This window comes from Sphaeramia orbicularis, chromosome 14 (assembly GCF_902148855.1).
Source record: "Sphaeramia orbicularis chromosome 14, fSphaOr1.1, whole genome shotgun sequence".
Taxonomy (NCBI): domain Eukaryota; kingdom Metazoa; phylum Chordata; class Actinopteri; order Kurtiformes; family Apogonidae; genus Sphaeramia; species Sphaeramia orbicularis.
In genome coordinates this window covers 47672147-47959001 of record NC_043970.1, presented here as the reverse complement: position 1 = coordinate 47959001, position 286855 = coordinate 47672147, and the positions used below count along the sequence as shown (strand labels likewise).

Sequence of the window (286855 nt, the reverse complement as noted above, 5' to 3'; positions counted from 1 at the left end):
GTTTTCACACAATTTATCAGTAATACATGTTTCTGTGCGTCAAAAATTAAACGTGTGGTGTCCAGTTGAGTGGATATTTTTGCAACTTCATGAAAAATAGGTTTATAAGAATTTTTTTTTTCTTTTTTTTCTTTATTTATTTATTTATTTATTTATTTATTTGTTTGTTTGTTTGTTTTTTTATTTTTCAGAAGAAATTTTCAATCGCATTGTTGTTTTCATCCTAAAGAGGAATAAAAACACTCAGGAAAATTTTGATTAAGGTTCTCATAATTCGTGCATGAAAGGATTAAAGTCCAGCAGAAATTAATTGAGTCATTTTTGCATTCTATTGTGTAAAACGTATTAATTTTATACATATTAGGAAAGAGTATTCCATTCTGCTGGGTTCTAAAACCTGAAAGCTCTTTGGTCAGTTGTTCTCTTAATTCAAGGAGTAGACTAGAAGCACTCGGAGAGCGCAGACCTCCGCCAAGGCTGATCAGTGGCCCCCCCATGGGCCCCCCCACGACAAGGAGGTTATGTTTTTGCCAGGGTTTGTTTGTTTGTTTGTCTGTTTGTCTGTCCGTTAGTGTGCAACATAACTCAAAAAGTTATGGACAGATTTGGATGAAATTTTGTGGTCTGCGCCCCCCCCCCGTGGGCCCCCCCACTCCCGATCACCACCAAAATTTAATCATTTCTTCCTTATCCCATTTCCAACAAACCCTGAAAATTTCATCAAAATCTGTCCATAACTTATTGAGTTATGTTGCACACTAACGGACAGACAGACAAACAAACAAACAACCCTGGCAAAAACATAAGGTAAAAATAGCACTGTGCAGAATGAGGAAATAGATTAAATGAGGGTCATGTGAATCATTTTTCTTTAGAAAACTATTCATAATAGGGCATACAATTGAGCTGAAAGTAGAATGAAAGAAATTAATGATTTGAGACATATAATTAAAAAAAAAAAAGGGGTGAAACTGTCAAGGTCAAGGTTACTTTATTAATACCCATAGGTAGATTTGTTTTGCAGTCTAGGTGATTGCCTTGGCATTACAACAACACTTACATTGAACATGCAACAGGCACTTGATCACGCTTACAGACAGGACGAAAAGACAGGACAAAACAAAAAAAAAGCAAAAAAAATAGTGCTCAGTGTTCCACCATTCATCGGTATAGCAGCATGGATAAGCTAATAAAATAGATGATCAAATAAATAAAAACAAGATGCAATAAAACACAATAAAACCAGAGATAAAACAATAAAAACAATCCGGGATAAAAACCTGAGTAAGAACATACAAATAAATAAAAAATTGGAAGTCACATAATAATAAATAGAGCAAAAAAAAAAAAAAAGAAAAATGGAACAAAAACTAAATAGTTAGTAAGTGCAATGTCACTATTTCTTATTGAGTTCAGTGACGGTGACAGGAACAAAGCTATTTTTATAACGCTGTGTCCTGCACCTTGGGACTAAGAACCTCCGTCCAGAGGAAAGGAGTTGAAATTCCCCTCGTAAAGGATGGGAGTCGTTGTTAAGAACTGATGAAGCCTGAAGGAAGTCTGAATATAAATACTAGAAAAGCACTCGTAGAGTACAGACCTCCGCCAATCACCTCCAAAATTTAACCCTTTCATGCACAGTGGTCACTCCAGTGGACAGTTCTTCTCCAGCTGTTCTCTTATATATTCATGGATTTTGTTGTTTTAGTTCCATATCAGCCGACACAGTGGACACTTATGCATCATCCCATACACCAACATTCATACCATTACCGTAACTTTGCTGTTTTTTGATAAATCTGATCGACAGTAACATGTTGAGTGTAATCAATTGCTTGTTATTGTTAATAGGCTGTAATTAACCATTTTTCTCAAGCAATTTTTTTTTTTTTTTTTTTTTGCATATTATCTCCTTAAAGTTGTAATAACTAATATTAGAGTATGTTAAAGCGTATCAAAACACCAGATTAGCAGCATTAAAAAATAATTTCATAGTTTTCACTCAGTATATTAGTAAATACATGTTTCTTTGCTTCAAAAATTAAATGCATGGTGTCCAGCTGAGTGGATATTTTTGCAACTCCATGAAAAATAGGTTCATTAAATAAATTTTCAATCACATTTTTTTTTTTTTTCATGCTTAAAGAGGAATAAAAATCTCAAGAAAAAATATTTTGATTAAGGTCAAAAAACAGTATTCAAAATCTCTCTGAAGGGACATTTTAGAGACAATTTGACCCACATTTTTACTTTTAAATTCATTTTTGCTTTAGTTGGACCATAAGGTTATCCAAAACAAGGAGCTACTTTATATTGAAATCAATGTTGGAATGGCAATCAATTAAAGTTTGCTCTCTGATGGGATATTACTGTGTTTTGACCCATTAAGGTTCCGTAATTAATGCATGAAAGGGTTAATCATTTGTTCCTTGTGCCAGTATCAACATTTCCTGAAAATTTCATGAAAATCCGTCCACAACTTTTTGAGTTATCTTGCCAACCAAGCAAGCAACCAAACAACCAAGCAAGCAAGCATCCATCCATCCATCCATCTGTAACCGGTGGTGTCGGACTCTGCGTTGTGTTCTTTTTCTCTTAATGATGAGACCCGCACGTATATTCTTGGAGGCAGTCTCCGTTTATTATTCTGACAAAATGATAAAACATAACCTCCGGTCAGCATTCACCATGTAAAACACTCCTCTCCCACAGAAAACCGTAACAAAAGGGCACAAAATACATTGAATTATTAAAACAAAATACAACATACCTGACAAAATGATAAACATAACAACCTCCGGTCAGCATTCCCCATGTAAAACACTCCTGCACAAACCAAATAATAAGAAATATGTTTAAATACATTATAAGTCCTAATACAGCCTAAACTAGCTGGTTCATGTAAAAAAATTAAATTAACAAAGGTTAAACCAAAAGTTTCTATGAACTACACGGCTGCTTACCTCTCCCACAGAAAACCGGAACAAAAGGAGGAGGCAAAGGCCGAAAACTCAAGTGATAGTGCGCAGCGTTACACTGTAAACGGTTCGATGGGGAACAGACCAAAACAAAAAGTTCCACACACACTGATCCGAGGCCCCAATGTCAGGTACTAAACCAAAGAAATTAAATAAAATGAACCGATTTTGTGTAATTTTAACAATACACAATACAATTACATACCCACAGTGCTGCTAAATAATTGACCCTGTTACACATCCATCCATCCCCTAATTAGCGGACGTAATAAAACTCTCTTCCTTGGGCCCTTTATACATTTTTTTTTCTTCAGTATAGAAAGAACATGGTCTAATTTTCCAGAAAAATTAAAAATGAAAAATTTCCAACAACTGCCGTCATCAACTTTCAATATATTACACATTTTTTGTTTGTTTTCTTGACACATTTTCACACCAGAGACAGTTTTTTCTTGTGGATCAATAATATTTCTTAAACAAATGTCCTCCCCTTTCTAACTTTTCTCACATTAGCTATATACGTCAGTGTCCAGAGTCGCATTTATTTTTAGATGTTAGAGCAGGGGTCTCAAACATGTGGTCCGGGGCCAAATGTGGCCCCCAAAAGGTTCCAATCCGGCCCCTGGATGAATTTGCAAAGTGCCAAAATCTACAGTCAAGGTTGTGGAACTCATTTTAGTTCAGGTTCCACATACATACCAATATGATCCACAGTAAAATAACAGCATAATAACCTGTAGACAACAAATAATGACTCCATATTTTTTTCTCGGTTTGATGAGAAAAATATTACATTATGCCTATAAATAATGACAACTTCAAATTTTTGCCTTTATTAGTGCAAAATAACATTAAATTATGAAAATATTTACATTTACAAACTATCCGAAACAATAAAATGTGAATAACCTGAACAAATAGGAACCCTGAAATGTCTAAAGAAAATTAAGCACAATTTTAACAATTTTCTATCTGTTCCTCAGTGTTTAGTGTCTTTGTAGATCTGATCCATAATGCACATGTAAAAATGATAAGTTGAGGAATAATATTGTTAAAATTGCACATATTTTTCTCAAGAAATTTCAGTTTTTTCAAGTTATTCACATGTTTTTTGTTTGGATACTTTATAAAAGTAAGAATTTTCATAATTTTGGGGTTTTTGCACTAAAACACAGACAAAATTTTGGAGTTGTCATTATTTATAGATTATTATGCTATTATTTTACTGGCCCGGCCCACTTGAGATCAAATCGGGCTGAATGTGGCCCCTGAAAGAAAATGAGTTTGAGACCCCTGTGTTAGAGCGTCTTTAAATGTAGTGTTTCACTCTGTGTGCATTAATATATTACTGTAAAACCATGTATAACCCATAAGATTCAAGCATCCAAATTTGAATATAGTTTTTTGAATGAATGCTTGTTTTGAACACGCTAATTTAAATCGTTATGTTACAAAAGAACAATATTTATCATGTAGTCTACATGATCCGTAAATTAAATATAGGAAAACACCAGATTTTTCACTGAAAAGCCTCTAATTTATTATAAATTGTGATCAGTCAATTAAGAAAAGTTCAATATAGAGAAAAAAACTATTTTGGAACTGCCATGAAAGTAGCACTGGGTCTTTATGGATTAATAAACATCTACATAATCAGAACATTAAATATCATAAATATTTAATACAATGTAAAAAAAAATAAATAAATAAAATTTAAAAAATCTGTAATTTAACAGAATTTTTACTGTTTATTTTACAGATTTTCCTGTAGTTTTAAGATACAGGAAAATATCAATGAAATGACAAAAATAGACTGTGATTTTACATGTCAGATGTAAAATAACATGAAAAAAATACTGTGAATAACCATAAAATTTCCATTTTTTTAATTTTTTTTTCTTTTTCACAGAAAATACAGTTAAAAATGCATTTGCAGATGTATCGTAATTTCACAAATATTTCTTTTCTGTTTGTTAGATTAAACTGTTAATTTAAAGTTTAATACTGTAAAAAATAAATAAATAAATAAAACGAGATAAAATTACTGACAATTAACCATAAATGAAGTATTTGTTCTGTAAGTTTAACAAGACTTGTTTGTTAATTCACAAATATCTTGTGTAATTTCACAACAAAAATGTTGAATAACTGTATTTTTGTGAATGTATAACATGTATAAGCATATAAACTGTCCAAATACAGTTTTTATCAGTGGATTGCACAACTTAGTCTCATTGAAAATTATATATATATATATATATATATATAGGTAATTTGATTGTTTTAATACATGTAAATATTCTTTATTAAACATTACAAAGTCCAAAAAAATATGCAAAATCTCATGTAAAGTTAGGGCAAAAAAACTGTATTTTAATTATGGAAAACTACCGTATTTCCGTTATTTAACAGTATTTTTTTGGCACCCCAGCTGTCGGAATATTACCGTTTTTTTTTGTTTGTTTGTTTGTTTTTTGTTGTTTTTACAGTGTACATAATCAATTAAATGTAGGAAAATACCTGATTCTCACTTAAAAATGCAAAATACATAACATGATATTAGAGTACATGCTGATAAAACACTTAAAGATTAAAATAGAGAAAAGGCATTTTTATGGGTTAAATAATATTTTTCTGCAGGGCGAAGGGGAACATTTTTAACAGGCACAGGTCGCAGTTTTTGGGTCATTTAATTGTAATTTCCTTCTCTAACAGTGAATCCATTTCTCTTCTCTCAAATATTTTCCAGAGACAACCATGAAGTTGTCTTCCGAGCGCTCTAGGGGTAAATGTTGTTTTCCAGGGATTTGTTTACCCCAGGTTTCTGGTAGACTACAAAGCAGCAGCAGGTCACATCAGGCAGGTAATAATTTGATCAGCTGCAGCCTGAAGCAGCTGTTCCACAGGATGTTTTCCCCAGCGGCAGAAAGCAGCTCCCTCCTATCACTGAGGAGGAGGAGGATTATACAGAGAACATCAAACGCACCGGGAGATTCACGCGTGTTTGAGCACGTACCTGTGTTTTTTCCCGTTCACACTGTAATGCCAGAGTTTTTAAAGTCTTCCATTCTGCAGAAGTTTTTGTAAATGAAGTAAGAAGAAGAAGAAGAAGTTTCAAACACGCTGTTGTTTTCCATTGGGTTTTAATTTCCATTAGAGCCCGACCGATATGGGATTTTTGGGGCCGATACTGATATTGGGAAAAATGAAGGAAGGTCCGCACAACCTGTGAGCTCCCAAACCATTTATTTTGTTTTGTGATGTTTCGGCTGAGGCCCTTCATCAGACTGAGGACAGACAGACTTACACAGATGTTTATATGCAGCATCTAATCACAACACATGACCAGCGATATATGTAATTTTGGAATAACAGAAAAGTCTTTTAAAACTTTTCAAACATTGATCAACTAGAAGCACTCGGACAGCGCAGACCTCCGCCAAGGCTGATCAGTGGGCCCCCCCGTGGGCCCCCCACCCCCGATCACCCCCAAAAGTTAATCATTTCTTCCGTATCCCATTTCCAACAAACCCTGAAATTTCATCAAAATCTGTCCATAACTTTTTGAGTTATGTTGCACACTAACGGACAGACAAACAAACAAACAGACAACAACAGACAGACAAACAAACCCTGGCAAAAACATAACCTCCTTGGCAGAGGTAATTATAAATGATCAAGAGTCAAACATTCCAAGTGTCTACAAATACAAAATACACAGTGTTTTATATGCAGTGTCCGACCACAATAGCACGTGACATGCAATATACGTCATCTTACAAGAGCAGAAAATAACTTATTAAACCTTATCATACATACAATCAATCACAAATTGTCAAATGTTTCGAATGTCTACAAATACACAGAATTATTAGTGATCAAACTGCTTTGCACTCATATTTATAAACAGATATTGATCAAATTTCTACAGGTCCATGTAGTTATACTGTCCATCTGAATGTGGTGACAAATGCCACAGCATGTGTGCACAGTTCTTATTGACAAAAATACAAGAACAGATTACAAAAATGGATTTACAAAAGCAAACAAAAAAACTATATTGGGCAACGTTGAGACATCCGAATAGTTTTTTTTCTTTTTTTTTTCTTCTTTTGTTTTTGCTTTTGTAAATCCATTTTTAATATAATTTGTATTGTATATTGCATGTCATATGCTATTGTGGCCGGACACTGCATATAAAATACCTGTCTATTTTGCATTTGTGGACACTTGGAATGTTTGACTCTTGATCATTTAGAATTGATCATATGTTTGAAAAGTTACGGTACGGGAAGAAAGAAAACCCCTCAAAATGTCTTTAATACATTTATGAATTTTTGAAAATTTATCCCCCAATTTTTGGACACAATAGAATGTAGAAAAACAGGAATATAATTCTACTGCTATAAATCAAATAGAAAATAAAATAAATTAATATATTACTAAATGTATTTTAAACATTAGTATTGCACTTTTCCCTGAAAGGTAGTTTTGAACAAACAACAAAAATCATTCTGTATAAAAATACCAAAAAATTCCACATGAAGTGCAACATTAACAGAGGACAAACTGGTATTATGTTTAAACAAACTGAAGAGAAACACTGACAACAACAAAAAGTAACCAATTATTATTTTAGGGCAGAGAACAAACTGTTTAGGACACTTTGTGTACGTGCGCGCGTGCGTGCAGGGTGCAATTTGTCGGGGGGATTTTTTTTTTGTTTTTTGGGTCGGAGCTGGGGGGTCCATAACTAATGTAACTAACGCCGGTGTGAAACGAAAGTGAAACTTTATATAATTTCAATGTCCGACTCCAAGTTCTATTCCTCTGTTATACAGAAGGAGAGAGGGAGGGGGAGAGAGAGGGAGGGAGAGAGAGACAGGGAAAAAGAGAGAGGGAGGGAGAGCGGGGGGGTAAAAAACTGTATTTTAATGAGAGAGAGAGACAGATTGACTGACTTTCTTCAACAGGGCCATGAGAGAGAGAGAGAGAGAGAGACATGATGGTGGAGGGTCTTCAGTCTCTTCCCTGCAGGTTTTATTTGTTTGGGTTTTTTTTGTTTTTTTTATCACCTTATACAGTCTACTCTCGTTATACCGCCAACTTCCGTTCACGGCCAAATTGGCGGTATAGCGAAAATGGCGTTACAACGGGTTTTGTCCATAATGTGCATGTCTTTACTATATGATGTCTATGCTGCCTCCGTTAACCCGTTCTAATTGCGTTTCTAAATAAATCTTGATTCTGTTATGTTGTAAGGGATCATTTAAAGTGGGGAAACATTTGAAGCATTATTATACCGTGTCGGGAAATGACACCCCCATCTTGAGGCTTTGGCTTAATCCCACGTCCTCTTCCCGACATCCTGACCTACTGAGTGTTCTGCGATAAATGAACGGTGGCCGTTCCGTAGACCTACTCGTAGCTTGTCGCGATCAGCGTCTGGCGCGTTTGTTTCAGTGCATTGTTAAAATTTATGTGTACTCGATGGCAATCACGCCGGCGGTATAACGGTCGGGAAATCAATGGTATAAGTGTTGTTTGTGCATGGAACTGGGCTGGCGGATGGCGATAGGCGGAAATGGCGGTAGCTAATGGAATAATGCATTGGGGATTTTTGTGCAATGGTTTTGGTCGGCGGTGAGCGAAAATGGCGGTATAATGGCGGGCGGTTTAACGATAGTATACTGTATCAGCTGCTATTTCGTAGTTTGGGTCAATGTGCGTGTCTTTCAATATGTCCGTGCTGAACTTGCATGGATATAAAGTTTCGCATCAAGTAACGTCTTTCATTCCTTTTTCTTTTTTTTTTAATTTTCTTTACGTGTACTGTCACAGGCCTAATTATTAGCAACTCCAACTTGTTATGCAGTCATTTTGCATGTAGACCAGTGGTATTTTTTTCACAGTGTAGTATTGTATGGAAGTTGAGGAATCATAAGAATATCATTTCAAGTGAACTTTTAGAGAGAAGCTCCTCCGAACCGACAACACACAAATCCCAGTTCGTGCAGCACACTCGGCTGCTTCTGCTTGTTTACTTTCCCACCATGCCCCTCGCTCCATTCAGACTGGTGCTGGAGGTGGTGGGGAGTCTTTGATTTTCACACTGAATTCATGGGTGAGTGAACATTCATGAGCGAAGGGGAGGTGCGCCATAGTGGGGGATCAATCAAAAGCAGCCAAGTAAAACAAAGTGTCCCCCTGCCGCAGTGGCGCTGAGGTGATTGAACCTGACATGTTTTACTATAAGTCACAGCGCTCTGCTCAGCACTTCACTACCAATTAGGAACTCTCATCTTTTCAGTCTCGGACGCAAAAGGACACATTTTCTCTGGAATGAAACCCGAATCTCGCCAGAACTGGCTCCGTTCCCTCAGGCCTGACACTTCAGATTCTAATATCAGGTTGTTATCCAGCCGTGACCTTGACGTTCCTCCTCACTTTTTAGCTTTCGGTTTCCAGACCTGGGATTCAGTGTTTCATGGATGGACTGTAAGCCAGAGTTTTATTGTTCTTTCACATTATTCAGTCCAAGGAGTTTGTTTACACTTTTCTTGGCATTGTTGCAGCACAATTTATGATTTTGCTTCAGTTTTTCTGGGCAAAAAAGTGGCACATTGTAATGTCTTTATGTATGAAATTGCGAAATTAACCCATAAAAACCCAGTGCTACTTTTGTGGCGGTTCCAAAACATTTTTTTCTCTGTATTTAACTTTTCTGAAGTGCTTTAATTATACTTTATTTTTACTTTATTTATACACTGAACAAAAATATAAATGCCACACTTTTGTTTTTGCTCCCATTTTTCATGAGCTGAACTCAAAGATCTAAAACTTTTTCTGTGTACACACAAGGTTTATTTCTCTCAAATATTGTTCACAAATCTGTCTAAATTTGTGTTAGTGAACACTTCTTCTTTGCTGAGATAATCCATCCACCTCACAGGTGTGGCGTATCAAGATGCTGATTAGACAGCAGGATTTTTGCACAGGTGTGCCTTAGGCTGGCCACAATAAAAGGCCACTCTAAAATGTGCAGTTTTATCACACAGCACAATACGACAGATGTCACAAGTTTTGAGGGAATATGAAATCGGCATGCTGACTTCAGGAATCTCCAGCAGAGCTTTTGCCTGTGAATTGAATGTTTATTTCTCTACCAGAAGCCATCTCCAAAGTGTTTCAGAAATTCATGAAGAAGACTGTGTGAGGAAAATGGTGGTCACACCAAATACTGACTGGTTTTCTGACCCCCCTGGACCACCCACTACAGTAAAAGTGCACATTTTAGAGTGGCCTTTTATTGTGGCCAGCCTAAGTCACACCTGTGCAATAATCCTGCTGTCTAATCAGCATCTTGATATGCCACACCTGTGAGGTGGATGGATTATCTCAGCAAAGGACAAAGGAGAAGTGCTCACTGACACAGATTTAGACAATTTATGAACAATATTTGAGAGAAATGGGCCTTTTGTGTTCGTAGAAAAAGTTTTAGATTGTTAAGTTCAGCTCATGAAAAATGGGAGCAAAAACAAAAGTGTGGTATTTATATTTTTTCAGTGTACTTTAACTATTATTCAAAAAAGAGCAATAAGGATCATTCATAGAGCCCGACCTACTAATCGACCAGCAGATTAATTGGGCCGATTATAGCTTATCACTGATTAATCAACATCGGCCAATATGTAGCCGATTTATAAATTTTTTTGCTGCGGATATTCTGTCGCTCACTGCTCCTGTGAGTGTGTGTGTGTGTGTGTGTGTGTGTGTGTGTGTGTGGTGTGTGTGTGTGTGAGAGAGAGAATTAGAGGAACAGTAAAGCCTGTCAGTTTCACTTTCACTTCTGCTTGGACAATCACGCTATCACCCCCCACACACACACACAATCACAGAATCACGAACCGATACCCCCCCTCCGTTCCGACAAGGATGAACTGCTAATCCCCACCCACCCACCCCCGTCTGAAAATCAAAATAATTTTTTTTAAATACACACTGGAAAAAATCTAAATCTTACCAAGTGGATTTTTCTCATTTTTTGTCAAAATATCTCATCACACTTAAAATAACATATAGGTGACATAATCACCTAAAGAGTAACTTTCCAGTGAGATTTAAGACCTTAATTTAGACAGCAGATCTTGAAAATCTTATTTCAAGAAATCTTATCAAGATGATTTTCACTTGTTCCACTGGTAAATCTTTTTGCTTAATTCAAGATTTTTTTGTTTGCATAATTCAAGCAAAAAAAAAAAAAATCTGCTAATTATTACCAAAAACAGTCACTTGCCCGATAAAAGCTTAATATTACCACAAATAAACAATCCACATTTTAAATTAATAACAAACCACACTACTTTTGAATCAGCTGAAGATTCCATTTTGTGCTTTTAAAGACAAAGCAAACATCAGCTAAGGCTAGAGGTAGATTTTACCACAGTTTTGACCTTTTATTGACCTACGAATGAAAAGTTAATGAGAACATTTTCTCCCTACTTGTCTGCACTTTCCAGTTTCTCCAGTTTCTTCACCACCTCCTGTTTAAATCAACAGCATGTTTCAACCACAGGTCCTATTAAAGCAGTTCACCAGGTCCAGGTCAAACATAAACCCAAATTAAAAACCGAACCGATGTTTAGTGTGTTCTCTCACTGGAGGTTTTCATCCATGTGGAGTCTTCAGACCATCAGGGGTGATTCATAAGCTCCCACTGAACTCATTAACATCCACAGTGGGAGCTACTTTCTGAAGAATATCTGATCATGTGCTCACAAATCTCTGCTTCAATGCAATTAAATGGAAAAATGAAAATTAGTGTTGAACATGTTAATGGTGGTCATGGCTAAAGATCAACCATCGGTCATTTTCCCATCTTATGGACCCACCCACACTTCTATTTTAAAAGTTCACTGTGTAATAATAGGGGGGGTTAGGAGGATCTAATTTCTGGAATATAATATCTATAATTAGGGTATAATTATTAAAAGTTAGATTTTTTTTTCAGAATGCACTACTGTACTACTCATAACAACAACAAAACCAAAGTGACTGTCATTTCATAACACTCCATATTCTGATGAAAAATCGTATTCACAAAAGTAAAAGCATTTTTGTCGTTCAGGTTCTAACATTACTTCATTAACCCTTTCATGCATAGTGGTCACTACAGTGGACAGCTGTTCTCTTGTAAATTCATGGATTTTGTTGTTTTAGTTCCTATTGGTAATGTTTGTAGTGTTGACACTGGTTGTATTATGTGATGACTGAATAAAGAATTTTATCATCATCATCATCATCATCATCATCATCTCAGCCAACACAGTGGATGCACACACTGCAAAAATCTAAATCTGACCAAGTGTATTTTTCTCATTTCTAGTCCAAATATCTCATCACACTTAACCCTTTCATGCATAGTGGTCACTAAAGTGGACAACTATTCTCCAGCTGTTCTCTTGTATACTGAACAACAAAAGAAACCCGAGTATGTTTCGGTATTGGTTTATATGGGAGTTTTATTATGAATATTGGTTTCATATGAGATATTTATATCCAGCTGTGAAATTTCCAGTGGGTCTCTCTTGCTGTCCTTGTAGCACTGAGTTGACGGTCACGGAGATGGGCCAAGCGAATATGGCGATCCGGATTACGGGGGGTCACATGTGGTCTTCCGGATCTTGGTCCGTCCCGAGTGGTCCCTGTGTCACGGAATCGTGTCCTCAGCCTACTGATGGTGGACTCGTGCACTTGCAGACATCTGGCAATGTTGCGAGCCGTTAAACCAGCATCAAGCATACCAATGGCGCGTTCTCTCAGATTATCGTTAAGGCGAGGCATCGTGGTATGCAGTAACTTTTGAATCTTACCATTTCGTTTTATAGCCCCCGGATAAACAAAGGGAATTGCCACTCCCATTTGTTGCTCCCACTACCATGTCACTCAAAACGTACCGCACCTCCGATACTTTGTACATGTGCTCAACACCACTCGTGGTCGTGTTTACCTGCAAACACACGCTCCAATGGTTACAACTCACTTATTTTAATGTGTATCTCAGTTGACAACTCAACAGGACAGCTGAACTCTTGCGTAAATTAACGACCAAAACTTGCATTTCTTTTGTTGCTCAGTATATATTCATGGGTTTAGTTGTTTTCGTTCCATATCAACCAACACAGTGGATCCTCATGCATCATCTACACTGACATTCAGACCATTACTGTAACTTTGCTGTTCTTGATAAACCTTATCTGCACTAACATGTTTGAGAGTAAATCAACTGCCAATTAATAATAATAATAATAATAATAATAATAATAATAATAATAATAACTTTATTTATATCGCACCTTTAGAAACTGAGTTTACAAAGTGCTTTGACAGACAAAGCAGAAGGGCACAACAGCAGGATACAAGATGCAAGTAAAGTCACTAAAATAGAAAACACAATAAAAGAGATGTACAGCAAACTCATAAACATAACACTTTGAATAAATTGAGTGAATCGGAGTAGAGAGGGCAGAGATAACGTAACATGATGTTGTCAAATCAATACAAAAATGAAGGAGTGAGATAAAACATCATGTCTGAGAATATAAATTAATAACCAAACAGGGTAAAATTAAATATTCAACATTAAAAAGGGACAATATCATATAAAGTCTTATAATTGTTAGAAGACAAATTATAGTTTTCTCAAACAATTTCTTTTATTTTTGCATATTATCTCCATGAAGTGAGTAAAACTAGTATTTGAGTAGGATAAAATGTGAGAAAACATCAGATTAGCTGCATTAAAATGTTTTTATTTCATAGTTTTCACACAGTGTATCACTCTATGATGATGGGTTTTAAATATGTGTCTTCGCCTCAAAAATTAAACGTATGCCGTCCAGCCTAGTGTACATTTTTGTAACTCCATGAAAAATAGGTTCATAAAAAATTCAGTCGCACTGTTTTTTTCATACCTAAAGTGGAATAAAAACACTCAGGAAAAAAATCTTGATTAAGGTTCTCATAATTCATGCATGAAAGGGTTAAAATCAGACAGAATCACCTAAAGAGGAACTTTTCAGTCAGATATAAGAACTGATTTTTAGACAATAGATCTGGAAAATCTTATTTCAAGAAATCTTACCAAGATAATTCTCACTTGTTCCATTGGCACATTTTTTTTTGCTTGAATTACCAAAAAAAATTTTTACTCTTTAGGTGATTACGTCTTATTTTAACTGTAATGAGATATTTTGACAAGAAATGAGAAAAATACACTTGGTAAGATTTAGATTTTTACAGTGCATGCACCATCCCATACACTGCAATCCATACAGTTAGTGTAACTTTACTGTTCTTGATAAACCTGATCTGCACTAACATGTCTGAGTGCAAATCAATTGCTTGTTATTGTTATTAAACTGTAATTAACTTTTTTTTTTTTCATATTATCTCCATGAAGTGAGTAATGACTAGTATTAGTATATGTTAAAATGTGAGAAAACATCAGATTAACTGCATTAAAAATGTTTTTATTTCATAGTTTTTCACAGTTTATTAGTAGATACGTTTCTTTGCTTCAAAAATTTAATCCATGGTGTCCAGCTGAGTGGACATTTTTGCAATTCCATGAAAAATGGGTTCATAAAAACAATTTTAATCATATTGTTTTTTTAATGCCTCGAGGAATAAAAATACTCAGGAAAAAAATCTTGATTAAGGCTCTATAATTCATGCACGAAAGGGTTAAACTCAAGTATCAAATATGATACGTTTGGGTTATAGGGTTAAAATCGGGAAATGCTGTCTCTTTCAAACACAGGGTATTTGAAATTGATCAGAATCTATGAGACAAAATACATTTGGTATCATTTTTGTCTCATTTGCAGACAAGTAAAAAGAGTAATAGAATAAATAGCAGAACATAAAGGAGAAATCTCCACATAGTTAAACTGACCTCTCACCAACAAGCTTAATTGCAGCCTTGAACAGGTTTAGAAGTATCTATACAACTGCAAAAAATGATAAATGGAATCTTCAGATGCTTTTTTTTTAATCCAACTAATTAAACTAAATACATTTTATTACCTATTACATCTGACTGAGAGAAGCAGGAAATGATCACAACTACTGCAACAAAGAAAATCATGGTTATTATTATTGTTCATATTTACAGTCTTGTTGCTATATTATTAATTTCATGGCTAATATTTAATCAGTTGAGTAGTACAAATATGGACCAGTAGAAGCATGAAGTACCAGAAAATGAAAACTGAGGTCATATACAAATATTCTGCAGTGCCATGTACATCTATAAAGATATTCACCAGTATGTATTTTCTAATTATTATCTAAATGCGTTCAGTCATGTTTAACCCTGTAAAGCCTGAACCATTAAATCACTGACAGAAAATTCCACTTCTTTGAAAGTGGAGCCTTTATTGGTTCCTCTGAACAACCAATTGTTTTATTTTTTATTTATTTATTTTAAATATCAATTTCCATGTATGAGTTTAAATTTTGTATCATTTGATACATTGGGTCTCAACGCTCAAATATTATTATTTTTGAACAAACAAAAACTAATATAACACAAACATGTCTAATAAATTGGTAATTCCTTTTCAAAATTGGTAAAGTTCTGCCTCCTTCCTCATTAACCTCTTAAGACCCAGCTATGGGTTTTCTGTCCACATTTGTGGACAAGAGTCTCACAATTTATACAACAAAAAGAAAAGAAAACTGTCCACCACAAAGGACATTCCATGAAAAATTTAAAAACTGCATCTGAAAAAACTGTTGCATCATGATGTTTCTAATATAGGCACATATTTAACTAGAAGCACTCGGAGAGCGCAGACTTCTGCCAAGGCTGATCAGTGCCCCCCCCCCCACCCCCCCCCCGTGGACCCCCCCACCCTGATCACCACCAAAATTTAATCAATTCTTCCTTATCCCCATTTCCAACAAACCCTGAAAATTTCATCCAAATCTGTCCATAACTTTTGAGTTATGTTGCACACTAACAATCAGTGCCGCCCCCCCCCCGTGGCCCCCCCCACCCCCGATCACCACCAAAATTTATCATTTCTTCTTCCTCATCCCCATTTCCAACAAACCCTGAAAATTTCATCCAAATCTGTCCATAACTTTTGAGTTATGTTGCACACTAACGGACAGACAAACAAACAAACAAACAGACAGACAGACAGACAGACAGACAAACAAACCCTGGCAAAAACATAACCTCCTTGGCGGAGGTAATAAAAAAAACAAACAAAAAAAAAGCTTGTACTTTGCTGACATTTTCTGGGTCTCAGGAGGTTAATGACAGTCTTGTAGTGTCACTGAAAGGCCTCTGGTGAACGAATCCTCCCCCTGGTGGATTAACTGTGTATTGCATGTATCTAATGGTATACATCAGGCTTTTTCAAGAAAAAAATATCACGCTGATCATGTAGAGGGCTTCAAAACTAATGTATCAGATATGATACATGTGGCGTTTAAGTGTTTGTAAAGTAATGTACAGCATTTGTCTATTTGTCTCAAACTTTGAAATAACAAAATAAAAAAGAACTAAACAAAACAATAAAATCAGAATTCAATACATATGCACCCATCAATGGCCAATAATCACAGAAAAAGTAACACAATCCAATAAAATTAACATAAATGTACATATGAATCAACTCCTAAACAGTTCCTATTTTTCAGTGTCGATTCATAACCCAATAGTTTTTCCCTTCATTGCTAGTTATACCATTAAATTAGAGAACAAGGAATAACTATGTCATAACACAGGGTTAAAATAAGAAACTGGTGTCAAAAGGCTGCCCAGGAATAACGGAGTGAAGAAATTACCAAATTGTTTGTCTCAAACACCACAATGAAAAACTAGTCTAGTAATATTTAACCTCCTATGACCCAGGAGATGTCAGCAAAGAACAAGCTTTTTTGTCTTTTTTTGTTTTTTATTAATTAAGTGCCGATATTGGAACACATCATGATGCAACAGTTTTTTCAGAATGCAGTGTTTTAAAATTTTTATGGAATTTCCTTTGTGGAAGGCAGTTTTTCTTTTCTTTTCTTTTTTTTTTTTTGTATAAAGTTGTGAAACTCTTGTCCATAAATGTGGACAGTGGGTCTTAGGTTAACCCAGGCTTGCATGTTCAGTTTATCGTTTTAACTGTTCAGTGTGTAATATTTAGCGACATCTAGCGACAAGGTTGCAGATTTCAACCAACAGGCAAAATATGTGTATGTTTTCTCAGTTTTGACTCCATCAAAGTTGAAATGTTCCCTCTATAAGCAAAGACATTTTATTCTAAGGAGAAGAGGAAACACGGCAATTCTCATTTTTATGAAATTGTACACAAATTAAAACATAATTATGAATACTCCATTTACTCATTACTCCAAACTGCCTAAATCTTACAAACTGGTCATTCTTAATAGTGTTCTGCAATATTAAAAAGTCCAGAAAGACCCATTTCTGAGAATATGTGGTAATTTGTATTTATTTATTTATTTAGTTACATGACAGTGTGTATTGGCATTAGTTGCAAAGAACAAAGATGCATGCACCCAGATTTAGCAGAAAAGCTAATTTCCATCTGTTGTCCTGGACATAACGACCAACATAATAAACATCACATAGATTACGAAGAACTAATAACTGGAAGGAAAACCGTAAAACATGACAGATATAAGAAAGCTTGCTCCCGGCTGAAAGGTTCCAGCTAAATACATGAAAGGGGCTGTAAATTCGAAAAGTACAATAACATTTGCTAGAATAAGAATAAAATCTAAAAGGAGAGAAGAGAGAGAGGAGAAAAAAAAGAAGAGAAATAAATACATAGTGCTCTGATGGCAACTGGTATCCATGGCAACAAGCATGGATGGGTCCCATGTCAGCAGGAGACTAAAGTTTTTCATTATTTAGTCAATTGCAGACATTTAATCACACAGGTAGTTCTGTATGTAATGACAGACTACACCACGCTGTTTCTGCCACTATTGAAAAGCCAAGTCAAAGCTGTAGTTACAGTAGAACATAAGGACAGGATGGAAGTGTGACTCATTTCCTCACAGATGTCTAATAGAGTCTCAAGAGATAGAAGAAAAAAGATTGATGTTGAGTAATGACGGTTGATTCTGTGCAAGAATAAAAGGCCTTCATACTGTATGTACGTCAATATCCTGGATATTTTTTTGTTTTCTTTTGTATTAGATCACTGGTTGATAGGACATGAGGTATTGTAAAGGCACTGTGTTGGCATCGTCTTCATCGTTGTCGTCATCGGGGTCATCATCTTCTTCATTGCCATTGTCATCTTTGTCATCGTGATGGTTGTCTTTGTCGCCGTCATCGTCGTCTCCGTTGTCGTCGTTGTCTTCGTTGTCGTCGTTGTCTTCGTCGTCGTTGTCTTCGTCGTCGTTGTCTTCGTCGGTATCGTCTTCATCATCTTTGTTGTCTTTGTCATCTTCGTCTTCATCATCGTTGTCTTTGTCTGTCGTCTTCGTCATCATTGTCTTTGTCATCGTTGTCTTCGTCATTGTTGTCTTCATCATTGTGTTCTTCATCATCGTCGTCTTCGTCATCGTCGTCGTCCTCGGTCTTCGTCGTCTTTGTCATCTTCGTCGTCGTCGTCTTTGTCATTGTTGCATTGTTGTCATCGTCATCGTCGTCTCCGTCATCGTCGTCTCCGTCATCGTCGTCTTCGTCGTTGTCTTCGTCGTTGTTCTTCGTCGTTGTTCATCTTCATCATCTTTGTTTTCCTTTGTCATCTATCGTCTTCATCATCGTTGTCTTTGTCATTGTCGTCTTTGTCATCATCATCTTCGTCATCGTTGTCTTCGTCATTGTTGTCTTCATCATCGTCGTCTCGTCATCGTGTCATTGTTGCATTGTTGTCATCGTCGTCTTCGTCGTCATCGTCATCTTCGTCGTCATCGTCGGTCTTCGTCATCGTCGTCTTCGTCATCGTCGTCTTCATCATCGTCGTCTTCATCATCGGTCATCTTTGTCCATCGTCGTCTTCGTTCATCTTTGTCTCTTTGTCATGTTGTCATTGTCGTCTGCTGTCATTGTCGTCTGCTTCATCGTCGTCTGCGTCATCGTCATCTTCGTCATCATCATCTTCGTCGTCTTTGTCATTGTTGTCATCGTCATTTTTGTCATTGTTGTCTTTGTCATTGTCGTCTTCGTCATCGTTGTGTTCATCATCGTCGTCATCATCATCACCGTCGTCTTTGTCATCGTCGTCTTCCATCATCGTCATCATCATCATACGTCTTTGTAGTAATTTCTTTAACATCTTCAATGAAACTTTGTTGTCAACATCTTCATTCTTGGCATCTCCTGGGTCATCATCATCTTTGTCATCTTTGTCACCATCGTCGTTGTCATCATCGTCTTAGTCATCATTGTCACTCGTCATCGTCGTCTTCGTCATCATCATCTTTGTCATCGTCGCCTTCGTCGTCATCATCGTCTTCGTCGTCATCGTCGCCTTCGTCATCGTCCGCCTTCGTCATCGTTGCTTTCGTCATCATAGTCATCGTCATCATCGTCTTTATTGGTAATTTCTTTAAACATCTTCTCCAACGAAACTTTGTTGTCGACATGTTCATTGTTGACATCACCGGGGTCATCGATATCTGTTGTTATCTTCATCATCGTCATCTTTGTTATCGTCTTCATCATCATCTTCTTCGTCATCATTTTCTTTGTCGTTGTCTTATTAACATTCATTCATTTTCTGAACCCACTTTATCCTCACTAGGGTCACAGGGGTCACTTGGAGCCTATCCCAGCTACATGGGGGCGAAGACGGGGGGTACACCCTGGACAAGTCGCCAGTTTCATCGCATCGTCTTTATTAACAATTTCTTCAATATCTTCAATTAAACTACTGGTTGGATTCATTTCAAATTTTAGATGTAGCTTCATTGGGACAATGTCCTACAAAGTTTGCTCACAGTTTTGAGAAATTTAGATTTTTGGATTTTGACAAAGTTATGAAATTGGCCTTAACTTCTAATGGTCCATATTTTCATTGCCTATAACATGTAAATGGTTCCAGATATCAATATAATCACTGTTGAGCACTGATAGAAGTCATGTATGGACTTTCATGTAATTAGTTGAGTTCTTCTCCAGTGAAAGTACCACCCACTTCTATTGGGAGACTGATCTCCTGCATCAAGACCACAGGACTCTAACATAAAGACAGAACCAGACCACCTTGCATATTCAAGTTGTTACTGATTCTTGATAGAACATGCCAGTGAGCTGCAGGGCCGTTGGTAGTATTTTTTTTTTTTTTTTTTTTTTTTTTTACATGTATACATCTTATCCTTGTTTCTGACCGTCACAGATCACAGAGCAGGCGCTAAATGATGTAACACAAAAATTGGCATCAAAAGCATCTTCTCCACTGGAGCGACAAAGACACACAGCTTTGTCCTTCACTAATGAACAAATTAAATATACTTAGCAGATTAGATGGAAAAGCATCGGAAAACCTGATTGTTTCAGGGTCTATAGTATAAACAACTTACTGGACGTTGGTTTTCTACCATGAACAGTGAAACAGGTCAGGTCATGGGTACAAAACACTACAGAAACATTACAATGTGCAATAAAATTAAAACCAGTAACTGAACTCCATCATGATGACCCATGACTGCCGTTTCTTCAGCATCCTCCTTCTCCAATGAGACGACAGTGACAGAATATCAACTACAAAACAAGTTTACCTGATGATTCATCTCCCATTGCTAATGAATACTGAAGAAAAAATCCACAACACAATGTGGGCATTTCACAGTGCTACATGTGCTAAACCTGTTCCTGTTTTCTATAACCATTAGTAACGTTAAAGATAGCAGCAGCGACTGAAATGTCAGATTAAATGACCACATTATGGTAACATCACAGGTACCTATGCAAGCAGCTGCAGTAATAAGTAACCAGGATACTAATATTTATCATTTATAGAGAGTTGTAAGAATCCAGATTGTGTTCCATGTAGGGATGAGAACTGAAAACCGGATCCCAGTAGCTCAGTTCCTTGGAATCGTTCTGCCTGCCTGCTTAATGATTCTGCTTATCGATTCCACCTTCGTTTGCACATGGGCGACGACGTCACACATACGTTGCATTGTTTTGGTCAGAACGTAGCCAACATGGTGTTGAAGCTGAAACGGTCCAAAAAGACGACACCAGCTTTCATTTCTTCTAAAGGGTGGAATCCCTCCAATATGTTCAAACATTTGTCCATAGCATGTACAGGAATGTCATGTATTTGATACGATACTTAGCAGCGCTTGTGAATCTAGTGTGCAGGACATCATCCAGGCCCAGTTCCAGTTCCAGTGTGGATAACAAACGTCGTACCCCCTCAAATACAAGTTTCCGAAGGTAGGGGAAAGGAGATGAGGAGCACAACAACGTGAGACGGGGTGAGTCGAACTGGTTCCACGTAGTGGAAATGCGGCAACAGAGGAATGAGACTCGATAAGGAATCGGATCGATAAGCAAAATTGATAATGGAATCGGAATCGTTAAATTCTTATCAATTCCCCATCCCTAGTTCCATGTAGACACTGTATCCTGAATATGATCAACACCAGGATGAACCTCTTACCTGGATACAAGCAGGACCAGAGTGGAAGTCATTTTCAGCCCTGGAGTTTCATACCTCAGACTCACTCTAAGAAATAAACGTTGAATTTGTTGGATTTAATTAAAAATGCTAAACAACTTGTTCCATGAAATATGGTTATTTTAATGTAAAAGATGTTGCAGTTGATTGCAAAAATAACCGACTATAAATCCAAAGTAATTGGTGTCAGTAAATCTAAAGAAAGGTGTTGCTTTAATGCTACAACTTAAGAATTACATTTTCTAATCAATGGTATTGGTTTAGATTTACACACATTTTGTTGTAAGTTTAGTGATGGGAAGTCTGATTCTTTTAACTAACTCGATTCTTTTGGTTCAAATCAATTCTGAATCGATGCAGGATGTTTTTGTAAATTAATAAATCAATTTGGAATAGATTTGCAAACAGACAAACAAACTGAAAGAATTGAGTTTGTTAAAAGAATTGGACTTCCCATCACTTAATTACATTCTTTCAACTGAACATAAAATACTCACAGGCAAACGTTTTTGGGGCCATACAAACAGAGTGAAAGAAACACGTCTGTTAGTTCCTTCTTATGTCCGAACTGGCTACGGTAACACCGAAAGGACAAAACATACGTTAGTGCAACTTATTCCGACCACTAGAGGGCCCCCTTTGCTTGCGTTGAACAATTGAACATCACATATTATTGGGCTTGTTAGTATAAGTACTTATTAGTGGGCTTAAGACTCCTGTCAATCACTCACAACCGGAAATAAACTGGTGTGGACATAAACATGGAGAAAAGTAACGGTCTTTTCCATGGACATTTTCATTTTAAATGTCTTCAGATGGTGGGGTTGAGAAGGACAAAGTTGTTTGTAAGCACTGCAATGTGGAATTATTTTTAATCACCGGAGTACTTCAAGTCTGAAATATCACTGAAAGGAAATACATGCTGTTGATGCCAGCAACAACCCCCCCCCCCCATATAACTATGCGATTAATCATGATTAATTGCAGAAATCCACGCGATTAATTGCGATTAAAAATTTTCATCGCTGCCCGCACCTATATATGTATGTGTATATATGTATGTATGTATGTGTATAATATATATATGTATGTATGTACTCTGTACAAGACTCTGTACAAGAGATTCAACTCAATGTCTGACATTAAGGGATTAGTCCAAATGCGACGTCACACATCGGGAATGAAGAAAATATGGCTATTAACTGTTACTCATCTTGTGAGCAACATATACAAAATAAGCACCTGAGCAAATAATTTTCACGGAAATTACATCACATTGTTTTTGTACGTTTTTAATGGCATTAAGAATATACACTCAACAAAATATAAACACACACTTTTGTTTTTGCTCCCATTTTTCATGAGCTGAACTCAAAGATCTAAAACTTTTTCTGTGTACACACAAGGTTTATTTCTCTCAAATATTGTTCACAAATCTGTTTAAATTTGTGTTAGTGAACACTTCTTCTTCGCTGAGATAATCCATCCACCTCACAGGTGTGGCATATCAAGATGCTGATTAGACAGCAGGATTTTTGCACAGGTGTGCCTTAGGCTGGCCACAATAAAAGGCCACTCCAAAATGTGCAGTTTTATCACACAGCACAATACCACAGATGTCACAAGTTTTGAGGGAATATGCACTGGTCATGCTGACTTCAGGAATCTCCACCAGAGCTTTTTCCTGTGAATTGAATGTTCATTTCTCTACCATAAGCCATCTCCAAGCTGTTTCAGAGAATTCATGAAGAAGACTGTGCGAGGAAAATGGTGGTCACACCAAATACTGACTGGTTTTCTGACCCCCCTGGACCACCCAATACAGTAAAAGTGCACATTTTAGAGTGGCCTTTTATTGTGGCCAGCCTAAATCACACCTGTGCAATAATCCTACTGTCTAATCAGCATCTTGATATGCCACACCTGTGAGGTGGATGGATTATCTCAGCAAAGGTCAAAGGAGAAGTGCTCACTAACACAGATTTAGACAAATTTATGAAGAATATTTGAGAGAAATAGGCCTTTTGTGTACATAGAAAAAGTTTTAGATCTTTGAGTTCAGCTCATGACAAATGGGAGCAAAAACAAAAGTGGTGCGTTTATATTTTTGTTGAGTGTATATATAAACACAACAATTTCTGCAAACTTTTTTTGTATATTTCCTCAATTATCTTATTGATAATATATTGTCTTGTACATTGTAACATACAAAAATTTCCCGCTGAGATTAATAAAGTATTCTGATTCTACAGTGAAAACAGTAAATACATTTGATTCATCCTTAAACTCCAGTTCTTTTTCTCTAGCCTCCTTTTAAATTTACAAACGCTCATTTTTGTTCATATTGCTGCATTTTTAAAACTGTTGTGTATATATAATATTAGCCTATTCCATTTTTTTTTTAGATATTTCAGTTTGGCGTTGATGAAACATCTTTCACGTGATAATTCGCAAGAGCCAGTATATTTCTGTGTTTTATACACATCCCATCAGTATCCTGCAGATCGGTGAATGTTGCACCTGTTTTCCTTCGTCCTCTGAGTGATGTTATGCATCATGGACAGTGGCACTTGTCTGTGGAAACTTCAAAAACTTCCAGGTTCGGTAGCTGGGATATTGAATGTTTAATAGATGACGCAGGTGTCTGTGTGTAGAAGACAGACCTTGTTGTCTGTCACGCAACAGCTGGAGAAAAACAAACAGAGAGGGAAAACCTGCAGTGTTGTCATTTTGATCTTGGTGTCTTTGCCTCTAAACCATCCATCACTTCTGGCAGGAATGTGCTCATTTCACTCTGTGTCATCACCACAAACCAACAGGAGAGCAGCCCAAACATTCATATCCTCCTGAAACACACATAAGGTGATTAACCATTCCTCCATACACTATGTAATGTGTTTCCCATATCTGATATAGCGATGTTCAATTAATTAATGCTCTAGAGCACAAGTGTCAAGCATGTGGCCTGTAGGCTAAAATTGGCCCGTCAAAGGTTCTAATTCGGCCTGTGGGATGAATTTGGGAAGTGTAAAGATTTTATTTTATTTTTTTTTTTTTTGTAACTTACATCTTTATTGAATTTTTACGTAGAACTGTAACAGTGACCGAAAAGAAAAAGACGAAAACAAACAAGAAACCCCAAAAAAACAAAAGAAATGAGAAAAAAAGAACAACAAAAGAACAGACAAACGACATAACAAATGAGTACAAAAGAAAACATTGTAGCAAAAGTCAGTCTATTGTTTTAGTGTAAATATAGTCCATTTATTCCACTTTTTATCCAGTTGTGGTGGACATTGCGGTGCCAAGTAGACTATTTATATGCATTCTATTATACTGAGGTCAGGCTCTCAATGAAAATGGTAAAAAGCTTCTCATTGTTTGTGCATATGAACTCCAATCTGATCTGGGATTTTTGCAATTTTAGCCCTGACTCTTGCTTTTTTTTTTTTTTGTAACTTAAATCGTTATTGGGTTTTATGTAAAACTGTAACAGTGACTGAAAAGAAAAAGACAAAAGCTAACAAAAGAGACCCCAAAAAAACAAAAGAACAACAAAAAGAACAGACAAACGACAGCACAAATGAGTAAAAAAGAAACATTGTGCCCAGGTAGTAACAGTCTATTGATTTAGTGTAAATATACTCGATTTATTCCACTTTTTATCCAGTTGTGGTGGACATTTCGGTGCCAAGTAGACTATTTATATGCATTCTATTATACTGAGGTCTGCTCTCAATGAAAATGGTAAAAGCTTCTCATTGTTTGTGCATATGAGCTCCAATCTGATCTGGGACTTTTGCAATTTTAGCCTTGACTCTTGCTTTTTTTTTTTTTTGGTAACTTAAATCTTTATTGAATTGTATGTAGAATTGTAACAGTGACTGAAAAGAAAAAGACGAAAACAAACAAAAGAGACCCCAAAAAACAAAAGAAACGAGAAAAAAAAGAACAGACAAATGACAGCACAATGAGTACAAAAGAAAACATTGTAGTAACAGTCAGTCTGTTGATTTAGTGTAAATATAGTCCATTTATTCCACTTTTTATCCAGTTGTGGTGGACATTGCGGTGCCAAGTAGACTATTTATATGCATTCTATTATACTGAGGTCAGGCTCTCAAGGAAAATGGTAAAAAGCTTCTCATTGTTTGTGCCCATGAGCCCCAATCTGATCTGGGATTTTTGCAATTTATGCCCTGACTCTTGCTTTTTTTTTTTTTTTTTTTTTGTAACTTAAATCTTTATTGGAGTTTTATGTAAACTGTAACAGTGACTGAAAAGAAAAGACAAAAGCTAAACAAAAGAGACCCCAAAAAAACAAAAGAAACAACAAAAAAGAACAGACAACGACAGCACAAATGAGTAAAAAGAAAACATTGTGCCCAGGTAGTAACAGTCCTATTGATTTAGTGTAAATATACTCGATTTATTCCACTTTTTATCCAGTTGTGGTGGACATTTCCGGTGCCAAGTAGACTATTTATATGCATTCTATTATACTGAGGTCTTGCTCTCAATGAAAATGGTAAAAGCTTCTCATTGTTTGTGCATATGAGCTCCAATCTGATCTGGGACTTTTGCAATTTTAGCCTTGAACTCTTGCTTTTTTTTTTTTTTTTTTTTTTTTTTTTTGTAACTTAAATCTCTATTGAATTTATGTAGAACTTGTAACAGTGACTGAAAAGAAAAAGACGAAAACAAACAAAAGAGACCCCTAAAAAACAAAAGAAACGAGAAAAAAAAGAACAGACAAATGACAGCACAAATGAGTACAAAAGAAAACATTGTAGTAACAGTCAGTCCTGTTGATTTTAGTGTAAATATAGTCCATTTAATCCACTTTTTATCCAGTTGTGGTGGACATTGCGGTGCCAAGTAGACTATTTATATGCATTCTATTATACTGAGGTCAGGCTCTCAAGGAAAATGGTAAAAAGCTTCTCATTGTTTGTGCCCATGAGCCCCAATCTGATCTGGGATTTTTGCAATTTATGCCCTGACTCTTGCTTTTTTTTTTTTTTTTTTTGTAACTTAAATCATTATTGGGTTTTATGTAAAACTGTAACAGTGACCGAAAAGAAAAAGACAAAAGCTAACAAAAGAGACCCCAAAAAAACAAAAGAACAACAAAAAGAACAGACCAAACGACAGCACACAATGAGTAAAAAAGAAACATTGTGCCCAGGTAGTAACAGTCTATTGATTTAGTGTAAATATACTCGATTTATTCCACTTTTTATCCAGTTGTGGTGGACATTTCGGTGCCAAGTAGACTATTTATATGCATTCTATTATACTGAGGTCTTGCTCTCAATGAAAATGGTAAAAAGCTTCTCATTGTTTGTGCATATGAGCTCCAATCTGATCTGGGACTTTTGCAATTTTAGCCCTGACTCTTGCTTTTTTTTTTTTTTTTTTTTTTTTTTTGTAACTTAAATCTTTATTGAATTTTATGTAGAATTGTAACAGTGACTGAAAAGAAAAAGACGAAAACAAACAAAAGAGACCCCTAAAAAACAAAAGAAACGAGAAAAAAAAGAACAGACAAATGACAGCACAAATGAGTACAAAAGAAAACATTGTAGTAACAGTCAGTCTGTTGATTTAGTGTAAATATAGTCCATTTAATCCACTTTTTATCCAGTTGTGGTGGACATTGCGGTGCCAAGTAGACTATTTATATGCATTCTATTATACTGAGGTCAGGCTCTCAAGGAAAATGGTAAAAAGCTTCTCATTGTTTGTGCCCATGAGCCCCAATCTGATCTGGGATTTTTGCAATTTTAGCCCTGACTCTTGCTTTTTTTTTTTTTTTTTTTTTTGTAACTTAAATCTTTATTGAATTTTATGTAGAATTGTAAGTGACTGAAAAGAAAAAGACAAAAACAAACAAAAGAGACCCAAAAAAACAGAAGAAATGAGAAAAAAACAACAACAAAAGAACAGACAAATGACAGCACAAATGAGTACAAAAGAAAACATTGTGCCCAGGTAGTAACAGTCAGTCTTGTTTTTGTGTAAATATAGTCCATTTATTCCACTTTTTATCCAGTTGTGGTGGACATTGCAGTGCCAAATAGACTATTTATATGCATTCTATTAGTTATAATGAGGTCAGGCTCTCAAGGAAAATGGTAAAAAGCTTCCCATTGTTTGTGCCCATGAGCCCCAATCTGATCTGGGACTTTTGCAATTTTAGCCTTGACTCTTGCTTTTTTTTTTTTTTTTTTTTTTTTGTAACTTAAATCTTTATTGAATTTTATGTAGAATTCTAACAGTGACTGAAAAGAAAAAGACAAAAACAAACAAAAGAGACGCCAAAAAAACAAAAGAAACGAGAAAAAAAAGAACAGACAAATGACAGCACAAATGAGTAAAAAAGAAACATTGTGCCCAGGTAGTAACAGTCTATTGATTAGTGTAAATATACTCGATTTATTCCACTTTTTATCCAGTTGTGGTGGACATTTCGGTGCCAAGTAGACTATTTATATGCATTCTATTATACTGAGGTCTTGCTCTCAATGAAAATGGTAAAAAGCTTCTCATTGTTTGTGCATATGAGCTCCAATCTGATCTGGGACTTTTGCAATTTAGCCTTGACTCTTGCTTTTTTTTTTTTTTTTTTTTTTTTTTTTGTAACTTAAATCTTTATTGAATTTATGTAGAATTGTAACAGTGACTGAAAAGAAAAGACGAAAACAAACAAAAGAGACCCCTAAAAAACAAAAGAAACGAGAAAAAAAAAAGAACAGACAAATGACAGCACAAATGAGTACAAAAGAAAACATTGTAGTAACAGTCAGTCTATGTTTTAGTGTAAATATAGTCCATTTATTCCACTTTTTATCCAGTTGTGGTGGACATTGCCGGTGCCAAGTAGACTAGTTATATGCATTCTATTATACTGAGGTCAGGCTCTCAAGGAAAATGGTAAAAAGCTTCTCATTGTTTGTGCCCATGAGCCCCAATCTGATCTGGGATTTTTGCAATTTATGCCCTGACTCTGCTTTTTTTTTTTTTTTTTTTGTAACTTAAATCATTATTGGTTTTATGTAAAACCTGTAACAGTGACCGAAAAGAAAAAGACAAAAGCTAACAAAAGAGACCCCAAAAAAACAAAAGAACAACAAAAGAACAGACAAACGACAGCACAAATGAGTACAAAAGAAACATTGTGCCCAGGTAGTAACAGTCTATTGATTTAGTGTAAATATACTCGATTTATTCCACTTTTATCCAGTTTGTGGTGGACATTCGGTGCCAAGTAGACTATTATATGCATTCTATTATTACTGAGGTCTTGCTCTCAATGAAAATGGTAAAAAGCTTCTCATTGTTTTGTGCATATGAGCTCCAATCTGATCTGGGACTTTTGCAATTTTAGCCTTGACTCTTGCTTTTTTTTTTTTTTTTTTTTTTTTTTGTAACTTAAATCTTTATTGAATTTTATGTAGAATTGTAACAGTGACTGAAAAGAAAAAGACGAAAACAAACAAAAGAGACCCCTAAAAACAAAAGAAACGAGAAAAAAAAGAACAGACAAATGACAGCACAAATGAGTACAAAAGAAAACATTGTAGTAACAGTCAGTCTGTTGATTTAGTGTAAATATAGTCCATTTATTCCACTTTTTATCCAGTTGTGGTGGACATTGCGGTGCCAAGTAGACTATTTATATGCATTCTATTATACTGAGGTCAGGCTCTAAAGGAAAATGGTAAAAAGCTTCTCATTGTTTGTGCCCATCAGCCCCAATCTGATCTGGGATTTTTGCAATTTCAGCCCTGACTCCTGCTTTTTTTTTTTTTTTTGTAACTTAAATCGTTATTGGGTTTTATGTAAAACTGTAACAGTGACTGAAAAGAAAAAGACAAAAGCTAACAAAAGAGACCCCCAAAAAACAAAAGAACAACAAAAAGAACAGACAAACGACAGCACAAATGAGTAAAAAAAGAAACATTGTGCCCAGGTAGTAACAGTCTATTGATTTAGTGTAAATATACTCGATTTATTCCACTTTTTATCCAGTTGTGGTGGACATTTCGGTGCCAAGTAGACTATTTATATGCATTCTATTATACTGAGGTCTTGCTCTCAATGAAAATGGTAAAAAAGCTTCTCATTGTTTGTGCATATGAGCTCCAATCTGATCTGGGACTTTTGCAATTTTAGCCTTGACTCTTGCTTTTTTTTTTTTTTTTTTTTTTTTTTTTTTTGTAACTTAAATCTTTATTGAATTTTATGTAGAATTGTAACAGTGACTGAAAGAAAAGACGAAAAACAAACAAAAGAGACCCCTAAAAAACAAAAGAAACGAGAAAAAAAAGAACAGACAAATGACAGCACAATGAGTACAAAAGAAAACATTGTAGTAACAGGCAGTCTGTTGATTTAGTGTAAATATAGTCCATTTAATCCACTTTTTATCCAGTTGTGGTGGACATGCGGTGCCAAGTAGACTATTATATGCATTCTATTATACTGAGGTCAGGCTCTCAAGGAAAATGGTAAAAAGCTTCTCATTGTTTGTGCCCATGAGCCCCAATCTGATCTGGGATTTTTGCAATTTTAGCCCTGACTCTTGCTTTTTTTTTTTTTTTTTTTTTTGTAACTTAAATCTTTATTGAATTTTATGTAGAATTGTAAGTGACTGAAAAGAAAAAGACACAAAAACAAACAAAAGAGACCCAAAAAAACAGAAGAAATGAGAAAAAACAACAACAAAAGAACAGACAAATGACAGCACAAATGAGTACAAAAGAAAACATTGTGCCCAGGTAGTAACAGTCAGTCTTGTTTTTGTGTAAATATAGTCCATTTATTCCACTTTTTATCCAGTTGTGGTGGACATTGCAGTGCCAAATAGACTATTTATATGCATTCTATTAGTTATAATGAGGTCAGGCTCTCAAGGAAAATGGTAAAAAGCTTCCCATTGTTTGTGCCCATGAGCCCCAATCTGATCTGGGACTTTTGCAATTTTAGCCTTGACTCTTGCTTTTTTTTTTTTTTTTTTTTTTTTTTTTGTAACTTAAATCTTTATTGAATTTTATGTAGAATTGTAACAGTGACTGAAAAGAAAAAGACGAAAACAAACAAAAGAGACCCCTAAAAAACAAAAGAAACGAGAAAAAAAAGAACAGACAAATGACAGCACAAATGAGTACAAAAGAAAACATTGTAGTAACAGTCAGTCTGTTGATTTAGTGTAAATATAGTCCATTTAATCCACTTTTTATCCAGTTGTGGTGGACATTGCGGTGCCAAGTAGACTATTTATATGCATTCTATTATACTGAGGTCAGGCTCTAAAGGAAAATGGTAAAAAGCTTCTCATTGTTTGTGCCCATGAGCTCCAATCTGATCTGGGATTTTTGCAATTTTTGCCCTGACTCTCTTGCTTTTTTTATTTATTTTTTTAAATATCTACCGAAGAAGTCCTCTTATATCTGCAAATATTATCATGACCTATGCCGCATAAACATGTCCTGCAGTTTCCCAACAGTCAAAATCATGAATGCTATGCTAATGTTCCTTATCAGTGCCGTGCACCAAGGTACTGGTTTAGCGCAGTGGCCACCGTTCCAAATAGAGACCTCATAGCGATCCCATTCTCAAAGACTGGCTCACGATCCACAGGTGAGTCACAGGAGATTTTATTTGTGTCACGGAATACATTCTTTTTTGAGCAGTTACAAAAACTAAGGAAAAAATAGGACCGATGGCCCTGTAGCGTACTGGCCAAATGAAAATCCTCTTCTGATCACGTGAACGAGGTTATTTCAAAAAAAAAAAAAAAAAAACATGCGAAGGATCACACCATGCATGCCTGAAGGAAGTACAGTCGGCAATTGGTTGTTGACAATAACGTGACCAGATTTCTTTACCTGAACAATCAAACACATGCTCCTGTAACACACAGACATGTAAGAATTTGGATACTTCGAAACAACAAAATCGAATCCAGTTTAATGGTGCCAAGCGAATCAGCATATGGCTTCCATGTTTTGGTCATATTCCAATCAGACCTGTAAAAAAATTCAAATTCCAACTCGATATCATTGATACTTACTGATTATTGGATCAATCCACTTCCTATCGCTTATAATGGGAAAATTTTTCAAAGTCGCACCAAATCCAGATTCAGATCCGGATCCAAATAATTTCACACACTTTTGTTGACATCATAAAGAAGCTGTATACCAAGTCTGAAGTCAATCAGAATCGGAAGTATCACTGATAGTATCATGATATCAAGTTGGAATTTGAATTTTTTACAGATCTGATTGGAATATGACCAAAACATGGGCTATTTCTGTAATAGAATAAATACATACAGGGTGAGGAAGCAAAATTTACAATATTTTGAGACAGGGATGAAAGACAGTGTATGACCAGTTAGTTTATTGAAAGTCATGTAAAGAATTTATTTGCCACAAGAAAATGTACCTAATAGAAAATGTTTTTATTCTATGTGTCCTCCTTCTTTCTCAATACTGCCTTCACACGCTTCCTGAAACTTGCGCAAGTGGTTCCTCAAATATTCGGGGTGACAACTTCTCCCATTCTTCTTTCATAGTATCTTCCAGACTTTCTCGTAATAGTTTTGCTCATAGTCATTCTCTTCTTTACATTATAAACAGTCCTTTATGGACACTCCAACTATTTTTGAAATCTCCTTTGGTGTGACGAGTGCATTCAGCAAATCACACACTCTTTGACGTTTACTTTCCTGATTACTCATATGGCAAAAGTTTGTGAAAAGGTATGGATAATAGTGTTAGGTATGATTATGACATCAATATATGTTTGGTTTCAAAACAATTGACGTAGTGCCTGCTGAGAAAAAACAACTAATGTTCATTGTAAATTTTGCTTCCCCACCCTATATAACTGGGTGATAATAAATAGCATCTGGATACATTTCCCAAAGCTTTTAATTTGGCCGGTAAGCTCCATCATCTTCTACAACATTGATACATCCAGTACGACAGTGGCTGTACACACCGGTTTGTGTTCATTACTAATATCTTTCTTGAAAAAGTTACCTTTTCTTCAGTTTTCTTGTTTTTAATTTACTCTTAGTTTTCAAGAACATCTAAATTAAGTATAGGGAACTGATATAGAAAAAGGCATAATTTATTCAGAAAAAATGCTAAATAAAGAGGATAATGAAATTATCTTACAATAATAATGATACGATATATTAATAAATTATGTTAAATCACTTAAGAAAGTTAATTAGAGAGAAAATTTCATTTGGAAACTGCCACAAAAGTACCACTGTGTCTTTATGGGTTAACCTGATTACACACTCACATACTGAAAGGTCTAATGGAGCTTATTCTCAGCAGACACTGAGCTTTTAAAGCACAGGTATTACTGATTACATTAATATACTTCCATGAACCTGCCGGTGGGAGGCCTTTTCTGTGAACCTGCAAAGTGCAATTTTCTGATGACTACCCCTGTATCAGTGTGTTTTATACCTGAAGTCAAAGTGTTTGCAGTTAAAAAGGTCAATAATTGATCCTAAAATTAGAGGCAACCTGCTATAAAAAGAAAAAAAATCGGACCAAGGGTCCTGTAGCGTACCGGCCAAATTAAAAGCTTTGGAAAATATATCCAGATGCCATTTATTATCACCTAGTTGTGTGTATTTATTATATTACAGAAATTGCCCATGTTTTGGTCATATTCCAATCAGATCTGTAAAAAATTCAAATTCCAACTTAATATCATTGATAATGATTTATTGTATCGATTGATTCCTATCTCTTACAATGGGAAAATTTTTCAAAGTCACACCAAATCCAGAATAAGATCCAGATTGAAATAATTTCACGACCTTGTGTTGACATCATCATAAAGAAGCAGTATACAAAGTTTGAAGTCAATCAGAACTGTAGTTTCAGAGAAAAAGACAATTGAAATTTTTGTAATGGACGACAGATGACGATGCCGGATGCTGCATGACAACAATAGCTTACAGCCTGTTGGCTCGCAAGCTAAACATAGGACCAAGGGTCCTGTAGTCCAACAGTATATTTAAAGACATTAATTGACATTCGTTTGACTGTTCAATGTTACTCAAGGTCAAAGGTCATGGCACCAAATGAAAGCCCATATGTAACTTCCTATCTATTGCCAATAGTAATTATATCAAGTTCTTCAACTGTTTTGAAGTTATAGCACCTTGACATTTGTCCCATGATAAATCAAATGGGGATTTTTAAAATTACAAACATTAATTAACCTCCTAAGACCCAGGAAATGTCAGCGAAGTACAAGTTTTTTTGTTTTTTTATTAAATAAGTGCCTATATTGGAAAAATCATGATGAAACAGTTTTTCAGATGCAGTTTTTAAATTTTTTATGGAATGTCCTTTATGGTGGACAGTTTTCTTTTCTTTTTTCTTTTTGTATAAAGTTGTGAAACTCTTGTCCACAAATGGACAAAAAACCCATAGCATAGCTGGGTCTTAGGAGGTTAAAAAAGAATTCAAAAATCAATATTTCCCAATTCTTTGAACAAACTTGGTAGATCCTGCCCCAGGAACCTCTGTTATGAATTTCACTTGATTCTGGCGTACAGTTTTGGAGAAAAAGTTTGTCAAAATCTGGACATAGATGACCTTGGGTTTGAACATGAACATCTAAATTAAATATTGGAAATTAAATATATGAAATACATGATTTACAGTGAAAAGTGTAAAATACAGATGATAATATTAAAATTAGAGCTGTCAAAATGAATGCATTAACACAAATTAATTCATCATCATAATCATTAATCTGATTGAAAATTTTAATGCAATTAAGCCATCTGCAGCTCAGAATGACTCTGAATGTTTCTGCCAAAACATTTGGGTCAGTTTGTCCAAGTAGAGTTAATGTCGCACATGAACAAATGGGCAGTTGATCCGGTAGTGACAGGTAACAGAACCAACCCATAAAAATGGAAGATACTAAATAACACATTGGTCCTCTGGATGGAAAAATGAGGCCAAAAAAACCCCAAGATGGAACAGTTGTTTACAGTCGTTTTGTTTGAAGTTGTATTGCTGAAACTGCTGAAGGTGTTTAATAAACACGTTAAGTGCAAATATATTCTCTTCTTTCTTGCGCCTGTGTGCTCATACAAAATGAAAGATGATTATAACATAGATTGAAAAATGAATTATATCTAATCGTGATTAATTGAAATTAATCCACAGCAATCTGATTACTGATTGTATGATTCATTCATTCATTTTCATTTATTTCATTCATGGTTGTGACTTTCATGAGCAAACATTCAATAATCATCAAGAAAACAAACATGTACACACCCATGCTCGAAAAAGAGCAGGATGAAGAAAATCTTATATTTCCTGCCCCCTTCTAAATAGCCATACACACTAGCTATAAAATCATACTGTATAAAGTCAGACAAACCAAACTAAATACATCCAAAGATAGCACCAAATGAATGCAAAACCAAGTGCAAAACTACATGTCCAGAAAGTACAAAATATAATAAATGGTGATAAATCACTTCAGAAAGTTGAAACAGAGAGAAAAACTAATTTGGGAACTGAGATAAAAGTAGCTCTGGGTCTTTATGGGTTAAGTAGAAAATCAACAACTTTATTTCTCACTTCCGTTGACATAAATCTCTCAATACTACTACCACTAATAATAATAATAATAATAATAATAATAATAATAATAATAATAATAATAATAATAAATAAATAATAATAATAATAATTCACACAAATGCCACAAAATGCTTTATATTTAAAACCTTCATTTTAAATAGCTACTTCCAATATTTCCCAGTTTGCCTGGAGAATAAAGGGTAAAACAATGTGATTATTCATTTAAAAAAAAAAAGACAATATGGATCAATAACCAACAGATGAATGTAAATGAGTATAGCTTAGCGGGAAGCCTACATACTGATTTGCTGAAGCACAAATCTCCCGCAGACTTTGGAGTGTTAGGTGTGTGTTTTGGGCTTAGTTCTAAGCAGCCAGTCTGAGAAAGCTTCACTTCATCTCTTTACATTAAACACGCAGCCAATCAGAGCGGGGAACAAATATCAGCAGGACTGAAATGACATCTGGAGGATTTGAGACGTTTGAGCAGTAAGCAGCACCTGCAGGAAGTCGCACTCCATGGCCCGCTGGCTTTTGTTTACTCGAGCGCCATATGTGCTGAGAAGTGCTGAGCGTTTCTACTACACACACAGTCACCTTTACACAACGTGCACACACAAATAAACACATCATGTGGATCAGCTCGAGCCTGTTGTGCTGAGAACGCTGTAAAAAAGTCTGAACCGGATACAACATGTGCGTCATTTTAAGTCAGGGGTGTCAAACTCATTTTCTTCCGGGGGCCACACTCAGCCCAATTTAATCTGAAGTGGGCCGGACCAGTAAAATAATAGCACGATAACCAATAATTAATGACAACACCAAATTTTTTTTGTGCAAAAGAATAACGTTCAGTTATGTCAATATTTACATTTGCAAACTATCAAAACAAAAAGGATGTGAATAACCTGAAAAAATGGAATTTGTTAAGAAATATAAGTACAATTTTATCAATTTTATGCCTCAACTTACAGGGGTTGGACAAATAATGGAAACACCTTCACTTCAAGATGATAATGCCCCAATCCATACAGCTACAATTGTTAAAGAATGGCATGAGGAACATTCTAATGAAGTGAGCATCTCGTATGGCCGGCACAGTCCCCAGACCTCAACATTATTGAGCATTTATGGTCAGTTTTAGAGATTCAAGCAAGACGTCGATTTCCACCGCCATCGTCTCTAAAAGAGTTGGAGGGTATTCTAACTGAAGAATGGCTTAAAATTCCATTGGAAACAATTCACAAGTTGTATGAATCAATACCTCGGAGAATTGAGGCTGTAATTGCCACTAAAGGCGGACCTACACCATATTAAATTATATTTGCTGATTTTTTTAAGGTGTTTCCATTATTTGTCCAACCCCTGTACTTCTACATACGCACAAAACATTTAGTAACAGGCAGAAAATTGTTAAAATTGCACTTATATTTCTTAACAAATTCCATTTTTTTTCAGGTTATTCACATCCTTTTTGTTTGGATAGTTTGTGAATGTAAACATTTTCATAACTGAACGTTATTTTTTTGCACTAAAACACTTTGGAGTTGTCATTCTTCATAGATTATTATGATATTATTTTTGAGTTTGATGCCCTAACTTGCAGTTTGCAAATTCATCCCACGGGCCGGATTGGAACCTTTGGCGGGTCCCCAGGCCACATGTTTGACACCTGTGTGTTAAGTCATATCCACTAGTTTGACCCATATTGTCATATTTGGGATTATGGGGCTTATTGCTTTTTTTACTCATAACTATGATTCTTGGGCGATCACACTTTTAAACTCTAACAGCAGCCATTTTAGTCATTTTGAGATTTTTTTTTTTGTTTTATGTTAGCAGAACCAATTGGGTGTTTTAGTCTGCATTTGTATTTATTGATTATTTATTGTTGATTATTTAAATGCATTATTTGTAGCTGCTTTCAATGATCTTGAAGAGGGTTTCTGGGAGGGGAGGGGAGGGCAAATGATGCTTGAGTTTGATAGACATATTGTAATGACTGGTAGTACGAGGACTGAACCCAAATGCAAGACCCACAGACGAAAATACAATGCAATGGTGTTTATTCAACACAATCAGAAAATACAGTTCACACAAAAAGGTTATGGAGGAGTCTTCAGTGAAACTGCTTTGAGGATTCGTCACGGAGTCCGAACACGAATGAGAAGGCCCACGGCCCGGGTCGGGAGCACATGAGGGGAACCTGACTAGGGGAAAACAAAGGAGAGTCAGGAGACAGACCAGGTCATACACGGAGAGGCAAGCAGACAGGCAACAGGACATTGGGGAAAAGCAAACTCACGTACCGTTAATCCAGGCAAAAAAGGTCAAACACAGGAGTGGACACTGAGGCAGAAGCACAGACAGGGGTCAGGCAAAAACTCTGGCATCGAGGAAACAATCCGGGTCAAAAAACAGGCAGGCAGACAAACAGGATCCGAAGAAATGCTGGTAAGTAGACACACAAGGCGAATACGAACTGTCAAAGGACAGGGGAAAACACAGGGCTTAAATACACAAGAGGGAGGGAAGACAATGAGACACAGGTGGAACAAATCAGGGTGGGGACAGGTAATCAGCAACAGGTGGAACAATCAGGGAAGGGAAGCAAAGACCCCAGACATGACACAAGAGGAGAACTTTACAAAATAAAACAGGAAATGACAGACAAGACAGACAAAACAGGCAGAAGACCGGGGACTGATATGACACATATCACCATTCAATCATTTCAATGGGCTGGTTAAAATGATCAGATGGTGTTTTTTCAGTCCTGTCTGTTCCATAGGTGATGATTTTTTTTTTATTTTTGTGTTCGAGCATTTAATTAATTGGTTGCAATCAGGGTGTGAAGGGGATTTTAAGCAATATGGTAAAAAATAGGACCAATGGCCCTGTTGTTTCCACAGTAACTACGGGGCCTCTGAACATCCAAATGGGTCATATCTGATGGCCATGAAAAGACGACAAACTGCATTTTACACCGATTATTTACATGTATTGATAGGATTAGTGGATCATCAGGTATTAAACATTTTAGATCAGGAGACGGTTTTGGTCGCCAGTATCTGTTTGGGTCTTTATGGATTAAGTAGTTGAAGATGATTTGTGTGATGTTACATTTAAGTTTTAGCTCATTTAAAGCTCTGAAATAATGTATATTCTACAGACAAAATTATTAGGATAACCCTTCTTAAAGATGTTTTATCCACACTCATGAATTGGTGCAAAAATCAAACACAGAACTAGGGATGAGAATCAAGAACTGGTTCTTTTTGAGAACCGAATCCCAGGAGCTTGATTCCTTGGAATCGTTTGCCTGCCTGCTTAACGATTCTGCTTATCGATTCCGCCTTTGTTGCGCATTGTTTTGGTCAGAATGTAGCCAACATGGCGTAGAGGCAGAAACGGTCTAAAAAGACGACACCACGTCCACTGGAACACTGTCAAAGCTTCCATTCAAAAGGGTGGAATCCCTCCAATATGTTCAAACATTTGTCCACAGTATGTGATTCGTTTACAGGAATGTCACATATTTGATATGCTATTTAGCGGCGCTTGTTAATGTAGCGGCAGAGTGAACAGCAGGCCGTCATCCGGGCCCAGTTCCAGTTCTGGTGCGGGCAACAAACGTCGTACCCCCTCAAATACAATTTTCTGAAGGTAGGGGAAAGGAAATGAGGTGCACAACAACGGGAGATGGGCCGAGTCGAACCGGTTCCATGTAATGGAAATGCGGCAATAGAGGAATTAGTAAAGCATCTCCCCCCCCCCAAACTGGGCCTGGCGTCATCTGGAAAATGCTTCCAGCATAAAAGTAATGAACTTTTACCACATGAGAGTCACTGATAAAGAAAAATCAAGTCAAAAATGCTGGTTGGCTGAACTTTCCAAGATACAGCCTTGGGTCAAAATGTGAAATTCAAGAATTAACGAGAGAATGGGTTTGACTCAAAAGGAATATTTGTCTCAGAGCTACAAGATCTACTTCAAAACACTGTCTGCACATTAGAATACATTCACTTTACTGATTCTATTTAGTGGAAGATTTATAAAACTATTATATAAATGTATATAAACCAATATACAGGGTGGGGAAGCAAAATTTACAATGAACATTTAGTTGTTTTTTCTCAGCAGGCACTACGTCAATTGTTTTGAAACCAAACATATATTGATGTCATAATCATACCTAACACTATTATCCATACCTTTTCACAAACTTTTGCCCATATGAGTAATCAGGAAAGCAAACGTCAAAGAGTGTGTGATTTGCTGAATGCACTCGTCACACCAAAGGAGATTTCAAAAATAGTTGGAGTGTCCATAAAGACTGTTTATAATGGAAAGAAGAGAATGACTATGAGCAAAACTATTACGAGAAAGTCTGGAAGATACTATGAAAGAAGAATGGGAGAAGTTGTCACCCGAATATTTGAGGAACACTTGCGCAAGTTTCAGGAAGCGTGTGAAGGCAGTTATTGAGAAAGAAGGAGGACACATAGAATAAAAACATTTTCTATTATGTACATTTTCTTGTGGCAAATAAATTCTCATGACTTTCAATAAACTAATTGGTCATACACTGTCTTTCAATCCCTGCCTCAAAATATTGTAAATTTTGCTTCCCCACCCTGTATGTGTGTAATAACACTTAATCATATACCTTGAAAACCGGCACTTTTGTCATTTATTTTCCAATTAATCTTATTAAAATACGTAACATTTAGCACATTTAATGTCTGAAGCAAATCATTTCTAAAAAATTGTAGATCAGTGTTATTATTTGTGCATACTGCGTATGTTATATTTTCTGCGCAGAGATGGAAATATAAAAGACAGTTAATGCAAACACCTGTTTGTACTCTTTTATTCCTTCACCCAATGAGAATCAATAAGAGAATTGATAAGGAATCGGATCAATAAGCAAAATCGATAATGGAATCAGAATTGGTTAATTCATATCGATTCCCATCCCTACGCAGAGCACAAAATTCACAGACACAACAGCTCTTTTTCCACAGGCTGTTCAAGAGGACATTTTTTTACACTTTTTTTATGCCTTTACAGCGCTTGTATAATATGGAGCGATATAGGTAGTAGCATGTCTGTGAGTCCATTCGTCATTATTTCGTTTGCAGAGAAAAAACTTTTTTCTCCCCAAACCTGCTACCATTCATCAGTTCTGTTCTGTGGTGGTTCCTTTAGCTATTTTGTCTGCCTTGTCATCTTTCTGCGTTGGCCGTAAAGCCATTTGTCATAATTTTGTTGCTGGAGGAGAGCAAGAAAACTGTTTTTTTTTTTGTTTGTTTTTCAGAAATTACTTGAGAAACTATTCGACTGCTCTGCTGTCAAATGGCAAACTCAATGAATCTATGCTAACATCACTATCAAATAACACATTTCCATTTTGTGGGACCTGGGGGGAAATGCTGTGTTCTTCTGGCTCTTGTTTCTGCCTCCCTGGGGCTTTACTGGACTGTGTTTTAGCTGGCAGACATGTAAAAGGGAAAGGTTGGCCCTGTGCAAGAAGGATGGGATGTTTTAACCCTTTAACCCCTGATGCGTCTGTGGTGAACTTTGTAAATATATGAGTTATTATAAATATTCAGCGGCTTTTATGACACAGAAACACACAACAATTCACAGCAGCATGTTTACCTGGAATAATGTCTCAGGGGTTAAAGGGGTCATATATAGCTAAATCCACTTTTATTAGTCTTTGTTTCATTTATTTGTGTAGTTGGACCCTAATGGTTCATAAAGTTTGAATTTGAACCCCCCAGGTGCTGCAAAGCTATCTTTATATTCATACATGCATAATTCTATTTAAAAAAAAAAAAAAAGCAAAATATCACTCCTTTAAGGGGTTTATGACGTGTAACATGTGTGACCCACCACCAAGGAAAGTAATAAACCCCCTTTGAGCCCCGAATTACTCACTGTTATGGTTCATGTTTGTATACTCGCATTTCCAACATTTATGCCAAACTATATGCACTATTGCACAGGTGTCAAACATGCGGCCTGGGGGCCAAATCTGGCCCGCCAAAGGTTCCATTCTGGCCACAGGATGAAAGCGCAAAACTTAACCTGAACAGTCCAGGTTGTCAAAATCATTTTGGTTCCGGTTCCACATACAGACCAATGTGATCTCCAGTAAAAATAACAACACAATAACCCATAAATAATGACAACTACAAATTTTCTTTGTGAAAAATTATGTGGAAAAAATAACATTACACTGTGAAATATTTACATTTACAAACTATTCTTTCGCAATAAAATGCAAATAAATACATAAATAAAAACAAAGATAAACAACCCAAAATGTGCGATTTTAACAATATTCTGCCTGTTACCAAATGTTTTGTGCATTTATGGATCCACTGTGATCTGTAGTTGTGTTAATAATAAGAGATGGAATATTGTAGAAACTGTTCAAATTTTAGTTCCAAACTCCAAAATTTTAACAATATTCTGCCTGTTACGAAATGTTTATGTAAAATTGTGTGTAATGTACATGTATAAATAATAAGTCGAGACATAATATTGTTAAAATTGCCCTAATTTTTCTTATGAAATTTCTGTTTTTTTCAAGTTATTCACATCTTTTTTGTAAAATGTAAATATTTTCATAATTTAATTGGGGGGTTTTTGTACTAAAACAAAAAGAAAAACTTGGATTTGTCATTATTTATAGGTTATTAAGTCATTATTTTACTGGTCTGGCCCACTTGAGATCAAATTGAGCTAAATGTGGCCCCTGAACCAAAATGAGTTTGACAGCCCTGCACTATTGTAATGCTGTCGCTCCAACGTGTTGTGGATTCACTCGCTGAAGCATTATTATGTGGCTTTGTTTGGCTCAATGCAAACAGACTAAACTGGCTGACTTACAGCAATATGGACAGATCTCTAAGAAGAGCTACTGTGTCTTCTGAGAAGAGTCAGAGCTGCCCAGAGCAACAAATGAGTGCGTAATATATTTTCTCAAATTAAAAATTGGTCACTAAGCACATTATTTTTAGCTTCAGTGTTAAAGGTTGGGTGTGTGACACTTAGTGACATCTTGCGGTTAAGTACATGTCCTTCCCTGCAGTCAGTGTTGGTTTTGTCCCTTCTGGGCTTGGGAGGTTAAAGGATAATGAGTCTAATCCATGCTCAAATATAGTCGGTGATAGTAATGCTGGATGTCCCCTGTTATAAAGGGGAAAAAAAGAAGACAAGGGTGTTGTTCACAGCCATAGAAATGTTGCAACAGAACCTCAAGCTATTCCTTCAATAGATATTAACAACTCTGCAGTTCTCATATTTATGTGATTAACATACATAATTATATATACAATTTTCATGATTAGATCCCAAAAATTCCCCTAAATCTTACACATTGGCCTTTGAGTTTTGTAATTTGTTTTCTCTTTAATTTTTTTTTTTTTTATTATTATACATTTACATAAACATACACTTAGACATATGGAACCACACAGACACAATCCAAACACACAAAAAAATTATACAACAAATCCTCAGACCTATTAAACACAAAAAAGAAAAAAATATTAATAATTTATTATTTTTTTCTTCAGTATTTCAGTAATTTCAGTTTTCTGTATGTAATGCACATATGGCAAAACTGAAAATAAAGCTGACTTTGACGTTGAATTGACATTTTAAGTTTGGTTGAGACGCGGCATTATTGTTGGCATCCTTTGCTTTTATTATTATTCTGCCTTCATTGTTTCCCCAAATTCACCTAGCTACATCTTCCATTGATGACACACTAGAGTGGTTCTCCACCATGAACTTTTTCCACAGACCAGTCAATGAAGTGAAAACTGAAATTAACCCTGTAATGCCAAATGTATCATATTTAATACATGAGTTTTGAAGCCCTCTACATGATCAGTGTGATATTTTTTTTCTTGAAAAACCTGATGTATACAATTAGATACATGCAATACACGCATAATCCACCAGGGGGGAGGAATTCGTTCACCAGAGGCCTTCCCAGTGACACTACAAGACTGTCATTAATGAGGAAGGAGGAAGAACCTTACTAATTCTGAAAAGGAATTACCAATTTGTTAGACATGTTTGTGTTATATTATGTTTTTGTTTGTTCAAAAATAATATTTGAGCATTGAGACCTGATGTATCAAATATGATACAAAACTTGATACTCATACATGGAAATTGATATTTGGAAAAAAAAAAACATTTTTGGTTGTTCAGAAGGCCCAATAAAGGCTTCAGTTTCAAAGAACTGGAATTTTCTGTCAGTGATTTAATGGTTCAGGCTTTACAGGGTTAAGACATAAAATAGTATCAGACATGCACAATATTATATCCATGAAATGTTAATAGAATGAGCCCTTTACTTAAACTGCACAACCTCATTTGTTACATAAGTGAACAGAGAAATGACAATATCCTGCGCTAATATGCTAATGCTAACAGATTGAGCTAGCAGTTAGCACACTAACATTAGTGTATTTATGCTAATGCAAAAATTAAAGGCGTTCCTGATATTTTACACTGTTGAAACTAAAAACACATCATGACTCATAACACACATGTATTAGAATTTACAGAGAAACAAGTCTCTGTTAAACCTAACAGGAAGATTGTTGCCTCCATAAAAGCACTTCCTGTTTTCATTTTGACAAAGCAGCATTCACTTTAATACATACAACCATTTTAAAATAATATATCAATGATTAACTTAACCCATAAAGACCCAAACAGCCACCGACCAAAAGCATCTACTGCTTTAAATTGTTTAATAACTTCTGAACCACTAATCCTATCAATACATTGGTGTAAAATACAGTTTGTCATCTTTTCATGGTCATTATGACCCATTTGGATGCTCAGAGGCTTCATTGTTACCATGGAAACACTGTCATCTTCTACAACATTGATTCACCAGTAAAACCAATAGATTTGGATCAATGACAGCAGAGGGAAACACTGGGTTTATGTTCAGTGAATGATATAATTTGCTGAAAAAGTCACTTTTTCTTCAGTTTTCTCTGTTTTTGATATAATAATCCTCAAATTTAATCTGATCTTTTCTGAACATCTGCATGAGCAGTAAATTAAATATAGGAAAATACCTGATATTTAACGAGAAAACACAAAATACAGAGGATTATGTCATAATAAATTGTGATAAATCCCTTAAGAAAAGTTAAATATTGAAAACAAAATATTTTGGAACTGACACAAAAGTAGCACTAGGACTTTATGGGTTAAAGAAACATCAACATGCTGAAACTTAGTGTTTAAATCAATTATGACAATAAAATGCCACTAAAAACTGAAAAAATACTTTAAGATTGAGAGGCTGGTAATCTATTGTCAAACAAGATGACGCTAGACTTTAACAGCTGACAAATGATGAATTAACTGTTGTCACTTTAATCTCATCACATCTTTTAGTGCTTTTCTCTTTAAAACATTACTCTAGAGCAGGGGTGTCAAATTCATTTTGGTTCAGGGGCCATTTTTAGTCCAATTTGATCTCAAGCGGGCCAGACTAGTAAAATAATGACTTAATAACCTATAAATAATGACAAATCCAAGTTTTTCTTTTTGTTTTAGTACAAAAACCCCCCAATTAAATTAGGAAAATATTTACATTTTACAAAAAAGATGTGAATAACTTGAAAAAACAGAAATTTAATTTGAAAAGTTTGTGCAATTTTAACAATATTATGCCTGGACTTATTATTTATACATGTGTATTACACATAATGTTCCATAAACATTTGGTAACAGGCAGAATATTGTTAAAATTTTGGAGTTTGGAACTAAAATTTGAACAATTTCTACAATATTCCGTCTCTTATTATTACCACAACTACAGATCACAGTGGATCCATAAATGCACAAAACATTTAATAACAGGCAGAATATTGTTCAAATTGTACATTTCGGTTTGTTCATCTTTGTTTTTATTTATGTATTTATTTACATTTTATTGTGAAAGAATAGTTTTGTAAATGTAAATATTTTTGCAGTGTAATGTTTATTTTTTCTCTTAAATTTTTCCACACAATTTTTCACAAAGAAAATGTGTAGTTGTCATTATTTATGGGTTATTGTGTTGTTATTTTTACTGTAGATCACATTGGTCTGTATGTGGAACCTGAACCAAAATGATTTGGACAACCTGGACTGTTCAGGTTAAGTTTTGCACTTTCATCCTGTGGGCCCAGAATGGAACCTTTGCCGGGACAGATTTGGCCCCCGGACCGCATGTTTGACACCTGTGAATTAGATAGTTACTATGTGTAATATACATCAGTTTTCCTACTCTGTTTCCTATCAGTTATTTACATTATTAAGACTGTAAACAAATGTTATATCATTAAAGAAGCACATGTGGCCAAACATGGGGCACGGGGCCAAATCCGGCCCGCCATAGGGTCCAGTCTGGCCCTTGGGATGAATTTGTGAAATGCGAAAATTACACTAAAATATTAACAATCGTCAGGTTCCACATTCAGACCAATTCAATCTCAAGTGGGCAGAACCAGTAACACACGATCATAATAATATATAAATAATGACAACTCCAAATTTTTCTCTATGTAAGTGTAAATATTTTCATGTATTTACACTGAAACAAAGTATAATTTTGCAAAAAATGTGAATAACCTGAACAAATATGAACAACCTGAAACTTCTTAAGAGAAATAAGTACAATTTTAACAAGATTCTGCCTGTCACTAAATGTTTTGTGTATGTCTAAGTTATAAAGTACATGTGTAAATGATAAACTGAGGCAGAATATTGTTAAACTTACACTTATTTTTCAGTTTGTTCATGTTATTCACATCTTTTGAAAGGATAGTTTGTAGATATAAACCTTTTCATAATGTAAATTTACTTCTTTCGCTCTAAAACGTAGAGAAAAGTTTGGAGTTGACATTATTTATATATTATTATGTTATTATTTTACTGGTTCGGCTCACTTCAGATCAAATTAAGCTGAATGTGGAACTGAACTAAAATGAGTTTGACACCCCTCTTCTACAGAGACGAAAGGCTCTTTTTAATTAATGTCCCAAAATGAACTCCTGCTGCTCAAAGAATGATGACAACCTGGAGAGGAGACTGTACTAGTTAAACAAGAGGCGGACTTGTCAAAGAATAATCAGGGGGAATTTTGCACAGACAAATGTTTTCCACATCCACGACTGTGAAAATGCAATTTGTAACATCAAAAGCCTTTGTCCTTGTACCGTGTGCATTTCCATTCATCACTGTCCCACTGTTGTTTAAATTAACGCATCTGTGTGGATCTGAAGAGAGAAGCCACACGCTCTGATCAAAGCTGGATTCACACACTTTGATGAAGTCAAAGCCAAACAATGAAACAGACCTGCAGCACTTTTATCACCAGGTTACTGACAGCTTTTTTAAAGACAGTCGCTCTGTTGGGCACTTTGTCCTCAATTTCTAAAGAGCTGCAGTTTACAGGATGAATATTTTTTAAAAAGTAGGGCAAAGGACCTGAGTACATCTGTTTTTAAAGTGCCGACATGAACACACATTAAAAAGATTCCTCAAGGGACATTTACTTCCAATGCTGCGGTGAACGGATCCATTTTATATGAAGATGAAGATAGCGTAACTACATAAGTGTGTGCGATCTGTTAAAAAAACCCACATGTCTGTGTGTCTGCTTAGCGAAGCTGTGCGTTAAACTCTGTAAACACTTGGCAGCTCTCAGGCAGATTCTGAACGTGTTTTGGAAGTGACGACTAACAGGGTCAAAAAAAATTTGAATTAAGCAAAAAAAGAAAAATCTTGAATTAAGTAAAAGAAAATCTTGAATTAAGAGAAGAAAATCTTGAATTAAGAGAAAAAAAATCTTAGATTACACACAAAAAAACTTGTATTTAGAAAAAAAAATTTTGAGTTAAGCAAAAAATCTTGAATTAAGCAAAAAAAAAAAAAAAAAAAAAAAAAAAATCTTCAATTAAGCAAAAACAAAAACTTGAATTACCTAAAAAAAATCTTGAGTTAAGCAAAAAATCTTGAATTAAGCAAAAAAAAAAAAAAAAAATCTTGAATAAACCAAAAACAAAAAAAAAAATCTTGAATTAAGCAAAAACAAAAACTTGAATTACTTTTTTTTTTTTTTAAATCTTGAATTAAGCAAAAAAAAAAAGAAAAAATCTTGAATTCAGCAAAAACAAAAACTTGAATTAGGAAAAAGAAATATTGAATTAAGCAAAAAAAAAAAAAAAATCTTGAATTAAGGAAAAAAATCTTGAATTAAGAAAAGAAATCTTGAATTAAGCAAAAAAAATCTTCAATTAAGCAAAAAATCTTGAATTAAGAAAAAAAAAAAAAATCTTGAATTAAGCAAAAAAAAAAAAAAACTTGAATTAGGAAAAAAAAAAACTTTGAATTAAGCAAAAAAAAAAAAAAAAATCTTGAATCAAGCAAAACCAAAAACTTGAATTAGGAAAAAGAAATCTTGAATTAAGCAAACAAAAAATAAATCTTGAATTAAGCAAAAAAAAAATCTTGAATTAAGGAAAAAAACTCTTGAAGTAAGAAAAAAAATCTTGAATTAAGCATAAAAAATCTTGAATTAAGTTAAAAAAAATAATAATCTTGAATTAAGCCAAAATATATTTTGCCAATGGAGCAAGTGAAAATTATCTTGGTAAGATTTCTTGAAATAACATTTTCCAGATCTATTGTCTAAAAATAAGTTTTTTTTTGCTTAATTCAAGATTTTTTTCCTCACTGAAAAGTTACTCTTCAGGTGATGAAAGTGCCGACATGAACACACATTAAAAAGACTCCTCTAAGGACATTTACTTCCAATGCTGCAGTGAACGGATCCATTTTATATGAAGATGAAGATAGTGTAACTACATAAGTGCGTGCGATCTGTTAAAAAACCCACATGTCTGTGTGTCTGCTTAGCGAAGCTGTGCATTAAACTCTGTAAACACTTGGCAGCTCTCAGGCAGATTCTGAACGTGTTTTGGAAGTGACGACTAACAGGTTCAAAAAAATTTTGAATTAAGCAAAAAAAGAAAAATCTTGAATTAAGTAAAAAGAAAATCTTGAATTAAGAGAAGAAAATCTTGAATTAAGAGAAAAAAAATCTTAGATTACACACAAAAAAACTTGTATTTAGAAAAAAAAATTTTGAGTTAAGCAAAAAATCTTGAATTAAGCAAAAAAAAAAAAAAAAAAAATCTTCAATTAAGCAAAAACAAAAACTTGAATTACTTAAAAAAAAAAATCTTGATTTAAGCAAAATATCTTGAATTAAGCAAAAAAAAAAAAAAAAAAAAAAAAAATCTTCAATTAAGCAAAAACAAAAACTTGAATTACTTAAAAAAAAATCTTGAGTTAAGCAAAAAATCTTGAATTAAGCAAAAAAAAAAAAAAAATCTTGAATAAACCAAAAACAAAAAAAAAAAATCTTGAATTAAGTAAAAACAAAAACTTGAATTACTTTTTTAAAAAAAATCTTGAATTAAGCAAAAAAAAAAAAAAAAAAAAAAAAAAAAAAAAATCTTGAATTTAGCAAAAACAAAAACTTGAATTAGGAAAAAGAAATCTTGAATTAAGCAAAAAAAAATCTTGAATTAAGAAAAAAATCTTGAATTAAGAAAAAAATCTTGAATTAAGAAAAAAATCTTGAATTAAGCAAAAAAAAAAACTTGAATTAGGAAAAAAAAAAACTTTGAATTAAGCAAAAAAAAAAAAAAAAATCTTGAATCAAGCAAAACCAAAAACTTGAATTAGGAAAAAGAAATCTTGAATTAAGCAAAAAAAAAAAAAAAAAATCTTGAATTAAGCAAAAAAAAAATCTTGAATTAAGGAAAAAAACTCTTGAAGTAAGAAAAAAATCTTGAATTAAGCATAAAAATCTTGAATTAAGTTAAAAAATAATAACAATAATCTTGAATTAAGCCAAAATATATTTTGCCAATGGAGCAAGTGAAAATTATCTTGGTAAGATTTCTTGAAATAACATTTTCCAGATCTATTGTCTAAAAATAAGTTTTTTTTTGCTTAATTCAAGATTTTTTTCCTCACTGAAAAGTTACTCTTCAGGTGATGAAAGTGCCGACATGAACACACATTAAAAAGACTCCTCTAAGGACATTTACTTCCAATGCTGCAGTGAACGGATCCATTTTATATGAAGATGAAGATAGTGTAACTACATAAGTGCGTGTGATCTGTTGAAAAACCCACATGTCTGTGTGTCTGCTTAGCGAAGCTGTGCGTTAAACTCTGTAAACACTTGGCAGCTCTCAGGCAGATTCTGAACGTGTTTTGGAAGTGACGACTAACAGGTTCAAAAAAATTTTGAATTAAGCAAAAAAAGAAAAATCTTGAATTAAGTAAAAAGAAAATCTTGAATTAAGAGAAGAAAATCTTGAATTAAGAGAAAAAAAAATCTTAGATTACACACAAAAATACTTGTATTTAGAAAAAAAAAATCTTGAGTTAAGCAAAAAATCTTGAATTAAGCAAAAAAAAAAAAAAAAAAATCTTCAATTAAGCAAAAACAAAACTTGAATTACTTAAAAAAAAAATCTTGAGTTAAGCAAAATATCTTGAATTAAGCAAAAAAAAAAAAAAAAATCTTGAATAAACCAAAACAAACCAAAAAAAAAATCTTGAATTAAGCAAAAACAAAAACTTGAATTACTTTTTTTTTTTTAAAATCTTGAATTAAGCAAAAAAAAAAAAAAAAAAAATCTTGAATTCAGCAAAAACAAAAACTTGAATTAGGAAAAAGAAATCTTGAATTAAGCCGCAAAAAAAAAAAAAATAAATCTTGAATTAAGGAAAAAAATCTTGAATTAAGAAAAGAAATCTTGAATTAAGCAAAAAAAATCTTGAATTAAGCAAAAAATCTTGAATTAAGAAAAAAATCTTGAATTAAGCAAAAAAAAAATCTTGAATTAAGCAAAAACAAAAACTTGAATTAGGAAAAAAAAACTTTGAATTAAGCAAAAAAAAAAAAAAATCTTGAATCAAGCAAAACCAAAAACTTGAATTAGGAAAAAGAAATCTTGAATTAAGCAAAAAAAAAAAAAAATCTTGAATTAAGCAAAAAAAAAATCTTGAATTAAGGAAAAAACTCTTGAAGTAAGAAAAAAAATCTTGAATTAAGCATAAAAAATCTTGAATTAAGTTAAAAAAAAATAATAATCTTGAATTAAGCCAAAATATATTTTGCCAATGGAGCAAGTGAAAATTATCTTGGTAAGATTTCTTGAAATAACATTTTCCAGATCTATTGCCTAAAAATAAGGTTTTTTTTGCTTAATTCAAGATTTTTTTCCTCACTGAAAAGTTACTCTTCAGGTGATGAAAGTGCCGACATGAACACACATTAAAAAGACTCCTCTAAGGACATTTACTTCCAATGCTGCAGTGAACGGATCCATTTTATATGAAGATGAAGATAGTGTAACTACATAAGTGCGTGCGATCTGTTAAAAAACCCACATGTCTGTGTGTCTGCTTAGCGAAGCTGTGCATTAAACTCTGTAAACACTTGGCAGCTCTCAGGCAGATTCTGAATGTGTTTTGGAAGTGACGACTAACAGGTCCAGTTGGTGTGAACACACACAGATGATATCATGTAGTGTTTGTGTAGTGTACATATTGTAGTCTTACATCCTCTGATCCAGACATTCGCACAAACATGTTTTTTAAATGCACACTGGAAAAAATCTAAATCTTACCAAGTGTATTTTTCTCATTTCTAGTCCAAATATCTCATCATACTTAAAATAAGACATAATCACCTGAAGAGTAATTTTTCAGTGAGATATAAGAACTTATTTTTAGACAGTAGATCTTGAAAATCTTATTTGAAAAAAACTTACCAAGATCATTTTCACTTGGCAGATTTTTTTTTTTTTTTTTGCTTGAATTAAGTAAAAAATCTTGAATTAAGCAAAAAAATAAAAAAAGAAAAGAAAAAAATCTTGAATTAAGCAAAAAAAAAACTTGAATTAGGAAAAAGAAATATTGAATTAAGCAAAAATAAATAAATAAATCTTGAATTAAGAAAAAAATCTTGAATTAAAAAAAATCTTGGATTACGCAAAAAAATCTTGAATTTAGAAAAAAAAAATCTTGAATTAAGCAAAAAATCTTGAATTAAGCAAAAAAATTCTTGAATTCAGCAAAAAAAATTCTTGAATTAAGCAAAAAAAAAAGAAAAAAAAACTTGAATTAGCAAAAAGAAATTTTGAAACAAGCAAAAAAAAATGTTGAATTAAGCAAAAAAAATCTTGAATTAAGGAAAAAAAATCTTGAATTTAGCAAAAAAAAAAATTGAATTAAGCAAAAAAAAAGCTTGAATTAAGCAAAAAAAATCTTGAATTAAGCAAAAAAAATAATTTTGATTTAAGCACACACAAAAAAAATCTAGAATTAAGCAAAAAAAAAAAAGAAATGCCAGTGGAACAAGTGAAAATTACCTTGGTAAGATTTCTTGAAATAAGATTTTCCAGATCTATTGTCTAAAAATCAGTTCTTATATCTCACTGAAAAGTTGCTCTTTAGGTGATTATGTCTTATTTTAAGTGTAATGAGATATTTTGACTAGAAATGAGAAAAATACACTTGATAAGGTTTAGATTTTTTTCCAGTGCAGTTGTGGATGTGCTGAAATATCTAATATTTAGGTGTTTGTTATCAGAGGTCTGAATAGTACTGCAGAGTGTGTCAGGCACATTAAAAGTCATAAACAAGAACAGAAACCTACACATTCGTCTGCTTTTACGACCTCCTTTTATTGAGCTCTTACAGATTATTCAGAGTTGGATCAGGTCACGTCTAGATGTTAGTGTGCAAGTTGGAAATGAGCCAGTTACACATATTTATGCTTGAAAAATCACAAAACTGGTGAACATTACTTTGCTGAACGAATCTGTACAGGAAATGTGTTTGCTAATCTTCTGCAATAATCCAAAAGGAAAGAACGTCATTGACTGTTCGTACTAAGGCCTGGGTTGGAATACAAAACATCATGCCTGCAGCACTCTGGTCTTTTTCAGGCTTCAGATCAACAGGTCAACATGACTGTAGGGTCAGGGTTATATCAGCACCTGCAGGTTTCAGATTAATATATGGATTGTTTTGTGAGAACAAAATTTGACAGCCACTGTTGACTGTAAAATAAATAAATAAATAAATGAATAAATAAAGACACAGCCAGTGCAGTTTGTGAAGGAGAATGTGCTAAAGTGATAAAAATGTGACATCTGAACAGCACATCAGGATTCAGAGCTTGACCCTCCCCCAGGCTGGATTCATAAATATGGTATGTGTTCTATCCCTGCTGCGCCTATACAGTGAGGCACTGATGGATATTCAGGGTGAAGGGGTCCTTGTGAGAGCAGCATGTAAAGGATGACTGGGCTGGAGTTAGTAATGCACCATTAAGTAACTCCTCAGGATGTCCACAGACTGGGAACGGAAGGAAACCTGGTCCGTCAGGAAATCAATACAAAGCACATCAGTGTGAGAGTACAGACAGAGAAACAGGAGTGTGTGTGTGTGTGTGTGTGAAGATTATTATCTTTAAGGAAAACTAACGAAATGACGAAAACTAGAATTGTAAAAACATTTTTGTTAACTGAAATAAATAAAAACTATAATTAAAGAAAAAAAACGAAAACTACCTGAAACTGTTTTGTGTGTTTACAAAACTAACTAAAACTTTTTTTAAAATTATGGTTAATATTCCCTTAGTTTTTGTCTTTGTCAATGTCGGATTGATATGAAATCGATTTATTTCCCTCAAGCAATTTTAGCTGCTGGTACCATATGATATTTAACAGTCCGTCATGTTTTTGTTTTGTTTTGTTTTGTTTTGTTTTGTTTTGGGGGGGGGGGGTTTGTTGGGTTGTTTTTGTTTGTTTGTTTGTTTTGCTTGAATTCAGGAAAAAAAAAAAAATCTTGAGTTAAGCAACAAAAACAAAATCTTAAATTAAGCAAAAACAAAAAATTTAATTGGGAAAAAGAAATCTTGAATCAAGCAAAAAAAAAAAAAAAAAAAAGTTGAATTAAGCAAAAAAAAAATAAAATCTTGAATTAAAACAAATCTTGAATCAAGCAAAAAATCTTGAATTAAGGAAAAAAATCTTGAATTAAGCAAAAAACAAAAATCTTGAACTAAGCAAAAGCAAAAACTTGAATAAGGAAAAAGAAATCTTGAATTAAGCAAAAAAAAAAAAAAATCTTGAATTAAGGAAAAAAATCTTGAATTAAGCAAAAAAAAAATCTTGAATTAGGAAAAAAAAACTTGAATTAAGAAAAAAAAAATCTTGAATTCAGAAAAGAAATCTTGAATTAAGAAAAAAAAAACTTGAATTAAGAAAAAAATTCTTGAATTAAGCAAAAAAAATCTTGGTTGGAGTTGGTAATGCACCATTAAGTAACTCCTCAGGATGTCCACAGACTGGGAACGGAAGGAAACCTGGTCCGTCAGGAAATCAATACAAAGCACATCAGTGTGAGAGTACAGACAGAGAAACAGGAGTGTGTGTGTGTGAAGATTATTATCTTTAACGAAAACTAACGAAATGACGAAAACTAGAATTGTAAAAACATTTTTGTTAACTGAAATAAATAAAAACTATAATTAAAGAAAAAAAACGAAAACTACCTGAAACTGTTTTGTGTGTTTACAAAACTAACTAAAACTTTTTAAAAATTATGGTTAATATTCCCTTAGTTTTTGTCTTTGTCAATGTCGGATTGATATGAAATCGATTTATTTCCCTCAAGCAATTTTAGCTGCTGGTACCATGTGATATTTAACAGTCCGTCATGTTTTTGTTTTGTTTTGTTTTGTTTTGTTTTTGGGGGGGGGGGTTTGTTGGGTTGTTTTTGTTTGTTTGTTTGTTTTGCTTGAATTCAGGAAAAAAAAAAAAATCTTGAGTTAAGCAACAAAAACAAAATCTTAAATTAAGCAAAAACAAAAAATTTAATTGGGAAAAAGAAATCTTGAATCAAGCAAAAAAAAAAAAAAAAAAAAAAAAAAGTTGAATTAAGCAAAAAAAAAATAAAATCTTGAATTAAAACAAATCTTGAATCAAGCAAAAAATCTTGAATTAAGGAAAAAAATCTTGAATTAAGCAAAAAACAAAAATCTTGAACTAAGCAAAAGCAAAAACTTGAATAAGGAAAAAGAAATCTTGAATTAAGCAAAAAAAAAAAAATCTTGAATTAAGGAAAAAAATCTTGAATTAAGCAAAAAAAAAATCTTGAATTAGGAAAAAAAAAACTTGAATTAAGAAAAAAAAAATCTTGAATTCAGAAAAGAAATCTTGAATTAAGAAAAAAAAAACTTGAATTAAGAAAAAAATTCTTGAATTAAGCAAAAAAAATCTTGGCTGGAGTTGGTAATGCACCATTAAGTAACTCCTCAGGATGTCCACAGACTGGGAACGGAAGGAAACCTGGTCCGTCAGGAAATCAATACAAAGCACATCAGTGTGAGAGTACAGACAGAGAAACAGGAGTGTGTGTGTGTGTGTGTGTGTGTGTGAAGATTATTATCTTTAAGGAAAACTAACGAAATGACGAAAACTAGAATTGTAAAAACATTTTCGTTAACTGAAATAAATAAAAACTATAATTAAAGAAAAAAAACGAAAACTACCTGAAACTGTTTTGTGTGTTTACAAAACTAACTAAAACTTTTGAAAAATTATGGTTAATATTCCCTTAGTTTTTGTCTTTGTCAATGTCGGATTGATATGAAATCGATTTATTTCCCTCAAGCAATTTTAGCTGCTGGTACCATATGATATTTAACAGTCCGTCATGTTTTTGTTTTGTTTTGTTTTGTTTTGTTTTGTTTTTTTTTTTGGGGGGGGGGGGTTGTTGGGTTGTTTTTGTTTGTTTGTTTTTTTTGCTTGAATTCAGGAAAAAAAAAAAAAATCTTGAGTTAAGCAACAAAAACAAAATCTTAAATTAAGCAAAAACAAAAAATTTAATTGGGAAAAAGAAATCTTGAATCAAGCAAAAAAAAAAAAGTTGAATTAAGCAAAAAAAAAAAAAAAATCTTGAATTAAAACAAATCTTGAATCAAGCAAAAAATCTTGAATTAAGGAAAAAAATCTTGAATTAAGCAAAAAAAAAAAAATCTTGAACTAAGCAAAAGCAAAAACTTGAATAAGGAAAAAGAAATCTTGAATTAAGCAAAAAAAAAAAAAATCTTGAATTAAGGGAAAAAATCTTGAATTAAGCAAAAAAAAAAAAAAATCTTGAATTAGGAAAAAAAACTTGAATTAAGAAAAAAAAATCTTGAATTCAGAAAAGAAATCTCGAATTTAAAAAAAAAAACCTTGAATTAAGAAAAAAAATTCTTGAATTAAGCAAAAAAAATCTTGGCTGGAGTTGGTAATGCACCATTAAGTAACTCCTCAGGATGTCCACAGACTGGGAACGGAAGGAAACCTGGTCCGTCAGGAAATCAATACAAAGCACATCAGTGTGAGAGTACAGACAGAGAAACAGGAGTGTGTGTGTGTGTGTGTGTGTGTGTGTGTGCGCGTGTGTGTGTGTGAAGATTATTATCATTAACAAAAACTAACGATATGACAAAAAGTAGAATTGATATTTAACTGTCCGTCATGTGTTTTTTTTTTTTTTTTTTTTTTTTTTTTGCTTGAATTAAAAAAAAAAAAACTTGAATTAAGCAAAAAAAAAAAAAATCTTAAATTAAGCAAAAACAAAAAATTGAATTAGGAAAAAGAAATCTTGAATCACGCAAAAAAAAAGTTGAATTAAGCAAAAAATAAAATAAAATCTTGAATCATGCAAAAAATCTTGAATTAAAAAAATCTTGAATCAAGCAGAAAATTGTGAAGTAAGGAAAAAAAATCTTGAATTAAGCAAAAAAAAAAAATCTTGAACTAAGCAAAAGCAAAAACTTGACATAGGAAAAAGAAATCTTGAATTAAGCAAAACAAAAAACCTTGAATTAAGAAAAAAAAACTTGAATTAATAAAAAAAATCTTGAATAAAGAAGAAAAAAACTTGAATTAACAAAAAAAAAATCTTGATTTGAGGAAAAAAAAATCTTGAATTAAGAAAAAAAAATCTTGAATTAAGAAAAAAATAATAATCTTGAATTAAGCAAAAAATCATGAAGTAAGGAAAAAAAATCTTGAATTAAGCAAAAAAAAAAATCTTGAACTAAGCAAAAGCAAAAACTTGACATAGGAAAAAGAAATCTTGAATTAAGCAAAACAAAAAACCTTGAATTAAGAAAAAAAACTTGAATTAATAAAAAAAATCTTGAATAAAGAAGAAAAAAACTTGAATTAACAAAAAAAAAATTCTTGATTTGAGGAAAAAAAATCTTGAATTAAGAAAAAAAAATCTTGAATTAAGCAAAAAAATAATCTTGAACTAAGCAAAAGCAAAAACTTGAAATAGGAAAAAGAAATCTTGAATTAAGCAAAAAAAAAAAACTTAAATTAAGAAAAAAAAACTTGAATTAAGAAAAAAAATCTTGAATAAAGAAGAAAAAAAATTGAATTAAGAAAAAAAATCTTGAATTGAGGAAAAAAAAATCTTGAATTAAGAAAAAAAATCTTGAATTAAGAAAAAAAATAATAATCTTGAATTAAGCAAAAAAATCTTGGCTGGAGTTGGTAATGCACCATTAAGTAACTCCTCAGGATGTCCACAGACTGGGAACGGAAGGAAACCTGGTCCGTCAGGAAATCAATACAAAGCACATCAGTGTGAGAGTACAGACAGAGAAACAGGAGTGTGTGTGTGTGTGTGTGTGTGTGTGTGTGTGTGTGTGTGTGTGTGTGTGTGTGTGTGAAGATTATTGTCATTAACAAAAAGTAACGAAATGACCAAAGACTAGAATTCGGGGGGGGGGTGTTATTTCAGGAAAATTTTCAGATTCAACTTTAGGACAGATTTTCTAATGCTCCCATGTCTTGCTAATACAAAAATGTGAAAAAAAATCAAGCCCAACACCCCCCACCCCCACCCCGAAAATTACTGTTTCAACACTGAAAACATGGGGGTTTTGGCAACTTTCAAACCTTCTTCACTTTTGATAATGTACAATGTAGCAAGCTGCTCATGCTGGACCCTTAATTTTTGTTTTTTTGTGAGTCATGTCATGTCTTAAGAGTGAGTGAGTGAATGAAGTGTTAGTGATTCCCGCCAAAATGTGTGCTAGTGTTTCCCGCCACACTAATGGCGGCAAATTCAAATGGAATGTACATGTTGCAAAAAAAAACTGCACTTGTTTTTCTGAAGAGATTTCAAGTTGTTCACATTATTCATTTTTTTAAGGAAACTGGTGTCGATATAAACATCATCATAATGTCATTTTACTTTTTTCACTAGTATTATTTTAGTGGTCTGGCCCACTTGAGATCATATTGGCCCCTGAACTAAAATGAGTTTGACACCCCTGGTATAAAATATCATACAAAACACTGAAAAAGGTAAGCAATGCACAAAAGCTGCAAGTTAAAAAATATTAATAAATATGCTGTACATATACTACTAAAGTACTACAAAACTACTGAAATATACAAAAAGCTAACTCTGTACTACTTATGAGAAATATGTACAACAAAAAAGGATTTATACAGGCAGTATTTTATTTTATTTATTTATTTCAAACATGCAAAAATAAATAAATAAAAATAAAAAAAATAAAAAATAAAAACAGAATAAAACATTCAAATGGACAGAATCTATCTCCAAGCACATACAAGTCTGAATTTTGCATGGTCGAAAAGGAGTAGAAAGAAGTATGAATTTAAATATAGTATAGGAGTACAATATACAATACTGTATACAGTATACAGTATAGGATATATACAAGGTAGGATAAAAAAAAAAATCTGTATTTATTGAGCTTTTCTCATTACTAGCTCACTTACTTACAGGGTGGGGAAGCAAAATTTACAATATTTTGAGGCAGGGATTGAAAGACAGTGTATGACCAGTTAGTTTATTGAAAGTCATGAGAATTTATTTGCCACAAGAAAATTGACATAATAGAAAATGTTTTTATTCTATGTGTCCTCCTCCTTTCTCAATAACTGCCTTCACACACTTCCTGAAACTTGTGCACGTGTTCCTCAAATATTCGGGTGACAGCTTCTCCCATTCTTCTTTAATAGTATCTTTAAGAAAGTCGACATTGCTGTGTGATGTTCTATTGGTAGCATGTTCTAAAACGCCCCAAATAGCAGAATCCAGAGGGTTTAGATCTGGGCTAGAAGGCGGCCATAAACATGATTCCCAAAAATTGCTAAAGTTGGATTTGTTGCTGTTGTCAACAAGTGTTTTGGTGTTCTTGTGTAAGATTTTAATCCTTTCATGCATAGTGGTCACTACAGTTACTCTACAGCTTTACTCATGTATATTCATTAGTTTTATTGTTTTAGTTCCATATCAACCAACACAGTGGATACTTATGCATCATCTCATAAACTGCAATTCACACCATTATTGTAACTTTGCTGTTCTTGATTGGTTCTTGAGTGGAAATCAATTGTTAATATTTATTTTTTTGGCATATTATCTCCATGAAGTGAGTAATAACTAGTATTAGAATATGTTAAAATGTGAGAAAACATCAGATTAGCTGCATTAAACATGGTGTCATTTCACTGTTTTCATATCACTTTATGATATCGGGTTTTAAATACATGTTTCTTTACTTCAAGAATAAAATTCATGGTGTAGCTGAGTGGACATTTTTGTAACTCCATGAAAAACAGGTTGATTTAAAAAAAAAAAAAAAAAAAAAATTCAATCACATTGGGGGGTTTTTTCATGCCTAAAGAGGAATAAAAACACTCAGGAAAAAAAATCTTGATTAAGGTTCTCATAATTCATGCATGAAAGGGTTAACTTCAAATCATATTTTACTGCATTTCTAACGGTCTTGTTGTCTGCCTCAAGTTCAGTTGCCATTTTTTCTCATGGATTTGGTTGGATCCTTCAGGATTTTGGATTTGAGAGCTTTAATAACAGCTTTGGTACGTTTTTTTTGTTGCTTCCTCCACTTCCAGACTTTCTCGTAATAGTTTTGCTCATAGTCATTCTCTTCTTTCCATTATAAACAGTCTTTATGGACACTCCAACTATTTTTGAAATCTCCTTCGGTGTGACGAGTGCATTCAGCAAATCACACACTCTTTGACGTTTGCTTTCCTGATTACTCATATGGGCAAAAGTTTCTGAAAAGGTATGGATAATAGTGTTAGATATGATTATGACATCAATATATGTTTGGTTTCAAAACAATTGATGTAGCGCTTGCTGAGAAAAAACAACTAAATGTTCATTGTAAATTTTGCTTCCCCACCCTGTAGAGTTACTAAAGTTGGAGTACACTTACTGTCACTCTGGAGGACCATATGCTCTCCCATTAGACTAAATCTTTTCTTAATCGAGGTGTTGCCTGCAGCTGAAAACAGGCATTCAGATGGGATTAATATGACAGTGACAGAAAAGTAAGACTTCCTCAAGACGCTTCATTTTCCTCCACTATTTGAGTGGGTCTTCATCCTTAGGGACAGGTAGTACATCAGTACCTCATTCCTCACCCTTCCACTGTTATCATCATCATGTCGGGCATGTCCGTTATCTTCTTCTCTGTCGCTGTTCTCATCTAAATCTAAGAAATCGTGTCCAGTCCAGACACTAGCCTCCTCTGAAACTGGTCGATCGGTTTGCTTAGTCATCTGGCTACAAAGTAACATGTTTCCCTTTACATCAGGGGTGTCAAACTCGTTTTAGTTCAGGGTCCACATTCAGCTAAATTTGATCTGAAGTGGGCCGAACCAGTAAAATACTATTATAATAACATATAAATAATGGCAACTCCAAATTTTTCTGTTTGTAAATGTAAATAATTTCATGTATTTACTAGGGCAAGAATCTGGCGATACGATACAAATCACCACACTAGGATCACGATACTATATATCACAATATATCATGATACTGTAAATAAGGAAATTTTTTGTTTGTTTCTTTTTTTAAAAGATTATTTCCTTGAAGAATTGATTTACACAAAAAATCTGCACAAATACTAAACACATTTTTATTTAATCCCAACAGGATCTAATGCTATATCACAAAATGTTCCTGTGTTCAAACTTAAATCCTGTTTTACAGACATCACAGTTTCAGATCCTTTTCAAATGTTCATATTCTATTAGTTCAGATCTAACATCAGAACATTATTTTAGTTCAATCCCAGCAAAGGAACTAACATTATTTAATAAAACAGTGTTAAATAAAAAGAAAAACAAAAAAACAAAAATTAACCTCCACAATATCTGCATTTGAATAAATACCTAAAAATATCGATACAGAACATTTTAATACCGATACAGTATTGTGAAGTGAAATATCGTGATATATTGCAGAACTGATATTTTCTCACACCCCTAGTTTTTACACTAAAACAAAGCATAATTTCGCAAAAAATGTGAATAACCTGAACAAATATGAACCACCTGAAATGCCTTAAGAGTTTTGTTTTTGTTTTTGTTTTTTTTCTAATTTTAACAATTCTCTGCCTGTTATTAAATGTTTTGTGTGTTTGGAGATCCACTGTGATCTGTAAGTTATAATGTACATGTCTAAATGATAAACTGAGGCAGAATATTGTTAAAATTACACTTATTTTTTCAGTTTGTTCATGTTATTCACATCTTTTGAGAGGATAGTTTGTCGATGTAAACCTTTTCATAATGTAAATTTACTTTTTTCACTCTAAAACAGAGAAAAGTTTGGAGTTGACATTATTTATGTATTATTCTGTTATTATTTTACTGGTTCGGCCCACTGCAGATCTAATTACCTCCGCCAAGGACGTTATGTTTTTGCCAGGGTTTGTTTGTTTGTCTGTTTGTCTGTCTGTCCGTTAGTGTGCAACATAACTCAAACTTTCCTCGCCACTGTCACCAGTCAAGTGTTTGCTCCTGGAGGATTCTGTTGGGTTTCTGTAAATTGACTTAGAGTCTGGTTTTGACCAACTCTATATATAAAATGTCAAGAGATAAATTTTTTTGTGATCTGGCGCTATATAAATAAAATTTGATTGATTGAGTGATTTAATTGGTTTTCCCCTGTAAGTCGCTTTGGAAAAAAGCGTCTGCCAAATGCGTAAACATAAACATAAACATAAAAAGTTATGGACAGATTTTGATGAAATTTTCAGGGTTTGTTGGAAATGGGATAAGGAAGAAATGATTAACTTTTGGGGGTGATCCGGAAGAAATCCTGGATTCTGGATCACTTTGAAATTTTCGTTAACATTGTGGTAAATGGGGCCAAAATTTTTGTTTCCCAATATCTCGCTTAATTATTGACCAAAACTCATGAAATTTAACTCAGGAATTGACAATGGGGTCCTCTATCACATTTCAAAGGCTGATCCGGATCTGATCCAGAAGGCGGATTTTATCTCAATTTATATAAAAAGTGGGGGTGCCCTTACTTTTTGGCCTACTGTGCCTTTAATATTAAAGGTAGAAATTTCTGACAAGCGCCATCGTGTAGCTCAGTCCATTCCGCATCGGGAGTATGCCACCGGATTTCATGTAGCTTTAATACTTAAGGAGCTAGATCCAGAAGAAAACCGCCATTACGAGAAATGTGATTTTCGTGAATAACTACTGAACTAATAAGGATATAATTATGAATCCAGTTGCTAATGGTATGTTTTCATGGTCAAGGAATCTTAAAATATAGGTCAAATAAATATGGGACTAATATTTATGGTGGAAATCACAATATGGGGGAATTGTGCAAATCTCATGCAATTTGACTCAGGGATTTACAATAGGGTGTTCTATCAAATGGCAAAGACTGATCCGGATCTTTCAAAAAGTTATGGACAGATTTGGATGAAAATTTCAGGAAATATTGATACTGGCACAAGGAACAAATGATTAAATTTTGGTGGTGATCGGTGGGGGGGGGGGCACTGATCTGCCTTGGCAGAGGTCTGCGCTCTCAGAGTGCTTTTCTAGTTTAGCTGAATGTGGCCCCTGGACTAAAATGAATTTGACACTCCTGCTGTAAATGAATGCCATGTTTGAAGTGTGATATCCAGTTCTAATAATACATCAGTGTTTTTTTCCCCTCATCTTTTACACTACCGATCTGAAGTTCCCCTAATACCTGTTTCTAACTCGCACAACAATTTTTGCAAGATATGTTAGAAAAACTAACAAATTTGAGTTTGTTAAATATTTTCCGATGAACTCGCCAACTCCTGACAGGTCTTCTCGGTGTGAGCTCTCTTTCGGTTAAATATCTCCTCTCATACAGACTCCTAATTGGTTTTACTGGCTCAGCAGCTCAGCAGTTTGTTAATGACATCCCATCCTGCATTGGGAAATCGACAGAGAGCTCCTGACATATGAGTGTTTCATGAGGTAAAATACATTTTTTTGTAAAGTACTGCAGGTGGTGAAGGGCAAAGGGAATGTGTGTGTTTCAGATGTGTGTGTGTAAGAATGAGCGGTGGGGCTATCTGCTGTTTACGGGTGGGCGGTTTTGCTTAAGATTTTGTTTACACAAGCTGTTGCTCCCATGTGGCGTTTTCTCCTTGTGTAAAAAGCTTCCTGGAAAAACTCAATGTGTTTAAGTGCTGCCAAATGAACAAACACGCTGTCAGCGTTCGTCTGCGGCGCCATTCATCTGCATGGCTCGAAATGATAAAACAAAGCCGTTACGGCAGATGAGATGGCCGCTTCATCCTCGCCAAGATCCATTTGAGTTTTGAGGGTGTGATTTTTCTCATTCAGGGAGGCAGCAGAGCTCTGAGGCGCATGAAATCCTTAAGTAAAAATAACGTCCTAACAGATAGAACGCCGACATCCAATCTGGAAGAAAAATGGTCTGGATGTTTTTTTTACACAATTGAATGGTTTTTCTCTTTTCAGCGAAACTCCTGTGATTCAATTCAGGCTATTGCCGTGTCATTAATTGACAGAAACAGAGAGAGGCCTCCTAGGTTTTCAGTACAGTTTGACATGAAATAAGACGTTACATAAATTGTCAATGTCATACAAGAGCAGCCACTCAGGGGAGCTTAATGAGAACATCAGAGAAATGAACCCAAGGCTGTAGATGGTGGAGAAATGAAGCATTAAAATGATAGGACGTCTCATGGGTGCACTGCGGAAAAGACAGTTTTCTTTCAGCTCTGAGTAATACAAGGACATTCTCTTTTAATCTTAAACCCAAGCTTCACATCCCTCTCATCTGCAGCCATCTTCCCTGCATGAGTCCTCCCAAATAGCCCAGCCATGCTGCAAAGGGCAGCCAACCCCTTTTCAAAGTTTTACTACTTTCTTTGAGGGGAATTTCTAAGTTTTATTCAGGGTTTTCTGACTTATGTTTCACTGGGGAAATGAGATGATCTTCCACTTTCTAAGGACTTATTTGAATATTATATAAGAACAGTTTTTTATAGGACAAGTGACCATTCTCCAGGATTTGAGAGGATGGGCAAGAATGTCACTCATTGTCCATTACTTAGATTTATTATCTTGTAGACCTTCGGGTTTGACCTTAGTGCAGTGGTTCTCAAACTGTGGGGTGGGCCCCCTAGGGGGGGGCACAAAAGCTTGCCGGGGGGGCATGGGATCACTCCTGTTTTTTTTTTTTTTGTTTTTTTCTTCAGGTTAGAATATGTTGCAGGTGGAACTAATGTATTAGCAATGGAGCACCCTGGACTCATTTTAGGGACGTACAACAAACCAATCTACTGCCATGGTGATCTGTCACTAAACTAGACAAAGAGTTTAGGTTTGGACAATGGATAAGGATTGGATTGGAAAAGAAAAAGAGCAATGTTTCTGTTTTTGCACAGTTTGCACAGTTTGTACAGTTTGCACTTTAATGTTTTGAGATGTGCAGTCGAAATGGGGATCATTGCAGCCACTGATATTGTTAAAATGTTCATCTTTGTTATCAAAATGTTCGTCGTTCTTAAAAAAAGTAACTTTACTGTCATAGTTGTAAGATTATTGCACATTTCCTATTTTTATTTTGAAAAATATTGTCTCGGGGGCAGTCTTATTGAGTTTATTTGTATTATTCAAGCAAAAATCTAAGCTATTTTTAATTTGCACAACAAATTATTTAAGGAAAAGCAAAAATTATTGTGATGTTATTGATTTTGCACTTTAATGTTTTGAGATGTGCAGTCAAAATGGGGATCATTGCAGCCACTGATATTGTTAAAATGTTCATCTTTGTTATCAAAATGTTTGTCGTTCTTAAAAAAAGTAACTTTGTCATAGTTGTAAGATTATTCCACATTTCCTATTTTTATTTTGAAAAATATTGTCTCGGGGGCAGTCTTATTGAGTTTATTTGTATTATTCAAGCAAAAATCTAAGCTATTTTTAATTTGCACAACAAATTATTTAAGGAAAAGCAAAAATTGTTGTGACAATATTGATTTTTCTTTCAATAAGAGTTATAATTGCATCACTGTTACAATGTTGTTGGGGTTGAGGGGGGCCTGGAGATTTTTCATCCTCCAAAGGGAGGGCCTGACAGAAAAAGACTGAGAACCACTGCCTTAGTGTGGAAAAAGAAAAAATACCTGCAGAACAAATCATGAAAGTATTTGAGAGCAAAGACGTCTGATTTAGCCTGTGTACTCAGATTTCCACACATCCTCCAACCATATATGTCAGGCATGTCCAAAGTCCAGCCTGGGGGCCAATCACGGCCCGCAGTCAGATTTTATACGGCCCACAGCTTCGGTTTTATAATGTATTATTTACGGCCCGCTTGGACTGTTGAACCGAGTCCATGAATCGTAAAAGGTTCAAAATGCAGTTTCTCCTTTCACCTCATGGTGGCAGCACCACTCTAACTCTATCTGGCTCTGTGACCTTACCGTGAACCCTTTTCGATAATTTGTAACCATGGCGCCTGTAAATAAAAAAATGAAAGTTGGCAGTGAGGGCTGCCACTTCCAAGAGAGATTAGAATTACAATTTTTTTTCCCTGAAAATCGAGGCGATTGTGTTTGCCTAATTTTTCAAGAGACTGTTGTCTTGTTTAAGGAATTCAATGTAAAGAGACACTAGCAGACAAAACATGCTAATGCATACGACAAGCTAGCAGGGAGTGAGCGTTCCGAAAAAGTGAAGCAAATTCAAGCTGCTTGAAACTCACAACAGTGACTCTTCATGTGAACCTGGGAGTTCAATGAATTCACCACCAAGGCAGGCTACCAAGTTGCCAGGTTAGTTGCCTCTAACTGCTGGTGTTATGTACTTGTAGATGTGACACAAATATTACTTTCTGAATGATTTTGTGAAAGACAAGAGTAAGAGTCATAGGTTTTCATCTTAAATGTTAACAGACTTTGCATTAGTGAGTAAAATATGAGTAATGATTACTCATATAAGTCATGTTTAAAATGAATGTGGGGTTAAGATTTTTATCAACTTCTTGGACGTTTAAGATACTCCACACAGTTTGTTCTATGTTATCTGACTCCAGTGTGAAAGGAAGGCAGAAATGTCTTTTTTTTTTTTTTTTTTTTTTAACTTGTTCACACCTGAGTGACTTAGATTTGGTTACATTGCCATTTAAAAAAAATGATATTGTGACAATGAAAATAAAATTGTTGTAGAACAGTGCTTTTATATGTAATTTTTACTGACATCCGAAGGGACCACTGGCCCCTGGCAATCTCCACATTATCAGATCTGGCCCTCTTTAAAAAAAGTTTGGACACCCCTGATATATGTGGTTTGTTTGTACTTTCTCATATGACTTTTAGGGGAAAACTACAAAAAATAGTAAAATGAAAAAAATGAGACAGTTTTGGCATTGACAAGATCATGGTTAAAGCTGCAAGCTCTTAAATTGGGGAAAAAAAACCTCCACAATTTCAAAATAGAGAGGTTTTTTTTTTGTTTGTTTTTTTGATGCTCTCTCCACTTGGTCCAAATCAGAAGACTAAATATGCTATGAATCATTTACCATTGAAGATCCCTTGATGTGGTTCACTTTGCTGTGGAAACATAACGAGGAAAATACTGCTAACTAGTGCTGGCCACCTCTGGAACCGGATTGGACAACTCAGGTGCCAGTCTCACCCCAGTTGATTGACAGGTCACTGCACGTCTCGTTGAAAGATGATGATGAAATGATTATTGGAAATGCAAACAAGAAAGGCAGAATAAATGTCTTTCAAGTGAGTGGCACATAACGAGAGAACCTACCTTCATAGAATACATAATTCTGAGATAAGTTTTAAGGTGGTTTTAGAATGACTCACTGTTTTAAACTACAGGTCATATGACTGCACATTTAGAGGAGAAGAGATTTTGTCGCCAATAGTTTAACTGTGTGAATAGGCTAATGTTATGAAAGGCTAATGTAATGAAAGGCTAACGTTATCCTATGTTTGCCTCGTGTTGAATACATTTACAGGGTGGGGAAGCAAAATTTACAATGAACATTTAGTTGTTTTTTCTCAGCAGGCACTGCGTCAATTGTTTTGAAACCAAACATATATTGATGTCATAATCATACCTAACACTATTATCCATACCTTTTCAGAAACTTTTGCCCATATGAGTAATCAGGAAAGCAAACGTCAAAGAGTGTGTGATTTGCTGAATGCACTCGTCACACCAAAGGAGATTTCAAAAATAGATGGAGTGTCCATAAAGACTGTTTATAATGGAAAGAAGAGAATGACTATGAGCAAAACTATTACGAGAAAGTCTGGAAGATACTATTAAAGAAGAATGGGAGAAGTTGTCACCCCAATATTTGAGGAACACTTGCGCAAGTTTCAGGAAGCCTGTGAAGGCAGTTATTGAGAAAGAAGGAGGACACATAGAATAAAAACATTTTCTATTATGTACATTTTCTTGTGACAAATAAATTCTCATGACTTTCAATAAACTAATTGGTCATACACTGTCTTTCAATCCCTGCCTCAAAATATTGTAAATTTTGCTTCCCCACCCTGTACATTCACGCAGCTGCTTGTGTTACCAGTAAAACCTACAAACTGCTCCTGATCAAGTCATTATAATTTTAAAATAGTGAGAAAATACTACTGACGGATTTTTGGGTAGAGTATAGGGATGCACCGATACCACTTTTTTCCAGACTGAGTAAAAGTACAAGTACTTACATTTGAGTACTTGCCAATACCGAGTACCAATACGAGTACTTAATAATCCTATTCCAGTTCTTAGTTCCTTTTGTAAATGTGCTTTATTGTCGTTGTCATTAGTCTGACTGGAACAAAGTGCTGCTACTGACATTTAATGTGTTGGAATGAGCGTTTCTCAATTAATCCACCAGGGGGTGCCACTCTTAATTAACCATACTGGACAAATACCACGGAGAAAAGTAAATTTTTTTGAGAAGAAGAAAGTCAATAATAACAAACATGGAAACGACAGAGGTAACACTAATGTGACACTAAATTTGCAGTGTTTTTTGCTTGTAAGGTTTAAAAGCTCAGCTTCAGCAGGTAGAGAAATGAGTGATAAGTTTCGTTTTCACTTCCGCTGGCGGTGGTCCGCACTGCTCCGTACCCCCATTATATTATAACTAGGATGGAAACCGGCCCAGCCCTGGGTAGTTGTCATAAATATGTCAGTGGTTTTTCTCTCACTCACACAGTCGCTCTTTGAACAGATCCTCTACCTCCACGGTTCCCACTGGTATTCTCCATCTGGGTACACATCTGCCAGCACCTGGAAAACAGATGGAATGTACGCAGAGGACGGACAGAACGCTGCGTCCGTATCCGTCTGTGTCTTTAACGTTACTTGCAGTCAGCGTTACTTTTATCACCATCATTTATTTAGAAAAATCTCCACACTCCTCACACTCCACACACATTATTCCACCGCTGCGTACCTGCTGCGCTGAACTGTGAATGTCACATGGCCATAAGTGGTATCGGTGCGTTTGTATCGGATTACTTTTACAAGTACGAGTACAAGTACACACAGTGAGTATCGGAGCCGATGCCCAATACTGGTATCAGATCGTTGCATCCCTAGTAGAGTAAATAGAGTAGACGCACATATCACTGTTTTAAAAACAAGGTGTTTTGCTGGACCACTTAAAAAAAAAATGGCGAAAATTGAGAGTATACCCACTTCTCCAGGGACCGCTACACCACTGGACAAGAGCTTTTGATGACCAAATCAGAGAAAACATCTTACATAACGCAATGTACAATTTATTAGTGATGTGACGTTCATGAACGAATTGAATCTTTTGAACGGCTCTTTGAAATGAACAATGGGAACCGAGTCTTTGTTAAGAGCCGTTCTTTTTTTTTTTTTTTTTTTTTTTAAGGAGGGAGTGTTCAATTACCTGTCAGTTTAGCGTCACTGGGGAGGCACTGGCTTTATATACAGAGTAGAAGTGAGAGAATTCCTGATGTGGTATCATTTTGATATTTACATTAGAGATATCAGGTATTTTTTAATGTTACTTGAAGTATTTTATTTGCACTACAGTTTTTAGGTATTTAACCCTTTCATACACGAATTATGAGAACCTTAATCAAAATTTTTTCCTGAGTGTTTTTATTCCTCTTTAGGCATGAAAAAAAACAATGTGATTGAAAATTTTCTTCTGAAAAATAAATAAATAAATAATAAAATAAAATAAATATAATTTCAAAAATTAAAAAAAATACATAAAAAAAAAAAAAAAAATCTTATGAACCTATTTTTCATGAAGTTGCAAAAATGTCCACTCAGGTGGACACCACATGTTTAATTTTTGACGTACAGAAACATGTATTTACTGATAAATTGTGTGAAAACTATGGGGAGGGCTTGTGATTCTGGTGGTTTATGCTCAGGAAAGATCTACATAATGTTACCAATTCATGTCAGAAAAGATATGTAGTGTCTTAAAACTTTAATAAAGATATGTGTAAAAAAAAAAAAAAAAAAAAAATGAAAAGAACAACAAAATCCATGAATATACAAGGGAACAGCTGTAGAATAGCTGTCCACTGTAGTGACCAGTATGTAATTGCAGGGATTAATCACTGTTGTGTTTTGTGCAATTTTTTCCATATGTTTACACACGTTTATTGTTCTTGTTTTGAGTAGAATAAAATATTATTCCAAAAAAAAAATGTTTTATTTTCTTCTTCATTTTTAGGCTACAGACTAGTCCACATAATGTACCGTGATGTTTTAGGTCAAATTCCATCATTTGCCTAATGTCACCTCTCATGTCATGTATTTAGCCCACACATTTAACTAACTATTCTTTTTTACGGTAAGATAATATTTACTGCCGCGCCAATTAAACACCTTTAAAATGTAATGTCAGTCATCACATGTAGCCTATTTAGTCATTAAAACACTGGTGTTTCAAAATAATGCAAAAAATATAAAAGAGCCAGTCTTTTGAACGGCTCCTTTCAAAGAGCCAAAAGTCCCATCACTACAATTTATAGCTCAGACAAAACTGTACATGTACAAAGCTGTGCACGTCTGTGATGCTCACAAACAAAACAAACCTCCCTGCAATGTTTCATGTTTTTCAAGATTTCCAGTTGGCATGACCCAAATATGACAGAATGTTAGTGCCGCGCAGCTCGAACGGAGCGACGTCGGATTCCGGCAAGCCCTTAAATGATGTGATGTAGCCTGGGACTCTGTCTGACAGCATAGTGTAGACTGTTTTATGTAAATATAGCCAGAGCTAAAACCCTCTGTTTGCATAGTAAGTTGCAGTCATTACAGTAATGCCATCCGGTAAGTTACACAGTCTTATTTCACTCAGGAGCACATCCCACCTGTCTAGGGAAAGACGGAGGAGGAATCTGGACAATAAATATTTCATGAGTTTCATTATTGCATATTTATAGTGTGTCTGCCACTCAGTAAATCTGTCTGAGTCTGTGCAGTGAAACAGTCTTTAACCTATCAGCCTCAAAGTCGAGCCGTACAGTGCAGATGACTCATCTCATTTAACTGTGCTGCCGAGTGTAGAAGCAGAGCAGAGTAGTTTTAGACGGTGAAACAGTGACATTCATCAGGTAAAACGCAGTATCGGGGAGTAAGGGAACTACATAGTTAAAGTAGTGAATTACTCAGTGAAGTTGCAAAGGAAAAAAAATCTGCTATCAAATTTCTAATGAAAATGTCGCTGAGGAAGGAGTTAAATTTGAATATTTTATCTTGGTAGAAAGCATATAGCATTAACCCTTTCATGTATACTGGTCACTACAGTGGACAGCTTATTCTACAGCTGTTTTCTTACATATTCATGGATTTATTTATTTATTTATTTATTTTTTAAATACATATCTTTATTAAAGTTTTAACACATTCATATATTTTCTGACATGAATTGGTAACATTGTGTAGATCTCCCCTGAGTATAAACCCCCCAGAATCACAAGCCACCCCCCCACCCCCCCGTTTTGACACAATTTATCAGTAAATACATGTTTCTTTGTTTCAAAAATTTAACGCATGGTGTCCAAGTGGACATTTTTTGCAGCTTTATGAAGAAAAGGTTAATAAGAATATTTATGTTTTATTATTATCATTATTATTAATAGTAGTAGTAGTAGTAGTATGTTTTTTTGACTTTTTTAATTTTTTTTTTATTCATATTTTTTTTAAATCAGAAAATTTTCCAATCACATTGTTTTTTCATGCCTAAAGAGGAATAAAAGCATTCAGGAAAAAAAATCTTGATTAATGTTCTCATAATTTGTGCATGAAAGGGTTAACATTCATTCTGTTATGAAGCGGCTTGTTCTTTGTGCAGAAATGCAGTGTTTTGGCAGAGATGTGTATGACGCGAGTCAGACAAACCATTGGAACGAAACTGATGGATCCCAGCTGACCCTATGTCAAGACAGGCGCTATTTATTTGGCAGTAAAGTATTATTTTTGATTGGTTTCACTGTTCACACTGTCTTTTATCTGCCATTCAAAGAAGTGTACATTTCTAAAAAAATAAAGTGCTCTTCGATATACTTGACAAAAAGCAATCTGAAAGTCAGATGTAACATTTAACCCCTTCATGCATGAATTATGAGAACCTTAATCAAGATTTTTTTTTTTCCTAAGTGTTTTTATTCCTCTTTAGGCATGAAAAAAACCCAATGTGATTGATTTGTTTTTTGTTTTTTTTTGTTTGTGTTTTTTTTTACATGGAGTTACAAAATCATGCATTTAATTTTGGAAGCAAAGAAACATGTATTTACTGATATACTGTGTGAAAACTATGAGATAAAAACATTTTTAAAGCTGCTAATTTGATGTTTTCTCACATTTCAACAATACCTGCATGGAGATTATATGGAAAAAAAAAACAAAACAAAAATAAAATGTTAATTACAGTTTAAGAACAGTTTGCTTTTTTTTTTTTTTTTTTTTTTTTTTTTTTTTTTTTACAATCAAACATGTTAGTGCAGATCAGGTTTATCTAGAACAGCAAATTTACAGTAATGGTATGAATTACAGTGTTTGGGATGATGCATTAGCGTCCACTGTGTAAACTGATGTGGAACTAAAACAACAAAATCCATAAATATACAATAGAACAACTGTAGAATAACTGTCCACTGTAGTGACCACTATGCATGAAAGGGTTAAAGGAGTGATATTTTTCTTTTTTTTTTTATGGAATTCTGCATTTTAAGACATTTCCCTGTGGTTTACATAAACTGTAAATGCTCTGCTTGGGTCTGAATTCTTCATTAATTCAACTCCACTATTTCTGAGTAATGACACCAGAAAGGTCGTTTTGAGCGCTGGCCCTTTAAATGCAAATGAGCCATTTCACACCCCCTCCAGGTTGTTGCTGCTCTGTCCTGTTCAGCCACTTGTGTTCGTTAATACAACCAACAACTGAACATTTTAGGTAATCGGCTCGAAGTTTGGACCAGTTTTCAGTTTTTACCACAACCCCTGCTGCTGATAAACAATTATGTCGAACTCAGAGAAATGTCCGTCGGAAGTCTTGACCTTATATGTGCAAATGTTGTGATGTAACTAGTTATAGATGTAACAAATTAGGCAGGAATTAAAACGGGTTGTAGAAATCCACCTGATTTTTGCCAAAATGAATATAAAGATAGCTTTGCAGCACCTGGAGGGTTCAAATTCAAACTTTTGGAACTATTAGGTCCAAATACAGTGATCCCTTATTTTTCGCGGTTAATGGGGACCGGCGCCCCCCGCGAAAATCCGTGAACTGGAGCCGAAGCCCCCCGAGCCTATCCTAGACCTAGGTACATGTATGTATGTATCTATAAATAGTATATAAGTACTGCAAATGTAATAATTATGAAATAAATGAGATATATATAAAAGAAAACAATGATTAGTACATGTATACATGCATATATAGATCGGATACATGTACATGTACGTACTGTAAAACATCTGAAAGAAAAGAATGATTAATAACACAAGAAAAGGTCAGTCGGATATGTACATGTACATGCACAAAAATATATACATAAATTTAATGTACATGTATACAAATGATAATACGTTCTACGTGTATAAATTACATAAAAGAAATTACATATAAATAAATATATTTTATGAATAAGTAAACAAAACACACACACACGTACATACGTACTAACAGCTGATACGTACTCTCTCATCTCTTCATTCGTGACGCTTATCCATCGTATACGTACACACGAACACACGCACATCTACTCCCAGCTCTGTTTTCCTCTCATACGCACAAGAAACGAATCAGTTCTCTCTCTTTCTCTCTCTCTCTCTCTCTTTGGTCTTGAGCATCAACACACACAAACACACGTGCATGGGCATGCATGAACTGACATTTCTACATTTTCTCTCTCTCTCTCTCTCTCTCTCTCTCTCTCTCTCTCTTTTAACATTTTTATATAAAATAACACTTACAAAAAATCCTGCGAATAACTAAAACCGCGGAACTTAAAGCGCGAATTGGCAAGGGATCACTGGACACAAATAAATGAACCAAAGACTAATAAAAGTGGGTTTAGATAAATATGACCCCTTTAAAGTAATTAAAATTTTTACATTTTCAACAAGAAAACTAGGAGCATAACCCATGACATTGCAAAAAACATTCCCAAAGCTTGTAAAACACATCATACTACCTAAACAAGACCACATAGGGCCAAGACCAGACCAGATACTCAAAGGAAGAAAAAAATATGATTGATATGGTATGATGTGAAGTTAATTTTGCATATAGCACTAAAATAACAGGGATTACAGCGATTAAAGTTTGATAGAAGTGGAACAGATGTGTATTCGTCTTTTAAATACCTAATGGGAAAAAAAGACTGGGTGGATGGGAGATGACACTCAACACAACCACTAGGATTAGACTGGTTAACCCTTTCATGCATAGTGGTCACTACAGTGGACAGCTGTTCAAAGGTGTTCTCTTGTACAGGGTGACACAAAAAAACGGGAACTTTTTAACAATCCAATAAAACCGAGAGTGATGGAAGAAAAATATTTTATTCATAGTAATTGAAACCTTAAACCATGCCATTTAAGAAACAATGATGGAATTTTCATTTTTAAAAGATTACTTCCTGTAGATGGCGTCCTCCTGTACGAATGCATTCTTGAAATCTGCTGTTGAGATTCCTCATTGACCGCTGCAACATCTCAGCTGGGATACTGTGAATTTCATCCTGAATTCTCTGTTTTAACTCATCCAGAGTTCTTGGTCGAGTCGTGTACACTTTACTCTTGAGATAGCCCCGCAAGAAAAAATCACAAACGGACAAATCTGGCGATCTAGGGGGCCAGGGAATGTTACCGAATGTTGAGATCACACGGTTACCAAACAATTCTCGCACAGCAGCCAATGGTTACTAAAATGGGGGTGTGTTTACTCGCTCAAGGTCACTGTCTCGCAGTGCTGCCACTTGCTCATGTCTGCCAATACGCACTTCAAAAATAAGAAAACATAAAAACCTCCGGTCAGCGACCCCCGTAAAACACACTCCTCTCCCACAGAAATCCGGAACAAAAGGGCCATACATTAAATCATTCAAACAAAATACAACAAATACAACATACCTGACAAAAGTGACAGAAAACATAAAAACCCCTGTAAAACGCACTCCTGCACAAACCAAATGATAAAGAAATGTGTTTAAGTACATTATAAGCGCCTGATACAGCCTGAAAAGAGGTTAACAGAGGTTAAACCAAAAATTTTCATGAACTGTACGGCTGCTTACCTCTCCCACAGAAATCTGGAACAAAAGGGAGGAGGCAAAGGCGCGAAAACTCAGGTTATACATGCAGTGTCACTCTGTAAATTGTTCACTGGGGAAAAGACCAAAACCAAAAGTTCCACACACTGACCCGGAGGCCCACAATATCAGGTAACAACCAAAAGAAATGAAAATAAAATGTACAGATTTTGTGTAATTATAACAATACACAATACAATACACACACCCACACTGCTGCTAAATAATTGACCCTGTTACACATATACAAAACTTTTGACCCTAAATTGGCTCCACAGTAGCACACCACACACAGTACGATCCAAACTGTTCAATGGCTGATTTTTTTGTCTTCATGTGTGGGGTCTGTAACAGATAAAAAATCTCTTCAAATTTAGAAAATCCTTATGCGTTTAGGAGCAGTGAACTACCATAGAGGGTGACCAACTTCAGATCCTTATCAGTACCTCTGGTTTAAGGCACTGACAGGAGAATTAATCTACATATACCTGTGTCTAATGGCATGTGGAGAGAACAGGCAAACTCAACACAAAAGCCTTATGTGATCTCCCTGTAACTGAAACATAGCTTATCATTAGCCTGGCCAGCCATCCGGTTTTCTCAGTGGATTCAGTACTGAGAAAACAGTCTGGAACTGGGCCATTCACTGTGAAATACGCACAATTTATTCTATACTGACTAATCACAAGTCTGGGGGGTGGGTGTTTCGCAATGCGTCATACAGACCCGCTTCTTTTTGTCGTGAGTCAGTCAGTTCCAAGTCCACAAATCTCTTGATTCAAAAATGTTCTGTCCTCACTAGACGTATAGCTACTGCACAGACCAGGTCTACTGATGGAACAGGAGCCGCGGGCCTGCGGCAGGTGGATGATGCATCTGATTACTGAGGGAGGGGTCCGCGGACACGCCAAAACGGACCGGACCTCCACCTCTGCTTCCTCCTCCGTTTCCATCGCGCATCAGGTGAGAGGAGGAGAGAGGAGGAGGAGCCTCAGGCAGAGGGAAGGGGGCGGGGCTTTGGAGGGAGGCGGGTTGTTCATGTTCAAACTTTTACTAAGTGCTGTGAGAAATGCCACATCGGTAGGTATAGCTTTAAGTTGTAATGCACATGTGTAAATGATAAACTGATGGAGAATATTGTTAAAACTGCACTTATTTTTCTTAAGACATTTCTAGTTGTTCATGTTATTCAGATTTTTAAGGAAACGATGTAGATATAAACATCCTAATGTAATTTTACTTTTTTCACTGGTATTATTTTTGAGATCATATTGGGCTGAATGTGGCCCCTGAACTAAAATGAGTTTGACATCCCTGCATTACAAGATACTACTGACTTTACAGCACCTGGATGCGGCGCGTTACTTCCATGTCATCTGCTTTGAGACTTGCTGATAAACTCACTCGTTGCGTGTTGTCTCGTCTGAATTTTTACGTCGGCCACCAAAGACTGAATCTCCTCGACCGACCATGGTGTAGTTTTGGGCTGTTATCATGCGGATTAATGTACCACTATATTTACTGTCAACTTCCACATCTGTTTTTTTGTAAAACAGCGGGCCACAGAGAAAACTGTCTGACCAATCAGTGGTCTGCAGTGTGTACATGTCACGTTTTAGTATCTGGTCCCCAGTCCTGGAACCTCGGCGGAGGTGATACCAAAAAAGTAGTACTGGGTACCAGATTCCAGGTCCTTTTTTGTAATGGAAAAGCAAAAAAGGCCGAGTCGAGCCGAGTCGATACCATGTAGTGGACACGGGGCATATGGTCTTCAAAGTCAGTGGTTCTGTCCCTGATCTCCATGCAATGTTGAAAAGATGTGTTTACCTCAACAGCCCCATAACATCTAGAGCCTTAAAGAACTCAAATAACTCTTTTCCGTCCACGTGGAAGTGGTTCTGTTCTGGTTCGCACACCTAATTTGGAGCAATATGGAGCCTTTCAACACAAATGAATTATGTAAGAATCTTGAATGGAACTGAGAAGACAACAACAGTGCTGATATGTGAGAAATATGGAAAAAGGGATGTACAATAACTGCTGACTGCAAGAACAACTAATAAACTATAAATAAAGGACTACTGAGACAAAAAATGAAAGTTTCAACTGGATGGAGTGTAGTGTTGCTATATTACAGTCCACTGTGTACTTCCAGTGAAAACTTGAAAACAAACAAGCAAGAAAAAAAAAACTGCTGCTTCACCAGATGGTCCCAAGATTCCAAGAACCCTTAACAAAACAGGTTTCTGAATGATTGTCATCCATCCTTGGAGTGCTGCCACTGACACTATACTCAAATTGAGCTGTGGTCTTACAGTACGTAATGACAGGAGACAAATGGAAGGAAAAATCTGATGATGGAAGTCTCTTCTACGACGTCAGTGTCCCCATCCATAGTGAGTAAGAGGTCACTATGAGTGAGATTGATGAAAATGATGTGAATCATATCCTATGGCATTCACAGCCACATACTCTCCATCCAACTGAACACCTATGGGAGATGTTGGACCTATGCGTTAGACAGTGCTTCTCACCTCATTTATCAAAATACCAAATAGGGAAATATTTTCTGTAGAAGTAGTGTTCATCACTCTGGTGGAGGGAGACTAAAGCTTTGATGCAAAAGAAAACTCACACTGTTTTTGAAGCAAATGGTGGACCATCACACATTATCCCATAAAGACCCAAACAGCCACTGGCGACCAAAAGCATCTACTCATCTATGTTGTTTCATACCTGTTGATCCACTAATCCTATCAACACATGTAAATAACTGGTGTAAAATACAGTTTGTCATCTTTTCACGGTCATCAGATATGACCCATTAGGACAATCAGAGGCTCCATAGTGAATGTGGAAACACCGTCATCTTCTACGACGTTGATTCACCAGTAAAACCCATGGAGCTGGATCGATGACAGTGGATGGAGACACTTGGTTGTTTCCATGGTAACTACGGAGCCTCTGAACGTCCAAATGGGTCATATCTGATGACCGTGAAAAGATGGCAAACAGCATTTTACAGCAATTATTTACATATACTCAGTGCCAATGAAAACGCAACACTTGAAGATTCTTATATTTTTTTTAAATCGATGAGGATTTTTATTCCATAAGCTCTTTGGAATTAATCATAGGCCATTTCTTTACAGTAAAAATAAAAAAATCACATCCAAATTTGTTGACAAAAAATGAGGATAAAGAAAGAAACTCAAGGACCCCCAAAACCAACAGTCACAAAATTCAGTTCCAGAATTCAGTATGGAAATGACCTCCGTTTGCATTCATACAGGCTGTAATCCGCCTTCTCATGGACCTCACAAGCCTTCTGATGTTGTCCTGGGGCATACTGACCCACTCTTCCTCCAGAGCCGTAACTAGTTCCTGTCTGTTCTGCCCCATTGCATGGCATCTTTGGTCACGTGTCAGTCTAGGCATCGCTGAGTTATTGCAAATGATTTTGGTGCTTTTCAGCTTGCCTTTTTATACAGAACATGAGCACTCCTTAACTGACCACAGTTCCTTAAGTTGAGCAGTTCATTGCTGAGCAATGAGAAAAACAAGTCTTATGAATGCAGACAAGTTCATTCAAGCGAGACAATAGCTCAACCCGTCTCAGGTTGTTAAGAAATTGTCCGGGATTATCTTATACGCATTTTGTTTTATTAAGCACTTTGGGCTACAATTTCTGTATGAAAGGTGCTATACAAATAAAGTTTATTATTATTATTATTATTATTATTATTATTATTATTATTATTATTATTATTATTATTATACAGGTGAAACTTAAAGATATTGATGCAGCTCAGGAACAATAAAACACATTCAAGTGTTGCGTTTTCATTGGCACTGAATATATATTGATAGGATTAATGGATCAACAGGTATTAAACATTTTACATCAGTATCAAATGTTTGGGACTTTGTGGGTTAAAGTGACTCATGAAGTCAGATGAGGATAAAATTTTATTCTCAATAATATAATAAGGTGAACATTACGTAGAGCAGCAGCAGATGTCCTGGTAGTCCAAGGCACTGAAAATATATAGAAAAACAAAAAAAAAAAGTGAATGAATGAGAAGACAGGAGATCCATGTCCAGCTTGATCAGTAACTTTTCAGTTGCAAGGGTTCAGCAAAGATCGTGTCACCAAAATGATTACAATTGTTAGTTTGAGAAATACTGTTGGCGATCAAAGGTTCCCTGCAGTGATTTCTACACAGAGAAAAAAACACTTAATTCAAGCCACTTATGTATGAACTGTGAGCCACAATGCAGCAAATTATAGCCTGCAAAAGGCTGTTTGTTTGAGACCCAGACTGAACTCCTCCACCGGTGTGAACATTTCTTTGAGAATTTGAATGATGAGTGACAGCTTTATAAGAGGCGTATTGAAACAAGATGGTTTCACATGGTTTGGTTTGCTGATTTGTGTAAATGTAGATGTCATACTATGTACTTTCATATCAAAAGAAAGTCTAGGTTATACATTGCAGCAGTTACTATTATGCAAACCTCACAAATTCACACTGTGTAGAGAGTCAATAAATACAATTCCCCACCTTGGAGCTTTTTCCATTTTTATTCCTTTGAAAACTGTAATAGTCATTTTGTGTGTGTGTGTGTTCTGTTATTAACCCTTTCATGCATAGTGGTCACTACAGTGGACAGCTTTTCTACAGCTTTTCTATCGTATTTTCATGGATTTTGTTGTTTTAGTTCCTTATCAGCCAACACAGTGGACACCTATGCATCATTCCATACACTGTAGTTCATACCATTACTGTAACTTTGCTGTTCTAGATAAACGTGATCTGCAGTAACATGTTTGAGTGTAAAAAAAAAAATCGGTAATTGTGACTATACTGTAATTAACAGTTTTTTTTAATTTTGGGTTTTTTTTGCATATCATCTCCATGAAGTGAGTAATAACTAGTGTTAGAGTATGTTAAAATGTGAGAAAACATCAGATTAGCAGCATTAAAAATGCTTTTATTTCATAGTTCTCACATGGTATATCAATAAATTCATGTTTCTTTGCTTCTAAAATTAAGCTGAGTGGACATTTTTGTAACTCCATGAAAAGTAAGTTAATAAAAAATTCAGTCACTTTTTTTATGCCCAAAGAGGAGTGAAAACACTCAGGAAAAAAAAAAAATCTTGATTATGGTTCTCATAATTCATGCATGAAAGGGTTAATATCAAACACAGGAGGCCCTATGATGGTCAGAACAAGTTGCAGTAATGTATATTTTGTACTTTCGGTGTTCCCGTAGTCCAGCGTTTTTCAACCTTGGGGTTGGGACGCCACATGGGGTTGGCTGGAATTAAAATGTGGTCGCCTGAAATTTGTAGGAATTGAAAAGAATAAAAATAAAACCTTACTAATAAAAAAGATATGGTGAGTTGAGAAAGAATTCCAATTCATAAAAGACATGACAAACTGTGAAGCTGAAACTGCAGCACTGTGGTTCTGTTTATCTGTCAAATGTTCATTGTGGTCAGTTTCAGATGCTGCAGCTCTTTCATAATTCATAGTTTCAGTTCTTGTTTGTTCAGTATTAATTGTCAGCCTTGGAAATCCAAGCTGGACTGACTGCACATATCCTGACCAAAGAAAATCAAATTCTCACTTTGTGCAGTAATCTACACCTGGTGTTTCTGCCTCCGTCCAGAATAATATACATTATATAGACTAAATGTAGTCTAAAATTTATGTTTATTTGCAACATAGTATAGTAAACTATTACATGATCAAAAACAAATAAATTTTAGCAAAAAAAAAAAAAAAGTCATATATTTTGAATGTCTGGGGACGCCAGAAATGTGTGATGTTAAAATGGGGTCATGAGCCAAAAAAGGTTGGAAACCACTGCCGTAGTCAGTTTAGACCTAAGAAGGAACCAGAGAGACACTGTTTTTATGGCCAGGAAAACGTTTACTTTTGAGTATTTTTACGTTCAGCTATTGTCGTGTATAGTTTTTTTTCTATACTTTTCAGAAATGATTTATCACCATTTATTATAATACTATCATCTGTATTTTGCAGTTTTTCAGTGATATTTCTCTACATTTCAAGCCCGTTCTGTGGTGGGACTGGACCTGGACAGTCTGGACCTGGTGGCTGAGGGGAGGGTGAAGGACAAAATCTGTGCAGTCCTGGACAATCCTTCCCCACCCTCTGCATGATGAGCTGTGGCTGATGGGCAGCTCATTCAGCCAGTGGATTATCCCACCCAGGTGCAGGACCCAACGTTTCAAACGCTCCTTCGTTCCAACCGCCATCAGACTGAACAACAGCAGCTTGGCTTCGACGACATCTTGCTCTAAGCAGTCGTTGCATTCGTCAATGTCACTCACTTATGCACTTGTAAAAAATCACCTACTGCACATTTGCTACTTTATCACTATTATTATTAATATTTTTTCTCACTTAAGCCACTTTAACAACCTTGTTTATATTTTTTTATTTCTTTATTTTTCTATTGTATTGATGCATACTGTCTTGTGCTGCTGTGCACACTTGAAATTCCCGATCAATAAAATATATCTCATCTAAACTTATTTAATTAACTGATCATGTAGATGTTCATGAAGCTCGGATTAAAGTTGAGGGTTATTTTAACAGAAACAGAGAAAACGGAAGAAACACTGACTTTTTCAGTGAATATGTCAATAACTGAACATAAACCCAGTGTGTCCATCCACTGTCATTGATCCAACTCTATGGGTTTTACTGGTGAATCAATGTTGTAGAAAATGACTGCGTTTCCATGGTAACTACAGAGCCTCTGAACGTCCAAATGGGTCATATCTGATGACCATGAAAAGATGAAAAACTGCATTTTACACCAGTTATTTACATGTGTGGATAGAATTATAATGGATCAGCAGATAGTACCTTTTGATTGGGTGGAAACATAGTCATCTTCTACAACACAGGTGTCAAACATGCGGCCCGGGGGCCGAATCTGGCCCGCCAAAGGTTCCATTCCGGCCTGCGGGATGAAAGTGCAAAAATGAACCTGAACAGTCAAGGTTGCCCAAATCATTTTGGTTCAGGTTCCACATACAGACCAATGTGATCTCAAGTAAAAAATAAAAATACAATAAACCCATAAATAATGACAATGACAAATTTTCTTTGTGAAAAATTCTGTGAAAAAAATTTAAGTGAAAAAAATAACATTACACTGTGAAAATATTTACATTTACAAAACTATTCTTTCACAATAAAATGCAAATAAATACATAAATAAAAACAAAGATGAACAACCCGAAATGTGCAAATTTAACAATATTCTGCCTGTTACTAAATATTTTGTGCATTTATGGATCCACTGTGATCTGTAGTTGTGTTAATAATAAGAGATGGAATATTGTAGAAATTGTTCAAATTTTAGTTCCAAACTCCAAAATTTTAACAATATTCTGCCTGTTACCAAATGTTTATGTAACACTGTGTGTAAATGTACATGTATAAATAATAAGTCGAGGCATAATATTGTTAAAATGGCACTAATTTTTCTAATGAAATTTCTGTTTTTTCAAGTTTTTCACATCTTTTTTGTAAAATGTAAATATTTTCATAATTTAATTGGGGGGGTTTTGTATCAAAAAAAAAAAGCAAAAACTTGGATTTGTCATTATTTATAGGTTATTAAGTCATTATTTTACTAGTCTGGCCAGCTTGAGATCCAATTGGGCTAAATATGGCCCCTGAACCAAAATGAGTTTGACAGCCCTGATCTGCAACATTGATTCACCAGTAAAACCCATGGAGTTTGATAAATGATAGCAGATGGAGACATTTAGGGGCCGTTTACACGGCGTAGGATTCAGTCGACTCCGGGAAGATTTCATCGCGGATTAGCCTTCTGTTAACATGGAAACGGTGCCTAGAGTGCCTGAATCCGGAAACTTTTGATATCAGGGTCCAGGGTGGAATGTTATCGATACGCTCCGCATTTCAGCTCCGTGTTAACGCAAATCGGAGCGTTCCGGGGTAAAATATGACTTCACCGCATGCGCGCGCAGCCAAGAACCGCCAGTTAACCCACTCCAGGCCAGTTGGTGGCGGTAATGCGCCTCCAAGCTGGTTTGCCAGCCTCTATGACACAATAAAGCTGCAGAAAAAGAAGGAACAACCACAACAACAATGGCCGGTTTCAGAACAACATACGTGCTGCTAACTGTGCTCAGTTTGCTGTCACTTCTCCACCAAAAGTTAGACTTACTGCGTCTACACTCTTACCAGCGGAGATGCATTTCTTATATTCACCAATGCCTCTTCTTCTTCTTCTTCTCATTTAAAGGCTGTCTAAACCGGAAATCGTTTGTGCGCATCGCAATCGTTTGTGTTTTACCGCCACTGTTTCACTACAGCTCTACATCGCCAGTTACTGGTCTGGCATGGCCACTACAGCGTATTCAGCCGTTCTCGCGGACTCATGTTAACGCAGATCGTTATCATAGCGGCTTCGTCTTAACGCGGAATGATTTAATAACGCAAAGGAGAAATCTTTGCGGAATTAGATCCTAGTGTTGCTGTGTAAACGTACCCTTAGTTTTTGATCAGCTAATGACAGATTTCATGGAAAAAGTCACTTTTTCTTCAGTTTTCTCTGTTTTTGACATTATTACACTCAACTTTACTCTGAGCTTTTAATAACATAAATAATAAATGGCGATAAATCATGCAAGAAAGGTTAAAAATGGAGAAAAATTAATTTGGGAACTACCATAAAAGTAGCACCAGGTCTTTATGGGTTAATATTCTACCTGTTTATTTGCCAGATACCCTCATTTAATTTCTGATGCAAACTGACTTCAGAGAGCGAACATGTTTTTTTTTTTTTTTTTTTCCTGTTGTATATTCTTATTTTTAGATAACCTTGGACAGAAATGACCAGCGTGTCCGGGATGAGGTTGAGGTCCAGCTCCTCTGAGGGGACGAGCGCTAACAAAGAGCCAGAGGCCACTGTGACTGACCTGATTCTCCACAGGGTCCTGCTGCAGCAAACGGCCCTGCTGTCCATAGCTAATGGGAAATAATGGCTGCACCATCATTGCAACGGCAGGCTGGGTCCTCTGGGGACCAGGGTGAAGGTATCAGGGTCGTGTATTCTGACTGTGGTTTGCATCCACAGACGGATACAAACTACACAGAGTGAAAACATCTGAGGGATCAGGGTGGAGAAGGAAGGTCACGGTAGACAGGATGTGATGAAGAGGAGGCCTGAAACATACAGGAACCCACATCATCATCACCTACACCTAACCATGACTTTTTGTACTTAACCAAATGTTAACTGTGGCAGTAAATCTGTTTTATTCAGCTATTCTTATTTCCAATGCATACAATACAATAAGAAGACCACAACATTCACTGACCTAATACAAGAAAAAAAAAAAAAAAAATCAAATATCTCATTTGCTGGAAATTGTAGAAGCAAATGTTCAACAAAAACATTGTGTGAGTAGTGTCATATGTCTACTAGCAAGGGTTCAGAGGGGAAAGTTAACCCTTTCATGCGCACTGGTCACTACAGTGGACAGCTATTCCACAGCTGTTCTCTTGTATATTCATGGATTTTGTTGTTTTAGTTCCATATCAGCCAACACAGTGGAAACTTCTGCATCATCCCAAACACTGCAATTCATACCATTACTTAATAAACCTGATCTGCAGTACCAAGTTTGTGTAAATCAACTGCTTGGTATTGTTATTAGATTGTAATTAACAGTTGTTGTTTTTTTTAAAAACAAAACTTGTTTTTTTTTTTTTTTTTTTGCATATTATCTCCATGAAGTGAGTAATGATTGGTATTAGAGTATGTTAAAATGTGAGAAAACATCAGATTAGCTTCATTAAAAATGTTTTTATTACATAGTTTTCACACAATATATCAGTAAATACATGTTTCATTGCTTCAAAAATTAAAAGCATGGTGTCCAGCTGAGTGGACATTTTTGCAACTCCATGAAAAATAGGTTTATAAGGAAATTTTCTTTAGGGATGTTTTTTTCATGCCTAAAGAGGAATAAAAACACTCAGGGGAAAAAAAAATGAAAATCTTGATTAAAGTTCTCATAATTCATGCATGAAAGGGTTAAAAACAGACTCTAGATTTTAGACAAATGGGTGGAACTCCTGCTGGTTACATCTTCAGTTCCTTAACCCTTTCATGCATAGTGGTCACTACAGTGGACAGCTATTCTCCAGCTGTTCTCTTGTATATTCATGGATTTTGTTGTTTTAGTTCCATATCAGCCAACACAGTGGACACTTATGCACCATCCCAAACACTGCAATTCAGACCATTACTGTAAATTTGCTGTTCTTGATAAACCTGATCTGCAGTAACATGTTGTAGTGTAAATCAATTATTTGTTAGACAAAAATGTTGGTTTTTTTTTTTGCATATTATCTCCATGACGTGAGTAATAACTAGCATTAGAATATGTTAAAATGTGAGAAAACATCAGATGAGCAGCATTAACATGTTTTTATTTCATTGTTTTCATCTCACTTTCTGATATGGGGTTGTAAACACGTTTCTTTACTTCAAAAATTAAATGCATGGACATTATGTAACTCCAAAAAAGAAAAGAAAAAGACATAAAAAAAAAAAAAACTCGATCACATTGTTTTTTTCATGCCTAAGGAGGAATAAAAACACTCAAGAACAAAATTCTGACTAAGGTTTTCATAATTCATGCATGAAAGGGTTAATCAGCACTGTAGCTGCTGTAACAGGGTACCTGTGGGGTCTTGAAAAGTCTTAAAGGAGTGATATTTCGCTTTTTTAAATGGAATTCTGCATTTTCAAATGTTTTCCTGTATTCTGCATAAACTGTAACCAAACTGTAACTATCAAACCAGGTTGGTTTGATAGTGTCCTTCACGTCATCTGCATTGTTGGATCTGGTGTCTCTCATCTTCCTCTTGACAATCCTCCATAGGTTCTCAAAACCACCTTTCTGGTGTCATTACTAAGAAATGGGGTTGAAGATGGACCTGTGGAGTTGAATTAACCTGTTTAACCCTGACCATATTTTCAGGGGAAAAACACCTAAAAAGACATACCCAAAGTAAATGAAGAATTACTTCACAATAATAAGGTTCATATGGATGTTCTTGGGGTCTATGGACATTTAGAGACCTCACAGAATCTATTCCCATTGTATAAAATATTGCATCTATTACACTGGGTTACAAAAAAATGTTTTTTGCAAGTTGTCTAGGTTTTTTCAACTGAATTAGGACCATTTTGCACCGCTAAATCCAGAAATGACATCTGTTTTTCTCAATCAGGTCAGGTTTTTTTCCTAATTTGATTTTGAAAAATTTGATCTTCTCACAAAATATAATAATTAATACCGAAATAAGACTGGTAAGCACACTTTATGAAACTTGTGACTTGATTCCTGTTAGGTACAATGGTGTATTCACCGCAGATGTAGCAGAATACGTCAGGCTTATTTTTGCAAGATCTTCTAGTCGAAGCCATTTCATTCACCTGTAATATTAAAAAAAAACAATCATAAATTGGCTAAAGTTAAATCTTCAGAACTTGTTTATTGCAAGAAATATGAAAGAATTTTGTATCATATGATGTGAAAATGTCCATAAATGTAAGCAAAAATGTTAAAAAGCCAATATGTGCATAGTTCAGAAAGTTGACCTGATTGAGCAAAATGAATGTGATTTTTGGATTCAGCACACCAAAATTATCCTAAATCAGCTCAAAAAACTTAAACAATAAATTTGTTGCTGACCAGTGTTATTATGCCTGAGTAAACTGTAACAAACTAAAAGAGAAATTGGAATTTTTTATCCTCACCTGTTTTTTTTCAGCTGGATTGACAATGATATGCATGAATTAATTGTTCGTGTCGGAGATTTTTAATAGCGTATATTTCACCCCACAAAGATTAAAAATCATGTTTGAACATCAAAGTTTGCACTAAAATACACTTTTGATGTACTTTTATTAACATTAGGGTCTAAACTTTGAGCAACAGTTGAAAAAAACTTTCATTGTCCTGATTTATTATATTTTTATAGTAGATGAATATTAACCCTTTCATGCATAAGTCACTACAGTGGACAGTTATTCTCCAGCTGCTCTCTTGTATATTAATGAGTTTTGTTGTTTTAGTTCCATATCAGCCAACACAGTGGACACTTATGCACCATCCCATACAGACATTCAGAACCATTACTGTAACTTTGCTGTTCTTGATAAACCTGATCTGCAGTAACATGTTTGAGTGTAAATCAATTATTTGTTAGACAAAAAGGTTTTTTGTTTTTGTTTTTTTGCATATTATCTCCATGAAGTGAGTAATTACTAGCATTAGAATATGTTAAAATGTGAGAGGACATCAGATTAGCAGCATAAAAATGTTTTTATTTCATTGTTTTCATATCACTTTCTGATATTTGGTTTTAAACATGTTTGTTTTCTTCAAAAATTAAATGCATGGATATTTTTGTAACTTCATAGGAAAAAAAACTCAATCACATTGTTTTTTTCATGGCTAAAGAGGAATAAAAACACTCAAAAAATAAATCTGGACTCAGGTTCTCACAATTCATGCATGAAAGGGTTAATATAATTTTTTCGGCCTGCGGGCAGGCTGATAGGGCTAAAGGGGTAAGAATTCAGACCCAAGCAGAGCGTTTACACTTTATGTAGACCACAGGGAAATGTTTGAAAATGCTTTTTTTTTTTTTTTTTTTAAAGCAAAATATCACTCCTTTAAGGAAGGTAGAACTCGAGAAAAATTCATTTGGAAACTGCCACAAAAGTAGCGCTGGGTCTTTATGGTTCATTGCACTCGCTTTATACATGCAGTATGTTCAAGGTTTGTCGCTGTAAGAAGGTTCATCTGTTAGTTTGCCCTCATCTCAGCAACAGTTTGAGAGAATGGCACAACATTTACTAGGACTAAAGGAGGTCATGTTTGGCCATGCTTATAAGCATGATATCTCAGACAGAATTCCTCCAAAATTAGAAAAAACATTCACTTAAAACCAGGGACGAACTGAAATATTTTGCCAGTCAAAGGTCAAAAGTTAAGATAGCTGTGACCCCAATTCTGTCTATTCTTATAAGTACGATATCAAAGGAATTTTTTTTGTTTTTTTCAAACACAGTCAAGGTCACTATGACTTCACGAAACACATTTTTGGCAGTAACTGCTGTAATTCAGAGGATTGCATATGGATAGATTATGATGCAAAGGTATGCATGATAAGATGTGGAAGGACAAACCTTCACCCAGTTGCTGTAATAAAATGAAAGTAATTAATCTGTTGTCTTTTTCCAATCTGGAGTGTTTGTTTGTCCTTCGATGTACAAGACAATTCAGCTCAAAGAGGACAACAGTGTTTGGGCTCATGCCAGTGGAAGTGTTCAGACAGAGAACGGCAGAGCTCATCACAGTTCCAGTCCTTCGTCTAATGAACAGATAGGATGAACGCTTCTCTTTTCCCGTCATCTAATTCATCATCTGCTCTTTTTTTTTGCCTGCTTCTATCTTCAGGATGATTGGGAATAAAATGAAATTAGCAGCAGTTTCCATCTGACCCGCTTTTATGAGCAATTTATGTTCAGGAGGGTCCAAATTTACTACCTTACACCTTCATTCATTTAAGTATGCATAATAAGATACACCAGTGTTTCTCAAAATGTGGGGCGGGCCCCCCTGGGGAGGCGCGAAGGCTTTCCAAGGGGGGCATGGGATCATTCCTAGGTGTTTTGTTTTTTTCTTCAGGTTAGAACATGTATCAGGTGGAACTAATGTTTTAGCGTTGGAGCACCCTGGACTCATTTTAGGGACGTACAACAAACAAATCTACTGCCATGGTGATCTGTCACTAGACTAGACCAAGAGTTTAGGTTTGGACAATGGACAAGGATTGGACTGGAAAAGAAAAATGTGCAATGTTTCTGGTTTTGCACAGTTTGCACTTTGATGTTCTGAGATGTACAACGGAAACAGGCTCATTGCAGCCACTGATATTGTTAAAATGTTCATCTTTGTTACCAAAATTTGTTTGTTGTTCTACAAAACAATTATCTTATTGTTATACAGGGTGGGGAAGCAAAATTTACAATATTTTGAGGCAGGGATTGAAAGACAGTGTATGACCAATTAGTTTATTGAAAGTCATGAGAATTTATTTGCCACAAGAAAACTGACATAATAGAAAATGTTTTTATTCTATGTGTCCTCCTTCTTTCTCAATAACTGCCTTCACACACTTCCTGAAACTTGCGCAAATGTTCCTCAAATATTCGGGTGACAGCTTCTCCCATTCTTCTTTAATAGTATCTTTAAGAAAGTCGACATTGCTGTGTGATGTTCTATTGGTAGCATGTTCTAAAACGCCCCAAATAGCAGAATCCAGAGGGTTTAGATCTGGGCTAGAAGGCGGCCATAAACACGATTCCCAAAAATTGCTGAAGTTGGATTTGTTGCTGTTGTCAACAAGTGTTTTGGTGTTCTTGTGTAAGATTTGAACTTCAAATCATATTTTACTGCATTTCTAACGGTCTTGTTGTCTACCTCAAGTTCAATTGCCATTTTTCTCATGGATTTGGTTGGATCCTTTAGGATTTTGGATTTGAGAGCTTTAATAAAAGCTTTGGTACGTTTTTTGTTGCTTCCTCCACTTCCAGACTTTCTCGTAATAGTTTTGCTCATAGTCATTCTCTTCTTTACAGGGGTTGGACAAAATAATGGAAAAACCTTCACCTCAAGATGATAATGCCCCAATCCATACAGCTAGAATTGTTAAAGAATGGCATGAGGAACATTCTAATGAAGTTGAGCATCTCGTATGGCCGGCACAGTCCCCAGACCTCAACATTATTGAGCATTTATGGTCAGTTTTAGAGATTCAAGTAAGACGTCGATTTCCACCGCCATCGTCTCTAAAAGAGTTGGAGGGTATTCTAACTGAAGAATGGCTTAAAATTCCTTTGGAAACAATTCACAAGTTGTATGAATCAATACCTCGGAGAATTGAGGCTGTAATTGCCGCAAAAGGCGGAACTACACCATATTAAATTATATTTAGTTGATTTTTTGAGGTGTTTCCATTATTTTGTCCAACCCCTGTACATTATAAACAGTCTTTATGGACACTCCAACTATTTTTGAAATCTCCTTTGGTGTGACGAGTGCATTCAGCAAATCACACACTCTTTGACGTTTGCTTTCCTGATTATTCATATGGGCAAAAGTTTCTGAAAAGGTATGGATAATAGTGTTAGGTATGATTATGACATCAATATATGTTTGGTTTCAAAACAATTGACGTAGTGCCTGCTGAGAAAAAACAACTAAATGTTCATTGTAAATTTTGCTTCCCCACCCTGTAGTTGTAAGATAATTACACATTTCCTATTTTTAATTGGTAAAATAATGTCTCAGGGAGCAGTTTTGTTGAGGTCATTTATATTGTTCAATCAAAAATCGAAGTTATTTTTAATTTGTACAACAAATAATTGAAGGAAAAGCAAAAAGTATTGTTACAGTATTGGTGTTTCTTTCAATAAAAGTTATAATTGCACCACAGGTACAATGTTGTTGGGGCTGAGGGGGGCTTGGAGATTTTTCATGCTCCAAAGGGGGGCCCGACAGAAAAAGACGGAGAACCACTGAGATACACTAACCCTGAGGATGTCGAAACACAAGCGAGTCCGTACAACCGTGTCCTTTAAGCCAATCTTTCTCATATATTCAATATATTTTAGTCTCTTTACCTCACACACGGTCAGAATTTGCGGAAGCGTTCGTCCTTTCAGCCCAATCAATTTGTTTAGTTTACCTTGTTGTCGCAGAGGACCCTGCTGGAAATATCCTATCCTTAAAATCTTCCTTCCTCCTCTCCTTAAACGTCTGCTTCGGCTCGGCATGATGAATGATCGCTCAGGCCAATCAATTCTATTTAGATAAGCTCGCCTCCAGAGAGGACAGGAAGGGGAAGACAGATGGATTTTTCGAGTTATTCAACGCAGAGGCCCAAGGTTATTGTTATTTGGGCTGTTCTCCAACCTGATATTTCACAGGTAGGGCAAACTGTAACTCAGGAGAAGCAGATTATACCTTTACTCACAAAGGTTCAAAAACTAAGACATATTTGGAAATCTTGAAATCTTGTCCATTTTAACCCTTTATTAGGCAAGTGACTATTTTTGGTAATTTCCTCAAACACTGAGCACTCATAGAAATATTCTGCAATTCAACATTTCTACCTTAGTGTGTTAATGGAGGACCTAACAAGACTTTAACCCTCTAAAGCACAGGTGTCAAACATACGGCCCGGGGACCAAATCCGGCCTGCCAAAGGGTCCAGTCCGGCCCTTGGGATGAATTTGTGAAACGCAGAAATTCCACCAAGATATTAACAATCCTTTTAGTTCAGGTTCCACATTCAAAACAATTCAATCTCAAGTGGGTCAGACCAGTAAAATACTAGCATAATAACATAAAAAAAATAATGACAACTCCAAATGTTTCTCTTTGTAAATGTAAATATTTTCATGTATTTATACTAAAACAAAGTATAATTTTGCAAAAAAAAAAAAAAAAAGTGAAAAACCTGATATGTCTTAAGAGAAGCAAATACAATTTTAACAATATTCTGCATGCTACTAAATGTTTTGTGTATTTGTAGATCCACTGTGATCTGTAAGTTATAATGTACATGTGGAAATGATAAACTGAGGCAGAATATTGTTAAAATTACACTTATTTTTTTCACTTTGTTCATGTTATTTACATCTTTTGAAAGGATAGTTTGTAGATGTAAACCTGTTCATAACGTAAATTAACTTTTTTTGCTCTAAAACACAGAGATAAGTTTGGAATTGACCTTATTTATATATTATTATGTTATTATTTTACTGGTCCGGCCCATTTCATATCAAATTTAGCTGAATGTGGCCCCTGAACTAAAATGAGTTTGACACCCCTGCTCTCAAGCCTGAACCATTAAATCATTGACAGAAAATTACAATTTTTTGAAACTGGAGCCTTTATTAGTCCTTCTGAACAACCAACAACTTATTTTTTTCAAATATCAATTTCCATGTATGAGTTTCAATTTTGTATCATATTTGATACATCGGGTCTCAATGCTCAAATATTATTATTTTTGAACAAACAAAAATATAATATAACACAAACATGTCTAACAAATTGTTAATTCCTTTTCAAAATTGTCAAAGTTCTTCCTCCTTCCTCATTTATGACAGTCTCGTAGTGTCACTGGAAAGGCCCCTGGTGAAAGAATTCCTCCCCCTGGTGGATTATCTGTGTATTGCATGTATTTAATTGTATAATTGTAATTGTAAATCTCACCTGTTCAACTTTACATTTTCTTGAGCCTCTTTTGTTTTTCTCTCTGCTCTTTTGTTTTGTTTGTGAAGCATCTTTGAGAGTCCAAAAAAGCGCTATGTAAGTGTGATGTATTATTATTATTATTATTATTATTATTATTATTATACATCAGGTTTTTCCAGAAAAAACAATCACACTGATCATGTAGAGGGCTTCAAAACTCATGTATCAAATACGATACATTTGGCATTAGAGGGTTATTATTTTTGTGTATGAATATTTTTTAAAAATTGTTTATTGTCATGTATCAAATACGATACATTTGGCATTAGAGGGTTATTATTTTTGTGTATGAATATTTTTTTTAAAAATTGTTTATTGTCATGTATCAAATACGATACATTTGGCATTAGAGGGTTATTATTTTTGTGTATGAATATTTTTTAAAAATTGTTTATTGTCATGTATCAAATACGATACATTTGGCATTAGAGGGTTATTATTTTTGTGTATGAATATTTTTTTTAAAAATTGTTTATTGTCATGTAAAAAATCAAGATCAGTGAAGTTACCATATTTGGTTCCTTACCCTTATGTGGAAAAAAAAAATCTCGAAAGTACAGTCTATGTAAAAAATACAAGAAAAACAAATGTAATGTTTTTGCATCATTTCATCAGGTTTATATTTACCTATGTTTTGTACTTTCTGGATATGTAGTTTTGCACTTGGTTTTGTATTCATTTGGTACTATCTTTGGATGTATTTAGTTGGTTTATCTGACTTTATACAGTGTGATTTTATAGCTAGTTGTGTATGGCTAACCATTAAGGTTATTACACTGGGTTACAAACAATGTTTTTTGCAAGTTGTCTAGGTTTTTTCAACTGAATTCGGACCATTTTGCACCACTAAATCCAAAAACGACATCTGTTTTTCTCAATCAGGTCAGGTTTTTTTTGCTAATTTGGTTTTGAAAAATTTGATCTTCTCACAAAATTGATTACATTTTTGTGACTTTATCAGTTGATTTTTTATATAGTTCTCACCCAAAATAGGTTTTAAGAGAAAAAAAAATCATTTGCTAACAGGATTCCTGTTAGGTACAATGGTGTATTCACCGCAGATGTAGCAGAATACATCAGGCTTATTTTTGCAAGATCTTCTAGTCGAAGCCATTTCATTCACCTGTAATATTAAAAAAACATGAATCATAAATTGGCAAAAGTAAAATCTTCAGAACTCATTTATTGCAAGAAATATGAAAGAATTTTGGATCATATGATGTGAAAATGCCCATAAATGTAAGCAAAAATGTTAAAAAGCCAATATGTAGCATAGTTCAGAAAGTTGACCTGATTGAGCAAAATGAATGTGATTTTTGGATTCAGCACACCAAAATTATCCTAAATCAGCTCAAAAAACTTAAACAATAAATTTGTTGTTGACCAGTGTTATTATTTAGAAGGGGGCAGGAAATATAAGATTTTCTTCATCCTGCTCCTTTTCGAGCATGGGTGTGTATATGTTTGTTTACTTGATGATTATTGAATGTTACTGATAAAATGCACAACCATGAACTAAATAAATAAATAAATAAATAAAGTGACAAAAACATGTATTTTAGAGCATTAGACCAACATAAGTGCTGGTCCAGACCCCTGTCCACATCCACATGATCCTTTTGAACATCATTCCTTACATTAGTACCATTACTTCATGGTACCGAACAAAGCAGGTCCACTCACTGTTCATGCAGAGGTGGACCTTACAGACCCTGGAGACCACATTGGACCTGACATTGTTGACTCACTGTCCTCACTTTAACTGTTGCTGTCACTGTCTTGAAATATGTGCAGAAATTACCAAAAACAGTCACTTGCCTGATAAAGGGGTAAATATGGGGCCAATCCTGTGCCTTAGTGAGGTCATGAAGCATGTTGGTTTTTATAACACTACGCAGTGATTGAGAGATTTTATAGAAGTTTTGCAGCTGTATATAGTGAATATGAGTGATTTTTGTCAGTTTATGACCTTATGACAGTTGTTTTATTGCATGTGTTTACTTTTTAGCAAGTGCTGCTCAGATTTTTATGGCAAGAGGAGAGAGACTGTTGTCACGACAACCGACAAGGAGATAGATGACAATGTCCAATAACAGTATTTCAGTGAGTGGCCTATAAAGGGTTAACCCTCAAAGACCTAAACAACAACTACCGACCACACGCATCGCTTGCTTTTATGATTTTTATATTTGTGTCTGTGTATGTATAGTATGTTTTTATACCTGTGTATTTATCTGCGTGTGTTGTTGCCTATGTATATTCCTTCTGATTTTATTGTAAAGCACTTTGTGAAACCTTTATGCAAGAAGTGCTATATAAATAAACTTTATTATTCTTATTCTTATTCTTCTTATTATTATTATTGTTATTGTTGTTGTTGTTGTTGTTGTTGTTATTGTTATTGTTATTGTTATTGATAGAAGTAGTAGTAGTAGTGGTGGTATTATTATCTCCTCACCTAAAATGTCTTATATTAATTTATATACTACTTGAACCAATAATCCTACACTGTAAAAAAAAAAAAAAAATCTGTAATTTAACAGAACATTTTTGTTATGAAAAGTCCTGTAATTACACAAGATATTTGTCAATTAACAAACAAGTCTTGTTCAACTTACAGAACAAATACTTCTTTTACGGTTAATTGTCAGTAATTTTATCTCATTTTATTATTTTTTTACAGTATGAAACTTTAAATTAAAAGTTTAATCTCATACATAGAAAAGAAATATTTGTGAAATTATGATACATTTGCAAATGTATTTTAACTGTATTTTTCTGTGGGAAAAAAATTATTATGTTATTTTACATTTGACACGTAAAATCACAGTCTATTTTTGTCATTTCATTGATATTTTCCTGTATCTTAAAAATACAGGAAAAATCTGTAAAATAAACGGTAAAAATTCTGTTAAATTACAGATTTTTTTTTACAGTGTATGTCTAGGTTTTGTGAACCTGTAAAATCCTGCAAAGATGTATCTTTTGTAAATTATGTTATATTGCCTTACTGATATTTTCTAAGATTTTCATTTTCTCTTTCTAATAACAAAAAAGAAAGTTACTACCTGACGAAAATAGAAAAACAAACCAAAAACAGCTGTTTTTTTTTTTTTTTTTTTTTTCTGAGACCGGATGTTATCATTTTTAAGGAAAAAGCACTAATTTTTACTTATTTATTTTTCAGGAAAAAGCGCTAATGCCAAGGTCACAAAGATTCTTACGAACAATGGGTTTGTACGAATCTTACAGTTCGTACGAAATCTGGAGTTTGCAGACATTTGTGGAGGGAGCATGTCTACGATGTCCAGATTTTGTACGAACTGGAAGATTCGTACAAACCCATTGTTCGTAAGAATCTTTGTGACCTTGGTATTAGCGCTCTTTCCTTGAAAATGACATCATCCGGTCTCAGAAAATAAAAAAAACAGCCGTGTATCTTTTGGTAATTGAATTTTCTTTTCGGAAACAAAAGAAAAACTAGTGGTTAATCGATTTCTGTTTTTAAAATAGACAAATTAAAATTGAATTTCAAGGCATTTTTTTTTCAGTGTCAAAACAAATAAACCAAACTTTTTAAAAAATGGATTAATTTTTGTTTTCTCTTTCTTCCAGATTTTGTTCGAACTGGAAGATCCATACAAACCCATCGTTCGTAAGAATCTTTGTGACCTTGGTATTAGCGCTCTTTCCTTGAAAATGACATCATCCGGTCTCAGAAAATAAAAAAAACCAACCGTGTATGTTTTGGTAATTGAATTTTCTTTTTGGAAACAAAAGAAAAACTAGTGGTTAATTGATTTCCGTTTTTAAAACAGACTAAATTGAATTTCAAGGCGTTTTTTTTTTTTTTTTTCAGTGTCAAAACAGACATCATCCAGTCTCAGAAAATAAAAAAAACAGCCATGTATCTTTTGGTATCTGAATTTCTTTTCGGAAACAAAAGAAAAACTAGTGGTTAATTGATTTCCGTTTTTAAAATAGACAAATTAAAACTGAAGTTTAAGGCATTTATTTTTATTTATTTATTTTTTTTCAGTGTCAAAACGGATAAAACCAAATTTTAAAAAATGGATTGATTTTTGTTTTCTCTTTCTTCCAGATTTGGTACGAACTGGAAGATTCGTACAAACGCATCATTTGTAAGAATCTTTGTGACCTTGGCATTAGCGCTCTTTCCTTGAAAATGACATCATCCGGTCTCAGAAAAGGAAAAAACAGATGTTTTTGGTCCACTTTTCCATTTCTGTCAGGTGCTAACTTTCTTTTTTGTTATTAGAAAGAGAAAGCAAAAATCAGTTGTTTTTTTTTTGTTTGTTTGTTTTTTATTTGTTTTGACACTGAAAAAGAAAAATGCCTTGAAATTCAATTTTAATTCTTCTATTTTATAACAAAAATCAAATAACCACTAGCTTTTCTTTTGTTTATGAAAAAAAAAATCCAATTACCAAAAGATAAACTGACCATCTTCAATCTGCAGCTCTCTTCTATCAACCTACATCCACAGACTAAATATTGCTGATTAACCCCCAACCCCTACCACCTCCACCTTTGTTACAAGGTAGATTTTCTAAAGCCTGAAGAAAAAAGTCCACAGAACAATGAATTAAATTAAAATATGCTGAAAGATAATAATGTAATTTTTATCCACTGATCCCAAAAAGCCATCAATCACTGCAGCTTGAACTGAAATTTTCCACACACACACAAAAAAAAAAAGCAGAAGGAAATATTCATTTCTATGTGTTTTCATCCATTGCTGTTGTGTGAATATTGGGCGTTACTTCCTGGAGATCAGCAGGAGGTGCATATTAGTAATATTGTCCTTTTAAGTATTATTTAAGTGTCCATTAAAGGGAAAAGGCAGAGGTTAAGACAGAAACCAGATCTGCCTTTAGGCTCTTAAAACATTTAAACTTAACATTTTCATACTTTTTCTGCATTTAGTGCTTAGTTTGTTCATTGTGATGATTATTTTAGTTCTTTTTTGGTTCTTTTTCTTAATTTTTTGTTTGTTTTTGGTAGGTTAGTGCTTACTTTTAGTTTGTTTTTTGTTCATTTTCATCATTTTTGGACATTTTCTGTTAATTATGATATTGCTTATTTTCCATTTTTTGTTCATTTTGTTCAATTACTCTTTTCTTTGTTCACATAAAAACAATTTGACAAGAAAAAATTCATTTATACAGGAGCACATCTGGCTGATTTTTAAGCCAACAGCTCTACCTAGTGGCTGATCAGCCACACACGTCAGAAATAACCACCAACAGACTTCGTTGTCATTTTAATTTTTATTTTAGTTTTTTCACCTAGAATCCAAAAATCAGACACCTTGCTTCCATGACAAATAAAATGACACGAGTACCTTTAAATATGAATGATTCAGCAACAACAGGAGATTAACGACTATACAGTATATCAAATTTAATCTTAAGCATTATCAAAACATAAAATAAAAGTTTTTGTTCAGCCACAAAGTGCAAGTTCAACATCTTATTCACAGTTTTCAACTCTCATACTCTCTTTTCACTGCCTCTGACCCATTTGTTTGGCTTAAATTTCCTGAAATTTTTAAGCTTTAAGGTTTTAGTGAAAGTCTTTTTTTATAATTCTGATTGACAAGTTATATTGATATAAATTATTAAACATCTTTATGGTATTTTCCCAATATATGTCAAACAAATAGCAATGTAAATGATGTGATATAGACAAATTCTGAGGTATTTTGGGTTGAATGCACTTATTATTATTATTATTATTATTATTATTATTATTATGTATTATCTTCATATGTACTGTCAAGTAAACAACAATGTGAACCCTCAGAACCTAGGAATGATCTGTTTTCTCAGAAAACTTTCTAGACTAGAAAAGCAGTCAGAGAGCGCAGACCTCTGCCAAGAAAGATCAGTGCGCCCCCCCCGGTTCACCACCACAATTTAATCATTTGTTCCTTGTGCCAGTATCAACATTTCCTGAAATTTTCATCCAAATCCATTCATAACTTTTTGACTTATCTTGCACACAGACAGACAGACATGGGGGGGGGACTGATCTGAGGTCTGTGCTCTCGGAGTGCTTCTAGTTTTTATTTGAATGATGACAAGCCGGAATGAAAGAGGAGCAACAAGACTATTTTTAAAATGTAAGAAACAGAAGTAAAAAGTTGGCTGAAAAATAATGACTCCAGCAAAGTATAGCCTTAACAATCAAAATTTCTACTTAAGTAAGGTAATGAAGTATTTGTACTTTGCTACTTGACACCTCTGTCAATAACTGAATATTCCCTTTTCTACATGAACTGCTCTTGGTGTTTGTATCTGGGAAAGTATTGGTGTTTTAGAGCTCATTTGCGAAAACAACATAAAACAACTCTTAAGTCTAACTTGGACCAAAACAATGATTCAGGCTGCATTTAGCTGTAGTCCAGTAATCAGTCTCTGTTTCTGTCAGTCTGTCAACTCTTTAGACTGAATATATTTACATAAATAAAGGCACATTTACTTTAAAAAAAGTAATTTCTTTAATTTCAGATCCTAATGATAAATAGTCAAAGTACAGCATTTATGTAACTGGTGATTCATACTTAAATTTTCTTCCATTTTATTCATTTGCTTAATATCTGTCCATGTTACTACTGTAAACTCATGGTTTTTATCTACTACATATTGTTTAATTGTTGAATATTGTTCAAAACTTTGCACATATGACCCGATATCTGTTTTAGCTTATTTTGTTAAGATGATAAATGGGCATTTTAAGCACTTTTCAAAGTCTATTTAAGTCGATTAGTCAGGATGTCACTGTAAACACATGCCCTCAACCCAAATCCACATAGTCATAATTAAAAAAAAAAAAAAAAAATATATATATATATATATATATATATATATATATATATATATAATAAAATAACCTGACCAGCCATATACTCCGTGAATCACAAGTATATCATTTGATTTTTTTAAATATTTTTTTTCACACTTAATATTTCAAGCATTTACACAGAAACAACCCCCAAAAACCACCCCAAATAAAAATTAGTCGACTAATTGGTTATTCACTCACTAATGCTTACACATACGTACAAAGCTACTGCTGTTTTAATGAACATTAAAACGTTGAATGTAAACTTCATTTATCAAGTATTTCCTTAAATGATTAGATTATTTTTTTACTCAGAGCAGCCATCTGTATGAATGGATGTAATATAATATCATATAATGTACCTCAATCAGGATCATAATGTAATGTAACTGTATAATGAATGCATGAATGAATGAATGCAGGTCCATCATTGTTGAAATAACTGCTTAGATTCTGTGACTGCACATCTGATGGTAACCTGTAAGTGTCAAGTATTGTCTGAATAACTGGGATAGTTAATAAAATCTACAAGAAAATCTGATTTGATGTGATATTATGACTCAGTTTTTTGTTTTTTTGTTTTTTTTTATCTGAACATTAGTCATCATTTAAATTCTTTGAAATGCACATAAAATCTGTATATCATTCGTCATCATATTCAATTGAGAATCCACAATCAGGAAACGAAAAAATGACTCGATATTTCATTATGCATGTACAAATCAAAAATTAGTTTTTCATTCTTTCGATTGTACGGTCAAATTAAAAATTGGAAATAAGGAAATGGACCAAATGTCAGGTTTCATGTTGACATTTTTGATATCCGATTCAGTATGACCCGGAAGTTACTGACTTCTTCCTGTGTTGCGCAAAGTGGCTTCTACTTAGATTGTCTACCATGGTATGAGACAAAACAACAATACCTGGAAGATACCTGGTCAGTGCATCTTTTGGTAATTGGATTTTCTTTTTGGAAACAAAAGAAAAACTACTGATTCATTGATTTTCGGTTTTTAAAACAGACAAATTAAAATTTAATTTCAAGGCGTTTTTTGTTTTTTTTTTTCAGGTTCAAAACAGATAAACCAAATTTTCCAAAATGGATTGATTTTTGTTTTCTCTTTCTAATAACAAAAAATAAAAGTAACTGCCTGACAGAAATGGAAAAACCGGACCAAAAACTGCTGATTTTTTAAATTTTCTGAGACCGGATGTTGTCATTTTCAAGGAGAGAGCGTTAATACCAAGGTCACAAAGATTCTTACAAATGATTACCGAATTACCAAAAGATACACTGACCAAGATCCTGCCGATTGTTTCCGTTGTCATGTCGTCTTCCTTGAGAGTAACGTGTTTGCTGCCTCTGAATAACACGAAATTCACCATTATTGCAGAATGCATTAGGCAGAACACTAGCAAACCCACGACTTTCCAGCTCAACACATGAAGAAATCAGTAACTTCCGGGTCATATCAAATTGGATATCAAAAACGTTAACATGAAACACGACATTTGGTCCATTTGCTTATTTCCAATTTTTAATTTGTACGTACAATAGAAAGAATGAAAAACTCGTTTTTTGATTTGTACATTAATAACACTGGTCTACAATTTTTTAGAAATAATTTGCTTCAGAGATTAAATGTGCTAAATGTTACGTATTTCAATAAGATTAATTGGAAAATAAATGACAAAAGTGCCAGTTTGCTGATGTTTTCAAGGTATATGATTAAGTGTTATTACACATAGATACTGGTTTATGTACATTTATATAATAGTTTTATAAATCTTCCACTAAATAGAACCTGTAAAGTGAATGTATTCTAATGTGCAGACAGTGTTTTGAAGTAGATCTTGTAGCTCTGAGACAAATATTCCTTTTGAGTCAAACCCATTCTCTCGTTAATTCTTGAATTTCACATTTTGACCCAAGGCTGTATCTTGGAAAGTTTAGCCAACCAGCATTTTTTACTTGATTTTTCTTTATCAGTGACTCTCATGTGGTAAAATTTCATTACTTTTATTCTGGAAGTATTTTCCTTGTAGACCAGCGTAATGAAATAACGAGTAATTTTTTTCGTTTTCTGATTGTGGATTCTCAATTGAATATGAAAAGAACGAATAATACACGGATTCACATAATTTTCACATTTCCTAATTTCACTGTACACACAATGACAATAAAGGCTATTGTATTATGTTATATTGTTTTCTATTGTATTAATGAATCTGTTATAGGTTTGTATATACACTACCAGTCAAAAGTTTGGACTCATCTTCTCATTTAAATGACATGAGATGGACCGTAGACGTCCAACAAGTGCTCAGCATCACTGGGAACTCCTTCAAGACTGTTGGAAAACATTTCAGGTGACTACCTCGTGAAGCTCATCGAGAGAATGCCAAGAATGTGCAAAGCAGTAATAAAAACAAAATGTGGCTATTTTGAATAATCTAATATATAAAACATGCTTTGAGTTATGTCACACTTTTTTTAACTACATAATGTTGTAATAGTAATTTTACAGTGAGTATTATAAGTGTATTTGTTCCCCCTTGTGGCGCTGCCGTTCGTTATTCAATACAAAGAAAGTTAAAACGACAGGTTATGAGGGGTTGCTGAAAAAAGCTGCTGAACATGGATTTTGTGTCTGAAAAATGGACAAAAACAACTGTAGTATTGCTCAACAGATAAAATGAAGGCCGATATCTTAACCAAGCCATTACCTAGACAGAGGTTTGAGTATCTCAGAGAGGAGATTGGGCTGTGTTCCATTTAAAATGTGTCTACGACAGGCTTTCACAGTATTCATTGTTAGATAGGCTTAAAAATGTGGAACTTAAAGTTTTTGTGATATAAAACAAACAAAAAAAAAGGCTTATATCTTTGAAGAAAAAAAAAACTGTAATGTCTACAAGTTACAGGTATGTTTTTTGAGCAGTACCAGTGGAATATGTAAATGCCATCATAAAATTAAGTGGGAGTGTTGTAATAGTAATTTTACAATGAGTATTATAAGTGTATTTGTGCCCCCTTGTGGCGCTGCCGTTCGTTATTCAATAAAGAGAAAGTTAAAACATCGACAGGTTATGAGGGGTCGCTGAAAAAAGCTGCTGAACATGGATTTTGTGTCTGAAAAATGGACAAAAACAACTGTAGTATTGCTCAACAGATAAAATGAAGGCCGATATCTTAACCAAGCCATTACCTAGACAGAGGTTTGAGTATCTCAGAGAGGAGATTGGGCTGTGTTCCATTTAAAATGTGTCTACGACAGGCTTTCACAGTATTCATTGTTAGATAGGCTTAAAAATGTGGAACTTAAAGTTTTTGTGATATAAAACAAACAAAAAAAAAGGCTTATATCTTTGAAGAAAAAAAAACTGTAACGTCTACAAGTTACAGGTATGTTTTTTGAGCAGTACCAGTGGAATATGTAAATGCCATCATAAAATTAAGTGGGAGTGTTGTAATAGTAATTTTACAATGAGTATTATAAGTGTATTTGTGCCCCCTTGTGGCGCTGCCGTTCGTTATTCAATACAAAGAAAGTTAAAACGACAGGTTATGAGGGGTTGCTGAAAAAAGCTGCTGAACATGGATTTTGTGTCTGAAAAATGGACAAAAACAACTGTAGTATTGCTCAACAGATAAAATGAAGGCCGATATCTTAACCAAGCCATTACCTAGACAGAGGTTTGAGTATCTCAGAGAGGAGATTGGGCTGTGTTCCATTTAAAATGTGTCTACGACAGGCTTTCACAGTATTCATTGTTAGATAGGCTTAAAAATGTGGAACTTAAAGTTTTTGTGATATAAAACAAACAAAAAAAAAGGCTTATATCTTTGAAGAAAAAAAAACTGTAACGTCTACAAGTTACAGGTATGTTTTTTGAGCAGTACCAGTGGAATATGTAAATGCCATCATAAAATTAAGTGGGAGTGTTGTAATAGTAATTTTACAATGAGTATTATAAGTGTATTTGTGCCCCCTTGTGGCGCTGCCGTTCGTTATTCAATACAAAGAAAGTTAAAACGACAGGTTATGAGGGGTTGCTGAAAAAAGCTGCTGAACATGGATTTTGTGTCTGAAAAATGGACAAAAACAACTGTAGTATTGCTCAACAGATAAAATGAAGGCCGATATCTTAACCAAGCCATTACCTAGACAGAGGTTTGAGTATCTCAGAGAGGAGATTGGGCTGTGTTCCATTTAAAATGTGTCTACGACAGGCTTTCACAGTATTCATTGTTAGATAGGCTTAAAAATGTGGAACTTAAAGTTTTTGTGATATAAAACAAACAAAAAAAAGGCTTATATCTTTGAAGAAAAAAAAACTGTAACGTCTACAAGTTACAGGTATGTTTTTTGAGCAGTACCAGTGGAATATGTAAATGCCATCATAAACTTAAGTGGGAGTGTTGTAACAGTAATTTTACAATGAGTATTACAGTCTACTCTCGTTATAGCGCCAACTTCCATTCACGGCCAAATTGGCGGTATAGCGAAAATGGCGTTACAACGGGTTGCGTCCATAATGTGCATGTCTTTACTATATGACGTCTATGCTGCCTCCGTTAACCCGTTCTAATTGCGTTTCTAAATAAATCTTGATTCTGTTATGTTGTAAGGGATCATTTAAAGTGGGGAAACATTTGAAGCATTATTATACCGTGTCGGGAAATGACACCCCATCATCTTGAGGCTTTGGCTTAATCCAACGTCCTCTTCCCGACATCCTGACCTACTGAGTGTTCTGCGATAAATGAACGGTGGCCGTTCCGTAGACCTACTCGTAGCTTGTCGCGATCAGCGTCTGGCGCGTTTGTTTCAGTGCATTGTTAAAATTTATGTGTACTCGATGGCAATCACGCTGGCGGTATAACGGTCGGGAAATCAATGGTATAAGTGTTGTTTGTGCATGGAACTGGGCTGGCGGTTGCGATAGGCGGAAATGGCGGTAGCTAATGGAATAATGCATTGGGGATTTTTGTGCAATGGTTTTGGTCGGCGGTGAGCGAAAATGGCGGTATAACGGCGGGCGGTTTAACAAGAGTAGACTGTATAAGTGTATTTGTGCCCCCTTGTGGCACTGCTGTTCATTATTCAATAAAGAGAAAGTTAAAACAACAACACATAATTCCATATTTGTTCATTCATAGTTTTGATGCCTTCAGTGAGAATCTACAATGTAAATATTCATGAAAATAAAGAAAAAACAGATGAGTCCAAACTTTTGACTGGTAGTGTATAAGCTTCATCTTAAACTTTATCCCTGAGTAAAATGGTGCTAAATTTTTAATGTATCAAGTAGGGATACACCGATCCGACACCAGTATCGGGCATCAGCTCCGATACTCAGTTTGTGTACTTGTATTTGTACTCGTAAAAGTAATCCGATACACTGCACCGATACCACTTATGGTCGTGTGACATTCACAGTTCAGTGCTGCAGGTACGAGGAGGAGGAATAATGTGTGGGGAGTGTGAAGAGTGTGGAGATTTTCTAAATAAATGACGGTGATAAAAGTAACGCTGGCTGTAAGTAACGTTACAGACACAGACAGATACAGACGCAGCGTTCTGTCCGTCCTCTGCGTACATTCCATCCGTTTTCCAGGTGCTGGCAAATGCGTACCCAAATGGAGAAACCCAGCAGGAACCATGGAGCTAGAGGATCTGTTCAAAAAGTCACTGTGTGAGTTAGAGAAAAACTACTGACACATTTAGGACAACTACCCAGGGTTCGGCCGGTTTCCATCCTACTTATAATACTATGGGGGTATGGAGTGGTACAGACCGCCGCCAGCAGAAGTGAAAACAAAACTTATCGCTCATTTCTCTTTTCTCTTCCTGCTGAAGCTGAGCTTTTAAACCTTACCTAAAAAAAACCTATTACTGACTTTGCTCTTCTCAAAAAACTTTACTCTTCTTCATGGTATTTGTCCAGTATGGTTAATTCAGAGCGGCGCCCCCTGGTGGATTAATTGACAAACACTCATTCCAACACATTAAATGTTAGTAGCAGCACTTTGTTCCAGTCAGACTAATGACAACGACAATAAAGCACATTTACAAAAGGAACTAAGAACTGGAATGGGATTATTAAGGACTTGTATCGGTACTCGGTATTGGCAAGTACTCAAATGTAAGTACTCGTACTCGGTCTGGAAAAAAGTAGTATCAGTGCATTCCTGGTATCAAGTATTGTCCTGTAATCTCACATTTACTTTGGTGGTTTGGACTGAAACGCTTCACCCCCCTCTTCCTCTGAAACCATGTGAATCGACACCGCGACATCCACCTCGCCTCCACCTGGCGTTGGCAGCAGCTCCTGACGCACCTCCCTCCCCTCCTCTTCATCTTCGTCGTCATCGGAGCAGGGCGGACCTATAGCTTGTCTTTGCCCACACGCTGCCGCCTCCTTTACCTCCGCTGCGTCAGATCCGGGGCTCACCGTCTCCGCCCCCTCCTCCACAAACGTACGGCAGTTGAGAATAAGCGGCGGCAGAGGGATGCTCCTGGCCAGCTCCTCGATGTGTCGCGCCAACTCCATCGTCTTGAACTGCGTGACCTTGGCGAGCTCCGCCGTCTTCGCCGACGTGATGATGGGGATGCGTTTGGCCACCTCGAAGGCCTTCTGCAGCTTCTCGGCGCCTTCTGTACGAAAGAACTCGTTGATGACCGTCTCCGTCTTCCTGAGGTGGCTGCTGACCATGCAGAGCCGAGCCACGTTGAGGATCATGGTGATGGTGAAGGCCACCAGGCAGACCACGACGTAGTACAGGCCCAGGCCGCTGTCGGTGTAGGCCACGCGCAGGGTGATGGTGTAGTTGGTGGTGACGCCTCGGCTGCTGGACGCCACGCAGGTGTAGCGGCCTCGGTCCTCGAAGGACACGACGCTGATGTTGAGGACGCCTCTGTCCTGAATCTGCCACTTTCCATCTTTACATGAAAAACAACAGAGGGGAAATAGAGAGTTTTAGAGTCATACAGATGTTTTCACATCCTGGAAATACATGGAACTTCATTTCTGTAAACTTCAACTGTAAATTTCCCTATGGGATGAATAAAGTATCTATCTATCTATCTATCTATCTATCTATCTATCTATCTATCTATCTATCTATCTATCTATCTATCTATCTATCTATCTATCTATCTATCTATCTATCTATCTATCCATCCATCCATCCATCTATCCATCCATCCATCCATCCATCCATCGTATAGTTTTATGTAAATCGGCTAAAATATGCTTAGAGGTCTTATTTCTGTCTTTGTGCATAAGAAATCAATCTAAGTGAATCCCCAAAAGAACTTTGTGTCGGTAAATGCAAGTTCTGCAAATTTACAGGATTTCAGTTCTGTTGCAACATGTTGATGGTCATATGAACTATGTTTTCAGCTCAAAAATGTGCAATTTCATCACAATTAATGCTATATTTTCATGTCACAAATGGCCAAGTTATATTTGAACTGAATTTACCTGAAAAACAAATATTCTGTTCTTTTAGATTCCCCATTTTTTCTTACAAGATTCTCTCCTACATATCACATGTTTTATTTTTACAGGTTCAATATGGAGTATGGTGCTGATCCATCCTGCTTATGTTACACCAATACATACATGAAGAATGTCACACGTCACTTTTTAAATCAACAGTTTTTTAATAATAAGCATTTTTATAAAGAAATAACAATTCTATATTGTTATTTACTCTTTAGTATGATGATAAACTATACAATAAATAATTCTGATACTAGTTTTTGCACAGGGATCATTAGTGTAAACGGTGACATGGCTGCTGAGCATCAGTATGATGGGATCCACAACAACCATGTCACATCCGTCCACTGCCACATTTAGTGTTTTTGTGTCAGCTGTTATTGTTTTAGATCCACAATACTAACATTTATGAATAAGAGGAGAATTAGCAATAGTAAGTATATAAGTTTCTTCCTAATAAAGTACTGGTACTGACCAGAGCATCATGGGTAATGTCACATCCGTCCACCAGCAAAAGTTTCCACATACATGTGCTATTCAAAATCCAATATTTCTGAAAATAGAGCTTCCACTGTCAAATAATATCAGTAGTCTGTGCACAAATGGATTAGCATTATTTCAACACAGTTCTATGCATTTCTTACAACTTTTTTTTTTTTTTGGACAAAAACGGCCACTCATTTGACCCCCTAAGTAAATTTTAGCCGAAATATAAATCTTAAAGCAGCTGGATGTTGTACAATTATGTATAATTTCTTTGCTCCTAATGGTTAAAACATCAGATTTTTTTTTTTCATCGTGTTGCCATTATTGACTTTTATTTGCATGTTTCAGTTATTTTAAGTATTTACAGAATACCATTACCATTCTAGGTCATGAAAACATTAGTAATATATGAAATATTTCTGTTAAACATGATCAGTTTTCAGATAGTAGATTTTTTTTTTACGCTACATCAATGCATATTCTATTTAGAAATGTCCACTTCCATTTTTGTCAGTTTACGAGAAATAAAAATATGAGGAGAGTTTATGTCCCAAAACTAACTGTATAGCCAAAAAAATAATTTCAGTCACTCCACCCTTAGCATGCTGTACAAACATGATAAGATGAAATAAAATTTGTTTGTAAGCTTTGATTGCACAAGTGAAAAAGTAAACAGACCCGCCCAGTCACACACAATATTTTGCCCCTCTTGCTTACTGATACCCTAGTCTACCCAAGGATTCATTTTGAGTCTTTACTTTAAATTTTTTCAAAGACTTTTCAGCAATTTTTACCAAAAAAAAAGGAAAAATTGACAGAAAGGCACATGTAAAGAACGTGTTATTCAAATGTTCAATGTAACTTAAATCTGCACAAAAAAATAATAAATCTGTAAAAAATAAAATAATAATAATAATAATAATAATAATAATAATAATAATAATAATAATAATAATAATAATATAAAATAAAGAACACGTGTATGAAATTTGAAAAGAATGTGAAAATATCTGAGAAATCAGTTGGACAAATTTTAAGAGCTGGAATGTTAAAAAATGTATAAAAAAATTTAAAAAATTAATTCAACCATCAGACTGTGCACTACACATCTCCTAGTGATAAAGTGTTTCAAGTTTGAAAAGAATCAGGTGAATAGTGTCAGAGAAATGAGTTAGACAAAAATCTCGAACAGACGGAGAGACAGACATATTAAAAAAAAAAAAAAAAAAAAAAAAAAAAAAAAACCTGCCCTGTCTCCCAGAAATAACTAAAATGCAAATCAAATCCCATTACATCTCGTAGAAAAATCAATCTCTTTATTTTGCTGTTAGGAAATTATAATTTGACATTGAAGCATCTGCTACTTTTCTGGCACCGGATACAAAATCCAGGACTTTCCATTCACATTCCATTCTTACTCTCAGTATAAGCACTAAAATTAATACATCTCTGCAGACTTTTCTGTCTTAAATCAATACCTGGCATCTTTCTCTAAAGTTCTTTCAGCGCCTAAACCCAATCATAACCAGTCTAAAAAAACAAACAAAACAGGCTGAGCATCTTAAATCACAGGACTGGTATTTTGGTTGCTACAGAATGTTTTTGTACATCAATAATAATTATATCGGTTGAAATAATATAAATATAAAAACAAGACTAATCTCATACATATATAAAAACGTCACTCAGACAGAACAGATCAGGACCACGCTTCTTAAATAGTACTGAAACAAAATACATTCAACTTTTATCATCCTGTGTTCTAAGTTTACCAAGCCTCTCTAATGCCAAAGAAAGAGGAATACTAGAGGGATTCAGTTTCTTCATGGGCAATTTTCTTTTTTCTTTGCATTTTTTTGTGTGTAATCTTGCCAATAAACCAATAGAAACGATCACCTAACCTCACTGACCGAAAAAGTATCATGTGCAAATAACGCCACTATTCATTTCTTTTACTGTTTTCATTTGCAGGTGCAGTTTATTTACGTGTGAAGGACATTTCTGAGAGACAGGTCGTATTATGTTTCAGTCAAACCAGTTTGTGCAGTGTGGAGTGAAGAACAGGAAAAACAGCTCAGACTTCAACAACATCCTAATGATTAATAGATGCCAAAGAAATGTGGGGCATATTAAATACAAAAGAACTGATTAAATGATGATACATGTACGTACATAATCAATACTTAGTTAATTGTGAGCTTTAGAATTTTTTCTTTCATTCACTTACTCACATATTGATAGCGTAGTAGTAACCTTTCCATCAAGGGTAACTTAAGGTCCACAAAACTGTGTTGTGTGCAGCTGATTCACTTTTATGCACCTCTATCCCTGACTTATATCATAGTTTACAAACTCAGGTTTACACTAACAGGCTTGGTGAAATCATTTCATGTTACTTGGGATCCTTTTTTGAACTACATACATTTGCTGGACTTTTCATCAGAGTTGGAGGATTGATATGTGTACTTATTTATTTATTCTTTTTTTTTAACCTCCACCAAGTGTAACAGCGAAGGTTAAGTTTTCATCAGGGTTTGTCTGTCTGTCTGTTTGTTTCTTTGTTAGCAAGATAACTCAAAAAGTTATGGACGGATTTTAATGAAATTTTCAGGAAATGTTGATACTGGCAAAAGGAACAAATGATTAAATTTTGGTAGTAATGGGGGGAGGGGCTGATCTGCCTTGGTGGAAGTCAGCACTCTCCGAGTGCTTTTCTAGTTTGCTATTTATTTTATTTAATATTATTTATTCATTTTTATTACCTCCACCAGGAGGTATTGGGATCACTCTGCCTTGTGTGTTTGTTTGCATGTTTGTCTGTTAGCAAGATAACTCAAAAAGTTATGGACGAATTTCATGAAATTTACTGGCACAAGGAACATTTATTTATTTGATCTTATTTATTTTATTCTTTTACTTATCCATGCTGCTATACCGATGCATGGTGGAACACTGAGCACTTTTTGTCCTGTCTTTTTGTCCTGTCTGTAAGCGTGATCAAGTGCCTGTCTTGCATGTTCAGTGTATGTGTTGTTGTAATGCCAAGGCAATCACCTAGACTGCAAAACAAATCTACCTGCGGGTATAAATAAAGTAACCTTGACCTTGAACTGGTTAAATTTTGGTGGTGATTGAGGGGGGGGCAGATCTGTCTTGGTGGAGGTCTGCGCTCTCCGAGTGCTTTTCTTGTTAATTTATATATATTTATGTGTATCGGTGTGTATATATGTATATGTGTGCATGCATATGTATGGGTATTTGTATACACTTTTTTTCCCTTATTTTATTTTTCTTATTTACCCCCTTTCTGTTTTTTTGGTTGAATTGTTTTCCTTAACTATTTCTTTGTCTTTTGTTCGGGTTTTGAGTGGCTGGCCTTGGGTGGTGGGTGGTGGGTGATGGGTGAAGGGGGAGTTGGCATTCAGGTGTGCCAGTCGATGTCTGTTCTATATTTTTGTATCTCATGCTGTGCATCACTGTGTCTAAAATGTTCAAAATGTTCTATAAATAAATAGTAAATAGTAATAATCCTTTATGATCTGTGCATTACCCTTCATATATTCATTCAAATTCACTCAAAAAGGACTTTTGTTCATGTTAAACAACAGTAAGAACTCTCTGTACTGAATAGTAACAGGAGTTTCACTTAGTTTTTTTCAAAACCTTGCTAAAAACTAGCAAATTTCAACCTCAAAGGTATATGCTACATATGCAGACACTGTTTATATTAGAATATTATCACTTTATTATTAGTTTCTTATTGCTCCAAAAACCTTTTTTTCAGACTTTGATGGGTAAAACTGAAGAATATAGAAAAAAAACTTTCAAAGTCTGTAAAATCAAAGTCAAACATTACTTGAACCAACATCGAAAACACTTATTTTTGGTAAAAGGGGGGTGTTTCTTCATCATACCTTCACTGTCCCCCAGCAGAAGTCCTTTAGCGTTGTACCACGTGATGTTATCTCCTGTCACGTTACACTCGATCAGCATACTGGATCCTTCCTTCGCTATGATGTTCATGCTGGGAGGGACGATCTCCACCAGATGTGACCTGTTCTGCTGTCCAGCTGTTGACCAGCAGCTGAGCAGGAGTGTAAGGACCAGGTGTGACAGGTGAGTCTGAGGCGATAACATGTCGATGAGAGTCACGGCCTCAGCTCACACACACAGACAACCCTTCAGAAACAGAGAAAAGGTTTAATACATCTCATTTTTTTTATATGCAATCCTGTCAAAGCTGCTATATCAAAGACAGACATATCAGTAGTACATTACAATCCAATAAAAAATATTACTCAGAAATAGGCCATTTTTGTTTTAAAAATGTTTACTTTTACTTAAGACTTTTACTAGCAAAAGAACACCTTATTTTTACACTTTAATGTTATTTAGGTACAATATCTTTGTAATGAATTTATCTACAGCTACTTTAAATAATTATATGAATATGGTTGACCTATCAGCAACCTACAACAAAATGTACAGTAAAATGTTTTTTTCTTTTTTTTAATAGCAGCACACATACCTTAATGTAAGTGTAATGGTGATGAAAAAGACACAATATGAAACAAAATGAAAGCAAATGATGAAAAGTGGAGGTGTACACTGTCTATCAATTTATTTTCCATGTTTTATTACTTTTTTTTTGGCTTAAAAGTGAGGGGTTTAAGTAGAGGGCTCAGTTCTAAGAGGAATCGTGCATTCTTAAGCAATGATACAGAGATTTTGTGAATGGTTAATTTATAAAATTACTAAAATGAACAAGAGCACAATCATCTGGATGATCCAATGAGATTATATCCTAAAGGTTAAGAGTAAACACTGTTAGCAGCCTTAAAAAGTAAGATTTTGAGCTGTTGAAAGTCTTAGGAATATTTCACATATATTTCTTTTTTTTTTTTTTTTTTTTTTGAACAATGAACAAATGAATGGTATATATACATAATAGTATACATCAAAAAAAGGATAGAAAATTTCACAATTCACAATACATTTTACATTTTAAATATATAAAATGCATGCAAGAAAAATATATTTTTAAGAAATGCTCGAAGTGTAAATAGAAATTATACAAATTAAATAAGATCATAGACTTGACATAGTTTTTTGATTTTATTTGCTTTGATGTTCTTTAAATTGTCTGAATAATTGGAGAAAAGGGCTTTAAAAACAATGTTTGGATGCTGATGTGCAAATTTAGTCCAATGAATGTGAAATTTGGCAAAAGTAACTAAAAGGCTGACAATATATCTTTTTTTCTGGATTTATTTTATCAATTTGTGAAAGGCCAAATAAAATATGTTGAAAGTTCAATTTATATGAAGGGTCAATTTTGGTGTTTATAAAATTATTTAAATCAATCCAAAATATGTGTGTGGGTGCAATCCCAAAATAAATGACATATTATTTCCTCTGCGTTGCTGCAAAAAGAACAAAGAGTATCAATATTTTTCTTATATTTTACCAGAAAATTCTTTACCGGATCAACTTAAACTTACTTCTCGTACCTTATTAGTTTTCACATATATTTCTTAATTCCCCAGCAGTCAGTGAATCTGTCACCAAAACACCATGTGCTGTAAACCAGCGTCTACCTGTAGATCAAACAGACACCACAGACTAAAACAAACACGGAACACGTTACCTGGTTTTAACCTGTTCAGTCCTTATTGTGTCTTAATGATTAAAAATCCTCTTCGGTTTTTATTACTTAGACTTTAAACCCAGCGTCAACAAGTACAATCTGTCCACTTCCTGGTTCAAGAGTGAGGGGCGTGGCTACCTGCACATCAGGCGGAGCTTACTAATAAATACATAATAAATAAATTAATCAACAAGACAAACATGGCCAGAAATCTTCATAGAATGGTTTATTTAATTTTGGAACTCCAAAAATTACCAATACTAAGTTATTTAAAGCGAATCTGATTTTTAGATTTATTTATATTTAATGCTTTTTTTTTTTTTTTTTTTTTTTTTTTTAAATCATTGAACGGATTCGTTTTTCTTTTAGATGTATGGAAACGACATACTGGGAAATAAATATATAATAATGAACATATTTTTTGCGAATTTTGGCCAAGTTACGCTGAAGCTAAATGTTTTATTATCTACTTGAGCTTTTCACCGGAAGTGAGTGTAAAATTTAATTTGACGTTTTATATTATTACGATTTGACATACTTGACGTTTATTAATCATTAACTCTGTCAAGTTTCTGAAAAATAAATCATACCATGGTTAACCTTGTTAAGGTAAGTGAGGCTTCAAAACAAAATAGCATAATTTTTTGGGGGGAAATAATTCGGCATGGATTATAATTCTGTATAAATGCGAAAAAATTACCATATTTGATATATTAATTCTTATATGTATCATTTTAATGGCATATATTCCATTGTGTGCTAACTGTATTTTTGTAATTAATATAATTAACAGGTATTCGAGGCAGACATTTATTTTGAAAATCCGTACCGGAAGTATTGCAGTGAAGCTCGGTGTTGAAAACAAAATGTGACGTGGCTAATCCTGCAGGAGAAAAATAGATCAAAACAGAGCTGAGATTGATTTTAACAGGAGAAATTCAGAGTTTTTAACGTGTCGGAGCTGGGTTATAAACTAAAATCATCCGGTTAAAGACTTAAAGCTGTTGCTTGTGGGAGGAAAAGCAGTTAGCAGCCTGAGGTAACGTTCACTGCTAACACCAGGAGCTGACAGCTGAGCAGAATAAAAGGTGAGATTTGTCAAAGTCTTGAAGTTTTTGTGGTAGTTTCTACAGCTATGTGTCTTTTTTATCATAATTTTACAGAATAGCGTACTTTAAAATGTTTCGTGGATAAATATGTAGCCTACCTTAAGGTCTAGCTAACGTTATCCACAGGAAAACATGCATCTGTCAAAGCTTATGTCTTTAATATGAAACACAAAACAAATGCAGAACAGCTACAAAACTACCATAAACACAGGAACGCTGATATTTTAGTACAACAAATCAGGAAAGTTAGCCTCCTAGTTTCATAAGTAGGAGTGATCTAGTCAATGTCATAATGTGTTTTAATGTGTTTCTCATATGATGAAAATAATAAAGCAAAGTCCTACTAAAAGCACTTTATTTCGAGTTGCTTATTATTCCGATGACTATTTTCTAAAATATTTGATTGTTTGGTCTATGAACATGGAAAAAGAGCAGTCTGACATTGTTTCCCAATAGACCAAATTGATAAAAAAGTAAAATAATAATAATAACAATAATAATAATAATAATAAATGTTTGGCTTTAGGAGGCTGGAATCAGAAAATCTTCATTTTTCCTTCAAAAAACATAGTCATTTGAGTGATTGATTTTCAAATAGTTGACAAGTTATCAATTAATCACAAATCATTTCAAATCATTTTTGTTATTTTCTTGTGGGCATCTTGGATTTTAAAAACAATGAACACTCCCAGGTGTACATGGGTCCTTTACTATATGACAAAAATTATGGTATTTACTGTGTGACGTGTGGAAACAGATAAAGAGTTTATTTAAACAGTCTTTACAGGATCAATAAAATTGTATTTGTAATCACACAGACTGATAACTGACATTTGGAACAAGCATAGCCTGCTGTATGTCTGCTGTTAAAATAAAAGCCTTTGTCTCAAAATTTAGGTTGATTTCCAATAGAAAACTAGTTTAATTGCTTTTAAGCATGTATTTAACTGAAAGAAAAAAAATTCAACAAGTGTAGGAAGCTCCCAGCAGATATTTACTGAAAATATTAATATGTAAGTAAATAACTAAAATATTTGTTGAACATTATCCAAAGTAAAAATAAAAATTGAATTAGGCAGCCCTCAATTTGATGAACTAATGCTGAAGCGAAGTCCTAATTAGTCATCTCAGACACAGTGGGATGGCTGTAAGTAAAAGACTGAGTTGAAATTGATTTGCTATTAAAAAAGCCTTATAATAATAATCTGCTAGATAGATCCCTAGAGGAGATATCGAATAAATTATGTTATTCATTCCCTTCAAAAAGTTTTCCTGCCAAACCACCCTCAATTTACGAGAGACTGCAGTTAAATCAGATTGGAAGTTTTGTATAATTACTGTAATTACTGCCTGTTCATTTACTGTGTGCAGTAGTTTTCCCATTGAAGTACAGTTTGAGTGCTGGAGAATGGAATGAGAACACCGCCTTAAAAAAAAAAAACAAAAAAAAAAAAACTGAGCTGGTTTGCACAGAGCCCTGACCACTGATCCCATCCTTGAAGTTTTGGGATAAACTGGAACAGTGACTGGGAGGTAGGTCTTAACATCAGTTTTTGTGGAAGAATGAGAGCAAACGCCGTCAGGCAGGTTCCAAAAAGGAGACACAGATAGCAGCTCATTAATTCTTTGGAACATGTTCACATGGGAGTTGGCAGTGAGCAGTCCTTATACGTCTTGTCATGGATTATTTAAATAACTGAAATTGAACTGGATGATTCTCTGGATACATTAATGACATTACTAACACACTCATGATGATGTGCTTTTGTCAGGTATGCACTGAAACGCTAAGATGTCAGACAGTGTAGATCCAGCCGCGGAGGGTCCAGTTGAGGTCGCAGAGACGCAGGACACTTCACCTGCGGAGACACCCGACAGTTCTTCACCTACCACCCCTGACGGCAGTTCAAATGACATTTGCACTGATGTGGCCGCTACGAGGAAAACCAGGAAGAGACCAGAACCCAAACCTGCAGTTGAAGTCAAGGAGACGCCTAAAGAGGAAGAACAGCCAGCAAAGGTGATGACTTAGTCCTCATTCAAACTGCTGAACACTGTAAATAAAGCTAACAATAGAATCTAAGTCTAATGTTAGTAGGGAAGTCTTTCCTGTCTGAATTTTTTTTTATTTTTTGGGGGGAGGGTAAGAGCTTTATTTATTTTTTTAATTTTTTTTATTCATGAAATGTACAGAACAAATTGGCATATTTAAACAGAACATGAAATGTGGTATATAACAAGGCATAAGTCACATAGTGTGGGTGACACAATTTATCGTGACCTGCTACTCGGGTAAAACAATTTTAGACAAGTTAATTCATCTGCTATAGCATTTTTATTTTATTTTGTTGCAAATTCTGTATGCTATAATCATCAGCTAACAGCACCAGACTGTTAATAAGCGCATTTTTTTTATCAGTCACAATTAATTGCTCATTGCTCTCCTCTATGTTGAAAAGGTCAAAGGTCATTTTCATCTTTGCAGCTTGTATATCAAAATTTTTTCTAGTTCTCCAGTGGAAAATTTGACGTGAAAGGGCATTCATGTGCAATTTTCAAGTTGGTAACTACACTCAGTATGTGTCAGATCTCTTTTTTTTTTTTTTTTTTTATTGTGATTGATAATTGTGTTTTCAGTTTCACAATGTATTCCTTAAAATAGACTTAACCAGGGCTGCAAATACTGATTCTTGTCAGTCTTGACTAATGTACACAAATTTTCCAGATAAATAATTTCCTGTATAAGAGATAAAAACAGTGGGAAACCCCTGGTAATGTCCTATAAACCAAACTGATGTCTTAAAAAAAAAACCCACCATCAGTCAAAACCTGAAGATCTTTCACTGACAATGTGGAAGACATAAAGAGGCAGAAAAGTGGATAAATTGACACATTTTATTAGCAAATGTGTATTGTTTTGTTGTAACAAAATCACAAAAAAAACCTAAAAAAAAAACTGTTTACCTGTTTCTGTTCAATAGCCTTGGAAAAGCAGTTTATTGTACTCAAAAGTGGATGATATAGTTAATATTAGTTTAATATCAGGTATCAAATTTACAGCTCTACTCAGAAAGGTATGAGGAAATTAAAAACTAGGCAGAAATAAGTGGTTTCTGACTGTTGTGTCAAACTCTTATCACGTCATGAAGTTCTGCATAAGAAACACACACTAGGCTCAAAGTGAACAAAACACCTTCTTATCGCATGAAACGTTCGAAAATGACCTTTTTACCTGTTTCTGTTCCGTAGCGTTGGAAAAGCAGTTTATTGTGGTCACAAGTGGATGATATAGCTAGTGAATGTCAGTTTTACATGATATCAGGTATGAAATTTAGAGCTCCACTCAGAAAAGTATGAGAATATTAAAAAGAAGGCAGAAAAAAAAATCATTAAAACTATTTTGTCGTCATCAAAATAATAACCAGTGATGTATTTGCTTGATGCACCAGTTAAATGTGGCAACTTTAGATTTAGTTAGATTACACTGTTTTTGAACTGAAGAAGGTTTTTTTTTTTTTACTCTGCACTTCTTCCTCTCCTTCCTTCAGATGTCCAGTGAGTCCTCTGTGGCTCAGGGTGGATGGGGATACTGGGGCAGCTGGGGAAAGTCCATTTTATCCACAGCAACAGCCACTGTAGCCACTGTGGGTGAGTACACACTAGGGCATTAGTGACTTCAGATTTTTTCAGATCGACTTATTTGTCAAGAAAATCGAAGTCGAGTCGACTAGTCACGTGTTGATGTCCTCACATTGACAGCGGAGGAACAACGCAGACACACAGCCGTTCAACAATGAGCAACTTGTACTAACTTTCACTGTAACATTAACAATGTACAGTAAAGAGCAGAATAAAAAACCTGGAAAGACACAAGCATCAACAGTCCTTTACAGACATTTAACCTAAACAAAACATAGGCTAACACCTTGAATTTTCTTTTAAATGTAAGTGAACAACATAAAGTGGGAAAAGGTTAAGACAGCGGCAGCCAAGACACACAGCATGTTAGAGAAAAGAGCACATTGTCTTTATGAAATAAATGAACAGAATAGTCCAAACACACTGGCTGTCCAAATTATTATTCAATATTAGTCATGCTTGCAGGGTTCACAGAACATTACTTAGATGATAGTTTTTCTAGATCACAGTCAGTTTAGTTCCTACACTGAGTCGTCTTCTTCCTTCAGTCTCGGCCTTGCGCTAGTGATGTGTAGGTTGGGTTTTTTTTTAAACTGCTTTTGTGGAATTATTTGACCCGCCCCGCAAATAAAGTAACATTTTTTGGACCCGCACCAACCCAACCCAGGTCCACTGAGCCACTCATCACTACCTTGCACTCCATGTTTTCACGTAGAAAGATGAGAGTATTGACATACGCTGAATAAAGGCTTGCGCTGTCGGGTGATGGAAGGGAGAGAGAGAATAATACACGACTAGTCAACTCCTCCAAAGTAACATCGACTTGTGCCACAGACGTCAATGTATCGACAAACTGTTTTTTCTGTTAATGCCCTACCAGCAACCAGTGACAGTGAATTCATCTTTTTTTAGTCTCACACTGCTGATAATAATAATAATAATAATAATACATCACACTTATATAGCGCTTTGATATTTGGTATTTAGTGTGCTTCATAAACACTGATGTTACTGTGGAGTTGTTTGTTTTAGTCATTTATTCATTAATACTCATGTCTGTCCAGGCCAAGGCCTTACTCAGGTGATAGAGAAGGCTGAGACGTCACTAGGAATCCCTAGTCCCACTGAACTCTCAGCAGAGGTCGAAGAAGAGCAGAAGCAGCTCGGTAAGGTTTCCTGTAGCATTTTTTTTTCTATTTTATCCCTAATTCATATCCTTAATACTCTGAAAAGTAGCTGCCTTCAACTTCAGATCTTTCATGTAGACAGGGTTCCCATGGGGTCTTAAAAAGTCTTAAAAGTCTTGAGTTTACAAATCTGCACTTAGTGCCTTAAAGGAGCGATATTTTGCTTTCTTTAAAATGGAATTATGCATTTTAAAACATTTCCCTGTGGTCTACATAAAGTGTAAATGTTATGCTTGGATCTGAATTCTTCATTAATTCAAGTCCACAGCTCCATCTGCAACCCTATTTCTGAGTAACGACACCAGAAAGGTGGTTTTGAGCACTGGCCCTTTAAATACAAATGACCCCACCCCCTCCAGGTTGTTGACTCTGCTTTCTGTCCCGTTCAGCCACTTGTGTTTAATACAACCAACAACTGAACATTTTAGGTAATTGGCTCGAAGTTTGGACATATTTTCAGTATGGACTACAACTGCTGCTGCTGACAAACAATTATATTGTACTCGGAGAAATGTTCGTCGTAAGTCTTGACCTTATACGTGCAAATGTTGTGACGTAACTAGTTATAAAACATAAGAAATTAAGAAGGAATTGAAAGGGGTTGTAGAAATCCACTCGATTTTTGCCGTGATAAATATGAAGATAGCTTTGCAGCACCTGGAGGGTTCAAATTCAAACTTTATGAACTGTTAGGGTCCAAATACATAAATAAATGAACCAAAGACTAATAAAAGTGGGTTTAGCAAAATATGACCCCTTTAAAAAAGTCTTTAAAAGGCATTACATTTGATATGGTAGGCCTTAAGTTTTGTTGCCATAAACCTGTTGGCTGTATTGTGTTTAAATGTGTCTGTTAAATGTCCAAGCTGCAAAAAAAGTAAAGTTGGTTGTGTCAGTTCCACCTGTTCCAACCCGACAATTTATATTGAAATTAGGAACCGATTATTGCTAACTTTTCAGCCCCCGATCGAGCCGTTGGAGTAAATAAATACGTTTTCCTACATTGCAGGAGTCACAAATGAAATAGGCATTAAATTCTGTCCTAAGTAGTCTTAAATAAGTCTTGAAAAGTCTTATAGTCTTGTAGAAATCTGTAGGAACCCTGTGTAGAACTTCTTTTTGTTTTTAAAATACTAATTTGGATGGTAGATCTTCAGTATGACATACCAAGTAGCAAATATTTTTCCCATTGGGTGCGAGTAACATTCAGCATAATCCATCGTGTATAGGTTTGTATTTGCTGTGTTTACATCCATAATATAATTAACCTGATCCTGAAATCCTTGTTTTTGTCAGTCAGATCATTTTTACCTTGTGTTCGTCTTTTTTTAGAAGCGTCGGGCAGTGAGACAGACAGAACTGAAGATCAAGCATCATCACCTGTTGGAAGTGCGATCGGGATGTTGTCATCACTAACCAGCGTTGTTCAGAGCACGGTAAAAGCGAATATTATATATGGTTATCAGAATCCATTGTAATTCACTGGATTATAATAGTAAATAAGACTATTTATGTCAGTTTGCTTGTATCGTAAATTAATGCATAGTTTGATAAGGTAACAAAAATCACTTTTTATTGAGGTAAAATGAATGCATAAAGGAATTTATGGTGGCAAAACAAATACAAATAAATTAAATGTTTTTAAAGAGCACAAAGTGATGCGGTTCTTACAGAATTATTAACGTTTTGCAGATGTTTTTTAGAAGGATGACAGATGAAGCATTCGATCATGAAACAGTGATAAATTCAGCAGAATACCTTGCTGTTTTTTTCCTCCAGGCATAACGGTGTTTTACTTAGCATCTACTGTATAAATAATCACATAAAAGGCATAGCTTGTTCTCAAATAAGACCATAAATAATACAAGAGCTCATGCTAAAGAGTGACCTCTGTTTCTGCGATAACACTGCTGTAGCATCCTTACAGTATTATGATAAAATAGAGCAATTTTTGTGGATAAAAAGATCCCTTATCAAGTAATAATTAGTATTTAAATACAGTTGCGGAAAAATTATTAGACCACCCTTGTTTTCTTCAATTTCTTGTTCATTTTAATGCCTGGTACAACTAAAGGTACATTTGTCTGGACAAATATAATGATAACAACAAAAATAGTTCATAAGAGTTTAATTTAAGAGCTGATATCTAGCCATTTTCCATGGTTTTCTTCATTCTAACCAAAATCACTTAAAGTGACGTATGACGTTGGTCACCAATTTTTCATCAGATCTGTAAAACCCCAGTCATAGCCTAAGTACCACGAATCCGTTAGCCTTTCTGTGATTACCCACCTGAATCTCTTTCCTCACGGTGAACAATTTCGAAGTGTACTCCGCCAAAAACAATCCATTTAGCGGAGCTCCAGCTGTTTGTTTGCCTGACAGGAAACACACAGCTAGAGCTTTGGTGGAGTATACTTTGAAATTGTCGGTTTTGTGGTACGGATTTGTGATACTTTGGCTATGACTGGGGTTTTACAGATTTGATGAAAAATTGGTGACCAAACTCATACGCCACTTTAAGTTCTTACATCAGTATCTATAGCATTGTACTGACAAAAACAGTGCTTTTAGGCATTCCCTGTTTTCGTTTCTGTCTGTTTTAGCCACGTGATACACACATAATGACACATAACCAGTGTTTATGATGATAATTTTTCCCGTGACTGTATAGCCATGCACTGCAACTTGCTCCTCATGTCTCTCTCAGGGGAAGACGGTGATAACAGGTGGTCTGGACGCTCTGGAGTTTATTGGGAAGAAGACGATGGATGTAATAGCAGAAGGTGACCCCGGGTTTAAGAAAACCAAAGGCCTGATGAACAGGAACGCCACTCTGTCTCAGGTAGAGGGCGGAGCAGCCAGAAACGCATGAAGAGCTTGTTTTCACTAATACATTTACTCTTAGAGGCTAATTTGTCCTTTGTGTTGTTGTCAGGTGTTGAGGGAAGCGAAGGAGCGCGAGGAGCTGCAAACGGCCGAAAGGGACCCTGCAGATTCAGAGAGGAAGGCGGTCGCTCATTATGGAATGTTGTTCGATGAATTTCAGGGTTTGTCACACCTGGAGGCGCTCGAGATTCTATCACGAGAGAGTGAGTCGAAGGTACGAGATCAGGACGTTCAAAGCTTGACAAACTTAATCTGACTTCAGACATAATCTGCTAAAAAGTGTTTGTTATTCACAGATTCAAAGCATTTTATTGTCGTGTGTGGAGTAAAGAACAATGAAAATCTTACTTTGCTGTCCACAATGAATGCCAGGAGATTTTAAAATGTATGAAAATATAAGATAAGAAAACCTTTATTTGTCCCACAATGGGGAAATTGCAGCGTTACAACAGCAGAGTACAAGAGCAGCAGTGGAAAAGAGTTCCAGGATCCAAAATATTTAAGATGAGTAGAGTAAAAAATATAACAAATATAAATGTAAACATAGGAGAAGTACAATAATTTAGCTAGGAAATTAAAACAAACAAAACCAAGTGGCATTTAACCCTTTCATGCATGAGTTATAAAAAAAAAGTATCTAGATTTTTTTTTTTTAATTGATTTTATTACTCAAAATTAGTCTTAAGTTGAAATAAATTGTGAATTTTTTTTTTTTAAATATATGGTTTATTAAGAAGATATTTAACCTCCTGAGACCCAGGAAAGTGCAGGTTTTGACTTTTTTTAATTAAATAATTGCATATATGAGAAACATCATGGTGCAACAGTTTTTTCAGATATGTTTTTTTTTTTTTTTTTTTTTTTTTTTGTATTTTGATGGACTGTCCTTTACGGTGAACAGTTTTGGGGGGTTTTTTGTTTGTTTGTTTTTTTTTCATATAAAGCTGTAAAACTCTTGTCCCCAACCAGTGACAGTAAACCCATAGCTGGGCCTTAGCAGGTTAAATGTATGAGATCACAGATCAGTCCAAATTTTAAGATTAAGTTGATACTTTTTTTCATTGTATTGCTTAGGGTCTGTGGAGACTTCCCCCATGTGGTTTGGAGAATAGTGCCTTTATAACCCTTTGGAAAGTGAGCTTAAACTGTGTCTACAAATGTGGACGTCATGCATGAGAGGGTTAAGAATGGCATAAAAAAGAGAATGAGCATAAAAATATGAAAAAATATAAACTATTATTACTAAGAGAAAAATACATCTTAAAAAATATGCAATATCTAGGTATTTGTGCAAACTGTCAGAGATGAATGGAAAATAACATGTTATGTTTTTGTATTTATATGCATTTCTTTTGTGTGTGTGCAGGTGAAGTCGGTGCTGACCACTTTGTCTGGAGACGAACTACAGCAGCTCAGAAAAGAACTCAACCTCATCAAAGAGTCTTTCTCGCTGGTGGAGTTTGATGATGAAGACGTGGATGAGAAGAAAGGTGAGAAGAGCATCTTTAATGTTAAATTTAGAATAGAATAGATCTTTATTGTCACTGTTACAGGAACAATGAAAATCACTTTAGCAGCAAAAACATTAAGTGCAAAAACGATTGTATACAAATATCACACAAAATTATACTAGAAAATATATACTGAAAAATGAATGAATGAATTTATTTTGGTTTGTACATCAATCATTGCACCCAGTACAATAATCACAATAAACATAAAAAACAAAAAAGGAATAGGCTAGAAGCAAAAGCTTATTTTTTTGCCTATCCTTTTCACCTAATACACTGCTTACATTGAATTAAATGTGTACAGCATCAAGCATTCACGCTATAAACAGAAAAATAAATCAACAACAACAAAAACATATCTACCATCTCAATTCAATATTCCTGAATAATTTTAAACTTAAGGTTTTTGTTTTTTTTTTAACTTTGCTAAAGGAGTGAATAACTTAAATTCATCATCAGGTCCATTCCACAATATACAAAAACTACAAAGATAAACTGTTAAAATACACAAATACTATTAAAATACTACTAAGTACTACTAAAATATACCAAAAGCTCACTCTATACTGCAGGTAAAAGAAATATATACATCATATAAGGATGCAAACAGGTAATAACGGATATATACAAGGTAACTTAAAAAAAACAATTGCATAAATTTGCAAAATGATTAAAAATGAGTTTGTTTGTTTTTGATTCCAGATGAAGATGGATCAGAGTTTGAGAGAGAGTTAACAGAGGCCTTGGCCGGTCTCAGTGTTTCTACCACAGCTGGCAAACTCACCAAGGTACCATTTACTTTGAACGACCAGTTATTTTCACAGACGAATGACTGTTTACGCCGAATAAATGATTGTAATTTTAGTCCTTGCCTGTTTGTTTTATGTAACCCTGCTATTACTCAAACAAAACTGTGTTGTAAAATGATTTTAGAACTGTTAACAGGCCCATTGTGCTGTTGTGCTTTAGTGTTTTAATTTGATCTCCTATTTTATCAGGCATGCAGGAGCACGTGCAGCCAAATTACTGCCATGACCAAACCCGAGAATCAAGAAGAAGCGAGTGAGGAGGACATTAAGGAAGCTGTCTCAGTAGAGGTAGATTTATCATCATTTAGAAGAACAGTATTGCAGACAACACTGCTGTATTTTAAGTCATACATCATCATGTCAGGGTTCCTACAGTAACAAGAAACACTGGAATTTTAAAATATCTTTTCAAGGTCTAGAAAAGTCATGAGGTGTAGTGTCAAACATCTGATAGTAACTTCAGAGGAAAATCATACTAGTGCAATAAATCACTAAGATACAGTTCTGCATGTTTGAGCAGTTATATGGTACCTTGATGATCGAATTTTAAAGGGGTCATATTTTGCTAAACCCACTTTTATTAGTCTTTGGTTTTATTTGTGTATTTGGACCCTAAGAGTTCAAAAAGTTAGAATTTGAACCCTCCAGGTGCTGCAAAGCTATCTTTATATTCATTTGGCAAAAATCAAGTGGATTTCTCCAACTTGTTTGAATTCCTGCTTAATTTGTTACGTTTTATAACTAGTTACATCACCACATCGCTCAAAACGACCTTTCTGGTGTCATTACTTAGAAATAGGGTTGAAGATGGACCTGTGGAGTTGAATTAATGAACAATTCAGACCCAAGCAGAGCATTTACAGTTTATGTAGACCACAGGGAAATGTTTGAAAATGCATAATTCCATTTAAAAAAGCAAGATGTCGCTCCTTTAAAAGTCTTGAATTTACATATCTTCTTTTAAAGCCTTTAAGAAGTCTTTAAAAGGTATTAAATTTGATATGGTAGGTCTTAAGTTACGTTGACATAAACTTGTTGGCTGTATTGTGTTTTTTATTAGTACTTTATTTTACCAGATAAAATCGATTGAGAACAGCTTCTCATTTACAATGATGACCTAGTAATAGGCCCCAACAGACAAAAACAAAGACAAAACAAAACAAAAGAAAAACAGATGAAAGGAAACAGTACAGATGAATCCAAGACCCGCAACCAATGGTGAAGAGACTATGAAGTTAAAAACAAATGTTGAAATGTGTCTGTTAAATGTACAAGCTGCAAAGAAAGTAACATTAGTCGACTCAGTTGTACCCGTTCCAATCCCACAGGGAAATGTTATAAAATGCATAATTCATAATCCATCACAGTCCATAATCCATTTAAAAAAAAACAGCAAAATATCACTCCTTTAAGGTTTTGTTTTTTCTTTATGCATAAGAGCCAGTGTGAGACTTTTTTTACACTGTTTAAAAAGTCTAAAACTCAACAGTCAACCTTAAAATGTAACACAGGACAACATAAAAATAAGTGACAATTAAATAATGTTTAATTTAATACAATAATTAAAGTACAGTTCTATGACTGAGCGTGGAACTGGTTCTCATCTGTGAAAAGTCATAGAAAAGGTTTTAAAATGTGTGGGCTTGAAAATGTGGGAACCCTGATCATATCGAACCTTATGTACTGTACCTTTAAATGAAGTACACAGAAACAGCTGTATTCGTAGGTGTGTAACTGTGTGTTTGTCGAACGTTGTCAGGATGTTCACGCCGCGGCCATCAGGAGTTTAGCAGAACTGACGGCGCGATCCATCGAGTTGTTCCACAAACTGGCAGAGATGGTCCTGTTCTCCAACGGCAGCACAGAGGCCAGCGTCCTGTCACAGTAAGATGGACCGGCAAGAGTTTTAGGAAATCTGAGTCACCTTCATATGTATAACTTTAATGTCTCAAGTCATTGTATGTGTGTTTCCTCAGGTTGACTGTGATACTGTGTAAAGAAATCTCCCTGCTTTCCAAGATGTTCACCTCCTGCTTAACAGCAACAGGGGTAAGACCCAGACTTTGCACCAGAGCTGCAGTGATTAAATCCACTGTTCACTATCAAATAAAAGCTTAAGTATTTTTATTTTCGCTAACAAACATCCCCAAATACAAATGTGTTTCTCTGACTACTAAGCAAAGCCAAACATTAGTGTTTTAAGTCAGTCAAATCTCATACCACCAGATTCACTGACAGCTTCCTCCCCAGGGCTGTGCAGACTGTAAACACACACTAACCCTCAGTGTAATGTGCAATAACTGCTCACATGACATGAGGCCTCATGACTGGCACATGTATGTTTACATTGTTATTACCTCCGCCAAGGAGGTTATGTTTTTGTCGGCGTTGGTTCATCTGTCTGTTTGTCTGTCTGTGTGCAAGATAACTCAAAAAATTTTTGGACGGATTTGGATGAAAATTTCAGGAAATGTTGATACTGGCACAAGGAACAAATGACTAAATTTTGGTGGTGATCGGGGGTGGGGGTGGGGGTGGGGGGGGCACTGATCTGCCTTGGTGGAGGTCTGCACTCTCCGAGTGCTTTTCTAGTATTTGCACATTTTATACAAATTTTATATATATTTTCAAAAAATTTGACCTTGTTTATAGCTCTAATTTACATATATTTCTATTGCACACTCTATCTATCTATCTATCTATCTATCTATCTATCTATCTTATTTATTTATTTAAATATATGTCTGTATTTTATTGTGTTGTATATTAGTTGTATAGCGCATTGTCACTGGTAGACCTTGTGTAATGACAATAAAACCTATCTGCAGTATTCTATTCTATTCTATTCTATTGTGTTCTATTCTAATCTAGTCTGTTCTATTGTGTTCTATTCTATTCTATTCTATTGTGTTTTATTGTGTTCTGTTCTATTCTTGTCCATTCTAGTCTTATCTAGTCTAGTCTAGTCTGGTCTGTTCTATTCATATTCTTTAGTGTTTTTACCTTGAAACTTTGCATATTGTCATTATTCAACCCCACTTTTATAAACACAGGTCATTCAGTCGACAACTGGCTCTAATTTATCCTGAACCTTTTATTCACAGTCAAATGAGAAGGGGGACGTGCTCAATCCACTGATAACCGGAGTCTTCTTAGAGGTTTGTATTGCATTCATGTGGGTTTTTTGGGGCCTTTTTGAGCACAAATGGGACATTTCTGAACTCTCTGTGTCTCATTTTCTTGACCCACCTCTCACAGGCGTCCAACAGCGCTTCTTACATCCAGGACGCTTTCCAACTCCTGATGCCGATTCTGGAGATTTCTCACATCGAGAGAAGAGCCGAGTCCACACAGGAGTGAAGGCCTCCATCAGCACTGCCCGACTGGTGTTTGAGGGATCATTTTTTTCAACAGATTCTCTGCTCAGACTAACAACAGCAGGCAGTTCATCCTATGCGCTGCTGTCGTCTGAAAATGTTTAACAACACATCAGCGGGTGCAGTCACACGGACAACGATGAAAAACATTCTGATCAGAGAATTCAGCTGAAATGTTCATGGATGCCAAATAAAGCGACAGATTGATAAATATACTGTATTGATCCCAAACTGGGAAATTGTAGGGCAGCAGCAGCAAAAATAGGATTTAAGAATAAAAATAAAATAGAAGAGCAAACACACTATACATAATAAATTAGAAGAATAAAAACAGAACTGGTAAAAGGTGCAACAATAAACTGTAATGTGCAAAATAAAATACAATTTTTGTATAAATAACACTAAAGTGTGTTGTGGAAATAGGTTTATGACCAGGTTTAAACATCCGGCAAAGATGAGTTTATTGTACAATGGAATGGAACGTGATGCGATACGATGTGTATTTACGAGTCCAAAAACATTTAATCGGAATACGCGATACTTGAGCATGATAGGCACAAAATTAGTTTTTCAGCACTGACAAATACATTTCTGATGAATATAAATAAATATACAAATACATAAATTGAAAAGTGCTTTATACTGTTATGTATGGGAAAAACAGAATAAAAGTAGAAGAATGTATAATTAAAAAGCATGAATAAAATATGAAAGGAAAGAATTAATTCAAATAGAGCAATGCGAGCCTGGAGGGCAGCCTCAAGAAAAACACACTTAAGTTGAAAACACTTAATTGTTACATATGAAAATTTAAAAAAAAAAAATGTAAGCAAGTTAAAAAAAAAAAAAAATTGTTCTGGTAAAAATACATCTTCAAAGGTGATGGAGATTTTTAAGACATCTCAGTTTGTCACGCAGCACTCTGAAAAAAAAAAAAACTGCAGAAAAAAGTGATGGTGAGTATCAAACTGTTTCACAAATTTCCCCCTGCGAATTAATCAAATATTTCCAATTCTGATTCTATTGTGTTAAAAAGTGTCCCCTTCAGTTTTCAAAATGGAAATATGTCGTGTGACGAAGCTCATTGATGTGTTTTAATTGTTTTCAGACAACAGCGGAGCTTTACAGCACAGATTAATGCCATAAATCAGGTTATAGACAGATGAATTCACTGCTGTTGTGTCTCCAAACATAGGAATTTTTCGATTAAACTTCAGCAAATCACCGGATTTGTCCTTGAAAAGATTTTAGAACAGCCTGGTTTAGCTGCGCTCTGGTTGGTTTTCAGCTCAGGATACAATCATTTCATGGGAAGGAAAGTATTCTATTTTTTTTTTTTTTTTTCTTCTTCTTTTGTTAAACAGTGTTAATGTGTGATTCACAGCAGATCGACGGTGTTGGAGAAAGTCCGGACCGATCAGATCGAGTCTGAGGAGTACACACCGACTCTTCTTTTATGGACATTTAATTAAAGGCGTACAGGAAATTAACACCAGTGATGTTATAAAATGTGTCAGTAAAATGAATAAGGAGATATACAGTATATTGATAATGTGTTTTTCTTCATGAGTCAACAACGTGGTGTGTTGCTGCTTTTTGAAACACATGCGACCTAATACACACTCAAGGCTTTAACTGACTTCATAACCGATAAAATAACCTGTTAATATCCGCTGTTGAATTTTAGAATGTCATTTACAACACTTCAAGTTCTAACTGACGCTGGTGGTTTTGTCATTTTTGTCAAAATTGTCAAAAAGCAAGTTCATATGTTCATACATTTTAACCCTTTCATGCATTAATTATGAGAACGTTAATCAAGATTTTTTTCTTTATTCCTCTTTAGGCATTTAAAAAACAATGAGGTAATTATTATTATTATTATTATTATTTTTTTTTTTTTTTTTTTTTATGAAGCTATTTTTTATGGAGTTGCAAAAATGCACGTTTAATTTTTAAAGCAACGAAACGTGCATTTACTGATATACTTTGTGAAAACTTTGAAATAAAAACATTAAATACTGCTAATTTGATGTTTTCACACATTTTAACATACACTGCAAACAGAAAGTTATGGATATTTAAAATTTTTGGGGCTATGTTTTTCAGTTGGGATTTAATCTGCACAACACTTTTTACTTTTTTTTGTGTGAATTGAATTGACACACATTTTTTTAATGACCAGACATAATTTGATTTACAAATGGCAAAAATTACCCCAAAAAAATGACAAAAAAAAAAGAAATATCCTTAACTTTTTGTTTGTAGTGAACTCCAATACTAGTCTCTTCATGTCAAAAAAAAAAAAAAAAAAAGAACTTTTGTTGTTAATTAAAGTCTAATAACAATCACTAGGAATTGATTTACACTCAAACATGTTAGATCGGGTTTATCAAGAAAAGCCAAGTTACTGTAATGTTATCAGTTACAGTTAATTGTGTATTGTGTTGGCTGATATGAAACTAAAATAATAAAAATCCATGAATATACAAGAGAACAGCTGTAGAATAACTGTCCACTGTAGTGACCACTATGCATGAAAGGGTTAAAAAAAAAAGATAAGCAGTAAATCACCAGATATTCAAGTAAGAATGAACAATAATAATAATAATAAAAATTTGGAGTGTGTTTCTACCTCTGACAGGGCCAACCCTGTAGGGCTTCTCTATAACTTACTAAATAGACTATTTTTTACATCGACGGACAGATTTATGTGATCATATTTTATTGCTCATAGTGTCATAATAACAATGAAAGTTCACATCATCTCAAGACTTTCAGGCGTTTATCTGTTGAAGGAGTTTGCGGTAGTTCAGTCAGTTTTTCTGGTGCTGAACACTTTGTACGTTTGAAGCCTTCAGAACTATGCTGTACTGTATAATCAGGTTTATATGATGCTTTTCAAATAAATGTGCTTCCTTAAGAACATAAAAAAAAGGTTCTGTGTGTACGCCAGTGTTTTTCAACCTTGGGGCCTGGAATTCAAATGGGGTTGCCTGAAATTTCTATTAATTGATAAAAAAAAAAATACAAAAAATATATATATAGTGAGTTGACAGAGACAATCCTAATACATAAAATGACAGACATGACAAACTTCGAGTCTGAAAGTGAAGCACTGTGGTTCTGTTTATCTGTCAAATGTTCATTGTGGTCAGTTTCAGATGCTGCAGCTCTTTCATAATTCGTAGTTTGAGTTCTTGTTTGTTCAGTATTAATTGTCAGCCTTGTAAATCCAAGCTGGACTGACTGTACATATCCTGACCAAGGAAAATCTAATTCTCACTTTGTGCAGTAATCTACACCTGGATTTACTGCCTCTGTTCATAATAATATACAGGGTGGGGAAGCAAAATTTACAATATTTTGAGGCAGGGATTGAAAGACAGTGTATGACCAATTAGTTTATTGAAAGTCATGAGAATTTATTTGCCACAAGAAAATGTACATAATAGAAAATGTTTTTATTCTATGTGTCCTCCTTCTTTCTCAATAACTGCCTTCACACGCTTCCTGAAACTTGCGCAAGTGTTCCTCAAATATTTGGGTGACAACTTCTCCCATTCTTCTTTAATAGTATCTTCCAGACTTTCTCGTAATAGTTTTGCTCATAGTCATTCTCTTCTTTCCATTATAAACAGTCTTTATGGACACTCCAACTATTTTTGAAATCTCCTTTGGTGTGACGAGTGCATTCAGCAAATCATACACTCTTTGACGTTTGCTCTCCTGATTACTCATATGGGCAAAAGTTTCTGAAAAGGTATGGATAATAGTGTTAGGTATGATTATGACATCAATATATGTTTGGTTTCAAAACAACTGACGTAGTGCCTGCTGAGAAGAAACAACTAAATGTTCATTGTAAATTTTGCTTCCCCACCCTGTACATTATATAGCCTAAATGTAATCTAAAATCAACATTTATTTGCAACATAGTATAGCAAACTATTACATGATCAAAAACAAATTAATTTTAGCCAAAAAAAAAAAAAAAAAAAAGTTTGTTTTGAAAGTCTGGGGTCGCCAGAAATTTGTGACGTTAAAATGAGGTCACGAGCCAAAAAGAGGTTTAGAAATCACTGGTGTACACTTTAAATGTATTTGGTGTATGACGGGTTATTTTTGACATGTAATACATTTTTTTATTTCATTATAAGGCTGTGTGGCTGCATCCATGTCTTAATAAAGCACTACTTAAGCCAAATCAGTGTCGAATAAATTAAAAATAATAAAAATGCATATTTAGTGTTTACATTTTTTAAGTGTTGTCAAAGTTCTGGATACTTTTTCCAACTTCTGTGCACATAAATAATAATAGAAATGGTCCAAATAATGATACATTACATATACAGACTTCATTTCTTCTAATTTTTTGACGGAAGGTCCTCCAGGCTCTAGAGTCATGTATTTAAAGTCATATTTTAACCTGGTCAAATCTGCCTTATCCAGTTGTGTATACTTGAGCTGTATTATTACTTTGAGTTGTAAGATAACAAAATTTTTAGAGAATCGGTAAACTTTGCCTCATCTCATTCAGTTAAGATTGAAATATTCTGAATTTAGACCACACCTAAGGAAACAAATCACAATCGCATACAATTAGGAGTCTTTGGAATATTATTTGTTTCTATATTGTTTTTCATCATCTGATGTTCTTCATTTACTGTATGTTACTTGTTTCTGAGAAAAGTGGGTTTCTATTGTCACTGATTTAAATGTAACTAATTTCTTCACATTTGTGACACAAATACAGATTTTTGTCTCATACTTACATAAGAAAATCCTAATGGTGTTACAAGTCTGAATATTGACAAATTGTAGGTAACAGACAAACTCTGACTCTTGTTAAGGAAAATTATCCTGTGCGTATTTGCTATTTACAAAAAGAAAACATCCAGATATAAAGCCTTTTTGATTAGTAAATATAGTTTAATTACATGTGTTTCTCAGCAACTTTAGAAGATCACAATTATATATTTATTTTCCAATTTAATTACACATTGTTATATGGAAATAATTACTCCTCAACACTGTATTTACATGTACATCAGTTTGCAGTGTAACTGGTCAATAAATAAAACAGTTTACTACTTTGGTGCAATAAGAATTATGTTAAGTGATGCTAAATTTTGTTTGTTTGTTTATTTATTCAGAACATAACATTAAAACCAAACCACAAAAAGATTTGTATAAAAAAAATCCAAAATTTTCGAAAAGGAGTGGGATGAAGTTTAACCTTTTCATGCATAAATTATGAGGACCTTAGTTCAGATTTTTTTTCCTGAGTGTTTTTATTCCTCTTTAGGCATGAAAAAACAGTGTGATTGAATTTTTTTATGGAACCTATTTTTTCTGAAGGTAGATTTGTTTCTTTATTGCTCTAACCATAAAAACATATTTTCAATCAAAAAAAAATTGCAATAACAAAACCCCTTTCAATCAAAGAAAAAAAGTGTTGAATGAAAAAAAAAAATTAAGAGAATATTGCATTTTAACACTTTTTTCTTTGAAAAGTTTTGGGTTTTTTTTTGAGTGAAGTGAATTTTTTTTTTTTTTTGTTGAAAATATCTGTTTTTGGATTGTACTTGTAGCATAGTAAATGTACTGTGATTCATTCCACTACTAGAAAACAAAGTCAAATAAAGCAAATTTGGGTAATTTAACTGGTAAAATATTCAATAAAATAATAAGAAATATAAGAAATATAAAATATATAAAAGTAATAAAATAAGACGAATGCAAAAAATACTTAAGATCCAAAAAATTGCATTTGAACACTTTTTTCTTTGAGTAATTTTTTTTTTTTTTCTTGAAGTGAATTTTTTTAATGAATTTTTTTTATAAAAAATAAATAAATAAATAAATATATATATATATATATATATATATATATATATATATATACAAATATAAATATATATATACAAATATAAATATATATACATACAAATATATATGTATGTATATATATATATATATATATATATATATGTGTGTATGTATGTATGTATGTGTATATATATATATATATATATATATATATATATATATAAATATAAATATATACAAGGGCCGTTCAATAAGTTCATGGCCTCACCCAGAACAGAACAACACAGACTGATAATTTATATTTTATTTTTCAGCATAATCTCCATTTACAGCAATGCACTTGGTCCATCGATGTTCAAGCATCACTATCCCATCACGAAAGAATGTAACATCCTGTATTATAACAACCAGTATTTCTGGGTGAGGCCGTGAACTTATTAAACGGCCCTCGTGTATATATATATATATATATATATATATATATATATATATATATATATACTGGTTAAAGCAATAAAGAAACAAATCTGCCTTCATAATTTTTCATGGAGTTCCAAAAATGTCCATTAATAATCTCTGACCGCCAGTACATGATATGTTACTGCAGTATTAATCACCCCTAACGATAGGGGGCGGTGTGCGCATTTAACGACCACATCCGAGCCGCTAATAAGCCGCAGAAGAAGAAACAGGTCAAGCGAAAGAAGAAGAAAGGACCGAGGCTACTAGCTTAGCAGGCTACGTCGTTTACAAATCAGGTAAACTTTGCAAATTTCTTTGAATAACAGAAAGCTGACATGTCTCTGATAGTTTTAGGACACACAGAGCTGATAAACAACCACGTTCGTCTGGTTGAATATCGCGTCCTGTCATGTTATTCACAGAGTTTCTTCGTAAATTTTACCGCTTATGCTAGCTGTTGTTAGCACCTCGCTGCTCTGCTATTAGCGTATTACGCTCATTTTCTTAATTAAGGTTAAATCTGAGTAAACTGGAAGAGGTATTGGTTGTTTCATAGTCTGAGCTCTTCTCTATGTGTTTAACTTATGTGCGAAAATCCGTTTTGTGGCATTTTAACGAGTAATGTGAGCTAGCTAACCTTAGCGTCACTATAAGCAACATTTTTTTGGCTCGTCTTTTAATCTTAGTATAATAAAATATTTTTTCTGTGGTTTTTGGAGGTGTATAACTCTCCCGTTAATAATGAAAAGACTATTTACACATTTATGCCACTTTAATACAATATTAGATATGTTTTCTTGTATAAACACTTGGCAGTAACGTGTTTTAGTAATGTGTGAAAACGTGGTTTAAAAGTAAAGCAATATAACGATGTCGAATGATTGTTTGTATATTTATACACCCCTTCGCCTCAGTAATATCACAGACGACTTTTAACATATTAACGATGAAAAAAGAAACACCAAAGTTACAGCACTTGGACAAAAAGCAGATAAATAAATCTAGAGGATAGCTATTATAAATACAACTGTAGTTTACATCATTTGCATTAAAGCCATTGAACAAATAGTTACGTTGGGGAAAAAAAGTAATTTTGGGAGAGTATAGATAAGCTGAAAAAATAAAGTGATAGGTTTGCTTTCTAATGCTTTTTAACTCATAAAGACCCAGTGCTACTTTTGTGGCAGTTCCCAAATAAATTTTTCTCTATATTTGACCTTCCTTTTAATGATTTATCACCATTTATTGTTATATTCTCTTCTCTAGTCTGTGTTTATTCAGTGAAAATCTGGTATTTTCCAAAAGTTAATTCACTGATCATGTAGATGTTCATAAAAGCTCAGATTCAAGTTGAGGGGTATTGTATCTAAAACAGAGAAAACTGAAGAAAATGTGACTCTTTCAGTAAATATATCATTAACTGAACATAAACTAAGCATCTACATCCACTGTCATTGATCCAGCTCCATGAGTTTTACTGGTGAATCCATGTTGTAGAAGATGACCGTGTTTCCATGTTCACTACAGAGCCTCTGAACGTCCAAATGGGTCATATCTGATGACAAATTGCATTTTACACCAATTATTTACATGTATTGATAGGATTAGTGGATCAACAGGTATTAAACAGTTTAGATCAGTAGATGCATTTTGTCATAGATGGATGTTTGGGTCTTTATGGGTTAAAATTTTGTTATGATTTTTATTTGAATTATAAAAGTACTGTTCGGGAACCAGCCATGTGAACAGCTTTTAAGGTTTGCACTTAAAAACTTTTTTTTTTTTTGTCGTTGAGCCTCACTCTCCCATTAAGTCTATCGCTCACTCAACTGCTACTCTATCCTCTCTGCCTCATTTAGTGGTGAGGGGAAGTTTCACAGTTTGTTTATAAAAACAAGTGAGAAGTTTTACATAGTTTTCTCTTTTAAGTGCTTTTGTTCAGTCTGTATTTTCTTCTTCTCCAGAGTCGTCTTTCTTCCTCTGACTGCTTCCCCCTCACCAGAGCTGCAGGACTGTCGGGGTTTTGGTTTTCTTCTTGACCTGCCAACATGCCAGCCGCACTTACAGATTCCAGTCAGATAATCTGTGAGGTCTGGGCAAGCAATGTAGAGGATGAGATGAGGAAGATCCGGCAGATTATTCAAAGCTACAACTACATTGCCATGGTAAGAGAAAAACAGTGAGTTAAGTGTCAAAATGGCAACACAGTTTGTTCATATCAGCAGCAATATTAGACCTAAAGCTTAGTGGTTTGTATCTACAGTGATAATGGTTTGAACTTTTTAACTGGACTGAACACAGTTTAATGGTCTTAAGGGGATCATATTTTGCTAAACCCACTTTTATTAGTCTTTGGTTCATTTATTTGTGTATTTGGACCCTAATAGTTCCAAAAGTTTGAATTTGAACCCTCCAGGTGCTGCAAAGCTATCTTCATTCCAGCAAAAATCGAGTGGATTTCTACAACCCGTTTCAATTCCTTCTTTGTCACATTTTATAACTAGTTACATCACGACATTTGCACGTTTAAGGTCAAGACTTCAGATGAACATTTTTCCAAGTCCGACATAATTGTTTGTCAGCAGCAGCAGTTGTAGTCCATACTGAAAATATGTCCAAACTTCGAGTTGATTTCCTAAAATGTTCAGTTGTTGGTTGAATGGGTCAGAGCAGCACAGCCAACAACCTGGAGGGGGTGGGGCCTGAAGTGGCTCATGTGCATTTAAAGGGCCCGCACTCAACACGACTTTTCTGGTGTCATTTCTCAGAAATGGCATTGAAGATGGACCTGTGGAGTTGAATTAATGAAGAATTCAGACCCAAGCAGAGCATTTACAGTTAATGTAGACCAATGAAATGTTTGAAAATGCATAATTCCAGTTAGAAAAGCAAAATATCAGTTCTTTAACAGAAATATTCAGTGATGGATTTATTATTGTCTTAATTTGTCATCAGGACACAGAGTTTCCCGGAGTGGTCGTCCGGCCAATTGGTGAGTTTCGGAGCACAGTGGACTATCAGTACCAGCTACTCAGGTGCAACGTGGACCTCTTAAAGATAATCCAGCTTGGACTGACATTCATGAACGAGGATGGAGACTACCCTCCGGGCACGACGACGTGGCAGTTCAACTTCAAGTTCAACCTCACGTAAGTAGGCACAGATTCTCCTCTGTTTTTTCAAGGACAGCAGAAAAAAGAGATTGTTTATCAGTGTTTAGATTCAAATTCTTTTAGCTTGGTCATTGTTGTCTTTTTTATTTTTAATTCTATGTTTAAGTGCTTTGTGTTTTTATCCTTAGTTTAGCGTCTGCCCTTTTCATTTCTGTTATCGTGTATTATGTTGATATAGTTGCATATTTGTGTCTTTCCTGAGCTCATGGACAGGCCCACAATAGACACAATAAACTACAATTTTGTACATTTCAAACAAAGAAATTTTCTTTTTTTTTCTCTTTATACACGATGACTGATCTGTCTGTCACCTACTATATTTATATTAATACATGGTTATACAGCACATTAACAGGGAAAATGTTGATAAAAGCTAAATGTCCCTTTAATTCCTTTATTAAGATGATTATATATACATTTCGCAGCTGTCTACACATCATGTTAGTTTTTGTCTCAGTAGCTGATTGAGTTTGGCAGCAGTCTGACCTGACTGTCCTTTTCTGGTCTTTACAGAGAAGACATGTACTCGCAGGATTCCATCGACCTCCTCCAGAACTCCGGCCTCCAGTTTAAAAAACACGAAGAAGAAGGAATTGACACTTTGTATTTTGCTGAGCTCCTCATGACGTCCGGCCTCGTTCTCTGTGAAAATGTCAAATGGCTGTCATTCCACAGGTGGGCGCTCTGCTTAAAAAATACTTGAAAACTGGTGAAACCTTTTAGACTTAACACTGTAGTAGTTTAAAGTTGAGTGAATGAAATGGAAAGTACTCTTTTTCTACTACTCATATGTCGTATTCAAGTAGTTTTTCACTGGCTTAAACTACCTACACGGTTCCTCGGCTTAATGTGGATAGGGGCTTTTAATGTGACTTATGTAGTGGGATAATTTTACCCATGTGTTTATCACAACATAAAACATGACCTCCTCTGCCCTAGTCAAATTTCTTAAAACTGAAATATTAATTCATAAAATGTTCTATTGTTGAAATTATTCACTTCAGTACCTTTTTTTTTTTTTACAACTGATGTGTGTTTTTCATTCTGGAAATTTTCCCGTTGGTTTAACTTGATAAACATGAACTCTGGGTTTGAGAAGTCATATAGCAGTAGGTGCTGGAGTGTAACTGTTAAGTGAAATCTGTGTTCACAAAGAATGAGAAAGCTGGAAACCACTATCCTGTATTTGAATGAATCCTAAACCAAGAAAAGCCAAAAATATCTTTTAGAATTTTGGAAAATCTGTGCATTTTCTAGTAAGTAACCACCTGATGAACACTTGGCCTTAACAAAATCTAGTGCAGTGAGGTTCAGTGGTAACTTTTATTTATTTTTTTTTGTACTTTATTTTTTTTAAAAATTGTTTTAGTATAAGATACAAAACAAACATAGAAATGGTCACAGGTACATTCCGACATTTTTTACATGTTTACTGTTCACAGATTGAATGAAAAAGTCCAATGTTTTTCCTATACTTTACACCCTTGAGTTGTTGTAGTTAGACATTGTAGGTCACTGACTGACAATTTTTATCACCAAGGAGATTTAGGGAGGATCCTTTTTTAGAGTGATAAGTTTTGATCAGACAACAGTGAAGCTCTACACAGGGTTCGTACAGGTGCTTGAAATTCTTGAAAATGCTTGAATTTCAATGTCATGTTTTCAAGGTCTGAAATGCACTTGAATTTCAGTGTAAGTGCTTGAAAGTGCTTGCAATTTTGTATTTTGTTTATTTTTAATATTAACTCTGCCAGGTTAGATGTTAAGCCAAAGCTACTTACAGAGAGGGGATACATTTACAAAAATAAAAAGTAAATTCCCAGGTGTTCTCAGGTTGACTCCAGGTACATTTTTATCTGAATCTTTGTCTCGGTGCAAGTGTGTCTGAAAAACGCCAAGTGGCTTCTCTATTTTTGACTAAAACTTTGTGTTCTCCTTAAATTAATAAAACTTTTTGCCATTACGAAACATGATTTTAGACGTTTATAGCATAATACGATTGTGATAAAAAGTGACAGAAATTGTTAAGAGTATATGTATTCATGTAGATGCGTATTTTATCCCTGCGATAAGGTGCTGCGCTGGAAAAATTAGAAAAAGACCCTTAAAAGTGCTTGAATTTGACCTTGAAAAATGTGTATGAACCGTGTCTACAGCACATACAAAATATGACTGAGATAATGACAGATAAAGCTCCTCAAACTGGTTTTCAGTTCATGCCATGGTGACCGATTAGTGGATTGACTTCAGTATTATCTGTAAATACGCAGTCTGACTTTGCCTGTTTGTTTGTCAGTGGTTACGACTTCGGTTACCTAGTGAAGCTCCTCACAGACGCTCGGCTTCCTGAGGAGGAACACGACTTCTTCCAAATCCTCAACCTGTTCTTTCCCGCAATCTACGACGTCAAGTACCTGATGAAGAGCTGCAAGAACCTAAAGGTGCAAAACTACTGAGATCACAATAACAAAATACTGTTTACAGAGTTTAATCAAGTTCAGACACAGTTAGAGTTCACTTAACCCTGAGGGGTCCGAGCCCATTTTGGCTGTTTTTGAGTACTTTTGATTTTGCCTTTATATACTATATAAAGAAATGTTTATTATACCCATGTTTTGTATCTTTTCTTTCCAGCACAACTTCATCTATCTCATCTGCTTTTTATTTTTTCACTTCAACCTTCTATATCAACACAAAAGGCCAAAAACCACACAAAAAACATAAAATCAGATTTGAAAAATGTATATAATTTATTGCATAAATAACACTAAGATGCCTAACGAACCTTTTCAAAGACTTATGAAATGAATATTGGTTCCAGATATTAGGTATATAAAATCAAAATTGTAATAATTAAAACTGTATTCAAATATTTGACATAAAAGCATATTTTTACTCATCCGTTTTTTCATCCCCATTCACCCACCGCCCCACCCCTGGTACTCCCGGTCTCCACATCTGGTTCAGGTGGGGGTCATTCTCACCCTTACCTGAAATGTTAATGCCATCTATGGATTAGAATCTGCAGATTTGTCCAGTTATTTCCATTTTGAAAAAGGACAAAAAAAATGATGAAGATATGATCAGAAATATAACGCCCACCCCACCTCATTTTCATACTTTTACTCATGTTTGTTTGATCCGGATTCAAAACGTCATATCTCCGGTTGTATTTGCTCAATCAACATCAAATAAAAAGTGGGAGAGTGTATCATGTCCACACCAAGGTTATTATCGTTAACGAAAACGAACGAAATGACGAAAACTAAAATTGAAAAAACATTTTCGTTAACTGAAATTAATGAAAACTCTAATTAAAAGAAAAAAACGATAACTAACAGAAACTGTATCGTGAGCTTACAAAACTAACTAAAACGTATAAAAATTATGGATACAATTCCCTTCGTTTTCGTCTTTGTCAATGTCGGATTGATATGAAATTGATTTATTTGGCTCCAGCAGTTTGAGCTGGTGACACCATACAACACTTCCCAGTCTGTCATGTCTGGTCACTGGTGGTTTCCAGTCGTCTTCTGGTCCCCACTCTACCTGGAACATACAGACTAAAGCTGGGACACAGCAGCACAGTCCTGTCTGGGGTTTACTGTAGTGATACATGGGTCGTTTTTTTTTTTTTTTGGCGTACCGTGTGTGTGCGCGTGAGTGACAGAGACAGAGCAGAGCTAAAGGACAGAGTCAGTGTTGAACTAGCATCCAGGTTAAAACTGGAGAGTTTATCACCATGAAAAGGCCTTCCAAGCCCTGAACTGCACAGTTTAGAAGAGGAGAAAAGAGGAGGATGAAAACTTATCCAATTACAGAGGTATGGAACCTGTTAGAATGTTAAAAAACGTTTGATGTTACTAGCTACAGCTAGCTGAACTGAACTGAAGCAAAGTTGGCTAATAATGGAACTGGAGATGATTAAGATATGAGAGATCTGCTAAGGTGTGGTTGACTGATGAGGAACTGGGTTATATATGTTTATAAGTGGTTTATATATGTTTCTGTCTGCTTTAACTGCTGGTTAGCTGGTTTATATATGTTTCTGTCTGCTTTAACTGCTGATTAGCTGGTTTATAATAGGTTCCTATCTGCTTTAACTGCTGGTTAGCTGGTTTATAATATGTTCCTATCTGCTTTAACTGCTGGTTAGCTGGTTTATATATGTTTCTATCTGCTTTAACTGCTGGTTAGCTGGTTATATATGTTTCTATCTGGTTTAACTGCTGGCTGCTTTGTGCATCTCCTCTCCTGCTTTGCACATCTTCGCATTGTTTCACGTAAGTGACGTGTATGGATTGCACCCCACCTCAACCTGCTATAGGGAATTTATACATTGTACGGTACATTGTGTCTCTGCTCAGTCCATGAGCCGCCCTAACCTGACCCCCAAATAAAGTGTCCAGGGTAACCCATATCCATGCCTCACTAATTTCTTTGAATAGGATGATGAGGAAGATAAAATATATGAAATAACTAAAACTAATACTAAAACTAAACTAAACTAAACTAAAACTAAGCATTCAGAAAAAAACGATAACTAATAAAAACTAACAAACCTGCTCTAAAAACTAATTAAAACTAACTGAATAAGAGAAAAAAAAGTCAAAACTAATTAAAACTAAACTATAATTAAAAATCCAAAACTATTATAACCTTGGTCCACACTTTCGAATGCAATTGTTCCCAGTGGTCTACGTGACTTACTCCCGGCACTACGATGTGTTAAACATGTCATGTGATCCAGTCCTAGGCCCGTGACCGCGGACCTCTAGGGTTAAGAATAATAATAATAATAATGATGATGATGATGTACTTTTAGATGATGGGGTGGTGGTCAAATGCAAAATAGTAGACGATGATGATGATGATGATGATGATGATGTGTTCTACAGCTGAATGGAGTTGATTGTCACTACTGTGCAGAGTAATTATGTTTAGGTGAAATAAAAGGAATTAGGCGATTATGTAATTATGTGTAACTGCTGTGTTTCGGTTTAGGGGGGCCTCCAGGAAGTAGCCGATCAGTTGGAGTTGAAAAGAATTGGACGGCAGCATCAGGCCGGATCTGACTCGCTGCTCACCGGCATGGCGTTCTTCAGGATGAAAGAGGTACAAATACGTGAAACCAGAGAGTAGACCGCACCCTGGTGATGCGTGTCTGTAGAGCAAAACCTCAACATCAATCGCTAACATGAAAAAACGTGTAGGTAGTTCTTGAACAAGGTGTTTAGTAGAAGATGTGAGATATTTGTCCTCTTCTCCTTCTTAAATAAGTCTTACATGTCCGTATGATCTGTAAAAGAGGTTTAATATGCTCTCAGTCTGCTTCTCATCCAAAGGTTTTCAGGTTGTATTAAAATCCTCCTGCTCTTATGACACAGATGAACACATCTGTACCAGAGCTGTGATATGATCAAAAATCCCTAAAACAGTCACTTTATGTCTGGGTAATTATACACATGATGATGCAGCCCAAAAACCTAGTACTTACATATTTAGAATTATACATTTTACAAATAAAATTTATCTTATTTTATTCAGAGCATCAAGTATGAGAGCTTATATTAAAAAGTGAAGAAAACACCAACAGAACATTCAGTCCTAGTCCATGTGGCAGAAGTAGTCCTCCTTTTAGGTCCAGACTCCTCCTTTTTGTCTTTTCCCTTTAGGAATCACCTCATCCTATGTCATGTTCGGTTCAGTTTACTCTACTCTGGTAAAGCAGGTACCACCAAGCAGGGATGCCTTTTGCAAAAAACACAGTGTAAATCTATGGCACATTATTTATGTGCTAATGTCCAGAATTTCAGTCAGGAACAATGTTTTCTCTGAATAACAACAAATTCAAGGCTGTGAAAGATCTGCTCCTGATGTTAGGGAAATCTAATGTTTACTTACAGGGTGGGGAAGCAAAATTTACAATGAACATTTAGTTGTTTTTTCTCAGCAGGCACTACGTCAATTGTTTTGAAACCAAACATATACTGATGTCATAATCATACCTAACACTATTATCCATACCTTTTCAGAAACTTTTGCCCATATGAGTAATCAGGAAAGCAAACGTCAAAGAGTGTGTGATTTGCTGAATGCACTCGTCACACCAAAGGAGATTTCAAAAATAGTCGGAGTGTCCATAAAGACTGTTTATAATGGAAAGAAGAGAATGACTATGAGCAAAACTATTACGAGAAAGTCTGGAAGATACTATTAAAGAAGAATGGGAGAAGCTGTCACCCGAATATTTGAGGAACACTTGCGAAGTTTCAGGAAGCGTGTGAAGGCAGTTATTGAGAAAGAAGGAGGACACATAGAATAAAAACATTTTCTATTATGTCAATTTTCTTGTGGCAAATAAATTCTCATGACTTTCAATAAACTAATTGGTCATACACTGTCTTTCAATCCCTGCCTCAAAATATTGTAAATTTTGCTTCCCCACCCTGTACATGTTACACACAAGTGTAAAACTCATGGGTTATACAAAGCTGTCATTGCAAGAAAAAAAAAAAAAGAGACCCAACACAGATGTTTACAGTGTGGCATGTTATTCCCTCTGCCAAGGAATGGCAGAGGTTGTTTTCATCGAGGTTTGTCTGTTTGGTTGTCTGTTAGCAAGATAACTCAAAAAGTTATGGATGAAATTTTCTGGAAATGTTGATACTGGCACAAGGAACAAATGATTACATTTGTACCAAATTAGGTTTGTAGATTGCCAGTGACCCAGAATAGATGTCATTACATTTTGGGAAAAATAGGTCAAAGTTTCAATTTGTTACGAATTTTTAAAATCTTTTTTTTCTCCCATTTACTTATAATGGGTGAAATTTCAAATGTCTGTAAAAACATCAAATTTGTTTCTGTTTACTTCAAACTTGGCTCATATAGAGGGAATTGATCTGCTGACTTCAGCACATGCATAGACATGATGACATCAGCTGGATTGATGCCTAAATAAGCTACAAGACATGCGAGGGGTGGGGTTTGTTATGCCAGGCACCACCTGTTGTCAGATATTTATTTCAAGTCACTGTATTATTGTTGTTTTACTGCTCATGTTTTATATCTTCTTACTCTTGATTGTATTTTTTTAATCTTTTCTGCTTGTACTCAGTCCTCTGCACAATTCCTATGTTCCCAAACAAATGTACAAATAAACTTTATCATATCTTTATTTCTCCTCAGCTTTTCTTCGAGGACAACATCGACGACGCAAAGTATTGTGGGAGATTGTACGGCCTGGGCTCGGGCTCCAGCCAACCACAGAACGGCATCTCCAGCTCAGGCCAGGAGGAAACCAACAACAAGCACTGACTGTCATCTCTGCCAAGTGGAACGCACTTGTTTTAAACCCAACCAGCAGATTGTCCTCTGGCCCCGCCCCCTCTGACGCTCTCAACCCGCCACAGTTCACCAAACGTTCCCCACGGAGTGACACCGGCTCACTCACTTCTTTTTAGTCGCTTTTATGAGTATGAGGCCAAATCTTCAAAAGACTTTTAATTTTTTTTTGTTTCTTTTCCAGTCCACCCTGTTTGTGCAGCTTTGGGACCAGCTCCTGCATCAAACTCATTCAGACCAACTTACTTTCAGTCTCATCAGTGGGAATTTATTTTTTTTTCTTTTAAAAACGCTGGACGGGTCATCTGTACATTACATGTATAATTTTGATGAAAATAAAATGTTTTAGCTTTTTTCCACTTTGAGAAACTTTTAACAGCAGCTGTTAAAGTGTAACTGTTAAGTTATGCATGTTTCAGCGAAAAACTATCCAAACTGTTCACTGTCAGCTTCACCCATATTGTGGTTAATGTTGTTTTTACATTATCCATTGTTTTAAACAGGTGTATATTAAATTGTTTTGTATTTTGAATGTAAATGGAAAGAATTTGGTCTCTTTTTTTTATAGTAAGTAGCTGCTCCTTGCCTCACAACTGGAAATATTTAGATGGAAATGACAATTATGTGTGAAAATACTCACTCTCAAATAATACTTGGAATCTTATATAGGTGATTTAAAGTTAATTAGGGTATTACAAGTTTGGTCTTAATGTTTAAGATGTGACATTCTGATATTATTCATCATTTTAGGAGCAGCCTTTGGACATGTCCATTAGGTTTTTAGTCTGACGGAACAAAGCATCTGATGGATTATTGGCATCAGTTGGCGTCCATCTGCAAACAGTTTTTCAAGAATCTTCTCCGAAACCATCAGTATGACTTTATATTTGTTGCGGAACATCTTTGGGGTAAGATCTACCAAGTTTGTTCAAAGATTTGTTCAAGAATATTGATTTTTTTTTTTTTTTTTTTAATATTTTGAAATGTGTCCCATTATAAACCAATGGGGATTTTCAAAGTGCTATAACTTAAAACAGTTGAAGATATTGATATAATTACTGTTGGCAATAGATAGGAAGTCACATATACATATTTTATCCCAGCGATAAGGTGCTGGAAAAACTTTAAGACCCTTAAAAGTGTTTGAATTTGACCTTGAAAATGTGTATGAACCCTGTCTACAGCTCATACAAAATATGACTGCGGTAATGACAGATAAAGCTCCTCAAACTGGCTTTCAGTTCATGCCATGGTGACCTATGAGTGGATTGACGTCAGTATTATCTGTAAATACTCAGTCTGACTTCACCTGTGTGTGTTTGTTTGTCAGTGGTTACAACTTCGGTTACCAAGTGAAGCTCCTCACAGACGCTCGGCTTCCTGAGGAGGAACACGACTTCGTCCAAATCCTCAACCTGTTCTTTCCCGCAATCTACGACGTCAAGTACCTGATGAAGAGCTGCAAGAACCTAAAGGTGCAAAACTACTGAGATCACAGTAACACAACACTGTTTACAGAGTTTAATCAAGTTCAGACACAGAGTTCACTTAACCCTGAGGGGTCTGAGCCTATTTTGGCAGTTTTTGAGTACTTTTGATTTTGCCTTTATATACTACAGGGGTTGGACAAAATAATGGAAACACCTTAAAAAATCAACAAAATATAATTTAATATGGTGTAGGTCCGCCTTTTGCGGCAATTACAGCCTCAATTCTCCAAGGTATTGATTCATACAACTTGTGAATTGTTTCCAAAGGAATTTTAAGCCATTCTTCAGTTAGAATACCCTCCAACTCTTTTAGAGACGATGGTGGTGGAAATCGACGTCTTACTTGAATCTCTAAAACTGACCATAAATGCTCAATAATGTTGAGGTCTGGGGACTGTGCCGGCCATACGAGATGCTCAACTTCATTAGAATGTTCCTCATGCCATTCTTTAACAATTGTAGCTGTATGGATTGGGGCATTATCATCTTGAGGTGAAGGTGTTTCCATTATTTTGTCCAACCCCTGTATATCACAGGTATCAAACATGCGGCCTAGGGGCCAAATCCGGCCCGCCAAAGGGTCCAATCTAGCCCCTGGGATGAATTTGTGAACTGCAAAAATTACACTGAAGATATTAACAATCAAAGGTGTAAAAAAATCATTTTAATTCAGTTTCCACCTGCAGAACAATTAGATATCAAGTGGGTCAGACCAGTAAAATAGTATCATAATAACCTATAAATAATGACAACGGCAGATTTTATCTTTGTTTTAGTGTAAAAAAAGTAAAATTACATGAAAATGTTTACATTAACAAACTATCCTTTGACTAAAAATGTGACTAACCTGAAAACAACATGAACATCCTGAAATGTCTTGAGAAGTAAATTTGACTTTACAAATATTCTGCCTGTTACTAAATGTTTTGTGTATTTGTAATAATAATGTCAGTTGTAATGCACATGTGTAAATGATAAACTGATAAATTGAGGCAGAATATTGTGAAAATTACATTTCTTTTTCTTAAGACATTTCAAGTCATTCAGATTTTTAACCCTTTCATGCGTAGTGGTCACTACAGTGGACAGCTATTCTCCAGCTGTTCTCTTACATATTCATGGATTTTATTGTTTTAGTTTCATATCAGCCAACACAGTGGACGCCTGTGCATCATCCCATACTTTGTAATTCATACCATTACTGTAACTTTGCTGTTTTTGATAAACCTGATCTGCAGTAACATGTTTGAGTGTAAATCAATTGCTTGTTATTGTTATTAGACTATAATTAACCATTTTTCTTAAACAAAGAGGGATTTTTTTGCATATCTTCATAAAGTGAGTAATAACTAATATTAGAGTATGTTAAAATGTGACAAAACATCAAATTAGCAGCATGAAAAAAAATTACTTCATAGTTTTCACACAGTGTATCAGTAAATGCATGTTTTTTTGCTTCAGAAATTAAATGCATGACGTAAAGCTGAGTGGATATTTTTGCAACTCCATGAAAAATAGTTGAATAGTCGAAAAAAATTTTTCGATCGCATTGTGTTTTTTCATGCCTAAAGAGGAATAAAAACACTCAGGAAAAATAACTTGATTAGGGTCAAAAACAGTATTCAAAATTTCTCTGAAGGGACATTTTAGAGACAATTTGACCCACATTTTTACTTTTAAATTAATTTTTGCTTTAGTTGGACCATAAGGGATTATCCAAAACAAGGAGCTACTTTATATTGAAATAAATGTTGGAATGGCAGTTAATTAAAGTTCGCTCTCTGACGGGACATTACTGTGTTTTGACCCATTAAGGTTCTCATAATTCATTCATGAAAGGGTTAAGGAAATGTTGTAGATGTAAAAATTATCATGTGATTTTACTTTTTTCATTGTTATTATTTTACTGGTCCGGCCCACTTCAGATCATGTTGGGGTAAATGTGGCTCCTGAACTAAAATGAGTTTGACACCACTGGTCTAGGTGCTTTTTTTTTTTTCAAAATAGAGCGTACATTTGAATAAAGTATAGCTGTGTGATATGATGTGAATATGTAAATTAGCATGTGATGTAAACAACCAGTTGGAAACAAAGGGGGTAGAAAAAGAAAAATCCACATTTCTGCTCAGTAGAACTACTTTTAATTATCAAATGCTTGAATATTAACACATTTTCTGTCGGTGTGCAAGTGTACCAACACTGGCCTTTTTCAAGAAGGCAGTTGAAGGAATGACGGAGGGAATCTGAGTTCATATAGTCCAACAAATCCAACACCAGTGCAAAATGTTGAAAAAAAAAAAATATTTGGATGCAAATAGGCACAAAGTCTTAAGAAGCTCCACTATGTTGTGATGGACAGTAAACACATTTATAGCTGCATATGACAGGAATAGAAGAGGGATATTCATTAGCTGTGTTGAATTAATGCAGGGGTGTCAAACTCATTTTCTTCCGGGGGCCACATTCAGCCCAATTTAATCTACAGTGGGTCGGACCAGTAAAATAATAGCATGATAGCCAATAAATAATAACTCCAAATTGTTTTAGTGCAAAAAATAACATTCAGTCACACTAATATTTACATTTACAAACTATCCAAACAAAAAAGGATGTGAATAACCTGAAAAAAATGAAATTTGTTAAGAAATAGAAGTACAATTTTATCAATATTATGCCTCGATTTACCATTTATATATGTGCATTACAGATGAGATCTACAAAGGCACAAAACATTTAGTAACAGGCAAAATATTGTTGAAATTGCCCTTATTTTTCTATAGACATTTCAGGTTGTCCATATTTGTTCAAGTTATTCACATGTTATTGTAAAAGGATCGTTTGTTAATGTAAATATTTTCATAATTTAATGTTTTTTGCACTAAATCAAAGAGAAAAAAATGGTGCTGTCATTATTTATACCACAGGTGTCAAACATGTGGCCCGGGGGCCAAATCCGGCCTGCTAAAGGGTCCAGTCCGGCCCTTGGGATGAATTTGTGAAATGCAAAAATAAGATATTAACAATCCTTTTAGTTCAGGTTCCACATTCAGATCGATTCAATCTCAAGTGGGCAGGACCATGATCACATAAAAATCATGACAACTCCAAATTTTTCTCTGTAAATGTAAATATTTTAATGTATTTACACCAAAACAAAGTATAATTTCACAAAAAATGTGAATAACCTGAACAAATATGGACAACCTGAAATGTCTTAAGTAAGTACAATTTTAACAATATTCTGCCTGTTATTAAACGTTTTATGTATTGGTAGATCCACTGTCATCTGTAAATTATAATGTACATGTGTAAATGATAAACTGAAGCAGAATATTGTTAAAATTACACTTGTCTTTTCAGTTTGTTCATGTTATTCACATGTTTTGAAAGGATAGTTTGTAGATATAAACCTTTTCATAATGTAAATTTACTTTTTTTTTGCTCTCAAACACAGAGAAAAGTTTGGAGTTGACATTATTTATATGTTATTATTTTACTGGTCCGGCCCACGTCAGATCAAATTTTGCTGAATGTGGCCCCTGAACTAAAATGAGTTTAACACCCCTGATTTATAGGTTATTATGATATTATTTTTGAGTTCGATGCCCTAACTTGCACTTTGCAAATTCATCCCGCGAGCCGGATAGGGAACTTTGGCGGGCCGGTTTTGGCCCCCGGGCCGCATGTTTGACACCTGTGAATTAATGTTTTCTAGAATAAGGAAAGAAATCAGTTTTTTTTGTGGATGTAAACATAGTGAGTCTAAAACGATGACAGGTGGTGTTATACAGCTGTTATCAAAACTAAAAATCGCAGCTGAAACAACATAAATCAGCTCTACACAAGTAACAGACTCGGTCTTATTTGTGAAGTGGTGAAGGTTTAGTCTTCTCTTGTTGTCAAATCGAACTCCAAACGTCTGAATTCAGTCTTGTGACTTAAGTCGTTTTCTTAATTGGACATAAACAGCCGTACGGTGGAAGTGCTTCCGTCAGTTTGGTTTCCCTGAAGGCAGGTTAAAGGTCAGAGTTCAGGCGGTGAGTCTCTGAGCGGCTCTGCGGATGCTGCCACTCGTTCCGTATCTGTGCAGCAGATCTGTGGCCTTCTGTCGGAGCGACTCTGAGACGGACGGTGAAACCCTGCTGAGGTGCAGCAGAACCAGGCAGCATTCCAGCACGTCTGGGTGAGGGTACGTCTGAGGAAAAACAGCACCGTGTTAGAATCTGTAAGAACACATTAGTCTACAGGTGTCAAACATGCGGCCCGGGGACCAAATCTGGCCCACCAAACGTTCCATCCTGGCCCACGGGATGAAAGTGCAAAAATGAACCTGAACAGTCCAGGTTGTCCAAATCATTTTGGTTCCGGTTCCACATACAGACCAATGTGATCTCCAGTAAAAATAACAACACAATAACCCATAAATAATGACAACTACAAATTTTCTTTGTGGAAAAAATTTACATGAAAAAAATAACATTACACTGTGCAAATATTTACATTTACAAAACTATTCTTTCACAATAAAATGTAAATAAATACATAAATAAAAACAAAGATGAACAACCTGAAATGTGCAATTTTAACAATATTCTGCCTGTTACTAAATGTTTTGTGCATTTATGGATCCACTGTGATCTGTAGTTGTGTTAATAATAAGAGATGGAATATTTTAGATATTTTTTAAATTTTAGTTCCAAACTCCAAAATTTTAAAAATATTCTGCCTGTTACCAAATGTTTATGGAACATTGTGTGTAAATGTACATGTATAAATAATAAGTTGAGGCATAATATTGTTAAAATCGCACTAATTTTTCAAATGAAATTTCTGTTTTTTCATGTTATTCACATCTTTTTTGTAAAATGCAAATTTTCATAATTTAGTTGGGGTTTTTTGTATTAAAACAAAAAGAAAAACTTGGATTTGTCATTATTTATAGGTTATTAAGTCATTATTTTACTGGTCTGGCCCGCTTGAGATCAAATTGGGCTAAATATGGCCCCTGAACCGAAATGAGTTTGACACCCCTGCATTAGTCCTTTGGTGCAGATGTAACGGCTACTAATATGCACTATATGGACAAAAGTATTGGGACACGTTGAATTCAGGTGTTTCTTTTCTAACAGGGGTCTGGGATACAAAACAATAATGACTAATGTCCTAATTAGGGCTGTGTATCGGCAAGAATCTGGCGATATGATACAAATCACAATACTAGGATCACAATACGATATACCACGATACTGTTAAACAGGCAATTTTTTGTTTGTTTCTTTTTTTAAATGCTTATTTCCTTGAATGATTGAATTACACCAGAAATACGCACGAATACTAAACTGATTTTTGTTTGATCAGAACGGGATCTAATGCTATATCACAAAATGTTCCTTTGTTAAAAGTTAATGTTTTACAGACATTACAATTTAAGATCTTGTTCAAATGTTCATATTCTATTAGTTCAGAACTAACATTATTTTTGTGCAATCCCAACAAAGGAACTAACATTATTTAATAAGTGTTAAATAATGATAAATAAAATATAAACAAAAAACATAAATGAACTTCCACAATATCTGCATTTGAATAAATACCTAAAAATATCAATACAGTACTTTTTAATATTGATACAGCATTGTGAAATGAAATATCGCGATATATTGTAGAACCAATATTTTCTTACACCCCTAGTCCTAATATAGTTTTATATTGGGATAAATATCATTGCATTGGTTAGTTTGGTTTAAATTGTTATGTTTGCTTCCAAAATGCCTTAGGGATGGCTTTTACTTAATTTGTTTCAATACTGATTTTGTTTTTTTTTTTTGTTTGTTTGTTTTCATCCATATATATGATTTTAAATGTTCTACCTCTAAATTTCTAAAATATTTTTCATGCTCTGACAACATTTTCTACCACAACTCACAGTCTACTTTCTTCACATCTCACTTAGGAAGAAAAATAAAAGGAAATATTGATGTTTTTATCTCAAATCAGCAGGAACAGGACATCTTACAGCTGTAGACATAATGTGTCCCAATATTTTTGTCCATATAGTTTATAAATATCAATATTTCCTGAAAGTTTCATCCTAAGTGAGCTGTGAAGAAAGTAGATGTTTGTTAGTTAGTTGTGCTAGAAATTATTTACAGTTGGAGCGCGAAAAATATTTTAGAAATTTAGAAGTAGAACATTTAAAATCATATCATAGGCATAGATTTAAAAAAAAAATCAGTGTTGAGAGAAATTGAGTATAAGCCACGTCTGAGGCATTTTGGAAACAAAGAATTTATACAAAATTAACCAATGCAATGATATTTATCACAATATAAAACTATATTATGACACCAGATGTCTCATACAGCTGGAAAAAAAATTTGAATGTGCGAATTCTTTTAACCACAGACGAAATTATAACTAGATGAATGTGATAATTTGACTCTTCCTATGTCTTTTCTCATCTGCATCAGTCTCCACTGATGTGATTCCAACCTGTAGTGTTCAGTCAATGACAGGTTATATATAAAGACGCCTGTTGAACTACAGTCAAAATATCCCAGATTGATAATATTTTACTCATGAGTTAAGGAATCAACGAGAACGCAAGAAAGAATGAACAAATCGTGCTTTCTTCAATCTAAATCACAGGTGTCAAACATGTGGCCCGGGGGCCAAAACCCCGGGTCCAGTCCGGCCCTTGGGATGAATTTGTGAAATGCAAAAATTACACTAAGATATGAACAATCCTGTTGGTTCAGGTTCCACATTCAGACCAATTCAATCTAAAGTGGGTCAGACCAGTAAAACACTATCATAATAACTTATAATGACAACTCCAAATTTTTCTCTTTGCAAATGTAAATATTTTCACGTATTTACACTAAAACAAAGTATAACTTCACAAAAAACGTGAATAACCTGAACAAATATGAGCAACCTGAAATATCTTAAGAGAAATAAGTACAGTTTTAACAATATTCTGCCTGTTACTAAATGTTTTGTGTATTTGTAGATCCACTGCGATCTGTAAGTTATAATGTACATATGTAAATGATACAGGGATGTAACGATTACCGGTATAACGATAAACCGCCGAGAAAATACAGACGATTAGTATTACTGTTTAAATTTTAATTATCATGATAACCGTGTTTGATTACCGCACTTTTCCGGAGAAAACGCCTATGTAAAGATCTGCCTTAATGTCAAATATTTGAGTATCGTTTTAATTTATTACAGTTTTAATTGTATGTACCTAATATTTGGAACTAATGTTCACTTTTAAAGTCTTTGAAAAGGTTCGTTAAGCATCTTTGTGTTATTTATGCGATAAATTATATACATTTTTCAAATCGGATTTTATATTTTTTGTGTTTTTATAGTAGGTTAAAGTGAAAAAATTAATAGGCAGATGATATAAATGAAGTTGTGCTGAAAACAAAAGCTCCCAAACATGGGTATAGTAAACATTTGTTTATGTAGTATATAAAGGCAAAATCAAAAGTACTGAAAAACAAACAAAATAGGCTCAGATCACTAAGGGTTAATATTTGAATGTTTCTGCCAACAGAAAGTACATTGTGCCAATTATTTTATTTTTTAATTTTTTTTAATTTTTTTTCAAAATACAACTTGGTTAAATTATTTCAGTGTGTGTATCAGTACTTTTTGAACATTTTGAGCACAATTTCAACAATACGGCAATAATAATGATAACCGTGATAATTTTGGTCACAATAACCGTGATATGAAATGTTCATATCGTTACATCCTTAAAATGATAAACCGAGGCACAATATTGTTAAAATTGCACTTATTTTTTTCAGTTGGTTCATGTTATTCACATTGTTCGAAAGGATAGTTTGTAGATGTAAACCTTTTCATAATGTAAATTTACTTTTTTCGCTCTAAAACATGGAGAAAAATTTGGAGTTGGCATTATTTATAAATTATTATGTTATTATTTTACTGGTTCAGCCCACTTCAGATGAAATTTAGCTGAATGTGGCCCCTGAACTAAAATGAGTTTGACACCCCTGGTCTAAGTACTCTTTGAACACGTCTTCTCTGTTGTAACCAGTATGTGTTCGTACCTTTAATGTGTCCGGCAGCTCGGCCAGTTGTTTCTGGAGCGCTGACATCTTTGTGGACAAAGAGAGGAAAGACTCCTCCTCCCTGAGAGAGAAGACATGTGAACAGTTAGACATGAGTCCAACTTCTCCAACAGTATAATCCAACATCCTGGAGTACATAAAGTAGTATAGATCATTTAATATATACAAAACAATAATATATGCAATATCAGAAAACCTATTTAGATTCAAGATTCAAAGATTTTTTTTTTTATTAATTCACTAGATGCACAGGACATACAGAGAATTGAGATACTGAGATATTGCTTCTCTCTCACCATGTTATTAAAAAGAAAAAGAGGTAAAAATAGAACAATAATAACATTGGGCTACAAAAAAATATTTTTTGCAAGTTGTCTAAGTTTTTTCAACTCAATTAGGACCATTTTGCACCACTAAATCCAAAAATGACATCTGTTTTTCTCAATCAGGTCAGGTTTTTTTGCTAATTTGATTTTGAAAAATTTGATCTTCTCACAAAATTGATTACATTTTTGTGACTTTATCAGTTGATTTTTTATATAGTTCTCATCCAAAATAGGTTTTAAGAGGAAAAAAAATAATTTTCTAACAGGATTCCTGTTAGGTACAATGGTGTATTCACCGCAGATGTAGCAGAATACGTCAGGCTTATTTTTGCAAGATTTTGTAGTCGAAGCCATTTCATTCAGCTGTAATATTAAAAAAAAACATTAATCATAAATTGGCAAAAGTAAAATCTTCAGAACTCGTTTATTGCAAGAAATATGAAAGAATTTTGTATCATATGATGTGAAAATGCCCATAAATGTAAGCAAAAATGTTAAAAAGCCAATATGTAGCATAGTTCAGAAAGTTGACCTGATTGAGCAAAATTAATGTGATTTTTGGATTCAGCACACCAAAATTATCCTAAATCAGCTCAAAAAACTTAATCAATTTGTTGTTGACCAGTGTAATAAGTAAGTGGTATGAAGAATACCTCTTTATACATTTTTACTTTAATGTATTTCAACCTTAATTTCGATAAACTGGCATAAATGGACCGAAACAGTGATTTGTGATGCTTTTTGTTAAAGGTAGGCTGATGTATAGACTTTTTTCAATATTGGCCTTAATTTTTTTTTTTTTGAAAGCTGATATTTGATCAATTGTAAAAAATTTTATAAGATATTTGATCAGGCACCAGTGTGGGCAGCACTTAAAGTTCAATAAATGTTAAAAGAGTACTATGTGTATTAATAATTTCATTTATATTGCTGCATAAAAATCTTAATTATGTGAGTGTTTCAATTGTATTTTACAGTCAATGTGATATATTAAAAAAAAAATAAAAAATAAGCCTTAAATATCAGCTGATCGAATTTTTAAAAATTGGCACCGGCTTTAGAAAAACCCATATCGGTCGACCTTTACTTTTTCTGATGTTGGTTTACAAGTAAATTTTTACCTACATCAGAATAATAATGTAAAAGTATCACTATGTTGTCTAATATATTCAGATGTTACATTTTTCTTATGTTAATACAAGGGTTGGACTGTAATATGTGGTCATACCATAAGGATGAAGATTCTAACATACTAATATAGAAAGAAAAATGAAAATATATGTAAAAAAAAAACAAAAAAAAACAGTAGGAAAATCTTTGTAAAATATCCTCTTGAGACCCATGAAAGTAAAAGTTTTGGCGTTTTTTTTTTATGCCAAATTGTCTTGATTGGAAACATAATGCAACAATTTTATCAGATATGTTTTTTTTTTATTATTCTGCTACAATGGAATGTCCTTTGCAGTGGACAGTTTTTTGTTTTTTGTTTTTTTTTAATTAATAAAGCTTTGAAACTTTTGTCTCCTACAGAGGACAAACTTGCATTGCTGGGTCTCAGGAGGAGATAAGACTTTATTGATCCCACCATGGGGAAATTTAACAGTTTACAGCAGCGATATGCTACACCAGTGCAAAAGAAACGTTCTTAAAAGTATAAATTTTAAAGATATTAACCCTTTCATGCATAGTGATCACTACAGTGGACAGTTATTCTCCAGCTGTTCTCTTGTATTTTCATGGGTTTTGTTTTAGTTCCATATCAGCCGACACAGTGGACGCTTATGCACCATCCCATAATACACTGACATTCATACCATTATTATAACTTTGCTGTTCTTGATAAACCTGATCTGCAGTAACATGTTTGAGTGTAAATCAATTGCTAATAAAAATTGGGAATATGATAAAATGCGAAAAAAATATCAGATTTAAACATCAGCGTTAAAAATGTTCTGATTTTGTATATTACTTTCTGATATTCAAAAATTAAACGCATGGTGTCCAGCAGAGTGGACATTTTTGGAAGTCCACAAAAAATTATGAAGGTAGATTTGTTTCTTTATTGCTTAACCAAAAAAAAATTTCATTTAAAAAAAAAAAAAATTCACTTTAATCAAGGAAAAAAAGTGTTCAAATGCAATTTTTTATATCGTAATTTTTTTTTCATTCAAACACTTTTTTTTAATTGATTTTTTTTTTAGTTAAAGCAATAAAAAAACAAATCTACCTCCATAAAAAAACAGGTTTATAAAAAAAAAAAAAAAATCTATTGCATTGTTTTTTCATGCCTAAAGAAGAATAAAAACACTCAGGAAAAAAAACTTGACTTATGTTCTCATAATTCATGCATGAAAGGGTTAATTCTAAATCTGCACTGTACAGATCCAACTGATTTCCCCCTCTTAACTAAACAAACCCAAACATCAAGTAGAAACTCTCACCGTTCTTCAGAGTCCTGGTTTTGCGTCGACTCTCTGGTGGATCCGTCGCCGTCCGGCTGGCCTCCCTGGGTTCGGCTGTGCTGCTGCACCATGGACGTCAACCGGTTCTGGATATTTCCCATCATCCTCTGGGTGGCCTGACAGGAGGCGTGTGACTCGGACAACAGCAGCGACATGTCCGAGGCGCAGCTGCTCCGTCCAGACTCCGACAGACCTCCGTTCACCTTCGGCTCGTCTGTGACCCCGGGTTCAGCGGCTGCTGGGTGGGCGGGTCCGTTCTGGGTCTGAGTCTGGGTCTGGGTCTGGGTCTCTGTGGAGTTGCTCCACCAGTGTTCATACAGACGGTGGTAACAGACGAACGCCTGCAGACTGACGGCAGGAGCTGCAGCTGTTTCTTCTGACAGAGGGATTCTGGGATTCCTCTTGGACCAAACACTGATGTCACCTGATGCACAAATAATCAGAATCAAAACTCATTATTAATTATTGTGTGTTACAGCTGCACCATTCAACTATATTTTCCATTACAAAAAAAATTATATACAGGGTGGGGAAGCAAAATTTACAATATTTTGAGGCAGGGATTGAAAGACAGTGTATGACCAATTAGTTTATTCAAAGTCATGAGAATTTATTTGCCACAAGAAAATTGACATAATAGAAAATGTTTTTATTCTATGTGTCCTCCTTCTTTCTCAATAACTGCCTTCACACGCTTCCTGAAACTTGCGCAAGTGTTCCTCAAATATTCGGGTGACAACTTCTCCCATTCTTCTTTAATAGTATCTTCCAGACTTTCTCGTAATAGTTTTGCTCATAGTCATTCTCTTCTTTCCATTATAAACAGTCTTTATGGACACTCCAACTATTTTTGAAATCTCCTTTGGTGTGACGAGTGCATTCAGCAAATCACACACTCTTTGACGTTTGCTTTCCTGATTACTCATATGGGCAAAAGTTTCTGAAAAGGTATGGATAATAGTGTTAGGTATGGTTATGACATCAATATATGTTTGGTTTCAAAACAATTGACGTAGTGCTGCTGAGAAAAAACAACTAAATGTTCATTGTAAATGTTGCTTCCCCACCCTGTATATATGAACATACTCTATTGAGACACAATTAGAACAGCCATTTGTACAATATGGAAAGGAATAAACATAAATAAGTGCGCAATAATACTGTTATTAAAAATTATGTGGTTATAATGATGAATTCGTAAAGAGGAAGAGGCGGGACAAATGAAAACTATCAGTTCTCAGGATAGTGTCTGTTAAAATCAAAAGGATAATATGTTATATGTAAAAATGCTTATTTTTAAAAATTGATACTGTATTATAAAGTAAGATAAATAAACAAAATACCCACAAACTAGCACCAAACATTTACCGTAAAATAATGACAGTCCTTAAAAATATAAAAGTAAACCATCAAACACATCACCACAACGCAAATAAGAACAAGTGGTTCCAGGTACAACAAACCCTGCCCCTCGTACATATTGTAGCTTATTTTGGCATTGATCCAGCTGATGTCATGTCTATGTGTGTGCTGATGTCAGTATATCAATTGCCTCTATATATATGCCAAGTTTGAAGTAAATTGAAATAAATTATGTTTTTAATAGACATTTGAAAATTTGTCTTATTATAAATAAATGTAAAAAAATATATATATTTAAAAAAAATTCATAAAAAATTTGAACTTTGACCTACTCTTCCCAAAATGAAACCACATCTATTCTGGACCACTGGTAATCTATACACCCAATTTGGTATGAATTCAACAGTTGTTTTGCTGCTAGAGTGTTAACAAACAAACTGGACCAAAAACAATACCCTTTGCCTCTCCTTTGGGGAGAAAGAACCAAAACTCTTTGCATAAATGCACTCTGCTCTGGAATTATACTGAATTTGGACCACTGTATGAGAGAACATTTACAAAAGGTATGAAACAGACAAACCTGTTTTCCATTTCTATTCATCTGTTACATTATTGGATTAATTGTTACAGTACTACATACTGAAATATGTACATTTGCAGAACTGTGCTGTTGCCATTTGATAAATCTGTGGCGCAATGTTGCAATGTGACCACAAGATGTCACCAAATGACCCAAATTCAAAAGTAGAAAAGCACTAAGAGCGCAGACCTCCACCAAGGCAGATCAGCCCCCCCATCACCACCAAAATTTAATCATTTGTTCTTTGTGCCAGTATCAACATTTCCTGAAAATTTCATCCAAATCCATCCATAAGTTTTTGAGTTATGTTGCTAACAAACAAACAGACAAACCCCGATGAAAACAAAACCTCCGCTGTTCCCCTGTTCACTTTAACCCTCTCATGCATAGTGGTCACTCCACTGGACAGATATTCTCCAGCTGTTCTCATGTATATTCATGGATTTTGTTGTTTTAGTTCCATACCAGCCAACACAGTGGATGCTACAATTCATACCATTACAGTAACTTTGCTGTTCATGATAAACCTGATCTGCAGTAACATGTTAATTGCTATTTGACTGTAATTAACAGTTGTTTTTTTTTTTTAACATTATTTTTCTTTTTGCAAATTATCTCCATGAAGTGAGCAATAACTAGTATTAGAATATGTTAAAATGTAAGAAAAGATCACATTAGCAACGTTAAAAATGTATTTATTTCATAGTTTTCATAGAGTGTATCAGTAAATACATGTTTGCTTCAAAAATTAGACGCATGGTGTCCAGCTGAGTGGACATTTTTGCAACTCTATGAAAAACAGGTTGATTAAAAAAAAAAAAAAAAAATCTCAATTGCATTGTTTTTTTGTTTTATTTTTCATGCCTAAATAGGAATAAAAATATTCAGGAAAAAAATCTTGATCAAGGTTCTCATAATTCATGCATGACAGGGTTAAACACTTTAACCCTTTCATGCATGAATTATGAGAACCTTAATCATGACTTTTCCCCCGTGTTTTTATTCCTCTTTAGGCATGAAAAAAATGCAATTGACAGCTTTTTATGGACCTATTTTTTATGGAGCTGCAAAAATGTTCACTCAAATGGATACGATGCGTTTAATTTTTGAAGCAAAGAAACATGTATTTACTGATATACTGTGAAAACTATGAAATATAAACACTTTTAATGCTGCTAATTTGATGTTTTCTCATATTTAAACATACTCTAATACTAGTTATTACTCACTTCATGGAGATAATATACAAAAAAAAAAACATTTTGCTAAAGAGAAAAATGATAATTACAGTCTATTAACAATTGATTTACACTCAAACATGTTACTGCAGATCAGGTTTATCAAGAACAGCAAAGTTACATATGCGTAAGTGTCCACTGTGTTGGCTGATAATGAACTAAAACAACAAAACCCATGAATATACAAGAGAACAGCTGTAGAATAGCTGTCCACTGTAGTGACCACTATGCATGAAAGGGTTAAATATGCATTTTCCTCTTCAGGTTCAAAAATCAAACAGTCATCCAGTATTTGTGTGATCTGACAAACACAACATGAGCTAAATCAGGGGTGTCAAACTCATTTTCTTTCAGGGGCCACATTCAGCCCAATTTGATCTCCAGCGGGCCGGAACCAGTAAAATAATAGCATAATAACCTATAAATAATGACAAGTCCAAATTTTTTAGTGCAAAAAATAACATTAAATGATGAAACTATTTCTATCCAAAACAAAAATAGATGTGAATAACTGGAAAAAAACTGAAATTTCTGAAGGAAAATAAGTGCAATTTTTATCAATATTATGCCTCAATGTATGATTTCTACATGTGCATTACAGATCAGATCTACCAAGGCACAAAACAGGCAGAATATTGTTAAAATTGCACTTATTTTTCTTTCGACATTCCAGGTTGTTCATATTTGTTCAGGTTATTGACATTTTTTTGTTAAAGGATATCAGAATTTAATATTCTTTGCAGTAAATCAAAGAGAAAAATTGGTGTTGCCATTATTTGGAGGCATAATGTCATTAATTTTTTCACATTAAACCAAGAAGAAAATTTGGAGTCATTATTTCTAGGTTATTATGCTATTATTTTTGAGTTTGATACCCTTGACTGTTAATATCTTCAGGGTAATTTTTGCATTTGCAATTTGTAAATTCATCTCGCGGGCCTGATTGGAACCTTTGGCGGGCCGGTTTTGGCCCCCGGGTCACATGTTTGACACCTGTGAGCTAAATGGTAACACAGACATACCGTCAGGGAACAGCAGCCTACAGAACTCTGCAGACACACTGAAGTGTTCGCTGTCTCTGGTCCACGCCACCGCCTGCCACAGCTCCTTCATCAGCTGATCGTCATCATCCTCCTCTAACAGGAAGCTCAGCACAGCCCGGGTCAGATGGAGGGACGAGAAGAGCAGCAGCTGAGACACAGACAGGAGGTGAAAGACAGAATAAAGGAAGATGCACAGAAATCCACAGATAATTGTCTACTCAGTTACCTGGAGAAATGTATTTTACATGTAAATAGATTTGAACACAGTCTGATGATGAGAAATAATAATAATGCAGCCAAAGTGAAAGATTCTCTAACAGGTAAGAAGCAACTAAAACACCTAAAATACAACAAAAATAAATAAATAAAATTTGTTGATAAGTTTAGGTGGACGAAGAATATCAGCACCACTCTATTAAACTCTTACAAACTATTATCCCTGAAAAAACAAAAAAATAAATAAAATGTATGTAAGCAAATCCAAGTCCTTATACACTGAAATGCACAATAACATTAAATCTAATATTTAGATCTATCAAAAAATCATTCAGCATTATGTCACTACTGTTTCATCAGTCTTATCTGTTTAAGTTCAGGTTTTAGGTCACTGTCTGATTTATATCCTTGGAAAAAGAAAACATTTACAGTGGTTAAGGCGTTGCTTTTAAGTTTGAGTCATTTGGCGACATCTTGTGGTCACATTGAAACATTGCGCTGCATCATTTACACCAGGGCTCTCAAACTCATTTTCTCTCAGGTTCTACATTCAGCCTGATTTGATCTCAAGTGGGCCGGACCAGCAAAAATAATAGCATATTAACCTATAAATGATGACAACTCCAAGTTTTTGCCTTCGTTTTAGTGCAAAAAAACCCATTAAATTATGAAAATACTTACTTTTATAAACTATCCAAACAAAAAGATGTGAATAACCTGAAAGAAGTGAAGGTTCTTTAGAAAAATAAGTGCAATTTTAACAATATTCTGCCTCAACTTATCATTTCTACATGTGCATTGTGGATCAGATCTACAAAGACACTAAACACTGAGGAACAGACAGAAAATTGTTACAATTGTGCTTAATTTTCTTCAGACATTTCAGGTTCATATTTGTTCAGGTTATTCACATTTTATTGTTACAGGATAGTGTGTAAATGTAAATATTTTCATAATTTAATGTTATTTTTTGCACTAAAACAAAGACAAATATTTGCAGTTGTCATTATTTATAAGTATAATGTAAGATTTTTTTTTTTTTTTTCCACATCAAACTGAGAAGAAAATATGGAGTCATTATATTCTGTAGGTTATTATACTGTTATTTTACTGTAGATTATATTGGTCTGTATGTGGAACCTGAACTAAACTGAGTTCCACAGCCTTGACTGTGGAATTTTTGTACTTTACAAATTCATCCCACAGGCCGGATTAGAACCTTTGGTGGGCTGCATTTGGCCCCCGGGTCGCATGTTTGAGACCCCTGATTTACACATTTATCAAATAGCAAGAGCAAAGTTATGCAAATTTATATTCAATTTCATTCTGAATTTCATTTTGATGTCAATCTAAATGACAAATAAAGTCTGTCTGTATCTATATTGTCTAGATGTCGGTTGTGCTGCTCAGCGTTCAACCATTCAACAAAGAAAAACTACATTTTCTGTCATATCACCAAGTGAAATGTAAAACAAAAAAAAAAAGTGTTTTGGTAGTGGCGTGTCTTCTTGCTCAAGACAGATTTTCTGGATTATGAACACATTTCATACCAAGTAAGAGACTGATGATAACACTGAGTTACAAAAAAATGTTTTTTGCAAGTTGTCTAGGTTTTTTCAACTCAATTAGGACCATTTTGCACCGCTAAATCCAAAAATGACATCTGTTTTTCTCAATCAGGTCAGGTTTTTTTGCTAATTTGATTTTGAAAAAATTGATCTTCTCACAAAATTGATTACATTTTTGTGACTTTATCAGATGATTTTTTATATAGTTCTCACACAAAATAGGTTTTAAGAGAAAAAAAAATCATTTGCTAACAGGATTCCTGTTAGGTACAATGGTGTATTCACCGCAGATGTAGCAGAATACGTCAGGCTTATTTTTGCAAGATCTTCTAGTCGAAGCCATTTCATTCACCTGTAATATTTAAAAAAAAACAATCATAAATTGGCAAAAGTAAAATCTTCAGAACTTATTTATTGCAAGAAATATGAAAGAATTTTGTATCATATGATGTGAAAATGCCCATAAATGTAAGCAAAAATGTTAAAAAGCCAATATGTAGCATAGTTCAGAAAGTTGACCTGACTGAGCAAAATTAATGTGATTTTTGGATTCAGCACACCAAAATGATCCTAAATCAGCTCAAAAAACTGAAACAATAAATTTGTTGTTGACCAGTGTAATTTTATATAGATATTCAGCTTCATATATTATTATCTCTGGGATTAGTTTGGATTTCTGTGGATTCTAAAACAATCTCACTTAAGATTCAAAGACTTAAGTTATTACCCCGCCCACCGAAGAGGAGGCAAGGGGTATTGTTTTTGGTTCGGTTTGTTTGTTTGTTAACACTCTAGCACACAAATGTCAAACATGCGGCCCAGGGGCCAAATCCGGCCCGCCAAAAGTTCCAATCCGGCCCCGGGGATGAATTTGCAAAGTGCAAATTAGGCCATCAAACTCAAAAATAACACCATAATAACCTAGAAATAATGACAACACCAATTTTTTCTCTTTGATTTAGTGCAAAAAACATTAAATTGTGAAATTGTTTACATTAACAAACTATCTTTTAACAATAACGTGAATAACTTGAACAAAATGAAGAAATGAAGTAAATTAAGAGCAATTTAACAATTTTCTGCCTGTTACTAAATGTTGTGTGCATATGTATGAATGACAAGTCAAGGCATAATACTGATAAAATTATACTTACATTTCTTAAGAAATTCCGTTTTTTTCAGCTTATTCACATCCTTTTTGTTTGGATAGTTTGTAAATGTAAATATTGGCATAACTGAATGTTATTTTTTGCATGAAAACAATTTGGAGTTTTCATTATTTATTGGCTATCATGCTATTATTTTACTGGTCCGGCCCACTTCAGATTAAAGTGGGCTGAATGTGGCCCCCAGAAGAAAATGAGTTTGACACCCCTGCTCTAGCAGTAAAACTATTGGTTGAATTAATACCAAATTGGATTTATAGATTATTAGTGACCCAGAATTGATCTGATTACATTTGGGAAAAGTAGGTCAAAGTTCAAATTTTTTATGAATTAAAAAAAAAAAAAGTTTTCCATTTACTTATAATGGCCAAAATTTCACATGTCTGTAGCAGTAAAACTATCGGTTGAATTCATACCAGATTGGGTTTAGAGGTTGCCAGTGACCCAGAATAGATGTGGTTACATTTTGGAAAAAGTAAGTGAAAGTTAGAATTTTTTATGAATTTTTAAAATCTTTTTTCTCTCCCATTTACTTCACTAGTCAACAACAAATTTATTGTTTAAGTTTTTTGAGCTGATTTAGGATAATTTTGGTGTGCTGAATCCAAAAATCACATTAATTTTGCTCAGTCAGGTCAACTTTCTGAACTATGCTACATACTGGCTTTTTAACATTTTTGCTTACATTTATGAGCATTTTCACATCATATGATACAAAATTCTTTCATATTTCTTGCAATAAACGAGTTCTGAAGATTTTACTTTTGCCAATTTATGATTAATGTTTTTTTTAATATTACAGGTGAATGGAATGGCTTCGACTAGAAGATCTTGCAAAAATAAGCCTGACGTATTCTGCTACATCTGCGGTGAATACACCATTGTACCTAACAGGAATCAAGTCACAAGTTTCATAAAGTGTGCTTACCAATCTTACTTTGGTATTAAACTTGGTGACCAAGATAAAGTTTGGGCACAGATTGTGAGAAGTTCAAATTTTTCAAAATCAAATTAGCAAAAAAACCTGACCTGATTGAGAAAAACAGATGTCATTTTTGGATTTAGTGGCGCAAAATGGTCCTAATTCAGTTGAAAAAACCTAGACAACTTGCAAAAAACATTTTTTTGTAACCCAGTGCTTATAATGGGCAAAATTTCAAATGTCTATAAAAACATCAATTTTGTTTCAATTGACTTCAAACTTGGCACATATATAGAGGCAGTTAATATGCTGACATCGCCACATGCATAGACATGATGACATCAGCTGGATCGATGCCAAGAAAAGCTACAGTACATGTGTTGTGCCTGGTACCACTTATTTTTTAAATGAGTCACCAGCATTTTGCAGGAGTTCTGCAGAATGACCAACCCACAAACACAGTCTGATCCAGTCCAGGACCGGGTACCTGTTTGAGGGGAACGTTGCTGGTGGACTGTGGACTCTCCACAGACTTCAGCTCCTGCACCAGGGCGGCGACACTGCAATGGTCCGTCGACTTTTCCGAAACGCCAAACTCCACGTCCCACACATGTCTCACTCTCTCCAGGAAGTTCGTGCTATTCTTTCCCGGCGTCGCCCACGGGTGACCAGAGACAGAGGACTGAGGTACGACTCCGACGTCCAACAGGGTCCCAGTCAGAAGCTCAGCCACACATAAGTGTAGCCTGTGCACCTGCAGACGACGGAACGGGGGTTTATTATAATAATAGCTATGTATTCCAAAGGTGTCAAACATGTGGTCTGTGGGCCAAAACCAGCCCACCGAAGGTTCCAATCTGGCCCGTGGGATGAATTGGTGAAATGTAAAAATTACAAAATCATTTTAGATCCAAACTCCAAAAATTTAACAATATTCTGCCTGTTACTGAATGTTTTGTGCTTTTGTAGATCCACTGTGATCTGTAATGTACACGTGTCAATGAAAAGGTGAGGTATAATGTTAAAACTGCACTTATTTTTCTTAGGTTTTCAGGTTTTTGTACTTTTTTTTGTGAAAGGATCGTTTGTAAATCTAAACATTTTAATAATTAAATTTTACCGTTTTGCACTAAAACAACAAGGAAAAATTTGGAGTTGGCATTATTTAGAGGCTATTCTTTTACTGGTCTGGCCCACTGGAGCTCAACTTGGGCTGTATGTGGCCCCTGAACTAAAATGAGTTTGACACCCCTGATGTATTCTTTCATAATGCTCAGTGACGTTAGAACAGAGAGGAGGTCTATGTAATAAAATGAGTGAAACAAATGAAGTTAAACCCAACTGACTTAACAAGTAAGAAGAGAAAACCTAGACTTAACATGTAACTTCACAGACAACAAAATAACACATGCTAATTGATTTTAATACAAATTACTTCAAATTAAGTTCTCACTTTGAATTAAAATAAAATTTTTCTATAAGTGAGTGAATAAAATTTCCAACAGAAAATGTCACCAAAAACCTGATTCTTCTATCTTTAATCTGTCCATTGTAATGTGATTTTACATTTGTTCATATGTATTCTGGTGTCACTTCTCCAAATCAGATCCTAACTGCATTTAGAAGAAGCTTGAAATGTGATTGTCATTGTTTTGTTTATGATTAAACCTTTTATATGTAATGCATATTGTATATCAAATCTTTTACCTTTCTTTCTTTGTTATTGTTACATTTTTTGCTACCTGACTGTAAAAACTAAGATTTTGATGAAATCTTGGGGACAAAGCTGTAACTTTGGAGGGCCGGGTTAGGCCCACAGGCTGTATGTTTGACATTCCTGGGCTGCACAAATCCGGTGTTTTTTATGCTTTCTAACATGACACTTGTGCAGCAGTGTGTGAATGTTAGGTTTTCAGGTTGCATTATGCTCAGCGGTCTTTGTATCACTGACCAGGAGGTTCTTCTGGGTTTTCAAGACCTGCTGAGCTCCCTCCCAGTCCTGAACCGCAGCCAGATCTTTAGCGCAGCGAAGCGCCAGCGACTGAGCCAGAACCGCTTCTCCAGAGATTCTCGCGAGAGTCGCCGCCGCTCTCAGTGATGACACTTCATTCTTCCTGGAGATGACTTTGGCGGCATCAAAACTGGCGCCTGCAGCCAGGTAACTGCAAGACAAATAAATAAATAAATAAATAAAACCAATGGCCCTGTATCTCACTGGAATGTTCTATCAGCAATCAATAACAAGTTGAATTTGTGAGGTTGTCAGGTTCTGATCTATGTTAGAGTCCTGTGGTCTGGATGCAGGAGATCAATCTCCCAATAGAAGTGGGTGGTACTTTCACTGGAGGAGAACTCAACTAATTAAATGAAAGTCCATATATGACTTCTATCAGTGCAAACCAGGGGTAGGCAATCCTGGTCCTCGAGGGCCGGTATCCAGCATGTTTTAGATGTTTCCCTCTACCAGCACACCTGGTTCACATGATAAGCCCATCATCAAGCTCTGCAGAAGCCTGATAATGACCTTCAGGTGTGCTGGAAGGGGGAAACGTCTAAAACATGCAGGATACAGACCCTCGAGGACCAGGATTGCCCACCCCTGGTGTAAACCTTGTAGACATTGTCCCAAAAAGTCTCCATAAACATTTTTAAATGAATTCGACCAGTATTTTCAGAGAAAATTGCTGAAATCTAGACATTGGTGACCTTGAGTTTGACCCTTCAAGGTCACACAAGGTCAAAGGTCATGGACCAAAATGAAAGTCCATATATGACTTCCTATCAATGCTCAATAGTAGCTATACTGATATCGTTAACCATTTTATAAACCATGTTATAAACCATCAAAATATGGACCATTATAAGTAAAGGCACATTTTAATACTTCAAAAATTCAACAAAAATTTAAAATTTAAATTTCTGAAAACTGCGAACAATTGTCCCAAGGAAGCTGCATAAAACATTTAAAATTAATCTGACCAGTAGTTTTAGAGAAGCAGATTGTTGAAATTGAGACATTGATGACCTAGAGTTTGACCCCTTCAAGGTCACTCAAGGTCAAAGGTCATGGACCCAAATGAAAGTCCATATATGACTTCCTATCAGTGCTCAGTAGTAATTACATTGATATTTGTAACCATTTCCATGTTCTAAGTCATCAAAATGTGGACCATTATAAGTAAAAAGCACATTTTTAATACTTCAAAAAATTCTGTAAAAATTCAAAAATAAAATTTCTGAAAACTGCGAACAATTGTCCCAAGGAAGCTGCATAAAACCTTTAAAATGAGTCTGAGCAGTAGTTTTGGAGGAGATGATTATTGAAATTTAGACACTGATGACCTTGAGTTTGACCCTTCAAAGCCAGTCAAGGTCAGAGGTCATGGACCCAAATGAAAGTCCATATATGACTTCCTATCAGTGCTCAGTAGTAACTATATTGATATTTGTAACCATTTCCATTTCATAAACCATCAAAATATGGACCATTATAAGTAAAAAGCACATTTTTAATACTTCAAAAAATTCTGTAAAAATTCAAAATAAAATGTCTGAAAACTGCGAACAATTGTCTCAAGGAAGCTGCATATGAACTTTGAAATGACTTTGACCTGTAGTTATGGAGAAAATTTTTGCTAAAACATAGACATTGTCAAGTTTGACCCTTCAAGGTCACTCAAGGTCAAAGGTCATGGACCCAAATGAAAGTCCATGTATGACTTCCTATCAGTGCTCAATAGTAACTGTATTGATATCTTTAACCATTTCCATGTTATAAGCCATCAAAATATGGACAATAATAAGTAAAAGCAAATTTTTAATATTTAAAAAATTCTTCAAAAATTCATAAGTCAAAATTTCTTAAAACTGTGAACAAACTTTGTAGACATTGTCCCAAGGAAACCACATAAAATTTGAAATGAATCTGACCAGTAGTTTCGTTAGAGAAGATGTTTGAAGAAACAGGACGACAAAGATAACGTCGAACACAACACCTTCAGAGTCGCTCATGGCCGTAGCCGTTGAGCTAAAAAGACAGATGTTAAAGTACGGAACATCAGAATATTTATTTAAAGGCTCTGACCATTTAGCAGCAGCAGAGAAATGTCCATCCTTCTCCAGGACGGCGGCCCAGCAGGTGTACAACTCCTTCAGGACCGGATCGTTCGCTGGAAGTCGGGCTTTGACCAGAGCTATGGCTTCCCTGAGGAAAAAATATGTACATGCAAAGAAAAAACAGAATAAAGGTTAAAGCATAGACATCTGTGCAAAAACAGCAGAAAACACCCACATTACTGTTTTGCTTTAATTGTTTAATTATTTACATTTTATAAGTTTTAAGACAAGACATGATGGAAACACCCCTCAGCCTCATGTCTATGGAGAACCTGAGGAATCCACAATAGGTGGTGTTGAAAAAGGAGCATAAGGTTTTTTCACTTGTTTATGGAGAGGAGGAAAAGTCCAAAGATGGAGATGAAAACGACGAACAAGTGAAAAAGTAGGCGGAGCTTACTAATAACCCCGCCCGGTTGCACACTGATACTCTGCCAATCCAGGGATTCATCTGGAGAGTCTTAACTTTCCAGGTTTTCAAAAACTTCTCAAAAAATTGTTTACAAAAAAAAAAAAAAAAAAAAAAAAAAAACAAGAATTGAGACAAAGGCACACGTAGAGGACATACAGGGTGGGGAAGCAAAATTTACAATATTTTGTGGCAGGGATTGAAAGACAGTGTATGACCAATTAGTTTACTGAAAGTCAGGAGAATTTATTTGCCACAAGAAAATGTACATAATAGAAAATGTTTTTATTCTATGTGTCCTCCTTCTTTCTCAATAACTGCCTTCACACGCTTCCTGAAACTTGCGCAAGTGTTCCTCAAATATTGGGGTGACAACTTCTCCCATTCTTCTTTAATAGTATCTTCCAGACTTTCTCGTAATAGTTTTGCTCATAGTCATTCTCTTCTTTCCATTATAAACAGTCTTTATGGACACTCCAACTATTTTGAAATCTCTTTTGGTGTGACGAGTGCATTCAGCAAATCACACACTCTTTGACGTTTGCTTTCCTGATTACTCATATGGGCAAAAGTTTCTGAAAAGGTATGGATAATAGTGTTAGGTATGATTATGACATCAGTATATGTTTGGTTTCAAAACAATTGACGTAGTGCCTGCTGAGAAAAAACAACTAAATGTTCATTGTAAATTTTGCTTCCCCACCCTGTATGTATGAAATTTGAAAAGAATCAGGTGAATAGTGTCAGAGAAATCAGTTGGACAAATTGTCTAAGAAATGGAAAAAAAAATTAAATGTTTAAAAATGTATGAAAAATCCAAAAATTGAAATTCAGCTCTCAAACTGTGCACTGCACCTGTCCTAGTGGTAAAGAATGTCTGTCCAATTTGAAAAGAATCAGGTGAATAGTGTCCGAGAAAGCTGTTGGACAAAAATCTTGGATGGACGGAATTCCAGGTATATCTATACACCTTAGTCCACTCTTTTTTTTTTTTTTTTTTTTTAAATAATAATAATAAATGCAATAAATGCTTTCAAAAAACTATGCATGTAAAGGAAATACTGAAACACAGAGTAGAAAAACACATTTAAATGCTATGTTACATTGTCTAATAATAATAATTTCCATACCTGTATGTGCTCCCAAAGTGATCATTGTGGACTGTTTTTTGTTTTTTTTAAGAGTTGAATAGCATTAACATCTTCTTCCAAAAGTCATTTCTAAATCCTGCTCAGTAGGAAAATGTCTGATGTAATTTTTTGTTTGTGCTGCAATAATGTGGTATGAAAAGAAGATTAGATAAGATGTCATACTGTAAGAAGCTGGTCTTACTCTAAAACAGAGGCTTCAAACTCATTTTAGGTCAGGGGCAACATTCAGCTAAATTTGATCTGAAGTGGGCCGAACCAGCAAAATAATAACATAATAATATATAAATAATATCAACTCCAAACTTTTCTCTTTGTTTTAGAGCGAAAAAAGTAAAATTACATTATGAAGATGTTTGCATCTACAAACTACCCTTTAAAACACAGGTGTCAAACATGTGGCCCGGGGGCCAAATCTGGCCCGCCAAAGAATCCAGTCTGGCCCGTTAGATGGATTTGTGAAATACAAAAATTACACTGAAGATATTAACAATTGAGGATGTCAGAATAATTTTAATTCAGATTCCACATACAGACCAATTAGATATCAAGTAGGTCAGACCAGTAAAATACTATCATATTAAACCTATAAATAATGAAAACAGCAAATTTTCTCTTTGTTTTAGTGTAAAAAAGTAAAATTAAATGAAAATGTTTATATTAAAAAACTAATTTTACAAAAAATGTGAAAAACCTGAAATGTCTTAAGATAAGTAAATGCAATTTTACCAATATTCTGTCTGTTATTAAATGTTTTGTGTATTTGTAATTGTAATGTAAGTTGTAATGTACGTGTAAAGGATAAACTGATAATCTGAGGCAGAATATTGTTAAAATTGCAGTTGTTTTTTGTAAGACGTTTCCAGTTGTTCATGTTATTCCGATTTTTGTAGATGTTAACATTATCATAACATAATTTTACTTTTTTCACTGTTATTTGACTGCTCCGGCCCACTTGAGATCATATTGGGCTGAATGTGGCCCCTGAACTAAAATGAGTTTGACACCCCTGCTTTAAAACAATGTGAATAATATGAACAAACTGAAAAAAATGTGTAATTTTAACAATATTCTGCCTCAGTTTATCACTAACACATGTACATTACCACTTTCAGATCACAGTGGATCTACAAATACACCAAACATTTTGTAACAGGTGAGAATATTATTAAAATTGCACTTCTCTTAAGACATTTCAGGTTGTTCATATTTGTTCAGGTTATTCAGATATTTTTTGCAATATTATACTTTGTGTTAGTGTAAATACATGAAAATATTGACATTTACAAAGATAAAAATTTGGAACTGTGAGTATTTATTAGTTATTATGAGCCACATGAGATTGAATTGGTCTGAATGTGGAACCTGAACTAAAATGATTAATATCTTAGTGTAATTTTTGCATTTCACAAATTCCTCCCAAGGGCCGGACTGGACCCTATGGCGGGCCGGATTTTGCCCCCGGGCCGCATGTTTGACACCTGTGCTCTAAAATCTCAGATGACCATCATAAGGCTTGTTTAAAAAATATAAAAAACAAAAGAGGAAAATGTATGAACCAAAAAGGAAAAGAAGAAATGAAATATTCTAAGTTTTGCTTGATGAGTGTTTTATTTTGCAAATCTAAGTTGTTATATTCCGATTTATATTTTGTATTTCTATTTTATTTGTACTAAATTGATGTGATTATTTAACCACTCTGATGAATTGCATTTAAAATGATAGGAGCTAAAAGGCAATTATATTCAACTTCAACAGAAAAAATAAAAAGATGGTCTGCTAATTATTTTCAAAGCCTCATGTATTATGATTTAGAGCAAGAAGCGCTACAACTACGTCACAATAATCAATCACTCAAACGCAATTTGCATGTGTAGGAGGATGCCAACCTGTAGAGTTTGTGAGAGCGCAGCAGCTCGATGGCCTCATACAGCTTGTTGATTGACAGCAGGTGCGACGCCGCCTTCAGGTACTGCTCCTGCAGACAGAGCTGCCTGACGTAGGCCTCCACCGCCCGGCTCCACACCTCGAACCCAGCTGGAGGTCAGGGTTCGATGGGAGAAACATGAAATCAACATTTAAGGAATGATATTTAGCTTTTTTTAAAAATTGAAATTATGCATTTTCAAATATTTCCCTGTGGCAAGGTTATTATTGTTAACGAAAACTAACGAAATGACAAAAACTAGAATTAAAAAAACATTTTCATTAACTGAAATAGACAAAAACTGTAATAAAAAGAAAAAAATGATAACTAACTGAAACTGTATTGTGTACTTACAAAACTAACTAAAATGGATAAAAATTATGGATAAAATTCCCTTCGTTTTTGTCTTTGTCAACGTCTGATTGATTTGAAATCAATTTATTTCGCTCTAGCAAATTTATCTAGCGGCACCATACGACACTTCACGGTCCGTCACTTGTCATTTAGAGTCGTCTTCTCGTCCCCACTCTACCTGGAAACACGGAGACTAAAGTTGGGAGAATTCAGAGTCCTGTCTGGGATTTCTCTGAATACATCAGCGAAGAAGATAAAAGATATGACAAAACTAAAATTAATACTAAAACTAAACTAAAACTAAGCATTTAGAAAAAAATGAAAACTAATAAAAACTAGCAAACCTGCTCTAAAAACGAATTAAAACTAACTGAATTAGAGAACTAAAAATATTATATTTATAACCTTGCTCTGTAGTCTACATAAACTGTAAATGCTCTGCTTGGGTCTGAATTCTTCACTAATTCAACTCCACAGATCCATCTTCAACCCTATTTCTGATTAATGACACCAGAAAGGTTGTTGGCCGTGCTGTTCCATCCCGTTCAACCAACAACTGAACATTTTAGGTAACCGGCTCAAAGTTTGAACATATTTTCAGTATGGACTACAACCACTGCTGCTGATAAACAGTTATGTCGTACTCAGAGAAATGTTCATTGGAAGTCTTGACCTTATATGTACAAATGTCATGAGAAGGAATTAAAACAGGTTGTAGAAATCCGCTGGATTTTTGTTGGAATTAATATAAAGATAGTTTTGCTGCACCTGGAGGATTCAAATACAAACTGTATGAACTATTACGGTCCCCAAATACACATATAAATGTACCAAAGACTAATAAAAGTGGGTGTAGCAAAATAAAAGGATTGATTGATTGATTGATTTTTAATGGAATTATGCATTTTAAAACATTTCCCTGTGGTCTACATAAACTGAAAATGTTCTGCTTGGGTCTGAATTCTTCATTAATTCAACTTCACAGGTCCATCTTCAACCCTATTTCTGAATAATGATACCAAAAAGGTCGTTTTGAGCGCTGGCCCTTTAAATGTAAATGAGTGACTTCATGCTCCGCCCCCTCCAGGTTGTGGGTTGTGCTGCTCTGTCTCATTCAACCAATAACTGAACATTTTAGGTAATCAGCTGTATGGACTACAACCGCTGTTGCTGATAAACAATTATGGCATACTCTGAGAAATGTTCGTCAGAAGTTTTCACCTTATATGTGCAAATGTAGTAAGAAGGAATTAAAACAGGTTGTAGAAATCCACTGGATTTTTCCCGGAATTAATATTAAGATAGCTTAGCAGCACCCGGAGGGTTCAAATTCAAACTGTATGAACTATTAGGGTCCAAACACACAAATAAATGAACCAAAGACTAATAAAAGTGGTTTTAGCAAAATATGACCCTTTTAAAGGAGTGCAATTTAGCTTTTTTAGCTTTTTTAGCTTTTTTTTAATAAATGGAATTATGCATTTTCAAACATTTCCCTGTGGTCTACATAAACTGAAAATGCTCTGCTTGGGTCTGAATTGTTCATTAATTCAACTCCACAGGTCCATCTTCAACCCTATTTCTGAGTAATGACACCAGAAAGGTAGTTTTGAGCGTTGGCCCTTTAAATACAAATAAGCTACTTCAGGCCCCACCCCCTCCAGGTTGTTAGCTGTGCTGCTCTGTCCCGTTCAACCAATATGTGCAAATGTTGTGACGCAACTAGTTATAAAATGTAACAAATTAAACAGGAATTGAAACGAGTTGTAAAAATCCACTCGATTTTTGCCGAAATGTATATAAAGATAGCTTTGCCGCATCTGGAGGTTTCAAATTCAAACTGTATGAACTATTAGGGTCCAAATACACAAATAAATGAACCAAAGACTAATACAAATGGGTTTAGCAAAATATAACCCCTTTAAACCCAGGTCAGAATTATCATCACAATGTAAATATTACACCTGGAAGGTTCAAAATATCAACATGTTTCAAATGTCACCAGGGTGGGCTATATTGTTTAAATCTTTCACCCATTGGAGCGACGGACAGCAGGTGGTCGTTCAGCTCTCCTTTCTCCGTTGCGAGCTGCAGCGCCCCCTGCAGGTCTCCGCTCCAGAGCCGCAGGTACACAACCGAGTCAAAGTGTCCCGCCTCCATATGAGCCTCCTCTGAAAACAGACGGGACAAAAAAAAAAAAAAAAGAAAGAAAATCACCTCTGAGGGTTAAAAAACCATCACACTAAAAGATCCAAAGCAGAGGACATTAACTCTGTCAGCAGCATGTTTGATGATCTAACGCGGGGTGTCAAACATGCGGCCCGGGGGCCAAAACCGGCCCGCCAAAGGTTCCAATCCGGCCCGTGCAAAAATTACACATGTATATTAACAGTAATTTTAGTTCAGGTTCCACATTGACCCTAATGTGATCTCAAGTAAAATAATAGCACAATAACTTTGAAGTTGAGTTTATTTATTTGTCATTGTAAAAAATCAAGTTACAATGAAATTAAGGGTTGCTCTCCTTCAATGTAGGCGCAATGTATAAAAAAATGTATAAACAAATGATTAAAAACACAATATATAAAACAACACCACAGCAGGAGGAAATACTTTAAAAAAAAGTGCAGGCAATATAAGTCCATGTGCATTAATAAATGAATAATTAAATAAATAAATACATACATACATGCCTACACACATACATAAATAAATAAACGGAAGTGACTGGTCACATGTCTGAGTTAAGTACCCTATAATAATATAATATTAATATAATATAATATAATACACTATAATATAATAACCTCTAAATAATTACTCTAAATTTTTTTCTTGGTTATAATATTACATTATGCCTTTAAATAATGAGAACTCCAAATTTTTCTTTTTGTTAATATAAATATTGTTTGTTTTTGTTTTTTTTGCACTAAAACAAACTATTCTTTAAAAAAAAATGTAAATAAAATAACCTGAAATGGTTAAAGAAAATTACGTGCAATTTTAACAATATTTTGTCTGCTACTAAGTGTTTTGCACCTTTGCAATACAGCATATGTATAAATGATAAGTTGAGCATTAATACTGTTAAAATTGCACTTATTTTTTCTTAAGAAATTTTAATTTTTCTGGTTATTCACATTTGTTTTGTTTTGATAGTTTGTTGATGTAAACATTTTCATAATTAATTATCTTTTTTGCACTAAAACAAAGAGAAAAATTTAGAATTGTCATTATTAATAGTCTATTATGCTATTATTTTACTGGTCCGGCCCACTTGAGATCACATTGGCCTGTATGCGGCCCCTGAAAGAAAATGAGTTAGACACTGCCTGATCTAAAATTTGTGAAACTACATGATAACTGTCATCAACGTGCAGTGAATAAAATAAGAAATGTGTCAATAATGTATTAAGTGTCAAACCTTCAGCTTCCAACATGCAGTACAGAGCCTCACGGTCATGAAACAGTCCCAGGTGGATGTGTTCTCCCTGGCCGGGGACACAACCTGTAGGGGGTACTAGAGACCACAAACAAACACACAACTGATCTTAAGCTGTGGCTTCAAGCTGGTACATGTAAACAATAATATAAATCATAAGAACTTGAAAAATCTCAATCACACATACATTCACTGGACCTTTCTTCGGAGTTGGAGGATTGATATGTGTGGTTATTTATTTATTGTTTTGCTGTGTATTTTATTTAATATTATTTATTCTTTTCCAATTTATATATATTTATGTATATATGTGGGTATGTATTGGCTAAAATTTACTTTGGGGGTCAAATGAGTGGCCATTTTCGTCAAAAAAAAAAAAAAAAGTTGTAAGAAATGCATTGTAAGAAATGAACTGTTGAAATAATGCTAATCCATTTGTGCACAGACTACTGATATTATTTGACAGTGGAAGCTCTATTTTCAGAAATACTGGATTTTCAATAGCACATGTATGTGAAAACTTTTGCTGATGGACGGACGTGACATTACCCATGATGATCTGGTCAGTGCCAGTACTTTGTTAGTAATAAACTTATATACTTACTATCGCTAATTCTCCTCTTATTCATAAATGTTAGTATTGTGGATCTAAAACAATAACAGCTGACACAAAAACACAAAATGTGTCAGTGGACGGATGTGACATGGTTGTTACAGATCCCATCATACTGATGCTCGGCAGCCATGTCACCGTTTACACTAATGATCCCTGTGCAAAAACTAGGATCAGAATTATTTATTTTATAGTTTATCATCAAACTCAAGAGTAAATAACAATATAGAATGGTTATTTCTTTATAAAAATGCTTATTATTAGAAAACTGTTGATTTAAAAAGTGACATGTGACATTCTTAATGTATGTGTTGGTGTAACATAAGCAGGATGGATCAGCACCATACTCCATATTGAACCTGTAAAAATAAAACATGTGATATGTAGGATAGAATCCTGTAAGAAAAATTGGGGAATCTAAAAGAATAGAATATTTGTTTTTCAGGTAAATTCAGTTCAAATATAACTTGGCCATTTGTGACATGAAAATACAGCATTAATTGTGATGAAATTGGACATTTTTGATCTGAAAACATAGTTCATATGACCATCAACATGTTGTAACAGAACTGAAATCCTGTAAATTTGCAGAACTTGCATTTACCAACACAAAGTTCCTTTGGGGATTCACTTATACTGATTTCTTTTGCACAAAGACAGAAATAAGACCTCTAAGCAAATTTTAGCCGATATGTATATGTGTGTATATATATATATATATATATATATATATATATATGGGTTTTGTATACAGTTTTTTTCCTTTTATTTATTTTATTTTTTCCTTTTGGTTGAATTGTTTTCCTTAACTATGTCTTTGTCTTTAATTTGGGTTTGGAGTGGCTGGCCTTGGGTGGTGGTGGTGGAGGGGGAGGGGGTTGACTTTCAGTCGATGTCTGTTCTATATGTTTGCACCTCATGCTGTGCATCACTCTGTCTAAAATGTTCTATAAATAAAGTTAAAAAAAAAAAAAGAAGAAGAAAACCCTCAATCACTTCAGTGCGGTTCAACTATTGCACAGTGAAAACACTTGTGATGAAGCTCTAATATTCTCCATTAAAAACAGTTTTTTTTTATGCATCCCTAAAACAGGTTTCTTCATGTTCATGGGGACGACATAGAACATTCCTGAACAAAAAAAGCACCGTCTTTCCTTTTACATAAACATTTAAAGCTGCATAATTAATCTAATCACAACCTCAGCCTGTGCAATTACAGAACCACAACGGGCAGCAGGTTAATTAAATAAAATGTGCATGTTGGATGCGATAACCTTTCCTTACCTCGGGGTATGCAGTGCACAGTGTGAGGCACTATATTGTATGCATTTTTAGGGAAGTTTAAGTTGGTTTGTTCATCTTGAATAAAAACATATATCACTAAGTAACTATGCAATAAATAATCACTTGTGTGTTGTCCTTGATTACCATGCATGGAACCTCAAGATACCAGTTGTGAATTGCAAATGGAAATTGCAATGTTGTCCACATTAATCACTATGCAACTATTTCACCGAATCATGCAGAATTCTTTCCTGATTTAGATTAAAGAGAAAAACCAGTGTCTGTAGTTCCACAAACTGTCTTTTTCACTTATGTTATTTGTTTGGAAAGTTATTTTTTTCACTTTTTGCTTGATTAGTTTTCCTTTCCATTTTATATGCTCACTATTTCCTTCTATAAATTGTATTTAAATATCATACAGGTTTCGTACACATTTCAAATGTCAAAATTCCATACTTTTTCCAGACCCTAATTTCCAGATGTCTTAGTAAAAAAAATTCCAACCAGTCTTTATGTTTGGGATTTATGAGCCAGTCTTCAGAGAATTTCCATCTACCCATTATGAGTTCTGCCAACGATCATACAAGACATGTTGAATAGCTCGCTCATGAACAGTGCGTGGACATCACCTGTCCATCAAAGCAGCAGTGAAACTTGACGACACCTGGGCGGGCCTTAAAATGGATTGGAGGAGGATAAAAGCAGAGGGCGGGGCATTCAACTTGTCAATCTGCCCAAATGTTTTCTGGGATGCATAGCCGACTGTATGTGCTCTCACACAAACATTTTAGCTGCACTAGCAAACAGATCGATCCATTTCTTTTTTTTAGATATTCAGAATTTTATGTTTTAGAAAATAGAACAGTAGTAACAGTCTGGGAAACATGAATATTTTTCCATATATTTGTTTCCATTTTCCATACTTTTCCAGACCTGGAAATTTATAAAATCAAATTCCATACTTGCGTAGGAACCCTGATCATAGGATTTGTCTTTCATTGGCATTTTCATTGATAAATAAAGCAGTCCGACTCACAGCTGCTGTGCCTGATGGAGGCCAGAGTGATGCAGTCCTGCAGCAGATCCTCTTTGGGCCGGTGGTCCATGGATGTGCTGACGGGCAGCATGGAGCGAGGCTTCTTCTTCTTCTGTGACAACAGGTTCACGTCTGCAGGAAAACAAGGATTATAATAAAGTTCACACTGGTCAGGGGTGGAAGAAAAACAAGTCTCCATTTGAATTTCATGCATGTTGACAACATAATGGAGAACAAAGATACTGATTAAAACACATACTTTAGAATTATTTATAGTTAGGGCTGGACAATATAACTAAAAATAGAACCAATGGCCCTGTATCTCACCGACATATTCTATTAAGAATTAATAACAAGTTCGATTTGTGAGGTTGTCGGGTTCTGTTCTATGTTAGAGTCTGGTGGTCTGGATGCAGGAGATCAATCTCCCAACAGAAGGTGGTGGTACTTTCACTCGAGGAGAACTCAACTAATTCAATCAAACTCCATATATGACTTCCTATTAGTGCTCAATAGTAACTATATTGATATCTGTAACTATTTCCATCTTATAAGCCATCAAAATATGGACCATTATAAGTAACGGCCAATTTGTAAAATTTAAAAAATTTGGCAAAAATCTAAATTTCTCTAAGCTGTGACCAAACTTTGTAGACAACATCCCAAGGAAGCTACATATAAAATCTGAAATGAATCCAAACAATAGTTTTGAAGAAAAATATTGTTAAAATGTAGACATTTGTGAGTTTGACCCTTCAAGTTTAAAAGGGCACAGACCCAAATGAAAGTCCATATATGAGTTCCTATCAGTGTTCAATAGTAACTATACTGATAACTGTAACCATTTCCATGCTATAAGCCATTAAAATATGGATCATTATAAGAAAAGGCTAATTTGTAAAATTTCAAAAATGTGTCAAAAATGCACTAATCAAAATTTCTCAAAATTGTAAAATAATTTATAGACACTGTCCCTAGGATGCTACATATAAAATCCCACTAGTAGTTTCGTCAGAGATGTTTGAAGAAATTGCTAATGAAGACAACAATAAGGACAGACACAGCGCCTTAAAGGAGTGATATTTTGCTTTTTTAAAATGGAATTCTGCATTTTAAAACATTTCCCTGTAGTCTACATAAACTGTAAATGCTCTGCTTGGGCGTGAATTCTTCATTAATTCAACTCCACAGGTCCATCTTCAACCCTATTTCTGAGTAATGACACCAGAAAGGTCATTTTGAGTGCTGGCCCTTAAAATGCACATGAGCTACTTCAGGCCCCACCCCCTCCAGGTTACTGGCTGTGCTTCTCTGTCCTGTTCATCCAACAACTGAACATTTTAGGTAATCTGCTCCAAGTTTGGACATATTTTCAGTATGGACTACAAACGCTGCTGCTGACAAATAATTATGTCGTACTCAGAAAAATGTTCGTCAGAAGTCTGGACGTTATATGTGCAAATGTCGTAACGCAACTAGTTATAAAACATATTTTGCCAAAATGAATATAAAGATAGCTTTGCAGCACCTGGAGGGTTCAAATTTAAACTTTTTGAACTATTAGGGTCCCAATACAAAAATAAATGAACCAAAGACTAATAAAAGTGGGTTTAGATAAATATGTCCCCTTTAACAATAGCTCGTGGCTTATTGGCTAAAATTTTAATCTTATCATTTTCTTGCAAAGCTACACAAAAATAAGACATCATTTACTCTATTCAGCAACAACTATGTAAAAACTGACGTCTGTACCTGGTTTGTCTTTGCTCTTCACAGGAGCCGAAGGTTTTCTTTGCGTCGCACCGATGCCTAGAAGAACAACAGCTCAGTTTTGGCTTCCTGAATCTTTAAAACATCTCCCCACTGGTGTCGTCTCTTACCTGGAGGAGGTACAGGGCTGTTCGTCGAGCTGACTTCATCCACATCCTCTTCATCAGACGCCTCTTGTCCTGCTGAGGTCGCCTTTTCTCCGGCTCCGTTTACGATCGTCGGCGCTGCAGCTCCTCCATCTGCCGTCGCCTTCTTGTTCTTCTTTTTCTGCTTAGGATTGGTCTTCTTCTTTTCCTGCAGCTCCACCATCTTCTTACCTGAAAGAACGAATGCAAATGTTTAACCCTGCAATCAGGGTTCGTACACATTTCAAAACAACTTTCAAAACAGAAACATTTTTTTGCTAAAATTAATTTTATTTTCCTTGGTCAGGATATGTACAGTCAGTCCAGCTTGGATTTACAAGGCTGACAATTAATACTGAACAAACAAGAACTCAAACTATGAATTATGAAAGAGCAGCAGCATATTAACCCTTAAGGGTTTGACCCTATTTAGGCTGTTTTTGAGTTCTTTTGATTTTGTCTTTATATACTATATAAATCAAGGTTTACCACACCCATGTGTAGTATCTTTTTTTTTCAGCACAGCTTCATCCATCTCATTTACCTTTTTTTTTTTTTTTTCACTTGAACCTACTATATCAACACAAAAGGCCAAAAAAAACCACACAAAAAATATAAAATCCAATTTGAAAAATGAATACAATTTATTGCATAAATACCACAGAGATGCTCAACGAACCTTTTCAAAGACTTTAAAAGTGAATATTGGTTTCAAATATTAGGTTTATAAAATTAAAATTGTAATAAATTAAAAATATACTCAAATATTTGACCTAAAAGCATATCTTTACATAGGCATTTTCTCCGGTTTTCTCAATCCATTACTAGAAATTTATGGCGGCCCCATTTGAATTCCAGGCGGCCCCCAAGGTTGAAAAACACTGAGTTAAGGTATGGAAATACAGGGGTTGGACAAAATAATGGAAACACCTTCACCTCAAGATGATAATGCCCCAATCCATACAGCTAGAATTGTTAAAGAATGGCACGAGGAACATTCTAATGAAGTCGAGCATCTCGTATGGCCGGCACAGTCCCCAGACCTCAACATTATTGAGCATTTATGGTCAGTTTTAGAGATTCAAGTAAGACGTCGATTTCCACCGCCATCGTCTCTAAAAGAGTTGGAGGGTATTCTAACTGAAGAATGGCTTAAAATTCCATTGGAAACAATTCACAAGTTGTATGAATCAATACCTCGGAGAATTGAGGCTGTAATTGCCACAAAAGGCGGACCTACACCATATTAAATTATATTTTGTTGATGTTTTAAGGTGTTTCCATTATTTTGTCCAACCCCTGTATATACACACATACACATATACACACACTTTTCAAGCACTTTTAAGGGTCAGTTTAAAATTTTTCCAACACAGCACCTTATCACTGGGGTAAAATACAGATCTACAAGAATACATATACTCATGAATATTTTTTTTACCACTTTTTATCACAACAATATACATTGTATTATGGCATAAACATCTAAAATGATGTGTCATAATGGCAAAAAGTTTAGAAAAAGGGAAATCCCTTGGTGCTCTTCAGACACACTTGAAAAATAATGTACCTGGAGTCGGTCTGACAACACCTGGCAATTATTACCCCGCCCCCCAAAAGGGAGGCTAGCAGTATTGTTTTTGGTTCAGTTTGTTTGTTTGTTTGTCAACACTCTAGCAGCAAAACTATTGGTTGAATTCATACCAAATATGGTTTCTAGATTGCCAGTGACCCAGAATAGATCTAATTACATTTGGGAAAAGTAGGTCAAAGTTAAAATTTTTTTGTGAATTAAAAAAAAAAAAAAAAAAAAAATTCCATTTACTTATAATGTGCGAAAATTTCACATGTCTGTAGCAGTAAAACTATTAGTTGAATTCATACGAAATTGGATTTAGAGGTTGCCAGTGACCCAGAATAGATGTGGTTACATTTTGGAAAAAGTGAAAGTTCAAATTTTTTATGAAATTTTGAAAATCTTTTTTTTTTCTCCCATTTATTTATAATAGGCAAAATTTCAAACATCTATAAAAACATCAATTTTGTTTCAATTTACTTCAAACTTGGCATATATAGCCTGGAAAAAGCGGCAGATGTGTTTGTTTAAATAGATCAGTATTTTGTTTTGTGCATATCTATTGTGCCTTTTGTCTGGTGTTTGATTTTTGGTGTGTATTTTTGGTGTCTTATAAACCCATGTAAGGGCTGGGGCATGTTTTTTTTTTTATGCAAGACACAATAATAAAAACATTCATTCATTCATTCATATATAGAGGCAATTGATATGCTGACATCACCACACACATAGACATGATGACATCAGCTGGATTGATGCCAAAATAAGCTATAATACATGTGACGGGGACAGGTTTGTTGTGCCCAGAATCACTTGTCTTTTTTTTTTTTTTTACATAGTTTTATTTTTTGAAACGTATCACCTCGCTGTAAGTAACTTTGGCTTGGCATCTAACCTGGCAGAGTTAATATAAAAACAAATAAATAAATCTCATCACAGACTTATAATTGCAAGCACTTTCAAGCACCTTAACTAAAATTCAAGCACTTTCCAGACTTTGAAAACACAACATTGAAATTCAAGCATTTTCAAGGATTTCAAGCACCCGTATGAACCCTGTGCAATACTACGACAGACAGACGGATATGAACAATCGTCAGGACTCGGTTTACCTTTAGGCGGCTTTGTAAACTCCTGCTTGGAGACTCTCCACTCCTGCACGGTGAAGTCTTTCCCTCCGGTCCAGATCACATCCGGGTCTTCGGGGGACCAGGCAACACAGAGCAGATAACCTAAGTGACCCCGGTAATTAGACAGAGCCGCCTCCTGCAGAACGTCCCATACCTGCAAAGGATGAAGATGATGAAGAGTGGGGGAATATCAGAAAACGGAAAAAAAATATTTAAAAAAAATCAGAAAACAGCAGGAAAGAAAAAGATGTAAAACCCTTAAATCAGGGTTCCTACAAAGTAAGTTTAAGACTTTTTAAGACACTTAGAATGGAATTTAATGCCCATTTCATGGCCATACTGGCAAAAATTTGTGCCTCCTAGAATTTAGGAAAATGTATTTATTTACTCCAACGCCTCAATTCCCACCGTACTGAGTCATTTCCCACCGGGGCCTGCAAAGTTAGCGATAACTGGTTCTTAATTTCAATATAAATTGTCGACTTGGAACAGGTGGAATTGAGTCGACTAATGTTACTTTCTTTGCAGCTTGGACATTTAAAAGACACAGGGGGTGTGTATTGGCATGAATCTGGCGATACGATATAAATCACAATACTATGATCATGATATGATTTATCACGATATATCATGATACTGTTAAAAAAGCAATTTTTTGTTTGTTTGTTTGTTTGTTTTAAGATTATTTCCTGGAAGAATTAAATTACACCAGAAATATGTACAAACACTAAACACATTTTTATTTGATCAGAACAGGATCTAATGCTATATCAGAAAATTTTTCAAATTCTCCTAGTTTCCAAAGAACTAAAATCTGCCTCTCTCAGACGGTAAAAAGTGCTTTTAGGACGCTTTAAATAACCATTATTTAATAAAACAGTATTAAATAATAAGAAATAAGAAATAACAAAAAAGAAAACCAAAAAAACAAAAATGAACCTCCACCATATCTGCATTTTAATAAATATCTAAAAATATCGATACAGTAATTTTTCATATCGATACAGTATTGTGAAATGAAATATATATATTATATATATTGCAGAACCAATATTTTCTTACACCCCTACACAATACAGTGAACAAGTTTATGGCAACATAACTTAAGATCTACCATATCAAATTGAATACTTTGTAAAGACTTTTTGGGGCATTAAATCCAGATTTGTAAATTCAAGACTTAAGATTTTTTAAGACCTCATGGGAACCCTGAAAAAAGATATAAAAGTTGTTAAATATTCAAAAATTAAGAGGTCCTCTGTTCTTGCTATGGTGCTAGCTGTGATTGATATACGCCCATGCTTATTTCAGATTTCTGTAAGGACCATTGAACACTACACTTTTATTATACTGAGGAAACTTCAATAAAAAGATCTTGATCAAAAAAAAAGAATTGAGAAGCCCAGGCCTTTAAAACTTAATTTCCTTATTTTCTTTATTTATTGATTTTTCTCTATTAAACACCAGTGTAAATCGATATCAAATATGACTGGAAACTTCTGATGAACACTTTATTAGTTTTTAAACATATATTGATTCAATATACTTCAAACTGGATGGAGCTGGAGCTCTGGTGGCTACAGTAAGAATAATACCAAGATTTTTTTATAACGTTTTTTCATTCTGGTGTTTTTGGTGGCAATTGAAATGTCATAACAGATTAGTGACCACTCTGTAAGTTCAGTTTTAAAAAGACAGAATTGAGAAAGATTGATGTATTTCTTGAATATTTGTATTATTTCTGATTTAAAAATTGTCAAAGAATGGAACTGAAATACCTCCATAAGTGTCTTTTCAAATAGTGATTTTAAAAAAAGGCAGCAAAAGTTGAAACTTAGTTAAAAAAAAAAAAAAAAAAGCCACAAATATTCAGTAAATATTCAGTCAAAGTAACAAATGTAAGAGTAGAAGTAGAGAGTGGGAGTGACCTGGGCGGTGCCGTCATAGGACACTGTGACGAGGCGAGCGTCGTGATGGGGGCTCCAGGCCATGCCGGTGATCTTAGCCGTGTGACCGCTCAACCTGCGATACGGCTCCGTCAACACTACAGGACTGTCCGGTGGATTCTCTGAAACAAAACACCAACAACATGTGTGACAGAATCCACACAAACCAATAACGCCAATATCCGTGTACCTTTTTGCTTTTCTCTTGCTTTTACGTCATTTATTTTTAATCGTCTTTCACCTTATTTATTTATTTATTTAAGTGTATGTGAACTTACATATATGAATATATGTTTATATATACAGGGTGGGGAAGCAAAATTTACAATATTTTGAGGCAGGGATTGAAAGACAGTGTATGACCAATTAGTTTATTGAAAGTCATGAGAATTTATTTGCCACAAGAAAATTGACATAATAGAAAATGTTTTTATTCTATGTGTCCTCCTTCTTTCTCAATAACTGCCTTCACACGCTTCCTGAAACTTGCGCAAGTGTTCCTCAAATATTCGGGTGACAACTTCTCCCATTCTTCTTTAATAGTATCTTCCAGACTTTCTGGTAATAGTTTTGCTCATAGTCATTCTCTTCTTTCCATTATAAACAGTCTTTATGGACACTCCAACTATTTTTGAAATCTCCTTTGGTGTGACGAGTGCATTCAGCAAATCACACACTCTTTGACGTTTGCTTTCCTGATTACTCATATGGGCAAAAGTTTCTGAAAAGGTATGGATAATAGTGTTAGGTATGATTATGACATCAATATATGTTTGGTTTCAAAACAATTGACGTAGTGCCTGCTGAGAAAAAACAACTAAATGTTCATTGTAAATTTTGCTTCCCCACCCTGTATGTGTGTGTGTGTTTATGTGTCTGTACATGTATGTGTATATATTTCTATATGTAAGTGTATTATGTCTGGCTGTACACAAATTTATCCAAGGGCCACTACTTGGGGTGGGTGGGAGGGCAGGTGGACAGGAACTGGATACAACAATTTCATGTTCAAGTTGTACGTTTCTTTTTGTGCATTTGAAAACTGAAAATAAAAAAAAGACCTTGATCAGAAACCACACAAACCACATCATATGCACTCATCATAATCAGATTTAAACACAGGCCATATACAGTGTATGATTAAAAGTATCAGGAGAGCTGAAATAACTCCAGTATGTGATGGTTGAACAAGTCCCAAATCAAAGAATTAATAAGATGCCATATTTCTTGCAGATTTCTCAACATGGCGACAGGAAATTGCTCCCATTCCACCACAAATGCTGGCGATGAGGCCTGGTTTGCAGAGTAGGGCTGTCTGCATGCCAGTTCTGTTTTTACTCACTGACCTAAAGGGGGGGGGGGGAATTATGGATCTGGCTTGATAAATAAAGGCATTACCATGTAGTAGCAGTTAAATGCATACCCCCCCCCCCCATCAGCATAATGTGCTGTGCACTTTTAATCCCCTTCGGCCAAATACAGTGCAAGATTCTGTTAAAAGTTACTGCCCTGTAATTTACATTAGATTGCCTTTGTGTAAATTTGGTGCGGAAATGTCAAAGCATTCTTCAGATAATGCAATTACACCTTGAAAAGACGAGTCGCCATTTGATGCCATTTGAACTTGAAAAAGTAGGTCAAGGTCACTTCTCTTCACTAGGCTTCTGCTCCGTGCCAAGATGCATCCACAGTATAAATTTGGTGCACATATCGCAATGCATTCTTCAGATTATGCGATTACATTGCTTGTTTCTTGTTTTAAAGACTTTACACTGTTTTTATTTTAATTTAGCAGGGTTATGTACATTTTGCACTGTTATTTATCCATGTATATTTGTAGATATTTCTATTAGTGAGGTTTTCTTGTTTGTGTATGACCTTTTGACCTGCAGTGACACCATCTGCTGGCCATTTACATGTGGACACCCTCTGCAGGAAATTATCTTCATGCCCATTGGCAAGTCCCTGTTGGTCAGATCCTACTGTATAGGAACCTACAGCTTTCCAGGCTCCTGTTTGACTTCCTGATGAAGGCTTGAAGCCGAAACACGTAGAAGTGTTTTTTGGGTCTAGATATGACCGTGTCATGTTAATAAAGGCATTTTAATGTTTAAAGAGAGTGCCTTGGATTTTTTTCTTCCAGTTTGATATCTACTTTATGAATCCCTTTTTCCAAAGAGCACCTCGAACAAACTCTTTTCTGGGCCGAGACGCATTCCTTCCCATGAATTTTTAAAATTTTTTATGCGATTACATTGTTGAATGGACAGTCAGACAGACAGACAGGCAGGCAGGCAGGCAGACAGACTTATAATTTCCAATATATAGTTTACTTAGTCTGTTCGTCACTAATTACCTGGTGTCCCTTTTCCCCAGTCCCCTCTGGGGGAGTGGCTACTGTTTCATTTGCCGCCGCCTGGGCCCAATGACGACGGGACCTGAGGTGACTCACCTGTGTCCTGTCCTGACCTGTGACCCCAGACGCCCTCCCCCACCCTCACCTGTCTCATCTGACTAGATGGACCCCCACATGTGCCCTCAACCTACTGCATCTTTACAGACTGGAACTATATCTGTAAATGGACGTCCATCAGTCCTGGTTCATCTACGGCCTGTCCGTCCATGGGAGTGGATCTCACCTTCACTCTGGTTCTCCCCGAGGTTTCTCTTTTCCCACTGGGTTTTTGGAGTTTTTCGGGGGATGCCCGGGACATTAATCCATTTCCTTCATCTACTGTTTATTGACTGTTTGTTTTGAAATCCAACTAATTCTGTAAAGCCCTGTGAGGCAACCTTGTTGTGATACAGGGCTCTACAAATAAAATTGAATTGAACTGAATTGAATAGACGGACAGACAGACAGACGACAAAAGGATTACATTACCCCTTGGTCCGAAATTAGCCGAGGGGCAAAACCAACTAGAATGATATTTCACAGATATAATGATTGGAATTGATCTCCAGTTCACTTCCTTTTGTTTTTATGCTTCTTAAAAGATTTTAACCCTTTCATGCATGAATTATGAGAACCTTAATCAAGATTTTTTTTCCTTAGTGTTTTTATCCCTCTTTAGGCATGAAAAAAACAAAAACAATGTGACTGAAATTTTTTTTAAATCAACCTGTTTTTCATGGAGTTACAAAAATGTCCACTCAGCTACACCATGAATTTTATTCTTGACGCAAAGAAACATGTATTTAAAACCCAATATCATAAAGTGATATGAAAACAGTGAAATGAAACCATGTTTAATGCAGCTAATCTGATGTTTTCTCACATTTTAACATATTCCAATACTAGTTATTACTCACTTCATGGAGATAATATGCAAAAAATAAATACTAACAATTGATTTCCACTCAAGAACCAATCAAGAACAGCAAAGTTACAATAATGGTATGAATTGCAGTTCATGAGATGATGCATAAGTGTCCACTGTGTTGGTTGATATGGAACTAAAACAACAAAACCCTTGAATATACAAGAGTAAAGCTGTAGAGTAACTGTCCACTGTAGTGACCACTATGCATGAAAGGGTTAAAATAATAGAAAATGTCCAAAATTCTGCTAAATTATATATATATATAGATTCTTTAATTAAAGACTCAAAACCATGCACTTAGGTTTTCCATAAATGCAGGGAGAATTCTAGAAAACAAATGGATGATAAAACCTCTGAAAAAACAGGGAATTCTGAATTAAATATATAATTCCAGTACATCTTAACTACAGGTTCTCATTACTCAGTGAATCATGCTGTAGCTGACATCTCTTCTCACCTATTACAGAGCGCAGATCGTGTATGTAGACGATGGCGTTGCTGGAGCCTGATGCCAGTAAGCAGTGCAGCTCGGGTGGAGAGCTGTGGTCGTGGTGCCACCGTAACGTGTTGATGATCTTGTGATGCTGCTGGATGCTGCACAACAGCTTCAGACTGGGAGCCTGGTAGATGTCAATGCACCTGCAGCGCAGAGATGGTAGTCAGACAGAGGAGAGCAATACAAGGTTTACTGGAAGTTTGTTTTCTTTTTAACCCTTTATATAGGGTGACCAGGTGCCTACAAGCCACCTGCGGGACAACGAGTGTGTTTGTGTGGGACAATGTGGGACACGTAACTGTAATGCTGGAACAAAGTTTAGATTTTTAAACAATGTCCATCTTATTGTCGAGCTTATAAAAATGAATAACAACAATTTGATTTGGTTGCACACAGTATGCATATTTTTGCACTGGGCATTTATTTTTTGCTTTTTTGCAAAGGTTTCAACAACTTTTTTTGCTTGTAAAAACAAAACAAAAAACCTACTTGTAAAAACTCAAAAAAAGAAACCTCAAGTTTCCAATATTGTAATTAAATACTTTTAGAAAATCAGCTTTTTTATTTGAGAACTTGTTCTCAACCCTCAAAGGTAAACTAATCTATGTGCAATAAAACAAAAAGGCATAACTGACAACATTAGAACAGCTGTATCCATTTCCAGCTAACCTAAAATTACTTGGACCAAAAAACTTTGTGCATCCAAACACAGAACAGTCAAACATTTAGCGTTCTAACACAGTAATAAAAATAGAATAAGATAAAGTAAATATCCTGTGGAATTTTGTCAAAAAACAAATATCCACATACTTAACAAAAGCATATTTTGTCCTCTCAAGTCTCTCAGTTCAAACTCCAAATTTAAAAGTAGGTAAAAGGGCATATGGATCAAATCTAACCAAACATCACATACATACAGTGCGTTGCATCAAGTCTTACTTGCCTCCATGCGCGATGGAGAAAGAAGTTTGACATAGTTCGCAGAGTACCCACTGTGAATCATCCCCCACCATTTTTACCCATTGTATAAACATTTTCCCATTTTTTTCTGTAGCTGCATCTTTTTTTTTGCGTGGATTTTCCATGATTTTCACCAATATTTGCACGCTGGTGTGTGAGGCTTTTCCCTTTGTTTTTTGTGCGTCAATGGGCGGAGCTCAGGAGGACGCCGGTGACAGGTTGATGGACTCCTGACCCCACGTGCATGTTGGTTAATTGACAGCGGACACAGCCAATGGTGATAGCGCTGTCACCACTATAAAATGAAATTCATATTTGAAGGGAGGCAACTGTCCTGCACTTTGGAGAGACAGAGCCAATGAAATGCGGGACATCGTCTCAATTTGCAGGCCGTGGAAAAAATGGTCATAATGCGGGACACCTGGCCACCCTACCTTTATACGAGTAATACACAGGTCAACGATTGGGGGCACACTATTCTGATCTACAGGTGGTAACGACGTACAACAGTCACTATGTTTACATGCGTTCAATCCACTCATATTAGGACTATGACATTGTACGAATTTGATATACACTATATGGACATACTTTTCATACTTTCCATACTTTTCCATACTTGTGTAGGAACCCTGACTATACTGTACTATACTATATATAAATAAATACATAAATAAATAGTGCCGACTGTAAACCTAAAATGACCCAAAAACTGCTTCTTTTTTTTTTAGTTTTTAGTCAGAATCTATTATTTCAGGCTTGGGTGACTTTCCAAACTTAGGGCCTAATTTTGTTAATAGACAGAGTCACTTTTTAATTCTATAGTCTGGACACTGGGGACACTTGGTTCTTCCCATGACTCCTTGTTCACTCACCCATCCTCGTTGCCGATGGCGACCACTTTCCCGTCTGGCTTCCAGCTGAGGTCGGTGTGCGGCGACAGCTTGTGCTGTTGGGAAACACAGTGACCAATTCAAATTACCTCCATTTACATTCAGCAGTGAACGTGAAACAAAGTGTGGGATGTGCACCGTCCAGACCCTGAAGCCACGGAGGGCAGGTGAAGACCACCCCCCCCCCCTCCCCCGGTTTAGGAGAAAGTTGGATTTCTGTTTCTACTCTTTATGATTGAGTTTTATTTTCTCAAAGAGTCAGATTTTAGCGCAGACCACTGGGATCTGGTCCTCTTTTTAGCAGGTTAGCCACAAACGTCCTGGGGATTTACTGTTTAATGAGTATGTTCATGGCTTCATTAACCTCACAACAGAGAGCTCAGTATGAAACTTTCACAAAATGTCTGAAACAACCTTTACATTTGTACTTCTTATACATTATCTCACTAACACCCCCCCATGTGCATGTGCCTCCATATTGTAAATGTGTACATATTATTTAAATTTCTAGCAAAATTCATATAAATAGCAGATGTTTTTCTTTTTCTCTTTATACTTTTCATGTTTCACAGTGCATATTTTCAACTGGTCTTCCTTGTGCTTTATTCTTGTCACTTCCTGCTGCCAACTGTGAAATTTCCCCATGGTGGGATCAATAAAATCTTATCTTATTTTATCTTGATATGTCGATCTGAATTCAATGAACAGTAATAGTTGATACTGTTCACTGTGTTTATCATGATCATCGATTAATGTTTGAATGTTTATGATTTATGCATTTCTTTTTGACAAAAAAAGACATTTTCCTTATCTCCCTTATCTCTCTTTTTTTTATTATTTCCCTATTATCTCTTAATATTTGCATTTATTTACATTGTATAATCATTGTATACATCACATATTGGTCATCTTAAATAAAAAGTACTGTCTTTTATCTGCTTTTTTAATATAAATCTCGTATTTTTGTTTTTTGATAATGACCAAAGTCAGAGTTCCTGGTATATTTTCTCGTGTTATGTCCTTTGAGAATGCCGACTGAATTTGTAGTATAAGAGTCAGATATCTAACTGAATTGGCGTCGTGTGCATAAGACTGAAATGAATTTTATTTTTAAGAAAAGATGACAATAGTGCAAGTTAGAATGTCTGCCAAATGACAGGAAACTCAATAAACTCAATAAAGAACTGCAGTGATGTCCAGCTATTGGCATCAGTAAAATAATATACCCCAGTCTACGCATAAGGATTATACAATTTTAGAGAGTTTAGATTTCTATGTATTTATTCATGTATTTTTATTGAACACATTGCTGATGCAGAAGAATTACATTGCATCTCTAATGGCATATCTTAGCCTGATTGTGACCTGACACTGGGTACATTTTACATTTTAACCATCACTAAAACAAAAAAACAAAAAAAAAAAAAAAACCTCTACACTTCCCACCTGGATGTTGTTGGTGTCTTTGATCAGTTTATCAATGTCTGACGCCTCTCCACTCAGCTTATACGGGTCGTGTTGCAGGATGATGCCTTCGCCAGCACAGCTGTACAGACTGTAGGCTGCCTTTCCTTCTGCTGCTCCTGAACAAAATACAGACAAAACACATGTATTTAAAGAATTACTGCACATTTACACAAGGTTTTAAAGCTCTGAACTACATGATTATGACTGTACTATGCCTCATTGATGATAGTGTTACTATTGACATGTCTGTCAGATTCATAAAATGTCTTGAAAAACATCTCAACGCACCATGGACTGTTTTAAATGGTTAAATTAAGTTCTATTAAATGTCTGAAAACAGTCCCATAAAGATAGAGTATCCTGAAAAACTGTCTTGTTCTTCTCAAAGGTAAACACAAGCAAATAATATACACAGCGTTAAAGAAACATGGAAAAACATGCAAATATCAAACAGAAAGACTGTTAAATTACTGGTAAACTTTCTGATCTGCAGTCAGTGAAACATTTTGATTTAATTTCTAAACAAAAAATTAATGGTGACACCTTCTACTCACAAATAATTAGCCCATTTGGCCTCTAAACCTTCACATTTCCATTAAACATCCCTTTCAGTCTGAGAAATGAGTCAACTCAAGATAGATAAAGTGTATTATTTATCTATTTTTACCTCAGCTAAGGAGGTTATGTTTTTGCCGGCGTTGGTTGGTCTGTCTGTCTGTCCATGTGCAAGATAACTCAAAAAGTTACGGACGGATTTGGATGAAAATTTCAGGAAATGTTGATACTGGCACAAGGAACAAATGATTAAATTTTGGTGGTGATTGGAGGGGGGGCAGGCACTGATCTGCCTTGGCGGAGGTCTGCGCTCTCCGAGTGCTTTTCTAGTTATACATTTGATCATGTTATTTGGGAAATAAATCTAAGAATTTACTTAGATTTAAAACTGAATAATAAAATTAAAATAAAGGAGTCCTTAACCCTTTATCAGGCAAGTGACTATTTTTGGTCATTTCCACATACATTACAAGACAGCGACAGCAACAGTTCCAGTGAGGACAGTGAGTTAACAGTCTCAGGTCCAATGTGGTCTACAGGGTCTGTAAGGTCCACTTCTGCGTGAACAGTGAGTTTACCTGCTTTGTTCGGTACCATGAAGTAATGGTACTAATGTAAGGAATGATGTTCAAAGGGATCATGTGGATGTGGACAGGGGTCTGGATCAGCATTTATCTTTTTCAAATGTTCCAAAATGCACGTTCCTTTCACCTTACATGTGTTTTTGTTTTTTTGTTTTTTTTTTAATTTTCCTCTTAGATTTTTTTTTTTTTTTGCCCATTTTCAGGTAAGGAACCAAATATGGTCATTTCATTGACCTTGATTTTCTACATAATAAACAACTTTGGAAAATTTCACAAAAGTAATAAAGTCTTGTTAGATCCTCCAATAACACACTAAGATTGAAATGTTGAAATTCAGCGTATTTCTATAAAAGTGGCCTGTAAAGGTGTTGCGGGGAGGAGCTTAAGTGCTGGAGACAGTGTGGAAGCCAAGATGCCAATCACTGGCACATATTCTGGGACTGCCCAAAAATAAAACAATTTTGGAATGATATACGCAAAAATATAGAATATATACTTAATGTTACCTTACCTTTTGAATTTGCCACTTTAATTATGGGAAAAACTGAAATTTTAGTGAACAATGCCTACTTGTATAGAATTTTAATAACTGCTAGCAAATAGGCTATGATCAGGCACTGGTTCCAACCTGAACCACCTAATCTGGAAAAATGGGTAGATATTGTGAATGAAATTTACCAGATGGAAACACAAACCTTCTCCCTTCGATTACAAATGAACAAATTTTCAGATCTATGGTCAAAGTGGATATTTTTTGTTTACACTTATCAAACACAATCTGTTGGAACTCTCAATGTACAAGAAATGACAATATAATGACAATATATCTGGAATTGTCATGTTTTTTGAGTAATTAATTAATTCTACTTTTCATATTTTATTCATTTATTTATTTTTCTTTTTTTTCTTTAGAAAGAGGAGGTCAAAGTCTCTTGGTCTTTCGTATGTGTTTTCTTTATGTAACAATGCATCCATTGTTCACTGTTCAATTGTTTTGTTTATTAACACAAAAAAAAAAAAAAAAAAAAAAAAAAAAAGAAAAACTGAAATGTTGAGAATGGAAAGATTGGTCATTGGTCACATACTTGTTACGTGACCACAATGTAATTTAAATGTATGTTGAACTTTTCTCAGTATTTCTAAATAAAAATCTGAAAAAAAAGAAAAAAGCGGCCTGTAAAGGGTTAAAATAAAGCATTTTTAAGTCCCTCCTTTCCATGCTCCATTGTCGCTAAAATGGATTTAATACATGTGATGTTGTCGCCCGCTTTTATCAAACTGTTTCATGCAGGCAGCAGATGGTCATCGTATTTGCTTTAATCTGCTTTTCACGCACTCCATGTGTTAAAATCTTAAAGATAAAGACACAAATTGGAATGTGACGTTTGAAAGTCTTAGCTGGAGGAAGCAGGTGGTCACAATTTCCTTCGCACGTCTATGATAAGTCATCTTGGCAACGTGAACCAATCAGAAGGCAGAACGGAGCCGGTACTGCGGGGAAACAAATTAACACGGCTTTTGTTCGTTTAGGAACCAACGGCAGATTGTTGGCACGGCAACAATTACGTTTATGGCTTTCGAAGGCAAGTGACTGATACGCTAATCAAAATGTCATCTCCCGACAGCTGCTAAAATTAACTTCCTGCGTCTTGATTTCCCTACGAGTGGCTGCGACGGGGGGAGGTGAGCCGTAAGTGTTCTTTCAGCTCATTCAATTACCGAGTCGATTACAAGAGGCTGCTCAGATGTTTGGGCTTTTTTCGCTGAGTCGCTGGTTTTCGGCGTCCCACTGCCGGTGTTTCTGCTGGGTCAGAACGTTCAAAACAAACAGCCGCAGTTACTAAAAGTTCATTAGGAACTCACCAAATGACATCGGGGGGACCGGGGGCCCCCAGGCCAGTGTGTAGACTGTTTTTCTGTGATAGGAGCTCGATATCTGTGGAGGCCTGAGAAGGAGACGAAGCAGAACAAAGCTTTAAATGCAGTGCCGAAAGAGAAACATGAGTCCACGCACAGAGACTTATTTTACAGGAAACAGGAAAGAAGAAGTGTGGAATCAGCCGTCTGGAAAGTGGGGGAATTCTGGGAGATGGACCAATTCCCCTTTGAAAACGCATTACAGGGTGAGTCAGAAAAAACGCTCTTTCCACTTAAAGAAATTGTACTGCTAAAACGGAAACACTGATTTTTCTTTAGACCATACAGTCATATTGATGTGGTTATTGAGCATGTCTGGTGATGTAGTCATAGATTTATTGCATTGCATAAGAGAGAGAAGGTCCATTGTTTATTGGGCACTGAAATACCTGCCAACACAATGTATGCCACAGTGAACAAACTTGAAATTGACAACAATTACAGGAGTCGGGGCTTTGCTTTCACACTCAGGACATAGGCCTACATGACAGTGCCCAGGGAGTTTTCATCATGGCAAGACCACAGCGACTGCAGGTATTATTTCCTCATCGAGTTGTCTGTTTGGGTCAGGAGAGAGAGTGGCCACCTAGATCCCCGGACTTGACCCCCCTTGATTTTTTCTTGTGGGGGTATCTTAAAAACCGTGTGTATCAGACTGTTCCACAAACTCTTCAGGAACTCCGAAATCGCATCACGGCTGAAATCCAAGCCCTACGACGAACACGAATGGCGAGAAGAGCTGTGTTAGAGATGCGACAACGAGCACAGATTTGCATCAATCTGAACGGTAGCCAGGTTGAAGGTCGTGCCGGACGACTTCGTTGAGACAAAACATTTTGATGGCGAGTAAACATGCTGTAATGGTTGACAATTTCAATTTCATTCACGGTGGCATAAACTGTGTTGGCAGATATTTCGGTGCACAATAAACAACGGACATTCCCTCTGTTATGCTATGCCATAAATCAATGATTCAATCGCCAGACATGCTCAATAACCACATCAATATGACTGTATGATCAAAAGAAAAATAAGCATTTCCATTTCAGTGGTACAATTTCTTTAAATGAAAAGAGCGTTTTTTCTGACTCACCCTGTATAATTAACTTCCTGTACTATGTACATGTGGTTAAGTGCCTATTTTACAGTTACAGGCTCTAATGAACAGTATGTTGTTTCTACCACGATGAGATGTAATAGATGGCGTCAAAGTGTGATGTGTGATACGGCGATTAACCTCAAAATTGAAAAAAAAAAAAAAAAAAAAGATACTCATTGCCATCACGCAGTCCCCACTTACTCCCACTATTAAAAACTGACAAAAAAAAAATATTTGACATCCTCCTGAGACCCAGAAAAGTACAAGTTTAGGCTTTTTCACATTAAATAATTGCAATAAATGCAACAGTTGTTTCAGATGCATTTTTAGAATTTTTATGGAATACCCTTTGCAGTGAACAGTGTTTTTTTTTGTTGTTTTCTTTTACTAAAGCCGTGATACTCTTGTCCCCTACAGTGGACAAAAATGCATTGTTGGGTCTCAGGAGGATATACAACATTTTCTGAAATACAGAAGTTGACAAGATTATCATAATCAACTCACATGTGAATTATTGAAGAAACTAATGCATTTGTATCTTGAAGAACATTATCATTATCAGAATCATTACAAGAAAGCAGAATTTATATGGAGAAAAAAAAAGTCCTCTAGCGGTTGGTTCACCACCCTGAATCTACTGCATTTGGGTGGAAATGAAGCATTATTCCACAGCCGTCCACTGCACAATCTGTACAATCACCTCCCTCAATGCATCTCAGGCAACCATTTCCAAAAATATGCAATAAGCCTGTATAATGTGAATTACGTCCAATAAGTCATGCAATAATCTTCCACAGTTTGTGCAAAATCCTCTGTTCTTGCAATAACAACGTGATACTTATTGAATATTTATCCAAACATAAATGCACTATTTTTCTATAGACTGGAGTTCATAGATATACACACCGTTAATATGTTAATTTTGTCTATTTTAATTTTTATTCTACTTTTAGTTATATTCTTATTTACTTTTGTCAAATTTTAGATTCTATTTTCCTATCTTATTTTTAGTTTTTGTAATTTTATATCCGTTCTATTCTTATTTTCTAACGTATTATTTTTTGTATTATTAATATTGTTGCAGTGACTGGAGTAGCACTCCTAATTTCACTGCACACATGATGACAAAAAACACTATTCTATTCAATTCTGTTCTATTCTATTCTAGAATATCTGGGCTTAAAGCATCCAACATAACTGATTATTACACTGGATCCAACAGACACTAGAATCAGTTTCAACCAAACACATCATTGTGCAGAATTTGACACCGTGGTAATGATTATGGGTAAAGAATTCTGCTTCATCTAAAGTGGGGAGTGCTGCAGCAACTTCAACCCTTCAAGTCCATGCTCATGTTCATAATGAGGTCCAACATCTCTGCACAAAACCTTAAATACAGATCACGCAACGTTCTTACTTGTTTGAGAAGACGTCATAGATGCCAACTTTTCCATCATCTGTTCCAAATGCCAGTGATCCTTCTCTCCTTGGATGCCAGGCCAGCTGCAAAGCATGGAAGGAAAAGACCCTTTTAAGTCGCATCAATTGAAAGACTACCCTGAACAAATATTGGACACCGCCTCAAAGTTTAATATTCTGCCAAGGCCTAACTTAATTAAACTACTTTTTATTATATACTATTTTCTTTTGTGTATATGTGCTGTAAGATCCTAAAACTTTAGCTAAAATCCTCAGGAAAGTAATCAGTCTGACAGAGTCTAATTTTAACTTTTGACTTTTTTGTTCTTGTAATCCAAAGATTAACTTCATCTCATCTGGACAAAAAGTATAAAATAATCACAACTGAGAAGCCAGAACCAAGAATTTCTAGACACTTTTGTTTAATAAAAGTTTCTCTGAATATCAAAAAGAATAGGACCAAGGGTCCTGTAGTCCAACGGCATATTTAAAGACATTAATTGGCATTAATTGACATTTGTTTGACCTTTCCAGGTCACTCAAGGTCAAAGGTCATGGCACCAAATGAAAGCCCATATGTGACTTCCTATCTATTGCTAATAGTAATTATATCAATATCTTCAACTGTGTTGAAGTTATAGCACTGAAATTTTTCCCATTATAAACCATTGGGGATTTTTAAAATTTCAAAAATTCCTAAAAAATTCAAATATCAATATTTCTCAATTCTTTGAACAAACTGGGTAGACCTTTCCCCAAGGAACCTCTGCTATGAATTTCAATTGATTCTGGCTGACGGTTTTGGAGAAGAAGTTCCTAGAAATGTGGACATAGATGACCTTGGGTTTGACCTTTCAAGGTCAGTCAAGTCATGTGCACCTTCAAATAAATACCTGATGAGAACATCAGCTAAAAGATGAACCCTGAAACCACGTGTTCTGTCTACACACCGAGTCAGATTTTGGGATTTCGTCCCCTCTTACCGCTGTGACTTTGGACTTGATGCCTTGCCAGAACAACCTGGTGTCGTACTGGTTCTGAGTCGTGAGGGTGTTCCACACCCGGATCATGTTGTCGCCGACGCCCAGTGCCAGGCAGCCTACACCCACGGGCGAGAAAGTCAGGGCGTAGACAAAGCCGCCCAGAGTGGGGAGAGTCCAGCAGCAGTCCAGAGACGCCAGGTCCCAACATTTAACCTGGAGAAAAGAAAATGAAAAAAAAAAGAGTACTTTAGCAACAGCAGAGTCTGTTTTTACAGTTCATCTCTTATTTTATAACAACCAAAGTCCTAAATATATTTACTTAAATAGCAGATCTTTGGTATTTTACTTAAAATTCTTGCAGGTTTATACATTTTTGTGCATCTTTACAGTCATCTCAGGTTTTCCCTGGATCGTCTCTGGACCTGCTGCTGAGGTCCTGCTTCTCTCCTGCCTCCATTGTCATCACTCATTTATCCATATGTGATAGTGTTTATTAAATAGCTACATAGATGGTAGAGGTTTCTACTACTGGCACTAACAGTTGCAGTGGTAGTATATCCACTGTTAATACTTGTACTTGCAGTAGTAGTATTAACAGTCATGGACATTTGTTTTAGTTATTGGTAATAATACTAGTACCAGCAGTTCTAGTTTTTAACAGTTCTAGTTCAGTTTGCTGTCCATCTATGTGTCTACCCCTATGCCCCCCCTTCTCCCTCCTCCCCCAATCTCTCTCTCTCTTTCTCTTCCTTTAACCCTCTCTCTTTAACCCCAAATGGTCAAGCCACTGTCACCAATTGTTTCCTCCTGGATGATTCTGTTGGGTTTCTGTAAACTGGCTGAAGAGTCTGGTTTAGACCAGCTCTATATGTAAAGTGTCATGAGATAACTTGTGTTATGATTTGGCGCAATATAAATACTTTTGATTTGATCTAAGCCAATGATTCCAAGTAAGAATACATGAATTGGTGATGAAAGAAAAACAACAAAACAATACAAAATCATATTATTCTAATCTTTAGGAAGTCTATTGTAAGTTGTACATTTCTTAATGTGTAATGACGTATTTGACATAAACAGCAAAAAGAAACATAAAAGTTAAAACGCAGACACAATTTTAGAACAATAATAACTTTCAGACACACCTTTAACTCTGAAATAATGAAACAAAAGGTTATTTGGATTAAAACAGCAATAGGGCTAAAGCCACTGTGAATCTAAAGTGAAACCCAAAAACCACTCCAGGAAAAATTAAAGACAACTAAATGAATAAATATAAAATTCTAAGAGGCCAGAGGATTGAGTATTTCAGACTGGCAGCGTGGTCGCCCACCTCGCGGTCCATGGAGGTGCTGATGAGCAGCTCTCTGCCATCCTGCAACTGGACCAAACTGGTGTTGAAGACGATCCGACTGTGGTTCTGCCCCTCTGAACTCGTCCCGAACACAGTCCACTTCTGTTTTCCTGTCCTCGTCAAATCCCACATCACCAACTCACCACTGGAGACGCAAACACACTCAGTAACTAATGGAAACTGTAGAAGACAACTATGTACAGTGTATCAGGCAGCTATACTGAAAATATGTAAATAATATGAATGTATGTACAGAAAATTTTAGTGAATAGCAGATACTCTTATATTTCTGGTTTCACTCTTTAATGTTCTGCCTGTCTTCTGCACTTTGTTTTCTGTATTTTGCTGCTCTAAACACTGTAATTTCCTCAAGGTGGGATCAATAAAATCACATGTTATGTTTTGTTATGCTATGTTATGTTATATTATGCTATGCTATGTTATGCTATGTTATGCAATGCTATGTTATGCTATGCTATATTATGTTATGTTATGCTATGTTATGTTATGCTGTTATGTCATGCTATGTAATGCTATATTATACTATGTTATGCTATGTTTTGCTATATTATGTTATGCTATGTTATTCTATGCTATGTTATGTTATGCTATACTATGTTATGTTTTGCTATATTATATTATGTTATGCTATGCTATGTTATGTTATGCTATGTTATTCTATGCTATGTTACGTTATGCTATGCTATGTTACGTTATGCTATGTTATGCTATGCTGTTATGCTATGTTATGTTATGCTGTGTTATGTCATGTTATGTTATGCTATGTTATGCTATGCTATGTTATGCTATGTTACGTTATGCTATGTTATGCTATGTTATACTGTTATGTTATGCTATGTTATGTTATGCTATGTTATGCTATGCTATATTATGCTATGTTATACTATTTTGTTGTGTTATGTCTGTTATGTCCATATGATGGTGAGAGCACATCGCCACAGAGTCGCGATCATCAATTACTACCTGTTTTTAGAACATTTTCTGCCAAATTACCAACCGTTCAGTAGTTGCAGCTTCTCAAACATAAGGATTTGATGAGTTTCTTTGTCACACCTGAACTAAACTAAATGTATTAGGCTTCCACATTAATGCCCAATCAAAAAAGTTATTAAAGCACATTGCTTTTAAATGTGTAATTTGCTGACATTTTCTATTCTTCTGACTAATCAACCAAGAAAGCTGTTAATTATTAGATAATATGCAAAAATTTGGGAAAAACCTCCTATTTCAGTCATTATTTTATCCAGTCATTTTCCGTGTTTGTTTTCTTCTAAACTAAAATCAACAAACCCTCAGATCTAATGTGAAAAGCATACAGAATTTATATATCAACCAACTTTTAAAGGAGATTTTTTCTGTCTTAGTGAAAGGGAATAAGGTTTCAATATCTCTTTTCTCTTTTATTTTGACATCTTCTCAACCTATTTGTGATAAAAAAGATTTTTATTTACCCGAAGCAACTTGACACAAGCTGCGTGGCTCGACCCTTCGGCCAGTGCACGTTGAGCCAGAGTCTTTCTTTGACCCCGGGGTCGACGGCTGAGCCTCTTTTTTTCAGAAATGGCAGCTTCAGGGTCATCACACCTGCAGAGGGAGGGACATGACACAGAACCTGATGACTTTTATTTCAGTTTACTCACAAATTGCTACGCTAATGTGTCTGTTACAGTATCATCCTCATTCTAGGTACATTTCTCATGAATTATTACAGCAGCACAAACATCAAAATGAGGGGAAAAATAACCTGAAATGACCTGCAATTAATTTTACACTGTGCTTTGTTATTGTTTTGTTTTTTTTCAATTCAATTGTTTTTCAGAATTTTATGTGTTTGTTTTCTGCACATTCTACCATGTGAGCTACAGTACATGGACACCCCCCAGTTAATTTTCACTGCTAATTTTAGTTTTCATTACGCATATTAAATTTGCTCTTTTTTAAAGACCCATTACAAGTCAATATCAAAATTATTTATACTAAAAGGTAAAAAAAGGAAAAAGAGACAGTTTAAGAGGGGTGCTTTCTTGGCCAAAGAAAGAAAAGTAAACTGTAGTATTTTTTTTTAACCACATTTAGCTTCGAAGTGTTCACTGTAGTGTTGTTTCAATAAGCCCATGCAATGTCACAACATTTTTTTCTATCATTTTTTGGACACAACCTAGACCTGACCAACTGAATCAACCCAAGATCAAAACACTGACCCCACAGGCTTGTATTGTAGGCACTAGGCATGATGGGTAATGACTTTATCCACCTCTCTTCTCATCCTGATGCATTCATCACATGACCTTTTTCCATTGAAACACAGTCTAATCTTTATTCTCACTACAATCTGATGGTTGTATAAGAAATGAGAAGTTACTCACCAAGGTTATAATAGTCTCAGATTTTTCATTATAGTTTAGTTTTATTTAGTTTAGACTTTTTTTTCTCCAATTCAATTAGTTTTAATTAGTTTTTAGAGCAGGTTTGCTATTTTTTTTTTTTAGTTTTCATTTTTTTCTAAATGCTTAGTTTTAGTATTAGTTTTTTCATATCCTTTATCTTCCTCACCATCATAGTCAAATAAATCCCATACTGGACTCAGCTGCTTTCTCCCAATGTTAGTCTCCATGTTTCCAGGTATCAGAAGAATCAGAACCAGAATCTCTTTATTGTCATTGTACAAAGTCAAATGAAACTGAAGTAAAGCTCTCCGGTCTAGTGCAAGAATTACAAGGCTACAACAAATAACAGTAAAAAGGCACACTTATTTACATTAAAAAAAAGTATTGCAACTAGAAATATTTGTAAAAAATAGAATTAAGAAGTGCAAATGACATGAAAAAATAAATATTGTGGGATAAATAGTGTGAAAGATGAGATAATATGGGAGACTGTGAACATTTAACAGATATTGCACAGGTGGTGGGGACAAGAAGCCGACTATAAACAAGAAGTGATGAGAAGTGACTGACCCTGAAGAGGCGTATGGTGCTGCCAGATAAAATTGCTCAAGCAAAATAAATTGATTCCATATCAATCAGTCATTGACAAAGAAGAAAACAAAGGAAATTTTATCCAGAATTTTTATACGTTTTAGTTAGTTTTGTAAGCACTAGGGTTGAACGATATGGACAAAATTTCATATCTCGATATTCATGCCAGATATCTCGATATCGATGCGATATGACTACAGGTTCATTGAAAACCAAGCATTTTTCAGAAAAATACTAACATCATAATACAAAAGAATGTGGAAAGTGCAGTTTTATTTAGAAGAACTCATTGCCAGTCATCAACATTAACATAAAGTACAAATAAATCAAATTTATTGTTACTTCCAGAGCTGTACATACAGGGCGAGCACGGAGGAAATCGATATCATTTATGTCGTTGCTTTTTCGATATTAATATTTTGAATGTTCAAATCTCGATATCGATATGATAACGATATATCTTTCAGCCCTAGTAAGCACACAATACAATTTCAGTTTATCATTTTTTCTTTTAATTCTAGTTTATTTATTTCAGTTAACCGAAAATGTTTTTTCAATTCTACTTTTCGTCGTTTCGTTAGTTTTCGTTAATGATAATAACCTTGCTACTCACTGCATCAGTTAAAGTCTTAAAGAACTTATTGTGACTGAAACATATTCATCCCTGCACTAAGTATCTAACAGAAGGATCTGAACTATTTGCTTCCTTAAACCCAAATAGGGTCTTATTTGAGTCAGGCTGTGTGTTACAGATCAGTTTCCTTATACTAAAATTCAGCATTTGTGCTTTAACTTCGTGTGACACTTACTTCTGGCCTTGGCGGTGCTCCAGATCCTCACTGTCTGGTCTTTGCTTCCAGATGCCAGATAACAGCCTCCCTCCTCTCCTGCAGACACTCTGCTGGTTCCTACAGATAAAGAAAAAAAAAAACAAAACAAAACAAAAAAGAACAAAAGAAGATGCATGAAAACAGTGTCCATCCACGCATTAGATCCTGGTAAACTTTTATGCATTAATACCTTCATTGTCCTCAGGTCGGCTATAGAGGGCATCCTCGCTGGCCACCCATGACCACGCCAGAGAGTGGATCTCATCATCGTGTCCCCGCAGACGATGCATCACCTCTCCTTTCTTACTCACGTCAATCAGCACGATCATTCCATCTTTGTACCTGAGACAGCAAAGTAACAGCAGCAAAAAAGGCATCTGAATAAAGAGTCTGTTTAGCCAACCACTTCCATATTTTTTGGGACTGCCAGGCAATAAGATCTTACTGGGAAGAGATCCACGAGCATATCAGCTAAAATTTACTTAGGGGGTCAAATGAGTGGCCATTTTTGTCAAAAAAAAAAAAAAAGTAGTAAGAAATGCATAGAACTGTGTTGAAATAATGCTAATCCATTTGTGCACAGACTACTGGTACAGGGTGGGGAAGCAAAATTTACAATGAACATTTAGTTGTTTTTTCTCAGCAGGCACTACGTCAATTGCTTTGAAACCAAACATATACTGATGTCATAATCATACCTAACACTATTATCCATACCTTTTCAGAAACTTTTGCCCATATGAGTAATCAGGAAAGCAAACGTCAAAGAGTGTGTGATTTGCTGAATGCACTCGTCACACCAAAGGAGATTTCAAAAATAGTTGGAGTGTCCATAAAGACTGTTTATAATGGAAGAAGAGAATGACTACGAGCAAAACTATTACGACAAAGTCTGGAAGATACTATTAAAGAAGAATGGGAGAAGTTGTCACCCGAATATTTGAGGAACACTTGCGCAAGTTTCAGGAAGCGTGTGAAGGCAGTTATTGAGAAAGAAGGAGGACACATAGAGTAAAAACATTTTCTATTATGTCGATTTTCTTGTGGCAAATAAATTCTCATGACTTTCAATAAACTGACTGGTCATACACTGTCTTTCAATCCCTGCCTCAAAATATTGTAAATTTTGCTTCCCCACCCTGTATTATTTGACAGTGGAAGCTCTATTTTCAGAAATATTGGATTTTGAATAGCACGTGTATGTGGAACCTTTTGCTGGTGGACGGACGTGACATTACCCATGATGATCTGGTCAGTACTAGTACTTTATTAGGAATAAACTCAGACTTACTATTGCAAATTCTGCTCTTATTCAAAAATGTTAGTATTGTGGATCTAAAACAATAACAGCTGACACAAAAACACAAAATGTGTCAGTGGACGGATGTGACATGGTTGTTGTGGATCCCATCATACTGATGCTCGGCAGCCATGTCACCGTTTACACAAATGATCCCTGTGCAAAAACTAGGATCAGAATTATTTATTGTATAGTTTATCATCATACTAAAGAGTAAATAACAATATAGAATTGTTATTTCTTTATAAAAATGCTTATTATTAAAAAACTGTTGATTTAAAAAGTGACGTGTGACATTCTTCATGTATGTATTGGTGTAACATAAGCAGGATGGATCAGCACCATACTCCATACTGAACCTGTAAAAATAAAACATGTGATATGTAGGAGAGAATCTTGTAAGAAAAATCAGGGAATCTAAAAGAATAGAATATTTGTTTTTCAGGTAAATTCAGTTCAAATATAACTTGGCCATTTGTGACATGAAAATATAGCATTAACTGTGATGAAATTGGACATTTTTGACCTGAAAACATAGTTCATATGACCATCAACATGTTGCAACAGAACTGAAATCCTGTAAATTTGCAGAACTTGCATTTACCAACACAAAGTTCCTTTGGGGATTCACTTATACTGATTTCTTATGCACAAAGACAGAAATAAGACCTCTAAGCAAATTTTAGCCGATATACAAAATGTATTTAACCCTTTCATGCATAATGGTCACTACAGTGGACGGCTGTTCAAAGCTGGTCTCTTGCATATTTATGGTTTTTGTTGTTTTATTTCCATATCAGCCAACACTGTGGACATTTATGCATCATCCCATACTCTGTAATTCATACCACTACTGTAAATTTGCTGTTCTAGATAAACCTAATCTGCAGTAACATGTTTGAGTTTTAAAAAGTTGCTAATTGTTATTAGACTGTAATTAACTGTTTTGTATTTTTTAAACAAAAAGGTTTTTTTTGGGGTTTTTTTTGCATTCTATCTCCATACAGGTATGTTAAAATGTGAGAAAACATCAGTTTAGCAGCATTAAACATGTTTTTATTTCATAGTTTTCACGCAGTATTTCAGTCAGTGCATGTTTCTTTGCTTGTGTTGTGTTGTGTCCAACTGAGTGGGCATTTTTGTAACTCCATGAAAAAAAGGTTCATAAAAATGTTTCTTTTTTCTTGCCTAAAGAGGAATAAAAACGCCCTGGGAAAAAAAAATCTTCTTTAATGTTCTCATAATTCGTGCATGAAAGGGTTAATGTAACCATTCAGTTTAAATGTGAAACTATGTATTTGGGCAATGTACTGTTTGAATTATGGGACATCAAAGACAAAAAACTGATGACTATACTATTGGCAGCCACTAAGAAATCTGTCATAAGGAAATGGTTAAAAGTAAAACCACCAACCACTGATGAATGGATTGGAATTCTCTATGAGCTTTATGTTATGGAGAAGACATCTTTTTCTCTCAAAGTTGAAAGAGAAAAATTTTATAAGTTTGGTCCAAATGGACTGAGTACGTAAAACCAATCAGATTTGATTTAATTTGACTGTACTTGTGCTTTGTGTAAACCTGTCCTCTTTTTTTATATGATGTTTTGATTGTATAAGGCAGTGTACTACCCTGTTCTGTTCTGTTTTGTTACTGCTTCAACTGGAAAACTACTGGTCAATAAAAGGAAATCCTGGGAGAGCAGTATGGATATAATCATATAATCACTCAAACTTTCTACATCAGTCCTTTTTTATGTTCTTGAATGACTAAGGCTGTAATTAATGTATGTGATGGACATTTGTCTTTCAAAATAAAAAGACAATTACAAAAAAAAGAGTCCGTTTGATTTTTCCTCTGAATTTTGCACAATCCATTAATTAAATGGTCGATGGAAAATCATCTTCAGCTATTTTAACAGATTTGTCGGCACCACACAGCTATTATATCCTCTTGAGTATTTTTTCATATCACAGGATTAAAAAAAAAAAAAAAAAAAAAAAAAAAAAAAAGACCGCAATATTAGTTTTTTCTAATATCGTGCAGCCCTACAGTGGATTTACAAATACATCTAAAATTATGGCTGCACGATATTGGAAAAAACTGACATTGCAATTTTTCTTAACCCTGCGATATATATTGCGATATGAAAAAATACTCAGGAGGATATAATAGCTGTGTGGTACCGACGTAAATAGTCAAACTAATTAGTTGTGTTTCCTCTTGTTGTAGTCACAGGTGCAAGACACTGTCGACACAGAACACATGTTTTAATATCATCCTTCTTGTAGCTGAAATAATTCCAGATAACTAACGTTGCTTTTCTTTTTGGCACCAAGTCTTCGTTTTCGGTGATTTTCTCTTGTTTGTTGCTCATTTTTCAATGTTGTTACCAGCGACTCACTCCATGTGCAGGGGTGTGGTCTGCTTTGGCAAACTAATTAAGAATGATTGTGATCGGTGGATCGCTGTGTGCAGTGTGTGTCAGGTACCCAGGTGGAATTTAGATGAGCACACATTGAATTAATTTACTTCCTATATTACAGGACCTGCCATGTGACTATTGCACGCACGTACATTGCGATGATGATGCTCAAGCAAAATATTGTGCAGCTCTATTGAAAATATTTAAGAACATTGTTAAAATTGCACTTCCTCCTCTTAGGGCACTTCATTTTGTTCATATTTATTCAGGTTATTTAAATTTTTTGTGAAAAGATTCTCTGTAAATATAAACATTTTCAAGTAATTTTACTTTTTTGTGATTTATGATTTAGTGATTTATTCCGAACATGCAATGAAATCTAACATGTATGTGTCGAGGCCCAAAACGGAATCTGGCCCGATTCAGAATCGGCCAATTCCATTCTGGGCCGGCCCAAAATGGAATTCCATTCTGGGCCGGCCCAGAATGGAATCCCTATAAATAAAGTGTATTATAGTTTACAATTAAAATGTTGTTTGTTTCATTTTTTTTCACATATTTGCAAATTCCATGTATTGATTTTTGTCATAATTTAGATCATTTGCATTAAACATGGTATAAAAATAACATTATAGCAGCAGGATTCAATTCTAGGCCAGCCCAGAATAGAATTCCAATCTGGGCCGGCCTGATTCTGAATTGGGCCGGCCAGGTTGAGTTAGGATTCCATTCTGGGCCAGCCCAGAATGGAATCCTATAGAGATTCCATTCTAGGCTGGCCTAGAATAGAATTCCATTCTGGGCCGGCCCGCTTCAGAATCGGGCCGGCCCAAATGGAATTCCATTTTTGGCCGGCCCGATTCTGAATCGGGACAGATTCCGTTTTGGGCCTCGACATATGCAAACTAGCAAAACATACATAATAATACAAATATCAAGAATCATAACAATCTTAGACAGAAGAAAAGCAATATAGTTGCATTTGCATGCCCAAAAAGGGGCATGTAAATGGAACTATTGTTTTACACTAAAACAAAAAAGAAAACTATGGAGTTGTCATTATTTATAGGTTATTATGCTATTATTTTAGTGGTTTCTAGCCCCTGAAGTAAAATGATTGTTAATATCTTCAGTGTAATTTTTGCATTACACAAATTCACCCCACGAGCCGGATTTGACCCTTTGTCTTGGTTTTGGTCCACGGGCCGTATGATTGACAGCCCTGTGCTAGAATATTCAGGGCTTCACAAGAAGATTTTAGAGAAAACCAAGGATTGTGTAAAACATATCAGACTCTTTAGGGACATCATGGTGTTCTTACCCCACAGCCACACAGCTCCAGGTGTGAGGGGAGCAGCTCAGGCAGAAGATGGTCCTGGGCTCTGGGAAGAAGCTAGCGGTGTCTCCTGTGTGGAACCAGTGACACACCATGATGCCCTTCTCATCACCCGACACCACCAGGTTTTTATCCACCGGTGACCAGTGGACAGCCGAGACGGGGTTCTAAGTGGACGCAAAAAATGTAGAGGTAGAACATTTAAAATTATAGTTATGGATTTTAAAAAATATCAATGTTGAAAGAAATTAAGTAAAAGCCATCTCTGAGGCATTTACACACACTGAAATAATTTAACCAAGTTGTATTTTAGAAAAAAAAAAAATTAATTGGTACAATGTACTTTCTGTTGGCAGAAACATTCAAATATTAACCCTTAGTGATCTGAGCCTATTTTGTCCGTTTTTCAGTCCTTTTGATTTTGCCTTTATATACTAGATAAACAAATGTTTACTATACCCATGTTTGGTATCTTTTTTTTTCAGCACAACTTCGTCTATCTCATCTGTCTATTATTTTTTCACTTTAATCTACTATAAAAACATAAAAGGCCAGAAAACACAAAAAAATAAAATAAAATCCAATTTGAAAAATGTATATACTTTATTGCATAAATAACACAAAGATGCTTAATGAATCTTTTCAAAGACTTTAAAAGTGAATATTGTTTCCAAATATTAGGTATAGAAAATTAAAATTGTAATAAATTAAAACTATATTCAAATATTTGACATAAAAGCAGATATTTACATAGGCGTTTTCCCCGGAAAAGTGCGTTAATCAAACACAGTTATCATGATAATTAGAATTTAAACGGTAATACTAACTGTCTGCAATTTTACCACAGTTTATCGTTATACCGATAATCATTACATCCCTAATCCCAATATAAAAACTACTAGCGCGTTGACCCATGGTATATTAATATCGATATTTCGGTACTGAAGTTAGTAAATGCATCAGCTGTTTTTAACTTCATTTCCCATCATGCAGCATGGCACTGCGTTTCCCATCAACCTTCATGGGCATAGCAACGTGATAGTACGGCTACTGTAGGGCTCGGCAATAAAACGATAATGATATATACCACAAAATAACTTTTCCTCAATAGAAATATGAGACATGCTCGAAACAATTTCTTTTTTTTTTTAACTCTACAATTTCACTAGAATTCATTCATCCATGTTTTAACAGATATAAGAACAGGCAATCATAATTAAGCAGCCCTGCACCGAACCAATCACGCTAGAGCCACATCAAGCTAGGTTGACGCACACAGCACAGGCGTAAGAGCAGCCGCAGCATACACGCTAATGTTTGGGCTACAGCGGGAGGTAATGAGTGTTCCCTCGGGAAAAAATGTGACCAAGAATTTGGGTGACCGGGTTACACTGGTCTACAAGGAAAATGCTTACAGAATAAAAGTAATGAAATTTTACCACATGAGAGTCACTGATAAAGAAAAATCAAGTCAAAAATGCTGGTTGGCTGAACTTTCCAAGATATAGCCTTTGGTCAAAATGTGAAATTCAAGAATTAACGAGAGAATGGGTTTGACTCAAAAGGAATATTTGTCTCAGAGCTACAAGATCTACTTCAAAACACTGTCTGCACATTAGAATACATTCACTTTACAGGTTCTATTTAGTGGAAGATTTATAAAACTATTATATAAATGTACATAAACCAATATATATGTGTAATAACACTTAATCATATACCTTGAAAACAACAGCAAACCGGCACTTTTGTCATTTATTTTCCAATTAATCTTATCAAAATATGTAACATTTAGCACATTTAATCTCTGAAGCAAATCATTTCTAAAAAAAATTGTAGACCAGTGTTACTGAAAAGTAGGGTACGGCACAGAAGCCAGGAGTCGGGTGTTCAAAGTGTGTTAAGTTTCATTTTCGGTTTACACCAGTTATGGTAGTTAAGGAACGCACCCCCACGAATATACCCCCGGCATTATTTCATAAAGATGGTCTGTTTTGTTTGTGTTCTCTTTTAAAACTTGAAATCATTTGCCTGCTGGTCAGACTTGTAGTTTAGTTTTAAATACATGTACCTGCTTTATTGATCTGAAACAGTTCTATAATGTTCTTCAGCACATCTGTCATGTTCATCCTCTGACAGAAAATAAATCACATTTAAATTAAAAATAACCTTCTGATGTCTTCACAACTAACTTATGAGTAAGAGAAAATTTAAGCTTGACAAAAATAGTGATTTGATTTATATCACAACACACATCGATATTGTCTGATATGAAAAAAATTATCGTGATATGATTTTTTTTTCCATATTGCCCAACCCTAAGCTACTGTATACCAAAATTACTAATATCTCCCAAAATATTGGTCCTATCAACTTGCCGAGATAATCAATGTGGAGATGGGATTATTCTTCAACTGTAGGTATGAAATTGGTCTGTTAAAAACATTTCAATTTCTCAGAACTGTGCAGATACACATACAGATGCTCTGAGACCTTCCAGTATTATGATATAGATATTATGATATTTTTCATAATTTTTTTGTATCCCAGACTCCAATACTTTTGTCCACATAGTGTATACTATCTTTTTATTTATTTCTTTTTTTTAGGTCTAGAGCACAGGTGTCAAACATGCGGCCCGGGAGCCAAATCTGGCCCTCCAAAGGATCCATTCCGGCCCGCAGGATGAAAGTGCAAAAATTAACACAATAATGACAACTACAAATTTTCTTTGTGAAAAATCATGTGGAAAAAATTGAATTACACTGTGAAAATATTTACATTTACAAAACTATTATTTCACAATAAAATGCAAATAAATACATAAATAAAAACAAAGATGAACAACCCTAAATGGGCAATTTCAACAATATTCTGCCTGTTACTAAATGTTTTGTGCATTTATGGATCCACTGTCATCTGTAGTTGTGTTAATAAGAGATGTAATATTGTAGAAATTGTTCAAATTTTAGTTCCAAACTCCAAAATTTTAACAATATTCTGCCTGTTACCAAATGTATAAATAATAAGTGGAGGCATAATATTGTTAAAATTGCACTAATTTTTCGAATGAAATCTCTGTTTTTTCAGGTTATTCACATCTTTTTTGTAAAATGTAAATATTTTCATAATTTAATTGGGTTTTTTGTACTAAAACAAAAAGAAACACTTGGATTTGTCATTATTTATAGGTTATTAAGTCATTATTTTGCTGGTCTGCCCTGCTTGAGACCAAATTGGGCTAAATATGGCCCCTGAACCAAAATGAGTTTGAGTATGAGTATCAGCTAGTTAAGTTAAAAAATAATGTATAAATAATATGCATATCAATACAATCTGATATATATATATATAAAAAACAAAGAAATAAGCACCCAGTGAGGCTTCATATACCCAGAACTAAATGTCAAAATTAAGAAATAAAAAGGATTTAGAGCAGAACTTTAAGATTTTTAAATGTCTATGAACTTTGTAAAAGTTTTTACTGAGAAATCTAGGACATCAAATGGGAAAAGTTCAGACTTATGGGTGAGTTGGCATGGAATCATTACTGGTTTTAAAGTGTAAATGATTGTAATAGTTTAGCCTCATACCAAAACATAATAAATAAAGAATATCTACCCTCATAATAACAATAATGTAACCGCATAAATATAAACTTATAATGCAACTATTATTCTTCTAACACTGCGTACTATAATAATATTGCCAAAACTTTACCAGGAAGGTCAAAAGAAAAGAACAACACCATCAAATTGATTTATATCACATATTTTTATGTATTGTACCATAACTCCATTTTATAAGCTAAAGTACAGACCAAAATGGACAAACTGTGACCTGCTCAAGGTTAGATTTTCAGCTTTGTGCCATTTGCTTTTTATCTATCTTTTCCCTCAAAGCCATAATTTGAAGCAAATAATGGAAAATAAATGAGAAATTCCCTCCCTGACCTTCACAACTCTGTTAAAAACACCCCCGAGGGAGGTGTTTTTGTGTTGCTACAGCGCACGACCTGCACAGATAACAGCTGAAAGTCAGGTGTTCTGCTTGTCTTCCTGAACAATACACACACGTCGCATTATTTCTTGTTAAGCCCACACTGCTCATTTTCCTCTCAGTAGACCACATCTTCAGCGAACGGGACATTAAAAAGTGAGACATCGAAACCGACAATTTCATCTACAGATACCAAAACCTCTGAAACAGCAGAAGTTAGTTTACCTCTACTGGAGTTCTGGCTTTCGTCTGTACTCGTCCAGTTTGTAGAAGCGAATTTATCAGTGGGTTTAATGATCATTTTTCACCTTTAGAGTTAACGGAATCTTATTTTTGACTCTTAAAACATATTTTCTCATTGGGTTTTAACTCAGTTTGAGAGGTTGGTTTTTATTGTTTTAATGTGTAATTACTTTTATTGTTTTTACCCATTTTTTATGTGTTTTATTTGTTCTTATGTCTGTGTGCAAAACTTTATAAACAACACAGTTGGCCAGAGTGCTTTATAAATAAAGTTGAGCTGAGACTATCTGAAACCTTTAAACCTTTAAAATACAGCCAATGTATTGGCTGTATTTTAAATGATTGCCAGGGAGTAATAAAGGCATTTTACTTTTACACAAATCCTACAGTGTGCCTTGAAATATTTTTGAAATTTTGCATGTTAATGCAGATTTGTTTGTTTTTTTTACCCCAGTTAGTTTTAGGGTCAGTTTGAGATTTTCATACATTATTAGGAAAGTATTGATTGAGTTAAGAAGGTGGGATGACATCATGCACTACACTGAATACAATTTATAAAACTACTGTTTATGAAAATCCCGTATTGTGTTAAGACATTTTATTCTTGTTCACTATGAACGTTTAACAACAATAATAATAATAATAATAATAATAATGATAATAATAATAATAATAATAATAATAATAATAGCTTTACAGGGTGGGGAAGCAAAATTTACAACATTTTGAGGCAGGGATATAAAGACAGTGTATGACCAATTAGTTTATTGAAAGTCATGAGAATTTATTTGCCACAAGAAAATTGACATAATAGAAAATGTTTTTATTCTATGTGTCCTCCTTCTTTCTCAATAACTGCCTTCACACGCTTCCTGAAACTTGCGCAAGTGTTCCTCAAATATTGGGGTGACAACTTCTCCCATTCTTCTTTAATAGTATCTTCCAGACTTTCTCATAATAGTTTTGCTCATAGTCATTCTCTTCTTTCCATTATAAACAGTCTTTATGGACACTCCAACTATTTTTGAAATCTCCTTTGGTGTGACGAGTGCATTCAGCAAATCACACACTCTTTGACGTTTGCTTTCCTGATTACTCATATGGGCAAAAGTTTCTGAAAAGGTATGGATAATAGTGTTAGGTATGATTATGACATCAATATATGTTTGGTTTCAAAACAATTGACGTAGTGCCTGCTGAGAAAAAACAACTAAATGTTCATTGTAAATTTTGCTTCCCCACCCTGTATTTATATAGCACCTTTTAAAAACAAAGCTTACAAAGTGCTTTTGACAGACAAAGTAGAGGGCACAACAGCAGGATACAAGATGCAAGTAAAAACACTAAAACAGAAGCAACACAATAGGAGAGATGTGTACAACAAATGCAGAAACATGACACTTTGAATAAATTAAATGAATCGGAATAAAGAGGGCAGGGATAACATAGCATGATGCTGTCAAATCAATGTAAAAATAAAGGAGTGAGATAAACAACATCATGTATGAGAATATAAATTAATAATCAAACAGGATAAGATTCAAATTTAAAAAATTAAAAATTAAAAGGGACAAACATCACTTAAAAGCAAGTCTATAAAAATGTGTTTTAAGAAGTGATTTAAAAGATGTCACTAGGGAAAATACTAGGGAAACACTAAGGAAAATACTGAACAAAGCTGATTTCACCCAAAGTTTTCAGCAGATAGCTACTGTGACCTAACAAACCTCTCACCTGATGAGCTGTGTGCTCTTTTACAACTGCTCTGGTTTCCGAATCCCAGAAGCGAACGTTCCCGTCTACGGACGAGCTGACACAGAGGTGACTCTGCTCTGCATGTTGACAGAAGGAAAAGCCAGACACCAGGTCTTTGTGGCCGACGAGTTCACCTGAAAAACACAGAATGTACTGAATATTTGAGGTTCTATTATGCCAAGCAAGCCTGAAGTCTACCCTGGGACAGTGTACCTACACACCACACACATACAGATCTTTGTCTTTTGTTTAAATTTAGTCCCATACACTTCAAATTGCACATCTCTTATCTGCGTATTTGGTCAAGGACAACACATATTAATCAATATTGTCGTAAATGCACCAGTATTTGCCAAATGACTAATTTTCATTGCTTGTCCTTGGCCAGATGTTAAATTAACTAATAACATAATAATAAAATAGCAATATTCAAAGCCAGTACAGGAGAAATAAGACAAAGAGCTTAAAATAATGGAACGGGGCAGTTAAATGTGCTAACATAAAACCCCATTAGATGACAGAAGTAAAACCAGACGGGACACAGTGTCTGACAAACAACAAATCAAGGACACGTGTTTGGTTTCAGCATTAACAAGGACACAACCACCAACGTAAAATAAAATATTTATAAGCACAGGCTATGATTTATATGGTTTCCATTCATTTCTGAGGGCAATGTCAAATAATGAGTAAACAGGATGTTATAAAACCAAATTGTTCTAATAAGGATTGTGAGGATTTCATTAAAAACCTCACATTCGGATTCCTTTCAGGTTAATGCACACATTAGGCTATTATTCATAATGAGGACCTCACCTAAAACCCTTAATACGCACTCAATTCACCATCATCAGCACTGCCTCTCTGCTTGCTTTGTTTCATGCAAAATAATTTATTAACGATGACAGTCTAATGAAATGTATGTACTTAAATTCATCCCTCAGTTGAATACATACTTCTAGAGTTAGCAAACTGAGAGATGACAGAACACTGGGTTATCTTGTTAACATGTGCAACTTCATACATTTCAGTGTAGATCAGTTCTACAGAGTATGGCGCCCATTTTGGACTATATCCTCCTGAGACCCAGTAAGTAAATATTTTCGCAATTTTTCATTGAACATTTGCCTTATTTGGAAACAGCATGATGCAACATCATACATTTTTTTTAACATAATGTCAAAATCAGTGGATTTTTTTTTTTTTTTTTTTTTTTTAAGTAAAGCTGTGAAACTCTTGTCCACGACAGAGGACAAAAATGCATTGCTGGGTCTCAGGAGGATAATGGACTGGACCTGGACATGTTCAGTAAATTAAATATAGGAAAATACCTGCTTTATCCTAATAAAATGCAAAGTACAGAGGATACTATTGTAAATAAATTGTGATAAATCACTAAAGAAAGGTTAGAAATAGAGAAAATGTCATTTGGAACTGACATAAAACTAGCGCTAGGTCTTTACGGGTTAAAGTGTTTTTGTTTTTGTTTTTTTGGGGGGGGGGGTCACAGAGTTATAGTATTTACAACTCACACCACATCTTACTTCTCACCAAATACATAAAGTGCACATTGTTTTTACATTAAGAGGCCAGCAAAAATTTTCCAGCCACAGTCAGCCCTCATGAATCAATATTTGTGGCTGAATGAGATCAAGTCCCAGCAGCCAACTCAGAAATCAGCAAAAAAAAAAAACAAGACCCAGACATGACAAGGCAGTCTCCCTATTTCAGTGGATCTGAAAAAAAGCTGTAATCACCACAGCTGAGATGACCAAACCCAAGTTTTTTTTTCAATTTTATTAAAAAGGAGAGGAAGACGGAGGAGAAGAAGAAGAAGAAGAAGAAGAAGAAGAAGAAAGAAAGAAAAGTAGAAGAAGAGGAAGGAGAAGATTTTTTTTTTCAACTTTATTCATCAACTCTGGTTATACATTCAAACGAATTAAATAAAAAAAATAAATAAAAAATTAAAAAATTAAATTAAATAAAACAAAATACATTAAAATAAAATTAATAATAAAATAAAGTCAGAGGTCTAATCAGGAATCAATACATTCAAATTTTCACAAACAATCACAGCTTGTTTGGTTTTTACATGTTTCAGTGTTTGTTTGTTTGTTTGTTTGTTTGTTTGTTTGTTTTTTAAGTTTGTTAATGCATTTCTGTAAATTAAGAACAGTGGAGGGTTTTTCATAAATCTACATCTGTGTGTAAACTGTTTAGATATAATAATTAAAGTGTTATACATAATTTCTCGTTTTTTGGTTTTCATTATAACAGGAAGAAGAAGAAGGAGAGGAAGTAGAAGAAGAAGAAGAAGAAGAAGGAGGAGACAAAGGAGAAGAAGAGGAAGAAGGAGAAGAAGAAGAGGAAGAAGGAGAGGAAGAAGGAGAAGTAGGAGGAGAGGAAGAAGGAGAAGATGGAGAGGAAGAAGAAGGAGAGGAAGGACGAAGGAGGAGGAGAAGGAGAGTCAGAAGGAGGAAAAGAAGAGGAAGACGAAGGAGGAAGAAAGAAGAAAAAGAAGGAGAGGAAGGAGAAGAAGGAGAGTAAGGAGGAAAAGAAGAGGAAGAAGGAGAGGAAGAAAGAAAAGGAGAGGAAGAAGGAAGAGAAGGAAAGTAAGAAGGAGGAGAAGAAGAAGAGGAAGAAGGAGAGGAAGAAAGAGAAGGAGGAGAGGAAGAAGCAGGAGAGGAAGAAAGAGAAGAAGAAGGAGGAAGAAGGAGGAAAAGAAGAGGAGGAAAAGAAGAGGAAGAAAGAGAAGGAGAGGAAGAAGGAGAGGAAGGAGAAGAAGGAGAGCAAGAAGAAGGAGAAGAAGACCGACCCAAGTTTCTGCCTGACTTTAAACGTCTCTGATAAGGTGTACAAACTCAAGTATAAACACCCACCTGAGCAGTGAACTGTGTGTGATGACAGAAGACTCCCCAGTGACCCTAAGGATGGGCTCAGACTCACCTTTGACCCTAAAGATGGGCTCAGACTCACCTTTGACCCTAAGGATGGGCTCAGACTCACCTTTGACCCTGCAGCTGGACGCACACACTTCGATCAGGTAGATGATGTTTTTGGCTCCGATACCCAATAAACCGCTGCTGTTGACATCGCTGCAACGCGAGCAGTACCAGTTGGGAGAGGCAGGAAGCGACCGTTCGTGCATCTTTTACTCAAAGGAGTAGATAATCAATAAAAAGTCAGTAACCAAAGCCGAACTTCTCACATGTTACATCCACTTTCGCAGGTACCACATTTACAGCCGTAAAGCAAGGCGTCCTGTCTTAAATCATGCCGGTGCTGAGTACGGAATCCCAGCGAGGACAATCCGTGCCGAGTTTTGCTTCTTTTATAACGACAAAACTAAAAACCACGCGTTATATATAAAACATACTGCATATTTGTGACACTATTCCTAAAATACATTTCGATTCATAAAAAAACGCTCCGATATTAAAGCAAACAGATAACTGTTCACGACCTTCTTTGGTTCAAACCTACCTACCGTTAACGAAACACCACTGTCGTAAAGTGCAAGATGGCGGCCCCGATGACAGGACGTGGTGAGAGAAATGCTACCTTAGTCTCAACAAAATTTTAATCAGCGACGTTAACGTTTGTGTTTTAACAAACGCTTTTTATCCTCAGGTCTGAGCTTTATTAGGAATCTACCGGGGCTGTTACACTCACGGTAAGTACACTGAGCGGTAGATAATACGGGTGTTATTATTGCTAGTTGATGTTAGCTTTAGCACTGCAGAAGGACGAAACAGATAATGGCTAATATGTGACTTTTACTTGACATCACAACCTGTATTTTGAAATGTGAAGCATGCAAAAGTGCCATTTTATGGTCGCTTTGTTAACTAAACAGTAAAGCTACGCTGATTAATGGCCAGTAGATCAATCCTGAAGTGTCAGTCGGGTTTTAAGCAACAGAACTCCCAATTTTGCAACCTCTGTCTGTAATAGCAGCCCGAATCATTTATATTTTGTGAGGTTTTACAGTCAGAATGATGAAACCATTAGATGACATAATAAGCAATAGGTAACCTGGTGATAAATTCAATCTGGGGTTGCCCTCCTAATTATATTTATTCGATTTTAATGGCGTATGTATTCAAACAGAATGTTTATGAAGCATCCATAACATTTGTTCTCTTCTTAATTCACTTGCAAATAGTTTTATTTCAATCTATAGCTATGTAGCTACTATTAATGATGGTTATGCTTTTCTTAGGCACTATGTTTGTGTTTTGGCTTCATTTAGAATGAAAGGTTGACTGCAAAAGTCAATAGATTGACCCTCCCATTTATTATATTTGTTAATGTAAAGAAAAATGGTATATTTTTTCTGCCTTTGGTTCATTCACAACCACATAAAACCTTATCATGAGTAATATCTCATTTTACACCTGTTATATCCAGACTACAGTACAGATAGACCAAAGACATAAACACGAAGATGATTATTCTGGTCGGTTGTGATGTATAGCAGTCAGAACTAGTACTTGGGTTTATAATTGGATGTTTTTTGTGTCTCATCTGTGCAGGTTACAGTGGGGCAACACTCTTCAGCAGCTGTCATGTCTCCACACCAGCACTTCACTGGAATCAAAGAACTGGGAGAAGATGAACCGGAAAGTGTATCCACCTCAATTGCCAGATGAGCCTCGTAGACCAGCAGTGAGTCTCTGCAGGATCTTCCTGCGTAGTCGTGTGAGTAACTCCTTATTGATATTATAAGTCCAGTTATTGATTTTTTTGTTTGTTTGTTTGTTTTCTTTTCTTTTCTTTACAGGAAGTCCACCACAGCAGGAGGCAGATTAAATACAGCAAAGACAAGATGTGGTACCTGGCAAAATTGGTAAGATGAAAGATTTATCAGCCATTTATTTATCCATTAGCCATTTATATATCATCATTGTCCTTTCACACCATCCACATCACTAAGATAAGTGAGTCTGAATCTTTTTCCTTTTTCTGATTGTAGATTAAAGGACAGTCAGGGTCCTATACTGTACAAATTGTAAAGTACTTGGATTTTATCAGTGAAATCAAGGATCTTTGCTTGATTTCACCCTGTTTTAGTCTATGAAATACTCCAAGATCACTAGTCAAACAGAATGTATTTCTTGATTTCTGTTCTGCAAACTAAATGACAGTTTATTTTTCACAATCTGTGGAGGAAAAAATCTGATGATGCACATGATTAAATTCAGGTTTTATGTGTACATTTTTTTTTTATTTAAAGTGGCGTTAAGTAAAATACTAATAATTATACAAGCACTCATGGTTTAAATGTTTCACTTCCAGCTTTTTTCCTGTTGATTTAGGCACGGTATGGGTGGGGTTGTTTTAGTCTTAAGGTTTTCCACATCAAGATAAACAAAAAGAACAATACGAAAAACCTTTTTTAGGTGCATTGAATGCATCACATTCACATCAAATGTGATGTGATTATGCAAGTGTCAGCCTGTGCTGTTAAAAACTCACTGGCTGATCTTAAATAAACATGAGTACAAACATTTTTGGCCTGTAGTTTTCTGAAGAAATGAGAATAATATTTTATGGACCCAAACTGCAGAGCTGAGCAGTGAACCCACTGCTGTCACAACCAAGGTGTTCAGATATGTTTCCACCCTGTTACTTTACTGCTGTTTTAGCTGTTAAAGTTTGGTGAAGAAAATTATCAGACATCTTTCATGTAGCTTTTTGTTTTTTTCAAGCTATGCCTAAAGAAAAGCTGTGAAGAAGTTGCTTTTTGATTTGAAGAAATTCATGAGTGATGTAAGAGCTCATCAGGGACAGTGGTTTGATAAATAAACCACAGACATTTTACTTTAAATGGAAAAAACAAAAGCTTCAGTCTGACAGTGGCATTTTTTAACTGTGCCTCTGGCAGCTGGTTTAACAGCTGCGTTCAAGTTGGTTTAGTTGTTCCATGAAGCCGTTTGTTCCCCTCCACAGATCAGAGGGATGAGCATAGACGAGGCCATCGCACAGCTGGAGTTCAACGACAAGAAAGGAGCCAAGATCATGAAAGAGGTTTGCAAAGAAATGTGTCACAGAGTGCAGTGATGAGGCTCACTGATGTATTTTAATCATTTTCAAACAATGGAGCAGCATAGACAAGTGAAATAAATCAGGTTCTAGACACACAGACACTGTTTGTAATATGAAGTCATCGCTCGTGTTACACCTTCTATAGAATGTGTTGACGATAACAAACATATAGAAAATTACTACGCCCATATTCTTATCAGATGTGTCTTTTTCACTAAGTTTCATGTCCATTCACACATCTGTTGTTTGTTTCAGGTCCTTTTGGAGGCTCAGGAGATGGCAGTCAAGAATCACAATGTTGAGTACAAGTCCAACCTGTATGTAGGTGAGTGAGTGTTGTACCCCTGAAAACAGGGGAGATAGAATCACACGAGTGATTTACCGTTGTTTTCCTCAGTGTGCACTTTAATGCAATCACAATAGTGACATATAACAAATAAAATTATGGTTACGTAATACAACATAAAAACTTGTGTAGCTTTAGCCTTATATATTAGCGCCACAAACGTGTACGGACATAAGATGGCAGAGTGCACTCACAACACATTGTTTGATAATGTTCAGTTACAGTTAACAACAATAAAACTTATCTTAGCATTGCAAAAACTATAACAAACAAACGGTTTTATGCTTCAACAAAGTACATTTCACAATATAATCACAGTTGACTGCAATTACCTGAAAACAGGGGAGATAGAATCACACGAGTGATTTACTGTTGTTTTCCCTCAGTGTGCACTTTAATGCGATGAGGAGAAACGGCGCGATCCCTCTAGAGGTGAATAAAGACACAACTAATCAACCCCAGATAGTTTCAGGCATGCTAGTGGATCAGATGACCTTATCTGAAATGGCAAAGATATTATTGTAACATGAACATTTTAACTATATTCCTATTGTTTTAAGACTTATGTGAATTAATATGAATTAATATTTATTGCAAACATTTTAGCTATTTTACTGTTTTTACATCTTAATCTTGTAATAAACTGAATCGCTGCAATCCTATATAAGGCATATAATGTTACTACAACCTATCACATGAGCCCATTTACGTAACCGTAATAAAAAAAAAAAATTAAAAAAAATGGGAGTAATCAGATAATTGTAATAATCTGATCTGATGCCATTACACGCACTTAAGAAATATGAAAATCGAAAACCCTGATTTAGACGTTTAAGTCCTTTATCGGATTTCTTTCAGAGTACATATATACATAGTCATGGTAGACTTAAACTTCCTGTTATCGACTTCCACTCATGTTTGACTATGTAACGTCTGTTTTTTACGATTTTATTTGTGTTTACACATGCACAGACGTAAAAGAACAAAATTGCGAAATTATCAAGTATTTATTGAAATGTTTGGACAAAAAAGTTAAACTCAAAGTTAGAAAATGAAGAAAATGTGAAAAAATATGTCAATATTATTGAGTTATTTGCAAGGCTAGTGATAGATGAAAATATCACTTGCGTAGCCAAAATGTTGAAAGTATCCAAGTAAATATCAGACTGAGAAAACTGTCCTTCAGTGACAGAGAAACGAGTGCATTTCTATAAAATACATGAATCTGTATCTGTCTGACTTCTTTCTGTCCATGTTTCCGTGCTTCAGCCGAATCCTACACAGGGAAAGGAAAGTACCTGAAGCGGATCCGGTACCACGGCCGGGGTATGTTCGGCATCATGGACAAAGTTTACTGCCACTACTTTGTCAAGCTGGTGGAGGGTTCGCCGCCTAAAACAGAGGAGAAGACGAGCTTCGACCAGGCCAAGGAGTACGTCCAGAGCCTCAAGAACCGGACCATCATCCACAGCCTATAGACCGTTGTTATGTGTGTAAATGTGTCATTTCATATCTGTAAATAAATAAATGAGTGAATGAGTAAGAAGCCTGTTTAGTATTATTTTCTATCATTTATAGAAGTTGCTGAGAACTTGTCTCCGTTGTAAAAAGTGTCCCTGCTCTAGAGCTGAAACGATTATTCGACTTAAAGTGATTAAAAAAAAATTATTCAACCACAATTCTCCTGAATCAAAGCTTTGTTTCCTTCATATCTCTGCTGTTAAACATCGGTTCCACTGTTGGGTTTCACACGGACGCTTATTGTGACGCACAAAGAAGCCTCAATTCAGGAAAACTGCAATAGAATATTTCTCTTCAATCGGTTCGAGTCGATTAATCCAATCATGAATTTTTGCATTCGCTTAAAGCACCTAATCGATTAATCGGTTTCAGCTCTACACTGCTGCACCAGTTTGGCACAAATGAACAGTTCATTAGTGAAGATCCAGATACAAGGTCTTGAAAGTCTTAAAACGTTTGGAGTTTTGAAATGCTGTTTTCCAGACCTTGAAAAGTCAGGAATTTTATGTGAAAGTCTGAATAAAATATGGAAAAAAATAGAAAATAGGAAAATCATGGCAGTGCACTTCAGGAAAAAAAAAAAAAATCCAACACTTCACTGCATTTTCTGTCTCACGCCCACATGAAGAGTGGGCCCAAAGTGTCTGAAAGATCATCACTACATCACCAAGACGGGTTTGGTAGTTGCGTTAGTGTGACAGCAGTCACCACAACTCCTCCCCCGAGAATCAACCTGTCAGCTTCACTGTTCTTCATGGCTTCACTGTGACCGAGTGCACAAACACTCAAAGCCTAAAAAGAAGGAATCCTGAATCTCACAGACGTCTTGGTGTGAAGATTTCTCTCTTAATGAATCTGCTGTCTCCTCTAAACTTGTGCCGCCGGAGTATTTTTTCATTCAAACAAATAAGTTCTTCTAGTTATTTTTCTGCAGTAAGTAGTCAGCGTTTCTTAAACATATTGGCAGGGGGAGGGTAAATTAATTAATTTAACTCCACATTATAATCACATAACAGGTGGTGCCAGGCACAACAAACCCCGCCCCTCGCACTTATTGTAGCTTATTTTGGCATCGATCCAGCTGATGTCATCATGTCTATGCATGTGCTGATGTCAGTATATCAATTGCCTCTATGTATGTCCCAAGTTTCCGGTAAATTGAAACAAAATTGATGGTTTTATAGACATTTGAAATGATGCCCATTATAAATAAATGGGAGAAAAAAAGATACTAAAAAAGTCAAAAGAAATTTGAACTTTGACCTACTTTTCCCAAAATGTAACCACATTTATTCTGGGTCACGGGTAATCTATAAATCCAATTTGGTATGAATTCAACTGAGAGTTTTGCTGCTACAGACATGCAAAATTTCATCCATTATAACTAGTGCAGCCACTAACGACTAATTTTCTAACAATTAATCTTTCGACTAATTTTTCAATTAGTCAACTAATCTTTTTTTTTTTTTTTTTTTAAATATCAAGTGTTTATTGTTTTATTGTGTCCATTTTATTTTGAATACAACTCAAAGGCCAAAACATAAAATGTCACTTGTACCATGACAAATATAAACAACATAAATAACTTAAATATTACTAAATAAAAAATTACAAAGTGGAATGTTGTTGAGCTGCTTTATGTAATAAATTCCCATTATGTAATAACAGTTCAAAATGTAATAAGAATGTCACATCATCTTGTAATAAAGCCGCATTATGTAATAAACTGACCCATTTTGTAATAAACTACCTCAATGCATTATGTAGTAAATTTTTTTGCATTATGTAGTAAGTTATTACAATTTGAGAAATTTATTACAAAATCCACTTGACACATTTTTATTTTCAGGAAAATGTAATGTGCTAAATTAATCTTTAAACTGTGTGGTTAAAGTTCTGATTCCATTACCTGTAGCTCCTGTGACTAATTTCTTCTAAATTGCTCTGAAATTATATTAATTTGGATTGTTATTACAAAATGAACCATGTTATTAATTTTTTTTTTTTTTTTTAATAAAAATGTGCCAAGTGCATTTTGTAATAAATTTCTCAAATTGAAATAACTAACTACATAATGTGAAAAAATGTACTATATAATGCATTGACGTAGTTTATTACAAAATGCGTCAGTTTATTACATAATGCGGCTTTATTACAAGATGACGGGACATTCTTATTACATTTTGAACTTTTATTACATAATGGGAATTTATTACATAATGCAGCTCAACAGATGTTTTCTACGTAAGCAGACCAGGGGAGGGGGTAAACCGTAGGAGCGGGGGAATGAAACTCAAGACGCTTATAAGGTGGGGCTCTCTCTCTCTCTCTCTCGCTCTCTCTCTCTCTCTCTCTCTCTCTCTCTCTCTCTCTCTCTCTCTCTCTCTCTCTCTCTCTCTCTCTCTCTCTGAGGTGTGCCATGGCCAAAAATAAATAGGCGGTCAATAAAATACTCGTCGATTTAAAAAATCAACTAAGTTTCATGGTCAAGTATGTTGACTAAGTTGATTAATCGTGGCAGCATTAATTATAAGTGAAAGCAAAAAAACAGATGTAAAAAATTCATAAAAAATGGGAACTTTGACCGACTTTTCCCAAAATGTAATAACATCTATTCTGAGTCACTGGCAATCTATAAACCCAATCTGGTATGAATTCAACCAAGAGTTTTGTTGTTACAGACATGCAAAATTTCACCCATTATAAGTAGTTCTGCCACTTGCTACTAATTTTCTAGTGATTAATCTTTCGACTATTTTTTCGATTAGTCAACTAATCTAAACGACTAATTAAAAAAAAAAAAAAAAAAAAAGTCAAGTGTTTATTGTTTTGTTGTGTCCGTTTTATTTTGAATGCCACTCAAAGGCCAAAACATAAACTGTCACCTGTACCATGAGAAATGTAAACAACATAACTTAAAAATTACCGAATAAAAAATTACAAAGTGGGATGTTTTCCACATAAGCAGACCTCGGGAAGGGGGGGGTTAAACCGTAAGAGTGGGGGCATGAAACTCGAGACGCTTGTAAGACGTCTTGTAAGACCTCTCTCTCTCTCTCTCTCTCTCTCTCTCTCTCTCTCTCTCTCTCTCTCTCTTTCTCTCTCTCTCTGAGGTGTGCCATGGCCAAAACTAAAAAGGCGGTCAATAAAATGACTAAAAAAAAAATTGGCGTCAACTAATTTTCATGGTCAAGTACGCTGACTAAGTCAATTAATTGTGGCAGCACTAATTATAAGGAAAGCAAAAAAATACATGTAATTTTTTTTTTTTTGACAAAAATGGCCACTCATTTGACCCCTTAAGTAAAATTTAGCCGAACATAATTTCCCCCCCTGGGATTATTAAAGTATTCTGACTCTGACTCACATTTTTCTCTCTTTATCTCGTAGAACTTTGTATCAAAAAATCCCATTAACAAATGAAAAAAGACCATCAACAACAGCTTTATTATAATGTTTTGATGAAGCAGCAGGTGGCATTTTGTCCAAATCATATGAGAATAAATATGATGTAATTTGTTCCTTTTTTTTTCTGTTTCATTCTTATCTAAATTAGTCAAAAATGCAATTATGTTCACTCATAACTGCATCTTTTATGTACTTATTTCCATTCTCTTTCATGCTGTTAACCTTCCAACTCTTCTTTGTTGCGTGTTCTTCTGCTAATAAATTAAATTATAAAGAAAGACAAACTAACATGCTCTTTGTGTTTGTATTTTCTAAAGGTCGCAGTGTGTCGGTGTCGTTGGCGTTCTGTGCTTCAGTCTCTGCTGGTTCTAATTGGCCTTTAGTTTCCTGTTCCTGATGTGAGCGATCCGCCTCGTGTATCTGCCCGTCACCCTGTCCCGCCACAGCCCTCCTCAGCTCTGAACAGCACTAAAAGTATTTTGTTTTAAAATGCCATCCGTTGGCCCCAATTTCAGCAGACGGATGCCCTCAATCTCAGGTTGGAGGCAGCCTCGGTCCCGTGGCACAAAGCAGCACAAACTCTCTAATTTGGCCCTTTTTCTCTCTTAGTGTACACACAAAGAAAGAATTCACAGAAATACTATTTATTTATAACTTATAAAACACCAGGCAGTCACTTCTTATCTATCTTGCTGTCGTTTGTTACTTACTTTAAGGCTTTCAGTCGTAAATAGGTCATTCTATCAGAACATCCTTCTTTTTTCTTTTCATCCCCAAGATACTTTATTCTTTTTTTTTTTTTTTTTTAAACCCAAATACACCATTTGTATTTGTATTTGTATTTGTATTTATTTATTTAGCACAATAAAAAACAGTGCAGGGAGGGAACGAAGCCCAAAGGGCTTGTACAGAGTTCCACTCCCATCATCTATTATAAAATAAAAAAAAAAATAGAATGTACAAACATAAGAAAACAATAATTAAACAACAATTAACAATATAGAAAACACTGAAAAAGTCAGGACAGGAGATGTTTTTTCAGTGAGTTTTTGAAAGATGTAAATGACAATATAGACTTTAAAGACAAGTCTAGATTGTTCCACAATTTAGGACCTCTAAATAAAATATTAAATTGATGACCAGATGTTCGACAGAAGGGTAAATGAAGATTGTCGCTATGTCTAGTTGAGTATAAATGTAAATCGGATGAAAAACTAGCCATTAAGTCACAGGTGTCAAACATACGGCCCGGGGGCCAAATCCAGCCCGCCAAAGGGTCCATTCCGGCCCGCAGGATGAATTAGTGAAATGCAAAAATTACAATTAACAATCAATGGTGTAAAAATCATTTTAATTCAGGTTCCACATACAGACCAATTAGATCTCTATTGGGTCAGACCAGTAAAATACTATCATAATAACTTATAAATAATGACAACTGCAAATTTTATCTTTGTTTTAGAGAAAAAAAAGTTAAATTACATGAAAATGTTTACATTAACAAACTATCGTTTTACAAAAAATGTGAATAATCTGAAAAAATATGAACAACATGAAATGTCTGGAGAGAAGTAAATGCAATTTTACCAATATTATACCTGGTACTATATGTTTTGTGTATTTGTAATTGTAATGTAAGTTGTAACACACATGTAAATGATAAACTGAGGCAGAATAATGTTAAAATTGCACTTGTTTTTCTTAAGACATTTCAACATGTTCATGTTTTTCAGATTTCTAAGGAAACGTTGTAGATGTAAACATTATCATAATGTAATTTTACTTTTTTCACTGTTATTAACCCTTTCATGCATGAATTATGAGAACCTTAATCAAGATTTTTTTCCTGAGTGTTTTTATTCCTCTTTAGGCATGAAAAAACAATATGATTGAAATTTTTTTATGAACCTATTTTTCATGGAGTTACAAAACTGGCCACTCAGCTGGACACCATGCGTTTAGTTTTTGAAGCAAAGAAACACTGCATTTACTGACATACTGTGTTAAAACTATCAAATACAAACATTTTTAAAGACACTAATCTGATGTTTTCTCACATTTTAATATACTCTAATACAAGTCATTACTCATTTATAATAATATGCTACAAAAAAAACCTACTTTAAAAAAAAAACAAAAAAAAACCCCTGATAATTACAGTCTAATAACAATTTGCAATCGATTTACACCGAGAACAGGAAAGTTACAGTAATGGCATTAATTGCAGTGTATGGGATGATGCATGAGCGTCCACTGTGTTGACTAATGTGCAAATAAAACAACAAAATCCATCAATAGAGAACAGCTGTAGAATAGCTGTCCACTGTAGTGACCACTATGCATGAAAGGGTTAATTTACTGGTCTGGACCACTTGAGATCATATTGGGGTTAATGTGGCCCCTGAACTAAAATGAGTTTGACACCCCTGCATTAAGTAATGTTTTAATCAGTCAACTTTTTAGAATTTCATGTACTTGTTCCCGCAGCCATGTATATGGGTTAACTAATTAAGTGTAGAGTCAAACGCATTTTTTAAAGATAAAGATACTTTATTGTCATTATACAGACTGTACAAGGAAATTTAGGTGCACTGTCACCCCTTTAAACTTTTAATATTTTGTCCATCCATGACACAGTAGTTTTTGATATTTTTCATTTAAAAATATTTGAAACTAAACTTTGCCCTTTGAGTATGTTTAAGACCTTTACAGTTGCATGTAATATTTGTCTGTCAGCTCATTTAAATCAGGCCTGAAAACATTATTGTTTACTGCAGCTTTCACTTAAACTTTTAAATAATGTCTTTTAAATGAACTTCAAAATTGCATTTTATTGCTGATGATTTTAATGTCTATTTTAATTTTAATGTTTTTACATTTTAACTTTCTGTCATCTTAAATGTATTTTCATGCCTCTCCTGTGATGCTTTTATGTTTTACGTAAAGCACTTTGAATTGGTCCTGTACGTGAAATGTGTTACACAAATAAACCTGCCTTGTCTTGCCTTAAACTTGTCTGGTTCAAAAGTCTGTGACGCCCTTGACCTCACAGGTGGGATAGGCTCAATCTTCTCAGGGACTAAGCAGTTTAGAAAATGAATGGATTATGAATTAAATCAATTTTAAAGTCTAAGAAGCTTATGTTCCTATAAGGCAGTGGTTCTCAATCTTTTTCTGTCAGGCCCCCCTTTGGAGGACAAAAAACCTCCAGGCCCCCCTCAACCCCAACAACAGTGCAACAGTGGTGCAATTCTAACTTTAATTAAAAGAAACATCAATACTGTGACAACAATACTTTTTGCTTTTCCTTCAATTATATGTTGCGCAAATTAAAAGTAACTTCGATTTTTGTGTGAACAATACAAATAAACTCAACAAGACTGCTCCCTGAGACAATATTTTTCCAAATAAAAATAGGAAATGCGCAAGTATCTTACAACTATGACTAGTGATGTGACATTCACGAATGAATCGAATCTTTTGAACAGCTCTTTGAAATGGGAACCGAGTCTTTGTAAAGAGCCGCTCTTTTTTTTTTTTTTTTTAGGAGGGAGTGTCTGATTGCCTGTCAATTTACCAACATACTGTTCTTGTTCTGAGAATTGCACTATAGTTCAGGTATTTAAGTAATTGCAGTGATTAATCACTGTTGTGTTTTGTGCAGTTTTTTCCGTAAGTTTACACACATTTTGTTCTTGTTTTGAGGAGAATAAAACGTTACTTCATAAGAAAATGTTTTATTTTCTCCTTCATTTTTAGGCTACAGACTAGTCCACATAATGTACCACGATGTTTGTTGTCAAATTCCAGCATTTGTCTAATGTCACCTCTTATGTCATGTATTTAGCCCACACATTTGAACTGAATATTCTTTTTTACGGTAAGATAATATTTACTGCCGCGCCAATTAACCCTCCGGTACCCCGTCCACCAAGGCCCTTACTGAGCACCAAGTGTGCCTTTTTGGCACACTTGTGGAATAATGGCAAAAAAATTTTCATACAGTTTGTTTTTAATTCTTTTACACTTTTTTCTATTTCATCAACTTGAGCTGTAAATAAAAATACCAAATACTCAATAATTGTCACATTTTTTAACGCTTTAAATACTGTGTTTGTAATGTAAACAAACCCTTTTTTTTGATGCAAAAACAAACAATCAAAAAAATTTTTTCCAATATACTACATAAAAAGTGGATCACATATTATTTGATTTTGCAGCCTGGCATATGTCAATGATTAACTCCAGCACTGGTTAATTTGTATTATTATTTTTGGTACTAAGTCAAATGTTCAAAAATACTAGCATCTGTCACCAAGTGTGCGTAAAATGCACACCTATAAATCAATCTATTAAATATTATATATTGATTGATTTGTCTGTTTCTAATTTGATTTTATTTTTGTAAATCAAGGTCAGCCCTAATCATACATATCCAAAGGAAGAAATAGTGCGTTTAGGCACAATTGGGAGACAGATGCTAGTCTTGTAATTTTCTTTTGTTTACAATCTGCAAATTTTAGTTGGTGGACAGAATTTAAAAGATCATGCAAAAATGAACAACTTTTGAATTCTAACCTTATTTACATTGTGAAAAATAATATGAAGTTTTTTAAAACAAAGTGCAAAGTGTGCCTAAAAGGCGCACCCAGATACCGGAGGGTTAAACACCTTTAAAATGTAATGTCAATCATCACATGTAGCCTATTTAGTCATTAAAACATTGGTGTTTCAAAATAATGCAAAAAACATAAAAGAGCCAGTCTTTTGAACGGCTCTTTTCAGTGAACGGCTCCCTTCAAAGAGCCAAAAGTCCCATCACTATGACAATAAAGTTCCTTTTTTTAGAACAACAAACAAATTTTGAAAACAAAGACGAACATTTTAACAATATCAGTGGCTGCAATGAGCCCATTTCCATTGCACATCTGAGAACATTAACCTTTGTCTTGTGTTAGCTTTCTGTTACCATCTCTTATGTTAACAGGTCAGTTTTGACCCATGTCTTAAATCAGCTGTAAAATACACTAAAAACTATTATCTGTCATCCAGTTTGTTTCTCATCTCTTGGTTATCTTGTTTGGCTTCCTTATCCATGAAAATATTGGTTTTAATATTTTTGGTATGGGCCTCTGGGCCTTTTTTTTGTCAGTATACCCCTCCATGTGCTCTTTGCAAGTCACCAACTCTAAACTGAATTGACCTCACATGCCTGGACAGGCCTGCCGTAGCTTGTTTTGTTTTTGTGCAGGTATACTGGATAACAAGGCAAAATGAGAATCCCCAAAAATTCACATGATTGGGAGAGGAGCTGGCTGTCAGTGTGTTGGCTGACAGTGCACTTATGATTTCAGTTTTGGCTCTAATTATTGCTTTATAATCTTATTTTTATAACTGGGTCAAAACTGACCCTAACAGCACAAAGGTCATAATATCAACCAGAGCATTTTTTAATTCGGTGAAAAAAAAAAAAAAAGTTTGTATTATTTTGTTAAAACAGAGGTTCCTGACAAAGTCAAAAAGCTTTGATGCAATAAACAAATTTTATGTGGTTCATTTATGCATTTAAAACCTAAAATGGGTCAGTGCCGACCCTAACACAAGAGGAAGGTTAAAGTGCAAACTGTACAAACTGTGCAAAAACACAAACGTTGCACATTTTTCTTTTCCAGTCCAGTCCTTGTCCATTGTCCAAACCTAAACTCTTTGTCTAGCCTAGTGACAGATCACCATGGCAGAAGACTTATTTGTTGTGCATCCCTAAAATGAGTCCAGGGTGCTCCAACGCTAAAACATTAGTTCCACCTGATACATGTTGTAACCTGAAAAGAAAAACAAAAACAAAAACACCCAGGAGTGATCCCATGACCCCCCCGGCAAGCCTTCACACCCCTTCTAGGGGGCCTGCTCCACAGTTTGAGAAACACTGCTATAAGGCCACAAGAAACCAAAAATACAGCATATTTTAATGACAGCAATGTCAGATAAAGCTGAAGATAATCACGATTGACTGCTTTTAGAGTCCGTGATTCCTTTTAAATGTTCTCATTACGGTGATGAATGTATTGAGCATCTGCTTTACAGATGGGTAAACGAATCCATATGATCATCAAGTTTTCCTTAAATACACAAAGGCTAATTAAAAATGAATGAATACTGAGCAGCAACGCTTTCAACGGAGAAGGGAAAAGTGTGTTTCTACCAGAACAGGAACAAAAAAACTGGGGCTGTTTCCCTAAAACTGGTATTTTTCTGTCCAACAATCATGCAAACACATGCACACGTCTTGTGAAACGTCTCCGCCAATTAGCAGACGTAGCACAGATGACTGCGTTCGCCCGATGGCTGCAGACGCATACTGAGACTGAAGAGAGGAATGTTCGGCCAGTAAACCTGCGAGGCTCAGGGTCCATCTGGACTTTCTGTCAGATAAGGGGACGTTTCTGTGGGTTGTGTTACTGAAGTGGAAACACTGCTGATTAGTGGACGTGTGTGAGTGCTCGCCAATGTGTGAACGGTCTATTGAGATAGTGTGTGGTGTGTTGTTGGTTACTTCTTATCCCATACTTACTTATGAATTCATGAGAAAACAAGAAACTAGAAGCCGTTCACAAGTACAGTCCTCAAAATTATTCAAACCCCTGACATTTTTTATGATTTTTACATCCGCCAGGAAGTATTGTGATCACTTTGCTTTATGTGTTAGCGTGTTTGTTTGTTTGTTTGTTAGCAAGATAACTCAAAAAGTTATGGATGCATTTTCATGAAATTTTCAGGAAATGTTGATACTGGCACAAGGAAGAAATGATTCAATTTTGGTGGTGATTGGGGGGGGCAGATCTGTCTTGGCGGAGGTCTGTGCTCTCCGAGTGCTTTTGTAGTTTGTTTTTGTGATGAAATGAATGAGTTTCATCAAGTTTATTTGTGACTTACATATGATACCTAAGTGTAGCGGGAGGTAGATTGTCCATCGGCAGCTTCTGTGCCAGGTCCGCCCCGGTTTGCGCTAGCTTCCGCATTCCAATAATTTAGATGGAGTATGTAGATGCGGGCGGACAGGGCACAGGTAAGCTGCCGTTTTGTCTGTTTTTACCCCTGCTGCTGATGTGACTGGTGCTGCGTTAAGCTGGGTAGGTGTTGCTGAACTGTATTCTGTTTGTCCTTAGGTTCGCTATTTTACCATTGTTTATCCTTGTTTTTATAGACACCTTGTAGACACCAGCCTGGGTCGCTGCGGCGGATGCCTGTGGGTCACACATACCTGTCACTTTGTTTTTCTTAGGTATAAATTTTTACTCTTTTTTTTGGTTAGCGACAGTAGAGAAACTTTGACCATTAACGCTATGTGTGTTTTCTTTTAGGAGTCCGGCCATTGCTGTTTTTATTTGGGTCTCGTTATTATGATTTGGGTCTAGCTTTTCCGTGTTGGTTTTTGTTTTGTTTGTTTGGGCTACGTTTATGTATTATGTTCCGGTGATTTATGTAGTTGGTTGTTCACCGAGCAGTGCCCTTTTTTTGTGCGTGTGGAACCTTTTTTTTTGCCTTTGTATGGATTTTAACTTGTGTTCCTTTTGCTGCAGGTTCTGGTCTGAGCGCGGTTGCCCAAGCCGGTGGAGGGTCCGGTGATAGAGTTCCTCACTGCCGCCCCATCACTCCCTGTGTGTGGTATTTTGCACGTCCTCACTCACTTTTGCATGCTTTTGTTGTCCTTGTAGTTTTCTTGTTTTGTGTGTGTGTGTGTGTGTTGCACGGAGCGTGTAGTGAATACTCCGCCCCCATTTAATTCTGCCTCTCGCCGTGTGCACCCGCGGCCAGCCAGTCCCTAGCATTTTACATTACTGGAACCTTTCATTGTGTTGTGTTCTTTTTGTGGTTTTATTCTTTTTACCATTTTTAGGGTTTAGTTTTTAATAAAGGTTGTTTTGTTTAATGATATAAACCTTTATAAATAAATTTATGAATGATCATTTTTCTCGTCTCAGGCTTTCTTTGACCACTCCATGCAGCTTTATTAATTTAAAATATTTACGTGGGCTTGTATCCCCCTTATGCTCGGTTACATAAGGGACGGAATAACAACAAATGATAGGGAAACAAGGGTGTACTCACGGGGATCATAAGGTTCCAGGGATACTGAAGAGTACTCATAGGGATCAGAGAGTTCCAGGGAAACAGAAGGGTACTCACAAGGATCAGAGGGTTCCACGGAAACAGAAGGGTACTCACAGGGATCAGAAGGTTCCAGCAAAACAAAAGAGTACTCACAGGGATCAGAGGGTTCCAGGGAAACAGAAGAGTACTCACGGGGATCAGTGGGTTCCAGGGAAACGGAAGGGTACTCGCAGGGATCATTGGGTTCTAGGAAAAACAGAAGAATACTCACAGTGATCAGAGGGTTCCAGGGAAACAGAAGAGTACTCATAGTGATCAGAGGGTTCCAGGGAAAAAGAAGGGTACCTATAAGGATCAGACAGTTAAAGGGAAACAGAGGAGTACTCACAGGGATCATAGGGTTCTAGGAAAAACAGAAGAATACTCACAGGGATCAGAGGGTTCCAGGGAAACAGAAAAATACTCAGAAGGATCAGGGGGTTCCAGGGAAACAGAAGAGTACTCACAGGGATCAGAGGGTTCCAGGGAAACAGAAGGGTACTTACAAGGATCAGACGGTTCCAGGGAAACAGAAGAGTACTCACAATAATCAGAGGGTTTCAGAGAAACAGAAGAGTACTCACAAGAATTAGAGGATTCCAGGGACAGAGAGGAGTACTCGCAGGGATCATAGGGTTCTAGGGAAATAAAAGAGTACTCACAGGGATCAGAGGGTTCCAGGGAAACAGAAGAGTACTCACAGGGATCATAGGGTTCCAGGGAACCAGAAGAGTACTCACTTTAACAGAATGACATCACGTACAGATTATGAAGCCCCTGGTGATTAGTAACACGAGGAATAAGACTAAAAGTCATTATTCCGAACTGTGATGCTGCTTTGAAGTTGAGGACATAATTGTGGATGGATTTTCAAGTGACTGTTTTTGAAAAGACAAACCTGAATTCTTTATTTGGTGTGACGGCGTGATAAATTATTTGAATCTGAATGCATAAACAGCTGTTCACACCATATGCTTGAAATGGTAAATAAGGACTTTATTTGTACAATTTCATCATTTGGATGTACTCGTGCTCATCGGTGAACCCATTTTGTTGAAGTCATTAATCTGTGTACAGCCGGCACACATGTAAATGAAAAAAAAAAACAAAAAAAACAACTCCTTCAGAATCCAGCTGTCTTTTGTCAGGAGCTGCTGGGGTTGTGAAACATTTGTTTTTCTCCATTGTGGTTTTCATGAGAAATCACATGAATAAATGATCAAAATTGAGGAACGAAGCTTGTTTCTAGCTCTGTCTCCCACCGTCTGGCTCTGCAGGGGTGCCACGGTGGAGTTCAGTGGTTACATGAAGTGAATTATGTACGTTTCTTTCCAAGCGTGAGCTCATCTGGCAAAGAGACAAGAAAACATGCCATCAGCGTCGGGAATTAACGGCAAGACCGATTCAAACGGTCTCCACTTTATTATTCATGACAGGTGAAATCGTGCATTCGCAATATTCTGTACACAAAGGTACGAGTCGTCACACATCTACACATCTACACATCTACAGGGGTTGGACAAAATAATGGAAACACCTTAACACCTTACTCTGCAGCTAGGTTATTAACCAAAACCAAGAAGAGAGAGCACATTACTCCAGTGTTGGTTTCCCTGCACTGGCTACCGGTAACCTACAGAATTGATTTTAAGATACTGCTCCTCACATATAAAGCTCTAAACGGAACCGGACCAAGTTACATTGCAAACTCACTGATCAGTTATGTACAAACTAGAACACTGAGGTCATCAAACGCAGGGTCACTAGCGACTCCCAGAAATATTACAAAGAAAATGGGGGACGCAGCCTTTACTAACTATGCACCAAAGTTATGGAATACAATTCCAAAAGACATTAAAGAAGCCAGTTCACTGAATATATTTAAAACCAAATTAAAAACATTTTTATTCTCATTAGCCTTTGAAAGGAGATAAAAATGGGGTCACAATTCAGGAACCAGGAATGTGCGGTTTTTTATTTTTATTTTATTTTATTGTATTTCTGTTTTTATTTTTTATTTTATTGTATTTCAAATTTCATCTTATTTCTTGCACTTCAAAAATTCTATGCATAATCAAATATTTTAATGTGCGCTGCTTTTATTTTTATTTTATTGTATTTCTGTCAAATTTCATCTTATTTCTTGCACTTCAAAAATTCTATACATAATCAAATATTTTAATGTGCGCTGTTTTTATATTTATTTTTATTTTATTGTATTTCTCTCAAATTTCATTTTATTTCTTGATGTATAATCAAATCTTAATGTATTTTAATATTGTATTTTTTCAATCAATGTGAAGCACTTTGGGCTACAATTTCTGTATGAAAGGTGCTATACAAATAAAGTTTATTATTATTATTATTATTATTATTATTATTATTGTTATTATTATTATTATTAAAACATCAACAAAATATAATTTAATATGGTGTAGGTCCGCCTTTTGTGGCAATTACAGCCTCAGTTCTCCGAGGTATTGATTCATACAACTTGTGAATTGTTTCCGAAGGAATTTTAAGCCATTCTTCAGTTAGAATACCCTCCAACTCTTTTAGAGACGATGGCGGTGGAAATCGACGTCTTACTTGAATCTCTAAAACTGACCATAAATGCTCAATAATGTTGAGGTCTGGGGACTGTGCCGGCCATACGAGATGCTCAACTTCATTAGAATGTTCCTCATGCCATTCTTTAACAATTCTAGCGGTATGGATTGGGGCATTATCATCTTGAGGTGAAGGTGTTTCCATTATTTTGTCCAACCCCTGTACACACACACCTGGATAAAAGAGCGGGAAGTCATGATGCTCCCTTTGGTTTGTTTTAATGTCGGTCAGCTCGCCAGATGGAAAAGCAGAAGCTCAGATTGAGAAACAAATAGAAATCAGAAGCCGGTTACATGGGGAGTGCCTCTGGGTGTTATTCATTTCCTTTTAACTTTTCCATTTTATGTTTTGTTTTTTTTTTTCCACCCTCGCTCCCCTTTCCCTGTCTCTCTTCGGTGGCAGCGTGCAGGAGAACGACAACAGCAAAATGGTGTTAGCTCCCAAATGAAATCTTCGGCACAAACACCGCCGAGCAGGCTGCCTCCTGGCTGGAGCTGGATGCTTTGCCCTTGAGAAACAAATCCAGACAAGAAACACTTTTGTTAGTTCTCTGGACAGCCTCCAATAAAGCCACATTCACCTCATTTTCCCTGAGAAGAAACTCAAAGTCTTTATCTCCTGACGGGGGACACAACAAAGAAAGAAAAAGTAGCCGGAAAAAAAAAAAAAAAAAAAAAAAAAAAAAAGGAACTCGACAACTTTTGTTTGCCTGACTCACTCCATGTTTTATTGATTGATCCTTTGAGTCACTGACAGATTCTTTGCTTTCCTTCATCACACAACAACTTAGTGCATCATTTATCTTTCGGCGATTCAACATCTTTAAAGGTAATTTGTATGATCGAAGGCTCAGCGTGTACGATTTAGGAGGATCTAACTGCGAAAGTGCGAAAGCGAGCAGAGTAAACTACTGTCTCTAATCATCATCATCCTGCAGCCCTGCCATTCCTCCTGCAGACAGAACACAGTAAACTGGACTGTTCTAGTTTGGATATCAGTGATTTAACCCTTTCATGCACGAATTATGAGAACCTTAATCAAAAAATTTTCCTGAGTGTTTTTATTCCTCTTTAGGCATGAAAAAAACAATGTGATAGAAAATTTTCTTCTGAAAAATAAATGAAAAATAAATAAATAAAATAAAAATAATTTTTAAAAAAATTAAAAAATACATTAACCCTTTCGTGCATAGCGGTCACTACAGTGGACAGCTATTCTACAGCTATTCTCTTGTATATTCATGGATTTTGTTGTTCTTTTCGCTGTTTTGTTGTTTTTGTTTTTTCTTTACACATATCTTTATTAAAGTTTTAAGACACTACATGTCTTTTCTGACATGAATTGGTAACATTATGTAGATCTCTCCTGAGGATAAACCCCCAGAATCACAAGCCTTCCCCACAGTTTTCACTCAATTTATCAGTAAATACATGTTTCTGTGTGTCAAAAATTAAACGTGTGGTGTCCAGCTGAGTGGATATTTTTGCAACTTCATGAAAAATAGATTCATAAAAATTTTTTTGTCATTATTACTTTTTTTTTTTTTAACCCTTTCATGCACGAATTGTGAGAACCTTAATCAAAATTTTTTCCTGAGTGTTTTTATTCCCCTTTAGGCATGAAAAAAACGATGTGATCGAAAATTTTCTTCTGAAAAATAAATAATAAATAAATAAATAAAATAAAAATAATTTAAAAAAAAAATGTAAAAATACATTAAAAAAAGTAATAATGACAAAAAATTTTTTTAGTGAACTCCAATACAAGTCACTTGATGGAGATAATATGCAAAAAAAACAAAAAACTTTTGTTGTTAATTACAGGCTAATAACGATAACAAGGAATTGATTTACACTCAAACATGTTAGATTTGGTTTATCACGAACAGCCAAGTTACAGTAATGTTATCAGTTGTAGTGTATTGTGTTGGCTGATATGAAACTAAAATAACAAAATCCATGAATGTACAAGAGAACAGCTGTAGAATAACTGTCCACTGTAGTGACCACTGTGCATGAAAGGGTTAAAGGTTATCAGAATTTAATGTTCTTTGTAATAAATCAAAGAGAAAAAATTGGTGTTGCTATTATTTAAAAAAAAAAAAATCTGAGAAGTATCAATAAAAATACAACAAAAACACATGTACGGTGAAAGGAACATATATTTTAGAACATTAGAACATCACTTTTAGAACACTAGACCGACATAAGTGCTGATCCAGACCCCAGTCCACATCCACGTGATCCCTTTGAACATCATTCCTTACATTAGTACCATTACTTCATGGTACCGAACAAAGCATGTCCACTCACTGTTCATGCAGAGGTGGACCTTACAGACCCTGGAGACCACATTGGACCTGAGATTGTTTCCTCACTGTCCTCACTGCAGCTGTTGCTGTCACTGTCTTGTAATGTGTGTGGAAAGTACCAAAAATAGTCACTTGTCTGATAAAGGGTTAACACCCGTTTGATGTTGGAGAGAGTGCAAAATTAATGTCACTAAACTTCAATATTTGCAAGAGCCAAGAATGTCAAAGTTCTAATAACGCAGTTGGAACGTCATGATAAGAAAACGACTAATGAAAGCTAGTTTGGAGTGAGTTTTATGGCCATCTCACACCAAACAAATCAAGACGACAGCTTTAACTTTGAGATAAAACTGTTTTCTACAAAGAAAATTTATCAATGGAATCCCTTGAGAAATTATTTTGTGTACAGCTGATGTAAAGCAAAGGCAAACTAATGATCACAGATGAAACCTCATTGATTACAAATCAATGTGCAAAAGAACGCTGATATATTATTTAATAATCCCAGTTGGAGAATTTGCATAGAAAATGAAGCATCATTTATTTTGGTATGAAGAAGAAGGCTGTTAAATAGGGAAGCAACTACGTGTGTGTGTTTGTGTGTGTGTGTGTGTGTGTGTGTGTGTGTGTGTGTGCATGCAAAAATTACAAATGCATCCCTTCTATGCATTACATTGATGTGTAGGAGGGTCTCAAGTGTATTTATGACTTTGATGAAAAAATGTGGATCCCAAGACTAAAGAATTACCAGAGACGGAAAAAAACAAACAAACTCTAATTTACATTTTCTCTGTGTTTAATAGAAAGAAGAGGAATTTCCAGGATGTAAATGTAACACAACATAAAGCTTTTCTTTAAGATCATAAAAAAAGCAAAAAATAGTACAAAGAATACTGGTTAAAATAAGTAGAAAATATCAACAAATAAATGTCCTACTCTTGGAGACAGGTGGGGGTACTCACAGAGCATGGGTCGGCAACCTTTGCATTTTAAAGAGCCGTTATAGGACAAAAATAGAAAAACAAAACTGTCTGGAACCAAAAGAAATGCTTATATGTTTTAACTCAAAGTGGTGATTGTTTAAGAACTCTGTAGGATTAGTTTGTATGGAATATGTGGAGAATAAATTAAAGTTTCAGTGCATTTACAGAAATACAAAGAAACTAGAAAAGCACTTGGAGAGCGCAGACCTCTGCCAAGGCAGATCAGTCTGTCTGTCTAAAACAGAAAGAAAAGAAAACATGGAATGCCTAAAAGCACTGTTTTTCTCAGTACAATGCCATAGATATTGATAGAACTGAAGTGATTTTAGTTATTATCAAGAAAACATGGAAAATGCATAGATATCAGCTCTGAAATTAAACTACTATGAGCTATTTCTGTTGTTATCATTATATTTGTCCAAACAAATGTACCTTTAGTTGTACCAGGCATTAAAATGAACAAGAAATGGAAGAAATATGTATAAGAACACTTTATCAAATCCCTTAAAAACATCTGCAAACCAGCACTTTTGTCATTTGTTTTCCAATTAATCTTAATTAATAATTAATCATAACATTTAGCACTGTAACGTAGGCTGGCCGTTTAACGGTTGGCGGTAAGTGAGATGAGGAAGGAGAACAGGCAGAGGCAGAAGATGGCGTGGGTCACAATTTTTTTTTTTTTTTTTGTTTCAACAATCCATGTTTACACACAAAATGCATGTACTAAAAAGTGCAAGTGCAAATGGAGGTTGGAGGAGCAGTGTCTTCTCCAGAAACAGAACCACAACTGTTCTTGTTCCTGTTCTTGTGGTGTTATGGCAGTTGGCAGGCCATCTTATTGGTGCATTACTGCCACCAACTGGACTGGAGTGTGGAGACAGGCTTGGCAGAAAAAAAACAAAAAACACCAAAACAAAACTAAATCCTTCTTATAATATTAGTATCCCACAAGAAATCTATAATATATCTATATGTGTTTCCAACTTGACTCCCAAGAAGCCCCTGCAAAGAAAAATCAGCCTGTTTCACTCTCTTCAGTGTTGCAAATAATTTCCCACGTTGCTCTGTATATGCCTTACACTCCAATAATATATGTTTAACAGTTTGTACCTCATTGCATTTGCTGCATAATCCTGTTGGATGCTTTCCTATTAAATATAAACATGGATTTAGAGCCACAACTAATGGAAACAGGCGTCTTTCTACTGTTCAGCTAACTGGTTAAAACCACTACAACTCCACAAGGGATGTATAAATCTACACAAATGGTTAAAACTCATCTAAAACCTCCATAAACCAAAACCCAAAACCATAAACTATATAAAACCCAAGCACTATCCATAAAACTCTAAACCCAAACACCAAAGATAAATAGAAACCCATAAAATAATAAAACATTAATCCTGGCTCCCCTACACATTTCCTTGCCTTGGTCCAGCCCGGAACCTTCTTAAGGGCCATTGTTTCTGCAGGGACTCTCTCAGCTGACGGACCTTGACACAAGGACAAGGTAAGTCCAAACACTAAAACATCAATCAATCAATCAATCAATCAATCAATCAATCAATCAATCAATCAATCAATCAATCAATCAATCATTACCTCCGCCAAGGAGGTTATGTTTTTGCCAGGGTTTGTTTGTTTGTCTGTTTGTCTGTCCGTTAGTGTGCAACATAACTCAAAAAGTTATGGACAGATTTTGATGAAATTTTCAGGGTTTGTTGGAAATGGGATAAGGAAGAAATGATTAACTTTTGGGGGTGATCCGGAAGAAATCCTGGATTCTGGATCACTTTGAAATTTTCGTTAACATTGTGGTAAATGGGGCCAAAATTTTCGTTTCCCAATATCTCGCTTAAGTATTGACCAAAACTCATGAAATTTAACTCAGGAATTGACAATGGGGTCCTCTATCACATTTCAAAGGCTGATCTGGACCTGATCCAGAAGGCGGATTTTATTTTAAAAAATAAATATAGGATTTGTATCACCGATTATGTGGGGAATTTTGCGCTTGGCGGAGGTCTGCGCTCTCCGAGTGCTTTTCTAGTTATTTATATAGCACTTTTCATACATTAAGGATGTACCACAAAGTGCTTTACATATAGGTTTAAAAATCAGGTTTCGGGCCAGATCAGTCAGCGATTCTGTTGCAGATCTGTCCCAGTGTCTCTTTGCTATCTGGGTATTGAAAAAAATTATTTTTTTGTGTTTTTTTCCATCCAAAAAAAAAAGGTTTGTTTACAATACAAACACAACATTTAAAGGGTTAAAAAAATGTGACAATTATTGAGTATTTTGTATTTTTATTTATGGCTCAAGTTGATGAAAAAGAAAAAAGTGTGAAAGAATTAAAAACAAACTGTATGAAAATTTTTTTGACATTATTCCACAAATGTGCCAAAAAGGCACACTTGGTGTTTAGTAAGGGTCTTGCTGGACGGGATACCGGAGGGTTAAAATAAAAAAAAAAAAAAAGTAGACCAGTGTTACATGTATGTGCCCTCCTTCTAATTTATGTGCACAAGGTGTCACTGTTGCATCACATGTGATTCCAGCCACTCCACGCTCTGTGTGTGTGATCCGTCAGCAGTAACAGAACAGGTGAGAGTCACAGTATTTCACAGGATGCACACGGTTTCAATGACTTCCCCTCACACATATCTGCAGACTCCTCAAACGGATCACATCCCACATGTAGCCAGAGACACAGAAACCAATCTGACACAATCCTGCTGGGTATGTGCGCTGCATGTCGTTCAATTCATCAAGACCAATTTCAATATTTCAATTCGTCACGCATGCTGCAGCCCTCAGCTCAGAGCCGGGCTGAGCAGGGATGGTGTGCAGCGGGCCTAAAAGAAAGTACTTTTAAAGACTGTAACAGTAAAATTGACTTTCTTGTAATTCTGACGCCGTGCGTGTGCATTCAGATATTCCATTACAGCTGCACAAAAGTTAATAAAATGACCAGGCGCACCGCTTTTGAATGACAGGCACCACTGCATTTGCATTGATGCCAAAAGGCCCACAGTGATTCCTCTCCAGACAAATCCATCTCTTGCTGAATCAAAGCAAAATGCATTTCAGAAAATGACAAAGGCACAAAATGAAAAATGTGAAACAACAAACACCTGCTTTTTTTTTTTTTGTTTGTTTGTTTGTTTCCTTCATTTCAGATACGGTTTTCTGGCTCGAGAGTCGCTTGGAACAAACATAAAGAGTGATGTTACGGATGTGAAGTCCACAGTTTTCACGCTGTGGATGTCCTGTGGATGTTTTTTTTTTTTAGCTGATCTTAACACATTTCATTTTCTGAAGTGCAGCTGATTTTAACATCCTTGAGTTTTCAAAAAATTAATTAATTAGTAAACATCATTTGTGTTGTATTTATATGTGCTTTGTCATGATCATGATACCAATGGTTGCTTTTCCAGTGCACCTCAAATTGTGTGGATATAACTTGCGCATAAAAATGTATCTAATGGAAAAACAATTTTCCCCAAAACTATAAACTATAAAATATTACATAACTGTTGATCCACTAATCCTATCAATACATGTAAATTATTACCATAAAATACAGTTTGTCATCTTTTCATGGTCATCAGATATGACCAATGTGGATGTTCAGAGGCTCCGTAGTTACCATGGAAACCCCATCATCTTCTACAACATTGATTCACAGTTAAAACCCATGGAGTTGGATCAATGACAGTGGATGGAAACACTTGGTTTATGTTCAGTTGATGATAGATTTTGTGGAAAAAGTCCCATTTTCTTCATTTTTCTCTCTTTCTGATATTATGCCGAATCAACTTTAATCTTAGCTTTTATGAATATCTACATGATCAACGAATTAAATATGGGAAAATACCTGATATTCATTGAAAAAACCCAAAATATAGAGGATAATATTGCAATAATTGGTGATAAATTACTGAAGAAAGGTTAAAAAAGAGAAAAATCACAAAGGCACAAAGTGAAAAAGGTGAAACAACACCTGCTTTTTTTTGTTTGTTTCCTTCATTTCAGATACGGTTTTCTGGCTCGAGAGTCGCATGGAACAAACATAAAGAGTGATGTTACGGATGTGAAGTCCACAGTTTTCACGCTGTGGATGTCCTGTGGATGTTTTTTTTTTTTTTAGCTGATCTTAACACATTTAATTTTCTGAAGTGCAGCTGATTTTAACATCCTTGAGTTTTCAAAAAATTCAAGTAAACATCATTTGTGTTGTATTTATATGTGCTTTGTCATGATCATATTCTACCAATGGTTGCTTTTCCAGTGCACCTCAAATTGTGTGGATATAACTTGCGCATAAAAATTTATCTAATGGAAAAACAACAATTTTCCCCAAAACTATAAAATATTACATAACTGTTGATCCACTAATCCTATCAATACATGTAAATTATTACCATAAAATACAGTTTGTCATCTTTTCATGGTCATCAGATATGACCAATTTGGACGTTCAGAGGCTCCGTAGTTACCATGGAAACCCCATCATCTTCTACAACATTGATTCACAGTTAAAACCCATGGAGTTGGATCAATGACAGTGGATGGAAACACTTGGTTTATGTTTGGCTGATGATAGATTTTGTGGAAAAAGTCCCATTTTCTTCATTTTTCTCTCTTTCTGATATTATGACAAATCAACTTTCATCTGAGCTTTTATGAATATCTACATGATCAATGAATTAAATATGGGAAAATACCTGATATTCACTGAAAAAACCCAAAATACAGAGGATAATATTGCAATAATTGGTAATAAATTACTGAAGAAAGGTTAAAAAAAGAGAGAAAAATCACAAAGGCACAAAGTGAAAAAGGTGAAACAACACCTGCTTTTTTTTTTTTTGGTTGTTTCCTTCATTTCAGATACGATTTTCTGGCTTGAGAGTCACTTGGAACAAACAGAGTGATGTTACAGATGTGAAGTCCACAGTTTTCATGCTGTGGATGTCCTTTCTTTTTTTTTTTTTTTTCAGCTGATTTTAACACATTTCATCTTCTGACCATCCTTGAGTTTGTGTTGTATTTATGTGTTTTGTTATGATTATATTCACCACCAAGATTTAATCATTTGTTCTTTGTACCAGTATCGATATTTCCTGAAATTTTCATCCAAATCTGTCCATAACTTTTTGAGTTATATTGCACACAGACAGACAGACAGACAAACCAACGCCGGCAAAAACATAACCTCCTTGGCGAAGGTAATAACACATAAAAAAACCCAGAAAAACTTAAGGTCCAGTCAGATGCGTCTATTATCCATACATCATAATACGTCCAAAAATATGCTCTGCGAGGTTACAATGACTTGAACATTTGGTCGCTGAAATCTATTTGACTCATTCTTGACTTAAAGTGAATATTTGTGCCAAAGAAGAGCCAAAAACCTTCAAACTGTTTCTGAGACGTCACATCCATTCACACTACTCAGAATGAACAGACATGAGGTCACGGCAGCCTCGACCTTTGGCCTCCAAAACTGTTTCGGGTCATCCTTGTGTCTAAGAGAATGTTTGAGTCATTCTGTTAAAACATTTTAAATGAAACAGAAAAGACCGTGTCCAATATCAGCCATATCAGGACCACAGAAATCTTTGAAAGGAGAAGATGTACCATAACACTGACGTCAAATGATCGTAAATGAAAACTTGCTTGCTTGCTGAAAATTTGCTTTATTCGGGAGCAAATAGGAAACAAATATTAGAAACTGTGGAAAAGGAATTGGTCAAGTTAAAAAAAAATGGTTTGACATAAATAAGTTGTCACTTAATGAAGATAAAACAAAATGTATGGTTTTTGGTGGTGCTAGAGGAAATTATGATATAAAACTGAAAATTAATGAAATTGAAATTGAAAGGGTGTATGAAACAAAATTTTTGGGAGTGATTCTTGACCATAAACTCTGTTGGAAACCACAAATAGAATATATCAAATGTAAAATGTCCAAGGCTGTTGCGATTCTTTATAAAACTCGGGACTTGTTATGCAAAAAATGTTTGCATATGTTGTATTGTTCACTTGTAATGCCATATATGTCAGACTGTGTGGAAATATGGGACAATGTGTATAAAACTAATTTAGACCCGATAATTAAACTCCAAAAAAAAGCTATTAGAGTCATAAACAAAGCTGGTTATCTCCAATCAAGTAATCCACTTTTTGTAGAATCTGGTTTACTAAAATTTTTTGATATTGTATATTTAAAAACAATGGAATTTATGTTTCGCGTTAAAAGTAAAAACCTTCCTTTTTGTATTCAGAAAATTTTTAAGTTAAGAGAAGGACATTATAATTTAAGAGGGATGTTTGTGTTTGAAAAATGTAAAGTAAGAACAAACATTAAATATCACAGTGTTTCAGTTATTGGTGTCAAGCTATGGAACGAACTGAAGGATGAAGTGAAATTGTGTAGCTCGCCGTTGAGTTTCAAAAAGAATTTAATTTGTCAAATTATGAAGGGCTATGAAAGTAATATGATTACAAAATAACTTATTACACTGAATGTAGTATAATTTAAGTTTAAGTATTTATCTGCTGTAACTTCAGGTGTGGACATGGACTAAGGATGTGAATAGGAGAAGCAGAAATAAGCCTCCAGCTTCAGCTTCTTCCTTTTTCAGGTACAAAATGTGTTAATTTTATGTTTGTTTGTTTTTTTTTAATATGTATGTGTTTTGTATTTTGTATTTAACTGAAATAAACATTCATTCATTCATTCATTCATTCATTCAAAACAGTAGGAGTGTTGAAGGTTGACTGAACCCAGCCAATCAGAGTCAAGAGTTCTTACTTTCATTAATCTCTAAGATAAGATAAAATAAGATTAGATTAGACTATTTATCCCACCATGGGGAAATTTCACTGTTGACAGCAGCAACATACAACAGTTTTAGTTTAGTTTTGTGATTTTTTTATTTTGATTTTATTTATTTATATATTACTGGGGGGGGGGGACTTATCTTTCTTTCTGACTAAAATGCCTTCAGTCCTCCGAGGATTCCACTGAATTCTGATTTTTGTTTAGTTGAACTACCACTGTCAAAATAGAGAAGCTCTGTCTGATGCTTTGTATGCTGATACTATTTGTAATTTTTTTTTAAAAATTATTATTATTTTTGTTTTGATTTAAATGGTACAGATATGTAAAGGAGGGTAAATTGTGTTTGAAATGAATGCTGTGCTTTCATGATTGTAAACCTCAATAAAAATACAGGGTGGGGAAGCAAAATTTACAATATTTTGAGGCAGGGATTGAAAGACAGTGTATGACCAATTAGTTTATTGAAAGTCATGAGAATTTAAATCTTCAAATCATATTTTACTGCATTTCTAACGGTCTTGTTGTCTACCTCAAGTTCAATTGCCATTTTTCTCATGGATTTGGTTGGATCCTTTAGGATTTTGGATTTGAGAGCTTTAATAAAAGCTTTGGTACGTTTTTTGTTGCTTCCTCCACTTCCAGACTTTCTCGTAATAGTTTTGCTCATAGTCATTCTCTTCTTTCCATTATAAACAGTCTTTATGGACACTCCAACTATTTTTGAAATCTCCTTTGGTGTGACGAGTGCATTCAGCAAATCACACACTCTTTGACGTTTGCTTTCCGATTACTCATATGGGCAAAAGTTTCTGGAAAGGTATGGATAATAGTGTTAGGTATGATTATGACATCAATATATGTTTGGTTTCAAAACAATTGATGTAGTGCCTGCTGAGGAAAAACAACTAAATGTTCATTGTAAATTTTGCTTCCCCACCCTGTATTCTGACAAAAAAAAAAAAAAAAATCAGTCTTAAAATTTAACCCATAAAGACCCAGTGCTACTTTTGTGGTAATTCCAAAATTTTTCCTCTATATTTAACCTTCCTTAAGTGATTTATCACCACTTATTGTAATAACACCCTCTTTGTTTTACATTGTTTCAGTAAAATTCAGGTATTTTCCTATATTTAATTCACTGATCATGTAGATGTTCATAAAAGCTCAGAGTAAATTAAAAAAAATATTATATCAAAATAGAGAAAACTGAAGAAAAAGTGACTTTTTCAGCAAAATATATCATTAACTGATCATAAACCAAGTGTCTCCATCCACTGTCATTGATCCAACTCCATGGGTTTGACTGGTGAATCAATGTTGTAGAAGATGATGGTGTTTCCACGGTAACTACAGAGCCTCTGAACATCTAAATGGGTCATAGCTGATGACCATGAAAAGATGACAAACTGCAATTATTTACATGTATTGATAGGATTAGTGGATCAACAGGTATTAAACAGTTTAGATCAGTAGATGCTTCTGGTCTCCAGTGGATGTTTGGGTCTTTATGGGTTAATCTGAACCTTATGCTTTGTTTTTCTTCTACTGTTCCTGGCTGGACAAGTTGAGTCCTATCAGTAAAATAGAGCCAAGTCAAATGTTCGAAAAAAAAAAAAAAGAAGAGGAAGAAGAAAAAACAGTCATTCATAACTTTTCCATAAGTAAAAATATATTCCAGATGTTTTACCTACTGTACCACTGAAGTGGAATTGTGGTTTCTATCAAATAGGTCCAATGGCTTTCACTTAAAAAAGCAGTTTTCAAGAGGGATTTTTATTACCTCCGCCAGGTGGTATTGGGATCACTGTGCTTTGCTTGTTTGTTTGTTTGTTTGTTTGTTTGTTTGTTTGCGTGTTTGTTTTTTAGCAACTTTACGGGAAAACTATTCCAACCATCTTTACCAAATTGTACCCACAGATAGGCCTAGGCCCTGGGACCAACCCATTAAATTTTGGGCCAAGTAGGCCAAAGTTCAAGGTCACAGCAAGGTCACAAAATCTGAAATTTTCCTATCTCTCTTCATTGAGCAATTTTCGAAAATTCATAAAAAATTCAAAACGTCTCCGATTAGCCTCCATTTTGATCCACCTTTAGCTTATAACAATATCTTGTATCGGGCACAAAATTGTCCACATCCACTGTGGAATGTGGACTCTGTGGACATTTACATTTAACATTGAAAATCCCATTTACGACACATTTTTTCATTACAACTCAACAAATATTGATTGGAATTGAATATAATTTGACATACACATGACTGGTACCAAGCTTCAACTTTTTCTGCTGTATGGAACAACCTTGAAACTGTTGAATTTAAAAAGAAATAGTCGATCCACACACGCACACCGTTCAGGGTGCTTGGCGGAGGGTTGCGTTCTCTGAACACTTGTCTATTATGTAAACCTGGTAGCTAACTGATATAGAATATTCATGAGTAGATGATACAATATGGTACATCCAGTCCAAGCCATTCCACATTTATGAGCCTCATATAGTTGCAACATGAAAGAAAATGAAGAAAAAATATGAACAAATGTGCAGAAACAGTTGTGATGTTTGGCCCAGATTGTTCATTAACCCTTTCATGCATAGTGGTCACTACAGTGGACAGTTATTCTATAGATGTTCTCTTGTATATTCATGGGTTTTGTTGTTTTAGTTCCATATTAGCCAATACAGTGGACACTTATGCATCATCCCATACACTGACATTCCTGTAACTTCCCTTTTCTTTTATCTAAATCAATTATTAATTGTTATTAGACTGTAATTAACAGAGTTTTTTTTTTTTTTTTTAACTTTTTTTTTTCACATATTATCTGAGTGATAATGATAATGATAATGATAATGATAGTGATATTATGTTAAAATGTGAGAAAACATCAGATAATCAGCATTAACCTCCTGAGACTTAGGAAAATGAAATGTTTTAGCTTTTTTTCCATGAAACAATTGTCTTCATTGGAAACCAGGGTTTTTTTTTGTTTGTTTGTTTGTTTATTTTCAGATACATTTTTTAAAAATTATTTTTATTTATTTATTTTTTTTAGTGGACTGTTCTTTGCAAAGGACAGAGAGTAAAACTGTCACACTTTTGTCCCCTACAGAGGACAAAAATGCATTGCTTGGTCTCAGGAGGATAAAAAGGTTTTTACTTCATAGTTTTCACACAGTATGTGAGTAAATGCATGTTTCTGAGCTTCAAAAATTAAACGCATGGAGTTCAGCTGAGTGGATATTTTTGTAACTCCATGAAAAATAGGTTCATAAAAAAATAAAAAATAAAATCAATCACTGTTTTTTTTCATGCCAAAAGAGAAATAAAAACACTCAGGAAAAAATTTTTTGATTAAAGTTCTCATAATTCATGCATGAAAGGGTTAAGTAAAAAAAAAAAAAGAAAACACAAACTAAGCTCCAGATTTCCCCCCTGAATACTGTGTGTATTTACAGTGTCGGTCGCAGGCGACTGCACCTTCTCTGTCACTTGAATCAGAGCCAAAACCAGAGCAGCGTCACGTTTGTTTCCTCATTGTTGCCGCGAGGAAAGTCATCAGATGCCCGACGACGCTGGAGATCAGGGGCGCTCTGGTCTTAAAATGGCCATAAACACAGAAACAATCAAGGGAGGTCCAGGCGTGTGTGTGTGTGTGTGTGTGTGTGTGTGTGTGTGTGTGTGTGTGTGTGTGTGTGTGAAGGCCAAGTGGAACGTCACTGCCTGAAATTCACTAAAGCTAAACGTTAACTCTGTGAGCCAAACCTTTATTAACAAGGAACACTGCACCTCTATCCAGTTAATGAAATATTGATTTGGAAATTGTATTGTAAGACGACGGAAAGCTTTTAAAGTGTTTAGTGCCTTTGCTCAGAGCCAACTTCATCAATTATTATTTTTTAATGGTATTATTTGAAAACACTCCTGAAGCACAGAGTCATTTTCTCCAGGCTTGGCGTGCACTGAGTCCGTGATTAGCGTCATATTTGCGTACCAAGGGAACTCGTGGGCCCCGGATGACTCCATGTTTTTTTAATGAAAGATGTTGGCATCAAACTGGGTCTCATAATGATGGTGACAGTGGGACATTGCTGATTTAATGATGTGTTTGTTCCTACTCCAGTTGAGCTGTTAAAAGGGAAATATAGAAAGAATATATATTAAAAAAAAAAAAAAAAAAAAAAAAGAAAATAAGTGAATGAGTTACATTTCCAAATGTAATTCACAATCAACGATTCGTTATAATGGGATTGTGTGTCCCTGGTGTCCGAGGCGGGCCAATTTTCACAACCTCATGAATCAAAAATGACAAAATTGAATGTGTCTGCTGTGTAGTATCCATCTGTACAGTACAGATAAGAAACTAATCCAAACCAAATAGAAGCCACTTGGTGAATGCATTTGGTTGTTTTGGTATCTGTGTGGAACAGTTTGGTGATTGTCAAAAGTCAAACTCTGATAAAAGTAGCCATCTTTGAATTCAGTCGCAGCTTTTGCTTACGTACTTATCTATGTGTGGATGAAAAAGAAGCAAAATGCATAACGCTGTAAAATCAAGACTGCCTGAACCGTGGGATATGGCTTTTTTCGTTTAAAGAAAAATATATATATATAAATAAATAAAAAAAATCGGAGCTCTTTTTTTTATATCTGCATCCCAACATTCTGTGAGGGATTTTCTCGCCGTCTTTGCATGATTTTCCTTCACAGTTCAGTCAGGCATAAAGATCTGTATCACCCTGCACAATTTAAAATAAGTTCTGTGAATTTATGATGTTCTTGGCGGCACAAAATCACAAAAGTTTGCAATGAGTCTTTTACATTTACTATACTGTGTAAAATTTGATGATGTGCAAATCTCACAAACTCATATTTTATCCACAATAGAATACATTAAACATAAGTGTTTAACCCTATAGCACCGAACGTATCATATTTGATACATGAGTTTTGAAGCCCTCTATATGATCAGTGAGAATTTTTTTTTTCTGGAAAACCTGATGTATACGATTAGATACATGCAATACACGCATAATCCACCAGGGGGGGAGGAATTCATCCACCAGAGGCCTTTCCAATGACACTACAAGATTTTTAGGAGGCAGAACTTTGCCAATTTTGGAAAGGAATTACCAATTTGTTAGACATGTTTGTGTTATATTATGTTTTTGTTTGTTCAGAAATAATAATATTTGAGCATTAAGACCTGATGTATCAAATATGATACAAAATTGAAACTCATACATGGAAATTGATATTTGAAAAAAAAATTTTTTGGTTATTCAGAAGGACCAATAAAGGCTCCAGTTTCAAAGAACTGGAATTTTCTGTCAATGATTTAGGTTGGTTGATGGTTTAGGCTTTACAGGGTAAAGAAAAATTTAGAAAAAAATTTGATTTGATTTAATTTGATAGGATTTGAAAGGCTGGAAAAGTAAATTGTGCTATATCGAAACAGCTGGAGGGACATTTTGCAAATAATTAGGTTAACTGATCAGAGGTCAGACACACAATTGGATATAAAAAGAGTTTCTCAGAGAGGCAGAGTCGCTTAGGTTACCAATCTGTGTAAAAATGTGGCTACAAATTATGGAACAATTTTAGCGTCATTGGAAAAGCCTCTGGTGAATTAATCCCCCCCCCCCGGTGGATTACCCTTGTATTGCATGTATTCAATTTTATACATTAGATTTTTCAAGAAAAAAAAAAAAAAAATATCACACTGATCATGTAGAGGGCTTCAAAACTCATGTATCAAATATGATACATCTGGTGTTATAGGGTTAAATGGTTTAAGCATCTGCTATTTTCTAAGTTTTACCGTGAATAAAACATAGGATGCTGGGTAAAATAGTAAGAAATGTTATCATTTGCAAATCTCATAAACCTAACTTTTTTTCTAATTTGGGTTGTTTGTGGCCTTAATAAGTGAATAATTAGTTGAAATGTTCTACAACCAGTTTTGCACAGACAGCCTGCACCATAATTAACACCTGCGAGCAGAGATTAAGTATTTATATTTTAATCCAGAGGATTTAGAATCGATTAAAACTGCCAAACAGACCTGGATTGATGAGAGATCTGAAGATGAATCCTCTTCCTCATCGGTGTGATGTGCTGCACGATGCCTCCAGCTGTTGCAAATGATCAAACTCAAAATACATTACGTACAATACGACGCCATAAAATAAATGTTCTTCCACCACTTCTATCCATTCTAACCTCACACTTGTGAATAAAACATGTTCACGGGTTATTTAAGGAACCATTTCACCTATACAATACTAAAAGATTGCTTCGATGTCAATAAATTAGCATTAAATCTTAATAAAACCAAATAGTAAAAGGAAAAATAACAAAGCAGTTAAAATTAGAATTAAGGAAACTGAAATTGAAAGAGTGTCTGCAACAAAATTTCTAGGTGTTATAATTAATGACCAGTTAAATGGAAAAAAAAAACATGTCAATTTACTTAAATCAAAAATAGCCAGAAGTATCGCTATAATGTATAAAACCAAAAACCTTCTAAATCAGAAATCTCTCCATATATTGTTCAATTCTCTTGTTCTTCCATATCTGAACTATTGTGCAGTGATATGGGGTAACAATTATAAATCAAATATTAATTCTATATTCTTATTTCAAAAAAGGCTATTCGAATTGTTACTCAAGCACAGTAGTTAGCTCCAACAAATCCCTTATTTATAAAATTAAATGCTCTAAAACTACACGATCTAGTTGACCTTAACCCTTTCATGTATAAATTGTGAGAACCTTAGTCAACATTTTTTTCTTCAGTGTTTTTATTCCTCCTTAGGCATGAAAAAAACAATGCGATCCAGTTTTTTTTTTCCTATGGAGTTCCAAAAATATCCATGCATTTAATTTTTGAAGTAAAGAAACGTGTTTAAAACCCAATATCAGAAAGGGATATGAAAACAATAAAATAAAAACCTGTTTAATGCTGCTAATCTGACGTCTTCTCACATTTTAACATATTCTAATGCTATTAATTCCTCACTTCATCGAGATACTGTGCAAAAAAACTCTTCTCGTCTAACAAATAACAATTGATTTACACCAAACATGTTAGTGCAGGTCAGGTTTATGAAGAACAGCAAAGTTACAGTAATGGTCTGAATGTCAGGATATGAGATGATGCGTAAATGTCCACTGTGTTGGCTGATATGGAACTAAAACAACTAAACCCATTAAGATATAAGAGAACAGCTGGAGAAGAACTGTCCACTGGAGTGACTTATGCATGAAAGGGTTAATACTCTTACTATAATGTATAAAGTATAATAATTATAATGTATAAATAAAACTACTACTACTAATACTAAACTCTGCATTTTGCCCTGTTTCGTGTCTGTGTCTTTCGGTGCAAATAATTCGATGCTTATTTGTTGTGGTGCAACAACTGATGACGGTTGACAGTGCTGGTGAGATTGCGAGCCCGGCTTAAAGTTTACGTGACCAATCGCAGAAACAGAGCAGCTCTCGTGCAGCTTTACATTCATTGGCTGTGCTTTAGTGATTCCAGGCCGCAGTGTGTGCATTAACAGGGGGCCATCATGGTTTATTACACGCCGTCCATCAGAGGCGTTTCCATTGGCCTGGCCTGCGCGCACGTCCGCACTAATCAGCACCGTGGACAGCGCCTCCCACTGCCGCTTCACACAGTTGAAATGCACAACACCGTTCACACTTCACTACCCACAGTCCTGCCTTTATTTTCAGTGCACGCAACAACAGCTCCTCACCATTTATTTGCCATCCAGCACAAGCTTGAACCATATTTGGCCCACACTTAGTGATTTATTTAATTGTAATGACTCAAAGCAAGAGAAAACAGCTTTATGTGACAACGTGATTGGTTTGAACAAATTCTTCCTTATTTAATTTTGTTTTCTCGGCTTGAGGTATCGTTTGACTGTTTCCAGATCTGTGCCTGTATTTTTGATTGATTTTGATGACTTTGGTTCAAGGTTATTATTATAATGAAATGATGAAAACTAGAATTGAAAAAACATTTTCGTTAAATGAAATAAATAAAAACTATAATTAAAAGAAAAAAACGATAACTAACTGAGACTGTATTGTGTGCTTATAAAACTAACTAAAACGTATGAAAATTATGGATAAAATTCCCTTCGTTTTCGTCTTTGTCAACGTCAGACTGATATGAAATCGATTTATTTCGCTCTAGCAATTTCAGCTAGCGGCACCATATGATACTTCACGATCCATCACTTCTCGTCACTTGTTGTTTCCAGTCGTCTTCTCGTCCCCACTTTACCTGGAAACATGGAGACTAAAGTTGGGAGAAAGCAGCAGAGTCCTGTCTGGAATTTATGCGACTACGACCGCGAAGAAGATACGACAAAACTAAAATTAATACTAAAACTAAACATAAAACTAAGCATTTATAAAAAAAAAAAAAATAAATAAAGACAACTCATAAAAACTAGCAAACCTGCTCTAAAACGAATTAAAACTAACTGAATTAGAGAAAAAAAAGTCAAAACTAAATAAAACTAAACTATAATGACAAATCCAAAACGATTATAACCTTGCTTTGGTTGTGACTTTGTTCTGTTACACTCCTTTTTGTTCGTTTTAGGGTATGTTTACACGGCAACATTAGGATCTAATTCCGCAAAGATTTCTCCTTTGCGTTATAAAATCATTCCGCGTTAAGACGAAGCCGCTATGATAACGATCTGCGTTAACATGAGTCCGCGAGGACGGCTGAATACGCTGTAGTGGCCATGCCAGACCAGTAGCTGGCGATCTCCTAACTGTCCTCCTTCGATGGTACGTTAGGGATTGACTCAGGCATTGGCGAATATAAGAAATGCGTCTCCGCTGGTAAGAGTGTAGACGCAGTAAGTCTAACTTTGGTGGAGAAGCAACAGCAAACTGAGCACAGTTAGCAGCACGTATGTTCTGAAACCGGCCATTGTTGTTGTGGTTGTTCCTTCTTTTTCTGCAGCTTTATTGTGTCATAGAGGCTGGCAAACCAGCTTAGAGGCGCATTACCGCCACCAACTGGCCTGGAGTGGGTTAACTGGCGGTTCTTGGCTGCGCGCACATGCGGTGACGTCATATTTTACCCCGGAACGCTCCGATTCGTGTTAACACGGAGCTGAAATGCGGAGCGTATCGATAACATTCCACCCTGAACCCTGGTATCAAAAGTTTCCGGGTTCAGGCACTCAAGGCACCGTTTCCATGTTAACAGAAGGCTAATCCGCGATGAAATCTTCCCGGAGTCGACTGAATCCTACGCCGTGTAAACGGCCCCTTAGTGTTGTTTCCTAAATGCCTAACCAGGGAAATAGTCTGCAAATTAGGAATGTCATGAGAACCAATGCTCACGATACCATTCGATACTATGATGAAAAAAGAATCGTCGATACTAATTTTTAAAATAAACAAAGTTCTTTATTTTCAATTAAAGGTAGCTGTTAATTTGTCCTATTTTTTAACCCCTTCCCGTGCCCTAAACAAAAAGAAAACCCTAAGTTTCAAAGGAAAAACAAGGACCAAAGTGAGCCGGCCAACTTAACAAAAGGACAGTATGTGGCTCAGACCAACCCCGTACAGGACTGTCGGAACTGGCCACATACCGCTACCCCTACCCTAACAAACACAACCTACTAAATCCTGTCAAAAGAAAAACCAAAAACAGGACGTCTGGACTCACCTGGTCAAACAAAAAGCAAAGGCTAACAAGTGTTCAGAGAACGCAAACCTCCACCAAGCACCCTGAATGATGTGCATGTGTGGATCGACTATTTCTTTTGAAATTAAACAGTTTCCAGGTTGTTCCATACAGCAGAAAAAGTTTTTAAAAATGTATCTGAAAATAAACAAACAAACAAAAAACCCTGGTTTCCAATCAAGACAATTGTTTCATGGAAAAAAAGCTAAAACATTTCATTTCCTAGGTCTCAGGAGGTTAATGCTGATTATCTGATGTTTTCTCACATTTTAACATACTATAATACTAGTTATTACTCACTCAGATAATATGTGAAAAAAAAGTAAAAAAAACAAAACAAAAAAAAAACTCTATTAATTACAGTCTAATAACAATTAGTAATTGATTTACATAAAAGAACAGGAAAGTTACAGGAATGTCAGTGTATGGGATGATGCATAAGTGTCCACTGTATTGGCTAATATGGAACTAAGACAACAAAACCCATGAATATACAAGAGAACATCTATAGAATAACTGTCCACTGTAGTGACCACTATGCATGAAAGGGTTAATCTAGAGGAGTTTGTGGAAGCGCCCACTTTGGAGGTTTTTAACCCTTTCATGTATACTGGTCACTACAGTGGACAGCTATTCTACAGCTGTTCTCTTACATATTCATGGATTTTTTTTTTTTGTTTGTTTGTTTGCTTGTTTTTGCACATATCTTTATTAAAGTTTTAAGACACTACACATCTTTTCTGACATGAATTGGTAACATTGTGTAGATCTCCCCTGAGCATACTCTCACCCCCAGAACTACAAGCCCCCCTCAGTTTTCACACAATTTATCTGTAAATACATGTTTCTTCGTTTCAAAAATTAAATACAAGGTGTCCAGCTGAATGGACATTTTTGCAACTTCATGTAAAATAGGTTCATAAGATCATTATTATTATTATTATTATTATTATTAGTAGTAGTAGTAGTAGTAGTAGTAGTAGTAGTAGTAGTATGTCTTTTTTTAACTTAATTTTTTATTTATTTATTTATTTTTTTTTTTTTCATGAGAAAATTTTCAATTGCATTGTTTTTTTTCATGCTTAAAGAGGAATAAAAACAGTCAGGAAAAAAATCTTGATTAAGGTTCTCATAATTCGTGCATGAAAGGGTTAAACGACATGATTACCCTAAGAATCTATGCAGCCAGAGAACAACCGGCTAACACACAAATAAGCAACACCCACACAACAGCTGGACCTCTTAACTGCTCACAGTCTTGCAAAAACAGAAGCTCCAACTCGAAACACAAACAGTTCAAAACTTACCAAATGCCCAAATTAAGTCACGAAAAAACAAAGTGACACAACCTACAGTTACCAAAGACACAAACGATAGCTTATCAAAAGGGCTACAAATGACTCAAAACCTAAGGTTCTAATTGGACTGAGCCCCCATGAATATGTTATGACCTGAAGGTTGAAACATATTTGACAAAGGACACAGGAAACAAAAGGGTTCTGATTATGAAGTTCTTTATTTTTAATTAAAGGTAGGTGTTGATTTGTCTTTTTTTTAACCCCTTCCCGTGCCCTAAACAAAAAGAAAACCCAAAGTTTCAAAGGAAAAACAAGGACCAAGGTGAGCCGGCCAACTTAACAAAAGGACAGTATGTGGCTCAGACCAACCCCGTACAGGACTGTCGGACCTGGCCACATACCGCTACCCCCCTACCCTAACAAACACAACCCCGCAACTAAATCCTGTCAAAAGAAAAACCGAAAACATGACGTCCGGACTCACCTGGTCAAAGAAAAAACAACAAAACACATTAAATACAGAATATAATTAAAAATGTTATAAAAGCAAAAATAACAAAAAGAAGAAAGCAATGATCACCCAAGAAAATAAAGTAAGAATTATAACTAAAAAACCTAAAAAAGACAAAGGGGGAAAAAGGTGCGTCAGAACATAACAACTGGTAACATAAACATAAGAATAAATAAATAAATAAATGGGGGGGGGATTACATTGTTCCAAAAAAAAATCCATAAACTGTTGCCATTTATTGTAGAATTTGTTCAAGTTTCCCCGATTTGAATATCTAATTTAGAAGCACAATATCTAATGTTTTAGTGTCACAAAGCATTAACTGTCTCCAGTTATGGTTTAGGATGTGTATTGCATTTCATCTTCACTCTTTCTTTGTTTTACTCAAATGTGAATCCATGTTGTATAGTGGCGAACAAGCTGACAAAGGAGTTAATTAGTGGTACAGTCAACTGAAAATAATTATTTGGATTTAGCTCATTGTAGCAAATTTATTAGGGAAAAAAAGGAGAAAAGAACATTTTGTTGATGAGTGGCCAGTTATAGCAGATTCATTTGTCAAGGTTAAGAGATGCTAATGCTTATACCGTCTTCTGAAATAATTGGTCATTACTTGTTTTTGTTTTTTTTTTTCTTTTTGTTTTCAAAATTTTCAGGAAACACAAAACAATTAACCAGAAATGTAGTATTTGATGATTTAGGCAAAAAAGTCATTTGTATCAAAAAAAAAAAAAAAAAAAAATCTATCAACATAATCAACATATTAAACATAAATATAGCACACATACTTTTAATTCAAAATAATGTTGTATTTGTATTTACTTCTGTATTGCATTGTGATTTCTTCACTTCAGTGTGAATAAAACCTTTTCCATGCTTTCATCATTTCCATTCATCCAGACTACTGCAGTGGTACTCTTTAAGGCAGTGTTTTTCAACCTCGGGGTCGGGAACCCACGTGGAATTCAAATGGGTCGCCTGAAATTTCTAGTAATTGATAATAATAAAAAAAAAAAAAAAAAAAAAAACACTAAAAAAAATATGGTGAGTTGACAGAGACAATTCCAATACATAAAAGACACGACAAACTCCGAAGCTGAAACTGAAGCACTGTGGTTCTGTTTATCTGTCAAATGTTCATTGTGGTCAGTTTCAGATGCTGCAGCTCTTTCATAATTCGTAGTTTGAGTTCTTGTCTGTTCAGTATTAATTGTCAGCCTTGTAAATCCAAGCTGGACTGACTGTACATATCCTGACCAAGGAAAATCAAATTCTCCCTTTGTGCAGTAATCTACACCTGGCTTTTCTGCCTCCGTCCATTATAATATACATTATATAGACTAAATGTCGTCTAAAATTAATGTTTATTTGCAACATTGTATAGCTCGTCTCGGCTCAGCTCGGTTCGACTCGATATTCCTGGAGACCATTTCCGTTACAGGATACTACCAACTTTACAGTGCCTGGACGTCATAGCGATGCGGCACGTTATTTCCTTGTCGTCTGTTCAGAGAGTTGCAGATAAACTCACTCGTTGCGTGTTGTCTCGTCTGAATTTTTACGTCGGCCACCAAAGACTGAATCTCCTCGACCGACCATGGTGTAGTTTTGGGCTGTTATCATGTGAATTAATGTACCGCTACATTTACTGTCCACTTCTGCATCTGTTTTTTGTAAAACGGTAGGTCTCAGAGAAAACTGTCTGACCAATCAGTGGTCTGCAGTGTTATACGTCACAGTTTAGTATCGCTTGGAACCTCGGCGGAAGTGATACCATAAAACTAGTACCAGGTACCAGATTCCAGGTCCTTTTTCGTAATGGAAACGTAAAAAGGCCGAGTTGAATCAAGTCGAGTCGAGCTGGTACCACGCAGTGGAAACGCGGCATATTACATAATCAAAAACAAATTAATTTTTGAGAAAAAAAGTCGCCAGAAATTTGTGATGTTAAAATGGGAATTTTTGCTGTTTGATTTGTACATGAATAATGAAATAAGGAGTCATTTTTTCAATTTCCAATTGTTGATTCTCAGTTGAATATGAAAAGAACGAATGATACACGGATTCTTTAACCACAAGTTCTATACTCAGTGCCAATGAAAACGCAACACTTGAGGATTCTTATATTTTTTTAAATCGATGAGGATTTTTATTCCATAAGCTCTTTGGAATTAATCATAGGCCATTTCTAGACAGTAAAAATAAAAAATCACATCCAAATTTGTTGACAAAAAAATAAGGATAAAGAAAGAAACTCAAGGACCCCCAAAACCAAAAGTCACAAAGCGGTCCCGGAGGTGCTGCAGCTCAATGTAGCGATCCTGCTGTGGCGTGGTCACACGTGTTTGTCCAGGGCGAGGTCTGTCTGCAGTTGAGCCAGTTTCTTCATGCCTTTGTTGCATCCTGACTATAGTGGACACATGGCATCCAAAACGGCGCGACACCTGCCGAGCAGAGATTCCGGCCTCCAGGAGCCCCATAGTATGGCATCTGTGGTCACGTGTCAGTCTAGGCATCGCTGAGTTATTGCACACGATTTTCCTGTTTTTCAGCTTGCCTTTATATACAGAACATGAGCACTCCTTAACTGACCACAGTTCCTTAAGTTGAGCAGTTCATTGCTGAGCAATGAGAAAAACAAGTCTTATGAATGCAGACAAGTTCATTCAAGCGTGACAATAGCTCAGCCCGTCTCAGGTTGTTAAGAAATTGTCTGGGATTATCTTATACAGGTGAAACTTAAACATACTGATGCAGCTCAGGAACAATAAAACACATTCAAGTGTTGCGTTTTCATTGGCACTGAGTATATCAACGCCACTAACAGAGCTGTTGAAGAAACAATAAATTGTACATCTTATTTAGTCATATGTGGTTTAACTGTTCAACTTTAACATATGATGTGAGGCTAAATTATAAAACTTGCAGAGAGCTGAGAGTGACACAAAATTGCTTTTCCATCACTCCATATTGCCTCCTCTTCAGCCTAGTTACTGTGCAGCTGGATAATTAGACAGTAGATGATGAGTTCAAGAGCGCTCCAACATGTGACAATTCAGAGTAAGCTGCCAAATAAATCCCATTCCAACACAAACTAATGAATAAATCTTTTGACAGCAAAAAAAAAAAAAAAAAAAATGTTGTCAAAGTTCTCGATTTGAAGACTTTTTCCGGCTCTGCTGCATGTGTAGTGTCGCATTTGTGACACGACAGCCAATTTTCTCCTTAACCTCCTGCCGTAACTCTCGCTATCTCCGCAGGTGTGTGTGCTCACCTACAGGACGACCACTGATCCACCGGATGTTCACAACAGCCCGATGTGGGACCAGATGTTGTTGTTGTTGTGTTACCTCGGCTGCAGAGTCACCTTTTTTATCAATCATTACACCGACACCTCTCGTCTTAAACTATCGGGTGTATGGACGACCTTGTCTGTCGACCCGAACCGAAATGAATTTGGACCTGGTTTGTAGTTCATCAAGGTCCCACGTGATGAAACAGCCCTAGTCGTTGATCTCCCTCTAATTTAATGATAACTATCACCTGTTCTCCGAGCACAGCGCCACACTCTAGATGGTTTGTGAGTAATTGGTCTGTGCCTTTTGCTTGATTAATTTGATTGCTACATTTTTCACTGTCCCCTCTCTAGTGATTGCTTTGGCACTACAGGTGCTGGGTTTCATTAATTACGTCCTTAATTGGTTTAGAAATGTTGCGCGCAAGTTTGTTTTGAGGGGAAGGCTGTGGTTTGTTGCGAGCGGCAAAACATCTCAGCGTGCTTCTCCCACTTAAAAAGATAAATGAACCTCATCTTTTCAGCAGATTGTGGTGAAGATTCCAGGAGGCATCGAAACACAAGGACAACCAGCAGCCGGGACTGCTGGGAGTTTTGAGTGGAAGATGGATTCTGCAAACTAATGCGCATTATTGTTCGCTCATACGTCGTCCGTGGTGTTTTTGATGTATTATCTGAAATCTGAGCACAGAAGAACAGAGTCAACAGAAGCAGACTGAGGGTTGTACCATACGGACCGTTCTTGTGTTTGTTAACTCTTTAAAACCTGGCGTATCATCACTGACACACTCTGCGCATGTGCAGTTTAGATGGCTGTAACTCTTTCACTGTTTGTGCAATTTGGAAAAATCCCAACGGTTTCCGAAATCGGAGACTTTATAGGCTTTATTGGGTCATTAGGTTAACCCTTTCATGCATGAATTATGAGAACCTTAACCATGATTTTTTTCCGGAGTGTTTTTATTCCTCTTTAGGCATGAAAAAAAAAAAAACAGTGCGATTGAATTTTTTATGAATCTATTTTTCACGGAGTTACAAAAATGTCCACTCAGCTGGACGGCATGCGTTAAATTTTTGAAGCGAAGACACATATATTTAAAACTCATCATCATAAAGCAGGGGTGTCAAACTCATTTTAGTTCAGGGGCCACATTCAGCCCGATTTGATCTCCAGTGGGCCGAACCAGTAAGATGATAACAGTGAAAAAAGTAAAAATACATTATGATCAGGTTTACATCTACAAAGTTTCCTTAAAAATCTGAACAACATGAACAACTTGAATTGTCTTAAGAAAAACACATGTAATTTTAATAATATTCTGCCTCGTATGTGGAACCTGAATGAAAATGACTTTCTCACCATTGATTGTTAATATCGTCAGTGCAATCTTTACATTTCACAAATTCATCCTGTAGGTCGGATTGGACCCTTTGGTGGGCCTGATTTGGCCCCCAGGCCGCATGTTTGACACCTGTGCTACAAATAATGACAAATCCAAGTTTTTCTTTTTGTTTTAGTACAAAAAAACCCCATTAAATCATGAATATATTTACATTTTACAAAAAAGATGTGAATAACTTGAAAAAACAGAAATTTCATTTGAAAAATTAGTGCAATTTTAACAATATTCTGCTTCGACTTATTATTTCTACATGTAAATTTACACACAGTGTTCCATAAACATTTGGCAACAGGCACAATATTGTTCAAATTTTGGAGTTAGGAACTAAAATTTGAACAATTTCTACAATATTCCATCTCTTATTATTATTATTATTATTATTAACACAACTACAGATCACAGTGGATCCATAAATGCACAAAACATTTAGTAACAGGCAGAATATTTTTAAAATTGCACATTTTGGGTTTTTCATCTTTGTTTTTATTAATGTATTTGCATTTTATTGTGAAAGAATAGTTTTGTAAATGTAAATATTTTCACAGTGTAATGTTATTTTTTTCACTTAAATTTTTTCCACATAACTTTTCCCTAAAGAAAATTTGTAGTTGTCATTATTTATGGGTTATTATGCTGGTATTTTTACCGTAGATCTCATTGGTCTGTATGTGGAACCTGAACCAAAATGATTTGGACTACCTGGACAGTTCAGCTTAATTTTTGCACTTTGATCCCGCGGGCCGGAATGGAACCTTTGGCAGGCCAGATTTGGCCCCCGGGCCGTATGTTTGACACCTGTGTCATAAAGTGATATACTGTGTGAAAACAATGAAATAAAAACATTTTTAATGCAGCTATGTTGAGCCACATTATGTAATAAATTCCCATTATGTAATAAAAGTTCAAAATGTAATAAGAATGTCACATCATCTTGTAATAAAGCCGCATTATGTAATAAACTGACACATTTTGTAATAAACTATGTCAACGCATTATACAGTAAATTTTTTCACATCATGTAGAAAGTTATTACAATTTGAGAAATTTGTTACAAAATGCACTTGACACATTTTTATTTTAAAAAAAAAATGTAATAACATGGTTCATTATGTATGTACCAAAGGTGTGATGGTTTAGCTCTCTTTTATATCCAGAAATGTTGTTTACATTGTTAAAGACACTTTCCTGATTTGTTTTTTTTTTTTTTTTTTTTTTTTTTTTCAACTGGCATAGACACCTTATATTAATCAAAATCTTTTAATTTGCCTTAAAAAGGTTCTGTTTAGAAATAAAGCCATTTATTGTTCAACATCAGCATGTTCTACTTTGTGTGTGCATGTTGGAGTGTGTGTACCAATTGCGAATGTAATGCTAATAGGTAGGCTATCATTAGCACTACTACAACTACTAATCTGCAGGGCTACTTCAATTAAAAAGGGCAAAAAAAATCTACTTGAGTGTCGTTATTACATAATGAACCATGTTATTACATTTTCCTGAAAATAAAAATGTGTCAGATGCTGCAACTCTTTCATAATTCACAGTTTGAGTTCTTGTTTGTTCAGTATTAATTGTCAGCCTTGGAAATCCAAGCTGGACTGACTGTACATATCCTGACCAAGGAAAATAAAATTCTCACTTTGTGCAGTAATCTACACCTGGATTTACTGCCTCTGTCCATAATAATATACATTATATAGACTAAATGTCATCTAAAATGAATGTTTATTTGAAACATAGTATAGCAAATTATTACATGATCAAAAACATTAATTTTAGCAAAAAAAAAAGTCTTCATTTTGAATGTCTGAATGTCAGAAATTTGTGATGTTAAAATGGGGTCACGAGCCAAAAAAGCCTGAGAACCACTGTACTAACAGCATATTTTCTAACCTCTTAGAACAGGGGTGTCAAACTTATTTTAGTTCAGTTCCACATTCAGCCCGATTTGATCTCCAGTGGGCCGGACCAGTAAAATAATAACAGTAAAATAAGTAAAATTATATTATGATCAGGTTTACGTCTACAAATTTTCCTTAAAAATCTGAATAACATGAACAACTTGAATTGTCTTAAGAAAAACAAATGCAATTTTAACATTATACTTCGGTTTATCAGTTTATCATTTACACATGTGCATTACAATCACACAAAATATGTAGTAACAGGCAGAATATTGGTAAAATTGCATTTACTTAAGACATTTCCGTTTGTTCATATTTGTTCAGGTTATTCACATTTTTTGTAAATGTATAGTTTGATAATGTAAACACTTTCATGTAATTTTACTTTTTTACACCAAAAAACAAAGAGAGAATTTGGGGTTGTCATTATTTATAGGTTATTATGATAATATTTTACTGGTCTGACCCACTTCAAATCTAATTGGACTTTATGTGTCTGTATGTGGAACCTGAATTAAAATGATTTTGACACCATTGATTGGTCATATCTTCAGTGTAATTTTTTGCAGTTTTTCACAAATTCATCCTGCAGGCCAGATTGGATCCTTTGGCGGGCCGTATTTGGCCCCCGGGCCACAAGTTTGACACCTGTGTCTTAGTGAGTCAAAATAAGAAAAACAGTCCAGACGAACCATTTTAGGGTTAGGGTTTAAAGGGTTAAGAAGCACTGACGTTCCATCGGCAGAGCTGGAGGCTAAACAGTGACAGTTCTGTCAGGTGGGAGGGTCGAAAATGAAATTTACACCACACCAATATAGATCATCTGGACACCTTGTGCAATTATTTTAATGGTGTACCAGAAGAAGGAGGCTTCTCAGTCTAATAAGTTAACCCTTAGCAATGAAGTGAGGTTTCTGGATCTGCACTCCCTGCTGGGTCAGTGGGTCAAGGATCTGACTAATGGGCCAAAGTCACCTTGAGGAAAAACCATAACTGGTTATCATTTTGGCTAATGTAATGAAATCAGAAGTGACCGTATTTGGAGAAAAAGGTGGAGCAGAAAAAAAGAGTACAAGTGTTCAGAGAATGCAAACCTCTGCCAAGCACCCCGAATGGTGTGCATGTGTGGATCGACTATTTCTTTTTAAATTAAACAGTTTCAAGGTTGTTCCATACAGCTGGAAAAGTTGTAGCTCGGTACCAGTCATGTGTATGTCAAATTATATTAAATTTCAATCAATAGTTGTTGAGTTCTAATAAAAAATGCGTCGTAAATGGGATTTTCAGTGTTAAATGTAAATGTCCACAGAGTCCAAATTCCTCAGTGGATGTGGACAATTTTGTGGCAGATACAAGATATTGTTATAAGCTATGGGTGGATCAAATTAGAGGCTAATCGGAGTCATTTTGAATTTTTTTTATGAATTTTTAAAAATTGCTCAATGAATAGAGATAGGAAAATTGTAGATTTTGTGACCTTGCTGCGACCTTGAACTTTGGCCTACTTGGCCCAGAATTTAATGGGTCAGTCCCAGGGCCTAGGCCTATCTGTGGGGACAATTTGGTAAAGATGGTTGGAATAGTTTTCCCGTAAAGTTGCTAACAAACAAACACACAAAGCAAAGTGATCACCCCCTGGCGGAGGTAAAAATAAATCCTCTGTCAATTTTAAGCCTTAACCCATAAACACCCAAACCTTCACCAGCGACCAAAACCATCTACTGATCTAAAATACTTAATACCTGTTGAGCCATTAATCCTATGAATCCATGTAAATAATTTGTGTAAAATACAGTTTATCATCTTTACATGGTCATCAGATATGACCCATTTGGACGTTTGGAGACTTCATAGTTACCGTGGAAACACTGTCATCTTCTACAACATTGATTCACCAGTAAAAGCCAAGGACAGTGGATGGAGACACTTGTTTTATGTTCAGTTAATGATAGATTTTGTAGGAATAGTCACTTTTTCTTCAGTTTTCAGAAGAAGAATAGCATTTATTGTCATTAGACAGCAGAGTACAATGTGCAGTACATCAAACGAAATTAACACTTTCATGCACGAATTATGAGAGCCTTAATCAAGATTTTTTTTCCCTGAGTGTTTTCATGTGTCTTTAAACATGAAAAAAAAAAAACATGTGATTGAAAAATCTCTTTAAAAAAAAAAAAAAAAAAAAGATAAAATAAAATAAATAAAAAGTAAAAAAAAAAAAAAAAAACATTAAAAAAAGTTTAAAAATACATAATAATAATAATAATAATAATAATAATTAATAATAATAATCAGCTGGACACCTTGCGTTTAATTTTTGAAGCAAACAAATATGTATTTACTGATAAACTGTGTGAAAACTATGAGGGAGGGCTTGTGATTCTGGGGATTTATGCTCAGGGGAGATCTACACAAGGTTACCAATTCATGTCAGAAAAGATATGTAATGTCTTAAAACTTTAATAAAGATATAAGGAAAAAATAAAATCCATGAATATACAAGAGAACAGCTGTAGAATAGCTGTCCACTGTGGTGACCAGCATACATGAAAGGGTTAAAATTGATGTTCGGGACATCAGTTTTCCCTGTTTTTGATATAATATATAATAACCTTTGACTTTATTTTGAGCTTTTATGAACATCTACATGATCAGTAAATTAAATATAGGAAAATATCTGATGTTTACTGAAAAACTGCAAAATGCAGAGGATAATATTATAATAAAGGGTGATAAAACAGTTAAGACAGATTAAATATAGATTAAAAAAAAAATTTGGGAGGGCGTCACAAAAGTAGCACTAGGTCTTTATGGGTTAAGAATAACTACAGTCACACCCATCAATCCAAGCCCCCATGGTAGGTATCAAAACATCTACTGGTGCTGAAATGGTATTAATAGAGCAATGACTTACAACAGATCCAAACAAAGAGAATGAGACCAGAATGATTCTCTGAAAAATATTCATGCATTATTTCTTGTTATATTACTTCTTCAGTGTTAGCTAGTGGATGCTGACTTCAAAAATGCCTGGATCCGATGGATGTCAGTGGTTGTATATAGACAGCTACTGGGAACTGGCTTCACTTTCAAGTTGCAGTTGCTGTCCATTGGGAAAACCCCAGCAATGAGATGAAAGGAAAACTCAAGGCGTATACATTCAGATGTGTACTGTATGGACTGTACTGACTTTTAATATAACTAATCTCTGAATGTTTTTGGTGCATTATACAGGGTGGGGAAGCAAAATTTACAGTGAACATTTAGTTGTTTTTTCTCAGCAGGCACTACGTCAATTGTTTTGAAACCAAACATATATTGATGTCATAATCATACCTAACACTATTATCCATACCTTTTCAGAAACTTTTGCCCATATGAGTAATCAGGAAAGCAAGCGTCAAAGAGTGTGTGATTTGCTGAATGCACTCGTCACACCAAAGGAGATTTCAAAAATAGTTGGAGTGTCCATAAAGACTGTTTATAATGGAAAGAAGAGAATGACTATGAGCAAAACTATTACGAGAAAGTCTGGAAGATACTATTAAAGAAGAATGGGAGAAGTTGTCACCCCAATATTTGAGGAACACTTGCGAAGTTTCAGGAAGTGTGTGAAGGCAGTTATTGAGAAAGAAGGAGGACACATAGAATAAAAACATTTTCTATAGTGTCAGTTTTCTTGTGGCAAATAAATTCTCATGACTTTCAATAAACTAATTGGTCAAACACTGTCTTTCAATCCCTGCCTCAAAATATTGTAAATTTTGCTTCCCCACCCTGTACATATATATATATATATATATATATATATATATATATATATATATATATATATATATATATATATAGATAGATAGATAGATAGATAGATAGATAGATAGATAGATAGATAGATAGATAGATAGATAGATAGATATATATATATATATAGATAGATATATACATACATACATACATACATATATATACATACATATATATATATATATATACATACATACATACATATATGTATATATATATATATGTATATATATATGTATATATATATGTATGTATGTATATATGTATGTATATATATATATATATATCTGTATTGAAGTGAGTTGAGCTGATATGATGAGTCAAAAAGCAATTAATAAGTCAAATGACATTTTAGTAGTTATTAAATACCGCTCAGTAACATGAAAACAAGACGTCCCTCTATGTTGAGTCTGTTGGGATCATGTTTTAGGGCTAATTAACAGGCATATATTTGATGAAAAGAGCATTAATTAATGAAAATTTATGATAATTTGGATTCTTTAGTGTGTGTGTATGTAAGCAGTAATCACATACTCTGTCAGCAGAGCCAAACTGGTGGCAAAAAGTGACAGTTCTGTCAGGTGGGATGGCCAAAATGAAAATTACAGAGGAATATAGATCATCTGGACACCTCATCCAATTATTTTAATGGTTTGGCAGCAGAAGACAGGTTATTTTACACTAATAAGCCAACCCTTAGCAGTGGGGAGTGGTTTCCTGACTTGTACTGCTGGGTCAAGTAGATCAAGGATCCAATGTTACCTTGTAGAAAAACACATAGAAATCTCTTAATGCAGGGAATTTTATACTTTGCAGTCATTTCCTGGAGTCCCAATATTTGAGTTTTCTCATTTTTATTTTCGTACATTATTTATATATACAGGGTCGGGAAGCAAAATTTTCAATGAACATTTAGTTGTTTTTTCTCAGCAGGCACTACGTCAGTTGTTTTGAAACCAAACATATATTGATGTCATAATCATACCTAACACTATTATCCATACCTTTTCAGAAACTTTTGCCCATATGAGTAATCAGGAAAGCAAACGTCAAAGAGTGTGTGATTTGCTGAATGCACTCGTCACACCAAAGGAGATTTCAAAAATAGTTGGAGTGTCCATAAAGACTGTTTATAATGGAAAGAAGAGAATGACTATGAGCAAAACTATTACGAGAAAGTCTGGAAGATACTATTAAAGAAGAATGGGAGAAGTTGTCACCCCAATATTTGAGGAACACTTGTGCAAGTTTCAGGAAGCGTGTGAAGGCAGTTATTGAGAAAGGAGGAGGACACATAGAATAAAAACATTTTCTATTATGTCAATTTTCTTGTGGCAAATAATTTCTCATGACTTTCAATAAACTAATTGGTCATACACTGTCTTTCAATCCCTGCCTCAAAATATTGTAAATTTTGCTTCCCCACCCTGTATATTTATAGGTAATTTTATTGTTTTAATACATGTAAATATTCTTTATTAAACATTAAAAAGTCAAAAAAAAATATGCAAAATCTCATGTAAAGTTAGAGCAAAAAACTATATGTTAATTATGGAAAATTACCGTATTTTTATGAGATGGTTATTTTCCGTTATTTAACAGTATTTTTTCGGCACCCCTGCTGCCAGAATAATACCGTTTTTTTATGTTTTTTTTTTTGTTTGTTTGTTTTTTTTACGGTGTACAATTTGCATTACATATTGAACAAGCTGTTTAAACGATGACATTTGGAGGATTTGTTTTGTTATTTTTGGCTGCAGTCGGTCTTATGAAGCAAAAGTGATAAAATCAGATGATGGTCCATCAGCCACTGTCGAGTGCTTTGACATAATCGTGAAAACAGACATTATCTGTTGTTTGTAGACTGTCTGATGAATCATGAATGCACAGTGGACATGTTGAGCTTTCAGACACATTGAATGGATGTAATTTTTCTTTTTTTCCCCTTTTTTTTCCCTGAAGCCACTCCTGTAAGACTATATAGAATATAGCACAGACAGGGACATAAACACTGAGCTTTGGTTGTATTGGTTATATTATTAAACTTTAATCTGAGGTGTTTTTATATCACATTCTGAGTGTGATAAATGTTTATATGTAGTTTGATGGATAGAAAACATTTTTCGACCTCTATATGAGTGGGAATCAGTGCCTTATTGCATCATTTAAACACAGGTTTGGGTTCAGCATCAACAAAATGTTCTGCCTTTTCTTCTTTTTGGAGATTTTGTAACATTTTTAGGATTTCTATTGACTTTTAATGAGATGAGACAATTTTTAATGCTTGTTTTCTGAAGGTTCAACCTGGAAAGACACATGCAGTGGAGTATTACATGAGAAATGACTGATGCTGACTTGTTTTTCTTGCTCTTGCTGTGGCTTGTGTTAGATTAAATGGTACTGTCAATATAATCTTTGCAGCCACTCTTTTCTTTTTTATATATATTTAGCTCCTTACACCATTCCTAAAGAGGTTTTATCTTTCAAATGCCCACCTTTATGAATAAGAATTTGTTCTTAACTTGCCTATTTAACCCATAAAGACTGAGTACTACATTTTTGACAGTTCCAAAATATATTTTTATTATATGTTTATAATTTAACTTTTCTTAACCCCTTTAGCCCTATCAGCCCGCCCGTGGGCTGAAAAAATTATATTGATATTCATCTACTGTAAAAATATAATAAATCAGGACAATGAATGTTTTTTTCAACTTTTGCTCAAAGTTTAGACCCCAGTGTTAATAAAAGTAAATCAAAAGTGTATTTTAGTGCAAACTTTAATGTTCGAACATGATTTTTAATCTTTGTGGGGTGAAATATACGCTATTAAAAATCTCCGACACAAACAATTAATTTATGCATATCATCGTCAATCCAGCCGAAAAAAAACAGGCGAGGATAAAAAATTCTAATTTCTCTTTTAGTTTGTTACAGTTTACTCAGGCATAGTAATAGATACAATATTTTAGACAATGGGAATAGATTCTGTGAGGTCTCTAAATGTCCATAGACACCAAGAACATCCATATGAACCTTATTATTGTGAAGGAATTCTTCATTTACTTTTGGTGTGTCTTTTTAGGTGTTTTTCCCCTGAAAATATGGTCAGGGTTAAACAGGTTGAGTGATTTATCAACTGTTTATTATGACATTATCCTCTGTATTTTGCCTTTTTTTCAATGAACATCAAGTATTTTTCTATATTTAACTTACTGATCATGTGAATGTTCATAAAAACTCAGATTAAAATTGATGGTTATAATATCAAAAACAGAAAAACCTGAAGAAAAAGTGACTTTTTCTGCAAAATACATCATTAACCCTTTCATGCATGATGTCCACATTTATGGACACATAGTTCCTAAGCGTTATAAAGGCAATATTCTCCAAACCACATGAGGGCAGTCTCTATAGACCCTTACCCATACAATGAAAAAAAGCATCATCTTAGTTTTAGAATTTGGACTGCTCTGTGATCTCATAGTTAACCTCTTAAAACCTAGCTATAGGTTTTCTGTCCACATTTTTGGACAAGAGTTTCACAGTTTTATTAAGAAAAAAAAAAAAAAAAAAAAGTTCACTGCAAAGGGCATTCCATAATTTAAAAAAAAATGCATCTGAAAAACTGTTTCACCATGATGTTTCCAATATAGGCAATTATTTAATTAAAAAAAGCCTAAACTTGTTCTTTCCTGGGTCTCAGGAGATTACATATCGTCTTAATAAAACCATATTTACAAAAAAAAATCAAAACGCATTTCAACTTTAGCCTAATTTTGAGTAAAAAAAATCTAGATACTGTTTTCAGAATTCATGCATGAAAGGGTTAACAGAACATAAACCCAGTTTCATCGACTATCATTGATCCAACTCCATGGGTTTTACTGGTGAATCAATGTTGTAGTTGATGACAGTGTTTCCACGGTAACTACGGAGCCTCTGAATGTCCAAATGGGTCATATCTGATGACCGTGAAAAAACAACAAACTTCAGTTTACACCAGTTATTTACATGTATTGATAGTATTATTGAATCAACAGGTATTAAACAGTTTAGATCAGTAGATGGTTTTGAGTTTGGGTCTTTATGGGTTAAATAAAAGTTAAATTTCCTTTATGTAAAATTTGCATGTAATAACTTTTTATTTTATTCATTTTATTTATTTAACCTTTATTTAACCAGGAAGAAAATCCCATTGAGATTAAGAACCTCTTTTCCAAGGGAGTCCTGGGCCAAGAGGCAGCACAACACATAGTTACAACATACAGTTACATTATATGGTTACAACATACAGCGTGGGGAAGCAAAATTTACAATATTTTGAGGCAGGGATTGAAAGACAGTGTATGACCAATTAGTTTATTGAAAGTCATGAGAATTTATTTGCCACAAGAAAATTGACATAATAGAAAATGTTTTTATTCTATGTGTCCTCCTTCTTTCTCAATAACTGCCTTCACACGCTTCCTGAAACTTGCGTAAGTGTTCCTCAAATATTCGGGTGACAACTTCTCCCATTTTCTTTCTGGTATTATTTGTTATAGGTATTATTTGTACGAATGTGGTATACGACATTTTGTTCATGCTTTCTTATATTCTTCATTTCATAGGTCTTATGTATCTCATTGTTGTGTTTTTTTTTTTGTTTTTTTTGTAGTTTTGTTTGTTTTGTTTTTTTGTTTGTTTTTTTTTTCTCTCTCTTCTGCCCAGTTTACTCAGTTCTGGTTGTAGTTATTGTCACCATTATAATTGTCTCCATGCTTGTTGCTGTTTGTATTGTTGATACTTTCTTGTGAGGGTCTTCGCTTCGCCACCTTCTTCTCTCTTGTTCTCTCCCCTTCTTCTACCCCCCCACCCCCATCCACCATATCAGGTCCGGCATCAAAATGTGGTTCAACAAAACTCATAATAAACACAGTAGAATATCAAAGGGCGCTTCATATACTTTATGAAGTTACCCTTGGCAAAGCAAATTTGTTCAGCACCAAAAGGAACCAGACTACCATTCTGCTGTTAGGACGCTGGACAAGACAAGTAGGGAAAAAAAAAAAAAAAAGTAGTGTGAGATACTCCCTGGTAAAATGTCCAAATAAAAGAGGATACACAAGCAAAGGTGTCAGAAAAATGGGCAATGATGACTGGGAGTACAGTTGGTGTCGGCTGCTGCCTTATCGGTACAGACAGCTGCCTGTCAGCCAGCTGAGCCCAAGTAGAAAATAGAAAGAAAAGAAAGAAAAAGAAAAAAAAAAGAAGAAAAAAAAAACAAAAAAAAAAACATGATTCCCAAAAATTTCTAAAGTTGGATTTGTTGCTGCTGTCAACAAGTGTTTTGGTGTTCTTGTGTACGATTTGAACTTCAAATCATATTTTACTGCATTTCTAACGGTCTTGTTGTCTACCTCAAGTTCAATTGCCATTTTTCTCATGGATTTGGTTGGATCCTTTAGGATTTTGGATTTGAGAGTTTTAATAAAAGCTTTGGTACGTTTTTTTTTGTTGCTTCCTCCACTTCCAGACTTTCTCGTAATAGTTTTGCTCATAGTCATTCTCTTCTTTCCATTATAAACAGTCTTTATGGACACTCCAACTATTTTTGAAATCTCCTTTGGTGTGACGAGTGCATTCAGCAAATCACACACTCTTTGACGTTTGCTTTCCTGATTACTCATATGGGCAAAAGTTTCTGAAAAGGTATGGATAATAGTGTTAGGTATGATTATGACATCAATATATGTTTGGTTTCAAAACAACTGACGTAGTGCCTGCTGAGAAAAAACAACTAAATGTTCATTGTAAATTTTGCTTCCCCACCCTGTACAGTAATTTACAGGACCAGTCAACCTATGTAAAACACGTGCAACTTACACTTTGTATTGGCGGTAAAGTTATTGGTGTGTTGACATTAACTGTGTGTACTATTGCACATTGTTGCAACAGAAGTAAACGAGAGGCGGTGAGGGTATTGACAATCAGTCGTCAGATTCTTGTGAAAAATCCAACTCGAACCCTCAACATAGACATCAGTAAATTGTTGGTATTATGGATGGGCGACAAGGACAGCTGTTAGCGAAGTTACAGAGCCAGTTAATGTCAAAACCAGCAGCTTCCAGCACCAAACAGAGACCGAAATAAACCGACGCTGTTTTGTGAGATTGTTTTACTGCTTAAAATTGTTACCGAGTTGGTCTACTACTTCAGAAAAGCCCCTACTTTTTTTTTTTTTTTTTTTTTGTTGGAACTTTGCATTTCAGTCACCAGCTGCTGAAAAATGTTAACAGAAAGAAAAAGTGAGTTTGTGCCACCATCTGTCTCCTCTAAAATTGTGTGACTTGAAAAATGCTGCAGTTGCCGCATTGTTGGAAGGTATGTGAGGATATCTGCAGCATGGTGGAGTGTTTCTTTCTTTCTTTTTCTGTCTTTTTTTTTTTTTTTTTTTGGGATGGTCACCGTAGTGTGTGGAGAACCCTCAGTTTGGATCGATGCACCCTTTCCCCACAGTCTAAATTGGATAGCTGGGGATTGATTCATCTGAGAGTTCAACGAGAGCTCTGTAGCCCTCATCTGCAGCACACACACACACACACACACACACACACACACACACACACACACACTCGACCCACGCTGCATCTTAACTCCCCTTAATCATGTAATGTGTTGTGTGTCTAGACACCTGGATCCTCTACAGACTGATTTCGATAATGGATCTGAGGCTCTCTAGCGTTTGACCCCCAGTGTAAGTCTGTGTGTATGTGCATATGGTCATTTGTCTGGTCTGGCCTGCACTGTCAACTCACCCGTTCTCCGGGGGGGGGGGGGGGAGTGCAGGCAATTTACTTTCACACACAGTGACTACGTAGAGGTGCGGGTTTTGTTAACGCCCCGCATTTACCTGCCGTTTCGACGCCGCTACACAAGAGAAATGAGCTGAAGTTGCTTCCTTTTTCAGCCGCTGGTAGGAGTGAGTAGCAGTACTTAAATCATCCACTGTTGGCATCTTTGAAATATACTGAACGCTGTTGAGGTCATTCTGCATCACAAACGTTCCTGTACTTTGACTGTGGATTTTCGTCATGACTTTTTACTTCTACTCCAGTGGCGGCTGCTGGTCTTTAAAACAGGGGAAGCGCACCCTTTGAGAGTAAGACTTTGTTCTTCGGACACATACCTCAGGAAAGGCCAAAAAGAGATAAACATTTAATGAACATTTTGCTGGTGGCCTGAAAAAAGACTGTTACCAGGAAATGGCTATCACAGGAGAGCCCAACTTTAAATGAATGGATGGAAATCACAATGGACGTTTATAAAATGGAAAAAATAACAGCATTTGTTAATTACAAACTGGAGAAATTTACTTTATACTGGGCAAAATGGATCAAATATGTCACACCCTATAGGCCTGACTTTGTTTTCACAACTTAGTGACTGTATTGGATGGAAGAGATCACTCCCTACTTGTTGATAGTTCCTTTATTTATTTATTTATTTTTTTGTTTCTTTCCCTGTTTGGTTACAAAAACATATTGTTCTGGCATTGAGAGCAGACAACAGAAATGTGCAATATGTTATGTATTATACTACATGTAAATGTCTGATTCTGAGTGTCAATAAAAAAAAAAAAACAAAAAAAAAACAGGGAAGCTCATCTTATGGCTCTGTCATAAAACTTGTCGTATTATACAAGGTGTATAAAAAAAAAACCAAAAAAAAAAACCAACTATACATCTTGAAAAATTACCCTCAGTTTTGGAATTTTCTTTTGTGGATGTCGCTAGGTAGAGAATTGGTGGATATTTGTCCAAATTTACAGACCCATGCACAGCTAGCATGTTCATGTGGGCCCCAAAAGGGTTACATGTGGGCTGCATATAAGGGTCCCATTTGGGTTTGTCTGCAGTTTCCATGGTGACCCCACATGTTTGCCCATATCAGAATCAGAATTAGAGACCTGAATATCTCATATTATTTATTCTTCAAGCTATTTTATCCCACGATATTTATCTTTCATGTCATTTGCACTACTTCTCATGTTATTTTCATTACTTTAATTCTACGTTTTACAAATATCTTAGTTTGCAATACTTTTTTATTTTTTAACCCTCTGGTATCCTGTCCAGCAAGGCCCTGACTAAGCATCAAGTGTGCCATTTTGGGGGGGGGGGGGGGGGTGCAGGCAATTTACTTTCACACACAGTGACTACGTAGAGGTGCGGGTTTTGTTAACGCCCCGCATTTACCTGCCGTTTCGACGCCGCTACACAAGAGAAATGAGCTGAAGTTGCTTCCTTTTTCAGCCGCTGGTAGGAGTGAGTAGCAGTACTTAAATCATCCACTGTTGGCATCTTTGAAATATACTGAACGCTGTTGAGGTCATTCTGCATCACAAACGTTCCTGTACTTTGACTGTGGATTTTCGTCATGACTTTTTACTTCTACTCCAGTGGCGGCTGCTGGTCTTTAAAACAGGGGAAGCGCACCCTTTGAGAGTAAGACTTTGTTCTTCGGACACATACCTCAGGAAAGGCCAAAAAGAGATAAACATTTAATGAACATTTTGCTGGTGGCCTGAAAAAAGACTGTTACCAGGAAATGGCTATCACAGGAGAGCCCAACTTTAAATGAATGGATGGAAATCACAATGGACGTTTATAAAATGGAAAAAATAACAGCATTTGTTAATTACAAACTGGAGAAATTTACTTTATACTGGGCAAAATGGATCAAATATGTCACACCCTATAGGCCTGACTTTGTTTTCACAACTTAGTGACTGTATTGGATGGAAGAGATCACTCCCTACTTGTTGATAGTTCCTTTATTTATTTATTTATTTTTTTGTTTCTTTCCCTGTTTTGGTTACAAAAACATATTGTTCTGGCATTTAGAGCAGACAACAGAAATGTGCAATATGTTTATGTATTATACTACATGTAAATGTCTGATTCTGAGTGTCAATAAAAACAAAACAAAAAAAAAAAAAAAAACAGGGAAGCTCATCTTACGGCTCTGTCATAAAACTTGTCGTATTATACAAGGTGTATAAAAAAAAAACCAAAAAAAAAACCAACTATACATCTTGAAAAATTACCCTCAGTTTTGGAATTTTCTTTTGTGGATGTCGCTAGGTAGAGAATTGGTGGATATTTGTCCAAATTTACAGACCCATGCACAGCTAGCATGTTCATGTGGGCCCCAAAAGGGTTACATGTGGGCTGCATATAAGGGTCCCATTTGGGTTTGTCTGCAGTTTCCATGGTGACCCCACGTGTTTGCCCATATCAGAATCAGAATTAGAGACCTGAATATCTCATATTATTTATTCTTCAAGCTATTTTATCCCACGATATTTATCTTTCATGTCATTTGCACTACTTCTCATGTTATTTTCATTACTTTAATTCTATGTTTTACAAATATCTTAGTTTGCAAGACTTTTTTATTTTTTAACCCTCTGGTATCCTGTCCAGCAAGGCCCTGACTAAGCATCAAGTGTGCCATTTTGGCACACTTGTGGAATAATGTCAAAAAAATTTTCATACAGTTTGTTTTTAATTCTTTTACGCTTTTTTTCTATTTCATCAACTTGAGCTGTAAATAAAAATACCAAATACTCAATAACTGTCACATTTTTTAACCCTTTAAATGCCGTGTTTGTAATGTAAACAAACCATTTTTTTTGGATCCAAAAAACAGAAAAAAAATTTTTTCAATATACTACATAAAAAGTGGATCACATATTATTTGATTTTTGCAGCCTGGCATATGTCAATGATTAACTCCAACATTGGTTAATTTGCATTATTATTTTTGGCGCTAGGTCAAATGTTCATAAACACTAGCATTTGTCACCAAGTGTGCCAAAATGGCACACCTATAAATCAAACTATTAAATATTATATATCGATTGAATTTTCTGCTCTAATTTGATTTTATTTTTGTAAATCAAGGTCAGCCCTAATCATACATATCAAATAATCATTCATTTTAGATTTTTTTTTTTAACCCTTTAAACAATCTCTTTTCAACATGATGTCACTACATTTTTTGATGCAAAAAACACAAAATGTTTTTTTTTTTCTAAATACTACATAAAAATTGGATTACATATTATTTGATTTTTGCAGCCTGGCATATGTCAATGATTAACAGCAACACTAACAACGTTAATAAATAAATTCAGACCCTCACCTCTCAAATGAAGCCCAGATATCAGTAAAAGCAGGATTTATGCCTTGATGACTTTCAGATCAAAAACAGTGGTTATAATGGAAGAAATAGTGCGTTTTAGGCACACTTGGGAGACAGATGCTAGTCTTGTAATTTTCTTTTGTTTACAATGTGCAAATTTTAGTTGGTGGCCAGAATTTTAAAGATCATGCACAAATGAACAACTTTTGAATTCTAATATTTAAATTGTGAAAAATAATATGAAGTTTTTTATAACGAAGTGCAAAGTGTGCCTTAAAAGCACACCCCGATAACGGAGGGTTAATGTAAATAACTGTGCCTTGTACTGATATATGTTGTTTTACTGATATTTGTTGTCTGTCTGTAAATTCTTGCACTGAACTGGAGAGCTTTACCTCAGTTTCGTCGTACTTCACAATACAATATACAATACAATCACAATGAAGAGATTCTGATTCTGATATGGGCAAACACATGTGGGGTCACCATGGAAACTGCAGACGAACCCACATGGGACCCTTATATGAAACCCACATGTAACACTTCTGGGGCCCACATGGATATGCTGGCTGGGCAGTGTTTTCATGCATGAGTGAGCAGGGGCAAATTACGTAATCCAAGTTAAAACGGATTTGTGCAAAGTAGCGGTGGGATTCAAATCCAATCAAAGGTCATGGGAGGGGACAATGGGCATCCATCTTGTTTTCCACAAAATTGCCAGGTTACAGCTGTATTACCACGTTACCAGGTTAATTACCAGGTTAATGCTGTAACCTGGCAATTTTGTGGAAAACAAGATGGATGCCCATTGTCCCCTCCCTTATTGTGGTCGTTGTACTTTTTTTTTTTTCCTAATTCGTCTTGTCCAGCATCCTAACAGCAGAATGATAATCTGGTTCCTTTTGGTGCTGAACAAATTTGCTTTGTCAAGGGAAATTTCATAAAGTATATGAAGCTCCCCTTGATATTCTACTGTCTTTATTATGAGTTTTGTTGAACCACATTTCGATGCCGGACCTGACATGGGGGGGCAAGAAGGAAGAAGGTGGCAAAGACCCTCACAAGAAAATATCAACAATACAAACAGTAACAACCATGGTGATAATTAGGTGGCTGTACTGTGTGTGGTGATTACTGTACAAACCAAAAATTAACCATTCATTCATTCATTCATTCATTCATTTTTGCTGTGTATTATTTTGGGGTTTAGTGAGTGCAGTGTCTGTGGGTTTGTCCACCTTATTCATTAATTGTGTATTTAATTTGGGTCTGAGTTTCTGTAAAGTGGCCTCATGGATAAAGTGTAACGGGAACACCCCATACCTTTATGATAATAAATATTACAAAACTTTATTCTGGTGTTACGTCCTTACATTTTGAGTCGTAACAATAGCAAAGCAATTAAAAATCAAAGGAATGCTTAATTAAGGCTGTTATGCTTCATCTATACCAGACCTGGGAATTGTATGGCCCACAGGCCACATGCGACTCGATTGCTGACCCTGACAGGCCCTTATGAGGGCATTAGCAAGTTATTTATTTATTTATTTGTGATTTAGTGATTTATTCTGACCATGCAATGAAATTTAACATATATGCACTTGCAAAACATACATAATAATACAAATATCAAGAATCATAACAATCTTAGTCAGAAGAAAAGCACAATAATTCCATTTACATGCCCAAAAAGGGGTGGGAAGAAGTATCACTTATTTAATCCCACCCCCTCTCCCTACAATACAGGGTGAGGAAGCAAAATTTACAATGAACATTTAGTTGTTTTTTCTCAGCTGGCACTACATCAATTGTTTTGAAACCAAACATATATTGATGTCATAATCATACCTAACACTATTATCCATACCTTTTCAGAAACTTTTGCCCATATGAGTAATCAGGAAAGCAAACGTCAAAGAGTGTGGGATTTGCTGAATGCACTCGTCACACCAAAGGAGATTTCAAAAATAGTTGGAGTGTCCATAAAGACTGTTTATAATGGAAAGAAGAGAATGACTATGAGCAAAACTATTACGAGAAAGTCTGGAAGTGGAGGAAGCAACAAAAAAAAAACGTACCAAAGCTTTTATTAAAGCTCTCAAATCCAAAATCCTAAAGGATCCAACCAAATCCATGAGAAAAATGGCAATTGAACTTGAGGTAGACAACAAGACCGTTAGAAATGCAGTAAAATATGATTTGAGGTTAAAATCTTACACAAGAACACCAAAACACTTGTTGACAACAGCAACAAATCCAACTTTAGCAATTTTTGGGAATCATGTTTATGGCCACCTTCTAGCCCAGATCTAAACCCTCTGGATTCTGCTATTTGGGGCGTTTTAGAACATGCTACCAATAGAACATCACACAGTAATGTCGACTTTCTTAAAGATATTATTAAAGAAGAATGGGAGAAGCTGTCACCCGAATATTTGAGGAACACTTGCGCAAGTTTCAGGAAGTGTGTGAAGGCAGTTATTGAGAAAGAAGGAGGACACATAGAATAAAAACATTTTCTATTATGTCAATTTTCTTGTGGCAAATAAATTCTCATGACTTTCAATAAACTAATTGGTCATACACTGTCTTTCAATCCCTGCCTCAAAATATTGTAAATTTTGCTTCCCCACCCTGTATTGTTAATAATATATGTCCCTCTTCCTTTTACATTACTCTTCTATATTTATTTAAAATTTTTAACCTTTATTGAACTGTCTCATCTGAAATGTTTAATACCTGTTGACTAATCCTATCAATACATGTAAATAATTGATATAAAATGCAGTTTTTTCAACTTTTCATGGTCATCACATATGACCCATTTGGAGGTTCAGAGGCTCCGTAGTTACCATGGAAACACCGTCATCTTCTGCCACATTGATTCACCACTAAAACCCATGAAGTTGGATTAATGACAGTGGATGGAGACACTTGGTTTATGTTCAGTTAATGATATATTTTACTGAAAAAGTCACTTTTTCTTCTGCTTTTTCTGTTTCTGATAAAATACCTTCAGAATTTACTCTGAGGTTTAATGAACATCCGCAAGAGCAGTAAATTAAATATAGGAAAACACATGATTTACACTAAAAAAACCTCAAAATAAAGAGGTTAATATTCCAATAAATGGTGATAAATCACTTAAGAAATGTTAAATACAGAGAAAAATTTGTTTGGGAACTGCCACAAAAGTAACACTGGGTTTTTATGGGTTAAAACCCCTTTTTCCATTGCATTCAAGAGGGGATATTATTTTGAATCACCGTACACCTTCCCAACATCAGGACTGTTTTTAAACTTAAACGGAAAATGGGGAAATATCACTTTTAAAAAAACGAGACGATTCCTCTGTGAATTCGCCAGCGCATTTCACACATGACAGACGTAGGAGTGTAAAAGACGTAACAAGACAAAACAGACAAGAGAGGAAGACTTGACTGCAAAGAAGAGGTGTCGTCTATTTAATGAGATGTCAGAGACCTGGAGAAATAATACTGACATGGATTGATGTGAGATTTAGGAGATTTGCACAGGAACAGCTGGCAGAAACATAGAGAAAACACTTTTACAGTTCAGAGATTGTAGCAGTTTTGTACTTTTACTTAAGGAGTATATTCAGTTCTTCTCATATTTTATTTATTGTATCTGTACTTCTGCTACTAATGAATATATGCACTTTTGACACTTCTAATGTACATGCATGTTTACAGTTTGAATTTGTAAAAAAAAACAAAACAAAAAAACACAAAAACACAAAAGAACAAAAAACCATAACATGAAACTTTTTTTTTTTTTTTTTTTGCTAGTGCTTTTATATTGAAATCAGCTATTGTGACCAAGTAATTTCCCTTGTGGATCAATAACATTTGTCTAAATCTAAGTCTAAACATTAATAACATCTACATACATTGAAATATCATCAAGACTTAAAATGATTTTGATGCATTTCTTTGTTTTCAGTAAGGGTAACAGCTAATATTTGCAACCGATAGAGCTACATTTGTAGTAAATATGAACATCTTGGTCTAAGGAAATAAATCCGTCTCAACAAACTTTGAATTCCAAAATTTCTAGCACTGAATATTTTTGCACGGAAATTAAGTATCTGAATTTTTTTGCCTCTGAATTCAAATTTTCATATTTTCAATATCCCATTTTCCCTTTTATTTATCAATGTTCATAAATTCAGAATAAAGATTTTACATTTAAAAAATTCAAGTAATATAAATTCAAGTTACTCAAATTCGAAAGGCCAAATTCAGATGCCAAAATTCAAGGTATAAAATTCAAATAACAAAAATTCAAGCTGCTCAAATTCAGTATGATAAATTTAGATGCCAAAATTCGAGGTATAAAATTAAGATCAAACATCTGAGAAACCAAAGATAAGCAATCGATTCTATCTCAAGTCAAAGTTCAAACCAACAGCCAGCCAATCAAGTTACGTTAAGCTGGTCATGTGATGTTGATACAAGAAGGCGATCAACTAGTGGGTCTGCTACCATAGGCTTCCCTTGAATTTTGGCGTCTAAATTTGGCCAAGTGAATTTGAGTTAAGTTGAATTTATTTTATTTGACCCCCTGGAGGAGAGGCAAGGGGTATTATTTAAATGCGAAATTTTTATTCTGAATTTATGAGCACTGAAAAATTAAGGTGAAAATGACGTATTGAAAATATGAAGAGTTGAATTCAGAGACAAAAAATTCAGATACTGAATTTCGTGCAAAAAAATGTATTTGTATATTTGGACCCTAACACTTCAAAAAGTTTGATTTCGAACCCTCCAGGTGCTGCAAAACTATCTTTATATTCATTTTGGCAAAAATTGAGTGGATTTCTACAACCCATTTTAATTCCTTCTTAATTTGTTTATGTATACAATTACTCACGTCACAACATTTGCACAAATAAGGTCAAGACTTCTGACGGACATTTCTCTGAGTACGACATAATTGTTTTTCAGCGGCAGCAGTTGTAGTCCAAACTGAAAATATGTCCAAACTTCGAGCCCATTACCTAAAATGTTCAGTTGTTGGTTGAACGAGACAGAGCAGCACAGCCAACAACCTGGAGGGGGCGGGGCCTGAAGTGGCTCATGTGCATTTAAAGGGCCAGCGCTCAAAACCACCTTTCTAGTGTCATTACTCAGATATAGTGTTGAAGATGGACCTGTGGAGTTGAATTAATGAAGAATTCAGACCCAAGCAGAGCATTTACAGTTTATGGAGACCACAGGGAAATGCTGGAAAATGCAGAATTCCATTTCAAAAAGCAAAATATCACTCCTTTAAAGGTTCATAGTGGAATATTTGTTGATATCTAGTGGTGAAGTTATAGATTGCAACCCACATCATCCCCCACAATAGCCATGAAAAACTCAAAAGTATCCTATTACAACCACAGTATATCTTGTCCATTTTGGGCTTTTTTAGTTAAGACAAAATTATCTCTAGTCCACATTTGACTTACTATATGATGAATGAAACACATTAATGCTGGATAGCACCTGTTATTAAATAGAAAAAAGGGATAAGTCCACGAAATTCCGTAAAACAAACATAATCTTCCTTGTCATTAGTATAGATGTGGTATTAAATGTGCAGAATATGCTTGGTCACATGACTATTTGCTGATAACACTCCTGGACTCAGGACTTGTACTAAACAAAAATGAGAAAAGTCAAATATTGGAGCTCCAGGAAATGACTGCGACCTTTCTGGTGTCATTACCCAGAAATAGTGTTGAAGATGGACCTGTGGAGTTGAATTAATGAAGAATTCAGACCCAAGCAGAGCATTTACAGTTTATGAAGACCACAGGGAAATGTTGGAAAATGTATAATTCCATTAAAAAAAGCAAAATATCACTCCTTTAAAGGTTCAAAATGGAATATTTGTTGATATCTAGTGGTGAAGTTATAGATTGCAACCCACATCATCCCCCACAGTAGCCATGAAAAACTCAAAAGTACCCTATTAAGACCACAGTATATCTTGTCAATTTTGGGCTTTTTTAGTTAAGAGGAAATTATCTCTGGCCCACATCAAACTTAATAGATGATGGTAAAATACCTTAATAATAATAATAATAATAGTAATAACTTTATTTATATAGCACCTTTAAAAACTGAGTTTACAAAGTGTTTTGACAGACAAAGCAGAAGGGCAGAACAGCAGAATACAATGCTAAATATAATGCTAGCTACCACCTGTTATTAAATGAAAACGTCCTTGAAATTCTGTAAAACAAACATAATCTTCCTTGTCATTAGCATAGATGTGGTATCAAATGTGTAGAATATGCTTGGTCACATGACTATTTGCTGATAACACTCCTGGACTCAGGACTTGTACTAAACAAAAAATGAGAAAAGTCAAATATTGGAGCTCCAGGAAATGACTGCGACCTTTCTGGTGTCATTACCCACAAATAGTGTTGAAGATGGACCTGTGGAGTTGAATTAATGAAGAATTCAGACCCAAGCAGAGCATTTACAGTTTATGTAGACCACAGGGAAATGTTGCAAAATGCAGAATTCCATTGAAAAAAAAGAAAATATCACTCCTTTAAAGGTTCATAGTGGAATATTTGTTGATAACTAGTGGTGAAGTTACAGATTGCAACCCCACATCATCCCCCATGATAGCCACGAAAAACTCAAAAGTACCCTATTAAGACCACAGCATATCTTGTCCATTTTGGGCTTTTTTAGTTAAGAGGAAATTATCTCTGGTCCACATCAAACTTAATATATGATGAATAAAACACATTAATGCTGGATACCACCTGTTATTAAATGAAAACGTCCTTGAAATTCCCTAAAACAAACATAATCTTCCTTGTCATTAGCATAGATGTGGTATTAAATGTGTAGAATATGCTTGGTCACATGACTATTTGCTGATAACACTCCTGGACTCAGGACTTGTACTAAACAAAAATGAGAAAACTCAAATATTGGAGCTCTAGGAAATGACTGCGACTTTTCTGGTGTCATTACCCAGAAATAGGGTTGTAGATGGACCTGTGGAGTTGAATTAATGAAGAATTCAGACCCAAGCAGAGCATTTACAGTTTATGGAGACCACAGGGAAATGTTGGAAAATGCAGAATTCCATTAAAAAAAGCAAAATATCACTCCTTTAAAGGTTCAAAATGGAATATTTGTTGATATCTAGTGGTGAAGTTATAGATTGCAACCCACATCATCCCCCATGATAGCCACGAAAAACTCAAAAGTACCCTATTAAGACCACAGCATATCTTGTCCATTTTGGGCTTTTTTAGTTAAGACG

At 35.1% G+C, this 286855-nt stretch overlaps 5 protein-coding genes across 7 annotated transcripts; 3 read left to right on the top strand and 2 right to left on the bottom strand.

The window, feature by feature from the left end:
* Window positions 1-105015: 105015 nt before the first annotated feature.
* LOC115433365 (microfibrillar-associated protein 3-like) lies at window positions 105016-112655 on the bottom strand. Its single transcript, XM_030154738.1, has 3 exons — window positions 112554-112655; window positions 110821-111085; window positions 105016-105855 (listed from the first exon to the last, which is right to left on the bottom strand). Exons 2-3 carry the CDS (start codon window positions 111041-111043, stop codon window positions 105137-105139), a joined length of 942 nt encoding a protein of 313 aa, XP_030010598.1. The 5' UTR covers window positions 111044-111085; window positions 112554-112655; the 3' UTR covers window positions 105016-105136.
* A 743-nt stretch (window positions 112656-113398) lies between these two features.
* Window positions 113399-128860, top strand: fam114a2 (family with sequence similarity 114 member A2). Of its 2 annotated transcripts, XM_030154737.1 has the most exons (15): window positions 113399-113641; window positions 115435-115682; window positions 117211-117310; window positions 118366-118467; window positions 119821-119924; window positions 121199-121333; window positions 121427-121591; window positions 122744-122867; window positions 123591-123676; window positions 123887-123985; window positions 125457-125581; window positions 125674-125746; window positions 126802-126855; window positions 126956-127083; window positions 128459-128860. In XM_030154737.1, exons 2-14 carry the CDS (start codon window positions 115455-115457, stop codon window positions 127055-127057), a joined length of 1497 nt encoding a protein of 498 aa, XP_030010597.1. In that variant the 5' UTR covers window positions 113399-113641; window positions 115435-115454; the 3' UTR covers window positions 127058-127083; window positions 128459-128860. The 2 variants fall into 2 exon arrangements, with proteins under 2 accessions (XP_030010597.1, XP_030010596.1); XM_030154736.1 differs by having other exon boundaries at window positions 126956-128840.
* Window positions 128861-133565: 4705 nt separating this feature from the next.
* cnot8 (CCR4-NOT transcription complex, subunit 8) lies at window positions 133566-144426 on the top strand. The gene is made up of 7 exons (XM_030154911.1): window positions 133566-133664; window positions 135333-135533; window positions 136324-136517; window positions 137055-137216; window positions 138838-138982; window positions 141546-141656; window positions 143733-144426. Exons 2-7 carry the CDS (start codon window positions 135417-135419, stop codon window positions 143859-143861), a joined length of 858 nt encoding a protein of 285 aa, XP_030010771.1. The 5' UTR covers window positions 133566-133664; window positions 135333-135416; the 3' UTR covers window positions 143862-144426.
* Window positions 144427-149323: 4897 nt separating this feature from the next.
* On the bottom strand, window positions 149324-218363 carry gemin5 (gem (nuclear organelle) associated protein 5). Its single transcript, XM_030154670.1, has 28 exons — window positions 218198-218363; window positions 215171-215325; window positions 209180-209361; window positions 204324-204475; window positions 204113-204211; window positions 201777-201909; window positions 200284-200449; window positions 198951-199163; window positions 197966-198051; window positions 195393-195475; window positions 192370-192506; window positions 190906-190979; window positions 189032-189213; window positions 185234-185373; window positions 183288-183459; window positions 180585-180791; window positions 180457-180513; window positions 178705-178836; window positions 175754-175849; window positions 174363-174500; window positions 171938-172085; window positions 168460-168579; window positions 166327-166537; window positions 164863-165129; window positions 160483-160651; window positions 156260-156704; window positions 153472-153553; window positions 149324-149573 (listed from the first exon to the last, which is right to left on the bottom strand). The coding sequence occupies exons 1-28, from the start codon at window positions 218337-218339 to the stop codon at window positions 149409-149411; spliced, it is 4353 nt and encodes a 1450-aa protein (XP_030010530.1). The 5' UTR covers window positions 218340-218363; the 3' UTR covers window positions 149324-149408.
* Window positions 218364-218711: 348 nt separating this feature from the next.
* mrpl22 (mitochondrial ribosomal protein L22) lies at window positions 218712-223132 on the top strand. 2 transcript variants are annotated; one of them, XM_030154671.1, is made up of 7 exons: window positions 218712-218736; window positions 218822-218864; window positions 219727-219859; window positions 219975-220040; window positions 221144-221221; window positions 221495-221564; window positions 222855-223132. In XM_030154671.1, exons 1-7 carry the CDS (start codon window positions 218712-218714, stop codon window positions 223061-223063), a joined length of 624 nt encoding a protein of 207 aa, XP_030010531.1. In that variant the 3' UTR covers window positions 223064-223132. The 2 variants fall into 2 exon arrangements, with proteins under 2 accessions (XP_030010531.1, XP_030010532.1); XM_030154672.1 differs by having other exon boundaries at window positions 218715-218736; window positions 219727-219863; window positions 219979-220040.
* The last annotated feature ends 63723 nt before the right edge of the window (window positions 223133-286855 follow it).

What these genes read in the sequence shown, in the direction of transcription:
- LOC115433365 (XM_030154738.1), bottom strand. Translation starts at nt 111,043, where the DNA reads ATGTTATCGCCTCAGACTCACCTGTCACACCTGGTCCTTACACTCCTG. An exon ending in TCTGCTGGGGGACAGTGAAG is followed by an intron (nt 105,856 to 110,820) that starts GTATGATGAAGA and finishes TTTCATGTAAAG; the next exon opens with ATGGAAAGTGGCAGATTCAG.
- fam114a2 (XM_030154737.1), top strand. Translation starts at nt 115,455, where the DNA reads ATGTCAGACAGTGTAGATCCAGCCGCGGAGGGTCCAGTTGAGGTCGCA. An exon ending in CAGCTGGCAAACTCACCAAG is followed by an intron (nt 123,677 to 123,886) that starts GTACCATTTACT and finishes CTATTTTATCAG; the next exon opens with GCATGCAGGAGCACGTGCAG. An exon ending in CCTGCTTAACAGCAACAGGG is followed by an intron (nt 125,747 to 126,801) that starts GTAAGACCCAGA and finishes TTTTATTCACAG; the next exon opens with TCAAATGAGAAGGGGGACGT.
- cnot8 (XM_030154911.1), top strand. Translation starts at nt 135,417, where the DNA reads ATGCCAGCCGCACTTACAGATTCCAGTCAGATAATCTGTGAGGTCTGG. An exon ending in AAATGGCTGTCATTCCACAG is followed by an intron (nt 137,217 to 138,837) that starts GTGGGCGCTCTG and finishes TTTGTTTGTCAG; the next exon opens with TGGTTACGACTTCGGTTACC. An exon ending in AGAGCTGCAAGAACCTAAAG is followed by an intron (nt 138,983 to 141,545) that starts GTGCAAAACTAC and finishes GTTTCGGTTTAG; the next exon opens with GGGGGCCTCCAGGAAGTAGC.
- gemin5 (XM_030154670.1), bottom strand. Translation starts at nt 218,339, where the DNA reads ATGCACGAACGGTCGCTTCCTGCCTCTCCCAACTGGTACTGCTCGCGT. An exon ending in CTCCATCAGGCACAGCAGCT is followed by an intron (nt 175,850 to 178,704) that starts GTGAGTCGGACT and finishes TGTGGTCTCTAG; the next exon opens with TACCCCCTACAGGTTGTGTC. An exon ending in CTGCATGTTGGAAGCTGAAG is followed by an intron (nt 174,501 to 175,753) that starts GTTTGACACTTA and finishes GTCTGTTTTCAG; the next exon opens with AGGAGGCTCATATGGAGGCG.
- mrpl22 (XM_030154671.1), top strand. Translation starts at nt 218,712, where the DNA reads ATGGCGGCCCCGATGACAGGACGTG. An exon ending in GGCCCCGATGACAGGACGTG is followed by an intron (nt 218,737 to 218,821) that starts GTGAGAGAAATG and finishes TTTTATCCTCAG; the next exon opens with GTCTGAGCTTTATTAGGAAT. An exon ending in ATGAGCCTCGTAGACCAGCA is followed by an intron (nt 219,860 to 219,974) that starts GTGAGTCTCTGC and finishes TTTTCTTTACAG; the next exon opens with GAAGTCCACCACAGCAGGAG.